We start from the raw sequence: 288358 nt of genomic DNA on the forward strand, positions 1-288358 counted from the left end.
CGACAAGACGAAAGTCCTCATCTTCGGCTCCACCCCCCACATGGGATGACTCCTGGTGGCCTGCCACTCTCGGATCCGCTCTGACTCCCACTGACCACGCACGCAACCTAGGATTCATCTTGCCATGACCCAGCAAGTCAACATCATCTCCTCCTCCTGTCCGCATGCTCCGAAAGATCTACAAATGGATCCCCAGCGAAATCAGAAGAACAGTCACCCAAGCCCTTGTAAGCAGCACACTGGACTACGGCAATGCCTTCCATGCAGGAACCATGGCCAAACTCCAGAAGAAGCTGCAATGCATCCAGAACACCTCTGCACACCTCATCCTGGACATCCCCTGCCACTGCCACATCACAGGCCATCTGAAATACCTGCACTGGCTCCTCATCAACAAAAGAATCATCTTCGAACTCCTCACCCATGCTCAGAAAGCACTGTACAACACCGGACCAGAATACCTCAACAGACGGCTCTCCTTCGAAAGCCCGACCCAGCAACTCTGCTCCCATGACCTTGCCCTCGTAACAGTCCTATGCATCCACAGAACTACAACCTGCGGCAGATAATTCTTGCACCTCGCCGCCAAGACGTGCAACCCACCCACCTATGCTAGACCAAAGACCTTCAGGAGACATCTCTAGACCCGGCTGTTTGAGCAGTAGCAGCATCTCCCCCCCACCTCAGCGCCTTGAAACCCTCATGGGTGAGTAGTGCACTTTACAAATTCCTTGATTGATTGATTGATTTAACCTAATTACATGTGTGGCTTACTGTCAGACACAAAGCCACACTCTAGGACTGTAGCATGAAAAAGGTGACTGATGGTGTTGTCGGCTACAACCAACTTACAGAGCCTTAAAACATGTATTGAACAGATATTCATGCAAGTTGACATAAGGCAAGTATGGGTCAGAACCAAGTGTCTGGAATTTTTCCATACGAGTCCACCAGTACAACTATTATATGTGAAAGAGAAGAGATACATTTCATCAGTGACAGGCAGCTGTCAGTGTGCCAGGATACATACCCTAACTTAGTTGATAACATATGTGCCATTCTATCCAACATTACTTCTGGCAGACCTAAGCAATGACAGTTGAAGTTCCATACTTACCTGTCAAAGATTCCGTATACATGCACAATGTGAATGTTTGGAACTGAGGATGACAAATATTTTGAGTAGCTGATGTCATATTGCAGCCAATCTGACAGCTCCTTTGTCATAGGGGATACACATTGTCATACATGTAAATCAATATAGAAAGCATACTCTTAGGCATTCCTCTAACTTGGCCAGTGGACATATGAGAGCACCCAGACACTCAATCAACATGGAGACATAATTGTCTAAAACTAACTGGATTTATTGAAACATTTGAAGAACACCTTATTAAAACCTAACCTAGACTCTGCCCTGCAATAAACTAACCTATATTAACTTATCTTAACATACTTCTAGAGCTATCTGTTCTAATATTAAGTTATCTTTAATATTTAGTGCCACACACTAAACATTGTCCCACCACCCCCCTTAAGAAACAAGACAATATAAACTAAGGCTACACATATTCAACATAATTTCAATACAGTGCACCATGGCTCAGGGTAGGGGGCAATAGTGTCAATCATTTTTTACGCTATTGGTGTACTCTGCAGGAGTAGCACCATAAAAGTGGTCCTACTCCAACAGAATAAATAGGGGCCCATTATACATAACGGTATGTCCCCTTTTAACACCTGCTCAGAGTAGTTAAAAGTGCTGAAAAAATCTCTTAGATTTCCTTGCGCCATCTTTTTGGCCCCCCTAACAGGGGAACACCCCTCTTGCATACATGAAGGCTTGCACAGGCATGATGTGGTGCAAATATTTACAAAGTGGGTCAATGCATGCATTGCCCCACTTTGTAAATATTAGGCGGGGAAAATGCCACCTTAGTGTAAAAAATAATGATGCTATGGCAGCGCTAAGATGGTGCTAGGGTTCTTAAATCTGCCCCAAAACTACCTGTCCTGATCATTGACAAAACATGCTGCAGGCAAACTCATGTCCCCCTCTCATGTAAATGCAAATGAGGATGTTGCAATGCAAATGGGGTACTTACCAACTGGTCCACCAATTTGAATCCCCAGATGATCCAGTAGATCTTGCACTCGTACAATCAGGTCTGCCCAATGGTGTTTGGTCTGATGGTCGGTGCACACTACTCCAAATATCCGTCGTAGGTGGTGGAGCACCTTGCCCCACCACAGCTTCTGTGCCTCTGTTGCGTAGCCCTGTATGACCCAGCCACCCAAAGTCAACATCATGAGAAGGTAATGTTTCACCAGCCAGATTAACCCACCAAGTTCATCAACACTCCTATGTGCTCTCCCTTTCCCAGATGTTTTGCAGTTTTCCCTCACTGCAAATCAAATAGCCCCCAAATTAAAAAAGAAACTATCCCATCTAACCCCAAATACCCCCAACAGACTACGCTACCCTAAGACAAACACCCCACAATACAATAACAATAACAGGAGAAAAACACTACACAAGACTCAGTAAAATGACAAAATGCACAGGCTAGCAACAGGACACAGCACAAAACTCTCAATAACTACCATTCCTCGCTCAGCACCAGCTCCACACACGCCCTCCCAATCACAGACAAAAAGACTGTACAGTAAAAGTGAAATCACTGTACCATGTATGCAGCAAGGAAGTCCTGTTTCATCACTTCCTGGGCATGTTCATAGCGTTTTCTGATATGCGTTGTTTTTTTTTTACGCATGATGGTCATGCATGTTTTCCCCATTAAGGCTGACAAGGCCTGTTGACTTGCAATTGACGCACAGGGGCCTGGAGTCATTTTTTGAAATAGCATAGTATGGAGTATTGCTGTTTGCATCCAAAATTTTGATGCCTAATAGGAATGCATGGATTTTGATGGAAAGGCTGACAGTGCACCCAGATTCACATACCATTTCACAGGGGCTATGTATGCATGTAGTCAGAATGGTTTGGCTACATGTGTGTGCATATGCATTCATACTGTAACGGTAACATCAGAGTATGTTATCAGATGTTTCTATGTGCCAGATGTAGCAAACGTTTGCGAGTCGCAAATGGCCCGAATCGCTATTTGCGACTCAGCAAAATCGGAAATGGGATGCAAAAATCCCATTACCGACTCGCAAAAATCGATGCGAGCCGTTACCGACTCGCAAAATGTGCGACCCTATTTTGCGACCCGCAAATAGGAAGTCGCAATTTGCGAGTCGCAAACCATATGCAATTGCAACTCGCAAATTGCGACTAGTCGCAAAAAGCCCAGTTTGCATGTCCCATTTACCACTAACTCAGAGCAGGTGGTAATCATTACCAAAGTATAAAAGGAGACCCAGAAGGCATCTGGGTTACTCAAGATGGCAGAGATATACCTGATAGCAGTGAGGAGGAGAGTCCACGCAGCCCAGCAGAGGAGGAGGAGGAGCCAGAGACAGGAGAAGATTTACAGAACAAGGCAGACTCTTTTTCAGCAAACTGAGGAAGAAATCTATGACAAATACAGACTTAGCAGCACAGCTATACTAGAATTAATTGAATTACTCAAACCACAGCTAGAATGCCAGATGCTGTGCGGCTGCGCCATCCCTACGCATGTGCAAGTGCTATGCTCACTGCACCGCTTGGCCTCGGGGAGCTATCAGGGGGTCAGTGCTGTGGCAGGTGGGGTATCCCAAAGTGCACTATCAAGGTTCCTCAGGGCATTCCTAGATGCCATACTCACACACATGTCTCACTACATATACCTACCCAGGAATGAGGCAGAAATTAACAGTACCAAGTTGGACTTTTACCGTATTGCCAACTTTCCCCATGTCATAGGGTGTGTAGATGGGACACATATTCAAATATGCCCTCCTGCAAACCTGGAATATCTGTTCCGCAACAGAAAGTGTACCCACTCACTCAATATTCAGGTTGTTTGTGATGCCCATTATGTCATCACTGACATTGTAGCGAAATTTCCAGGCAGTAGTCATGACTCCTACATTTTTAGGCACAGTGGGATACACCAACGCCTGGAACGTGGGGAGTTTGGAGACGGATACCTCCTGATAGAGCTGCATACACCTTGTAGACATACACACAGATCAATGTGCACACCAACCAGGACTTTCTAACAGTGTACTGTTTGTGCCCAACAGGTGACAGTGCATATGCACTACGGCCATGGATAATGACTCCGTACTTAACACCCAGCAATGAATGTGAGAGACGATACAACAGTGCACATAAGAGGACCAGGAACCTGATTGAACGCACCTTTGGATTGCTGAGAGCACGGTTCAGATGCCTCCACCGAAGTGGAGGTGCCATCCAGTATACCCCCATAACGGCATTCAAAATTGTTGTCGCATGCGCTATCCTGCACAACATTGCCACCCGACGTGGGCTACCTCTCACCCCTGCAGACCCAGATTCTGAGGATGAAGAGCAAGAGCAACCACATCGCCATCATGGGGATCGGAGCATTGCAAATCAAGGCAGACTGAGACGGCAACACATCGCAACCCAATACTTTGGAAGGTACGTGTCAACTTCAACCATACTCACCTATTGACCAAACACTCCATTTGTTAAGTGGAACAATAAAATTAGCCTGGCGGGTCCCAGGTTGTTCAGCAGTGCTCTGCCTCGTACTCCCACTCCGGAGCACCCTGGTGTCACCAGCAGAGACAATGCTCACAGTGGAGCCCTCTTCGCTTTCCTGTGGGGTGTCCCCTGTACCCCTGGACACATGCCGTGCCTCCATGAGGTCGATCACATGGGTGATCCGGCCCAGGCCTCTTGCCACATCACCTGCAAAGTGGCCCATTTCCACCTGGAGACCGACTGTTCTTCTTGACAGCCCAGTGATGTTGACTGCCAGTCTGCACATTGAGGAGGCCAACCTGTCCAGCCTCTGGAGCAGCTGGCGGTCCCTGCGCCGCCCACCCTCACTCTGTGACAGCAGACCAGCCACCAGTTCACGCATGGACAGGGCTAGGTCCCCAGTGTTGTTGCCTATTACGTCCAGTTGTGCATGGAGCTGCTGCATGCTGTTCTCATTGCTCCTTACAAAGCGGTGCAGAACCCCACTAATCCTCCATAACATTTGGTTCTGCAGGCGCTGACCACGTAGCAGTTGTGCCTCTGTCATGCTGGTGGATGGACGCCAAGACTCGGCCTGCAGCCCTGCTCTCCTCAACCTGCGTCGCCTGCGCAGTGGTGGATGCCCTGTGAGATGTGCCGTGGCACTCCTGGCTGTTGCTGGTGCAGCCTCCGGAACCACTGTTGCAGCAGGTGTTGTCATCAAGGGTGTTGGTGGTGCAGGTGGGAGTGGTGGCTGCTCCTGTGCTTTCCTCATGGGGCTGGCTGACTGTTGGCACCTGGCTGCTGTGGCTGGTGGTGGGATCTTGTGGGAGACCTGTGGGACATGGGGAACAGACTATCAGTGTCTACTATGTGTTGCACACTTCCTAATAAACTTTTGCCTATTGACTGCCTACTTGACTAAATTGCCCATAATGCATCATGCTGGTATATGCTACCCTGAAATGGAGCTATCTTGGTTTTGCATGCCCCTGTGTACATGGTGGGTGGGGGTATGGCATTGATGGGGGTACAGGCATATCACATGGTACTCACCGGTTGATGTCCTGGGCTCAGAGGTGTCCAGATCTCCGAATCCTGTTACAGCCTCCTGCTCCAGGGTCTCCTCCACCCTTTCCTCCAGGGGTGTGGGTGGTGGTATGGATGATGGTCCCCCTCCTGTGCCTCTCAACTCCCGGAGCCTTTCTGCCACCCTCTCCTTGGTCCGGGAGCAGAGGTCATACCACCTCTTCTTTATCTCATCGACACTCCTGTGGCTGACCCCCAGGGAGTTCACCTTTTCCTGAATATCCTGCCAAATTCTTTTTTTTGTAGAGTCTGGCACATTGAGGGCTGCCTCCCCAAATAGCTCATCATGGTGCTGACAGCATTCCTCTGTCAGCACCTCCAGCTCCTTCTCAGCAAATTTCAATTTCCTCTTTCTGGGAGTGTCAGCCATGGTTGCTGTTGCTCTGTTTGCAGTTCTGCTGTTAAAAAGGGTGTGGTCCTCCCTCCTCCCAGGTGTATTTGTAAACTTCCTGGCTGTGATGTCATCATCATGTGCCAGGAAGTGTTTCCAGAGTGTTCTGGAGTGGTTTCTGGAGTGTTCTGCAGCACCTGCAATCAATTTTCATGATAATCGCAATTTGCGACACCCACTCGCAAATTGCGTGTCCGTTTTTAGCGCGGTCGCAAAAAGCGACCTCGCAGACAGCGGACTCGCTCTCTGCGTCGCGACTCCGGGTGCGAGTCACAATTTGTCCCCGAAAGTTGTACCTGCATTCCTATTAGCGACACGCAAATTGCGAGTCGCACATTCTCGCAAATTGCGAGTCGCTAATTTTTTGGTACCTACATTTGGCCCTATGTGTGTGCGATGCATGCAATGACTGATAGCGTTTGCATATGTGCATGTGTTGGTAGACTTTTTTCACATATGTTACCACATGTATATTTGAGTGTACATATGTGATGTAATGGATATTTGTGGATCTACCACATTGTAATGTCTGATTTCCAGATGTACTTTTCAAAACAACACATTAGATATGATGGGCTATGTCAATGCATGTTCACGCATGTGAAACCCTTGGCAATTTGGACTCAGAGGATGCAGTGGACTATGGCTGGGTCAACTTCATGTAACCCACGGCTATGTGAGTGTATGTGTGTACACACTGTGGTATGGTGTATGGTTCAGGGTTCATGATGCTATGCTACACATGTAATATATGGTTATCCATGCATCTAGATGCAGAAGATGGTATACTCACATGTGTAAATGTAGGTTGGTGAAATATGTTTTGAAAGACATGTGTAGTGTAAAATGCGTAAAGAATGCCAAAGCGATGTGTTAATGGGATATGAAACCTCACAAATCTATCTTTCTGCATGGACATTGTTAGAAATGGGGTTTTTGGTTGGCAGTCAGGTTACCCTCTGTCCAAGCAAGAACCCTCACTCTAGTCAGGTTAAGTCACACACAATCCAAAATTATCCTGTGCCCACCCTCTGGTAGCTTGGCACGAGCAGTCAGGCTTCACTTAGAAGGCAATGTGTAAAGTATTTGTGCAATAAATCATACAATAACACAATATAGCACCACATAAATACACCACACAGTGTTTAGAAAAATATATAGGTGGTCATTCCAACCTCGGCGGTAAAAGGCGCTTACCGCCGTTCAGAAGACCGCCATAACACCGCCGCGGTAAACCGCCACGGTCATTCTGACCCACAACAGGCAAACCGCCAAAATACAGACATCCACAAAAGTCCACCACACCAAAGGGCAGCGAGAAACTGGCGATGACCAAACCTCCACCGTCACACCAACAGAAATACGCCCACACTATCACGACACACGAATCCACGCGGCGGTCTTTCAACCGCGGTATTCCATTGGCGGTACACACCGCTGCGCTCAAAATACACACACTTGTACAAAACACTACCACATTGGACAATTCAAAATACACACACCTGATACACATACACACACCACTCCCACACACCCATTACAATATAAAATACACACCCACATCACCCACAAACCTCCACTCCTAGAGATTCGTGAACACGCACCGAGAAAAGACATCCGAGCACCCAGACGGCCAATTCACTGTCACCCAGCAATATTTGCACGCACTTCACACAACACAACAATACACATCACCACACTTAGCACCACACAATCCACCCTACACATCACCCACACCACCCCATGGCACCGCAAAGACACCCCAGGTTCTCTGATGATGAACTCAGGGTCATGGTGGAGGAAATTGTACGAGTAGAGCCACAGCTGTTCGGGGCACAGGGGCAGCACACCACCATTGCCAGGAAGATGGAGCTATGGAGCAGAATAGTGGACAGGGTCAACGCTGTGGGACAGCACCCAAGAAATCGGGACGACATCAGGAAGAGGTGGAACGACCTACGGGGGAAGGTGCATTCCATGGTATCCAGGCACAACATCGCGGTGCAGCGGACTGGCGGAGGACCCCCACCTCCTCCCCCAGAATTTACAACATGGGAGGAGCAGGTCTTGAACATCCTGCATCCTGATGGCCTCGCAGGAGTAGGCGGAGGAATGGACTCTGGTAAGTCTCATCTTCACTACTTCATCCTCCCACCCCACCTGCATGCCGACCCCTGCAGGACCCGAACGCCAGGTCACCGCGCAGGAGGGTCCACAATGTCCACTCCACCCCCAGAAGAGGCCCACAGTGAGGACAGCAGCTCTGTCTCCCTGGATCTAGATGACCAGCCCGGTCCATCGGGGACCTCGGGACAGTCGGTTCTCCTCACACAGCCACAGGCCACAGCAGACCTTCCCCCCTCTGGAAACACCAGCACAGCACCCACCCAGCGGGCCCATACCTCTGTCCCCAGGACACGTCAATCAGCGGTGTGTCCACCACTACAGGGAACCCAGGCTAACCCAACACCCCAACAACAACAGGGACCTGGGGGCAGTGGAAGTGGGCACACGGTCCAGGGGACAGAGGCCCATGGAAACAGGGGAACTGGGAGGGCTGCTGTGCGACGGGGGGGCAGGCCCAGGGAACCCACTCTCCACGAGGCCCTCTCCTCCATCATGGGAGCATACCACCACTCCCAGGAGACGATGGCGACGGTCCTGGCCAGGTTTCAGGAGATCCAGCTTCTGCAGGAGCAACAGTATATGGGGTTCAGGGAGGAACTAAGAAACATCAGTTCCGCCATGGGTACCATCGTAGTGTCCCTGAATCAGGTAGTCACCACATTGCGGGACACTGTGGCACCTCACAGGGCCCCTGACACTAGCATGGACCAAGAACTGCCTACCACCTCCGCCGGCGCTAGTGGACAGGAGGCCCCGACACAAGACCAACAGGCCACCAGAACCCCACCCCCTGCAGAAGGAGAACCACCCCGCAAGCGGGCCCTGAGATCCAGGAAGAAGACAGAGTAAGATGTCAAGACCCCCGCCAGCAAAGGATACCGCCCTGATTGTCATCCCACTGTCCCACATTGTCACCCTGTACAACCTTAAACTGCCCCTGCTCCACTTTCCACAGGCATTTGTACAATGCACCTGTGATACTGATAGTCTGGACTCTGCCATGGACAATCCTCCACCATCACCCCTCACCGATTTGCAACCACCCATCCAATTTAGAGCACTTGAATAAACACACTTATTGCACAAAACAATCTGGAGTCTGGCTGTGATTTTGAACAAATGTATTAGACATGACCGTGCCAAAATGTTCATTCACATTGTGATGCCAACAAACCGCTGTCACACAGCTGTAGTCAATAGGGAAACAAAGCAAATGTCACGCAGTGGGGCCCACATCTCTGAAAACGGAAGGGAAAGTCACAACACAGTTACCATACACTGGGGGAAAAAGTCAAACAGTAGAGAGGTAGGAGTCTAAGTAAATGTAATATGCCGGTGTGTACTCTTACCTGTGTGTCATTGAAAATACTGCTGTATTACTGTGTTCCTGTTCTCTATGTCGTCCTCTTCGCCTTCCTCCTCTTCACTCTCCACAGGCTCCAGAGCTGCTACAACACCACCATCTGGACCATCCTCCTGCAGAAAAGGCACCTGGCATCGCAAAGCCAGGTTGTGAAGCATACAGCAGGCCACGATGATCTGGCACACCTTCTTTGGTGAGTACATTAGGGATCCACCAGTCATATGGAGGCACCTGAACCTGGCCTTCAGGAGGCCGAAGGTTCGCTCGATCACCCTCCTAGTCCGCCCATGGGCCTCATTGTACCGTTCCTCTGCCCTTGTCCTGGGATTCCTCACTGGGGTCAATAGCCATGACAGGTTGGGGTAACCAGAGTCCCCTAATAGCCACACCCGGTGCCTCTGGAGTTGACCTATCACATACGGGATGCTGCTATTCCGCATGATGTAGGCGTCATGCACAGAGCCAAGGAACTTGGCATTAACATGGGAGATGTACTGGTCAGCCAAACACACCATCTGTACATTCATGGAATGATAACTCTTCTGGTTCCTGTACACCTGTTCACTCCTGCTGGGGGGGACCAAAGCAACATGGGTCCCATCAATGGCACCAATGATGTTGGGAATATGTCCAAGGGCATAGAAGTCTCCTTTCACTGTACCCAAATCCCCCACCTCAGGGAAAATGATGTAGCTCCTCATGTGTTTGAGCAGGGCAGACAACACTCTGGACAACACCTTGGAAAACATGGGCTGGGACATCCCTGATGATATGGCCACTGTTGTTTGAAAAGACCCACTTGCTAAGAAATGGAGTACTGACAGCACCTGCACTAGAGGGGGGATCCCTGTGGGTTTTTCGGATGGGTGACATCAGGTCTGGCTCCAGCTGGGCACACAGTTCCTGTATAGTGGCTCGGTCAAGCCTGTATGTCAGTATGACATGTCGTTCCTCCATTGTCGACAGGTCCACCAGCGGTCTGTACACGGGAAGATTCCTCCATCTCCTCGCATGTCCCAGCGGACGGTGCCTATGAAAGACAACAGCGAGCACAGAGTCAATCAACCCACAGGTACGTAACCACAGCTTGCACATAACACGATTCCCAATGCATTGAAAGGTTTGTATGAGTGTTGATGCAAGGCCTAGGTATGTGTGACGCAGTAGAAAATAAGCCATGTGGGCCCTTGAAATGGCGGCTGCCTGACCTGTGAAGTGCGACAGTGGGATGTGAGGTCAATGCGCTGGCGTGGCACACCGTGGCGGTAGGCGGTCGAAGACCGCGGCGCAAAGCCGCATTGGTTAACATTGAACCCTATGGGTTTCAGGAGACAATGACGATGTGCGCTGGCGGTCGCGGAACGCACCGCCGCGGTACGCACCGCCGCGGGCGTGACCGCCATTTTCTATCTGCTTAATCACTCGATACCTGATCTTCCACAGGAGAGGACCTACACTGCAAGTGCTGCTGTGACCTCGGTCTGGAAGAGACAATGGCTCATGCGACTGGGGAAAGGGCCCCTGCCTTCACTGCGGAGGAGTTGGAGAAACTTGTGGATGGGGTCCTCCCCCAGTATGCGCTACTCTACGGTCCTCCAGACCAACAGGTAAGTACACAGGGACCATGCTTAGTGGGCAATGCCTGGGTTGAGTGGGGTGGATGAACGATGGTGGGGAGGGGAGCGATTGAGGCATGCATCAAATGACAGATGAGAGCATGTGCCACATGGCAAGGGGGGGATGGGGGGCCACTCACATCGAGCATGCAGAAGGTGATGACAATTTTTCTCTCCCTGTACATGTCACATAGGTCAGCGCCCACCAGAAAATCGACATTTGGCGTGCCATCGCCAAGGACGTCCGGACCCTGGGGGTCCACAACAGACGGGGCACCCACTGCCGGAAGAGGTGGGAGGACATCCGACACTGCAGCAGGAAGACGGCGGAGGCTCAGCTGGGGATGGCCTCCCAACGAAGGAGGGGTACCAGTCGTACTTTGACCCCCCTGATGTCCCGGATCCTGGCGGTGGCCTACCCCGATTTGGATGGGCGCGTGAGGACATCACAGCAGACACAAGGGGGTGAGTACAAATACATTCTGCTGACTTTGGGCGCAGTGGAGGTGTCTTCTGTGGGTATCCCTAGGCCAGGGCGATTTCTGTAGGCTAGGCCCCTCTGTAAGGCATGGCCCTGTGCCCCCGCCCCCCACCTCTGTAAGATGGCAAGTACAGGTATCCATGGCCCTGTGTCATCTATGTGTGCAGTTGTCGTCCATAAACTTGTAGGCCATGTCCCACGGATTGCGTAGTGGACCCCAAGTGCGCGGCGTAGTGCAGGGGGCTTCTGTGTCTGTCCTCTCCGCCAACGGTGTCGCCAATGCATGCACTCAACATGTCTTTATTTCTCCCCCCCTTTTTTGTGGTCTCCCTGTTCATGTGTGCATTAGCATCATCAGGTGGAGGAGAAGTGGCATCGGAGCACGAGGGAGCTGCATCCCACATGGCCTGGAGGGCCATGCAACGGAGTCCGAATACACCAGTGGGACGGAGGGCGAGGGGAGCTCCACAGCGGGGACTCGTGCTGATGTCAGTGACAGCGACTCGTCCTCTGAAGGGAGCTCCCTTGTGGTGGCGGCAACATCCGTGCCCCCTGCAACAACAGGTACAGCCGCCACCCAGCGCACCAGCACCGCCCTCCCACCAGCCCCTCAGCGTTTGCCCTGTGCCCGCTCAACCAGAAAGGTGGGCATCTCCTTCGCCCCAGGCACCTCAGGCCCTGCCCCTGTCACCCCTGCTGCCCTCAGTGAGGAGGTCATTGACCTCCTGAGGACCATCATTGTTGGGCAGTCTACCCTTTTGAATGCCATCCAGGGTGTAGAAAGGGAGGTGCACCAGAGTAATGCATACCTGGAGGGCATTCATTCGGGTCAGGCTGCCCATCAGCGATCGTTCAACGCTCTGGCCTCAGCACTGACGGCAGCCATTGTCCCTGTCTCTAGCCTCCCCCCTCCAACTTCCTCCACCCAGACCCAATCCCCTGTACATGTCAAATAAAGAGGAGGGATTGGAGGATTATCTGGTCCAGTGTATGACCTCCAGTCAACCTGATAATGAAATATAATACACTGTTCCAAAGCTGATACAAGGAAAAAGAAAAGGAGTCCTGATAATCAGGAGCAAAAGTCCTCACACACCACATATGGTGTCATGCTTCATCATCGGACGGCTCCTCGTCAGGCCGGCGCTGCAATGCCTGACGGGCACCCTCCCTCAATCAAGATCTAGTGGTGAATCTGTCCTCAAGGCCTCTTTCCCGTGATGAGACCAGGGCACTGAACAAAGGATTGGGATATGTCCCTACTCCTAAGACTGATCCTTTCCGTTTACAATGTGAACTTTCTCGGTTCTTCAGAAAAATTCGTCTTCAATTCTTTTTCAAAGACAGATCCATTGATGACTCTCCTCAGGACTCCGGTCTCAGACGACCATCCAAGTTCATGCCTCCCACTTCCTCTATGCCCTGTGAGGTTCTGGCTTTCGAAAAAGCGGTTACCTCTGACGTTATGCAAATACGACCAGAGCACAGATTTATCAATATGCCTAAAGCTGAGAATGAGGCACTCCAAGATTTATCCGCTGATACTAATATCACCATCAAACCAGCGGATAAGGGAGGTGCGATCGTGGTGATGAATACAGCGGATTATAGACTGGAATGTCTTCGCCTTTTAGGTGATTCCACTTACTACGCTCAGATTGATCAGGATCCTACAGCTAGTCTTCAAACAGAGATCCGTGGTATGATAGAAGAGGCCTACAGCAATACTTGGATATCTCAGAAAGAAGCAGAATTCCTGGATACTGAGGATCCCCGTATCCCGTACTTTTATTGCCTCCCTAAGATCCACAAGGGCAGATCTCCTCCACCTGGACGCCCGATAGTTTCAGGGATCGGATCCGTCCTTGAACCACTATCCATATTTTGTGATTACTTCTTACGACCGCTTGTACAACAATCTACTACTTACCTTAGGGACACCAAAGATGTCCTCAATCTGATTGAGTCCATCAATTCAACAGTCCATGTCAATGCCCTCATCACTCTTGATGTCGAAGCCTTATACACTAATATTCCACAGGCAGCTACGCTAAAGGTAGTTGAGACATCTCTTCTGACTGCCAGTCTAGATTCTATGACTCCAGTTCACTTCATCATGCATTGCGCTAGCTTAGCCATGACTAAGAATTTTTTTCAGTATGAGGACAAACTCTTCCATCAGATACGTGGTACTTCGATGGGAAGCACCTTTGCCCCTAGTCTGGCTTGCATGTATATGTATGATTTTGAAAAACGTTTTATCCTGCCTGAGTCCAACCCCTTTTTTGACAACATAAAACTATGGCGTCGTTACATAGACGACATTCTTGTCATATGGCACGGCTCCATATCTGAGGTAGACTCGTTTACCACATGGATAAATGATCTGGACCCCTTTTTGAACTTTACATCCTCTATCTCGACTACAGAAATCTCTTTTCTAGACCTACTGATCAGTATTGAGGAAGGCCAACTGAAAACTCGTACCTTCCACAAAATGACGGACCGGAACAGTTTGTTATTATATGACAGCTACCACCCCAAGGCACTAAGAAACAATTTACCATATGGGCAATTCCTACGTCTACGACGGAACTGCAGTAATCTACAGCTATTTAACACTCAAGCTACCGATTTACAGACCAGACTACGAGACCGTAATTACCCAAACAAGGTCATCAATACAGCCTACAAGCGAGCTAAATATAGTGACCGAGAATCCCTATTACAGCTGACTCCTAAATCCACGGAAACGAAACTAACTTGTGTATCTACGTTTACACCTCTTTCCAATGCAGTCAAAAAAATAATTAACAAAAGATGGTCGGTCCTGTGTAGTGGAGGTGAGAATATTCCCAAGCCTGTCTTTGCTTTTAAGAGAACTTCCAACATAAAGGACATGCTGGTACATACTCGACCAAGACGCACTATGACCCCTGTCAGTCAAAGATCACTTTGGGATCTCCCCCCAGTCAAGGGTCATTTCCCCTACGGAAATTGTAACGTCTGTTCACTTACCAAACGGGTAGAAACCCTTGAACTGGAACCCTCACTAACATGGCAATTGATGAGACATACTAATTGCAATACCCGCAATTGTGTCTACCTGATCACGTGCCCATGTAATTTGCGATACGTAGGGATGACTACACGACCTGTGAAAGTAAGGATAAACGAACACCGCAGCAACATCCGCTGCGGACGCGCCACGACGAAACTTAGTATTCACTTTATTGAATCCAATCATACACCAGATGACATGTGGTGGGTAGTACTCCAGATCTGTACCCTGACAGGCACCCGCCCTCTTTTTGAGCTTGAACAACGGTGGGTATATAGACTTAATACCCACCGTCGAGGATTGAATGATGATATACCTTGGTTCAATCTCTCGTTGTAGATGGTGCCATACTTTGAGATTACTCACCCCTAGGCTGAAGCCCTCCCCTGCCTAGACTGCATCATTTTGACTACTGACTGAGTTGCTGATCATAGCCCACATTTTTGACTCATATTTTATCACGCTCTTTATGACACGTTTCCTTTGCTCATGCAAATATTTGATGACCAATTTCTTAACAGGCGAAAATGGGTGGAGAGCCATCATTTTATTCTTATCTCTCTAACTACTACCTATGTATCTATTTACTCTTCTGGTGATTATTCACCGGTCTAAGATGGCCGCCGCGGTAGCTCAAACTACAACAAACTGATGGATGTAGTCCTTCCTCTCTTTTAAGTCACTTCTACCTAATTTGACGACGTCGCTTGGCAACAGATTACTCAATTGCCTCTTGCGCGCTCGGAACGTGGGCTACTTATACTTTGGATTCCCCGACTCATGCCACATTCGGGAACGCAGCCGCGGGGGTAGGTGCACCACTGAGCTCCGGCAACACTGCAAGTAAGTGCCTCCCGTCTGGATATTATATTTAAAACTTCCGGACTCGCACGTCTCTGCAGAAGACCTGGGCGCGATCAGCCGCCCTTTAAATAATTTGAAGGAGGAATCGGCTTGTGATTGATTTATTAATTATTTATAATAGAACATATATCCCCTTACTACTCGGGCTTTCTGTTATTGACACTTATAGGTAATACTCTTGATATGACCATAAGCTATGTGGGTACTTGCTTACTTTCCTGTAGGTCTCTCCCCACAAAGATCTTCTCTCTACCAAGATCATGTACATTTACCTAATACGAGGGTGATCATTATCATCACCTTGTAAAATCCATTATGTTATATCTGTAACTACACGAGTGTATATTTGGCTGTATTGCATGCCTATGGACGCAGATTATACCTTATCTGTATCCGTTTTTTTACTTCCTACTGCAGAGAATTTTTGCTTATTTTCAGTGACCTTGTTGTATGTCTGTCTGATGATTTAGATACAGAGACATCCTGCTCTTTTGTTATTTATTTTCTATGTTCATCTCACAACTAGATTCACTGTGAACCGGGCAACAGGCCTGCGTGATCCCATGATACCCTTTCTCAGAATGGAGTTGGTAAGCCCCCCTATACATCACAAGCATGGGTTGCTACCACTCACTTCGTCACTATGAGTTGCACAGTTTGTCACAGAAATTTCTATTTGAGCCTTCACATGTGTATACTACTCTCAGAATTTAGATGAAGTAGTTATGCAATTTAACAACTTTAACTTCTTTCCCTTTTATCTAGGGTGACTGATAGGAAAGAAAAGCCAGTCCGGTTTATCTCTAGTAAGTGACTGATGACGTCTTGACTGTGAGCGTTAGATTGCAGGAGCTGAGAAAAGGGATAATAATATTTGTTTCCTTTATTTTCAATTGGAATTATCCAATGATTTAGTAGGTCCTGAAGAAGCGTCAGGGGATCCTTTTGGACCATAAGAGACGCGAAACATGTCGACCGCATATTGACCATATACTGAGGGATTTCGGATAATTACCGTCTTCCTTTGCCCTGATTTTTTGTACGAGTGCCTGAGCATTATCTCTTGTTTCACTCCCTTGTAACTTCTTTTAATCTTGACCAATTCCCAACAGCAAATAATAAACCATTTAGTGAGGGTTTTGAGCCAATTTTACTTTGTCCTTTCCTTTTTTCCTCCTCTTTTTCGGACCCACATTTGGTTCCGCGGCTTCATCATTAATAAAAAGATCTCCGGCAAAGAGCCCCCCTTCGGGGGGTGCCCGTCAGGCATTGCAGCGCCGGCCTGACGAGGAGCCGTCCGATGATGAAGCATGACACCATATGTGGTGTGTGAGGACTTTTGCTCCTGATTATCAGGACTCCTTTTCTTTTTCCTTGTATCAGCTTTGGAACAGTGTATTATATTTCATTACCAATCCCCTGTACCTCTGCCTATCCCAGACACACCATCAGACCAGCCTGGACACACCTCAACACCCAAGGGAAGCTCATCCAGACATAAGCACCACACATCACACAAGCATTCACACAAGCAACATCCACATGCAGACATACCAACACCCACTGCCTCCACTGTGTCCCCCTCCTCCTCGTCTCCCTCCTCCCTCCCTGTGACGTCTCCACTCACACTTGCATGCACAACATCTTCAGCCACTACGTCCATCACCAGCACACCGACCAGAACACTCCGCACAAGTGAAGTCACCACCCCCACTACCATTTACACATCCCCTGTGTCCTCTCCCAGTGTGTCTGTCACCCCCTCTTCCAAACTACACAAACGCAGGCAGCCACCCACCCAACAGCCATCCACCTCACGACAGCCTCCAGCCCAAGCACCTGCACTCAAAGACACCAGACTTCACACTCCTACAACCACATCCTCTTCCTCCACTCCCATACCCACTACACCTACGCGTCCCTCTCTTGCCAAATTGCTCTTCTTTTCCAAACTTGACCTCTTTCCAACAACTCCCCCACCCCGTCCATCTCATAAGACTCCAATCAGCACCTCAGCCACCACAAAACCGGGACCTGTCAAGACTGTTTGCCATGGACTGTGGAGTCCCCCACCCTCAAGGGCAGCCAGTTCAGCTAGGAGCCAAGGCACGGCCAGCCCACCCCCGGAAAAGCATCCGAAGATTGCCAGTGCCCGGCGCGAAAGACCAAAGACACCAGGGACAAAAATCCCTACATTGGCTCCAGCAGGAAGTCGGGTGCCACCTGGCACACCGCCAAAGGTGGGAAAGGGCCACAGGCGAACAGGGAAGGGTGGGAAGGGCAGCATGCCCGACAAGTCCGGCAGTAGGCCAGCTGGCCAGGAGGGCCCCACCAGCCCCATCCCAGGTGTGCAGGAGGACACCCACAGGCCCGGTACTGCAGGCCAGGAGGGCCCCAACAGCCCCATCCCAGGTGTGTAGGAGGACACCCACAGGCCCGGTACTGCAGCCCAGGAGGGCCCCGCAAGCCACGTCCCAGGTGTGCAGGAGAACACCCACAGGCCCGGTACTGCAGCCCAGGAGGGCCCCGCAAACAACCAGACAGATGGGCAGGAATGCCCCGCCAGCCACATGTCAGGTGGCGAATGACATCCATGCCATGGCTGGATCCGCTGACCTGGACACTCATCTCAAGCACCGCTGAACTGGGCCCTTCATCTCAAGAACCGCTGAACTGGGCCCTTCATCTCAAGCACCGCTCCGCTGGGCACCGGCGTCTCAAGAACCGCTGAACAGGGCCCTTCATCTCAAGCACCGCTGAACTGGGCCCTTCATCTCAAGCACCGCTCCGCTGGGCACCGCCGTCTCAAGAACCGCTGAACAGGGCCCTTCATCTCAAGCACCGCTGAACTGGGCCCTTCATCTCAAGCACTGCTGAACAGGGCACCGCCGTCTCAAGAACCGCTGAACTGGGCCCTTCATCTCAAGCACCGCTCCGCTGGGCACCGCCGTCTCAAGAACCGCTGAACAGGGCCCTTCATCTCAAGCACCGCTGAACTGGGCCCTTCTTCTCAAGAACCGCTGAACTGGGCCCTTCATCTCAAGCACCGCTCCGCTGGGCACCGCCGTCTCAAGAACCGCTGAACAGGGCCCTTCATCTCAAGCACCCCTCAACTGGGCCCTTCTTCTCAAGAACCGCTGAACTGGGCCCTTCATCTCAAGCACCGCTCCGCTGGGCACCGCCGTCTCAAGAACCGCTGCGCTGGGCCCTTCATCTCCAGCACCGCTCCGCTGGGCACCGCCGTCTCAAGAACCGCTGAACTGGGCCCTTCATCTCAAGCACCGCTCCGCTGGGCACCGCCGTCTCAAGAACCGCTGAACAGGGCCCTTCATCTCAAGCACCGCTGAACTGGGCCCTTCTTCTCAAGAATCGCTGAACTGGGCCCTTCATCTCAAGTACCGCTCCGCTGGGCACCGCCGTCTCAAGAACCGCTGAACAGGGCCCTTCATCTCAAGCACCGCTGAACAGGGCCCTTCATCTCAAGCACCGCTGAACTGGGCCCTTCATCTCAAGCACCGCTGGCCCATTGGCGGAAGGGGCAGGCCCGCATCTGTGTCGGGCAGGGCTGCACGAAGCACTCTGGGCACTAGTCCCCCTCCAGTACCAGTGGAGACTGTCATCCACTTCAGAGACTATGGCTTTGCACTCCCCAGGATGGCACAGTGGGCAACCCACCCACTGTAGAGACTTGAGAGACTGTGGCTTTGCACTCCCCAGGATGGCACAGTGGCCATGGAGGCCCCTCGTGGATCTGGCGTCGTGGACTCATCTGGCTGAGGTGTCCCCCTTCCCTTCCCCCTGAGGTGCCTGTAGTTTTCCTATCTGATGCCCCTGCAGTGTTCTCTCCGTTGGAGGCAGGTATCCTGTGTGGGCTTTGCCCATGTGTTTTGGCCCAGTGGCCCACGAACAATGGCTGATACACATATCGGACTGGACAATTTATGTATATAAAGTTATAGATGTGTGATATATTTCATACTCAGTTTTACAATATAATTCTAATTTTATATTCATTTCCTTTTGTCTTTGCATTATTCTGGGGGATTTGGGGGGGTAACTGTGATGTGTTGCTATGCATTGATGTGTGTGTTGTAGTGGGTGAGGGTGAGGGTGGGTGTGTCGCATATGTGTGTCCCCGTAATTTTTTGCCTCCCCCCTCCCCTCTGTCGTAGGTGCAGTACTCACCGTTGTCTTCTGCACAGGCGTTCGTGCTGCTGGTAGAGGAGCAGGAAGACAATGGCTGGGAGGATGTGGAGTTCGGGTTCCATGCTGTCCAGATTCCTCGTGGGGTGTATGGAGGTGAGCGTTTTCCGTTTGAAATGGCTGTTTCCGGCGTGTTTTTATCGGCGGGGCTACCGCACCGGAAAAGGTGGCGGATTGGTGGGTTGTGATAGGGTGGGCGGGACATTGTCTCCCGCCTGTCTGTTGGCGGTAACCGCCGCACTGTTTGTTTGTCCCGCCGTGGCGGGCGGTGTGTTAAAGTGGCGGTCTCTGTTGGCGGTTTCCGCCAGGGTCGGAATAGCATTTTTTTTAACGCCAGCCTGTTGGCGGTTTTGCCGCCGCTTTAACACCGACCGCCAGGGTTGGAATGACCCCCATAATATTTATCAGGATAATTGTAGGTCAAAACGAATAAAGATGCAATGTGAAATGGTAGAGATAACACTGAAAAGTGATATAAAGGCGGTCATTCTGACCTTGGCGGGCGGCTACCGCCGCCCCCCAGGCGGGAACCGCCATGCGGCCACAATAACGCGGGCCACATTCCAACATTCCCGCTGGGCCGGCGGGCGCTTACCATGTTAGGTGCGAGTTGCACCTGTCGCGCTTTTCACTGTCTGCCATGCAGACAGTGAATAGCAGGCCGGGGCCCTGTTAGGGGGCCCCTGCACTGTCCATGCCAGTGGCATGGGCATTGCAGGGGCCCCCAGGGGCCCCAGGACACCCCTTACCGCCAGCCTCTTCCTGGCGGTGTAAACTGCCAGAAACAGGCTGGGGGAAAGGGGGTCATAATCCCCAGGGCAGCGCTGCTTGCAGTGCTGCCCTGGCAGATTAACACTGCCGGGGGAAAATCGGCGGGACACCGCCGGCCCCGGCGGTGCGACCCCGGCTTTACTGCCGCAGTCAGAATGGGAGATGAAGCACCGCCAGCCTGTTGGCGGTACTTCCGTCATTCTTGCCCTGGCTGTCCAAGACCGCCAGGGTCAGAATGACACACCCAAAGTGTCTTAAGGCTTAAAAAAAGCAAACAAAGGGCCTGATTACAACTTTGGAGGAGGTGTTAATCCGTCCCAAATGTGACGGATATACCACCAGCCGTATTACGAGTTCCATAGGATACAATGGACTCGTAATACTGCTGGTGGTACATCCGTCACTTTACCGTCACTTTTGGGACGGATTAACACCTCCTCCAAAGTTGTAATCAGGCCCAAAGTCTCTTTCAAACACAAAGTACCTGGTTTAAAGTGGAAAATCTCCGCAAAGGGCCGCAGAAGAAGAGATACGTGGAAAAATGGTGTGTGCGTTGGTTTCTCCCCTGCACACACGGACTTGCATCGTTATTTTTCACGCGGGGAAGTCGTGCGTCGTTTTCCGGCACGCGGACAGTCTCTTTCTGTGGGTCACGGGATTACCAGATGTCCCGGGGTCTGTGCGTGGATTCTTCCGCTTGTTTTCCGGCTGCGCGTCGTTCCAGGAGGCTGTGCGTGGAATTCTCGTTCTCACGGCAGGCGTCGCGTCGATTTCCCCTCTGGAAGTCGGGCGGCGTTGTCCTTGCGAGGCCGTGCGTCGAAGTTCCGGTCGCCCGAAGGTGTCGCGTCGATCAGCGTCGGTGTGCGGTCCCCTTTCAGTTCAATCCTGTCTGCCAGGGTCCCAGTAGGGGGTGTGGCAGTCCTTTGTGTGAGAGCAGGCCTTCCATCTTCCCAGCCCAGGAAGACCCATTCAAAATGCAGATGTATGCAAGTGAGGCTAAGTACCCTGTGTTTGGGGTGTGTCTGAGTGAATGCAGAAGGAGCTGTCAACTAAGCCCAGCCAGACGTGGATTGTAAGGCACAGAAAGATTTAAGTGCAAAGAAATGCTCACTTTCTAAAAGTGGCATTTCTAGAATAGTAATATTAAATCCAACTTCACCAGTCAGCAGGATTTGGTATTACCATTCTGGCCATACTAAATATGACCTTCCTACTCCTTTCATATCAGCAGCTACCACTTCAATACTGTATGAGGGCAGCCCCAATGTTAGCCTATGAAGGGAGCAGGCCTCACAGTAGTGCAAAAACGAATTTAGGAGTTTTACACTACCAGGACATGTAAACTACACAGGTACATGTCCTGCCTTTAACCCACACAGCACCCTGCTCTAGGGGTTACCTAGGTCACACATTAGAGGTGACTTATATGTGGAGAAAGGGGAGGTTTAGGCTTGGCAACTACTTTTAAATGCCAAGTCGAGGTCACAATGAAACTGCACACACAGGCCTTGTAATGGCAGGCCTGAGACAAGGAAAAGGGGCTACTTAAGTGGGTGGCACAACCATTGCTGCAGGCCCACTAGTAGCATTTAATCTACAGGCCCTACGCACATATAGTGCACATTACTAGGGACTTATAAGTAAATTAAATAGTCCAATCAGGTATGATCCAAGGTTACCATGTTTAAAGGGAGAGAGCATTTGCACTTTAGCACTGGTTAGCAGTGATAACGTGTGCAGAGTCTAAAAGCCAGCAAAAACAGTGTCCAAAAAGTGGAGAGAGGCAGGCAAAAAGTTGGGGGTGACCACCCTAAGGCTGTCAGGTCTAACAGACATATGTTGAACATTGTATAATAGCTGTGTAGTCATATCAGTTCCACCTATATTTCCGTATGTGGGAACACATCTGAAGGTCATTTAAGTCTATGTATGATCATGTGATACAAATACATTTTCATGATTGGAAAATTGACTTTTATACATACTGCAATACACAATACCAGGCCTGTACCATTGAAGTGGCACATGTGTGCAGAAAAATCAGACATATGTGTGCAAGGCACAAAGTAGGTACATGCAATCAACCACAACATGTATAATATGACTATTACATACAATGGCATACTACTGTCTAGCCGGATTGCAGTCAGGTAATGATGGCACTCTAGTCATCATTTCTCCTGTGGGACTTTGTGTACCCACACAGAACCGTAGTTGCATGTTTTGATGCAGGTTGACTGTGCTCCACTCAGCTCAGTCCACTGTGCACATGCATCAGATTCCTGACTGCGTCTAGAGTCAATGTAGCCTCAGCAAAGGAGTTAGAGGGTGTTGTGCCGGGATGTACCCTCCTCATGATAGCTCTTCAGCAAGGCAATGTACAGTCTCCTGCATACAAACACCTGTACAAATGTGATCCCATGGCCTGGGATTTTCAATTTCCTTTGGGGTACTTGATGTCTGTCTTGCCCTATCATGTACAAGGGACTGGCTGCTTGTACGTGTAGGACATGTCTCATCATTTGGCATCGTCTGACACATGGTTATACATTGTTAGTATTTTCCATATGCAGCTTGGTTAGGGCATGTACTTGTCGTGTAACTTGTTTATGTTTTCCGACCCAGCCGACAGTTGATGTCATCTGTCACTGCCTTCTGTCAGAATAGCATGCAATGGGAAACTACATTGTTGTTGTTGTTGTTGCAAACATGAATGGGTTATATACTGACCTATACATCCTCTGTGAACATATGTTGGGTGCTCACATCTGACATTGTTGTGTTGCACAGCCAGTATTGGTCTATGTGAGTACCTTCTCCTACATTAATGCATATCTTGTCTGGAATTGATTTGGTCCTACATTGTTGGCATTCTTTAGGCTGCTTACACTTTGTACACATCTTCTACTGCAACATTGTTTGGTAATACATGGTTAGGATGATATGTGAGACTTGTGTAATTTGAAGACGTACACATCTTCTACTACTGGCTACATGATAGTTTCCCTCCCATTTCCAGGCTTTGCGAGATTACATGACTTCCACAGACAAATTACAGTATGCCAGCCACAGCACTTGTGTAGTGTCCAAATGACCTCCCTATGTTACATCTCCATGTGTCTGAGGAAGTCTCTCAACTGTCCTTCTGAGGGAGTCTCACAGCTGTCCTTCCACATCCTTTGGTGTACATGAGCATGCACTCACATCTGCATTTCACAACCTATGTCTCTGTCACCATGAGTGTATCTTGTTAGTGTGTGAAATCATCTCAGCTATGAAATTTTGATTTGCACATTCAACATATCTTCACCCATACAATTTAGGGTGGGTCTGTGACATGTTTGGACATTGCTAGACTTACATGTATATCCCACACCGGATTGGCATGTGGGGGACCTAGACATTTTAGGGTATTGGTACCAGTAGGTCACTTTCTCTTGGTCAGGCATGTGAGTGTCAATGAGAGGTTTGTTTAAATATGTGGTGTGTGATGGTATCATACAGGCTACACTTGGTTAACTTGCTGATACATATCAACCTTTGTAGGTATTGCAAATCCTTTCCTGCCTAGGCCATAAACCAGTACATGAGTCTTCACATGTATTTCCGGATTAGCTGCAGGCATTTGTCAAGACAGCACTATTGTGTAACATGTGTGTTAGAATGTACATAGAAAGTGCTATAGACTGCCTACACTCTACCCACACACTTATGTGGTGGTGCATTCTCCCATTTTATTGATCAGTCCTGGCTATGGGGCATATGTGTGGAGAGTGGATCAACACCCATTGCTGCTTCACTTGTCTTGCGATCCTTAGCGCACTCCACAGCCAACATGTGTGTGCTATGTTCGAGGTAAAGCCCATCATGTGGCATGGTTGGGGCCAGTAGCGTTCTTGGTATCTAACACCATTGATATATGGTGCAGGAGTGGGCTCAAACCTTTGTCCCTAACCCTGAAAAGTCTATGAAGGTCCATTGATACCAATAGTGTTCCCCCTTGTCACACATGCTCAGTGCTGGCATAACAGCTACCTGCCTGAGATGTGACACTGTTTATTTCCTTATTTTCAAATGCACCATTTGGAAACAGCCTCTACCATATGTATGCCCCCCCTTGCATATATCTGGCCTGGAGTAGCCATGATGTGGTAAAAAGGGTAGAACTTTGCACCACGCCTCCTTAATGCCACTTAGTTTTTCTGGTGCCTGGCTCTAGGCCTTCGAGAGCCAAATGAGAGTGAATTATGTGACACTGATGTGTGGCATGGAGGCTCTGGACCCTCTTACATCACAACCTATGTTCCATTAATCTTTGTAACTGTTTTCCTGCTTGTTGAGGTATGAGCAACTCTCAATGGTATATGTAGTAGTGAATGAGCACACCATGGACAATCTGGTGCAAAGAGATTTAATGGTGATATGTACAAGGTAATATTAGTTGTACAGTGTCTAGGTGTAGAAGTCCTGTACAATTTGTTGTCACCTGCGTACTCCAGCAGCAGTGTTTTGTTGTTCCCCCTCCATCTGTGCTGCACCATTTTTATCCTCCTCCTCATTGGGGGCATCTAACAGTTCATTCCAGGGGGCATTAGTCTGAATACATATGTTATGCAAGATTGCACATACAAGGATATTCTTCCTTACCAGGGGTGGTGCATTATAACAGGCTTCCTCCTGTCAGGGCCAGGCCCCTAAACCTTGACTTCAGGAATCCAAATGTCCTCTCCACAACATTTTGGCCCTCATTATGTACTTAGCGGTCGAGACTGCCATGCTGGCGGTGGAGGAAATTTCCACCACCTGCATGGCGGTCTCCACTGCCACATAATGATCACAGTGGGGACTGCCACAGGCGGCCTTCCACTACCGCCAGGCCTGATTATGGTGAAATTCTTCATCTGACAAGGCAGTGCTGCAAACAGCGCTGCCCTCCGGATAAAGAACCCTTGTTCCGCCAGCCATTCCTGGTGGTTTCACCCGCCAGGGAAAGGCTGGCGTAATGGGTGCTCCGGGGCTCCCCTGGGGGCCCCCGCACTGCCCATGCACTTGGCATGGGCAGTGCAGGGGCCACGTGCAGGCCCCGTCGCGCAGGTCACTGCCCGATTTACGGGTAGTGATCTTTGCAAAGGGTGCTGCTGCACCCGCTGCACTGCGTCATTGACGACGGCTCCATGTGGAGCTGTTGGCAATGTCCCAGCACAGCATTCCGCTGGGCTGGCTGGCGGAAACACTGTTTCCACCCACCAGCCCAGCAGAATGTTAATTATTCAGCCGGCGGGGTATCAAGGGGGCTGGCGGTCTGTGATAAGACTGCCAGCATGAACACGGCGGGGATTCCGGCCGTGTTCATAATGACCCTCTTTATGTCCTTCTGTGCCCTTCATTGTATGCCCGCTCTTCCACTGTTGTCGGGTTGCCAAACAGAGTCATCACCCATGGCTGGATGCCGTAACCTTGGTTGACTGCAAAGGAATGAGAGAACGTTTGTCAGTCATGCATATTAGTGGTTTCGTATGTGCCATGGCAGATGTTGTTTTTAGGTGGAGTGGTGACTCAGATTTACTCCTGATATTGTGTGTGTTCCCGTTTTGTTGATTGGTTGCATTGGTGTGTGGTGGTGGACAATACTATAATGGGTTGTTTGGTCAGGGACCTGGTGATTGTCAAATTAAATGTGGACTGACAGTTCAAACATGAAAAATATGTGTTGTGTTGTCCTATTGTTAGTAGAACCTAACACCTCCTTGCACCACAATAGTGTCATTTGTATTGACACTTTGGTGGCCCTGCAAGGCCAAACTCAGGCCTCCATGTTACCATGTGGCACTACACATGCAGTGCAACACTTAGTGACCCTTTGTGGCAGATTATGCCTGTGCCAGCTATCATGTGGACAAGGGTGAGATTCACACAATAGGAGGAGTAGCAAAATTGGTGCAGAGGAACCTTCAGGGCATGATTTATCACAGACACTTTCAACACATGCACAGAGTTAGGAGGGGGCACACCATAGTTGTATATGGGTCTCTCTGTACTGTGAATGAAATGGTCATGTATGTCCTCAATACTCCTGCGGCATCCATTATCTTGACACTATTGCACCTACTCTGTACCATGGTGTGCTGTTTAATGTATACAGCACACACATGGTGGTGTTAGGGGTGCTAAGAGACTCAAGGAAAGTGGCGCTGGACAGGTGTAGCACCACTTTTCATAGATCAACCCCATGGTCTTTCATGGCTGATGAAGTTGTATTCCTATGTGTGTGGCACAATGCACCAGACAGGTGAAGGTCAACACAATTGGTGCGTCTAGTATGGTTATGTGATAAGTAGTTGGTGATGGCAACACTTGGATGGCATTTGATATTGGTGCCACCGGAGGCTTCGACACCATGACAAATGTGGTGCTGTGCCTATATGTGATTTTCTTTATATTGACATGGCCAAAGCCATTCACATAGCTGAGCTATTCATTGTTAGGTGTTATGTGTATGGGATCTGTATTTTGTTGTCAACCAGTGGTTTGGGCCCAGCTTCTCTATGCAAAGAGGACATAGCTCCACCTGTCCTTCACCTGGTGTGCCCGTCATGTTGTGGCAGTATTCTGTACATATTGGTGTATGTTTGTGTGATGCGCAGTGAATGCGGTGTAGTGTGGCATATGTGTTGTTGTCTGTACATCTGTGTTCCATTGTCTACGTGTGTTTAGTGTGGTGTATACACTGTTTGTCCTACAAGGTTGGTGTGTTTTCTGATTGGCCTGGTGGTTTACTTATGAGTAGCCCAATGCCATTTTTCTCATCCTGGCACCGCTCGTTTGATGGTGGAGTGCCGGAATATGTAGGCATCATGGACGCTGCCGGGATATTTGGCTAGGATGTTTGCGATGAGCCCACTGTGGTCCACAATGGCCTGCACATTTATAGAATGGGTGAGTCTGCGGTTCCTGGAGAGGTGTTCTTTTACACCATGTGGCACAAGTTGGACATGGATGCAGTCCAGTGCACCCAGCGCATGCGGGAACCCAGCAATTTGGTAGAAAGCTTGCTTGGTCTCCTGCTGCAGTTGCTGGGTGCTGGGGAAGCAGGTGTGGTGGGGTGTGAAATGGATGATTGTGTCCAGAGCCTTTGGTAGGCAGGCAGAGAAGGATGGCTGGGAGATGCCAGCCAATTGTGCAACTGTTGTCTGAAATGATCCTGACACCAGCATATGATGGACAGCCAGGAGTTTGGTCATAGGTGAAATAGGTGTAGGAGTTTCCCCCCTTGCTGTGGTGTCTGGGGCAATGTGTTGCAGCAGGCATAAAATGGACTCCCTCTTCAGACTGTAGATTCTGATGACGTCTTGTTCCCTAAGTGCAAGGATGGTTGTGCGCTGTCAACATTTCCTCCCCACCTTCTGCGCTGCATTTGTGACTGCTGTGGTGGTGTTTGAGGTTGCTGCAGTGGTGCTGGTGGTATCTGTTGTCATCGTTGTCGCCTGCAGTGTGTGCCATGCTTGAGCATTAGCAGTTCCATGTTGTCCAGGGGGTTGTCAATGCTCCTTCTGTGTGTTTTCTTTAAGTAGTAGTGTGTGGGCCTCATTTTAATGCTGGTCTGAGCATGCATTAAAATTTGGTGCTAATCGGACTTTGTGCCATTTTTTGGGACCGGTTCATTAATGTGCGTCATTTTTGTGTCGGGCAGTAAATATGGCGCTGGACGGCTAGCGTCATTTTTTGGGACCGAACACCTACCTTGCATATAATTGTCGCTAAACGACGGAAGGTGGGGTAGCGCTCCCAAAACATGACGTTAACTCAGAAATGTCGCCAGACGGGTCTAGCGACAATATATATATATATAGAGCTAGGTTAACTCTGCTATTACGTAAAAAAAATGGCACAAAGGTAGCACTAACTTTTCTTAAATATAGGCCTAAATGTTTTAAGTTTTACCAGGTTGATTAAATGAAGATGGCTTCAGGTGTGCCACACTTTTGTCATAAGTAAGAGTGTTACTGCTCTAGTTATTCTTTAGAACACTCTGGGAGGCTGCAGTAGAATATAGGGGAATCAATTGACAAGCTGCTTCTGTTTGAAGTACATGTTTTACTGAGAATGTCAGCCATCATTGTCATATGGCTGAGAAAGATAGTGTGAATTCACATACAAAATGATCTAATTTTAGCTTCTGAAGCACTTTCCATAACCACTATGGGAAAATCATTAGAAAACAATTTTCTCTCAATCGGGATTCATTACATCCCAGCAGGGTAAGATCACCTTAGAATCCTAAAATTGGTATGGTACTATCAACAAATGATTAATATTGTAAATAAAATGTGTTATCACCCTTTATGTTCTCCTTTTTGTGACCCTCATAACCTGCCATTCAGTACAATGCATTTCAATAGGGTGCTATCATGTCTATTGGACCCAAGATGGCTGCCATCACTTTCTGGTTGAAGTGCTGACAGCCAATCAGATCTCACCATGAGATCTCTGCTTCACCTCTGCTCACAAATACACATTTCTTTTTCCATTAATTTCTTGAAAACTACTGAATGGATTTACACCAAATAACAAAAATCACTCTTTCTGGACTAAGAGCTACATTCCTGCCAAATTTGATGCAATTCCATCTAGCAGGTCAAGCTGTAGTCATCTCTAAAATATCTATGGGAATTAAAATGGGAAACACACTTTTTTGACTCCCCTTTTTTCTCTGCCCTTGCTTAATGGATCACCCTGAAGCTTTCCATACACAACAAGATTCTTGGGTACACTTTTTTTGGAAAATTTTGTGAAGATTCGTCAAACAGCGCCAAAGGCATAGCCTCGTCATTAAACATTTTTTTCTATAGAAACTAGCTCATAACGATAACTATCTACTGACGACCACCAGTAGGTAGTCATAGTTAGGACAAAGTTTTCCATAGACAGAGGTTTTTTTAACAGAATTACACCAAATTCAGCAGAAAGCTAGCTCTTGATACAGAATGTCTGCTTTTTGTGATTTGGTGTAGATCCCTTCCATAATTTTGGAGAGACTTGAGTTAAAAAAATATAGATATATAGGGAAGTGGATCCTCTGCGTATTCAACTGTCCCCGTGCTGGTATCTTATTGGCTGCCAACAATTCAACAAGGAAGTGTTAGCAGCCATCATCCCAGAAATAAAGTAAAAAGAAGAAAAGGGGCCAGGTTAGGGAAACCCTGACCCTTTAGCTCTGGTGCTGGAGTCCCAGAGGGACAGGTCCTGTAGGTATGCCAAAAGTAGGGAGGGGGGTACATGGGGCTTGCTGAAGCCCCATGGACTGCCATCACCCTAGGGTGATTATTAGATTGCATGCAGCAGAGCATGCGGCCTCTGCGCCCAAGGGACCACCACCTCCCTGAAGCAAAATGCTTTTGCTAATGTAGTGGGTGCCCTATGTACCCCTGTACCCCGAGGATCGCCACCTCGTTGGGCCAACTTTCAGTAATATGTGGGGGCAGTGCACCCCCCTGCAGGCCTGGGGTCCACTACCTCCCTGGGACAATACATTTTGGAGGGGGGCCATGCTTCTCCCCTCAAAGAGCCAATGATGGCCCTCCGGACTGCCACCACTCAGGATCAACTCCTGCTATGTCCTGGGATTCCCACCCTGTTTGCTTTCGACTTGGTGGGAGCTAGCAGAACCCACCAAGCAAAAGCCCACACCTGGCAGAAAGCAGAGCTTTGATCTGTTTCCCTGCACGCAAATATGTGTGCCAGGAAATAGATGAAAACATTGCTCCTGCAAGCAAGGAGCTACTATTTCAAGCAGCTTCCTGCATCTGGGAGCCATACAGACTGCCGCAGGATGTGGGGAGCCGGCTAGGACCAAAGGGCCTTGAGGCCTGCAAACATGGCTCAGAAGTGCCACTGACGTGTCTGTGTCTGCAGTTTTAACCTGTCAATTCGACCTGGCAATTGCACCCACTTGCCAGTCCCAAACCTTCCCTTTTTATACATGTAAGGTACCCCTAAGGTAGGCCCTAGGTAGCCCCATGGTCAAGGTGCAGTGTATGTTAAAGGTGGGACATGTACTGATGTGTTTTACATGCCCGTGAAATCCTGCCAAATGTGGTTTTACCTGTTGCAAGACCTGTCTCTCTCGTAGGTTAAAATTGGGGCTGCCTTTAAATATCTTTTAAGTGCAGTTTCCCTTTCAGAGCAGATAAAAATATGGAGTTTGTGGTCCATGTCTCATAATTAAAAAATACACTCTTTTGTAAAGTTGTTTTTTAAATTGTCTGTTTGAAAATGGCACTTTTAGAAAGTGGGCATTTTCTTGCTTAAACCATTCTGGGACTCTGTCTGCGTGTGTATTCCCTCTTGTGTATTCCCTGTTTGGGTCAGACTGACAGTTGGGCTGTTTGTGAATCTCCACTAGAGAGTGAAGCAAAGGGAGCTGGGGTGTAGCCTGCATATTCTCATGGGCCATCTGGGCTACAGTGCTTGAAGGAGTGGTCACTTACACCCGAATGGGCTATGCCTGCCCTTACAAAATGCCGTCTGCAACCCCCTGGTGTGTGTCTGGGGCTAGGCCTTGGCAAGGCAGGATCCTGTGAACAACAGAGTTTGCCTACTTCAAAGGCAGAAAGGAGTATAAGTAGGGGACCCAAAGCCCAGAGTTTTAGATTTGCTTCTGGAATCAAGAGGAACCTCTGCCAAGGAGAAGACCTGGAGAGCTGAGGACAGGTGCTGCCCCTGCCTGTGACTGTGCTTTGTTGGGCTATGCTGCAGTTGTTGCTTCTGCCTGTGAAAGGGGACAAAGACTGGACTTTGTTGTACATTCCTGCTTGAGAAGAATCTCCAAGGGCTTCAACTGAGCTTGCCTCCTGTTGTTGAAGTCTCGGGGTCATCAATGACTTCCTTTGCCAGTACCTGGGCTCTTTGCTGAGCCTCCTGCCCTGCCAAGTGGTACCCTATCCAATCCCTGGGCCCTTGAGAGGTGAAGCTGTCAGCTTAGAACTGAAAATCCATGCAGAGACCGCTGTGCGGGGACATTTTTGACGCACCTTCCATGACGTGGCTGATAAACAACACGCTGCTGGCTTTGCGGCTGAAAGCAATGCTCCATCTGCATTGCAGCTTGCAGATCGACGCAACACGGCTGGAGAAGCGATGTACAACACCAGCTAATGAAGGCTGATAATAACGCAAACCCCACGCAGCAAGGTTTTCTGATATCATGCCACCTGATTGTCCACGCATCGTCCCTGAATGGCAAAGTCAATCCGCTTTGCTCAGATCTGAGGTGCCCTGTCTGGAAATCGACATATCACTCTCTTGCCAGGGAGAAAAATGACGCATCACCAACCTGACTGGAGAAGTAAATGACGCACGGCCTCACTTGCGAGTAAGGAATCGTTGCATCACTGACTTTTTGGATGCACACTCGCCCGTGCGGCTTTATTTTTTACGCTAACTTGTGTAACAACACCCTTCTCACTGTTTTTTAAGGATTAAGGCCCATATTTATATTCAGTTTGCGCTGAATTAGAGTCTTTTTTTTAACGCTAATCCAACGCAAACCTAACTCCATATTTATACTTTGGCGCTACCTACATATAGCACCAAGGTTATGGAGTTTGCTTCGTGTTTTGCTTGCGGAAAACTACCTTGCGTCAATGAGATACAAGGTAGGCATTTCCAGGCAAAAACCCACGCTATGGCCCTAGTGCCATATTTATCCTTCTGCACTAATATCAGGCACAGGAGGAAGAGGGCCTTAAATAATGGCTCTAAGCTTGCTTAGCACTATTATTTAATGCCTGGTTATGGACATGCATTAGGGGACCTGTGGGCCTTTTTCCTTGGTCAGAGACCATGGAAATAGCCAACAGGTGCCTTTCCCTGCCCCCAGGGACACCCCACCCACCCGCACCCACACCTGGAGGACACCTAAGGTTTGGGGACCCATCCCAGGGAAGTCCAGGTAAGTATTTTTATTTTTTTTTCAAAGTGCCATAGGGGGGCCCCCTACATGCCACCGTGCCCACTTGCCTTGGCCATTGGGCTTGGGGGCATGACTCCCATCTTTTCTAAGACAGGAGTCATGTCTATGGAGGTCGTGTGTAGGTAAAATGGCACTTATCAGGTTACCATCAGTTTTCTGAGTCTAACCTGATAAGCGCCATTTTGCACACAAAATCTCCATTTTCCCCCATGACTCCCCCACCAGGTTAGCGTATGGAATTTTGGCACTAACCGGGCCTTAGCGCTGGCTAGCAACAATGCATAATGACGGCAGGCCTCTAGGATTGGGGGGCTATACCAGTATAAATATGGGTCTAAGACTCTTGTTCTTTTAAAAATTAATATCTTGACTTGTGTATGTTGGAGTTTTGTTGTTTTGGTCTTGTTTTGTTTAGATACATATTACTGATTGTTCTAAATCTGTATTGTGTCATTTGGCAGTGTTTTCATTGTATTACTGTGTCTTTGGGTCAAATACCTTACACTTTGCTTCTGAAGTTAGGCCTACCTGTTCGTGCCAAGCTACCAATGGAGTGAGCGGGGGTTAACTGAGTGTGATTTTCCTTTACCCAGACTAGAGTGTGGGTCCTAAACTGTAAAATGCACTGCCTGACTTGATGTGAAGTGTTTTTCAAAAATTTTGAAATTTTACTCCTGTAATTCATTATCTGGTTCATTATCTGGTTCACAGGTCACTTTGCAGCTAGCACTGGGAAACCCTTTAGGGTAGCTATGCACTCCATAAAATCATAGTAATAATTATACATTCTGCAAAATGACTCAGTTCCAATCAGGCAATCTACTGCAGAAAACCAAGATAGAAGAACCTAAGGGGCATATTTATACTCCGTCTGCGCCGATTGTGCGTCAAAAATTTTGACGCACAATCAGCGCAAACGTTGCCCCGTATTTAAACTTTGACGCCCGAGCCCGCGCATGACAAAATTCCACTGTGTGCGTCATTTTTTGGATGCGGCAACCCGCCTTGCGTTAATTATATGCAAGGTAGGCGTTCCCGTCCAAAAAATGGCTTAAAGGGCCGTGTGTCGTATTTATGCTTTCGGGCAAAAATGACGCACGGCCGGGAGGCGGAGCCAGAAAATGACGCACAGCCCGATTTGCGTAAAAAATTAACGCCTGGGTCAGGCCAGGCGTTAAAATGGGGCAAACACACCTGTATTCAATCAGAACACACAGAACAAACAGCAGAGCAGCAGAGCAGCAACAGGGAGCCATGGAGGTGATACTAATCCAGCGTGCACTCCGACGCAGAGCCCAGCAGCAACAACAGCAGCTACAACAACACCAGCAGGGACCCAAAAAGGCAGCGCGGATGGCAGAAGAGGATATTCCGCCCAAGAACCACCCTTAAGGGCCTCAGGGAACACAACATCATACCGGTTGAACTGGCAGGCCATTCAGCAGCTGCTGCGCAACATTGAACAGCAGTTGGCCCCCACTTTGGTGACACCCCGCACCATCCCAACAGAAACAAAGCTGCTTGGCGTACTTCATATGCTGGCAAGTAGCTCTTTCCAAACAACTGGTGCCCTGGTTGGCGGAACTTCACAACCATTATTCTCCGCCTTTTTGCCCAAAGTACTGGATGCCATCATTTGACTGACACCCGCCACATCTGCTTCCCTAACACACTGCAGAAGCAGCAGGAAACAAAACAGGGGTTCTACCTCATCAGTGGCTTCCCACACGTCCATGGTGCAATCGACTGCACACATGTATGCCTTGTGCCACCTGCTGTAACTGAACACCTCTACCGCAACAGGAAGCACACACATTCCAGCAACGTGCAGGCCATAGTCGATCACCAGGGATTGATCACCAACATCATGGCTAAATATCCTGGGAGTGTCCATGAATCATACATCTTCCGTCACTGCACCATCAATGAACACTTCCAGGATGGACTGTATGGCAATGGACTACTTGTTGGTAAGTACAAAAACCTACTTATATGCACACTGCATAGCAACCCTCTAGGACACACAACACATACACCACAACAGCAACATGTGAACAGGAACACACTAAGGTCGTGACATCGCTAGCCATGTTTCTTAAGTCACCATTGAACCTGTCACACATTGGAAATTACTGTACAGCCTAATGTTAAGACGTCAATGAGTGTGGTTGCCTAAATGTCACCTTGCAAATTGTAAGTGTCCCAATGACCTTTACATTAATCCATTGCATAAGTTTCAAGGTATGGGATGTCCAGGGTACTTTGATATGAACGTGTTAACAACACTTTCAATTTTAACTGTGCATGGAACTATCATCTCACCCCCAGTGAAGACACACGGACACCTGTATCACAAGTCACAATGCTAGGGAGGGCACACTGTACTGCAAATCCCAAAACATACTGCTGACAAATGGTTAGCAGACAAACACTCGTTCAGCCAAGGAAACAACACAATGCAGATGGTACAGCCTACAAGCATAGGATGCACATTAGTACACAAAAGAGTCACAGACAACACACGACAACCACTGCCATGAAAGGTCTTTTAAATAGTGCCACCTACATCAACATGATCCCATTCATTTTCTCTTGCAGCTGATCAGGGGTATGGCATCCAGCCATGGATTATGACACCATTTGGCAACCCAAGTACTGCTGCAGAGCGTGCATACAACGACGCCCATAGGAGGACACGCAGCATTGTCGAGCGGACCTTCGGCATCCTCAAGTCAAGGTTCCGCTGCCTCAACATCACTGGTGGTAGCCTCCTATATTCCCCCGAGATGGTCTGTAGGATCATCCTCACATGTGCAATATTGCACAACATTTGTATCAAAAGAAACATTCCCCTCCTGGAACCAGAGCCACACATGCCTGAAGAGGAGGAAGAGGAGGATGCTGGCCTGCAACAGGAGGGGGAACTACAGAACACAGCCGCTGGTATACGCAGGCGGCAACAGATTGTAAATAATTTCTTTTGAATATGATCACCTTCACCACTTTAGTTAACAAATTGAAATAAACACCTATTCTAATCACCATATCATGGTCTGGCTATTCCTTTTTGCACACCTTCATCTCTACTTATCAGAATAAGAGTGTTGCCTCATGGATCATTGCTGAGATACTGAGTAGGACACGGAACATCCCAGAGCTAATGTGATGCCTAACATACAATGGTCACATACACACACACTCTTAATGACATACATCATGTACATATCTCCTTTGAAGGCCAATAGCAGAGGACCACAACTATTTCACACATACATGTTGAAAGCAAGGTCCAACGCAGCATATGGCACACAACTAAGACACCCTCACTCAATAAGGGGAAAACAAGCCTCATACATGAGGCAGTCAATGTGCTTTGGCATCAGTAACAGGAATGCCTGACAAGACCCTTGACAGCAGTAAGTCCAACTGCATCCAATATTTGCAAGGACTATCTGTGACTAGAGTTCCCGAGAAGCAGAACATAGACAGCACAAGTGCCACACATATGACATGCATTGCGTACATGAAATTCCATGTACATGTCAGCCCATTTCCTAACTCATGACACACCCATGCACCTGGTCACAACCCACTTGTCGGAAGAGGTCCCTGGAATACTAAGATGTGTACCCTGATATTACCTCCTCTACATACGCAGACCAACATTAGCAAACCAGTGTGCTACACCCTTTCCTATGGTATGCCATTGCCATAGAACATCTGACAGCAAGGACGTCAGGTTAATTTATACACTGTCTTCTAGTTTCCAAGTCCTGTTAGCACATGTAGATTGCTTCCCCTTGTGAAAATGTCTGTTGGCCCTTAGAATGCAAGTCTCACCTACAGGACTGGTGAGAAACAGATGCAGCCCACACCTGTGATCACATCCATGCACACCACCCATTTCAAAAAGCACTGCCCCTGATGATGCCTGGAACAGCATAAGAGTTGCCATTATGTCAAATACACCGTCAAGCATTGATACTAATTAAGACGTGTAACACAGCCCTTGGGTTCATTTGTCACCTTCAAAAATACAGGACGTACACAGTTTGACATGTCAACTGTCTAGTTTGTCCTCAAAACAGTCTCAGTCAGACCACTGATTACGTAACTTGTCAAGTAACTGGATCCTGAATCACCTTGCATTCTGTCAGCCTGACTGGCAACTGTCTGTGCGTCACACTAAAGTATCCCTGTGTCTACATATGTACCACACTTGCGTTAGCAAACCTCTCATTCATCAGGGGGCATTGGGCATGGGCTTCTTCCATGCATACCCAAATACACTGTATAGCATCATCTGCCTTTTAACTGTACCATTTGAGTGACATCCTCTTGGAAAAGCAAAATTCATGGCCATTCCCTTGTCTGGGTTGCATTTATGCATGAATGACAAAGTGTGACAGTGTCCCAGGGCCGTAGGCAGGGATTGGGTACGGGGCTTTCAGCACAACCAGCAACCTCTGATAATGCCCATGAATAATATACAAATGTCAGGACCCTGACAGTTCACACACAGCATCACAGTGTGCACAACATAGTGATGGGCCGTGTGTGGTGAATAGCTGTGAGAATAATCAGCACAGAGGCTATGATGTTCCCAGATGCAGTGGGAAGTGCAGAGGCCAACCTGTGTACAAATGTTGTAATGACACCTGCCGGAACATGACACCTGAGACATATCTCACTCAGCACACCAAGGTTTCCCTGTTGACTGTCTCATTACACGTCTTTAGTGACAGGGTGGGACCATCCACATGTTGGTTTACATGTCCACATCTACTTTACTCACATTGATCAACCAAGGATACTCAGTAGTTACAGGAATAGCTGCCACTGACTCACGATGAGTCCTGGACCGAACTGTGACAAATTACACCCCTAACAATCTACAGGATCATCATTGGACCACACACATGAACAAGACACCTATGTGCAATAGTCACTGGAAATAAGTGGACACATGCTGTCTTGTATGCTGGTCCACCACAGCCACTTGATAGTTGGGGCTCACTTCTATGGCCTCAACTGTGGTGTCATCATACATATGAGATTCACCCTTGTCTGTCTATGCAAACAACATGGTACCCACTTCCTCAATGCATGTGTATGACTCACTGTGGGATTCTCCAAGTAGTGCCTAGGAAGCTCTTACCAATACTCTAGTACATAGGATGTAGAAAATGTGGACCATTGACATGAACAAGCGTCTGCCATCCATCTGGTGCATGCTATGTCACGTGGTGTCTACGTGACCCTAAAACTTGGAAGTACACTTTACGGGTCTTGTTACATGTATGACTAGCACATGCCCTCGCTCATTTTCAATTTCACTTGCATCTAAGGATTGGACACATGGACGTCACATTCATACAACTATAAGTACAATTATGCTACACACACACTTGGTCAACCAACACATTAGTTGGCAAAGCACACACTTTGAGCCAAAGGCATTTAGGTATTGTACATATGTGCGTCACATTGCTATCCTCTCCTTATGCCAAACATGCACAATTTGTGCAACACATATATGTAGGCCACACTTATGACCATCTATTGCGTCAGCCAACTGTAAAAATACTGTGAAGGGTGTAGTGGATCATGTTCCGCTGCAGTATGATGTCACACATGTGAACATACACCATCAACACCATACTGTCTTCAATTAGCCAATCTCTGATGTGTTCCAAATGTAAAATAACAAAAAAACAAGTAAAAATGCCCCAAACCAGTTAATGCACTGTAATTTTGACGTCCCTAGCGTAGTGCGTAATTTTTTGACAAACAAAACTGTATTTGCGTTATTTTTTGGACGCACAGGAGTGAAATTTAGCACGCATCCATATATTTGTACAGTCCATGTATCATTATGTGGATGCGGGTTAATATTCACGTCTGTGCGTAAAAAAAAATGACGCAAATACAGTTTTGGTAAACAAAAAATGACGCATAACGCGAAAAAGGCGGGACTTCTCATACAGGAAGTGATGTAATAGGATATCCTGTTTACAGATCATGTACAGTGGGTGTACTTTCACTTTGCAGTCTATGATCCTTCTAGACTGTGTGGCTGTGTAGAGAGTGTTGTCCTGAGATTTTGTGCTGTCTTTGTCCTGTGTGCTATCTGTAAAGTCCATTTGTGAAATAAATATTGTTTGTGTATACTGTAGTACTGTGTTTTGTCCACATTTGTCCATTTATCTTGTGTTTTTCTTGTTTGTGGGAGTCTGTTGTGGGTAGTGTTAGTTTGGGGATAGTTGGGCTCTTTTAGTGTTTAGGTTTACTTTTTTCTGTCTTTGTACCCCTACTTTCCCCCTTTTCCCCTTTTTATTTCTTTTACCCCTATTCCATATCATCACTTATAAGTATGTCTGGTAGGCCACGTCTTGGCAGGATGGGGGAAGAGGAGTTGGGGGGGTTCATCTGGCTGGTGACGCATTTCTTGCCGCTCATGATCCAGGCAGGGTGATACAGGGGTATCTGACAGAGGCGCGCAGAATCCGGTGGGGAAAGGTGCTGCATCACCTGCAGCGTGTGTATGCCAGCCAGAGGAGTGACCACCAGCTGAAGCACCGGTCGGCTGACCTCATCACCAGGGAGCAGGATCTCTTGGACCACCTGGGAATCATGATTGGTGGCACTGTTGGTGAGTACGAATTATGTTAATGTGCATGATTAAATGCTCTGTTGTGACATCAGGGGATTAGTGCAATATCTGCCAGCTAACTTGCTGACTGTGTGTAATGCTGGGGTAATATAAGGGGATCATTGATGCACTATGGCAAGGATCACAATTGCTAGCTGTCAGGTAGCACGTGCTCAGCAAACTTACAGGTTACTTTTCCATGAAGGAAATTGGTGCAGCCTTTTTGTCAGAACAGCTAACAAAATATGAGCCAATCATGTCTATATAGGGTACTATTGACAGAGAAGTACAGATGTACCAACATTTAGGCCAACTAAGTTGACACAATTGCTAGACTGACTTTAGAATATCTACATGATGCTGAAAATGAGTTGCTGCCTTCACGTAAATTGATAATAGCAAAGTGCCTCAGACATATGTCTCATGTGAGTCTGGTGAGTGTGGAAGGAAAGCGTTCACAGAAGTACTATGAATGTGTGGGATTATTGTGTTCCTTGATCTTTTTGGATACATGTCAGTTCTTGATTTGAAATCATTGTGAAAAGGTGTAAGGTGCCCTCAGCTAACATCTTAAGATGTTTGTTGGAATTAGTTGAGCCACAATCCAAATATGGATGGCAGTCCAAGTGTATGCACATGGCCTCACATCTCCATGGTTGGTGCAAATCACCATAGCTGGGCCACATCAATTGACTATACTGTAACAACAGGATGGCTTACAAAAGTCCCTGCCCCTCCCTCTATACATTGGGCTTATGTGCAATAAATGTGCCATGGCCACAAGGCATGTTTGACTGGTAATGCAGTCCTCAAGTAACCAGGCTTTGGATGTCTCTCTTGGATGCACATGATGAGATGATTACACTACAGATTTTTTAGTGCTCACCAATTATGGGGCTTGTTTGCAACCACATGATAGTTAGGGCCAATGTATGTGTGCAGATATGTGTGTAACTGTCACAGGAGACCCATGCTATGTACAAGTTGGCCGTGATATATCAGATCCAGTACCATCATGTCTGAATGGCTACCATTTCATTATTAAGCCTACAGATTGTAAATGTTTATGAAATTGTTGCACTGTGCACAGATTTTGAGCACATTTCTTCCTTCCATACCTTACAGGTGGACCGGCACCCTACACTGTGGGAGAGGTGGCGACATTTGAGGACCCTGACCACTCCAGTAAGTGTTGATATGTCTGTTATGTGTTATGTTTGCTGTTTATGGACTCGTGTGAGTTGGACGCATAGCAAGGTGTGATGCGTTGGGCAAGCTTTTCTCTTGTTCCATGAGTGGGAATGCAGTTCTCACATGTTTTGAGTTTGCCAATGCGTATCCAATGGTATCATGTAGGGATTGTAGGACATCCCTGTAGGCCCCACTGTGAGTACAGGGGATAGTCATGTGTAAGACACTTGTATCACCAAGAGTTGCAATGGAAGTCAGCCCCAATTTAGTCAGCCTGTCAGACCCACATTCTCTAAGATTGGTAGAGCTAATAGCTTTCCAATAGACATCTGCTTCCCTATTTACCTACGTTATTTTGAAACAGTAGGTAGAACCTCCTAGCAGCATGTACTTCCACATGTAGTGCAACAAGTTTGTGGAACCTGAGTGCAATGGCCTAGGTGTGCATGCAATTCATGATCATGGGTGTTCTAGCAACTCTGTGTCTGATGTAAGTCAGGCCTCACTGGAAGTATATGTTGTGTACTAAGTTCTGCATTTCCTGACATGTCTGACCCTATGAGTGCTCTAGGGTTTGCTGACTCCTAATTGTAGATAGACCTTACCTGTGGTGTGTCTGTAGAGACAAACATGTGTGGAGTTTCCTATACACTCCTCAGTGTACATGTTGTTGGCAAATTATAGTTGTGTATCCACCGCCCCCCCTCAAACACGGCCATGGGTTTGTGAATGGGGTACCTAGTACTGATGCTACGAGTATGTTACACATACAGTCACGGTTTGGTTGCATACTAGTATACACACTCAGGTTTGGCACTTGGTACTATACTGGCAAGTCCAGTTACAACTTGCAGACCATGTGGCTTTAGTTTTGCTTTCCGTACACTGACATTTGTAGCCCAGCTCTTGGCGGAGGATATGCAGCATGATTCTTAGATGATAACTGTCAGAACTCAGATTGCAAGTCAAAGCCAGTTATTACCCATCTTGTAGGTTATGGATGTGCTTTGTGTGATGTGACCTTTGTAGTCTGGCCTGCCATACACTTCCTCAGGGACATTCAATGCTCTGTATTGTGATATGAGCTGTTACAAGTACAGTAGATGTAATGTCTGATTAACTTGCTGTGCCATTTCACACAATGCAGTTACTAATGTAGAATATCTGCATTTGTCTTCACAGCTGCTAACATGACTCCAGACCAGGTCCGTGAATTTCAGCGCCGGGCCATGCGGTATCAGCACATCCTGCTGGTGGAGTCGGGGTTCCTGAGGATGGCCCGGCGATATCACCATGAACGGGCCTCCGGGGCATGGCGAGCCTTCCCACAGGGTGGGCCTACTTTGCCCACCACAGCCACCACCAGCTCAACCACCAATCAGAGCCAGGTGGCCACACCCACAGCTGCCACTGTTGGTCCAACATCTGCTGGACTTCCTGGCCCCAGCATTGCCACCGGTGCAGGACAGCCCCCTAGGCTTGGCACCACACCCACACAGACCTCCTCCACCAGTACCCAGACTGCCACTGCTCCATCTGTTGACCCTGCAGCCTTCAACAGAATGGAACATAAGATGGACAAAGTGCTGCGCAAGTTTAGCCACCTGAGCCGGGACGTGCGGCACATTAACCGGCGGGTCAAGGACTTAAAAGGACCCTCCCGAGAGCCAACCTCTAGACACTTTTTTTGATGGACATGATTCCCTCCCCTTCCTCCTCTTTCCTTGTTCTTATAGTTAGTGGACTTAGGGGGCTTAGTGATAGGTTAGTATAGGCTGTTAGTTTAGTTAGTGTTGGTGTGTGGGGGGTGGGGGGGTCTTCATTCTTTATATTTTTACTTATTAAGTGTGTGGGTGGGTGGGTGGGGTGCTATGTTGGGGTTCTTGTGTGTTAAAAAAAAAAAAAATAATTGAAAAAGAAAAATACAAAATAAATATATATTTGTTTAGGATAGTATAGTATGTGTTTAGGTTAGTATGTGTTGTCCTCCATGTGTCCCGTCTCATAAGGGGGGCGGGGAGTAGATGTTTAGAACATTTCGTTACATGTGATAAGTAAGTGTAGCGTAGGTTAGTTAGGGACAGTTGTGGGTAATGAGTAGTCAGGGTAGATTAGGGTAGGTAAGATTTTTCCCTCAGTTTCCTCATCTGTGGTTAGCATTTAATAAATATTTGGTTACCCCTTAATAGTATGTGTTGAATGGTACTTGATCGTGGGTTTGGATTCAGTGTACATCAATTTGGTACTATCACATCTGTGTCCTATGCTACAAACAAACCCCAACTGAGCTGTACGATTGGCAGCTAGCCCAGAGCTACCTTGCAAAGTGTCGACCCTTTGTTGCAACCACCAATCACAGTTAATATGGATCCCAATGTGTTTCTGTTGATAAGTGTGTTTTCAAAGTCACTAACAGTGCTTCCAGACTTGATATTGGGGAAACAGTTTTAGGTCTGACTGCAGTGTGATGATCATGCACACCCTTATAAGATGAGTTCTCATTGGCAATCTTGTATTCTTGTCTTCATGACCCTCATACATCATTTGTGACACAGTTCGGCATGATTACCTATTTGTATGTAAACTCATTCATGCAGTTTTTGTAGTGTTAGCTTAGATTTGTGTGCACTGTTATATGTGTTAGTATTGCATGGTGACAACATTTTGCTGCCACTATTTGATGACTTAGATATCCCTTGAGGAAGCATTATTCTGTCCAACACAGCATGATGGTGTATGGTCTCTCACTTCATCAGATATGTCCCTCAGGATGGGTAGAGTATGATGCAATCATGGGCACTGTGCAGATTTATCTGACTACATAATTTCAGGACAGTTGTATTGACAAGCTATGTAATTTGACAGTAGGCACATTTCAGTTATCTACTTCACAGTTGATATGTCACATTACCCAGAGACAGATTTGTTGTGTAATTGCTATTTATTGAAAAGTGCTGTAGTGCTATTTGTACATTGTCCATGATTGTGAGTCCATTATAGTGACATTTTAAATTGGGATCCAACACAAGGGGTTACGGAAATGCTTTTGACATGCTGGGGTTGATGTTTCAGACAGTGCAGAGGGACAGGATTTGGCAATGAGTAGGAGAGAGACAATCACTGGGCTGGGTGACAAGATATACAGTGGTTTGCAGAACAGTGCTCGAGTAAAGTTGTTGCAAGACTGGCAAGTTACAATGCGCAGGACCTTGGTAAATGTGGGCCATGTGGCAGGGACTAGTGCTTCCGGGTCATTTTCCTTGTGAATGTGATCTGTTCCATGTCTTCTTCTTCTGATGTGTGTGTTGCCTCCTCTGCTCTTGGTGGTGGTGGTTGTGAAGGGGCAACTCACACCTCAGTGTTAGAAGACGTGGAGTCAGACATCCCGGTCGCTGCTCCCTGTGAAGGTCTTAAGGGCAGTACTGCAGCAAGGAGGGTCTGCTGGTTCTTGAGAATAGCAGCCATATCACGATGGTAGGCAGCCAGGTCGGCCCTGAGGGAGTCACAATTGCATTCGTGCATGCAGTGGAAGGTTTGGGGTGCGAGGTGTTGTGGCAACTCCCTTACTGCAGTGGTGAATTCCTTGACAGTTTCTTGTAGTCCTTGCAGTATGGATGTTAGGGCTTGCATAGCTGCTGCCTGATCTGCAGATGACATCATGCACAAACGCACCCCCTCAAGGCTGGCTGCCATAGTTTGCATCCCCACCCGCACCAACTGGGCCAGCTCCCGCTGTACTCCAACTACAGTTCTCTCAAAGCTGGTGCCAGTGTCCTCTGAGTCCTCAGCTGTATTGGAGCTGGCAGGTCTTACAATTGGGGTGGTGGGTGGATACTCTGCGATGGCTGCTTGTTCTGTGCTCCTCCTTGTGACTGAAGTTGGGGTCTGGAGGGTTTCAAGGACCTTTTGGATAGTCTCCTGGGGAATGTTTATCGGCTCGTCATCCATGTCATCAGGGAAATCTGGGACAGGCATATCGGCAAGAGATCCATCTTCCTCTGCAATGAAACAGGGTATAATTAGTGTGTCTGTGTTGTGGCAATTTTGATGTGATGTGCCTGCCTTTTGATGAATTCACTTTGTGATCTTGTTTTGTGTTGATTTCTCCAGTCCCTCAGATGGGCATTCTTCCAGGCCTATGGCCCACCTGTGTGTCACATGTATGTTATTGAGTTATCAGACTTGTCAGCCTCATCGCCTCTAGGTGTTGATTTATGCCAAATAGAGAATTGCCACCTTCTTTTCCTACTTTTCCTACTCGACCCTCCGTGTACATCCATTCTCATGGTGAGACCTTTCACTGGCTGTGAGTGTACTGATGGCCCTGGCAGCACACTTAACAATCTGGACCTGCCCCAATCTCTGATCGTTCACGTCCACTTAAATGTCATTGACATGTGGCATATCCTATGCATGGCAATGTTATGATCCGATATGGATGTTGACATTGTTAATGTGTCCTGCTGATGTTGGGGAATGTGTGTTACAATGGATTGCCCTGATAGTCGTATCAGTGTCCTATTTCATCCTCTGACTGTGCAGGTGTATTTCAGTGACCAGTTACATGTGTCCCCTCCTCAATGCTGTTGTCTGAGCAGTATGACATTTGGGATGTTGCCTTGTTACCCAGGCACAGGATGGACCCTGACATATGCAGCATGGGTGTGTCCTTAGTGCTGTGTAGCTCATATTGTTGTTTACATTGGCTGATGTTTGCGACAACTATGGGCATTGACATTTGAGAGTACTGGGGTCTTTGTCTTGTTTCTGGGGATTGTTGCAGTTGTCATCCTCACCCCCTAATTTAGGTGTGTATGATCCATGGGGAGGTTACTGCCATTGAGCTGCACACAGAACAGAGGTGGTAGTGGCAACTGTTGTTGCAGTTACATTCCTGTTGTCGGTATGGCTAGAGGATTGCTAATAGGGCCCTAGTTAATGTAGGGGGTATGTTGGCTGACGTGTGCCAGGATGTCAGTTTGACGTAGTGGCCTTCCCTCCTTGCGTGGCTTTCCCTTTGCTCCATCGTTGGCATGACAGCATGCCCCCATGGGACTGTTGTTGGTGTTGTGTAATGGTGTGCCCCAGGTCTTCTCAGAACGGGCCATGCCCCCCTGCCGTGCCCCTTTACCCATGCCACTCCATGTATTAGATGACTTCCATGCATTTAGTGGTCGGTATCCCCCCCGGTTGTAGATGACATTATTGCATTTTAATTCCCCATGCGACTTACCCTACATGTGCGTTGACTCCTGGTAGTCTGCGCTGTCCTGTCCTTAAATCCCTGTGACGATCTCCTCAGGGATGACGGCTGCGACCATCTCCTCCATGTGGTCCAGGGCCTCCTGGTGTGCTGGACTCCCACCTCCAGTCTACAGTGCTGCCTTCCTGTTCCTGCCCATCTTTTCCTTGGTCCTGCGCTTGCAGTCATGCCAGCGTTTCTTGCACTCGATGACTGTTCTGCGTACTTCTGCTACACTGTTAATCTTGTCGACAATTTGTTGCCATATGGCCTCTCTCCTACTGATTGGCAACTTTGATGTGGCAAACAGTTGGTGCTGGTGTTCCGTCACCTCTTTAACCAGAATTTCCTGCTCCTCTGCACTAAAGCAGCACTTTCTTTTCTTCTTAAAAGTGTCCTAGTTCTTGTGTGGGTCCTCCTGGCTGGATCCTGGTCTGCTGTCATCTTCCTGGGGTCTGTAGTGGCATCTGGGATCCATTTTGGCTCTCCTCTGGTGAAATGGCTGTGTTCGCTGTTTTTTTTAACGCTATTGCGTCAAAAAAAACGGCGCATATCCGGTTTGCGGTGTCGTAAATCGACCCACAGTCATTTCCGCCGCGTTAACGTAGTTTTCCTTTATGACTTGACGCCGCGGTGTGCGTCAAAAATAATGACTCCCACTTGTTGTTTGCGCCGACGTGCGTCAAAGTATAAATATGACGCCCGCACGGTGCACCAAAATGGCGTTAGCCGGCGGTAATATTTTTTACGCAAAACTGTGCCAGCGCAGTTTTGTGTCAAAAAGTATAAATATGGGCGTAAATCTTTTTCATCTTTTCCTTCTCTCTCAAAATCTGTTTGAAGTCAAGCCCAGGTCCTTTTCCCAAAGACCAAAACAATTTCCACCACACCAAATTAACAGCTAATTCCCATTCATGCCTTGAGTGGCTCTGCTTGTCTACTAATATCACTTTTTCACTATGATACATAAGCTGAAATGTGGAGAGCACGTTGTACTCCTTCCCTATGGACTATTGTTCCAGCAAGCTTGTATGGCACAATATAGAGAACAACAATATTGTCATTCAATTACAGAATGTTCATGCATATACTAATTAGGACAACAACAACAAAAACTACACTTTAAATAACAAAAAATGAACAGCTATAAATTGCACAAAACCTTAAAAGTAACACCATAGATGTCACATGTTATAAAAAAAATAAAAAAATACCATGAAACTAATATTTATACTGAAATTTAATAATCAGAAAACAACAATTAAAAATTTAAATCACCCTCCCCAATACAAAGTAAACATTTTGAATGATTTAACTCTGATTTTGAGATATTACAACTTGGGCACTAGTTTCTGTAGGGCCATTAGACATATATATCATGTTCCATCAGCTAGAATTCTGATAAACGGAAAACCAACAAAGTTCTTTAGGATATCTTGGGGCACCAGGCAGGGTTGCCCCTTATCTCCATTGCTGTTTGATCTGTACATTGAACCTTTTGCCAGGAAAATAAGGCAGGGTCCTGAATTAGTTCCTTTTAAGTGGGAGCATTGGGAGAGGAAAGTAGCACTCTATGTGGCCGATGTAATGGTGTGTACCACAAGTCTGTCAATCGCACTTCCAGCATTGTTGAGGTTAGCTGAGGATTTTGGTACTTTCTCTGGGTATCAGGTAATTCAGATAAGATGGAAATAATGGGGGTGATTCTAACCCTGGCGGGCGGCGGAGGCCCCCCGCCAGAGTTCTCCCCTCCAAAATACCGCTCCGCGGTCGCAAGACCGCTGAGGGTATTTTGGGATTTGCCCTGGGCTGGCGTGCGACCGCCAAAAGGCCGCCCGCCAGCCCAGGGCAAATCACCCTTCCCACGACGACGCCGGCTCAGAATTGAGCCGGCGGAGTGGGAAGGTGCGACGGGTGCAGTGGCACCCGTCGCGTATTTCAGTGTCTGCATAGCAGACACTGAAATACTTTGTGGGGCCCTCTTACGGGGGCCCCTGCAGTGCCCATGCCATTGGCATGGGCACTGCAGGGGCCCCCAGGGGCCCCGTGACACCCCCTACCGCCATCCTGTTCCTGGCGGGAGACCCGTGGCGGTAGGCGGTTTATACTGCTAATGTCATAATGTGAGCCATAGTCCAGAAAACAATAATCAATAATTTTGAGTTACTTAGACATTACAAGACAACCCCACCAGCAAAAACACCCTTAATGCAAGACAATTAAAGCAATAGAAAGTTTCAATGTAAAATTAGAAAACTAATAGCATCTGCACCTGTCCCACCAGAAGAAACAACACACTACTATGACTGACTAACTGAATCAAATATTTGCAAAACTAATAATGGAAAATGACCGCTTTTTTACACTACTTTGGAGTTGTCTGGAGAGGTCGTATGCACTGCTCAAGCCACAGGCGAATAGCCAGCTTCTAAATAAAATGGCAAAAGTGCTACCAAAGCACAATAAATTATGAAATATAAGACTGCCAATTCTGTGAAAGGCCTGCACAATTCATTCCAAGGAAAAGAAGGAAAACATCACTCTACTGTAAATCAATTTTTTAAAACCATCAGAGAGAACAAAGCTTCAACAATTATGGCAAAGCAATCACTTTTTAAAAGTATCCCCCAAATGTCGATCCAAATAGACAAATTAAAGCCATGTTTTTAGAAAACATACACAGGTATGAAAAAACCACATCAAAAGAATAAATAAATAAATATTGTAAGATTACAATTGTAGATGAATCCAGCATATAATCTGAAAATATGTGCATGATATCCATTCCATATCCATTTGAACATTAAAATTTCACAAAACATAGAAAAATATGCAAATTTATAACACAAAGTAAAGCCCTTCAATATCTTTAAAAGGATTTTTTTTTAATAACACAAAACCTAAAAGTAGAGGAAAATTAAGAAAATGCAGTGGAAATTCCTTAAGCAACATTCTTTTAATAAAATTTGTAAAAAATGTAAGTTTCATGCAAGTTCAAAAGAGCTACCCTAGAAAAGCATATGAAAAACATAGGGCCTGAGTTTGGCTGTTGGAAAATCTGACTGCCAGAGCCGTGGTGAGGAGACCACCATGGAGCTGGCATTCTCCCCCCGTCCCCATTATGAGTTTTCCACTGGGTTGATTGCGGAAACCAAGGTTTCTGCTGGTCAGCTCACGTGCAGAAGACCGCCAGTGGTGGCAGTTTGCCGCTCTGCCTATTATGACCGTTGGCAGCTCTCCGTCCTTTTACGGACGGAGAGCCGCCAACAGCCATACTGGCGGGAGGCGGGGAAGTGGAGGTTGCTCCACCTCCACCGCCACGCCAACAGAACACCGCCCAGCGAATCACGTCCTGTGATTCACCGTGGTGGTGTTCTGTTGGCGGTGTGGTGTCGGCGGAGCTGCCCCCATGGCTCCCGTCCCCTCCCGGAGGATCGTCGGACCAGGTAAGTCGATCGTCCGTGAGGGGAGGGAGTGGGGGGGGTGTTGTGTGGGTGCATGGGGGTGTGCGTGTGTGTATGTAGAGGCAGTGTGTGAGTGCGTGTATGCCTGCAGGGGTGTTGTGTGTATGGGAATGAGTGCGTGTATGTCTGTGGGTATGTCTGTATGGATGTGTGCGTGCATGTTTGAATGTGGGTGTGCGTGTATGACTGTGTGTGTGGATGTAGGCATGTATGCGGCGTGTGTGCGTGTAAGTATGTAGGTGGTGCCTGCGTGCGTGTCGTGTGGGTATGGGTGAAGTGATGTTCGGGGTCGGGGTGGGGAGGGGGGCCCTGCCACCCTTGGGGGGTGGCAGGGGTGGTGGGGGGGTAGGGGAGGGAGTCAGGCTGGGGGTGGGGGAGACCTCTATCAGTGCCAGGGAAGGAATTCCCTGGCACTGATATTCCTTACCGCCATGGATTTCATGGCGGTTCAAACCGCTGGAAATCCACGGCTGTAAGCCGGGTCCAAATACCGCCGGCAGTATAGTGACGGCCGCTGGGCTGGAGACCCAGGTCTCCAGCCCGGCGGGCGGAACGGAGAACCGGCGGATGACTATGGTGGTAACCGCCATGGTCATAATTCCACAAAGTAAGACCGCCAGCCTGTTGGCGGTCTTACCGCCGGTTCTCCGCCTTCCGCCAGGGTCATAATGACCCCCAGAGTGTTGTTGTTGATCCCTACTCACGCATTTCCCGATAGAAGTCCCTCTGCAGCTACCTTATTTTCCAGAGTTCAGTAAGTACCTGGTCCATCACGACTTGGTACTCCTGATAAACCCCCAAGATGTGGCTGATGGTGTCCTGGCCACGATCAGCCCCAGTTGCCTCACCCATGCCCACAGCATCCCTCCCAAGTACCCTACACCCACACACCTGTCTCCTTACCACAGGGTGACCTCTCCCACTGGTCCCTGGACCATAATTGTCAGAGGTGTTTTGTTGAGAGTGAGGATCCTGTACTGGGGGCACAAGATGTTGAGAGTATAGTACGGACACAGTTTGGGGGATGCATGGTTGCCCGTGATGTAGAGGCAAACAGACTAAAAATGTGCTAATATGGCCACAGTGAGGCTCACTGCTATTGTCTGACCAGGTTGCCCAGATGGGCCAGAAACATCTTCCACATCCAGATGTCCAGGAGTGTCTTCATCACTGACGGCTTCATCCACAGGGATAGTGGCAGTCTCTTCAGTGTCCTCTCTGTGGCCAGTGGCAGCTCGATCTGTTGATGTGAAAGATACAAATTTACTGCTTGTACTGTGACATTATTGTGACATCTACCTCCAAAACCTGTCATGCGGCAGCCCGCCGGGGCGTGAGCTGAGCGTTCGACACAGGGCGCGGCCGCAGTTCATGCTTTTGGTTGCCGGGCGTGCCGCACCCCTTCTGTTTTGTATTTCCTTGCACAAGGCCCCAAAGTGGGCATGGGGCCTCTCCGAGTTCTGGCCATGGTGCACCCTCGACATTAGGAGTGGGCACCCCCTCCCCCTGACTCCTCACTTACCTGGTGCAGTCTGTTCCTTTCTTCTTTTCTTCTTTTTCTCTTCTCTTCTTTCTCCTTTTCTTCTTTCCTTGTTTTTACACTTAGCAGCCATGTTGTACTTTATCCCAGCATGCCTTTCTTTTCCCTGCATGCTTAAGGACCCTTTTCCAAAATGGCCCCTTCCTCTATATTCTCCTATGGTTCTTTCCCAATCCAATATGGTATCCTTTTTCTTCCTGTTGGTCATTTCCTGTTTATGGGTATATAAGGACTGTGATTCTTGTTCTCCTTGTGCTGCAACACTTCCTTTGGTGGTGATCTTCGCTCCGGTTGTTTTTCTCCAGCTTTTTCCCTCGCTTGCTCCAGTTTCTTCCAGTATTGTTTTCTTGTTGGAAGTCTTACATTTTTGCTTACTTTTGTTCAAGGGAGTTCCTGCTATAGAGGTTTTTCCCTCTGGGGTTTTTTCCTCTGGGACTCCTTCTGGAGGGCACGGACTGCCTTTGGTGTTCCATCGCCAGCAGCACCGTGGCTACTGGAAAGGACCACCCTTACCTTGGTCAAAGCAGAACCTACAAGGATCAAGACCACACTGCAGTTCCAGTTGGCCAGAATCATAAACGACCAGTAGCCTGTGACAAAATCTTTCAGTGACTTTTCTCAAAGACTTTTACATATTTGATTTGTGGGCAACCATATTGTGACAGGTACTCATGGTATTGACTGTACTGACATGAGATCTATGGAGCATGCCAGATCTCCTTGACTGAAACATCTGCTGAGATGTACAAAACATTGTTCCTTGGGGGTATGGCCTGAGAAAGTCTTCTTGCCACCAGTCCTGGCTAAACAGTGGCTATGCAAGCTAGGTTTTTGGCCCATTTTGAGGCCTAGTCAAATGCGATGCAGATAGACCCAGACTTTTGAAGTGTAGGTGACAGGAGTCATCATGTGGTTACCGCAGTGCTAATGTGTCTACTGCCAATACCATTCTAGTTATGCATCGTGAGGCCTTTGAGATAATTGTTTTGAACACTGGATAAGGTGTCCATCCAGGTCAAAATGGAGCATGGTAGCCAGAGATATCTTAGAGTTGGGTATGTGATAAAGTGACCACTGGTGTGGTGTTTTAAGTTTGGAAAACACTGCTTCCTGGGAGTTGCAATCATGTCACTGTCTCTACTGCACACACTGGACAATTTTCCTCCCCCCATGTGTGTGGAGTTCATTTGGGAGTTCTCTATCAGAAGGATTTGGGCAATTGAAACAGGTTTTATTGTTGGAGTTAGGTAAACAGGGCCCATTGGGATTTGCATTCTGCTCACTCCATCTACTTCCCACCATTTTTCATATGGTATCCTTCCAGGGCAGTGAACTTTAATTGAGATTTCACAGACATGGCTATTTGGGCATAGGAGTGAGGGATATCTGGAGTGAAGGATACAGAGCCTCCTGGCCTCAGCAGTCGGGTCACTCCCTCCACTAAACACACTTTACAAATTTGATTAATCTTATGTTGTGTTTTGCCAAACTGGGGTCTTTGTTCAAATGTACACTGTTCTGGAGTTAGGGATATCCACCAAAACCTGTAACTCCCTCCCCACCAACCTAGGTAAGACCCAGGACCTCCTAACCTTCAGAAAACACCACAAAACGTGGCTTTTCGAGCAGTAACCCCTCCCCCCACCCCTACCAGTGCCTTGAGACCCTACAGGGTGAGTAGTGTGCTTAGGAAATTAATTTGATTGATTGATCTGGAGTGAAGGATACAGAGCCTCCTGGCCTTAGCAGTCGGGTCACTCCCTCCACTAAACACACTTTACAAATTTGATTAATCTTATGTTGTGTTTTGCCAAACTGGGGTCTTTGATCAAATGTTCACTGTTCTGGTGTTTGGAGCCTGTGAGATGTAGTCAGGTTATTCTATCTACTTCACACACTCCCCCCATGTGATTAAGCTTCATTTGTGAGTTGGGAAAGAGGGGTATTGGGACAAGGGAACACAATACTGGTGTTTAGGGCTATGGAAACAATGCCTCCTTGGATTTAAGGTCATGTCGCTCCCTCTACTACACACATTATACATATGCCATCCCCCCAGGTGAGCAAACCTCATTTATGAGTTGAGAAACAGGGGTATTTGGACAAGGGAAAAGTATGCTGGTGTTTAGGGTTATGGAAACAGTGCCTTCTGGGATTTGAAATCATGTCAGTCCCTGTACTACACAAACTATACATATGTCATGCACCCAGGTGAGTAAACTGCATTTTGGAGTTGACAAATAAAGGTATTTGGACAAGGGAACACTATGGTGCTAGTTGGGATTGGGCAAATCCTGCTTATTGGGCATTGCAGTCATGTCATAGTCTCTACTACACACACTTGACAAATGTTATCCTCCCAGGTGAGCAACCTTCATTTGAGAGTTCACTAAGAGGTGTATTTGGACAAGTGGACACTAGGCTGGTGTTTTGTTTTGGGGAAGCAAAGGTCATTGGGCTTTGCAGTCATGTCACTCCCTCTACTACCCAACAGTTAGCCCATGACATCCCCCAATTTGAGTAAATTTCAATTGGGAGTTCACAAACAGAAGTATTTAGTGAAGAGCACGCGGTGCTGGAGTCATTATAACAGTGTTTCCTGGGACTTGTAGTCATGTCAGTCCCTCTACTATACACACGTGACAAATGCTATCCTCCCAGGTGAGTATACTTCAATTGAGAGTTAACAAACAAGGGTATTTGGTGAAGGTAACACTGGGCTGGTGGTTTTGGGTAACAGTGACAGTGCCTGCCGGGAGTTGTAGTCATGTCAGTCCCTGTACTACACACACTATACAAATGTAATCGCACTGATGAGTACACTTCAATTGTGAGTTGCGAAACAGTGGTCTTTGGACAGTTAGACAATGAGATGGTGAGTGGAGTAACAGTAAATGATACAAAAGGGGAGCTATGGGCATGCATGACATAGTATTTTGGTGACATTTTTGGTGCTGTGCCTTTCCAAACTCTACTCCCCCAGGTATTCCTGCCAAGCCCTCGGGATGCAGGATGGCTAAGACCTTCTCCTCCCACGGAAAGAGATGTAATGGGGCACTGGGAGGGCCATCACCAGTCTTCCTGGCCTGCACTTGGGACCTGGAGACCAGGGAAAGTACCTTGCCACTGAGGTAATTTTACCTCTTCCTAATGTCCTTCCTTGTTCTCAGGGTCATGCCAATAGCATTGACTCTATTGACTATTATGTCCCACATTTCAATGTTCTTGCTGAGAGGAGTGTGCTGGACTTGTGCTTCAAACAATTGTGGCTCTCTTTTAGGATTTCATCCACCGTCACTCTTAACTGATCTTCTGAAAAACATGGATTTTTAGAACGTGACATGGTGGAAAAGAAAAAAAAAGTGTGATAGTGACTTACTAAAAATGGGAGGTGCAAAAGGGTGTGACTGCAAAAAAGTGTGAGATCGGTATGAAAAAAGATGGTGATAAACAAATGGTGCCTAGTAACTGTGCTGTGTGGTAAACAATTAGCTCTGGCTTCAGTGTTTTCTGACACACAAGATTGTGGTCAGTGAAGGAGTGTTTTTTATAGTGTCCTTTGCAGGTGTGTCCAACGCGGCTGTGTGTGACAGCTGTGTTGTTTCCAAACCCATCCAATGTGTGGTTGTGTATTACTTTGGTGACCACGCACCACCATGATTCGGATTGCCATTGGCTGACTGCCATGGGTGTCCTCCACTGTGACTTTGGACTTTTAATACGTCATTGCTTGGTTGCGGTGCTGTCAGCGCTGAAAGTCGGACTGCCTATTTCCGAGCCTCTGTGCCACTGCCAGTCTGCCTTGTTTGCTTAGGGGTTGGTGATCCAGCCTGTGTGACTCATAATATGGCAATCTGGAAGACAGCCAATATGGCAGTCTTTTTGGGACCACCAACATGGCTGTCTGGTGGTCTAACTGCCAAGCTCATAATGAGGCCTTAATATTCTATTCTAACACCAATTTTATAAACACTGGGAAAAATGCAGTACCCAAAAGGGATAATTTATTATTCTAATCCAAGAAGCATTGAGGAAAGGGGAACAATATGTAAAGCTACATTACTGTTTCAACTTCAATCTGAGAACCATTGGGTCAAAGCAGCACTCCAAGGGCTGAATTACTACTCTAACTCTTAGAAATGCTGGAGAAAGAGAAGCACTGCAGGATTACAATTGACTCTTTCATCTCCAAACACTGGAGAAAGGGCGATATTTTGGGTGAATCATTTACTATGCTGATTATAATCCTAGGCATATTAGAAAAAAGGTCAATGAGTCAGTAGCAAATTTTACTCTTCAACTAAAATCCTAAAAAAAAATTCAAAGGTATAATACTATAGAGGGACACACACACGCAACACGCAACACCCCCACCCACAACACCATACACACAAACACATGCTGCAACATTACACATACGTCCCCCCACCCCCCTTGAATAATGCAAGGACAAAAGGAAATGATTGTAATAAAAAAAAAATCCATCAGTCAAAACTCAAAATCCAGTATATACAATTATGTACACCAACTACACAAGTCCGAATAGTGCACCAATCATTGTCCTTGGACCACTGGGCCCAAAATACATGGGCGAGGCCCACACTAGATACCTGACTGGAAACGGAGAGAACACTGCTGGGGCATCAGATCAAAAATAAACAGGCACCTCAGGGGGAGGGGGGCACCTCAGTCAGATGAACGCACAACGCCACTGCTCCACAAGGGGCCTCCATGCCCATTGATGTATCCTGGGGAGTGCAAAGCCACAGTTTCTCAAGTCTCTCCAGTGGGAGGTTTGCCCACTGCTTTATCCTGGGGAGTGCAAAGCCACAGTCTCTCAAGTCTCTCCAGTGGGTGGTTTGCCCACTGCTTTATCCTGGGGAGTGCAAAGCCACAGTCTCTCAAGTCTATCCAGTGGGTGGTTTTCCCACTGCTGCATCCTGGGGAGTGCAAAGCCACCGTCTCTCAAGTCTCCCAAGTCTCCCAAGTCTCCCAAGTGGGTGGTTTGCCCACTGCTGCATCCTGGGGAGTGCAAAGCCACAGTCTCCCAAGTCTCTCCAGTGGGTGGTTTGCCCACTGCTCTATCCTGGGGAGTGCAAAGCCACAGTCTCTCAAGTCTCTCCAGTGGGTGGTTTGCCCACTGCGGCATCCTGGGGAGTGCAAAGCCGCAGTCTCTCAAGTCTCTCCAGTGGGTGGTTTTCCCACCGCTGCATCCTGGGGAGTGCAAAGCCACAGTCTCTCAAGTCTCCCAAGTGGGTGGTTTGCCCACTGCTGCATCCTGGGGAGTGCGAAGCCACAGTCTCCCAAGTCTCTCCAGTGGGTGGTTTGCCCACTGCTTTATCCTGGGGAGTGCAAAGCCACAGTCTCTCAAGTCTCTCCAGTGGGTGGTTTGCCCACTGCTGCATCCTGGGGAGTGCAAAGCCGCAGTCTCTCAAGTCTCTCCAGTGGGTGGTTTGCCCACTGCTGCATCCTGGGGAGTGCAAAGCCACATTCTCTCAAGTGGATAACAGTCTCCACTGGTTCTGGAGGGGGCTTTGTGCCCAGAGTGCTTCATCCTGCCAAGGACTGAGGTAGTGGATGTGACACTCCACTGGTGCTGGAGGGGGCTTTGTGCCCAGAGTGCTTCATCCTGCCAAGGACTGAGGTAGTGGATGCCTTTCTCCACTGGTTCTGGAGGGGGCTTTGTGCCCAGAGTGCTTCATCCTGCCAAGGACTGAGGTAGTGGATGCCTTTCTCCACTGGTTCTTGAGGGAGCTTTGTGCCCACAGTGCTCCATGTGCATTGTGGCCGCAACAATACACTCGCCTGGGTGTGTGTGACACAAGATTGCTGAGGTACAGGTAGGTTGATACGCCATGGAGGCAGAGACATACCCCACACTGCTGCGGCTTCGCATTCCATATGCAGGTGACAACTGTGATGACAGTGATGCTTCATGGAAGCTGCCCAGGGTCCTGGAACTCACCACCAGCCTCGGACAACTGACCACTGGGGATGGCCGCCATGTCTGCAGTAGTGCCATTGGCTCAGGATGTCGCGGGGCCGCTGGCGGTGCTTGCGGCGGTGTCAGTCGCGGCGGTGCTTGTGGCGGGCTCTGTGGCAGTGGTGCTTGCAGCGGTGTCAGTCGTGGCGGTGCTGGCTGCGGGCTCTGTGCCAGTGGTTCTGGCTGCGGGCTCTGTGGCAGTGGTTCTGGTGGCGGGCTCAGTGGCGGCGGTGCTGGCTGCGGGGTCTGTGGCAGCGGTGCTGGCTGCGGGGTCAGTGGCAGCGGTGCTGGGGGCGGGCTCAGTGGCAGCGGAGCTGGCTGCAGTGGTTTGTGGCAGCGGTGCTGGCGGCGGGCTCTGTGGCAGCGGTGCTGGCAGCGGTGCTGGCAGCGGGCTCTGTGGCGGTGCAGGTGGCGGTGTAGGTGGCGTTGCAGGTGGCGGTCTTCTCTGCCGTACAGGTTGGTGTCGACATGGACAGAAGGTGTGACACTGGTCCCTCAGTCGGTGCCACCATGCCCTCTCCTGACCTGCCCTTTAGTTTCTGGCCCTTCCCCACCTTTGATTGTGGCACAGCTGTCTTGCCACTATCCCCATTCGTTTTCCCTGACCCCTTGGTGGCAGGTGTTTTCGGCTTCTTCCTCCGGGATGTGGGCACCTTTTTAACCTTGGCAGGAGGCTGAATGTCCTTGCCCTCGCTCCGTGGCACACTGGCAGCCCTGATGGTTGGCGCACTCCATGACCCCGCAGTTGCTGGCACCACTGTGCCTGGGGATGTGGTGACTGAGGTGCTGGGCTGGGACCTGGAAAGCCTGGCCCTAGGGGAAGGACGGGGGGGAGGTGTAGGGAAGAGGTCAATATTAGCCAGGAAAATTTTATTAGACACACTGGGACGGGTAGATGGAGAGAGTTTGGGAGTGCAGGTAGAGGTAGTGGTTGTGGGAGGTGTACTTCTGCTGAATTTGGGTGAAGGTGCATGGGCTGGAGGCCTTTGTGAGGTGGATGGCTGTTGGGTGGGTGTGTGCCTGCGTTTGTGTACTTTGGGAGGAGGGCTCACTGACACACTGGGAGAGGACAATGGGGATGTGTGAATGGTAGTGGGGGTGGTGAGTGCACGTGAGTGCTGTGTGGTGATGGGCGTGCTGGTGATGGAGGTAGTGGCTGAGGATGTAGTGCATGCAGGTGTGAGTGGAGATGAGACAGGGAGGGAGGAGGGAGACGTGGAGGAAGGGGACACAGTGGAGGTAGTGGATGTTGGTATGGGTGCATGGGTATGATGCTTGTGTGAGTGCCTGTGGGATGTGTGGTGCTTATGTTTGCCTGAGCCACCCTTGTGTGTTAAGGTGTGTGCATGCTGGTCTGATGGTGTGCTTGGGATAGGCTGAGGTACAGGGGATTGGGTATGGGTGGAGGAAATTGGAGGGAGGAGGCTCGACACAGGGACAATGGCTGCCATCAGTGCTGAGGCCAGAGCCTGAAATGCTCTCTGTTGGGCTGCCTGGCCAGAATGAATGCCCTCCAGATATGCATGTGTTTGTTGCAAATGCCTCTCAACACCCTGGATGGCATTCAGAATGGTAGACTGCCCAACAGTGAGGGATCTTAGAAGGTCAATAGCCTCCTCACTCAGGGCAGCAGGGCTGACTGGGGCAGGGCCTGAGGTGCCTGGGGCGAAGGGGATGCCCACCCTCCTGGGTGAGCGTGCACGGGACACACGCTGAGGGGCTGCTGGGAGGGCGGTGCTGGTAGGGGGGTGGCGGCTGTACCTGTTGATGTGGGGGGCACAGAGGAGCCCACCACCGCAAGGGAGCTCCCATCAGAGGAGAAGCCGCTGTCACTGCTGTCTGCTCCTGTCCCCACTGTGGAGCTCCCCTCGCCCTCCATCCCACTAGTGGCTTCAGACTCCGTTGTTTCGCCCTCCAGGGCCAAGTGGGATGCAGCTCCCTCCTGCTCGGTGCCACTGCTCCTCCGCCTGATGAAGCTATTGCACACAAGAACAGGAAGACCACAAAAAGGGGGGGGAAGACAGAAGAAAGACATGTTCAGTGCATGCAACACCACTACAGTTGGCGGACACATCAGACACAGCAGCCCTCTGCACTATGCCATGCATTTTTAGTTCCTAGATTTATCACATGCCCATGGGGTACAAGGCCTAAGCCTGATTGCTGCACACCTGGAAGTCACAGGAGCCTGACTATGTGTAGATGGCACTAACCACTAGTGGGGTTGGGGTGCCACAGAGCCTGCCTCACAAGCAACCTTGCCTACAAAGCTCGCCCTGGCCTAGGGGAACCCACTGCCCACCTCCCCCGCCCAGACACCTTGTAATGCGCGCAAAGTCAGCAGAATGATAGTGTACTCACCCCCTTGTGGCTGCTGTTATGCCCTCAAGCGCCCCTCCAACTCCAGATACGCCACCGCCAGGATCTGGAACATCAGGGGGGTCATGGTGCGACGGGCACCCCTCCCATGTTGGGAGGCCATCCCCAGCTGGGCCTCCGCCGTCTTCTTGCTCCAGCGGCGAAGGTCCTCCCATCTTTTCCGGCAGTGGGTGCTCCATCTGTGTTGGACCCCCAGGGTCTGGACGTCTTTGGCGATGGCACCCCAAATATCCTTCTTCTGGTGGGCACTGACCTAGAGGAATAGTACAGGGGAAAAGGAAAATCTTTACCCGTCCGGACCGTCATCCTCTTTGGCCCACGTTCCCACCCTTGCCCTGACGCACATACACTCACCGCCCGCACATGCAGGCCTCAGTCCCCCTCCCTTTTTCTTCCATCCACAGCACTCCAAACAGGCATTGCCCATGCAGCATTCTCACAGTGTTCCCACCTGTTTGTCTGGAGGGCCGTACAGTTGTGTGTACTGGGGGAGGACCCCATCCACTAGTTTCTCCAACTCCTCCGAAGTGAAGGCAGGGGCCCTTTTCCCAGACACATGAGCCATCGTCGCTTCCAGACTGAGGTCACAGAAGCACTTGCAATGTGAGTCCTCTCCTGTTGAAGGTCAGGTATCAAGTGAGTGAACAGACAGAAAATGGCGGTCACGTCCGCGGCGGTGTGTACCGTCACCGACGGCGTACATCGTCATTGGCTCCTGTGACCCATAGAGTCCAATGTTAACCAATGCAGGATTGCGCTGCGGTCTTCGACCGCCTACCGCGACGGTGTACAACGCCAGCACAGTTACCTCATATCCCCTTGTCCCACCTTACAGGTCAGGCAGCCACCATTTCAGGGGGCCACATGGCAATAATCTTAACTGCGTCACACCAATGTAGGCCTTGCATACATACAGTAACAGGCACATTGCGGATTAATAAATGTGTGCAAATGACATTTTGTGATACCTCAGTGTTGGCTGACTCTCTGCTCGCTGTTCTCGTCCATAGGGCATGTCCGCTGGGGCAGGTGATGAGATGGCGGCATCCTCCGGTGTACAGACCGCTGGTGGACCTGTCAACAATGGAAGAGAGACACGTAATAGTCACCTACAGACTTGATCGTGCAACAATCCATGAACTGTGTGCACAGTTGGAGCCAGACCATATGTCAGCTATCCGCCATCCCGCAGGGATACCCCCTCTGGTGCAGGTCCTGTCAGTACTCCATTTCCTGGCATGTGGTTCCTTTCAAACAACAGTGGCCATTGCATCAGGGATGTCCCAGCCTATGTTCTCTAACGTGTTGTCCAGAGTGTTGCCTGCCCTGCTGAAACACATGCGGAGCTACATTGTGTTCCCTCAGATGGAGGATTTGCCCACAGTGAAAGGTGACTTCCATGCCCTGGGACATATCCCCAACATCATAGGTGCCATTGATGGGACACATGTGGCCTTGGTACCTCCCTGCAAGAGTGAACAGGTGTACAGAAACCGGAAGAGCTACCATTCGATGAATGTGCAGATGTCAGTACATCTCCCATGTGAATGCCAAATTTCCTGGCTCAGTGCATGACGCTATTCTGAGGAATAGCAGCATCTCTTATGTGATGGGGCAACTCCAGAGGCACCGTGTGTGGCTAATAGGTGAGGACAAGGACCATATACAGTGTGAATAGTTGTCTGGGTCTGGGGTTGTCCCTACGGGTTAGTGTGTGTCTAACAGTTGTCCCTTGACATTTGCAAGTGACTCTGGTTACCCCAACCTGTCATGGCTACTGACCCCAGTGAGAAATCCCAGGACAAGGGCAGAGGAACGCTACAATGAGGCACCTGGGTGAACTAGGAGGGTGATTGAACGGACCTTCGGCCTCCTGAAGGCCACGTTCTGGTGCCTCCATATGACAGGTGGTTCTCTCTACTACTCACAAAAGAAGGTGTGCCAGATCACCGTGGCCTGCTGTCTGCTGCACAACCTGGCTTTGCGACGGCAGGTGCCTTTTCTGCAGGAGGGTGGTCCAGCTGGTGGTCTTGTGGAGCCTGTGGACAGTGAAGAAGAGGAGACAGAAGAAGAGGATATCGACAACAGAAACAACATTATCCAGCAAAACTTCCAGTGAGACACAGGTAAGAAGATGTCACTGTCTCACACATCTCATACTATTGTTGGAACTAGCATATGTCTGTCATTTTCACTCAATGTATGGACCCTGACTTGTAACTTTGCCTTTCCATTTAACAGATGTGGTTCCCACTTTGTGCGCTCTGCTATATTTCCTCCAGCCCTACAGCTGGGTTTCATTGGTATGTGAACAATTAAATTGACATTGGTATATTCCATAGGTATTGCAATTACACATTTGTGAAAGCACAGACTGACTCCAGACTGTTTTGTGATTGAAGTGTGTTTATTTCTGTGCAAATAAGTGGAGGGGGTTGTAAAATGGGCAGGGGTGATGATGGAGGAATGTCCATGGCAGAGTCCAGTCTATTTGTTTCACAGGTGCATTGTCCAAAGGGGCATAGGAAGTGGAGCAAGGGCAGTTGATGGATGGACAGGGTGACAAAGTGGGACAGAAGGGTGACATTCAGGGGGGTCTCATTTCCTAGCGGGGATCCTGGCAATGTTCTCTGTCTTGTTCCTGGATCTCAGGGACCGTTTGCGGGATGGCTCCCCATCTGCAGGGGGTGGGGTGCTGGTGTCCTGTTCCTGTGGCAGTGCCTCCTGTCCACTAGCACCAGCGGAGGTGGAGGGCTGTTCATCATCCAGGCTAGTGTCAGGGGCCTCTTGCTGTGCCACAGTGTCCCTCCTGGTGTTGACAAGGTCTTGTAGCATCCCTGCAATGGTGACCAGGGTGGTGTTAATGGACTTCAGTTCCTCCCTGATCCCCATATAGTGTTCCTCCTGCAGCCGCTGGGTCTCCTGAAACTTGGCCAGTACCGTTACCATCGTCTCCTGGGAATGATGGTACGCTCCCATGATGTTTGGAGAGGGCCTCGTGGAGAGTGGGTTCCCTGGGCCTCTCCTCTCCCTGTCGCACAGCAGTCCTCCCAGTTCCCCTATTATCCTGTGCATCTGTCCCCTGAACCGTGTGCCTACTGTCACTGCCCCCAGGTCCCTGATTGTCTTGGGTTGATGGGTTTGCCTGGGTTCCCTATAGTGGTGGACGCACTGCTGATTGACGTGTCCTGGGGACAGAGGGATGGGCCCACTGGGTGGGTGCTGTGCTGGTGTTTCCTGAGGGTGGAGGCTCTGTGCTGGCTTGTGCCAGTGTCAGGGGAACCGACTGTCCCAAGGTCCCTGATGGGCCGGGCTGGTCATCTTGATCCAGTTGTGCAGAGCTGCTGTCATCGCTGTGGGTCTCTTCTGTGGGGCGACTGGATATGTCTGGTACCTCCTGTCCGGTGACATTGGGTAGGGGTCCTGCAGGGGTGTAAAGGCATGATTATTGCATCTGTGTGTGCCATTGTGTGCAATGGGTGAGTGACCCTGTACTCCAGTGCTTGACTTCTTGACTAGGTCCTTGTGTGATAATAGGTTTGGGGTCTGTGTGGGTATCTGTAGTGAACATGCTTGGGTGATGGGTGTCCATGCATTGGTGTTAGATGCAGGGCTTGGTTTTGGGATGTGTGGGTTGTGTTGATGGGGTATCTGTGGGTTGTTGGGGTGATGGGTGTGAGGGTAAGGGTGGGAGAATGTGATGGCATGCAGGTGGGGTGGGAGGATAAGGTAGTAAAGCTTTGACTTACCAGAGTCCCGTCCTCCTCCTACTCCTGCGAGGCCCTCAGGATGCAGTATTGCCAAGACTTGCTCCTCCCATGTTGTTAGGTGGGGGTCCACCGCCAGTCCTCTGTACAGCAATCTGGTGTCTGGAGACCACGGAACGCACCTTCCCCCGTAGGTCGTTCCACCTCTTCCGGATGTCATCCCTAGATCTTGGATGCTGTCCCACTGCGTTGACCCTGTCGACGATTCTGTACCATAGCTCCATCTTCCTAGCAATGGAGGTGTGCTGCACCTGTGATCCGAATAGCTGTGGCTCTACCCGGACGATTTCCTCCACCATGACCCTGAGCTCCTCCTCAGAGAACCTGGGGTGTTGTTGAGGTGCAATGATGTGGTGTGGGTGATGTGTGAGGTGGTGTGTGTTGTGATGTGTGAGGGGATGTGTTGTTGTGTGTTGTTTGAGGTGCGTGGAGGTTGTGTAAGTGATGGTGTTGTGTGTCTGTGGATGCTGCTGTTGTTTTAGGTAGTGTCTCTCTCTGGTCTGCTTTCAATTTCTGGGAGTAAGGGTTTGTGGGTGATGTGGGTGTGTGCTTTATATTGGATTGGGTGTGGTGTGTGTATGTGTATCAGGTGTGTGTATTTCGAATTGTCCAATGTGGTTGTGTTTTGTAAATGTGTGTGTATTTTGAGCACGGCAGTGTGTACCGCCAATGGAATACCGTGGTTGAAAGACCGCTGGGTGGATTCGTGGGTCGTGATAGTGTGGGCGTATTTCTGTTGGTGTGACGGTGTCGGTTTTGATATCGCCAGTTTATCACTGATCTTTGGTGTGGCGGACTTGTGAGGTGTCTGGATTATGGCGGATTCCGAGCTGTGGGTCGTAATAGCTGTAGCGGAATTCCGCCGCTGCATCGGTGTGTTGGCGGTCTTCAGCACGGCGGTAAGCGGGATTTACCGCCATGGTTGTAATGAGGGCCTTAGATACATAGAAAATGTCCAATACTGCATGGGGATGACTTTATATTCTAACTCCAGTCAGAAAAACTGGATATTACAGGATTATGATTATTATTGTAACACCCATTTTATGAAGTCTGAGGAAAAGGATATACTGCAGGAAACTAACAAAATATTTGGACTCCAAACATGGAAACATTGGATAAAGGGCAATAGTCCAATATGATAATTTAATATTCTATATTAAGTCCTACTAAAATATGGAATACATAATATTTTGGAGGCTAAATTTGTGTCTATCTCTAGTTTTTTCAATTCTAGAAACATTGGGCTGAGTGCAATGCCTCTGGAGCTGATTTACTATTCCAACTCAAGTCCCAGGAACACTGTGAAAAGGACAAACCCTTGATGGCTGGTCTCTAACTCCACACAGAGGAATTCCAGAATTACGATGAATCCCAAAGTTATATATGAAATAACTGTCAAAACCCACCTGAGTCCTAATAGAATCCACACCGTAAAAAAATGCCTGAACCCCAAAAATATACCTAAAATTCCCCCCCCCAAAAAAATATACTACCCCTTGAAATCTCTAGCAAAACATAACCACCTAGAAATGACTCAAACCACAAATGTGTAATGGAACCTGAACTCTGTATGTACATGAGAACAGCAAACATATACTGGAAGCAAATATACATTTGAAACCCCCCAAACAACCCAAAAGAATACTGCTGTCTGTGTGAAAAATCCCTGTTTTTGCATAATCACCCCATTTATTGCTGACTGCTGTTGTTGTTTTTGGAACTGTACACACTTGGATACTGCTGACCAGTCCCAGTATATATGTGTGACCCCTAAAACATGGTAAAAGTGGAGAATCCCCAACTGGCACATTTAACTTTTCAGTAAGGTGATAGTATGGGGTGTAGGGATGTACACAAAGAGAATGGAAAGTTAAATGTCACCTGTAGATTCCAACACATGTTGTGCCATCCACTAAGTTGACAGAGAAAACATGAACATACCTCCTTTTAAATATTAAAGAGTAAGGAGGCCTTTTAGTCCACTAGGTAGGGTTCTCATTACATCCCTGGCGGCCGGTGTTAAAGCGGCGGTAATAACACCAACAGGCCGGCGGTGAAAAAAAAAGGGATCACAACCATGGCGGAAACCGCCAACACAGACAGCCACTTTAACACTCCGACAGCCACAGCGGTAGCAACAAACACTGTGGTGGTCACCGCCAACAGCCAGGCGGAAGACAGTGTACTGCCCACCCAATCACAACCCGCCAATCCGCTAGCTTTTCCGGGGCGGTACCAAAGCCATCAAAAGCATGATGGAAACAGTGTTTGGAAGGGAAACCACTCACCTCTCAACACTCAAAGAAGAACCAGGACGCCATGGAGCCCGAGTTATAGGTCCTGCCCATGCTGGTCTACCTCCTCATCTACCAGGAATACCAAAGGCAGCGGCGAAGACCACAGTGAGTACTGCACCTAGTACACAGGGGGGGAGGAAAAAGAGAGTGACACACACATGCAACACACAACACCCCCACCCTCAGCCCCACCTCCAACACCACACACACAAACACATGCAGCAACATTACATTTACACCCTGTACACCCCGGAAGAACTCAAGGACAAAAGGAATAGAGTTAAATCATTGATATTTTAGAAATAGTCAGATATATGTAACGGTTATAAAAACAGTATTTACAAAAATATACAATATGTATATAAGGCCGTACATTGTCCTTTCCAAATGTCCGTGGGTCACTGGGCCAAAAATCATGGGCCAAGCCCACACTTGACTTCTGCCTCAATACGGAGAGAACACTACAGGGGCATCAGGTCGAAAACACACAGGCACCTCAGGGGGATGAGGAAGTGGGGGCACCTCAGCCGGAAGATGGAATAACGCCACTGCTCCTCGAGGGGGCTCCATGCCCACAGCGATGTCCTGGGGAGTGCAAGGCCAGAGTCTCTCAAGTGGGTGGTTTGCCCACTGCTTGGTCCTGGGGAGTGCAAAGCCAGAGTCTCTCAAGTGGGTGGTCTGCCCACTGCTTGGTCCTGGGGAGTGCAAAGCCACAGTCTCTCAAGTGGGTGGTTTGCCCACTGCCTGGTCCTGGGGAGTGCAAGGCCACAGTCTCTCAAGTGGGTGGTTTGCCACTGCTTGGTCCTGGGGAGTGCAATGCCACAGTTTCTCAAGTGGATGGCTACTTCCGCTGGTTCTGGAGGGGGCTTGGTGCCAAGTGTGCTTCATCCTGCCAAGGATAGGGTGAGTGGATGCCTTTCTTCACTGGTTCTGGAGGGGGCTTGGTGCCCAGTGTGCTTCATCCTGCCAAGGATAGGGTGAGTGGATGCCTTTCTCCACTGGTTCTGGAGGGGGCTTGGTGCCAAATGTGCTTCATCCTGCCAAAGATAGGGTGAGTGGATGCCTTTCTTCACTGGTTCTGGAGGGGGCTTGGTGCCTAGTGTGTTTTATCCTGCCAAGGATAGGGTGAGTGGATGCCTTTCTCCACTCGTTCTGGAGGGGGCCTTTGTGCTGATGATGCAGCACTTGGGGTGTGGCACTTCACATTCCCTCACCTGGGTGTCTGAGGAACGAGATTTGCAGAGACCAGGTTGCATGCTAGTCCATGGAGGCAGGGCTAGACTCTATCCTGCGGCGCCTAAGGCTGCAAACTGGTGGTAGTGCTGGTGCTGGTGGAGGTGCTGCCAGTGGTGGTGGGAGGCTCCAGCACATCTCCTGCAGCCTCGGACAGCCGCCCACTGGGGCTGCTGTTGCTGGTAGTGGTCCTACTGTCAGCAATGCAGGTGGCAGTGCTTGTGGCAGTGCTTGCGGCGGGGCTGCTGGCGGTGCTGGCCATGGTGCAGGTGCCGGTGCTGCCAGTGGTGGAGGTAGGCCCCAGCCCTTCTTCTACAGCCTTGGACGGCTGCCCACTGGGGATGCTGCTGCTGACAGTAGTGGTGGCAGCAGCAGTGCAGGTGGCGGTGCAGGTGGCTGTGCTTGCGGCGGTGCCTGCGGTGGGGTTGCTGGCGGTGCTGCCCGCGGTGCAGGTGGCAGGTCTGGCGGTTCCTGCTGGTGGGCACCAGGCCTTCACCTGCAGCATCTGAAGGCTGAAGTGCCTTGCCTTGGGTTTTCTGCCCCTTCCTCACCTTGGCAGATGCTGTTGTGACCTTGGCTCTGGCAGCTGGAGTTTTGGAGGAGGCCTTGCTGGGTGGGTCGTGGTGCTTGCCCTTGCTGCATGTTGTCCCCTTCTTCACCTTGGCAGGTGGCGGAATGGTTTGGTACTTTGCAGGTGTTGGTGGCACACTGGCTGGCCTGACGGGTGCCCCCTTTGAGCCTCTGGGAGTTGCAGGTACCACAGCGGACGCTGACTTCGTGGCTGAGGTGCTGGCCTGGGTTCTGGACACTCTGGCCCGAGGGGAAGGATGGGGGGAGGGTAGGAAACAGGTCAATGTTTGCCAGGAAAAGCTTTTTAGACACACTGGGGCGAGAAGAGGGATAGGGTTTGGGAGTGGAGGAAGACGGAGTGGTGGTAGGAGGCGTCTGCTGAGTTTGGGTGAAGGTGCATGTGCTGGATCCTGTTGTGAGGTGGATGGCTGTTGGGTGGGTGCTTTCTTTTGTGTACTTTGAGAGGAGAGGTCACAGACATACTGGGAGAGGACACAGGGGACGTGTGCATGGATGTAGGGGTGGTGACTGCCAGTGAGGGGTAAGTAGTGATGGGCGTGACGGTGATGGAGGTAGTGGATGAGAATGTAGTGCATGCAGGTGTCAGTGGAGACGATACTGGGAGGAAGGTGGACAATGAGGAGGAGGGGGACACAGTGAAGGCAGTGGATGTTGGTGTGTCTGCATGGGGATAGTGCTTATGTGGGTGCCTCTGGGATGATGTGTGGTGCTTTTTTTGCCTGAACCACTTCTGTGTGTTGATTTGGGTGAATGCTGGTCTGAAGGTGTGCTTATGATAGGCTGGGGTTGAGGGAATTGGGACTGGGTAGAGGAAGTTGGAGGGGGAGGCTAGACACAGGGACAAGGGCTGCCATCAAGGAGTTGGCCAGAGCCTGAAATGCTCTCTGTTGGGCTGCCACGCCAGAGTGAATGCCCTCCAGGTATGCATTTGTTTGTTGCAAATGCCTCTTGACACCCTGGATGGCATTCAGAATGGTTCACTACCCAAAAGTGAGGGATCTCAGGAGGTCAATAGCCTCCTCACTGACGGTAGCAGGGCTGACTGGGGCAGGGCCTGAGGTGCCTGGGACGAAGGAGATGCCCACCCTCCTGGGTGAGTGGGCACGGGAAACATGCTGAGGGGCTGCTGGGAGGGCGTTGCTGGTAGGGGGGGTGGCAGCTGTACCTGTTGTTGGGGTGGGCACAGAGGTGTCTGCCACTGCCAGGGAGCTTCCATCAGAGGAGGAGTCGCTGTAAGTGGTCTCCACTCCTATCCCCATCATGGTGCTCCCCTCGCCCTCCGTTCCACTGGTGCCCTCACCGTTGGTGGATTCGGCCTCCAGGCCCATGTGGGATGCAGCTCCCTCCGGTGCCTCTGCTCCTCTGCCAGATGATGCTAATGCACATAAGGACCGGTGACAAAACAAAAAGGGGGGGAAGAGACAGAGGATACACTTGGTCAAAGCCAGCATCACCACTACCGTTGGTGTACACAACACACAGGGAGCAGCCCTATGCACTAGGCCATGCCCAACCAGTTACTAAGATAGTCACCAGCCCATGGGGTACAATGACTAACGTCATCAGCTGCACACCAGAAACCCACAGGACCCTGTCCAGTGGTAGATGCCCACTAACACTATTGGGGTAGGAGTGCTTCAGAGCCTGCCCAACAAGGGACCTACCCTGCCATCTTCGCCCTGGCCTAAGGGCACCCATAGCCACATCCCCCAACCAGGTACCTCTTAACGAGCGCAAAGTCAGGAGTCAGATTCTGTACTTACCCCCTTGTGGCTGCTGTGATGCCTTCAAGAGCCCATCCAACTCCAGATAGGCCACCGCCAGGATGAGGAACAACAGGGGGGTCATGGTGTGATAGGCACCCCTTCCTCATTGGGAGGCCAGCCCCAGCTGGGCCTCCGCTGTCTTTTTTGCCCAGCGGTGCAGATCCTCCCACCTCTTGAGGCAGTGGGTGCTCTGCCTGTCAAAGACCACCAGTATCCACACCTCCTTGGCGATGGCACACCAAATACCCTTTTTCTGGTGGGCGCTGACCTGCAGGGAAAAGACAGCAGAAAGGGGAATTAGTCAACCATCCGGACCGTCAGACTCATTGCCCACCAGATCCCTCCCATTCCCTAACGCACATACATTGTCCACCTTACATGCTGCACTTTGGCCAGGACGCCTCTGCCCCCCCTACATGTGGCTTACATACACAGCACTCCATACATTCATGGCCCACGCATCATGCTCACAGTGTGCTCACCTGTTTGTCTGGAGGACCATAGAGTAACGTGTACTGGGGTAGAACCCCATCCACCAGTTTATCCAACTCCTCCGCAGTGAAGGCAGGGGCCTTTTCCCCACACACATGAGCCATGGTCGGTTCCAGACACAGGTCACAGCAGCACTTGCAGTGTAGGTCCTCTCCTGTGGAAGGTCAGGTAGCAAGTGAGTGGATAGATAGAAAATGGTGGTGACGTCCATGGCGGTGCGTACCGTCACCGCTGGTGTACCTCGCCATTGGCTCTTTGAACCCATGGGGCCCAATGATAACCAATGCGAAGTTGTGCGATCGTCATCGACCGCCTACGGCGACGGCGCACAACTCCAGCGCAATTACCTCATTTTAACTTGTCCCTCCTCACAGGTCAGGCATCCTCCATTTCAAGGGGGCACAGGGCATGGCACCTAACTGCATCACAGCGCTGGAGACACAGAGTGGAGGGTTTCTCCCTTTGTGGAGCACCTGTGGGCTCCGCCCGCTGGGCCACGCCCCGTCCACCCTCGAGGTAGGTGGGGGAGTTCCCGCCTTTTTACCAGGATGATGGATGGACGACTAAGTATTTTTTACCCATGTTTCTAATTATGTATTGTATGTGCAGATGTGTGTGTATAGTCATGTGTGTGTGTGTGTATAAATATATATATATATATGTGTATATGTTGTTTCTGTGCCTGGCATGTTTCTATGAATTTCTGCTCTCTTTTTATCACACTTATCTACTCATCGCTCTTATGTCATGTCTCTATCAAACTATCCTCCATTCTCACTCGGACTCATCCCAAATCCCTTCGACCACTTCCATCTCCTAAATATCTCTGCCTAAGCTCATCCCTCCACCCCCACATCTAACTCACCAAACCTCACTCTATCTCTGTGACCTCCCACACAACCCTACTAAATTCTCCTGCATTCATCTCACCCTGCTACTATGCTCTCCCTAACCCTTCCACATCCTCTTTCCCCTCCGCCCCCCTTTTATTCATCTCAAGCCTTTGGATTGAGCAAATGAAGGATAAACTCCCAATTAACACTTCTGGATTTCTTTCCTCCTCCACCCCTCCATTACTCCAGTCAATCTAACTAACAAACTCTCATATCCGCAACTCAAATTAACTCATAATAATACTAAAACTGTACTCCTTATTAAATTATACTAATCCATCACTAATTCTTGTTGGGTACCGGAGTAGCGTGCTACTCATCGAAAAGCGCTTCGACGCCTCGTCAGGGGTAGTAAGCGCTATATAAATACGATTACAATTACAATTACAATTACAGCAGACATTGGCACGTCAAATGATTGTCGGTTCACATTTTGTTTCTGTAAAGTAAACAAATCATCATTAGTGCAATAGATGTGAGAATATGACCCTCTGCTCACCGTTCTCTTCCATAGGCTTCAACCGCTGAGGCTGAATATGAGATGGCGGCATCCTCCGGTGTACAGACCTCTGGTGGACCATGCGACAATGGAGGACAGACACATTATCACTACATACAGACTTGATCGGGCCACAATCCAAGAACTGTGTGCCCAATTGGAGCCAGACCTTATGTCAGCTATCCGCCAGCCCACAGGTATCCCCCCCTCTAGTGCAGGTCCTGTCAGTGCTCCATTTCCTGGCAAGTGGTTCCTTCCAAACAGCAGTGTCCATGGCATCAGGGATGTCTTAGCCAACGTTCTCCAACGTGTTGACCAGAGTGTTGTCTGCCCTTCTGAAACACATGTGCAGCTATATCGTGTTCTCCCAGGTTGAGGATTTGGCCACAGTGAAAGCTGACTTTTATGCCCTGGGTCATATCCCCAACATCATTGGTGCCATTGATGGTACACATGTGGCATTTGTCCCCCCCCCCCCGGAGAAATGAACAAGTTTTCAGGAATAGAAAAAGCTATCACTCCATGAATGTGCAGATGGTGTGTTTGGCGGACCAGGACATCTCCCATGTGAATGATAAGGATCTTTATCTTGAGGAATAGCAGCATCCCATATGTGATGGCCAACTTTAGAGGCATAGGTGTGGCTAATAGGTGAGCCCAAGGTCCCCACACACTATGAGTAGGTGTCTGGGTATGGGGTTGTCTTTAAGAGTTAGTGTGTGTCTAACAGTTGTCCCTCGATATTTGCAGGTGACTCGGGTTACCCCAACCTCTCAAGGCTACTGACCCCTGTGGGAAATGCCAGGACAAGGGTAGAGGAACGTTACAGGGAGGCACATGGGCGTACAAGGAGGATTATTGAAAGGACCTTCAGCCTCCTGAAGGCCAGGTTCCGGTGCCTCCATCTGACAGGTGGATCCCTGTACTACTCACCCAAGAAGGTGTGCCAGATCATCGTTGCATGTTGCATGTTGCACAACCTGGCCTTGAGACACCAGGTGCCTTTTCTGCAGGAGGTTGTGCCTAGAGATGGCCTTTTGGCAGTGGTGGAGCCTGTGGACAGTGAGGAAGAGGAGGCAGAGGTAGAAGATGTTGACAACAGACTCAATATAATTCAGCAGTACTTCCAGTGACACACAGGTAAGACACTGTAAATTCACTTTACATTTCAGTTATCTGTTGGACATTGTACAAGGCAGCCTCCTACCCTATGTCTATGGCCACTGACTGTACCCCTTGGCATCTCTATTTTCAGATCTCTGTGCCCCACTCTGGCTCCTGCTATGTGTACTGCTGCCCACCAAAGGTCATTCCAAAGTATATTTCACTGTACATTTGAGTTGCACTGCTTTGATAATGTTGTACTAATACATTTGTAAATAATTTGACAGACTCTGGATTAATATTTGTTCCAAGGGTGTTTATGTAGGTGCTCATAAGTAGAGGGGGTAGTGCAATGGGCTGGGCTGATGGTGGAGGAAAGTCCAGGGTAGAGTCCAGTCTCTTGGTATCACAGGTACCACAATGGGGCATAGGAAGGGGAGTAATGGTAGTTCAAGGTGGACAGTGTGACAGAGTGGGACAGAAGGGTGACAATCAGGAGAGTCTTATTTCCTGGCGGGGGTCTTGGCAATGTTCTCTGGCTTCTGCCTGGATCACAGGGACTATTTGCAGGGTGGTTCTCCTTCTGAAGGGGGTGGGGTGCCAGTGGCCTGTTGGTACTGTGGCGGGGCCTCCTATCCACTAGAGCCGGTGGTGGTGGCAGGCTGTTCATCGGTTTGGCTAGTGTCAGGTGCCCGTTGTTGTGCCACTGCCTCCCTCATGGTCTTGGCTATGTCAGCCAGCATCCCTACAATGGTGACCAGGATGGTGTAGATGTTTGTTAGGTCATCCCTGATCCCCAGGTACTGTCCCTCCTGCAGCCGCTGGGTCTCCTGCAACTCAGCCAGTATCTGGCCCATCGTCTCCTGGGAATGGTGGTATGCTCCCAGGATGTTGGAGAAGGCCTCGTGGAGAGTGGGTTCCCTGGGCCTGCCCTCCCCTGTCACAGAGCAGTCCTCCCAGATTCCGTGTTGTCCTGTGCCTCTGTCCCCTGAACCGTGTGCCCACAGCCACTGACCTCAGGTCCCTGATCATCCTTTGTTTGTGGGGTTGCCTGGGGTCCCTGTAGTGGTGGACACACTGCTGATTGACGTGTCCTAGGGACAGTGGCATTGGCCCGCTGGGTGGGTGCTGTGCTGGTGTTTCCTGAGGGGGGAGGCTCTGTGGTGGGTTGGGACTGTGGCAGGGTACCCGACTGTCCAGAGGTCCCTGATGGGCCAGGTTGGTCATCCTGATCCAGGCATGCAGAACTGCTGTCATCACTGTGGGCCTCTTCGGGGGGGGGCTGGATGTAGCTGGCACCTCCTCTCCGGTGACGTTGAGTATGGGTCCTGTGGGGATGCAAATGCAGTGTTAATGTATCTGCGTGTGCCATCTTGTGCATGGGTGTGTTTCCCTGTATGGTTGTGATTTCCCTGTCAGCTTGGCCTTGTGTGAGTGGTGATTTTGTGGGCTGGGTAAGTCTCTCTACTGAGCATGCTGTGGTGATGGGTGTCCATGCAGGTCTGTGTTCGGGGTCCATGCTTTGGTGTTGCATGCAGGGCTTGGTATTGGGATGGGTGGGTTGTGATAGTGGGGTATATCTGAGGTGTTGGAGTGATGGGTGTGAGGGTAGGGGTAGGAGTTTTTGATGGCATTCAGGTAGGGTGGGGGTTAAAGTAGTTAAGATTTGACTTACCAGAGTCCAGTCCTCCTGCTACTCCTGTGAGGCCCTCAGGATGCATAATTGCCAAGACTTGCACCTCCCATGTTGTTAGTTGTGGGGGAGGAGGTGGGGGTCCACCACCAGTCCTCTGTACTGCTACCTGGTGTCTTTCACCCACGGAACGCACCTTCCTACGTAGGTCGTTCCACCTCTTCCTGATGTCATTCCTGGTTCTTGGGTGCTGTCCCACGATTTTGACCCTGTCCACGATTCTCCGCCATAGCTCCATCTTCCTTGCAATGGACGTCTGCGGCACCTGTGACCCGAATAGCTGTGGCTCTACCCAGGTGATTTCCTCCACCATGACCCTTAGCTCCTCCTCAGAAAACCTCAGATGTCTTTGGGGTGCCATGGATGTGGTGTGTGTGATATGTGTGAGGATGTGTGGGGTGATGTGTGGGGTGATGTGTTGGGGTGTATGCTGTGATGTGCGTGGATGGTGTATGGGTGATGGTGTTCTGTGGCTCTGATTGAGTGGGTGCTCCTGGCTTGTGTCTCTCTGTGTTTTTTTTTTCATTGAAAGGGTTGTGGGTAATGTGCGTGTGTGTTTTATAGTGGTGTGAGTGTGTGGTGTGTGTATGTGTGTCAGTTGTGTGTAGTTTGAATTGTCCAATGTGGTGGTGTTTTGTAAATGTGTGTGTATTTTGAGTGCGGGGGTATGTACCGCCAATGGTTTACCATGATTGAAAGACCGCCGCAGTGATTCGTGGGTCATGATACTGTGGGCATATTCCTGTTGGCGTAACGGTGTGGGTTTGGCTATCGCCAGTTTATCACTGACCTTTGGGCTGGCGGACTTGTGTGGGTGTCTGTATTGTGTCGGAATTCTCAGTGTCGGTCATAATACCCGTAGCGGAATACGGCTGCAGGCACGGTATGTTGGTGGCCTTCAGCACGGTGGTAGGTGGCATTTACCGCCATGGTTGTAATGAGGGCCTTAGTATCTAAAAGTGGTACGTATAAGATTTTAGTCTAGCATTTACCTGCAGTGACCAGCCCTCGAAAACAAATCTCACTGTAAAATGCTCTAGCTGTCCTTATGAGAAAAAATAAAGTTCAGAATAAAACATTATTTGTGATACATCAGTTTTAGATTCAACTGAAGGAATGATTCAATCACAATTTTTAATATATCCCAAAAATCCAGTTCACTGTTGGACTTGGATTTTTGATAAGTATTAAGGGAATGTAACATTTAAAAAGACTATGGGCCTGATTACAACTTTGGAGGAGGTGTTAATCCGTCCCAAAAGTGGCGGTAAAGTGACAGATTTAATTACGAGTCCATTATATCCTATGGAACTCGTAATACGGCTGGTGGTATAGCCGTCACATTCGGGACGGATTAACACCTCCTCCAAAGTTGTAATCAGGCCCTATGTCTACCTGAACCTCTAGCTTGCTAATTAGCATTATTCTGCTAGCAGCTAGCCCCTGTCACTGCTCCTTCCTAATGAGTTGTGAGAACTGCTCCCAGAACATAACCAATGACTTAAGCCTTTTACCAAGAAGACCTGTCTGTGAGGTATGTGACTTGTCTCACCTCAGGAAGGGAGGCAGGGGAGAGTTGGAGATTTCATTAATTTGAAGGAGACCAGGGTGAGTCCTGGTCATTCATAGTTAAGTTTAAACAGAGACCTGGAAAAGAGATGCCTTTGTTCCTTGGGCCAAATGTAGCCAGCTTTGTTCTAACCCAGAGACAGTGGGAGTGGGAGGTAATCCAGGAAGGTTTGAAAAGGACAGTTCTGTCAAATTCTAAAAACAAAACAGTGGCTGTGACATCAAAAACCTCAAAGGCAGAAGGGTGCTGCCATAATGGATTTCACGTGGAATAGTACATTGTGAGTTTGAAGTAAGACAGGACATGCTGCAAAAGTGGAAGGGTTGTCCCTGGGAATCTTTACCTCCTAGGTTAGAGAGTGTCCAGTAGTTACCCCAACCCACTGGCCAGTGAGTCCTACAAAAGTGAAAACTCACCGACAAGATTATCAGAACACATCTGAACCTGTGGAGGACAGAAGATGACTTGACCCGCTGTCTGTGACCTGTGTCAAGACCTGAAGAGCTCAGCCAGTTACCACTTGTACCCAAGACTTAGAATTAGATTCAAAGGGTCAGTTGGATGTCCTTATGTGTAGTTACAGGGATGCATGAAGCTGTAAGAAACCTTTTTCTGCTGCAAAATGTACACAACCAGCAGTTCCATGGCATCTGATTGAATTTCAGATTCCCCGCAATGAAAGGCTTCAGCATCTCTGAAAAACTACAAAGTTCCTTTCTGTTTTTGATTTTTCAAACAAAACCTTCAAAAGTTCCAGGTTCTTGGTATAACCAACCTGTGGCAGGGATCCTACCAGCAATTCCATAGTCCTGACCGCAATTTCAGATCTGTCCCACGGGGGAGAACATTTTCTTCTAAAAAATGGAAAAGTCCCTTTTTGGGTTAGTACTTTTTTCAACTTTTTGTCTTCTAGACTTTCATCGAGAGCAATCCACTCAGCGTAGCCAACTAGGGATCCATTCCCAATTGCACCTAGGTACTGGTCTACTGCAACCATTGTCTGCCATTGGCACTTTGAATTTTTGACACTCTTTCCAGTTAAATCCTTCAAACATCATACCTCTGCTTCCCCTTACTGGATGTTTGTTATTTCGATGTAATTTTATTCAGTAAAACCTCTTTTTTCTAATTTTATTTTGGGTTTTTATTGTTTTGTGTTTCAACATTATTTCTGTTTTGGGACTGCATAGATATTCTACACATGACCCTTAGGTAATCTGTCTAGTCTGTGCCATAGCTGCCAGTGCAGGGGGTTGAGAGTAGCTTAATTTAGTGACTATAAAGGATCACCCTGACAAGAGTTGTGCTGATTTTTTGAGGCGGGAGTGGACCACCTCAATAATAAATAATACACATTTTTTGCAACCATAACATTGACAGAATGTGAAATATACTGCAGAAGCACCTATAGTATTTAACAATACACTACACACTCAAAGTTCTAATGTAAGCCACAACACCCAACATTTACCTGAACCCCAAATACATATCTGACCTGAATCCCAAATATATAATCCCCTAATTTGCCTGGACCCCAAACATACACTTGAATTGTCCTTAGGAAAAAAAAAAAACATAATACCTATCTAAAGTGTTATATAATAGAAAGTATTCAAGAAATGGATTTATCTGCAAAAATACACCAGAGCCACCCACAATGGCTAGAACAACAAACACAACCAAACCACCAAAATTCATATTAATAGAGCATAAAACATTAGCCAAACTCTAAAGATTTGTGTGGACTCCCCAAAAACATGGCCTCAGCTAAATATGCACTTGAACCATAAAAACAAATCTACAAGACACACTCCCCAACCTAGCCCTAATATATCCTACAACCTTCTAAAAAATATCCAAACTCCAGAAATAAACTTGAAACCCTAAACAGTGTTTAAGATATTCATTCTGCACCCAACACCTAAGGCATAATCCGCAATATAACCTACCAAAGTAAAGAAATAATTTATCTACCAAAGAAATTTTAACTCACAATTTTTGTGTTAAAACGATATTCCGGCACATTTTACAATTTACACTTAATCAGTAAATGTGCATAACTATTGTGCACAGCAGCACAGCTCAATTGTGGAATACACAATTCAGGTGGGTATTGTTACCAATTTCAAATTTGCAGAGGGTAGGTAAATAAGTATGAAAAGATGAAGAGAAATTTGAAATGCTGATTTTGGCTCCTGCTTCTTTATGTTTTATACATTGTCATATTGCCTGCCTTAAATTTGCAACAGTGTTATAAAGAGCTATTCTCATTTTATTTTATTGATGTTAGATTTTTTAGTTTTTATCCATTTACATGTTTAATACATCTTTAAATTGTTTATTATTTTTAATTTTGGGTTGTGGTGTTTATTGTGGATTTGGAAGTTAAGCATTTTATAATTGTTTTAATCAGGTATTGTATTATTTAATGCATTTTAATTTAAAATTGGGGGTTTATTGGTGAATTAAATGGGTAATTATTATATCTATGATAGATAGCTAGATAGATAGATAGATAGATAGACAGATAGATGCACAGTTAATTATTGCCCATCCATTTCTCCAATAACCCTGCAAACTGAATGTAAAATGTATTAAGTACTATAATTCTATATCAATTACATATTTATGTATGTCAACAAAGTATTTAAATTTTTGTTTCAATGAGCAGCTACTGGTGCAGGTGCCATGCGTCTTAGAATGACTACTCCCATTTTGTACATCCGGAACACAGAAAATGCCACTCCAAGATATCAAAATGTTCCAAAATTGACTTTATTTCAGCAAGAACAAATCATGACGCATTTCAACCACAGTACATCACGGTTCAAATAAGGTAGCAGCACTTCTCTGCCTTGTAAACACCAAATTATTGTGTGGACATAACACACACATTTCAGCTTTACAAAAGAACATTGTTTAGAGAAAAGAAGTCCCATCCACCCATAAAAACAAATAACATATCCCTCCCAGACGTGGAAAACAGACTTGTGCGCATCATCATTCAAGAACGTATACTCTCAAAATGAATTATTCCCAGATGATATGCAAACAATCATCACTATGTTTTAGGGGTCTTGTGTATGGTTACTGGATGAGATTCTGGACTAACGTATTGTGCACATTGGTGATTCAAGGTTGAATCAGTACCTGATTTGTGTATCTTCAGCATAAAATCTCACCATCTCACCAGGGTATATATTAGCAAACTCTCAATTCTCTGCTGAATACAGCATAATACCCAACAAAGTAGCTGAGGAAAATGAAACCAGACTACACCACAGCACCACAAACGTGACTCATGGTTGAGCCAATGCAAGCACTGTATGTATATATAATCCGATCACCTCATCAGGCTCCTTTGTTAAAAATCTCTCCCGGAGTCTGCTGAAGTGTAGCTTCTATATATAAACAAGAAAATACCTTTGAAAGAGCTGGAGCTGGGTAACTGTAATATTTACAAAATAGGGCCTCATTTGTCTAAATTCCATTGGAAATAATCTTTGGCAATGAACTTAATCAACGTAACATTCCATCATGTATACGGAAACCATTCGTTTTGAATGAACAAAACAGTTATACAGGTCTCTGTTTTTCTCCTTCACAGAAATGTATGTGTATCATTAAATACAGAGGTGCTATATACAAAATATTATTAAAGTGAAGACAGCACAGTGCTCCAAAACCTGTTCTCCTGATTACAACAATCAAGTAAAACACAATTTGGACCCGCATTTGTTGTGATATTTCTGAACAGCAAGTTATACATATTGTGGCAGTATAGCACCATGCCAAATGGGCATCAAAGTACATAATTAGACATTTGAGCTAGGACACATTATTTCCCCATCCCCAGTGAACATTGTGGGCATGAGAGGACATAGTTTTCTCGAACACATCATCCCAACAATGAAAATAACGAATACATAGATTGTGACATGGAAACAAAAAATGCTAGCAGGCAAACAGTTTCCCCTGAGTACTTTATTCCCACATACAAAATAAAACTCCCCATAGTGCAATATCTTGTCAAATGATAAGTATGCAGTAACATAAATTAAAGATCAATACTAAAGTATATATAAGTAACACACAAAGTAGGAACCAGCAGGACCAAACAGTACTGTAAATGTGGTGTTTAGCCAAAATGGGTAGCCAGTTCTTCATCCTTATTCAATCCATTTGGATGTTTGGTATCCAAGTCCAAAATAAGACAAGATTACAAGGTTCAAAAGCCAAAAATTAAATCAGGTTTACTGTTGTGCTTTTTTGCAAAGTGTCTGGGATCTGAATAATTGGCATTGCAGTTTTTTATTGCCCAGAGGTGCTCCAAGACCCATTTCCGGACCTGAAATATGGTGCTACCCACATGCTGGAGTTTACATGGACATTCTAAGATATACACAGAAAAATTGTTAGAAATTGGGATTCTGGTTGGCAGAGGTGTGAACCCTGTCCCCGCAGGAACCACAATCCCAGTCAGGGTAAGTCAGATACATACCATAAATTAAACAGTGCTCACCCTCTGGTATCTTGGCACAGAGCAGTCGTCTTAACTTAAAAGGCAATGTTTAAAGTATTTGTGCAACACTTCGATCAATAATACAGTGATAACACCACAAAAAGACTTCACACCAGGTGAGAAAAATAGAATATGATTTCATATCAAAATCAAGACCAAAACAACAAAAGTCGAGATAAGAAGACTAGAAATGTTTGTAGTGCTTAGAAGCAATGAGGGCCAAAGGGAGTTAACTTTTTGCCCTGGACTAAGGCAAAGTCAAGAGATCAGGCCATCCCTGATGGCATGCGGGCCCGGTGCAGGAGCCATGCAGGCCTGCTGAACACAATACCATGATCCTGTTAGCAACAGTGTGATGCATGATGCAGCTGAGCAATGTGATGGTGTAGGTCCCACAGTCAAGGTGATGAATAGATTTTCTTCAAACAATGGGAATGATGCATAGGTTATGAATACGATGAGCAGAGCCCAGAAGCATTGGTTACTTAGACAATGTGCCTGGTTTCTCCACACAGTCCAGTAGATGCATTGATCTGCCTAAACTGCTGACGTGATGATGCAGCAGTTCCAAATCATCAGTTCTCAAGGCAAAGTGCTGGTTCACAGTGTGAAGCAACAAATCTGCTCCTGGAATAGCAACTGTGCATCTGTTAGGCTTGAAGCAGACAGGAAATGCACTGGGTAGACTGGGCCCACTTCCAATGGACCAGGCACAGGAGCAGGTAATGAGACTTTGATATCCCTGAGTCTCAAGCAACAGGATGCAAGACCACAAGCCCTTGGAGAGCCCTCTGTGTTCCTAGCAGAGTACAGCTCTCACTAAGCAAGGTCCGAGAGCAGCAGGCAGCAGGGCATCACAGTAGAAAAACAGTTTGTCCAGAGCACCAGTCCAGCATCACGACAGTCCTTGTAGAAATACAGCAGTCCTTTTGACAGAGGTTTTTTACAGGTCCAGAAGTGCCTGGATTGGTGGGGTCTAAGGCCCACTACTCATACCCAGTTGAGATTTTGGGTGATTTCAAAGAAGGGTCTTTGAAGTGCACAGAGGTCATTTCGTTCCTGGTGCTGGATCACTACAGGGGATAATTAGCTCTTTGTGTGGGGACAGGACACTGCCCATTCAGGTGTAACTGTCAGCTTCTCCCTTCTATCCTGCCCTGGATGAGCCATCAAGATGCAAATGGGCACTCAGACACAACTAACTTTCCTTTTTGTGCGGTTGTCAAGAGGGAATGCACAGTCAAGCTGTCACCTACAATAGATGTGCATTGGAGACAGACTGCTGGTACAAGGAGATTTAAGAACAGAGAAATGCCAGCTTTTTAAAAGTGGTATTTCTAAAATAGTGATATTAAATCCAACTATTGCAGCAAAGAGGATTTATCATTTCCATTCCACTGATATAAACATGACAGAGCTACTCTTTCTCGATCAGGAATTACAATAAAAAGTATAATAAGGAATTCCTAATGTTAACCTACAGGGGGAGTAGGCCTTGCAGTAGTGCAAAAACCAGGACATGCAACAGTTATAAGTACATGTCCCACCTTTTACTTACGCAGCACTCTGCCCCACAGGCTACCTAGAGCATACCTTAGGGCTGGCATATATGTAATGAAAGGGGAGTTTTAAGGCTTGGCAAGGGTTTCAACTGCCAAGCTGATAGGCCAAAAAAACTGGACATACAGGCCCTGCAGTGACGGGCCTCAGACATGTTTAAAGGGCTACTTGTGTGTGTGGCAAAATCAGTACTGCAGGCACATTACCAGCATTACATTTACAGACTCAGGGTATGTGTAGTGGTCTATACTAGGGACTTACACATACATAAAATACCCCAATTTTCCATAAACCAAGGTTACCTTGTTTTAGGGGAGAAGATCATACATGTTAGCACTGGTCAACAGTGGTAAAGTGTTCAAAGTCCAAAGGCCAACAAAAAGAATCAGCACAAAAAAGAGTTAAACAGGCAAAAGCTTTGGGGGAAGACTACCCTGTGGCTGACAGGTCTTACGCTACTCATATGAATATGTGATCCATTTTGAGATGAATCTTATTTTTCCTGTGATTAATGTATATTTAGTTTGATTCACAATATTGTTTCGGGCTTTACATGAACCACACTTGAAAAGGACCCTAGATGCTCCTATCCAGGAGCTTTCCTTAAGGGGGTCAAAAGATGACTGTGTACCAATATGTCTTTTAAGGTGCAAGAATTTGAAGGAGACTGCTTAATGAGCTTATTGTGCCCTATGATGGGATCAGATTTGGGAGAAACCAAGGCCCTCATTATGACATTGGCGGTAAATCCCACTTACCGCCATGCTGACGGCCGCCAACTTACCACCACGGCAGCGGATATATGTTCCCCATTCTATGACACACACACACCAATCCATCAGTATTCAGCCACACACACAAATCTGCCAGACCAAAGGTCAGTGATAAACTGGTGGTCCTAAAACCCACACCGTTATGTCAACAGAACTACGCACACCACATTATGACCCACAAATCACCACGGCGGGCAATCAACCATTAGCGGTACATCCCGCCATGCTCACAATGGACAGCCACAGACAAAACAACACCACATTGGTCAATTCAAACAACACACACCTGACAGCCATACACACACCACACCCACACCACTATAAAACACCCACCCACATTACCATCAACTCTTTACGATTACAAACCATTGCCTGTAGAGAGACACCAAGACCACTGATACAACTAGAGCCACACACTACTCACATCGGTACACCACTCAGGCACTCCACATCACATACGCCAACACATTACCCAACACACCCTCACCAACACACATCACTCAACATCCATGGCACCACAAAGACACCCCCGTTTCACAGAGGAGTAGCTAAGGGTCATGGTGGAGGAAATTGTCAGGGTAGAGCCACAGCTATTTGGAGCAAGGGGCAGCAGATATCTATTGCTAGGAAGATGGCACTATGGCGGAGAATCGTGGACAGGGTCAACGCATGGGACAGCACCCAAGAACTAGGAATGACATCAGGAAGAGGTGGAAAGACCTACAGGGCAAGGTATGTTCCATTGCTGCAAGACACCAGCTCGCAATCCAGAGGACTGGCAGTGGACCCCACCTCCTCCCCCACAACTCACAGCATTGGAGGAGCAAGTCTTGGCAATACTGCATCCTGAGGGCTTGGCCGGAGTCAGAGGAGGACTGTACTCTGGAAAGTCAACTCTCTACTACTATAACTCCCCTACCTGCATGCCATCACATACCCTCACCCTCATCCTCACCCTCACTCCCATCACTCCACTACTTCCCACATACCACACATCACATCTCACGCATCCCAATGCCAAAGCCTGCATGCTGTTCCAATGCATGGACACCACTCACAGCCCTGCATGGGCACTCATCACTAAAGCATGCCCACTATAGAGAATTAACTATCCCACCACACACTAACATACACAAGTGAAAGCTGGCAGGACAAATCCAACCAAGGAGGGGAAGCCACGGATGCACAATATGTCAGACACAGAAACCATAACACATTATTTACATCTCCACAGGTACCCCAGCCAATGTCAGCAGAGAGGAGGTGCCAGCATTATCCAGTCCCCCATTGAAGAGGGCCACAGTGATGACAGCAACTCTGGTCTTCAGGATCTAGATGACCTACCTGGCCCATCAGGGACCACTGGACAGCCGGTTACCCAGGCCCAGTCACACACCACCACAGAGCCTCCCCCATCAGGAAACACCACCACAGCACGCACCCAGCATACTCATACCTCTGTCCCCAGGACACGTCAATCAGCAGTGTGTCCACCTCTACAGGGACCCCAGAACACACCTCACCCCCAAGACAATCAGGGACCTGGGGTCAGTGCCAGTGGGCACACGGTTCAAGGGACAGAGGCACAGGCCAACAGGGACACTGGGAGGACTGCTGTGCACCAGGGGGAGGACAGGCGCAGGGAACCGACTCTCCAGGAGGCACTTGGAGAGATCCTGAGAGCCTATCAACATTCCCAGGACTTGATGGGCCAGATCCTGGACAGTGTGCAGGAGAACAGGCGACTGCAGGAGTGACAGTACCAAGGGATCAGGGAGGACTTGCAGGCCATCAACAACACCCTGATCTCCATAGCAGGGGTGCTGGCAGACATGTCCACATTATCAGGGAGGCAGTTTCACACCAGCAGGGGCCCCTGCCACTAGCCAGATATCTGAAGAGCCTTCCACCTCCACTGCCACTAGTGGCTAGGAGGCCCCACCACAGGATTCACAGGCCTATTGCCTCCTGAACTTCCTTCAAGTGGACCAAAATGTGAGAAAAACAGAGGGAATTTGATACTAAATATATTAATGCACCATCTTTCACCACATCAGGCATCTTGCACCAATAACATTAGTGATAATTAATAATGTCCCAAGTATCTTTGTGCTTAAGCTCTTTACATATTTAATGTTGTATAAATCTTGAGACCAAAAAGGTTTTGATTTTTTTTATAATGGTGACATAACTTCCCCTTTAGTGCCTTCTGTTAAACCAAAGGTTAGTAGGTCTATTTCTGTTTCCATGATCCTCCTTCTGCTTTTAAGGACAGCAATATCAGATTCTAGTTTAGTGATAAATCATATTTAATAAAACTTGAATATCACTGATATGCAGTTCATTTTAAAAAAAAGACACATTTAATATTGCTACACACCTGCTGTCAATTTGATGAACTTTTAGTTAGTTTTATCCATGACTGTTTTGCTTGTTTTCATTTGAAGATTCTTTTGAAACTAAGATGTGTAGAAGATTCTGTGAGAAGAGAAGTATTGTAAAGAAGTCTTTTGGTTTAGCAACAGTAGAAGTGTTTTTGTTAGTGGCAGATTTATCAGTAGGAACATTCATATTTCTCACGCTTATTCTTTGTAGATTTGAAAATTCTAAATTTGATTAACAAAAGAGGGATGAGATAGAACTAAAACTATAGATGTTAGTACCTAAATGGTAGCCTTATAGTTGGAATATCTACTGATAGTGTAACAATGCCACCTCAGTTACAGAAAGACATATAAAAGGAAGAATTCAGAAAAAGGCATAGTTGGTAAAACAGGAACAAAATTTGTTCATCACAATTCATCTTTAGGTTTTGCTTGACCATGCGGTTATATTAAAGACCTATGCTACCAATTAATTATCATGTCCTTAGAGTAGGCGTTGCCTCCACTACAGATAAGTACTTCTTTTCCATCACACTATGGGCCTCATTTATTAAAAAGTGGTGCCGCGTGGCGCAGCACAAAAACTGACAGTGCCACGCCATGTCACTTCGGAAACGCAGGGATGCACCATATTTAAAACAGTATGCCACACCCTTGTGTTTTCCCTAGCACTGACGCTAAAATTATCTGCCTAGCGCCAACTCAGGGACCCTTGCACCACAGTGCAAGGGTGCCTGCATTGCAGGGAATGATTGTTTATGTGCAGGAAGGTGTCCCTTCCTGCAATCAATAATGGCAATTTGCTAGTCCTATGCGTGCTGCAGAATGCAGCACACATAGGGAAAGCAAAAACGAGGAGAAATAAAAGTATTTCTCCTCATAGCTCCATGCTAACACCCCACCCTTGGGGTGGTGTTAGTTTTTGGTGCTGTCTCAGGTATACGAATTCTTATAAATCTGGGTCTGTGTCAAATTGTAATGGGTGTTGCAGTGGAATGCCCAAAGCACACCCCATTTTGCAGAAAACTGTCTATCTGGGGGCCCATATTTACAAGGCGGTGTAAACTACGCAAAGTGGCTTAACGCCACCTTGTAACTATGGAAAATGGCACAGCACCACCGGAGCATCGATAAAAGTGATGCTTCGGTGACACTAGGGGCTTGTAACTAAGCCCCTATGATGCTAATTGGTTTATTACTCTACATCCTGTGGAGTGCTCCCAATGTAATGCATGAGAGACTAATTTACATACCAATGGTACCGTAAATCATCCCACATTAAAATTTTTTTTTGCCATAATTGCTTGGCATCCTTTTTATTTTTTTCACTGAATCAACCTTATTTTAATGTTGTTTTCAGCTGCTAGTATGTTTAAACATGTTGGTGTCTCTGTGTTTGCAATGCAAGGGTATGGTTAGATATTTGTTAATTTAACACTGGGATATTGTCAACTATCTCAATGGTTAGGCCCTCTTCATCTGACTTAACAGATCAAGGTTTAAAGTCCTTATAGGAAGTGGTGATTTGAAATTTTTGCTGAAAATTCGTCTTTAATTTTAAAAAACAGGCACAAGGTTAATGATGCTCAACTCTCAATATTCAGACCCTTATTACGACTTTGGCAGCCTTTTTACAAGATTGCCAAAGCCGCGGGTGCCAAAAGACCACCAGTGCTGGCAGTCTTAAGAGCACCGCCTTATGAATGCTGTCAGATTTCTGCCCGAAATCAGGTGGAAATCCGATAGGAGTCATGATGGCGGTCAGCTGGGAAGAGGTGGTTCCATCACTGGCAGCACCACGCCAAAAGGATGCAGCATGCTGTATTATGACCTGTAATATGGCGTGCAGGTGTCCTGATGGCAGGGCACTCCTGGCGGTGGAAGCGCCGAGACCCGTCCCCTCCCGGACGACCTCCTCAACGGACAAGCTAAGTGATCATCCGACAGGGGAAGTGGAGGGTGGGGGTGTGTGCGTGTGTGAGTGTTGTGAATACAGGGGGAGATGGGTGCGTGTATGTTGGTGAATGCGGATGGATGGGGTGAGTGCATGTGTGCAGTGCAGAAGGAGCAGAGTGAATGGGTCTATGCGGTTCGGAGGGTGCAGGGTTCGTGAATGGATGCATGCAGGGGAGCTGGAGGGGGCATGAATGTGGGTATACACAGGAGGGGGAGTGGTAGGGGGAGTGAATGCGTGCTTCTCAGCGGTGTTTATGTATGTATGTCAGTGTGAATGGGTGTGCATGTGGTGTGAGTTGGGAAGTGTTTGTGTGTAGAAGTGTGTGAGTGCAAGCGGTCTCCCGCATCGTAATACCTCCAGCCAATCAGACCACGGAAAAGCGGCGGGACATACGGCGTACCGGCAGTTTGGCTTTGGCCAAACTGACAGATTCATGATTTTCAGGTCTCCACCGCCGGCCTATCAGCGGTAGGACAGCCAATGTGGCCCTGGTGGTCTTCAGACCACCAGGGTCGTAATGAGGGCCTGAGTGTCTGCTAGCAGCACTCCATTTAATGTATTGTAGCCATCTCCTAATTTAAGAACTGAAGACAAGGACTATATTTCCCAGCAGCAGTCTGAATGTCTCATCTAGCAGTATGTACCGATTGCAAGGAACAGCTCGATGAAGAAACACCTCTTTTCTTTTTAGGCAAACAGCATGTGATTATTGCAAATCTCGTTAGTCTTGTTGCTTCTCACAGGCCTGACTGAGCATTTTGTTTGAAGTCAATATTTTCCATACGCCAGTAGAAACAGTTGTCCCAGTTGATTGCAGTGAAAAGAGTCATCCCATTTTGTTTTTAGTGACAACAGGCATTTTTAAAGCAAACAGAAAAGCTATTATTTCTTCTATTTGCATATAAAGAGTTATATATTTTCTTCACTCAATCTGATGCCATATGATTCTGATAACGTTTGAATGCATAGGCACAAAACATTTATAAATTCAAAATGTATGACTTAGTCGAGCTAACAAATACAATAAGCATTTGGTCATGCCTTCATTTGACTATGTTACCTCAATTAAGCCAAACACATTTGCTTTACCAATGCTTGGTATTCTTCAGCGATGATAGTGCTTAAGAGCATTGAAGGAGTAAATAGAGAGGTAATGAATGGGTCGGCAACTACAGTGAGTGCTACGTAATAAATGAAGGTATACAAGACCACTGGGATGAGATGTTGAAGAAAGAGGGCTGACCAGGTGATCCAGCAGAAATTAAATATAAACAGAGAGAACTCAAGGTTTATGCATTGTTAAAAGCGACCAAAACATACACAAAAAGTGACTAATCAATATGAGCATGAAATGAGGGAATTTGAGTGCCACAAATGAAGTATTATAATAATGAATTAAAATACAAGTTTATTGGTGACTAGTGCTAAACTTGGTCACAAATTTAAATTTAAAAAAAACTGTGCTTCCAAAAGTTGAATTATAGTGTCGGCATAAATGGATATGAGCCTGCTATCAGTAGTTATAATTTTCTATTAACAAGGATCGAGTAATTTGTTTTCAAACAAGACCAGCTTAACCTCTTCGCTGCTAGGCCTTTCCCTCCCCTCCATGCTAAACCTTTTTTTGGCTATTTGGGGTAGTTTGCGCTGAGGGCCCCATGACCTTTTGTCCACACAAGCTAACCATGCCAAATGTGGATCCTTTTTTCATCATCCTGGGGATTCGAAAGGTACCTAGGGTTTGTGGATTCCCCTAGAGGGAACTGAGAAATTAGGCAAAATAAAGCTAGATTGTGGGGTTTCTGGGAAAATGGAGAAAACTGCTGCAGAAGAAAGCGTCTGTTTTTTTTTGCTATGAATGGCATTAACGAAGGGTGTGCAGTGCTAAAATCACCACCTTCCCTGCTTTCAGGAACAGGCAGACTTGAATAAGAAAACCAAGGGGCTTATTTACAAGCTCCAGTGCACCACCAGAATATCACCTTTAGTGATGGTACAGCAGCGCACACTGCAGGGCCATATCTACAAGGTCAAGTAAAGCCACATTGCATGGCTTTTCATGGCCTTCTACATATGGAGTGAGGCAAAGCAGCGCAAGTCACTGCGTTGCCTCATACTGTGATAGGGAGGTGAGCCATCGGCGTTAGAGTGGGTGTTCCCATGTAACACCAATAGCATTTGACACAATCTGAGATTACGGAGTAGACCTGGAAATGCGTCAAAAGCCTATGCCTCCTTAGGGGAGGTGTAAGGGAGGTAAAACAAGAAGAAATAACATTATTTCTCCTTGTTTCCTTCTCCTTTTGATGTATGCTGCATTCTGCCTCCATTGATGTGCAGGAAAGTGTCCCTTCCTACTTTCAGTCCTACTTCAGACACCCTTTCAGCATACTGCAAGGGTGTCTGTGTTGGTGCATGGCAGCCAATTGTGCGCCAGTACAGGCGGAATGGACAGTAATGCACTGTATCTCATAGATAAGGTGCATTCTTGCCCTTCTCTTTTGATGCAGGGCAGCACAGCAGGAATACTTGTAGTGTTGCCCTGTGCCAAAACCTTGTAAATGAGGCCCTTCATTTTTCAACACAGTTTTTGCATTTCAGTGGGATATAATACTTTTTACCTATTTTTTGCGCTTTCAACCTCCTTCCAGTTAGTGGTGGAAATGGGTATGCATGCTATGATGGATCCCAGAGAGCGTTACGTAGACAAAATTCTGAATTCAGCAAGGTGTCATTTATGTAGATGCTTCAAGATTTTCCTATAGAAAGTAACAGTTGAAATAAACAATATTGAAATTGAATTGGAAAACAACAGCCTTTTGTGTCTTGTGTTTTCATCTCTAACTTTTTATAACTATGGCAGATTTTCGATATAATGTTATGTGCACTGGACCCTCCTTATTACACAGATTTGCAGGGCTTGTGGGTTCACCAAAAATCCAAGGTACCCAGAGTCAATAACTGAGCTGCACATTGCAAGGGTTTTTCATTGTGTACTGGGTATACAGCAATTAATTTGGTAAAATACAAAGAGTTAAAAATAGGTATCAAGGAAACCTATGTATTTCTGAAATGGGCACAAGGTATGGAGTTTAGAAGGAGTGTTTATTTGCACATCCCTGAAAGTACAGGCACTCATATTAGCATGTGAATTAGAGGGCATTTGTAAATGACTTCTTACTTTCACACTGTCTTACATTTGGAAGGTCTAAATGCAGAGAAAGACAATTTGTATTCTTCTATTCTGTGCTCTCCCAAGTCTCCCAATAAAACTGGAAGCTCATTTGTGTGGGTAGGCCTGGTGCCCGTCACAGGAAATGGCCCAAATTGCAACACTGACACATCACATTTTTCCACTGAAATCTGACCCTTTTTATACAATGTGCCTAGCTGTGGATTTTGGGCTCTAGCTGAGCCAGCACCTAGGGAACCCTAGTGAGCCTGTACATTTGTGAAAACTAGACACTGTGGAAAATTCAGGCTGGGGTGGCTTGTATGGCTCTCATCACATTTTCCTACCCAGAATCCCTTGCAAACCTCAAAATTTGTCTGAAAAAAACATATTTTCCTCACATTTCTGGGATGGAAAGTTCTGGAATCTGAGGGGAGCCACAATCTTCCTTCCAATCGTCACTCACCCAAGTCGCCCGATACATACATTGTATCACTTTTTTGGGTAGGCCTAGTGCCCGCAGCAGGAAATGTCCCAAAACGCAGCATGAACACATCACATTTTTCCACTGAAAACTGACTAATTTTTTGCAATGTTCCTAGCTGTGGAATTTAGGCCCTAACTCACCTCGCCAGCACCTAGGAAAAACTATCAAACCTGTACATTTTTTTAAACTAGACATCTAGGGGAATCTAGGATGGATTGACTTTTTGTAGCTTTCACCAGGTTCTATAACCCAGAATCCCTTGCAAAACGCAAACATTGTCTAAAACACCCCAATTTCCTCACATTTCAGATATAGAAAGTTGTGGAATCTGAGGGAAGCCACAAATTGTCTACCACTCAGCATTCCCCTCAGTCTCCTGATAAAAATTATACCTCGCTTGTGTGGGTGGGCGAAGTGCCTGCCACAGGGAAGGGCCAAAAACATGAATAGTTTGTGGAGAAACCAAAGCGGGTCCCAAGGGGCAGTTTTGTTTTTAAAATTGTTTCTAGACTGACTCTGCAAGTGAGGTATCACTTTTATTGGGAGACTGAGGGGAATGCTGGGTAGTAGGACATCTGTGGTTTATTTCTGTTTCTGGAAGAATATGGCACAGAAATGCAAGGAAATGTGTGACTTTAGTTACAACTTGAGGTTTGTAGGGCATTGTGGGTAAGAAAACCTGTTGGTATCCACAAGAGGCACACCACACTGTACTCCTCTGATTGTCTAGTTTTCGAACATATCTAGAGTTGGATTGTCCCTAGACAGGAAGCGAGCACGTTACCAAGTCTCTTACTTCTGTGATGTCCCAAACACTCAAATTGTGAAAAAACACACCCTTCATTTCTGTTAAAAAGACAACTCACCCACCAATCTAGTTAGTGGCATGCTTCATCATTGGGGTTCCACCTGAGACAGCCAGTATATCAGGGGTGTGCTTTGATACCTGATTACAGTGGAACAGCATGGGTTGAATTCCCAACTGAGAGAAGTAGAATAAAATTGTCTTGTGGTTACTCACCAATATAACCTTGGACAAATAGATTTCCATAACTTGAGTGTTTGAGACATCACAGAAGTAAGAGACTAAGGGGCATATTTATACTTGTTTTGTGCCACATTTGGGTCATTTTTTACACAAATTCAGTGCGAAGCTAACTCCATATAGAGTTAAAGTAATTTTTAGGACGTGGAAACCTACTTTGCATCAATGAGATGCAAAATAGGCCTTCCCCTGCAAAAAATGACTCTATGGCCTTAGCGTCATATTTATCCCCGTGCTAAAATCATGCACGGGGAGGAGGGGTCAAATAATGGTGAAAACCTTGCACCATTATTTATCGCCTGGGTCAGGGCAGGTGTCAGGGGACCAGTGGGCATATTTCCATGGTGGAACACCATGGAATAAGCCCACAGGTGCCCTCCCCAGGCTCCAGGGACACCCCCACCCACACCAGCGGGACTGCAGAAGATGGGGGACCCCATCCCAGGTAAGTATAGGTAAATACAGATAAGTGTTTTTTTTTAAAGTGCCATTTTGGGCCCTGAAGTGGGCCCCCCTACATGGCAGTGGGTGCATTGGCCATGCCCAGGGGAACCTGGTCCCCTGTGCTGGCGATTGGGGTGGTGGGCATGACTCCTGTCTTTTCTTAGACAGGAGTCATGTGGTATGGATGGTTTTGTATCAGAAAATGACGTTAGGCTGGTTAGAGTCTTTTTCTTTTACTCTAACCAGCCGAACGTCATTTTTTGGTGCAAAACCTCCTTCTTCCATGCCTCCAGCCCCACCTGGCTAACATTATTTATTTTTACGCTAGCCTATCCTTTGCAAAGGCTTGCACCATTCCATAAATATGGTGCCCGGCTGGTGCGCAGAAATGGTGCAAGCTGGTGCTAACCTTTTTGGTGCAAAACTGTGTTGGTGCAGTTTTGCACCAAAAAGTATAAATCAGGGACTTAGACCCTTATTACGAGTTTGGCATCACCGTATCGCCACACTGGCAGTGGAGGTTGCACTGCATCCGGCCGGCGGTGCAGACCGCCATATTATGACCACAGCGGTGATCCAAAAGCAATACAGCCAAGACACCGCCAGTCCCACCAGTGCGGTTGTACCGTCGGTGGCGGCAGTAGCCATGTCCTGGCCGTCGGGGACCAATTCACCGCCCACTATATTACAAGTCAGCAGACAGCCAGGATTTCCGGGGTGGTGCTCCCTCTGTGAAAAGCCTGGCGGAAACTGGCAGTATGAAAGGAGACACTCACCTCCAGTTACACAGAAGCATCCACGGCCGCCATGGCAAACAAACTGCAAGGCTTCCCAGGATTGTTTCTCACCATACACCTTCAGGGCCAGTGACAAAGACAAAGACAACAACCGTAAGTACCCCTGCCTAGCATACACTGGAGGGAAAGGGAGCATTACACACCCACACGCTACACACTTACCCAGCATGGACAGCGAAGGGCACACACACATGCAAACAAACGTACCGTAACAGCAAACACATCTACACAAAATACACAAACACAAACACATAATACACACACCACGCCAAACAGACACCTGCAATACACACAGCACAATGCACATGCACACCACTAAAACAGTCATGCACATCCATACACAAGACCCCGCAATCACACAACGACAACAAAATCACAAACACACAAACGCAGGTATAGACTGGCACATCAAGAAACACCACACTACCACACAAACAAAAACCTGTACACAGCAAGAACACACAATCAATATCACCGAACAGACATCCATACAAATGACACAGGTGAGACACCACGTAAAACCAACATACAAAGGAATTCACAGATGCAGCACCATACACACAGACACACACCACTACCATGCAATGCCGCAAGCATTCAAACACATCACACCATGCACATGGCACAAGTCATCTACCCAGCGTATGCAACAACACAGACACAACTCTTACACAAACACACACCCTAGCACACAGATATCACTCCACCATGTAGAAGGAAATCAGGACAAGTACTTCACCTTGACATCCACAATTATGTGGGCAGAAATATTCAACTATTCAACTTTAACAAAAATAAATAACTATTGACAAAATGGGCCTACTGGCCAGTCCACTGTCCAAATGTGCCCTAGGCAGATAGGGCATATTCCATAGGCCCAACTTGACTCCTGACTGCAAATAGGCCTCCATATGAAAGGAGCATCCATGGGCCAGGCATTGGGGGGGCTTGGGTTTGGAAAGGGGGTCATTAGGTTTGGGTTTGAGAGGGGTGGGGCTTTAACCTTCAGTCTGGATGGTGGGGGAGGGTGTTTGGACTGTGAGGTAGGAGTAGGATTCTGAGATTTGTGTTGGGACGGGTGTTTTGTAGGGGAAGGGGCATGGGCAGACTGGGGGTGGAAGGACTGGGTAGGGGCAGGGGGACATGGTGTTTAGGGGCAACATGGGGTGGGACAGGAGTAGGGATCAGGTCAAGGGAGGCAAGGAAGTCTTTCTTAGGGACACAGGGTGGTCATATGAAAAAGGTTTAGGAATGGAGGTGGAGGGAGTGGTGGTATGACGTGTTGGTGTGTGCAATGTGTGCTTGTGTGTGGTGGGTGTATGTTAGGTGGGTAAGTAAGGGAGTTTGTGATTCTTGGGAGGAGGGGAAGGAGATGCAGGGAGGGGGAATGGAAGATGTGTGAGTGCCTGTTGGGGTGGTGGATGCAAGTGAGGTCGATGTGCTGCATGTGGCAGTGGTCATGGTGAGTGCAGATGTGGTGTGTGGGGTGGGTGTCTGGGTGTCTGCTCTTGTGGTATCTGAGGGTATGACAGGACTGGTGGCAGGATCAGGGTGTGATGATGCAGTGACAGCAGGTGTGAGTGGTGATGTGACTTCAAAGGAGGAGGAGGTGGGGAGACAGTATAGGAAGTGTCTGTTGTGTTTGCTGATGTATGTTTTGTGTGTGCTTGTGGTGTCGCTTATGGTGCCTGTGTCTGTGTTTGAGCACCTTGTCTGCTGTAGTGGGTGAATGCTGGTCTGTAGGTGGGGTCTGGATGGGTGAAGGGAGAGGCGTTTTGGACTGGGAACAGGTAGCTGGAGGGTAGACGGAAGATGAAGGAACACTGGCTGCCCTCACAGAGGAGGCCAGAGCCTGAAACGATCTCTGTAGGCCAGTGAAGGCACTGTGAATGCCTTCCTGGTATGCACTGCTCTGCTGCATCTGGGATGCCAGTCCCTGGATGGCATTCATGATGGTTGACTGCCCCACAGAGCTGGACCTCAGGAGGTCAATAGCCTCCTCACTGAGGGCAGCAGGGCTGACTGGGGCAGGGGCAGAGGTGACTGCGTGGAAGGAGACGCCCACCCTCTTGGGTAAGGGGGCATGGGCAACTGGGTAGGGAGCTACAGGGAGGGAGGTGCTGGAAAGGGGGTGACAGACAAGGATGATGCTGGGCTGCTCCAAGATGGGTCCGCCACCGCAAGGGAGCTGCCATAGGAGAAGGAATCCGAAGATGATGTAGCTGTTCCAGTCAACCTTATGGTTCTCCCCTCACTCTCCATCCCACTGGTCACTTCGACATCTGTGGACTCTGCCTCCTGGGTCCTGTGGGATGCAGTTTCCCCACTCACCAGTGCCCCTTCTCCTTTGCCAAATGATGCTAATGCACACATAGACAGAGGTGGAGAGAGAAGGAATTTGGGAGAGAAAGAAAGGGAGGAAAGGGTCAATACCTACCCATCTTGTGCACATACTGACAAGATATCTACTTTTCCCGGCTGTGACAAATAGTGACTAGAATAGAATTACTATATGCATAATTCAGATAGCCATGGTCATGACCAACTATATAACCTATTACCTCACCTCTTCTCCCAAGAGACAATATTGAACATCCTACATGCCTGTCATCTCTCGTACATGTGAATCACAACACAATTAAACAAAAAAAAACTTCAGAGGTACTGTATACACAGACGATATGACAGGTATGTGTGGAATACATTTTGTACAGATGTCCTTTTATATTGCAATGAATCCTCTTTCAATTTACACTACACACACTTGTCACAACCCAAATACAGAGCTTACAAGATAACTTTAGCTGAGTAAAGTAGAATCAGGGATAGAAAATGAAGGATGTAGAATGCCTCAACAATGAAGTTTGTCTTAATTACAGTTGACAATGTGGTACTGCACCACCACATCAATACTTGCATGGCTTTACAAAGCTAACGCACATCACTGCAACACAATTGGAGTGACAACCATGACGGTATACTCCTCTAATTCCATTAGAAATTGTCAATACCTAAGTCCAGTAAGGGACACAGTAGAAAACCATGCAAATGTCACCTAACAGTCTGCACGTACCCCTTGTGGTTGCTGTGTTGTCCTCAAGTGCTCATCCAACTTGGGGTAGGCCACTGCCAATATGCAGGCCATTAAGGGGTTCAGGGTCCGATGGGCACCCCTTCCTCATTGGGAGGCCATCCCCAACTGGGCCTCTGCGGTCTTCTGGGCCCAGCATCTCAGGTCCTCCCACTGCTTCCTGCAGTGGGTGCTATGCCAGCTATGGACCCCCAAGGTCACCACTTGTTTGGTGATGACTCTCCCAAAACACTTTCTTCTGATGGATGCTGACCTGCATGGCAGACACAGAAAAAAGGAGAACATTGTGGAGATGATACAAACCATCATCAGCATTTACCAACATACAGCATACACAGCACATGCACATACCCAGTACACAGTACACTACATACATTATTAGCATACTATTCCACCTTTCAGGCATCCCATTTCAATGTGCACACACTTTCGCAGTCAAATACCACCCGAGATGTCAGTAATCAAACGTTGTACTGACCTGTGTATCTGGAGCCCCATACAACTGTCCATACAGAGGTAGGACCACTTCCACCAGTTTTGTAAGGTCATCTGGAGTGAAGACTGGGGCCCTATCCCCTGCAGTATGTATCATTGTGGCTCCCAAATACAGAACAAAGCAGCTCACTCAGTGGAGGTCTTACTTGCTCGAGTGTCAGGAGTCAGATGAGCTGTGCTATGCAAAAGGAATGTCACGGCTGCCACAGTCTTGACCGTCAGCGCCAAGGGTGATCATCATTGGCCCCAGTTCCCCATAGACATCAATGTTAACCAATGAGGAGTTGCACTGCGGTTTCAACCCCCTTCCGCCATGACGACTCCCGCAAGCGGAATGAGGTCACTTCCATCTGTCCTCTGCATGCAGGACAGGCGGCTGCCGTTTTTCAATTTCAGTGAATTATATGGGATCACACTGTGTCATTACTCGAATATTTGCACAATTTGCTTAATGTAAGGTGTCAACACAATGACACAATGACACGCACATATGAAGTGGGTGTCAGCTGGCACATATCCATGTAAGAACATTCCGTACTGTGTAACATATGGGAAGCTTTTGTTTGTTCATGACTTCATTTCCTGTACACGTCCCTCTGTCACAATTATGGCAATATGAGGTACTGCCATAATGCCTGGGTAGGAATGGTGTGTGGATAAATGTTTCCATCTGAAACGTGCCTGACAACTTACAGGACCAATCCTTTCTGATTGTCCTTTGATATTTATTGGTCACACCACTGTAAGAAATGCACTGAGTACTGTTTGTCCCCCCTGCCTAGATACCACCAAATCGGAGTGATGAGGAATGCACCAGTTTACCAGCCCCAGTAGACCTGGATACCATGGAAGAGAGTCACATTATGATGACCTATCGACCAAACCGTTTGACCATCAGGGAACCGGTTGTCCAGTTGCAGTCAGACCTCCTGCCAGCCTTAAGGAATTCCCATGCCATCCCTTCAATAGTACAGGTGTTTGTCTGTCCTGCTTTGTTTGGCTAGTGGCTCATTTCAGGTGATTGTGGTACTGGCTACAGGGATGTCACAGCCTTTTACAACATTGCTCATGTGCCTTATGTAATAGGGGCCTTTGATGATAGTCACATCGCCTTGCTACCTTCGCAGGCCAATGAACAGATCTACATTCATCGAAAGAGTACATATTCGATTAATGTTCAGATGGTGTGTCTTGCAGACCAGTATATGTCACATGTGACTGCGAAATTCCCTGGTTCAGTACATGATTCCTATGCCCTGAGGAACAGCAGTGTCCCTTCAATGATGCTACATCTGCAGCGAGAAAGGGCCTGTCTCATTGGTAAGTGTATTGCTGTCCATGTCAGCCGTCAGAACAACCTTTCTACACAGTCAGTTCTATGCCTATCACAGTTCCCTAATGTACTGTTCCTATGTCTACACAGGTAACTCCAGATACCCCAACCTGTCCTGGCTCCTGACTCTAGTTAGATATCCAACTATAGATGGAGAAGACAGGTACAATGAGGCACACGGCCGGACGGGGCGTGTGATAAAGAGGACTTTTGGCTTATTGAAAGCAAGATATTGTTGCCTACATGTGTCCGGTGGTGCCCTACAATATCGACCAGGGAAAGTCTACAAGATCATTGTTGTATGCTACATGATATCTAATCTGGCCCTCATAAGGCACATCCCTGTTGGAGGGGGAGGACATTGCTGCAGGAGCTATGGCTGAGGCTGGTGACCCTGATACTGATGAGGAGGCAGACCAGGAGGACCCAGCTGACAACATGACTGACCTAATTCTCCAATATTTTCAATGATTCTCAGGTATGTGTGGTGTAAAGTGTAATGTACAGTTGTCCCATCTCTGTATGCGAGATGTGATTTTGTCCTTCAATGTTGCATGCATCAAGGTGTATGGGGAGTCTACTGCCTTCCATCTTTGTTTTCACACCTGAAGGGATGCTAATTTAGCAAGACATGAAGTGTAAATGCAATGCTGCCATTTACATGTGATAAATGCTGGTGCCATTACATCTCATTCTTATAGATTTAATCAAGTTGGATGTGGTGTCCTACCCATTGCAGCACGTATCCTGTGTATGTGGAATACTGCGGTATGTCTATTATAATGGCCTAACTGGGTTACTTCATTTAACATTTTTCCGTATTTTGCTTTCCACTCAGGTCACATCTGTGTTTAAAATCTGGTTCCTGACAAGACTATTGGCACCCTTGCCATTGGCTATTGCTACCCTATAGATGTACTGACACACCTGCTGAAAATTCCTGCAACATCTGTCACTCTGACAAACTTGTTGTACAGATATGTGTATTTGATTACTGTTTGTTACCATATATGTCACTCTAAACAATGAAGACACATACATCTTTACTTGTGCTCATTAGTGTTTATTATGTGTTTCACATCACAGTTCTGAGGAGCGGGGTCATGGTTTCAGAAATCATCAGAGTGGGTGGTCCTGCTGTTGATTCCACAAGTCCTGTATCCATGAGCCTGGGGATAATGGGGTTTGGCATTGGACAGTCAACAGGGTGTATCAGTGGCAAACAAGGGAGAACGTTCAGGATAGGGATCACTTCCAGGGGATGTCTTTGGTCTTGGCCTCAGGTCCTGCAGAATGCCTGCATGGATGACCTTTTTTGTAGAGAGGTTCCTGAGCTGCAGGGGGCAGGGGTGCCTGTGGCCTGTAGGTCCTGTTGCTGGGCCTCCATTCCAATAACTGGGGCAGATGTTGAGGGCACAGGTGCTGTTAGACTACTGGACGGGGCCTGCTGTTGGGTGGAGGATGCACGCTGGATTCGTGCGAGTTTAGTGAGCACTCCTACAATGGAGACCATATTGGCATTGTGTGCCTGCCACTGCTGCATGGCTTCCTGATGGTATTCCCTCTGCAGCCTCTGGTTCTCCTTAAAGGTGGTGAGTATCTGGCCCATCGTGTCCTGGGATTGCTGGTAGGCTCCCAGGAATCTGGAGATGGCCTCCTGGCCAGTCGTGTCATGTTGCTGTCTCATCCCTTGGCCCACAGTTGCCTTCCCACTGGCCCTTTCCCCCTGTTCCTTAGCCCCTGGCTCAGTGTGGCCCTCCGACTGAGGGCAGGACCTTCATTGTCTTAGGTTTGGGGTGTTGACTCCAGTCCCGGTGCTGTCAGACACACTGATGATTGATCTTTCCTTTTGAGACAGGTTTGGAAAGGTGGACTCAGTTGTGCTGTAGGTGCCACAAGGGAGGGAGATTCAGTTGTGGGCAGGTTGAGGCTGGTGGTGGTGGACTGACCAGTCATGCCTGATGCTCCAGGTGAGTCATCCCTTTCCAGACATCCAGGGTATTATTCCTCTATTGCACCTACTTACAGGGGCTGGCTTTCAGTCTCTGGCATCCTCTGCTGTGTGGCAGTACTAGGGATGCCTGTGGAGTAAGAGGAAGTGTGTTACATGATGGTATAGCAGTAGTGGTACACATGGTTGTTTGCTATCATTGCCTGCAATTGCTGACCAGTAATGACATTGACAGTTTCTTGAAAACTGCTAGTTTTTGGGTCGGTTGGAAGTTGCTCTTGTATTTTTTGCTATATAGTTGATGTTGGTCTTGACTGCTGTCATTGTCATGTACTGATGTGCATTGAGAATTTCTTGATGGTGAAGGGGTTGATTTGGTTACACGTTCAGGTGTCCAAATGTGGAATGGAATTATCAGTTGTACAATGGTTGGGAATGTTGCATTGGGGTAGTTATAGTACTTGATGCAGTGTGAGAAATCCATGCACTAGGTAGGCCTGTGTGGGAATGGTGTTAGTGTGGAGGTATGTCATGCAAGGGACGATAATGGGTTAAGGGTATATTTGTGCACATAAGGGTGGTGTAAGGGGGTGACAGGGTGGTGAGGGGTACATTCTGTGCAGGAGTATATAGTGACTGAGGAGTGTTGTTGACTTACCAGAGTCCAGTCCTCCTGGTATTCCCGTCAGTCCCTCTGGGTATAGGATGGCCAGGACCTTCTCCTCCCACGATGTGAACTCAAGGAGATCCACTCTGATGATTTTGTCAACCATGACCCTTAACTCCTCGTCTATGAATCGTGGGTGTTTTTGTAGTGCCATGGTGGTTGTGTGGTGGGTGGTGGTGTGTGTGCTGTGCAGGGATGCTTGGTGTGCTGCTTGTTGGGGTGAAGTTGAGTGCAAGGGTGTGTGTGTGGTTTGTGGGGTTTGTATGCACTGATGATGTGTGTGTTGTGTTGCTGATGCTGTTGTGTGTTGTGTGATGTTTGTTCAGTGAGATGGTGCCTATGATATCCAGGTGCAGTGTCTTCTGTTAGTGTGGTCTTCCCTCTCGCTGTCAAAATTTCTGGATGCAAAGGATTGTGGGGTGTGTAGGAGTGTGTTATATAGTGCTGTGATCAGGTGTGTGTGGTGTGTGTATGTGTATCAGGTGTGCGGTATTCGTATTGTCCAATGTGGTGGTGTGTTCTGGTAGAAGTGCATTTTTTGACAACGCCGGTTTGGACCACCAATTGATTACCACCATGCAAGGACCGCGGTGCTGATCTGTGAGTCATAATTTGGAGGGTGGGATGATGTCGGTGTGGCGGTGCTGGCATGGAATGGCCTCTCTCCCGCCGTCGGTCAGGCGGATGATTTCGGATATTTGGCTGTTTTCTGTTGGTGACTCATAATATGGCAGTCTTTCGGCGCCTGCTTAGATGGCGGTCTTCGGGAACAACTGCCTAAGTCGTAATGACCACCTTAGTAGCGTGCTTGCTTTTTGTGGTTGTTGATACTAATTTGAGAATATAAGCGAGCACTCTCATCTCACTCTCATTATTGGTACACATACATACTGATTGGATTTGGCACGAGGGTGACTGATAGTTCAATACATAAAATTGTATTAACAAGAGATGTCACAAAAATGAAATGCACTTTTAATATTGATAGGTCAAAAAAAATAACCAATGACTCACAGTTCATGAGAATGCACCAACTGCTTTATAGTCCCTTCACACTCCTTTTATACGTGACACACATAAGACCATTTCACACCATCAGCCGCAGACCCAGCTCATTATAGCGTTCACAACAAGAGACAACGTAGAGACAATGTACAGCCTGGCAGATAAAGACAGAAAAGACAATTATTACTGCACAACCATCTACACATACTGGTTGGATTTGGCACGATGTTCAGAAAATAACATTTTATTAACAATAAATTTCACACTGACCACTTTACAATCCATTCACATACCTTTCATATGTGACATTCACAAGACCATTCACGCTGCGAGCCATTGGCACAACACATTACAACTGTCACAACAACAGGAAGAGCCATCACTTTCATACGCACACATTCCTAGCACAGCAGTCACTCTGGCTGATGGAGTGTGTGGACTGGTGTTTGGCTAGCAGTGTGTGTAGTGACCAACAGCACCTACTCACACACCACGAGCCAAGTGCCAGCACACATACACACACCGCCATCCAAGCACCAGCTCACACACACCAGCAGCCGAGTGACAGTCCATGCACACCACCGGCAAAGTGCCAGTCCATGCACACCCCCAGGAAAGAGTCAGTCCATGAACATCACCAGCCAAGTGCCAGTCCATGCACATCACCAGCCAAGCACCAGTCTAAACACACCACCAGCCAAGTGCCAGCCCACGCACACTGCCAGCTAAGTGGCAGTCCATGAACACTGCCAGCCAAGCACCAATCCATGCACATCGCCAAACAAGCGCACATAACCATCGTATTTTTGTAACAAAAAGAAAGCATAAACCAATTGTAAGTAAATACAAAACTACAAACACAACAGCTCTAACTAAAAACATCATACTACTGCCAACCAGGAAACTGAAGAAAAAATACAAAACAATACAGACTAGGCTGTCTATCATAGACTCCTCAAACTGAACAAACATCTTTGACACTGGAAAACAATTCTAGAACAGAACAAAAGGACTAAAGGTTGCGGAATGAAACAAATGGATAGCCAAATTCTTATACAAAATGCAAGCCATACAAACAGCACTGTAAGGCTCCAACCTCTGATCTACACTATGTACACCGCCCACATGCATTTTGTAGTCTAAAATGCACACAACTTTGCGCACTTCAGTAACCTGACCCCAAACATTCACCAGTGAAGTACTTTCATCATAGATGGTAGTCAGCATGTAAACATCCATCCTATCCGCAAATTTCACAGCTAGCAGTTCGTCACTATGCAAGGCACTGTACTATCCCCCCTCATGTTTTTACAAACAATCTTCTTTGGATACCTTTTACAGTTAGAGCGGACTGTGCTACAAGCAAGAGTCCATTTTGAAAAATTCCCTGAACAATTGCACAACAGTTATCTACCTATAAATGGTGATCTTTGATAAAACGTCTTCTACCTAGTTCCCAAACAATTTTCTCACTTACTCCAAAAGTGGATAGACAACTGGGGGGTCAACAGTGGAATCCCTACCAGTCTACACCCAGAAATTATAGACGTATCCCGTACTACTCTCAGATAGCATATACATCTTAATTTCATAACATGTCCCATTGCTAGGAATGTACTGCCTAAAAACCAAATGGCCCTTGCACAGGACCAAAGACTTATCCACAGCTATTTATGTCCCTGGAACAAAAATCTCTGAAAATCGATCTACAAAGTTATCAAGGACAGGCCAAATCTTAAAAAGACCGTCACAATCAGGATGACCTCGAGCATTATTGAAGCATTTTCAACAAAATGCAGCACGCATGAAAGAAATATACAGGCAAAATGTTTTCAGCATTCACTCTACACCCTGCAATACCAGTAAAGGCTGGCAATGCCGTCTGCGCCATTTTTGGGGCAACCTAGAGTTCAGCTTTCCCAATGGGAAGCCTTTCAGCCCTGGGCTGCAATCCAGATGCCTCTTGCCGCACTATTGGCACATAAGTGTCCACTTCTAACACAGGCACCTCCTCCTCATTGATGGTGGCCTCATCATCAGATGATTCCTCTCAGACAGGAAATTCACTGCCAGAATCTTGTACTTCCTCCTCTGCCTCAGATGCAAGGTCAGTCTGAAAATCATGGTCAGAGGATAATTCAAAAAGCATATTAACAACCTGCTGAGCGGTAATCCTGTGGCTAGCCATAATCTTTACTAATAAAAGTAACTTGACAATTAAGTCAACTACAGCCAACAGTGTGTAAAATAAGTAACAAACAAAGTATGGTTTTGTCACAAAGAACTATACACTCAAAAATGATATCACTCACTTGACAGAGACAGCTAGACTCCCCAGCAGCTACCCTGCACAGACGAAGTAAGCACCAACAATATCCCACTAAAAAAATAAAACAAAAGTAAAATTACACATAAGACCACACAATACACATCTTGCACAAATCCAAGGAGAATTCCACACACAATAATTCAAAAGCTATATATGCAGGTATTCTTACACCATTTCCCAAAAAATAATTAATTCATGGCCATGATACTCATTTGGAGTAAGCAGTACAAAAACGTTTTTTTTTTTTGTTTTTTTGTTTTTACAAAACACACAACTACTACAAACTGCAGATCTACCACTGCTGGAACTGCAAGTAGGAGTCACAGCAAAGGAATCAAAAGCTTAGGCTTATCTGACCCCAAGGGGGACAGAAATGTCCAAAATAATTGCTCTCTAATGGGGAGCAACCCCTGCCCAAGGGGCCTCTCCCCAAAATGGCCAAAATTAAAACCCCATGTGGCCTAGTGGCTTTCTGCTCTCCAGGCGCAGATGGGCCTTAAAAAATGGATCATCTTCCCCCAAGTGGTGCAACAGCCAAAATAATTGCCTCTTAAAGGGAAAGCTAAACGCTTGCCCAATAGGGCTGCTCTACAAAATGGCCAAAATGAAAATCCCTGGTGGCCTAGTGGTTTTCTGCCCCCCAGGGGCATATGGGCCTAAAGAAATGGCTGACCTGCCCCCAAGAGAGGGAGAAAAGGCCAAAATAATTACCCCTTAAATGGGAGCAACCCTTGCCCAAGGGGGAGCTCCACAACATGGCCAAACTTAAAATCCTTGATGACCTCATGGTTTTCTGCCCCTTGTGGGGGCAGATCAGCATAAAAAAAAAAATTGGCCCTAAAGGGGAGCGACTCTTGCCCTAGGGGCCACTCCCCAAAAGGCCCAAAATTAAAATCCATGGTGTCTAATGGTTTCTGCCCCCACTTGGTTGACCTAAAAAAATAGCTGGTCTACTTCGGGGCAGAAAAGTCCAAAATATGTGCCTCTAAAGGGAGGGCCACTCCCCAAATCTGCAAAAGTCAACAAAAGCACACACGCACAAAATGCCTGGTAGCGTAGTGGGTATTCCTGCTGCACAATCTTGACCCAATGCACGATCATGCAGCAGGAATACATTTCAAAGAGAGACCGGGGGAAAGAAAACATTTTTTTTTCATGCTGCTGCCTCTTTGAAATTCCCAACCCCTCCCATGAGAATTACTCACCTCCACCAGCGCCTCCGGCCTGCTCTGATGACACCAGGGTGCAGCATGCATGCTGATGTCATCAGATCACTGGGGAGGTCAGTGGGTGGCAGCAGAAGAGCTTCCACTGCCATCCCTGGTGAGGGAGTGTACAGTGGTGGCCCACAGGGGTAGCACCAGCACTTCCTCTATGGGTGGATGCTAGGATGGTCAGGAGCTATCTGACGCACATGCTCATTGTGGTATTGGACAGCTCCTCGACGTCCGGCACATGCAAGTGGTTACAGCAATCTAAAGTAGATCGGGCACAAAATGCAGGCACAGCTACACATGAAATGTTTCATGCTGCAGCTTTGTAGTTCATTTATTCTGGATGACAAAATTCATTCCTCTCAATCATGAGCAGTTACTACATCGAAATACATGTCATTCTGCTGTTCTGGATCACATTCTTGGTGCTGAATCTTCTGTACATTTCAATTCTATGAAATGGACTCAGGGTCAGATACACTAAGCTTTTTGTGTCTGCAAACGGGTCGACTCGAAGAATTTAACTGTTTGCAATCTCAAAAAAAAAACATTTTGGTATGTATCCGAAACAAAGTTTGGGTTTAGGACATCCCTTCCAAATTCCGAATCGGAATGGCATATATTACTGTATTGCAACTGAATTCCATTTGCAAAACATTCATATTTTCTGAGCTACAAACATGTAGTGGTAACCCATTCACAAATGGGAAAAGCACCTTTGGAGACCCTTCTCCTTTGTGAATAGAAAAAAAAGTTTGTTTAGGAGGTGGTCTGCGGGGCCACTGTGTCTTCTTAAACAAATATAAAAAAAGAATGTTTTCTTTTTAAACCTAGTCCCATTTTCCATGTTTCCTTTAAGGGAACTTGGATGCATAAAACAAATATACATATATATATAAATATATATATATATATATATATATACATATATATATATATATATATATATATATATATATATATATATATATATATATGTACTGTTTTATTAAAAAGCAGTGACAAAGATGGTGGTCGGCTGGCCCAAGCAGGCCACCATTCCTGCGATAGTGCAAATTCCTAGTAGGTTCGTAAATTGTGACCTACCGCACACATATTCATGAGTTTGGTCTTGCGACCCACTAGGAATTGGTAATATAAGAATCAAACTTTCCTGCATTAGGCTTTGAGATTTCCAAATTGAAATAAGGTAAAAATCTTAACTTGGAGCTCACAAATACTAATCCTGATACATCTGGATCTCAGTTCTGGATAGCCATCTTATTTGACGGAAAGCTAATCCCCACGTTTAAGCCTGTATGTTTCGGCAACATCACGAAGCATGATGAGCCATTTCGGTCTATTGTTATCATGACAAATGCTAAATAAAAAACCCTGAATGCTCAGTGTAAATACGCACTCATCACAATGGGTCAGTTCACATCTTTATTTGTTGCTATGCTGCAATCTAGTCCTAAAGCACACATAAACCGCAAAATCAGTTCTCTTTGATTTTTTTCTTTATTTAAAAATGTGTAATAAAAAAAATTGCAGACCAGTGCCATTAGAGTATTTTGGGGTGCTACTAATGTTTGTCTTAGTTACAAAAAAAAAACTTAAAATGCATAGCACAATATTGATCAGCATTTTCCATCGTTCTATGTAGTATTTACTTTAAATTTAAAAAAAATCAAAACTCCCTTCTATTTTAAATTGAGACATATTGGGTGTCACCTACAGCAAGCACAACACACTTCTTTCACGATTAACAAGATGGCAATTGTGCACATCTTGTTCATTATTGGGACCCTGAGTGACAGCGACTGGCTTATTAGGGTTTTAACAGCGCTGCTATTATGCTGAACAGCCACACAAAATCACAAACCTCTCCTTCATGTAGTGTTGACCTCATCAGTTTAATAGCTTTAACAAAGCCGGCGGTCTCTTTCTGGCAAAAAAATGAGAGACGAACTCTCTATGCAGGTACTCGTATGCCACTTACAACAGTTAGTTTCACAGTTCCAAGAACAAGCTAGTCTCGAAAAATTAGGAAACGTACTTCACTTTAACCAATTTAATTTGTTTACAATTGTAGTGCACGTAGCACATTGAATCCAGTCATTTGAATAAAGGGCTGTTAGAAAATAAATGTACATGAATGCGCCGGCGTTTCCACCTCCTGCACTTTGCAATGCAGTTTGGCAAACATGACAGTAATTATCAGTCTTGCAATTAACTGTCTAAATAGAGCAGTTGCTATTCAGCGTTCAGCTAAATGATAACATATCGCATGTGGAAAACAACAGCAAGGGACCATTTGGTTTGGTTAATTATTTAATCAGGTTCAGTCTGTTTTGACACGTTATCCATTAGCGACAAGCGATTTTATGTTTGTTTTCTGGGGAAAAAATAACATTGAACCAGCATACCATACAATGCCATAGAAGCGCAGAGCTAATTGAGAACGACGCTTGGGTTACTAAAGGAGATGTTTGCAAGACGAACTTGATCAAACTGAATTCATCTGGCAAAAAACACAAGGTGCAATAAGATCGCGCAGAAACACATGCTATGAAAAAAGCACAATCTATGAGCGATCCAGCTTTCCTTTCACAGATATCGAGGAAGGACCACTGATACAAATCGTGCTGTCATTAAAATACAAAGGGCCTGAAGCCTGTGGTAGACCCTTCCAAGCGGATGCCCTGACTGACGTATTACAAGTGTCAAAGGATAGAATCAACTTGTAACCAGTCATGTTGGTAAAGAGTTCCTGTTCTCCAAATTCCAAATCAGAGCCTTATATTTATATGCTGCTTAGAACCATGATCTGCAGTTTTGCAGAAAAACGTTATAGTACATATTGGCTTTCAGGGACTGTCGGCCTAACCTCTTCCTATTTTACTCCTGCTCTCTTGTTACTCGCCCTGCAATGTGTCCGGACTATCTCTTGTTTAGCAGGTATTGAAGCCTATTGTTTGCCTCGTAAATCGTTATTTAAATTAATTTCCGGAATTCCAAGCATACATTCCATTTAGGAGGTCAAAACATTCATTAACTTTCTTTAACAGTGTTTAAATAGTATTGACATTCACAAAATGAAACTTCTGATACACAGGAACAGGACTTGTAGGAATTTACAAACATATACCCATTCTTTTCTTGTCTAATTTTAAACGGCAGTAGAATTGACTCACGTCCAGGGGGACATGAGTCAATTCTACTGGTGGGTGAAAGGTCACATGCAAACTCTTGGCAAAGTGGGAACTTCAATGGCATCACAAAATATTTGTTTACATTTTTCATTTTTTATTGCAGATGCACATCTAGGAGATCTGACTGCTAGAATATGAGAAAGAAATTACACAGCCTGGATATGGGATGTCATGAGCTCACGCACTGCCTACAAAGTCCCACAGAACCATACTGACTGTTCTTCCGGGTAACCCAGTTCTCAACATGATTCAGATAGGTGGCCCTAGAGGAGCAATGGTTAGCCGACAAACACCAAGTTGATCTTTAGTCAAGAGCATTTTGCAGCAGGTATAAAAAGAGAGATAGTGGGACAGGTATGTCCAGGCACGTGTCCCTGCAAACTCCACTGCATATTTACATCTCTGCATGCCTGGCTGACCGGTCCACCAGTTCTGTTGGCTCTCGTTGCCACAGCCAGGATTCAATTAGAGAGACGACAAATAAGTGCAAAAAAAACCTACAAAGAAACACTGAAAACCTTGGAAAACCAAACACTAAATCATATTTTCAATTACTCTCAATTCTATATTAACTGATATGACATTTGGCAAGTGTGTAGCATGATTCAGAATCTGACGATCGGTGGCAAACACCGAACATTTTCAGTAAAGATATGATAGGAATGTTTTTCAAGGATGACACTTCTCACAGCAGGAGCTAGGCATCTGGAAATGAGGGTGGTATACCCTGAGGAATAGTTGTCCAATTCAACTTCAGTTGAGAGTGAAAACCCACCATAAAGGCTTTGAAAATAAACTAAGTTGTGGAAGGATAGGAAATATATTTTTGGAAGGAGAAGAATTAATGTTGAAAAAAACTGGTGGTGGCTCTCGGTCACTCAGTAGATATAAATGCAGGAATAATCTTTCTATTGAGGTTTCAGAGCTAAACCTGCAGAGATTATTCCTAAATCTATCAAATTAGATGCTATGTTTCCTCTTGATGTACTATAAACACAAACAAGCTATTAGAAGCATTCTTCGCTTCCTTGGGTTTGACCTCTGCGAGACACAGAAGAAACCCTATTTTACTTGTGAAAATGTAGGCAATGTTTTACTGGTTGTTGTGCCGGTTGACACTGCGGTTTCACATCTGAATTTATTGGGCTGCGCAATAATTACATGTGGGTCATCTAACTGTTTCAAAATGAAGTTTTGCAGTGGTCACTTCAAGCAAATGCCGTTTTTGTACTCGTCATTTACTGCAAAGGACAGTGCAAAATTGTGTGAACCTAAAACAAAATTGCCATGGCTGTAGTGTCACATATATGATCTGCCATTTATTTTAGGAATACCGCAAAGCACAGTGGAGGTACAGGACCATAGAGAGGAACAAAAGGAATAATAATGATGAAGATGAGGATGATCATCATCATCACCATCATCATCACCATACTAATGTAATACTAACCTAATATATTTTCTCTCTTTGCATGTTAATGTTTTAACGTTTTAAACTACCTATACCTTAACCATTAAAGCACTTTGCTACCAATATTGAAAAACCACTCCTGAAACCTAAACACTTCATGCTACTAGCATACACTACCCACTCCTTAGCTCTAAAACTCTTAGTATTCCCTAGCACTACCCATTCCTGAGCCTTAAAAACTCATTGCTACCCCAATACACGTCCCATCCATTAACACTAAAGATTCCTTACTAATCCACACACTCCCCATTCTTCATCCCTAGAACTCCTTACTACTCCTGTTCACCAGAAATATCAGAGTCCTACAACCCCCTTACTACTCCTTTACACTACACAGCCATGAGCCCTAAAACATCCTTAATACCCTATTCACTACCCATTCCTGAGCCCTAAAATGTGTTACTAACGCTATGCACAACCCTTCTGTGATCAATACAAACGTCTTACTACATCAATGTCCTACTCTTTACTACTCTTCCACTATCCATCCCTGAGTCCTAAACCCTCCTTAATACACCTATGCACTCATCATCCCTGAACCCTAAATGTCCTTGTTATCCCTCTACACTACCTATCCCTGAGCACTAAAGACTCTTTGCTATTATTTTGAACTCCTCATCTGTGAGCCCTAAAAACACCTTACTACCCCAATATAAACATAAACAATTCAAAACCGTATACCCATATTTTGAATTATATATCTTTAATTAATTACTTATTGATTGTTTTAAATGTAATTATTTAAAATTCAATATAGTGGACACACACGCACACATATATGTATATTTGTAAACAATTAAAACCAAACATACCTGCGAAGTAAAATGCTGACAGTCTACTCTCAATGTAGACTCCAAATATATTTACCTGCAATACAATGACTAACAATGTAAAAACCGTAAACTAATGTTAACATACTGTCACGCATGCTACAAATCCTTGCAATAGAATTTAAGCTTGTTGTGCATTGGAACAGTACTATATTTTCACTGAAAACATGTTACAATTTGAATGTGTGTCTGCTAGTAATTTCTAGGGTGGGCATCGGCAAATTGTAGCATCATTATTGTCAAAACTAAAAGTAGCTGGAAACAGATATAGAAATTGAATAAGGGTGATAATTTGACAATGTTACATGCCAATCAAAGAGAGGTTAAATGTATCTCACACACGTTTACTGTTATTTTTGCACTTATTGTGAAACATACACAGTACCTTTACCCCTAAACATTGTGCCTATAATTTACAATATTTCAAATCAAATCCGATTTAACAATAGCTGCCTTAGCAATATTCAGTGTGCATCCAATGAAGAGACCCAGCTTCTTTATCTTTTGTTCTACATATTCCAAACCGAGAGAAGGAAGAATAGTGTACGGTTTATAAAACATATGAGTCTCATGCTTTGGCTCTTTGCCAGGGTAGATCATTCAATGTCTTAACCTCAACTCAAAGAAGTAAAGTTTCTATAGAAATCATTTAGATTAGTGTAGGGGGAAGCCCTGTTGTAGTCACACTCTATTTCTAACTTCCCCCATTCACATAGACCCATCATGAGAATATTGGATATGATTTTAAATTATTTTAAATATCTGAGAACTTGCCACTTCTCAATAAAAAACATCTAAAGAAATCCATAACAGACTGATTAATGCTTTACCTGTATTCTGTGGATTGAATTCAAGCTTGGCTATTGGTTGCTCATATTATCTAATAATATTTTAAATTCATTTGAGTGTGATACTGTAGTGTTTCCTGGGGTAAACCATGTTCTTGTGAAATTATAGTCTGCAAAATAGCATTGGACAGTCATTAAGCTAACATTACATCTAAGATCAACAGTGAAGTAGAGCAATGCAATGGTAATTACATTTCAGGTATATCTGTTGTTTTAAAACAATCCAAATATTAATAATCTTCCAGCAATGTGGGTTAACATCACATCATTTATTCAGTGATGTGGCACTGGGTATCTAGCTCGAACAAATGGCATATAGCTTTCTATTTTGTATCTTCCTGATAAATATCTTCTGTATTTTACAGTTGCTTTGCAATTATAAAAAAATCTCTATATTTGAAATGTTCTCACATGTGTCATTCGTATGCACAATCTCGTTTTATAAAAAAAAATAATAATTAGGTCTCAGTTACAACGATTACATTCACAAAAAGTGGTCACAAATTGCTCTTTTTGTGGAGGCATTTCTTATTTGACAAATGGACCTATGTACAGATAGATTTGTTCCAAAAATACAGAGTTGCAGGGGGTTGCAGAATGTTCTGTGAATTAACGTAAATTAAGCAGTGTTAGACTTGTTATCCTATGGGGGGTCTTCCCCCAAATGTTTTGCTTCCTTGCCTCCATTTTGTCTGGATGTTTGCACTGTTGGCCTTAGGACTATGTGCACTTTACCACTGCTGACCAGTGCTAAAGTGCATGTGCTAACTCCCCTCAACATGTTCTGATTGGCATACACCTGATTGGCATATTTAATTTACATATCAGTCCCTTGTAGAGTGGTATAGTACCCAGGGCCTGTAAATTAAATACTACTACTGGGTCTAAAGCACGTATTGTGCCACCCACTTAAGTAGCCCCATAAAACTTGTCCTAGGCCTGCCATTTCATCCTGAAGGCAGTGTCCCACTGCCATGTTGACTTGGCATTTAAAAACCCTTGCTAAGCCCTAAACTCCCCTTTATTACATATATGTCATTCCTAAGGAAGGCCCTAGGTAGCCCATAGGGCAGTGTGCTCCGTAATTAAAATGTGGGACATGCATATTTTATTTTCTCATGACCTAGTAGTGACAAAACTCTAAAACGTGTTTTCTCACTGCTGATAGGCCCACCCCGCCCATAGGGTAACATTGGGGATTCCCTATTAAAATAAATACACTGTTATTTTCTAAACCAGAGACGTTAGATGTGTCATGTTTCATACCTATGAACTTCTAATAATAAACCCTCCTTAATGGTAAAGTTGGATTTATCATTACAAGTTTGAGAATAGCACTTAAAAAAAGTTCGTATTTTCCTCCCCTTAGTCCTCTGTGCCTGTAACCTGCCTTAGGTCACATGACTTGGTGTAACTGACAGTTGGGACTTTGTGAATTAATCCCAGACAGTCACACATTAGGGGGATTAGCAGAGGCTGAATGGGCCATTAACTGACTTGATGGGGGGGCAGAGCTAAGCACAGCCCCACTAGAAACTGAATAGGCTAGGCTCTGCCACCACACAATAGGCATAACTACCCTGCCAGGGCAGGTGAGGCAGGAAATTCCTGGAACTTAGAGGACTGTTATGGAAACTTCTCCCAGCTTCTAGGGGCAGGGGCACCAGGGTATGAAATAAGGACTATAGGCCTGCTCCTATATGTACACTACTGGACATGTGGAAGAACTCTCACAGGACTGCCTGGTGTTGTGACCTGCTCTGCACTCTGCCAGACCACTGCTGTACCTGGAAGGACTGCTTCTGCTGTCTGGAGCCTGCTTGGGACCTTCAGAGACCAGCCCTGCTGCAGAGCCATATGTCACCACCCACACCCAGGACTCCAAAAATGACTCTAAGGGCTAGTTCAGCTGGTCTCCTCTTTTGAGCCACAGGGGCATAATAGGCTCCCAACATCTTAACCCTGCACCTGGTCCCAGCCTGTGTAAGTCTTGCACCACCAAGAGATCTCCACCCACTCCTGGATCCTTGATTGCGGTGTCATTTCCTAAAACTGAGGACTTGCTATTTTGAACCTTAAACTTTAAAAATTCATACCTCCGTCTTTGCTAATTAGAATCTGGTGGTGTTTGGGTCAATAATTTATTAAAATGTACTCTTTTTTTCTAAATTTGTTTGGGATTTTTAATGTCTTGTGGTTTCACTGTGTTCTTGTTTGTGTACTACATAAATACTTAACACATTGCTCCTAAATTTAGCCTGACTGCTTTTTTATGCATATCTACCTAGGGTTAAGCACAGGTTAATATAGTGACTTTATGTGTTCACCCTGTAAGGGATTGTGGCTGTTGCTTGACCAGGGCTCACTCCCAGTCATCCAACAACCTAATTTCTCACACACAGATGGCAATCTGCAACTACCTTGTGATTGGCTGAAATTACAGGGATCGTGGCTTGCAAGGGAAATCAGACCAACATCATTTTGATTGCTTTTCAAAGCAAAACACCTTTTAGCTTTTTAATGATTTAAGGACAATTTGGAAAGCTTCAATAGAACAGGCAGTAGTTCCTTGGACTACAGCCTATTCCTCTTGCAGCAGATCCATTATTTTCCAAAGGGGAAGGGTTCCAAAGTGGACCCCCTGCTGTTTGCGAATTGGTTATCAACCCAACTTGTCAAGAAATTTTCTTAAAAGCCACTTCCAAATTGAGGTTTGGTATGGGTTTCTAAACCCTTTTTTTGATTTGGAAAACATTTTCCAAATCAAATAATGGGTTAGTACATCAGAAAAAGTGATTTAACAGTCATTAGCCCTTCAATTAATGCTTTGTGAATGGTAAATCACTTTGTAAGTCAGGCTTCTAGTCACCAGAAAATACCAAAGCAAGTTATGCCTATCATTTGCTACTTCTGGTAGGTCATGCTGATTCTCCTCCCTTCACTGACTTAGGGGGTTATTCTAACTTTGGAGGAGGTGTTAATCCGTCCCAAAAGTGACAGAAAAGTGACGGATTTAGCACCAGCCGTATTACGAGTCCATTATATCCTATGGAACTCGTAATACTGCTGGTGGTATATCCGTCACTTTACCGTCACTTTTGGGATGGATTAACACTCCTCCAAAGTTAGAATAACCCCCTTAGTCTCCATTTGCTATTTCTCATATTAAAAGAATTACCAAATACTGAAAAGGGTTAGTCTTTCTTTTTTAGCTTTAGCAATTGTAGAGCTTGCTAGCCATCCTTTAAAGTCGACTTTTATAGTAAACATGCCAAAGAATCAATCTTAATTTAAAATAAAGAAAACTCAGAAATTTTATTATCAATTTCTACAAAAAGAGTACATTACGGAAAAGACTTATCACATGAATATTCTTGCTTCTGTATAACATGTCTAGGCAAAACATTTATATTAATAGAAGCATGGTCATACCAGGTTAAATGTAATATGCCTACTTGAGAGTGGTTATCTGTATGGCACGAGTCTAGCATTAAATCTGTCAAGAAATACTGTAATTGAAGTGGTGAATAAGAAGTGTATTTCATTTTCCCTCATCGTTTTGTAGGCATACATCTACTTTGGAAATTAAGTTGTATAGTGGCTTCTTGCCTCCAAACAATACTATATGCAGTCATTTTAAATATAGTGTCTAATGCTGGTAATGTTACAACACTGATGATGTGGAAGAGAAATTAAGGGAATTGCATTCCAAAAGTTCTAACATTGAATTGAAAACTATCAGTGGGTGATCTATATTTGATCCATCTACTGTGGCCAGTTTAATCATTCAATCTTTTACTTTAATAGTGGTTTGCTTCACCTACCAGTTATGTGTTATGTAATCAAGTTGATGATACTGCGCTGAACACAAAGGTTGTGGTGCTTTAACCTATGGTGGTTTGGCCATCAGGTTTCCCTTAATTGTTTTTAGATACTAAGAAGCTTCTAAACTTTTCTACAGAAAATATGAAAGCATAATAAAGGCAAAGAGGAGGATAGTATATTCAGAACTGTTTACTATTTCTGCCAATTACTAATAATATCTCATGGCCAGGTCAAAGTGATCACAACCTAGAACAAAAGCCATGTGACATGCTTCCAGTCTGCTAGTTTCCCAAAGTGAAGGAGGTGAAACCAAAAGAATGATGAAGAAGACGGATTTACAAGAAGGGTCATGGCAGAAGAATGACATCAGGTTCAGGAGCTCTTAACCATCTTGTAAGCTGGGGATAGAAGGGAGAGAGGCCATACACATTAAAAGGTGGAACTAACCTAAACATAGTGAAACAGTGGTTAGCAAACTGGGTTTAAATGGCATTTAATAGCCTGTGAACTAGCAATTCAGCAACCCTTGAGGAATAGGAATATAATGTGTGCCCCCTGCCTGGGAAATATCCCAGCATTTCTATTCACAATTTATGGAAGGGAAGGAAGCAGAAGTGAAATTCAGGTCCCCAGAAGCATCTGGGCTGGCAGGCAACAGGTGTGACTTCAAATACTATACAAGGAAGAAACTTAGGGCCTAATTACGAGTCTGGCTACCTGAGGACCGCCAGTCTCATGGTCAGAGCACCGCACTCCAGGCTGTCCGACTGTCACATTACAATCTTGGTGGGTGGACCCGACATGAAACCGCCATCATCGCCACAAATGTGGTTCCCGGCGGTAAGAGGGCGGTCTGAGTTGTACTTAGCCATGGAGGGGCTGAACTCAGCACTGCTGTGCTGATTACAACTCAGCTTTCTGCCAACCTTTCCATGGCAGTCACCCTGCCATGGAAAGGCTGGTGGAAGCCCATCACCTTCCAAGGGTGCTTATATGCTATGGTATTGGCCTCAGCTTTCTTAAGGGAGCCAAGACCAATACTGTAGCACTGTTCCCACCAGGCTTACTGGTTGGAATGTTGTAATAAGTGGCGTCCTCCCCGCGGCATTGATGGTCCTGTGGTGGGACCGCCAATGTCATAATGAGCATCATACAGTCACTCAGCCACTAGGAAAATGTCCTTAAATCTGATACTCGGAAAGAAGTACTGGTCATCACGGTATCATCATCCAAATGGGAGTCAAAGGCTACATATTTTTGAACCAATTGTATCTCACACCCACCAGCATAGTAGGTATGAACAACTTCTTGAAATGATTAAGAAGATAGTCAACCGAGGCAGGTCTCAGATAGCCCAATTTGAAGATCCACTTTGGTTTCTATTGACATTCAGTAGAGCTCTCTGAATAATTAAAAAGGGGGTTAAGCAAACAAATTGAGTACAGAGAGTCAGGAATACATTTATTGCCCAAGCTATGAAGTTGGGTAACCAAATGTTGCTCTGGGTTTTGCCTCTGCAGTATGCCTAGTGTTTCTGTTTTTTTGATCACCTGGTTTTTGGATTTTTTTTTTACTGTGGGTGAGTCTCACTACCTGTGTCTTACCTATTATAATCACATGGCAAACACACTATACATGTTTACCACCACTGTTGGCCTTTTACGATAAGGCCACTGCAGTGCAGCAAGGGTAAGGGGCACTTGGCTGATTACACATGAACTCGTGCACATGCATGTGCAGAAGTGTGGGCTGCATGTGAGAGACTACTGTCATGCAAAGTCGGGTAACAGCGCACAGGTAGCCAGAGGACTCTTCAGGATTAGGTATTCACCTGGGATAGGCCTCATGAGGGTACTGTATACTATTAGGAAAAGACAGTGTTCTTTACTGTTTTAATTATAGGGACATTCCATATACTCATAAGGAGAGAACTGCTTTAGAATATAGTTCCACTTCCTCTTAGCCTACAGAGACCATTGATGTCTTGAATTAAGGTGTAACCTGCATGACAAAACCACATTTTTAACTTCCAAAATAACAGTACATCTTATGAGTCATTCTGAGATTCCATATTTTCCTGGCTCAGCTCAGAATCAGAGGTCAGGCCTTGTGCAAATACATTTTCTCCAGCAGCAGAAACAAAACCTACCCCACACAAAAGAAGGAATTAACTCTACTGCCAGCTCCTGAGAAGGAAAGGGGTGGGGGAGAATGATCTGTACAAATCACCCAGCTGTCACACTGTACCAGGGATGGCCCTGCCCAAGCCCACTGAATAAAGGAGAGTGCCCAGACAATTGGGGCCAACCCAATGGGGGGCAGCCTTTGAAATTCAAGTGGACAAGTCCATGGGAGTGAACCGATGTGACCAGTGGCTCCTGGATGAGGCTATTTTGGATTGTCTCAACTTGCTGTGCAGGAGGGTTGGGACAGGGGTTGGGAGTGATGTGGCACCCCAGGATTAGCCAGTGGTGCCTGTCTTCTAGAACCCTAGATAAGGGGAAGCCTTTGTCTTGTCTGCGGATTTTCTATCTACTTTGTTGCTGGATCTGAGGACTGCCACAGAGAACTGGAAGGAGGATGCCCCTGACCCCCTACTCAGGACCCTGGACTCTGTCCGTTTGACCCCAGGACTAATGGGTCTACTCAAAGGCCAGTGAAGCTGGCCCCTTGTATCCTGGAGGACCAGTTCGGGGAAAGCCATTGACTTTTCTACACCCACCAACAAAGCCACAAAGAAGAACTGGTGTAGGGAGCCAGGAGGACCAGCTTTTTGAGGACTACACTGCTTTGGCAGTAAGGAGGGGTGTTGCAACTGTCCTGCAGGATAAAGCTCACCACCGGGAGGAAAATGAGCCCAGGATCATCCAAATCGGCTGAATAAGACCCAAGGTATGGTATTATAAAGTTTGGCAACTTCTGACCCATTTTTCCACCCTCAGAGCATGTGGGGACCCCCTGCCATTTCATTCAATTTCATCCGGGGTGGACCAGCGCCCAGGGGAAGGTGCAAGGAAGCTTTTTCATGAGATATGGGAAGAGAGGGTGTGCCGGCGGACCCCTCCCCATTGTTACACCTCACCTGGGGACCACATCCCTCAGGTGGATTCATGGTTAAGGGGGCTGGGTCCCCACCACCTAATCCCGTGTGCTCCCTGATGCCGTTGCACTCCTCCCGCACGAGGCAGAAGGGGCCATCCCTGGTCACCAACTCACTTCAGAGGATAGGGGAGTACCACAGCACCCACCTCACGTGGTCCCTTCTCCACTCTCGGTGTGGCCATGTCTGTGGGAGCGAGAGGCGGCCACACAAGTGCACAGCTGGAGCAGGCTGACACATAGAACGCTGCCGGCACCCACTGCAGTACGGGATCATGCTGCCAGCATGGGGAGTCAGACAGGGCAGCCAGGTGTGGTCTCCCCGAGCTGCACTCCAATGGAGGAAATCCCTGGGGTGCCCAAATGGTACTGGGCACCACAACAAAAAAATGAAAATGCAGCGCAAGATCATTAGGAAAGTAAAAAAAAAATCGAGGATATGTCACCAGGGTTCTCCCTGGCTCAGCAGGAGAGCTTCTACCATAAACTTCACTGCTTTCTGCAAACTTGCCCCATAATGCTTTGATGGACCTCTCATTTAACATGCCTTTTTGGCCATATCTCAGTCTGTGGGGGAGTAAACTATCACCTCCCCTGGATTTCCATGTTACTGCAAGCTCTCGAATACCTGGAGTTTTTGTACTACAGCCAGGAGTGGTTTGTTCTCCAGGATCCTTATGTATCATTACACCTCAGAAGGCCTACAAATGTATAATGCACTGTTCAAGAAGTTATGCTCTCTAGGGGCTGATTATATAGTTGCAATCCAAACCTTTTTTACAATGTTGCCTCCAGGCGTTTTTATGACAATTACAGTTTAATTCCAAAGACATGAAAGAATGCACAAATACAAAGTTTATTTCTGATAAATGTTTTACTGGGATTACATAATTATTGCACATGTTGTATTGGTTCAGCATTATGCAATAATGACAATGATTCATGCCAATGTAATGTGAGTACTACAAAATGACAATTTAAACTCACTTGAAACATTTGGGTGACCCCTCTAGGGGGTCCAAGTGATTACACAATGTCATCTATGGTATGTTCCATCTGCAAATTATATTTATAAATTACTACATAGTATTTAGCAGTGTGTGTGAAATAAACATACTTCTCCCTTTTATAAAGAAAAAGTACTGACTGGACAATCATTAATTGAGTGTCATTACTGCATGCCAGTTATTGGTGATTACTAACCCACACGACCTCTGTTGAGTATGCCTTAGACTGCTGTGCCTCACTACCCTGTGAGGATTAAGCACTACACTGAGGTGTTTGATTCCCTCAGGAGGACAATTGAGGAACTATTACTTGGGATGGCTATACAACTATTAGCCCAATTTCCAACATGAACTTGATGTTTTAACCGAGATAGAAAGAGGTCTTTTTCAAGGAACCCCACTGCAAGTTAACGGCCTGAATGATTTGATAACAGCATCCAGTTGCTGGGGCCTTCAGGAGATTAGAGGACTAGTTTCTGGTTAAGTTGGAGAAGCTGGAAAGGTACATAGTGAGTAATGGCAAGTTATTTCTCAGCAATCAATGAAACCCCTTGAGCTCACCCTCTGAACCACTGACTACACACTGATGCTGCTTTATGCTTGCCACCTTGCTGATCCTGAGATGCATGGAGTTGAGAGACCTCCTTCTGGCTAGAATCCCAGTGGTGAATGTGCTAGCTCAAATACAGAACCTGTTAATGTGGAGGCAGCATTCCTACAAGAATTACCTTCAACTGGTAGCAAACCTCCGTATTTGCACCTCCAGGTATTTGATCTCATTTGACTCAATGGTGTTGTCTGGAGTATACATCAAAAAGATATACACAGTTCCATCGTAACAGATATGTGCCTATAGATCACAGATCCCTGGAAAACAAATTTGTTTGGAGTGAAAGCCCTCACTCACCGTTCAGTGACATGCTTCATCACAGGGCTGTGCTCCTCGTCAGGCCGGCACTGCAATGCCTGGTGGGCCCCACTGGGGAGCTCTTTGCTGGAGAGCTTTAGTAAATGATAGTAAGCCGTCAAAACGAGTGCTGATCAAGGATTGGTGTGAAAAAAACTGTTAAAAAGGCCTAGAGGTGCAACATATTTTAATAAGGTATCTGTCCTCTGGCATGGTTAAAAACAGAAGTCGGGGAGGAAATAGGACAATGTCTACACACCCCATAAAAAACAGAAATGACGCTAGTCATCACTAGAACTTTCTATTTAGAGCGTTGTGAGAATAGATACAGGATCCCCTGTACTACATATACATCTGGGTCAACATGTCTCTTGCTAAATAATCAAAAAATGATCTGTTGCGATTCTTCAGGACCGTTAACACCTATCTAATCCTAAAATATTTAGTAGCCCATAATAGGGAATATATAGTTCACAAGAACCCTCCGTATATTAGTGGAAGGGCCCCATCGGGGAAAGCAGCAGGTCTGCGTGGTCCAAGAAGTTTTGTGGAGATGCCACGGATAACGATACCACCTACACGTCCTTAATGCTCCCGGTATAATGTCTCAAAAATCGCTTCCATATTGAATATGCAACATCATAACTCATTCCTACAATGCTGATTGAGGCAACCATGATTGAAATGAAAGAGCTGGCCTATCTAACAAATGTAGCAACACCATTACCAAGTAGACCAAGAAAGATGAGCTGAACTATTGTATCTATTCCCAAATTACTCAATCTTCTTGAGTGGTAGTTTGAGTGTGCCTGAGATGGCATCTTTATTCAAACACAAGAAAGTCATCTCTTGTTAAGGCACTGAATAAGTTACAGGTGGTCCCATGCACACTGTATCACTGAAACCAAGCTATACCCGACTAATGAGCCCATAACAAGCTCAAAATTGATCCTAAGTTGCTTGTGGTTTGGTTCATTGAGGACCTGGCTTGGCAGTTCACACTGGAATGTTTCTATTGGAGCAGGGTCAAGACTGATTTACATTTAACTGGGTCCAAACTAAGGTTACATGGTGTGCAAAAGAACAATAGATTGTGATGTGGCTCCAGTGGCTGAGATTAATTCAAGCATTCCAACCATCCTTTTTGTATACTTTAATATATCATCCTTAGTGGGACTGATATGCCAAGACATGTGTTCCATGCACACTGTGTCACTGGAACCAAGCTATATCTGGATGATGAGCCAAAATCAAGGGAAAAACTGGCCGTGTTTTGTTTGTGTTTCTTTCAGGGAGGAGCTGACTTAGCAGTTCAGACTGGACAGTTCCCATTGGAACAGGGTCAAGACTGCTTTGCATATATCTGGGTCCGAACTGAGGTGACATGGTGTGCAAAAGAACAATGGATTGGGATGCAGCTGGAATAATTTCCAGTGACTGAGTTTAATTCAAGCATTCCATCCATCACTTTTTTTATACTTAATATGTGGCCCTTAGTTGGATTGGTAAGCCCTGATGTGGGTCCTGTGTAGACTGTGCAACTGAAACCAAATTATACCCGGCTTATCCATCACTTTTTGGATACTTTAACAAGTTAAAGAGGGCACTAGTTCATTCGAAAAATAGCTCCTGGGAAATACCAAGACACCTACTTATTGCATCAATACAGGCGACCAATTCTTATAGTGCCAATGTGGTATGTGGAAGGGCCACATCCTGTCTCATTGAAGGCAGTCAATCTACCATATACTGTTGGTACTTGTAGATTTCCAATGTAACTGTTTTTAATTATAGATCCCCTTGATGACTTCAATGTCTACCTGTAATTCTATGGTTTGCTATAGTGACTAGCCAAAAGTCAGTGCAGTGATGTATAGGGTTAAAGACAAATAGAAAGTCAGCAAATGATAGTAAAAGTAGCTGGGTTTTTGGATAGTTTGTGCATTTTGAAGCCATTTCTTTGAAGAAGTGAGTCTTCAACTCTTTTGTAATTTGGAGCAAACAATGTTGTAATAGGGACAGGGGGTCCTGATGGTTGGGGGTATGTTATTCCTGATGCTGGGTGCATGGATGGAAAGAGTCTGCTGTCATTTGCATTTTTTTACACTTTTTAATCTGCAGTCTGATGGTGTCTTGGCTGTAGGTGTGAAGAGAACTGCCAGAGATGGTTGACTGGTCCACAAGATAAGCAGAGTTGCTGGTCGTGATGGATTTTTTAAAATGATGCTGCTGTTTTACAAAATGATGCAGCTGGCACACAGACCCAGTGGAGTTCCATCAAGATGAGGGTGAAGTGATAATATTTCTTCAGTTGAGGCTTTTAGGATGCCCTTAATGGATGCCAATGTGTGGAGTATGGGAGGTATCAAGCAAAGAGTTACCACCATCTGAATGTGAAAGTACAAGGTCTTAAACTGTTATTTTGAATTCACCTTCTGAAAAAGTTTCACTTTCTGTAGAAAAGAATGTTTCACAATACATGAACTAGACTGTCTTTTTGTTTTTTTTATGGGCAATTTATTCCTTGAGGGCACGGTTGGCATCTAGGGCAAATCAAAGTAACGTTATACCACTGAGCCGGGTTTGCACTGTTTCTTGTTAACAGGAATTCATCTGCGGTTGGGTTAAGTTTGAGGTAGGCAGGGGACATCCAGGTCTGGATGATCTGTAGTCATTGTTTGAAGCAGTGGGTGTCTAAAGTGGAGTAGACTTTCAAGTAGAGGTGTGTATCATTGGAATTTTGGTAAATCTGAATGCTCTTCACTTTGAGTAGGGGGCTCCATGTAGAGGCTAAAGATGACAGGAGACTGTATGGAACCACAGGGGACTCCACAGGTGATAGGGATCTGTCAGGACCTAAGGGTTCCTGATGTTGGTTTGAATGGTAGGAGGAAAACCAGAGAAATTATTTATGGTGAATCCCATTTGAGACATCAAAGTGCTGATGAGAGTCAAAAGGTCGATCGTGTCGAAGGTAGCAGAGATAGTCAGCAATATCAGTAAACAAGGGTCATCTTCATCTGTAGTCAAGAGGGCATTACCTACAATGTGTGATTTTGAGGTCACTGTTTGTGCTTCAATGGTATTTGAAGCCAGATTAGTATTTGTACAGGAGATGGTTAGCACTGATGTGATCTTGTAGTTGGACACAGACTGTTTTAAAAAAAATGATATTGCACATCAATGTTAGAAGAGTGATGGATCCATGGTTGACAAAGTCATTGGGGTCTAGTGTACGTTTCTTAAGGAATGGAAAGATCAGACCTGTCCTGAAAGCTTCTGGAAGGATGCATTGAGTGAAAGAGGCACTGACAATAGTGATTAAAGATGAGAAAGCACTCCCCAAAAAGAACAAGAGTAAGATATCTTCATAGGAAGTACATTTAAGGGAGTTAGGTATGTCAGTGAGACATGTGAGAAATAGGGTTTTGAAGGCAGCCGATTGCAGGTTTCTTCAGGAAGCAGTCAGTGTCATAGATGAAGCAGGCTTAGAAATGTCAATGTGTTGGTGGATCGTCCATATTTTTTCCTGAGAAAGAGGTTGATGGTACTGCAATTTTCTATAGAGTGCAGAACCGGTGGGTCTGGCAGGGCACAGATGCTGCATTTGTTAGTGGCTTCATTGATAGTACTGGAATAGTGTTTTGCTTTGACTGATGTAATGAGCTGTCTTCATATTGCACATAAGGCCATCTGGAGTTCAAGTGTTCTTTCATTGTCTTTCCTGTCTGAGGATTATCATTTATTGTTAACAATAACTTTAGAGTACAAGGGTCCTGAAGGTTTTGGCTTCACCCATGTGTTTTAATCGGGGTATACATTTTCATACATTTTTCCAAATTTAAAGTTTTACATTTGCTTCAAAGGGCATTGGTGCCATGTAGAGTTGCTAGGATGAGAGACAGTTCAAGCATTAGGTTTCCAATGGAGAACTCTTTTAAAGTTCAAAAGGCTTAGTCTCCTTTTGTGGTGGCCTTAGCTTGTTGGTAGGACATTGGGAACAGAGTTAGGGATGGCAAGATGGTCTGTCTAGTAAGAATAACATAATAGAATCAAGAGTCAAGGCCCACAGCAATAAAGTAACACAGTACCAATTGGGATGACATTTTGACAGTGGCTCATGCCTTCAAAAATCTATGGTGAACCAAGGAAAAATGAGGGTCCATCTTAAAGATCATGTAAGCCTCTACTTTAAATATGGATTGGTTTATGCACAGATTTCTTGATGGTGTAATATGAAATCACCTGGTGAATTTTGCAACATGGATTACCATTGGCCATTCCCATGAATTAGCAGATATCAATTCAGATTTGTTGGACCTTGGTTCACCATGCAGATATTAAATATGAGAGGCCCTTCTGCTGGGGCTATACTGACCCAAAGCACTGACCAAGATGAAGGGTAAAGCCAGGGGATATTAGAAACTGTCAGGGCTTGAGAAGATTTTCAATGCTACTTGTGAATGGGGTAGTTAGTTGCCCTCATTGTTAGACCTGACTGCCTAGTGTGTTCTTCCCCCAACTTTTTGCCTGACTCCCTCAATTTTTCTGACCTAATTTTTGCTTGTTTTAGGACTCCGCACACTTTACCACTGCTAACCAGTGCTAAAGTGCATATGCTCTCTCCTCTAAACAGGGTAAAATTTTTTCCTACCCAATTTACATATTTAATTTACCTATGAGTCCCTAGTAAAGTACAACATATGTGCCTAGGGCCTGTAAATTAAATACTACTAGTGGGCCTGTAGCAATGATTGGGCCACCCACATAAGTAGCCCCTTAAAAATGTTTTAGGCCTGCCATTGCAAGGCCTGTGTAGGCAGTTTTCCTGCCACATCAACTTGGCATTTAAAAACCCTTTGCCAACCTTTATAATCCCCTTTTATTGCATATAAATCAGCCTGACGGCAGGTCCTATGTGACCCACAGGACAGGGTGCAGTACATTTAAAAGGCAGGACTTGTACTTTGAAGTTTTATATGTTCTATTACTGAAAAACTCCCAAAGTCGTTTTTCACTATTGGGAAGTCTGGTTCTCTCATAGGCCGGCATTGGGAATTCCTTAATATGCATTTGAGCTGCAATTCCTGATCAGAAAGGAGTAGATACCTAATTGCTCTTATCTTTGGAATTATAAATATAAATCCTTTTAACTGACAAAGTTGGATTTAACATTAATATTTTAGAAATGCCACTTTTAGAAAGTAGGCATTTCTCTGCTCCTATTGTTCTATGTGCCTTACAGCTTGTCTCTAATCCATGTCTGGTCTGTACTGGGTGATAGCTCCCCTCCATCCACACAGCCATAAACACAGTATGCAGTATGCTTCTGCATACTGATGCGTCTTCCTGGCACGAAGGCTGAAGGGGCTGTTGGTTACACTACAAAGGGTAATGGCCTGACCCTTCAAAAGAACTGATAACTCCCATCAGATCTCCTGGCAGACAGGACTGGCTGAAAGGAGAACTTGGGCACTTCAAAACCACTCTTTGAAGACTCCCCCACTTCAAAGGCACATTTAGGCATAAGTACTGGGTCTCTAGCCCCATTTAATCAGACACTTCTGGACCTGGAACTTAACTTCTATCAGAAGAACTGCAGTGCTGCACAAAGACTCAACTGGACTTCTTTTCTGCAAGGACTGATTTTCTGCTTGTTAACCTGCTGTCTCTGACCCTGCTCGAAGGACTCTGCCTTTGCACCAGAGTGATCCACAAGGGTTTGCTGACTTGCCCCCAGATCTGTTGCAGTTGCAGGGACATCAAAGGCTGCCCACAACTTTCCTGGTGCTGCTGGACTCTGCTCTCTGTGAGTCCCACCCTTGCCTGAGGTGCCCTCTCCAAGCTCTGGGCCTCAGAAGTGGGTTCTGCAGCTGAATTATGCCAAAGCTGATGCATCGCCAGAGTATTGCAGCAAATCGATGCTTCACCCCGAGTGTGGAAGAAAAATCAACATGTCACCCCCTTGCAAGGCAGGAAATTGGAGTATCGCATCTCTGATGATGACGCTGCCATTGACTATGCATAACATTTGCCTCAACGGAGTCCACCGATGACACAGTGACCTGACTATATGAGAAACATTCACGCTTCGTGCTCTCAGATGCACCACATCGCTCCTTCAAAGGTAATGTTTCAGCAGGCCCTGCATAGGTTTTGCAGCCTTCCTTCCCTCTATCATGGTCGGCCTCGATTTTGGTTTTGACCGGCCCCTCGCAACCTCAAGTAACCTTTTAACAGCTAGTGACTTCTAAGCACTGTTTTCATATTTAGTCTTTTTGAATTAATAACTTCACTTCCACTAAATGGATTTTTGTGATTTTGGTCTTGTTTTACTCAGATAAATAATGTCTATTTTCCTAACCTGATGAGGAGTCTTTTTGTGATGTTTTCACTGTGTTACTATATGAGTTATTGCAGAAATCCTTTACACATTGCCTTCTAATTTAAGCCTGCCAGCTCTGTGACAAATTACGAGAAGGTGAGCACAGGAAAATTTACGTTGTGCATTTGACTTACCCTGACTAGGATTGTGGTCCCTACTTGGACAGGGTGCACACCTTTGCCATCTAAAGACCCAATTTCTAATAAGCATCAACTAATCCCTCAGGAAAAAAGGCTAACGGTAGGGTACAGGACATTTGCACATATATCATATGATATCTTTCTTAAAAAAAGATACCCAATAGCCTTTTTAAAAGAATGTTGCAGATACCTAGGTTTGTGTGGTACTTAAAATGGCCTCCAGAGTGTATGTTACCCTTTTCAACATGGGTGTTAGAAAATATTTGCTGCCAGGCTTACCTTGGCAGCATAAAATTAGTCAAACAGAGTTTACAGACAGGCTATTGTATCAGAGCTGCCCTGACAACCTGAAAGTTGGAATGGAGGTAGAAACTCCATAACATTATTATTTTTGTCATATTGTCCTCATGCAGAGTAGTGGAGGGCTGCCTGTTAAGAAACAACACATTCTTAAAGACCAGTATGAGTAGGAAAAACGTAAAGGGGTAAAATGAAAAGGAAGGTAACAACAACTTCTATACTAAGGCTTAAATAGCCCCATAGAAAATTCCAATTATAGAAATGAGAAAGGAGAGAAACAACCCAACAATTGATAAAAGAGCACACTTCAGTACCAAGCGTGTACAAAGAAACAAAGGATGAAATAGACACCGCAAGTGCAAGAAAAGAAGGATATTTTTATTTATCAACAAAAGAAAAGCAACATAGAAGACTAAGAGAATATACAAATTACATTTATTATTGGTTGACATTACTTGGATTTCATAACAAATCTTTGTTGCTGCCGAAAGTCATAATTGTGAATCAGTGAACCTGATTCACAAAGGTAAATATATATATGTGTATACGTACTCATGTTTATATTTACTGCTATACTTTGTGGTAACCCTCCACTTTTTTTTGTTATTCACCATAGTCTTTACTTCATTGTTATTCACTGTTACTGTGTGGCGTTTAATACCTAACCGCAGGCTTACATCTTGCTACACTCTCAAATCAGGGGATGGAGCCTTGTATGGGAGAATTTATGAGCAGCAGAGTAAAGTAACTGTTAGTACATTTTCCCTGCTGGTGAAGGACTGAACGACCCAAAGGAGATTCCCCATATGGGAAAGTATTGGGAAATTTACTACAGTTTATTATTATTGAAAACAAAAATATAAAAAATATTTTGATATAACCAATACATGTAAACTAATTTAAATATTTAATATAAACCTTAAACAGTAAATTAAAATGTTACAACAATTTAAATCAAATCAAATGTGTATTTGAATTTAAAAATATCACTTGATTTTATAAGTAATATTCATAGACAATATTGCTAAAAGTTATTTTAAAAACGACCCATCCTCAAAAACGTTTTTATTTTTCTTTACTGATTAATAAACTTTGTGAAAAAATGTGTCTAGTAAAAGTTTAATTTATGTCTCTTAAATTAAGTTTCTTTAATTTATAACTAATTAAATAATTTTACAATAATTGTAGATCACTTTATCACTATATATTATTTATATAAAAATGTGAAACACATTTTCAAACATTATTATTTACTTGAATTCATGGCTAGTGCAAGGTACTGACAGGCTATCCCTTATTTATTAATTGAAATGCATAATTTATTTTCTCGATCACATAGATAGATAGATAGATAGATAGATAGATAGATAGATAGATAGATAGATAGATAGATAGATAGATAGATATAGAGAGAGATAGATAGATAATTGGCTGGAAAGGTATGATCTAGAAAATAAATTATGCATGACCATGCGCTAGGCATGAACTTAAATTTATATCATATTATCTGTATAGAATATATCTATAACTATCTCTCTCTATGTGTGTATGTATGTGTGTATATATATCTATCTATCCCTGAAAGGGTTTTGGTTTGACTTATACTGGGTGCTCCCTTGTGCCTGGACAAAGCTATACCCCTCTGAAGAGCTCTAATGAGAGCGAAACACGTGTCAGGGGTTGCTTTACTCATTCCAGGTTGGCTTGGACGGTATTTGACCAGTCCAAAGCTGTAATACAGTGCCTGGAGTGGTAAATGGCTTTTGTCATTTTACAGCTCGGCAAGGATGACACTATGTCAATCCTATGCTTAAAGATTTTGCTGTACAAATGGCAAAAGACTTTGGCGGTCATTCCAAAACCCTGGCGGTCGGTGATAAAGCGGCGGCCAACCCGCCAACAGGCTGGCGGTTAAAAAAATGGAATTCTGACCCTGGCGGGAACCGCCAACACAGCCCGCCACTTTAACACTCCGACCGCCACGGCGGGACAGACAAACAGCGCGGCGGTCACCGCCAACAGGCAGGCGGCAGACAATGTACCGCCCACAGAATCACAACTCACCAATCCGCCACCTTTTCCGGGGCGGGAGCCCCGCCGATAAAAACACGGCGGAAACAGACTACGAACGGGAAAACGCTCACCTCTATACACTCCACGAGAACGGAGGAGAGCATGGAACCCGAATTAAACATCCTACCAGCTCTTGTCTACCTGCTCATCTAACACGAGTACGAACTCCGGCGCAGAAGACAACGGTGAGTACTGCACCTACGACACAGGGGAGGGGGGAGGACGAAAGGTTATGGGCACACACATACGCCCCCCCCCCCAACTATCAACATACCAATGCAGAGCAACAACTGAGTGACTCCCCCCAAACCCCCCTGAAAAATGCAAAGACATAATAAAATTTTAAAATTAAATTTATGTAAAATTAGGTTCATTGAAGTCATGGAAAATTATTGTTATGAAATATCAAAGCAAAAATCACGAACAGTGCGAAAGCTATGTACAAAGCCAATAAGTCCTGCTCAGTGTGTCAAATATCCACAGTCCGTGGGCCAATGTGTACCAAACACATGGGCAAAGCCCACACAGGAGACCTGAGTCCGTTGGAGAGAACACTGCTGGGGCATCAGATGACAAAACTACAGGCACCTCAGGGGGAAGGGAAAAGGGGGTACCTCAGCCACAGGGGTCCACGACTCCAGAACCACGAAGGGGCCACCATGCCCACTGTGCCATCCTGGGGAGTGCAAAGCCACAGTCCATCAGGTGGATTACAGACTCCACTGGTCATGGAGGAGGCAGGGTGCCCCGAGTGCAGCGTGAACACTAGCTCGACACAGAACCGGCACTGTCAATGGGCCAGCGGTGCTTGACAGGAAGGGCCCAGCGGAGCGGTGCTTGAGACGGCGGGGCACAGCGGAGCGGTGCTTGAGACGGCGGGGCCCAGCGGAGTGGTGCTTGACGGGAAGGGCCCAGCGGAGCGGTGCTTGAGACGGCGGGACCCAGCGGAGCGGTGCTTGACAGGAAGGGCCCAGCGGAGCGGTGCTTGAGACGGCGGGGCCCAGCGGAGCGGTGCTTGACAGGAAGGGCCCAGCGGAGCGGTGCTTGACAGGAAGGGCCCAGCGGAGTGGTGCTTGAGACGGCGGGGCCCTCTTCAGCAGTGCCATTCTTCACGGCGGGGCCCTCTCCAGCAGTGCCTTTCTTCACGGCGGGGCCCTCTTCAGCGGTGCCTTTCTTCACGGCGGGGCCCTATTCAGCGGTGCCTTTCTTCACGGCGGGGCCCTCTTCAGCGGTGCCTTTCTTCACGGCGGGGCCCTCTTCAGCGGTGCCTTTCTTCACAGCGGGGTCCTCTTCAGCGGTGCCTTTCTTCACGGCGGGGCCCTCTTCAGCGGTGCCTTTCTTCACGGCGGGGCCCTCTTCAGCGGTGCCTTTCTTCACGGCGGGGCCCTCTTCAGCGGTGCCTTTCTTCACGGCGGGGCCCTCTTCAGCGGTGCCTTTCTTCGCGGCGGGGCCCTATTCAGCGGTGCCTTTCTTCACGGCGGGCCCTCTTCAGCGGTGCCTTTCTTCACGGCGGGGCCCTCTTCAGCGGTGCCTTTCTTCACGGCGGGGCCCTATTCAGCGGTGCCTTTCTTCACGGCGGGGCCCTCTTCAGCGGTGCCTTTCTTTACGGCGGGGCCCTCTTCAGCGGTGCCTTTCTTCATGGCGGGGCCCTATTCAGCGGTGCCTTTCTTCACGGCGGGGCCCTCTTCAGCGGTGCCTTTCTTCACGCGGGGCCCTCTTCAGCAGTGCTTCTCCAGTCATTCAAGGGAGCCAGACCTGGCCAGGACTCCCTGCTTAGTCGCCCTCCGACCGTGCAGTTGCTGGACCCTTCTGTGACGGAGTCCTGGGCCCGTGGGTGTCCTCCCTCACACCCGGGATGGGGCTTGTGGGGCCCTCCTGGTCCGCGCCCCTGCTGGCTGACTTCTCCGCCCTGCTGCCCTTGCCCTCCTTCGATGAGGCTCTCTGGCCCTTGCCTCCCCTGGATGTTGTGGCAGGTGACTGCCCAGGACTTTGCTCCTTGGGGGCAGCCGTGTCAGTCTTCTCGCGGCGGCCCTTGATTTTACGGGTCCTCTTTCCAGGGGGGGGGCTGGCTGTCCCCTTGCTGCTGGCCGATGTATCAGTGCTGGGAAAGGGTGGACTCCAAAACCCGTGCAGAATGGTGACACTTGAAGCAGGGCTGCTGGTGGCTGAGGTGCTCTTGGGACTCTTAGCAGATGGAGGGGGTGGGTCAGGTGGGGCAAAGAGGTTAAGTTTGGAGAGGTAAAGTTTTTTAGGACCAATGTAAAGGGTAGGTGTAGTGGGTATGGGAGTGGAGGAAGAGGATGTGGTTGTAGGAGAGTCAGGTGTGCTGTCTTTGGGTGCAGGTGCTTGTGACGTAGGCTGTCGTGAGGTGGTTGGCTGTTGGGTGGGTGGCTGCCTGCGTTTGTGTGTCTTGGAAGAGGGGGTGACAGACACATTGGGAGAGGACACAGGGGACGTGTAAATGGCAGTGGGGGTGGTGACTGCACGTTTGCGGACTGTACTGGAGGGTGTGCTGGTGATGGAAGTACTGGCTGATGGTGGTGTGCATGCAGGTGTGAGTGGAGACGTCACAGGGAGGGAGGAGGGAGACGAGGAGGAGGGGGACACAGAGGTGGTAGTAACTGTTGGCATGTCTGCATCTGGTGTTGCTTGGGTGAATGCTTGTGTGATCTGTGGTGCTTATGTCTGGATGAGCTGCCCTTGGGTGTTGAGGTGTGTGCAGGCTGGTCTGATGGTGTGGATGGGATAGGCTGAGGAACAGGAGACAGAGACAGGGTGGAGGCAGTTAGAAGAGGGAGGCTGGAAACAGGAACAATGGCTGCCGTCAGTGCTGAGGCCAGAGCATTGAACGATCGTTGATGGGCAGCCTGACCCGAATGAATGCCCTCCAGGTATGCATTGCTCCGATGCACCTCCCTCTCTACCCCCTGGATGGCATTCAAAAGGGTAGACTGCCCAACAATGATGGTCTGTAGGAGGTCAATGACCTCCTCACTGAGGGCAGCAGGGGTAACAGGGGCAGGGCCTGAGGTGCCTGGGGCGAAGGAGATGCCCGCCTTCTTGGGCGAGCGGGCACGGAGCGAAGGCTGAGGGGCTGCTGGGAGGGCGGAGCTGGTGCGCTGGGTGGCGGCTGTACCTGTAGAGGCGGGGGGCCCGGATGTTGCCGCCACCGCTAGGGAGCTCCCTTCCGAGGACGTGTCGGTGTCGCTGGTGTCACCACGGGTCCCCGTTGTGGTGCTCCCCTCGCCCTCCGTATCACTGGTGACCTCGGTGTCTGTACCATGGCCCATCGGGGCCTTGTGAGTTGCAGCTCCCTCGTGCTCCGATGCCAATTCTCCTCCGCCTGATGATGCTAATGCACACATGCACTAGAAGATAAAGAAAAAGGGTGGGGGGAGAAATAAAAACAGGTTGAGTGCATGCATTGTCAACACCGTTGGCGGAGAGGACAGACACAGGAGCCTCATGCACTATGCCGCGCAATCGGGGTACACTACTCAGTACTTGTGACTAGGCCAACAGGTCTATGGACAACAAATGCGCACATGGGTGATGCTGGACCATGGATTGCTGTACTTGGCACCCTACAGAGGTGGGGGGCGGGGGCACAGGGCCATGCCTAGAGGAGGGGACTACACTACAGAAAGCACCCTGGCCTAATGTCACCCACAGCCCTCCTCCCCCACCCAGACGCCTCCACTGCGTGTAAAGATAGCAGAATGTGCTGGTACTCACCCCCTTGTGTCTGCTGTGATGTCCTCACGCGCCCATCCAAATCGGGGTAGGCCACCGCCAGGATCCGGGACATCAGGGGGTCAAGGTACGACTGGCACCCCTCCTACGTTGGGAGGCCATCCCCAGCAGTGACTTGGCGGTCTTCCTGGTCCCGCGGCGGATGTCCTCCCACCTCTTTCGGCAGTGGGTGCCCCGTCTGTTGTGAACCCCCAGGGCCCGGACTTCCTTGGTGATGGCACGCCAAATGTCGACTTTCTGATGGGTGCTGACCTATTTGACATGTACAGGGTGGGAAAGGAATTTTCATCATTTTTCTGCATGTTAGATGTGATTGCCCCCCCCTCCCCAACCCTGCCATGTGGCACATGCTCTCATCTGTCGTGCCTTGCACTCCTCGTTCGCTCCCCACCCCACCATCTTACATCCACCATACACAACCCAGGCATAGCCCATTCAACGTGCACCCAGTGTACTTACCTGTTGGTCTGGAGGACCGTAGAGTAGCGCATACTGGGGCAGGACCCCATCCACAAGTTTCTCCAACTCTTCTGAAGTGAAGGCAGGGGCCCTTTCCCCAGTCGCAGCAGCCATTGTCTCTTCCAGACCGAGGTCACAGCAGCACTTGCAGTATAGGTCCTCTCCTGTGGATGGTCAGGTCTCGAGTGGTTAAGCAGATAGAAAATGGCGGTCACGCCCGCGGCGGTGCGTACCGCCGCGTGCGTACCGCGACCGCCGGCGCACATCGTCATTGGCTCCTGAGACCCATAGGGTTCAATGTTAACCAATGCGCCTTCGCACTGCGGTCTTCGACCGCCTACTGCCACGGTGTGCCACGCCAGCGCGTTGACCTCATATCCCACTGTCACACTTCTCAGGTCAGGCAGCCGCCATTACAAGGGCCCACATGGCTTAATTGCTACTGCGTCACACAGGCCTAGGCCTTGCATTGCCACTCATACAAGCCTTTCAATGCATAGCGATTCGTGTACTGTGCAAGCTGGTTGAACGTACCTGTGGGTTGCTTGACTCTGTGCTCCATGTTGTCCTTCCTAGGCACCGTCCGCTGGGACTTGCGAGAAGGATGAATCCTCCCGTGTACCGACCGCTGGTGGACCTGTCGACAATGGAAGAACGACATATTATACTTCGATACCGACTTGACCGAGCCACTATACATGAACTGTGTGCCCAGCTCGAGCCTGACCTGATGTCCCCCATCCGCCAACCCACAGGGATTCCCCCTCTGGTGCAGGTTCTGTCAGTACTCCATTTTTTGGCAAGTGGGTCTTTTCAGACAACAGTGGCCATGTCATCAGGGATGTCTCAGCCTATGTTTTCTAAGGTTTTGTCCAGAGTGTTGTCTGCCCTGATGAAATACATGCGGAGATACATTGTTTTCCCTGAGGAGGGTGATTTGGCCACTGTGAAGGGTGATTTCTATGCCCTTGGACATATCCCCAACATCATTGGTGCCATTGATGGGACCCATGTGGCTTTAGTCCCCCCAAAAGACGATGAGCAGGTGTACAGAAATCGAAAAAATTACCATTCGATGAATGTCCAGGTGGTCTGTTTGGCTGACCAGTACATCTCCCATCTAAATGCCAAGTTCCCTGGATCAGTGCATGACGCGTATGTCATGCGAAATAGCAGCATCCCTTATGTGATGGAACAGCTACAGAGACACCGTGTGTGGCTAATAGGTGACTCTGGTTACCCCAACCTGCCTTGGCTATTGACCCCAGTGAGGAATCCCAGGACCAGGGCAGAGGAACGCTACAATGAGGCACATGGGCGAACTAGGAGGATTATAGAACGGACCTTTGGGGTCCTGAAGGCCAGGTTTAGGTGCCTGCATATGACAGGTGGATCCCTAATGTAGTCACCAAAGAAGGTGTGTCATATCATCGTGGCCTGCTGTATGCTTCACAATCTTGCATTGCGACGCCAGGTGCCTTTCCTGCAGGAGGATGGTCCAGATGGTGGTGTTGTAGCAGCTGCAGAGCCTGTGAAGAGTGAAGAGGAGGAAGACGACGGGGACGATACGGACAACAGGGACATAGTTATACAACAGTATTTTCAGTAGCACACAGGTAAGAATCACCCACGCCTTTTTACATTAACTTCTGCCCTCCTGCATCTCTACTTTCTGTGTTTCCCCCCAGTTCCTTTTAACTGATTTTTGACTTTCCCTTCCCTTTTCAGAGCTGTATGACCCACAGCGTGACTGCTGCTTTGTTTGCCCATGGACTAATGCTTATAGACATTGGTATGTTGTCATCACAATGTGACTGAACATTATTGCACCGTTATGTGTAATACATTTCTAAAGAATACAAGCAGACTCCTGATTTTTGAAGTGCAATTGGTGATTTATTTTAAGTGCTGCATATGGGTCCATGATAGTAAAACGGTGATGGGTGGTGGTGGAGTAATGTCCATGGCAGAGTCCAGTTCTCAGTCGCACAGGTGCATTGTCCATATGCCTGTGGAAGGATGGAGCAGGGGCAGTTCAAGGTTGGACAGGGTGACAATGTGGGACAGTGGGATGACATCAGGGGGTATCTTTTGCTGGCGGGGTCTTGGCATCCTACTCTGTCTTCTTGTGTGATCTCAGGTTCCGCTTGCGGGGTGGTTGATCTTCAGCAGGAGGTGGGGTTCTGGTGGCCTGTCGTTGTGTGGGGGCCTCCTGTCCACTAGCGCCGGCGGAGGTGGTAGGCTGTTCGTGGTCCGGGCTAGTGACAGGGGCCCTTTGGGGTGCCACATGGTCCTGCAATGTTGTGACTATCTGGTTGAGGGCCAGGACGATGGTCCCCATTGCGGAACCGATGTTCCTGAGTTCGTCTCTGAACCCCATGTTCCGTTCCTCCTGCTGTGCCTGGATCTCCTGGAACCTGGCCAGTACCGTCGCCATCGTCTCCTGGGAGTGGTGGTATGCTCCCATGATGGTGGTGAGGGCCTCTTGGAGAGTGGGTTCCCTGGTCCGGTCCACCCCCTCTCGCACAGCAGCCCTCCCAGTTCCCCTGTTTCCCCGGGCCTCTGTCCCCTGGACGGTGTGCCCACTACCACTGCCCCCAGGTCCCTGTTGTTGTTGGGGTGGTGGGTCAGCCTGGGTGCCCTGTAGTGGCGGACACATCGCTGATTGACTCGTCCTGGAGACAGAGGCATGGGCACGCTGGGTGGGAGCTGTGCTGGTATTCCCAGAGGGGGTTGGGTCTGCTGTGGCCTGTGTCTGTGTGTGGGGAACCGATTGTCCAGAGGTCCCCGATGGTCCGGGCTGGTCATCAGGTTCTAGGTCGACAGAGCTGCTGTCATCACTGGGGGCCTGTTCTGGGGGCGGGATGGACAAATCTGGACCCTCCTGGCCGGTGTATTGGCGTTCGGGCCCTGCAGGGGTAAAAAAGTATGGTTATTGCTTCTGTGTGTGCCATGGCGTGCAATTTGTGGGTGCCCTTGTCCCCCAGTGCTGGCATTCCCTTGTGGGAGGAGTTGTGAGGGTGGTTTGTGGGGGGGGATGGGTATGTGCAGTGGTCATGCTTAGGTGATGGGTGTCCATGGTTTGTGTTGGCATTCAGGGATTGGTGTTGTGTTGGGTGGGTTGTGCTGGTGAGACATTGGCAGGGAGGATGTGTGCTGGGGGGTTGGGGTTGAGGGTGGGGGTGTGGGTTGGCATGCTGGTGGTTGGGGGGGGTAAGGTAGTTGAGATTAGACTTACCAGAGTCCATTCCTCCGCCTACTCCAGCGAGGCCCTCGGGATGCAGGATGTTCAAGACCTCTTGCTCCCATGCTGTGAATTCGGGTGGAGTGGGTGGGGGTCCGCCGCCAGTCTTCTGCACAGCGATGTTGTGTCTTGACACCATCGACCGCACCTTCCCCCGTAGGTCGTTCCAGCGCTTTTGGATGTCTTCCCGGTTTCTGGGATGGTGTCCCACAGCGTTGACCCTGTTGACGATCCTTTGCCATAGCTCCGCCTTCCTGGCTATTGTGGTGTGCTGCACCTGTGTGCCGAATAGCTGGGGCTCTACCCTAATTATTTCCTCCTCCATGACCCTGAGTTCTTGGTCCGAGAACCTGGGGTGTCTTTGGGGTGCCATGGGGTGGTGTGGGGTGGTGTTTGTGGTGATGAGTGTGGTGTGTGTGGTCGTGTGTGGTGTTTTGTGCGTGGATGTAGTGTGGGTGATGATGTTGTGTTCCTGTGTGTGTTGGGCTTTTCGATAGCTGTGCTCTCTCTCTCTCTCTCTCTCGCCTTCTCTCCGAATTTCTAGTAGTGGGGGTTTGTGGGTGATGTGGGTGTGTGTTTTATAGTTGATTGGATGTGTGGGAGTGGTGTTTGTATGTGTATCAGGTGTGTGTATTTCAAATTGTCCAATGTGGCTGTGTTTTGGAGCTGGGTGTGTATTTTGAGCGCGGCGGTGTGTACCGCCAATGGAATACCGCGGTTGAAAGACCGCCGCGTGGATTCGTGGGTCGTAATGGCATGGGCATGTTTGTGTTGGCGTGACGGTGGAGGTTTGGTCATCTCCAGTTTATCGCTGACCGCTGATGAGGCGGCCTTCCGTGGATGTCGGGTTTTTGGCGGCTTGGCAGTTGTGGGTCAGAATGACCGTGGTGGTTTACCGCGGCGGTAGAATGGCGGTCTTCTGACCGGTGGTAAGAGCCTTTTACCGCCGAGGTCAGAATGACCCCCTTTGTCACTATCTAGCTCGACGAGGATAGCACTGTGCTAATCCTATGCTTAAAGACTTTGCTAGATAAGCAGACATTTGAGGTGAGCAAATCTAGAGTGTCGCTGGTGTTGCAGGGTGCTCCTTACTAGAGCAGCTCTCCACCTAAAATTGGGAGCTTCCCAGATTTCTCCCTTGTTTTTTGCATATATATATATTTTATATATGCTTAGAAAAAATAGAAAGAGAAAGTTATAGATATATTCTATACTGACAATATGATATAAACTTAAGTTTATGGCTAGCGCATGGTATATATTTATATATATATATATAATTATTCAGGTTTTGATATATATATCTGAATACCTGAACCAAAAACTCAGGAAAAATGTTCCAACACCAAGTGGCTCCAGTCTCAGACAATCTTTATTCCATAGGCCAAAACAGTGCAATGCTTTTTGGCCACAAACACGGCCTTCCCGAACCAAAAAGGTACCATTTTCAACTTTCTATTTAAAAACAAATGTGAACACCACCTGAGTGTGTGATTTACCAAACACAGAAGAGTTACTGAGAATTCATTGTTTAAAATGGGCTCACACTGATATTTTCAATCATCCCTATATTTCGGCATGATCATGAGTGCGAAGCTCTGTGTGATCCCTAAAATTATCCTGTCTCAACTTGCAACCTCCATCCCCTCTGGCTATCAGAGGAGGGGACCTCCCTCTACTGCATCCCCAGAGAGCTTTGGGTGGCTGCTCCACTTCTGGGGAGACACCCAGTGACTAACCGTACATAAACAGGCTGCTGAGGGAGCGGGCCTTGTCAGGTGAACGTGCAGCCTATTCCGCCTGGGGGGCGAGTGCCAGCTACGCAAGACCATAGGAGGAGGGAGCCACACTGCTTGGGACCCCTGCGGTGGACGCTGATGATACCCCTGAAGCCAGGGGTCAAACTTACCTGCTGCGGACAGACATGCCCAAGTGGACGCCCACAGTTGCACTGTGAAGTGGCAGCGAATCTCAGAGGCACTGAAGCTGAATTTCTACGCTGAAGGGAGGAGAAACATGGAGGAAACCATGATGGCCACTCCAAAAGGGCACCAGCAGACCTCTCCCTGCGTGGGAAGTGACTGCAGACGCCTGCATGGGGCAATCCCATTGATGTACCCAGATGACCAAGGCCCCACTCAGTGAGACAATAGACTGCAGTCCAGACTTGAATGGGAGCTGGGGAGGTACTGTGTATGGGGGATTTCTGACTGGCTGGGTATAGAAACACGTATTTGTTACCTATCACTGCTATTTACAGTGTGCTTACATGGAATGATAGGGGCATAGCTACATACCCCTAAAGGCATAAGATCTGCGCATACCTCAGGCGGCGGTGAATACATTTTGCATGCTTAAGGAAACTCACATCATTAAGATTTAACTGGATAAAGGGAACAGACGATCAGGAGGACAGGTATATGGCACAGGTTATTCTGCTTATGGTCAGGGGACCATTATTTGGGTTGCTCCTGAGGTCCCATTTGTGAGGGGAAGGGTACTGCCCAATGCTGAAGGTCACTATGTAGTGGTGGAGGGTACCCTCTCTATACTCTGAACACTGCAAAAGCTGCTTTCCTTGGCTCTCTGACACTTTCATACTATTAACACCACAAGGCCTGGGGGTGTGGGGAGGGGACTTTAACTGTATACAGGATACAGACTGGGTTTGGACTGGGATCAGTCGCTGCCCCTCATGCTGGGAACAGTGTATATGCAGCCACAAAACACTTCACGAAATTGATCCAGGGCCATGGACCTTTATTGTAGTATGGTCGGGTATATGTATCCTTTGCGCGTTTGCTTCAGGCGTTAGGCCTTTGTGTACTTTGCCCTAGGTGTTTTTTATTCCTTTGCTTGCAGCATTGAGCCCTTGTGCAATTTGCTCTAAATGCATTTTATTCAGCTTCGTACTGTTATTTTTTACATAGCCAGTTCTACGGTCTTGTTTTATTTTTGATATCACACTGTTTAGCCTACTTCAGCGCTGGAGTTCTCAATAACACATTCTTGCTCACTCTGGGCTCCAGTCAAGGATACAGTCTGGTACATTGCCGATAGACGTGGTAGGAGTTTAGTCTCTGCATACATTCTTGCGTAGGGACATTTTGTGATCACACTGACATGTTAGTTATAAAAACACATCCTTGTCCTAAAACACGCAAGAGGGAGATTCCGACCAGGGACCCACAACTAGACGCTGACTGCCCTGTTGCAGATGCTGAACCAGATCACAGGCCTTTGCTCAGGTATGAGGGTTGATGTCTTCCCAGGGAATCTGAAAGGCAAGTTAATAGCTTAACATGCTGTGCTCGAAATAGAACATCCTGAGAGAGAATAGAATCTATTATCACCATGATAGTGTTGTTTTAATGTTTCACTCTCATCGTGACTATTTCAATCTTACTGTGTTGTATGGTTCTGGTTATTGTGGCTCACGCCTTAGCATCTAAAATGCAGTCGTTTTATTAAAAACAATCTATAAAACTTAAACTACCTTTGTCATTTGTATATGAGATCATACTGTAAATGAGAGAGCTGGTTGGGACCTGAGTGACCACAACTTCCCTGAGAAGTTCGAAAAATATCATGTGCTCGGCTGCCCAATCATCCCTTCCCCTTGGGAGAGATGAGGCACTGCTAGTTAGCCGGAGCAAAACCGGATTGAAGGTGACAGAGGTCCTTCTAAGTGGGTCAGACTCAGTCCCCCACACCAGGAAGGACCCTGCTACCTAGAAATCCAGTAGTCTCATTTAGGATAATGAGAGCCCAAGCGACATGGCGCCGCCAACGTTTGGTCTGGCTCTAATTTTCGGGTCTGACTGACTCTCTCGGTCTCATATATATATATTGACTCCTCGGTTCCATTAACAGAAACGTCCGTGGCACCGAGGATTTCCGCCACCGCAATATAGGTAGATCCTAGTTATAGCGGTTGGTTGTTCAAGCTTGAACTCTGAAGGAAAAACCCTGATATTGGTGTGCCTTCTCTGAACTTACGCTGTTTTCATAATGGCGAATCCCCAGGTAATGAACATAGCAGTTAATATTCGACAACTGCTCACGGGTCATTTGCTAGCACATGGTCTAACAAACCAGGGGGGTCCAGTCACGTTTGTGGTGGACGCCCATGCAGCCTATAGAACAGAACTTTTTTATTCCTCGGTCATATTTCCAGCAGTTGATGGGAATACATACACGTTTCACGATTACACTCTGGCTAATGTCCCTGGACAATACAGGGCATATGCATACTTAGAAATACCTTTATCTTATCAGGAACATAATAATTGGCTTGATGGCGCCCTAACCCACACTATAGCATCAGTTAGGTTAGGTCCTCTAAGTAACAATGTTCCTACCTGGCCTTTATTGGCTACATATACACCACATCCTGCGGTTGCTCAATTGGCAGTTCGTCGATTATATACGGAATTAACGGCTACATATAGACGTTTAGTTCAATTTGTGATTCAGACGCTAAACACAAACCCAGCGCGTGCTGCTCCGGCGCAACAACATGCAGTGGTTCCGGGTATCAATCCGGCCACTGTGCACTCAGTGATGGGTAAGGTACCGGCTAAACGTGAGGAGACTCCATTTTGGCTGGCACAGAAAATTAATACGCTGGAAGCAGTGTTTCCCCATACGAGACCTCAGGATAAACATAGAATATTGACGATGTGTTTGCCGTATGGTATGGTTCCTACTGTGGACCATTATAACGCATGGGGTACGGTGTTTGCCACGCTCTACACTACAGCACACGGTACTCCGACATTGGCTAATTTGCCAAAGGTGCTCAAACAAATTCAAGATGAATATGGGGTGGCCCCAGCCTTAGATTTAGGAATGCAACTGATGGGCAATTTTGCCACGGTTTCTTTTATTATATTGAGTAATCTAAAAGGGGAGGCAGTGGCACTAGCGGTGCGTATGCGTCTTCCAGACATCCCGCAACTAAATCAGGAGCGGGAACTGCAGAGAATAATAGCGGAAACATATTTAAGTATCGGTCGTGATAGCCAAGGGCTAGACCACAAAAACCACATTTTCAAACAAACACCTAAAAAAGAAAGGGGGGAATCTCCTCGACCGGAGACCCCGCAGGATAGGTACAATCTTAGAAATAGGGATAACTTGAAGACGCCTGATAGATATCAATATACTGATACACGCCAATCTCATTCCTTTCAGGACTCATCGGAAAAGAGAAATGAGAGAGGTGGGCGGTCAGAGCGGAGGACAGAGTACGTGAAACCGAGACAGGAATCACAATGCTCATCTGAGGTTTCTGTCAAGAAGGAAGAGAAACCGGTCCAGCAAAAACAACAGTTTTAAAAGAAAAAAGTGGTGGCGGTCTCAGTTAGACATGCCACACAAGACGAGAGTTCTCTTGAAGAACAAGACGTGGGCACTCTTAGACAGCGAGGCAGAGGTCACAATAGTTCGCCGGAATCTTCTAGAGCATCTGGAGGTGAAAGCAACTGATGACTTCATACAAGTCGAAACAGCAGATATGCGTGTCTCTGATCCCGATAGAGTTTATACAGTAACTTTACAATTAGAAGGGGACATTGAGCGCACTATAAACGTCATCTTTTGGTATTGTGTAGTCAAACTGTATGACATTCTGCTGGCTGAACAGGATTGGCCCCCAGACTTTGTTCGTGACTGTCCAGTTGGGGAGGAGGTTATTACACCTTCGTTCTCACCACTTGTTCCGAGAGAACTCGCAGAGTCCTATAGTATTGCATGGGCTCTGGCACAAGCACCGCCTTATATAGAAATCATGTGGGGTGGGATGGGGATTCACCTTATCATGTAATTCCAGTTAAAGGCGAGCCTCAGCCACAATATCCTATAAAATTTGAAGCAAGGGCATCGGTTAGGAACATACTTACACAGTTGGAGTACCAGGGGGTAATTGAGCCCTGTGTCTCGCCAATGAATAATCTCTTATTCCCTGTAGCTAAACCGGATCATTCTTATAGGATAGTGGATTACAGACATTTAAATGGACATACACGCACATATGCCATACAAAATTCACACAGCGCTGCGCTTATGAATAATATAGTGCGTGAAAAATACAAAACCACATTGGATATCTCAAATGGTTTCTTCTGCCAAAATATAGCGCCCGAAAGTAGGGATTTTACTAGCTTTAGCGCATTTGGCTCTCAGAAAATTTTTTGTCGTTTGCCTCAGGGGTATAAGAATAGCCCGGGACTGTTTTCAGCTCGTTTCACTGAAATATTGCACGAATTGGACCCTGAGGCTTTGATATCTATCTGACAGATGACGAGTTGTTAAAACATTTGAGGCGGGTAGCCCGCATTGTTGTAGGGTTCGCCAAAATTGGCTACAAATTTAACTTTAAAAGTCGAAAATTGCCTTCCTCAGCATCATTTTCCTGGGATATGAGCTGTTGAATGAGGGCAAGAGCCTAGCGCCACACTTTTTGGAAAAATGTGCATGTTTGCAACCTCCTAATACGATTAAGAAACTCCAGTCATTGTTGAGATTTCTAAATTTTGGCAGAATTTACATTCCTGATTATGCTACACATATGAAGCCTTTATACGAGTTGATTCGCCCAAATTTTTCAAGTCGATTTTGGACGATTGAGCATACACACATACTTCGAGACTTGCAGACAGATCTCTTAGCAGTAAAACATTTACATACACGGGACAATAAGACACATCTGGTCATCAGGGTAATAGCTGGGGCCGTTGGGTTTACGTATGTCACCTTTAATGAGGGTGAGATGGTCCCGATAGGATACAAGTCACACTTGTATTCTGCTGCAGAGCAACGTTTTGCGCAAACTGAGAAAATTCTCACTGCAGTGCAGATGGCTGTTATTAAGGAAAGACCTCTTGCCCAGGGCCAGCGCATTATTGTCGTTTCCCTGATTCCAGCCTTAGAAGCTGTTACAAAAGCGAGTGTTCCTAATGCGAAAGCACTTCACCCGCAATGGATACAATGGGCTACGTCTTTGACATCCACTGATGTAGAGTACATTTTTGACCCAAAACTGCAGACTCAGGAATTTCTACAATATGAAATGGAGTACCCAGTTCCCGCTGGGACGTTGCCTATTGATCAATATCAGGTGGTCATGTACACCAATGGCTCTGCGCAACAAGGGGTGGAACTAAAGAACAGTATTCTGCTGCATGTGCGGTGGTGAGCGGCTATATGGAGGGGGAGAAGTTCTGCCCCCAACATACTTATACGCAAACCTTGGGAGACTGTACGGCACAGTTGGCTGAGCTGAAGGCTCTGTTATTAGCATTGGAACATGCGGATCCGGCACAGTTTACGCTGCTTGTTTGTGATTCCTATTACTGTGTTCAGTCTTTCAATGAATATTTGCATTACTGGAGGTTGAATGGGTTCAGAGATTTCAAGGGCAACACAATCAAACACAGGTTACTGTGGGGGAAGGTTGCGAATCTGAAGGAAACTCTTCCTAAAGTCCATGTTGTGCATACACTTGGACACCAGCGCGTTGGGATACACGTTGCTGGAAATACTTTGGCTGATGAAGCTGCGAAATCGGCAGTGGCAGTTGCCACTGTAGGCGCAGTAACTCGTTCGAGTTCCAAACCAGACACAGAGATTTTGGCTGCCATAAAGGCTACGGCTGATGGCATGCCATATCCTAAAGGATTCCCTTCTAAATATCATTATTCCATGGGTGGTATGCTGAACGCTGAAGTTAAAATCCCAGGCGTTGGTATACGCGATATGCCCAATAAAATTGCGCGACCTCAAGTGATAACTGCAGCTCATGAGGGGGTGGCATCTGCACATGCTGGCATGGCTGCCACAATTTCGCTCTTGCAGGCCCGTTACTGGTGGCCTGGTCTCTATAAGGAGACAAAGCAGTATGTCCTTTGTTGTGACATTTGTCAACAAATTAAAGTTTCCACGGCTAGACGCCCGCAGCAGACGCCCCTTCTATTATCAAATAAGCCTTTACAGTGTGTGTACTTGAATCATTGTGGTCCGTTGACCCCAGACAGTGCATACAAATATATATTAGTAGCTGTAGATTCGTGTCCAGATTTGTGTGGGTCTGGCCACAGCGCTCGGCTGATGCTCGGACTGTTATTAAAGATTTGCGCATCTTTGTCGATATATATGCAGTTGCGGCTTTTCATTCGGACCAGGGCCCTGCTTTTGCCTCTAAGGCATTCAGGGAAACCATGGCTTCGTTAGGGGTCCAACTCCAGTTCTGGTCTCCATTTCATCCCGAGGGAAATTCTGTCGTGGAGAGTTTAAATTGCAATTTAAAGCAATCCTTAACTGCCAGAGTTATAGGTACGGGTCATAGCTGGCTAGCCCACCTGTATGGAGTACAGAGAGCACTGAATAACCTGCCCAGAAGGTCCCTGGGGGGTCGTACTTCTTATGAGTGCCTATTTGGAACACAAATGTTTGTTCCAGATCTAGATGGTCCTGGTGTGGAGGCGGCAGATACGCCCTTTGACATAAATGATCGTGTCACTGTTTTGCAGGATTTACAACAATTCCGTGAAGATAACTCTTCTGCCAGTGCTGCCTCCACAGGAATTAAGGATGAACCAGTAACGTCTACTGGTTGGATTCCCAGAGTTGGGGATCTTGTGTGTGAAAAGGTCACAGTGAAAAAAGAATTTGGCCCTTCGTATCGAGCACCAGTCCCTGTACTGGGAATCCACAGCACGAGAACTGTAATTTTACCGCCGTTGCAGGGGGCCAAAGGAAGTCGCTTTGTCTCAACATGTTACAACATGTGGCCGATCCTGCACAGCAGACCAAGAGGAACGCCCAGTAGTTCCCGAATCCCTCTCACTACTGGGGAAGATGTTCCGCTGCAGGTGATTTGCACCAACACTGTTTCCTCTCCGGGCTTGGGGAGGGTGGAAGTTGATCTTGCGATTGTTCCACTAACGGCGAATAATTTTCAATCTTTTGATCAAGTTGCTGTGACTACAGATGTTACTGAAGGTCTTAGCTACAGTGTACCACGGCGTATATGTTCAAGTGACTCATTTCCGATGGAACATGCATATAAATGTGCATCAAACTACTGCTATATGAACCTGCACATGTAACTATATTTACCTGTTATCCCTGCATTATTATGTGTGCATAAGGAGGTTTTCAACTACGCCTCAAATTGTATTTTGTGAAATGTTATCACGTATGTTCTGCACACTTGTCTGCACTTGAGTTGTTAACCTTTATTCCAGTGTCCCTCTTGCTGCACCATTTGAATTAGGATACTTAAGTGGACATAGACTGATATTCCACAACTCACTCACAAATAGCATGTTAGGCGTTTTTCACTTTCCCTGTCTTCTCTAATCACACAGGGCAATTGGGTCTATTTCCAGCACTCCTGCTACTCGGCTTATTTCCTGCCCTGCTATGGCTGATTCGATTTCACCATTACAAAATGGCCGCCTCTTTCTTCCACATTATCGGTGTCTACTTGGGACGTTAAGTCAGCATAGTCCACCCTTCTTTTCGCTGACACGTTTTTCACATCCAATACGTGCGGGGCGCTTAGACCCCAGACGCGTTCTTTTCGAACAACAGACGAACCGAGCACTGCCAATAAGGTATATCGCTTTTCGACTAGCGTTTCAGACTCTAAGTTTGGTTTACTTTCACCATTACAAAATGGCCGCTTCTATCTTCCACAATATCGGCGTCTACTTGGGACGGTATAGTCAACATAGTCCTCCCTCTATTTCGCTGACACGAATTTCACATCAAATACGTACGGGGCGCTTAGACCCCAGACGCGTTCTTTTCGAACAATAGACGAACCGAGCACTGCCAACAAGGTAAATCGCTTTTCTACTAGCGTTTTAGATTCTTAGGTTGGTTTACTTGCCCCCTCTTGGTTCGCGCTCACCACTTCTGCGCTTTACGAACCTTGTGATATAATTAGAGCCCGTTTGGTGGCACCTGTTTTTTCTCTCCTTTACGGACCTCAGGCATTTTCATCACCCCCTTTTTCTTAAACCGCTACCCGGCAACTCACACCCGACTGTGTGCAGCTCCGTGTAGTCACTTCTAGGACGTTGTATGTTTATGCCATCTTAAATGGACACTAACTATGGGACCCAAGCTGTTTAACCTTTATGGCAGATTTTACTAAAGTCTGTACAACTGGATCTCCGGTAGCTCTGTCCAATTAGCTCCGGACACCCTGGGTCAACAATAAACGCACGCCATTGTTCCCCGCCCTTTTTTCCTTAATTACACATCCTAGTTCCATGGCGAACCTTTACCGCTTATATACTTACCCTTTTTTATTGGCTATGTCCAACTGTGCATTTCTTTAGATAACTAGCACTACCTCTGACTCAGTTATCAGCGCTTAGTACTCGCAACAACCTTCTACCAGGCCCCTGTTTCCCCTCCCTTTTTTTGGTGCCTTTGGAGTTATCCTGCCATGGAGTTTCTCTGCATGAAGTATACGTGTATACCTTCTCTGTATACTCCACCTTAGACTGCTTCATTTTTTAGGTACTCGTTTGGAGGCTTATCAGGGCTTCCTTGCCTTCTTCTTCGACTACTGGATGAACATATACTCTACTTGCCTGATCCAGTACACTCTTTCAACCTACCTACATACCAACTACAGTCGTACTTTCCTTGGCCGGACTGGCCCAGGTATGATTTTAAGAGCAGTGACTCATACCGTGTTTCACTACACACCGCGCTACACGGCACTTTCTTCTCTCATCAGTATTAGAAACCTAGGTGGAACCCTTCCTTCCTTCTTAGCATCCACGGTTTTAAGTCCACTATATAGCACCCGGGCTTTTTTGGTCTACATTTTCAATACCTATCCTTTGGAACTTCCTATGCTTCTTAACTTTCACTGGATGATTTTGGATGTCCAATTCACTTTCTTCTCTTTCCTCTCTCACCTCGTAACCGATAGTAGACACATATGAGCACATAGTCTGCCATGCCAATCACTTTCTTTTCACTAACGTGTGCATGTTCACACATTTTAAGATAAGCGGATCACGGGCATAATCCATTTCTTTCATTTGCATATACGTAAAGTACTATACGACACTTAGTATTGATTATTGTTTTGCAGCCTTGATAAAGTCACTGTTGTGACGAAACACGTGTTGGCTGTTCTTCTGCAAAAATGAAAACTCACCTATGACAAACGCTGTCTTAAGGATTAAAGACTTTGATCAACACCAACTTGGAATCAGTGCTTTCTTCTCCGCTTCTGGATCTACGTTACCAGGGACACATTCTCCCATTGATCTTACTGGACTGTACTCCTCTGAGTGCCTGGTCAATCTGTAGCATGTTACAACATGTGGCCGATCCTGCACAGCAGACCAAGAGGAACGCCCAGTAGTTCCCGAATCCCTCTCACTACTGGGGAAGATGTTCTGCTGCAGGTGATTTGCACCAACACTGTTTCCTCTCCGGGCTTGGGGAGGGTGGAAGATGATCTTGCGATTGTTCCACTAACGGCGAATAATTTGGAATCTTTTGATCAAGTTGCTGTGACTACAGATGTTACTGAAGGTCTTAGCTACAGTGTACCACGGCGTGAGCCACTATCTGCTCCTTTGTTTACGGTTGCACCTTTTGCGAGAACTGCCTCTGGCTGCTTTAATAACAATGATGATACCGTGTCGGACTCTTCGTCCTCTTCAACACCAGCCCTGGGCGCACGTAAGCTGCTGTATTGGCTCAAACATACGTATTTTGTTTTTCCTTGGAACTATCTGTGGCTTTTTATGACTGTGATGGCTTTTTTCCTATGGCTGGGGTTTGTTGTCACCTTTTTTCTGGATATACATGGTCATTTTCTTCCTGAGCGGTCTGAGATTGAGCAGGTGGAGAGAGTGTTGAAACCGCATTTTTCATCACATATGGTTCGAAGAGACTTGTCCTTTGTGAACATTTCTGCAGTACCTATTCCAGATGGGATTGTGTGGGATAGAGTAATGTTTGATATATATATGGTCCCACTGAAATAATACAAATACCGTATGTTCTCAAATTATCCCTAAATGATATCGTTATACCAGGCATTGTATCTGATGATTGGGATGTGAAGACTGTTGATTCTATGTTGACAGAATTGCAATATTAGACTGTCTATGAAAATGAAGATGCTTACCAGTTTAGAGATAATTATGGTGACATGTTTTGTTACAATTATTATGGACAACATTTTATTCATAAAGCCAGTAGCCCTAAATCGATATTTGAGTATATGCAATGGGAACATTGCCCGATTCCTCAACAAGGGAGTTCTAAAATTTATTCTCACAAATGTGCATATTTTTATGGGCATCATCAACAAAATGCAAAGTCGTATTATTTTAAAGTTACTCCGCATGTTAATAAGCAGATGTTGTTGACTGATACTAAATTACTGTATTCAAATTTGTTTGTATCCAAGCTATCAGTTGAGGGGTATGAATATTGGTCCAAAAAAAATTATTTGAAAAGTGTTTGGGGATCAAAAAATTGGCAAATGCGGGGTAGAGACACATTGTTTAGGGCATGTATTATTCCTGTCGAGATGATTTTCTTGAATGACACTGCACAGCAGACTAGCTGTTTAGGTTTAGCAACAATTAAGGAGTTAAATATGCCTGGCATACCTGTCCCTTCCAAATTGAGAGATTGGCAACATTATATAAATGCCACATTTAGTGAGCTTACAGACTGGGTCCAGAATGGTACACTTAACACTTCATTGAAACGTCCGGGGGGGTGGTTATTGTGGCCCATAGACACTAATGGGTGTCATCAACGATTTGTTACCTCTTCGGGAGGTTTCAGGACTAGTAGGGCGGACCCTTGCTACATATCACCAGAGTATGCTGATATCATTACTACATATAGCGTGGGGAAACTTTGTCAACAATGGATAAAAACATCCATGCTAGATGCAGTTAAGACACATCTCACTTTACTGTCTAATTATACTGACTTGCAAGACTTTTTGTCAGGTCCAAGAGTGCCCTGGAAGAAACGTTTTTTGTATGAAGTGTAAAATGAGATATGGAAACTTTCACAACAGGAGGCAGCGGCCCGGTTGAGGCAGATAGATCAGGAAACTTTGAAACAAGCATTGTCTATTGTGGATAATGGAATGCATACCCTATCCGACCGTGTATATACGATTGACAATATTGTTTCCTCTGCTATAGACATTATTAGATCAGATATGTCTTCTTTATATCATGGGCAGAGTCAAACACGGTCCATTATGCAGTTGGGTTGGACTCTACAGACATTGAAGGCGGGTCGCGATCCGTGGCAGCACATCAGAGCCAGGGAGATATTTTATTCCTTTAATTTGACACGTCAGCAGCAGCTGATGGCTAAAAAGGAGGCGACATATGTCATGTTGAATATTGAAAAATTGGAGAAGTTGCCTTTTACTGTGGCTGTGATTTCGTCGGCTGAATGGTTAATACAAGGGGTTATAAATTTACCTATTTCTACTCTGCAATTCACTTCTTGTTTGAAGCATATTCCGGTGGGCAGATATGAGAAATTGGGAGACAGTTACATACATGAGGTGTGGGAGCTTCCCTTTTTATACAGATGTCTTAATGGTATGAGGGAGGTTTTTCTTAGCGGTAGCGAATGTGAAACTTCTGTCAGCTATTCGATGGTTTGTAAGCAGCTGTCCTTGCATGGGGCGTGTAATGCCTCAGTTGCGAATTTAGCTTGCTATCTAAAGGGAGTTCCAGTCCCCGTGATTAAAAACACATTCCAGGTGCTTTCAAATGGCAGCTACGTCCTTCTTAACAGTGAAGCCTGTTGTGGCATGCGTGCCAGAATAGTTTACGTGGTCGTTGTCACCAAGGCCGTTACGAGCGGCGGAAATGTGTTGTTTCCCCCCACTCAATTTAGGGAGGTAGCAGACATCTGGCCTCACATTGCTACTTCCAAGGTGAATTTCGATAAGTTGAGTCGACAAAAGGCTCTTTTGTTTCAAAAGCATGTGGCCCTTACGTCTGCACGCGAGACCTACACGCTTCAGGTGGCGAGGTCATCGGCAGAAATACAGTCCCTTTTAAATACTAACTTTCCGAGCCACTGTGGTGAACTCATGGGACGTATATTTAATGCGTCCAGCACTGCTGGAATTGCACATTTTTTCAAAGCCGTTGGTGTTGGGTTTGCTCATGCCTTCTCTTCCATATTCGGTTTGATACCTTCGGCTATACATTCTATTTTCGGAAGCATCTTTGGGGGATTTCCGATCACTTTGGCTTTATTGGTTGGTGTTTTGCTGTTGCTCTTGTTCTTCCGCAATGGCTGTCCCGCCGCGACAAGATCCAATATGGGCGCTCCCATCAGCGCAGCTGTGTCGTGAGCGCATGATGCAGCATTGTGGAGCAACACTACTGGGACATTTGGAGTGTGACTGGTCTCTGTCATTCCGACCAGTTTTGGATTGTGTGCAACCCGTGTTTCGGTGCCTCTGGTGCTCGTTTGAACATGCGATGGCTCTCTGTCTCTCACTGCAGTGCCCCCCAGTGGTTGATGATAATCTGGTGATGTTCCCGGTTAGGGCTCATTCCCAGACATGTGCACTGTGGTTGCGTTTGCTTCGTGAGGCAGTTTACGAGATTCCCTTCCTGGAGGAAGATGGTATTGTCTCGTTCATAGGCCCTACACGGGATGCCGCCTTGGATGGTTCTGGGGCTTCGCAACACACCTGCTCCATGATAGTATTTGGCATGGATTTTCCGATGTTGACATCTGCCGAAGTGGAGGATATCCTGCTTTCCGTGGCTTCCTTTTGAAATTGTGTTTCCTTCTAAAATGACATCATATTGATTTGGCTTTACCGTCACATGCTTCAAAAATTACAATATGCATCTGTGCTTTATTGTCCTCTGGACTTGTCGAATATTATATCTATTGTGTGTATTTTTATCTGGGGCATATTATTAGTGTTTAATTAGAACCACTTACTACCGACAAGGGGAGGGTGTAGTATGGTCGGGTATGATAACCTTTGCACGTTTGCTTCAGGCGTTAGGCCTTTGTGCACTTTGCCCTACGTGTATTTTATTCCTTTGCTTGGAGCATTGAGCCCTTGTGCACTTTGCTCTAAATGCATTTTATTCAGCTTCGTACTGTTATTTTTTACATAGCCAGTTCTACGGTCTTGTTTTATTTTTGATATCACACTGTTTAGCCTACTTCAGCGCTGGAGTTCTCAATAACACATTCTTGCTCACTCTGGGCTCCAGTCAAGGATACAGTCTGGTACATTGCCGATAGACATGGTAGGAGTTTAGTCTCTGCATACATTATTGCGTAGGGACATTTTGTGATCACACTGACATGTTAGTTATAAAAACACATCCTTGTCTTAAAACACGCAAGAGGGAGATTTCGACCAGGGACCCACAACTAGACGCTGACTGCCCTGTTGCAGATGCTGAACCAGATCACAGGCCTTTGCTCAGGTATGAGGGTTGATGTCTTCCCAGGGAATCTGAAAGGCAAGTTAATAGCTTAACATGCTGTGCTCGAAATATAACATCCTGAGAGAGAATAGAATCTATTATCACCATGATAGCGTTGTTTTTATGTTTCACTCTCATCGTGACTATTTTAATCTTACTGTGTTGTATGGTTCTGGTTATTGCGGCTCACACCTTAATATCTAAAATGCAGTAGTTTTATTAAAAACAATCTATAAAACTTAAACTGCCTTTGTCATTTGTATATGAGATCATACTGTAAATGAGAGAGCTGGTTGGGACCTGAGTGACCACGACTTCCCTGAGAAGTTCGAAAGATGTCATGTGCTCAGCTGCCCAATCATCCCTTCCCCTTGGGAGAGATGAGGCACTGCTAGTTAGCCGGAGCAAAACCGGATTGAAGGTGACAGAGGTCCTTCTAAGTGGGTCAGACTTAGTTCCCCACACCAGGAAGGACCCTGCTACCTAGAAATCCAGTGGTCTCATTTAGGATAATGAGAGCCAACGCGACATTATGATGTTTGGTGGATAGGCCATCCGGGGGAGCACGAATACTCATATTATGCACCAGGACACTGGGTCCACATGCGCCTAGATTACCTTTTTTGCAATTCTGAGTGCTGGCCACTGATATGCTCCTCCGAATACCTATACATAACTCTCTCGGATCATAAACTGGATACCTATTAATGGGGGGGTGCGACCAGTTATCCCTTCCTGGTGCCTGCGCACTGAAGCCTTGCAAGATACAGTGTTTCATTCCATGTTAGCCACACAGATATCTACTTATTTTGCTCACAGTATGAGAACTGGAACTACTATAAGGGTGGAATGGGTAGCTATGAAAGTTGTTATGCGAGGATTGTGTAGCTCGACATTGTGGGGCACCTGCAGCACCTTAACCCATAGCGTGTTGGAGCTAGAGATTCTTCTTCGCTCTGAGGAGTTGAAGGCGATTAAGTCTCCGCCGGCTCGACCGAGATTGGTGGTAATGCCTCGTAGATCTGAAATGAACTTCAGCGGTTAGGTGATCTGGACTACAAAACCTTGATGGCCCGCCAACATGCTGAGGGCGACAACGCTAGCTGAATATTGGTGTGGTTATTCCATACAGAGATTCCCAAAACATTGATAGGGCCATCCGAGGCCGCAATGGGGATGTCAGAAACACTCAGACAGACATTAATGACGTATTTACCAGTTACTATAAATAGCCTTACTCATCTCCCGGGGACGCACCGTTGCAGCTCATATGGGACTACCTGCGAGAGGGATAGCTTCCCACTTTAAATTAGCTACAGTGACAGGAACTGGAGCAACTCCTTCAGTTAGATGACATTATATTAGCTATCCAACAGATGGCATGGGGTAAGACACCGGGTACTATTGGGCTCCTGGTCGAATTACATGCAACTTTTGGTGATGCCCTTGCCCCTCACCTTCTTGAGGATTATAGAGAAACACATGAGCATTGCATTCTTCCTGCCTCACTTAGAGAAGTCCTAATTATTGTATTACCAAAGCCAGGTAGAGACCCCATGGAGGTTAGCTTTTATAGGCCACTCTCCATGCTTAATATAAAATATAAGATATTAAGCAAGGTCCTTGCCAATAGATTACTTGCACTGCTGAGAGCCAAATACCCTCTGATCAGAAAAACCTTGTGCCAGGTAGACCACACATTTCAATATCAGGCGCCTTTGTCATGTCATGGACGCCTCAGTGGAGGGGCTGGACCTCCCAATGGTGGTCTCCTTAGATGAAAAGGCAATCAACACGCTTAGTTGGAATTACCTACTTCAGGTTTACAAGTTTTATCCATCGGTCCCAATTTCCTGAGATGGATTAAGCTATTCTATACTACCCCGGAGACCTGGGTCTGAGCAGGCCAAATGTATCTCTTGCTCCTTCTACATAGTACAGGGCACTCATCAGGGCTGCTCTCTGTCACCAGTGTTGTTTGCCTTGACCATGGAGCCTCCGGCCGCCATATTAGATAAGAGGGGACCAGACTGTGGAGTTCAGAAGGGATCTGTCTGACATATTGTCTCTTTAAATGCTGACTATGTCCCTATTTACAAACAGAACCATGTTTTGACTTTAACACACTTATATGGTCTACTTGCAAGGTTAAGAGATTTAACAGGCCTGAAGTTTAATTGGGACAAGTCCTGCATTTTTCCACTGCAGAGAGTTGAGCAAGCCCAACGCCACCTGCTGGCCATCAGCTATCTAACCTGAGCATTCTGGTACCTAGGGGTGAATGTGTATCATGCAAAAAGAACAGATGATGGACGGAATGCACAGCAAATCAAACATTAACCCCCAGTCACAAAGATATGGGTTTAATCCATCGCTTTTTTGCTTACCACGCCACCACAGTTTGGACCCAGCCATATGCAAATCAGTCTTGACCCTGTTCCTCATGGGAACAGTCCAGCCCGAACTGCCAAGCCAGGTCCTCCCTGGGCCGGAAACAAGCATCCTAGGACCGGTTTCAGGGTATTACCCTTCATCAGCTAGGCTAGCTTGAATCCAGTGGTGCAGTGAGCACGGGGCCCACGTCTGGGCATACCCTTCCCACATGGAGCGACAAATGCAAAAAGAACAGACAGAATGCAGAGCAATTCAAACATTCACCCCAGTCACAAAGATCTGGGCTTAATCCATTGTTTTTTTGCGCATCCCGACACCCCAGTTTGGACCCAGCCATATGCAAATCAGTCTTGACCCTGTTCCTCATGGGAACAGTCCAGCCCGAACTGCCAATGCAGGTCCTCCCTGGACCGGAAACAAGCATCCTAGGACTGGTTTCAGGGTATCACCCTTCATCAGCTAGGCTAGCTTGAATCCAGTGGCGCAGTGAGCACAGGACCCATGTCTGGGCATACCCTTCCCACTTGGCGTGACAAATGCAAAAAGAACAGATGATGGACGGAATGCAGAGCAAATCAAACATTCACCCCAGTCACAAAGATCTGGGTTTAATCCATCATGTATTTGCTCACCACCCCACCCCACCCCACCCCAGTTGTGACCCAGCCATATGCAAATCAGTCTTGACCCTGTTCCTCATGGGAACGGTCCAGCCCGAACTGCCAAGCCAGGTCCTCCCTGGACCGGAAACAAGCATCCTAGGACCGGTTTCAGGGTATCACCCTTCATCAGCTAGGCTAGTTTGAATCCACTGGCGCAGCAAGCACAGGACCCACGTCTGGGCATACCCTTCCCACTTGGGGTGACAAATGCAAAAAGAACAGATGTTGGACGGAATGCAGAGCAAATCAAACAGTCACCCCCAGTCACAAAGATCTGGGTTTAATCCATCATGTATTTGCTCACCACCCCACCCCACCCCAGCTGTGACCCAGCCATATGCAAATCAGTCTTGACCCTGTTCCTCATGGGAACGGTCCAGCCCGAACTGCCAAGCCAGGTCCTCCCTGGACCGGAAACAAGCATCCTAGGACCGGTTTCAGGGTATCACCCTTCATCAGCTAGGCTAGTTTGAATCCAGTGGCGCAGTAAGCACAGGACCCACGTCTGGGCATACCCTTCCCACTTGGGGCGACAAATGCAAAAAGAACAGATGATGGATGGAATGCAGAGCAAATCAAACATTCACCCCCAGTCACAAAGATCTGGGTTTAATCCATGGTTATTTTGCTCACCACGCCACCCCAGTTTGGACCCAGCCATAGGCAAATCAGTCTTGACGCTGTTCCTCATGGGAACATGAGTCCCAAGGACCTTCTAGATGGCAATCGCGGGAAAGTATTGACATCAATACGCCAATCCATGCAGTTTTGGATGTGTCTACCGCTGTCACCTATGGGAAGGGCAAGGATTGCTAAATTGTTGCTTCTCCCAAGGTTATTATATTTTTTCCCAGCCCTGTCAGAACTTCCACCTACATCCTTCTTTGTCGCCCTATGTGGTCTAATGTCAACCCTGATAGGGAGGTCAGGCACGAAAAGGGTGTCTCTATCAATTCTACAGTTCCCTAGCTTAGAAGGGGGATTGGGGGTTCTTGACTTTTCTTTCCAGACAAACCAAGTGGCATTGTGAGTATGCTCTTGTGTAGCCAAACAAACATGGAATTAGTACATACACGTCAAGCATGCCCCACACCCTTATGCACCTCAGATACCCTTATTGAGCCCAACAGCCTTACATAAGCTCATAGACATGTATGATCTGACACTGTGGTGAGACGCAGAACTGTACCAACTGGGAGTACTGTATCAGGAGGGCGGCCTGCTCTCTTTTCCCGACAAACATACTCAATATGGTATAGTGGCTAGCCTTTTTTCTGTTATTCGGTGCTAAGGGCAGAGATCACAAGTATTTGGCCCCAGGGACTGACGGACCCCCCAGTACTCCTGGAACTTCAATGTATACTGACACATGGAATGGGCACGCTGGGAGGACTCCCTGTCCATGATATTCACTCCCAAGCAATGGTCTATGGCCCTTGAGCAAGTCCAATGAATCTGCTGTAATGCACGTCTGAAATACACACAATTTAATTATCAGCACCAGACCTATCTCACACCATATGACGTCAGCAAGAAGTTTCCCAAGACACAACCTAAATGCCCGAGAGGCAGATTGAACTGCACACCCTTTAGTCACATGTTTTTTGTTTTTTTTGTTTTTAACTGTCCTCATTCACTTTAACAACCGGACTCTGTGGAGTCGCCTGAAGAGGTCGTTCAGAATTAAGGAAAAGAAAAGGAAAGGGGGGGACCCTTTTACTCGTTACCAGTCTCCCTAAAGAGGCTCCTGTCTGGGTGAGTCGTAATTTCTGGTATGTATAACCTTTACAGCCCATTCACAGAGTATGTCTCGAGACCAACGACTAGTGTAATCATAGCACAATGCCGAATTACTAATTATCTTTATTATCTTCATCTTTCTAGCCATTTTTTTAATAGACTCCAAAACTTATGTTTCCTATTCTCCTTCATATCTAGTTTTAAATTATGGACAAGAGAGTCTTTCCACTCCAAGGAAGACAGAGGAAAGGTACTGATCAATTTTTTACAAATCACTATCCTAGCTAATAATATCATATAAAAAAGTAAGTTAGCACCACTCTATTATCCAACGGTGAGTTCTGCAGACATCCAAAAATAAAAAATGGGAGCTTACCTGACAGTTTATGGAAATAATTTTACCTCTCACTTCCCAGACATCTTTCCAGAGCCAGATAAGTTGAGGGCACTTCAAAAACAAATGTGGATTGTCAGCAGAGACCAGACTGCATTTCTTAGAACGCACCTCCTCTTTCACACCCTTCATCCACCTGATTATTTGGAAATACTTAAATTTAGAGAGCTTACCCCCATCTCTATATTAATGTCCTCATATGATATCATGACCCAATTGGTGCAGAGGTGCCCCCATTCCAGAATCCCTACCTCTTTCAAGGGTATAGCCAGAGCATCTCTGGTCCATTCCGGCAAACCTGTAACTGTAATATGATAATTTGGTGACTCTCCTTACAGCACACCAAAGTATTGCTGAATCTTGCATTACCGTAAATCTCCTCTCTTAAAGAATTTAGGGTCTCCAAATTTATATAAGAAACTCTTCTGTGCCCACTCACCATTTTCCATCATCATTTTGAATATCTGTCCCATCTCTGAACTCCCTGGTTCATTCAGTAGCTCTCTTTCATTTTTTTAAAAAAAGGCCCACACATAATATTGCAAATCTAGCAGAGCCAGTCCCCCTTTCTCCTTCTTCCTTCTCAGCTTCTTCCAGGCGATACACACTCCCTTCGAGGCCCATATGAAACTGCTAATTTTGCCCTGAAACTTACTCATCCATTACTTATCATTCATCAGAGGCACCAGATTAAGAATAAATGAAAATTTGGGTAGGTTTGTCATCTTAATTAGGTTAACTCTCTCTAAGATAATCAAGGGAAGATTAACCTAGCTCTTCATTAACCGACGGGAGTCCCTCATAACCTTCATAAAATTAGTTTTGGCTACTTTTCTTATATCGTGAGTAATAGTGATCCCCAGATATATTTCCCCTCTTTTTTGATTGTAACTCCGTCTGTATGCATATTCGAGGACATAACTACGTTTTTTCATTATTGATGGATTATCCAGTCATTTTCCCAAACCCCACCATCCATTCTTCCAGAGTATAGTTTGCCCTAAATTAGCCATAAATACTATCAGATCGCCTGCATATAGGGAGACCTTCCTACACCAGTTCCCACACCTAAACGGGGCTATCCTCTGTTCTCCTCTAATGTGAGAGGCCAGGGGCTCTATGTACAAGTCAAACAATAATAGGGATAATGGGCACCTCTGCCTTCTTCCTCTTTCAATTTTGAAGGGGTGAGTTAGGGAACCATTGACCAGAACTCTTGCATCAGGATTCTGATATATCTTTTGCAATGCTCTAACAAAGTTCTCACCCAGATTAACAACCTCGCAGAGAGTACTTAAGAAACTCCGTTTGACCCATCAAACGCTTTTGTAGCATCTACCATTATGACCTCCAAAGATTCTTGGCATATGTTGGCTAGGTCTTTTGAGCCGATCAACCCGTGTGTCAACCTATGCATATTTCTACCTTTTAAAAATCCTTTTTGATCTTCATGTATGAGCTTTCCTAGGATCTCACTTAATCTATCTGCCAAGATTTTTGCAAAGATTTCAAAGTAGCAATTTAGCAGGTATATCGGCCTATTTGATTTGCAGGACTTAAGGTCCTACACCGGTTTTGATACTAATTTAATGATGGCTTCCTTTCAGGATGGAGATATTATGCCTCCGCCTTCCAAGATATTGTTAAACAAATTCGCCAAGAATTTCGTTATACTTTTTCCCAGGGCACTATAAATTTAATTTGGAAGGCCTTCATCGCCTGGCGCTTTTCCTAGTTTACTGGACTTCATACCCAGCTCCACTTCATCCAGCCCTATCTGTACATTCAAAACTCTATTATCCTCCTCATCTGGAGTTCTTATCCCATATTTCTGCCACCCAATTTCTAGCTATATACAATTTTATTTTCCAAGCCAGCAGTTTGCTGCAGTTTTCTCTGTATTCAAAATGTGCCAGCCTGTTTGCCTCAAAAACTCTTTGTAATCCTTCTCTCAATCACAGCTGCCAACTAAAATCATAATTCCTGATCTAGATTGCGCAGTTAATTAATTTCCCCATCAAGGTCCAGATGTGTCACCTTTTGCTCTATTTGCTGTACGTGCTCTTCTAACCTACTAATCTCTTCCTTATATGCCTTCCTCTTGAATTAGGTCACCCTTATCAGTTTCCCTCTCAAAAAAGCCTTAAAGGCATCCCACACAAGGCTAGCTAACTTGACCAGGCATTGATATTAAAAAAATCCTTTGCATCTGCTCACAACTCTGCTACCACATCCTCATACAGTAGTATAGTTCTGTCTAGGGTCCATCTGGCCTGGCCTACATTCCCTGTTAGTCGAATCTTCAAACTGATTGCCGAATGGTCTGATAAGTGAGCTCCAACATGTACTATTTCCTCCACACTCTCCCTCAAGCTCCCATCTATTAAGACATAATCGAGCCTAGACTGATGTCTATATTTCATGTTGTAATACGTGTATTCCCTCTTAGGCCCCATCTTTTCTCTCCATAAATCATGCAACCCCAACTGGGACTTCATAGATAGTACATGGAAATTTATTTTTTCTTTAATTCTAGATCTACTACCTGAGGACCTATCTAGCTCTTAGTTTTATACAACATTAAAATCCACCATCCATATTATAGGGTCTGAGAATTCTTGCAGATGTTGGAATAGATGAATTAAAGGTGCAGTGTCATCCTTGTTAGGACCCTAATATCCCATCAAAGTAAATGCGGAGCCATAGGCCACCAGTTTCCCAATTAACCACCTCCCCGCCTTATCTAATGGCCCCTCCTGGAAGGAGATATTAGGATGGTTTTTAATTAAAATAGCTACCCCTTTACTACGCCCACCCTGGCAAGAGTTTACTATCTGTTGCAGCCATCTACATAGTTTGAACACCTCAATACATTCTTGCTTAGACAGGTGTGTTTCTTGCAGCACCAGTACATTCACTTGTCCCTTGACCCAAGGGTAGGTCGCTCCCCCTGCCACTGCAGCTCCTCCAGCTCCTCCAGGTTCCTGAGACCCACCTCACAGTAAGTACCCCCACCTCCCAGCCCCTCGCTCTGCCCCACGCTACTCACCCTCTCTCCTGCTCCTGCTTCTTTTCTTCTTTTCTTCTTCTCTGTTCTTCGTCCTCGCTCCTCGTCTGTAATCTTCTTCTGTACTCTTCTTTTCCCCGTCTTCTCTCTTCTTCTCTTCTTCCTCATCTTCTTCTGTGGTCTTCTGCCCTCTGTTCTTCGTTTTCTGTATCTTCTTCTGTGTTCTTCTGTGTTCCTCTGTGTTCCTCTGTGTTCTTCTGTTCTTCCGGTCTTCCTTTCTTCTGTTCTTCCGGTCTTCTATTCTTCTGTTCTTCTGTTCTTCCGGTCTTCTGGTCTTCTGTCTTCTATCTTCTGCCTTCGGCTCTTCTGCCTCCTCCGTCTTCTTCTCCCTGCGCCTGCCCTCCTGCTCCTGCCTCATCCCCCTCCCTCACTCGCATCCCCCTCTCTACCTCCCCTATCTAACCCGTTCACTATCTACCTCCCTCACTCCTCCTATCTACCTATCTCTCTATCTCTCTATCCCACTATCTAACTCCCTCACTCTCCACCTCCTCCTATCTTCCTATCTCTCTATCTATTTCTCTATCTATCGATTTCTCTATCTATCTATTTTCTCTATCTATTTCTCTATCTCTCCCCCCCTCCCGCCACCCCCTCTATTACCTATCTTCCTATCCTCTCACTCTACCTCTCACCCTCACCCACCTCTACAACCCCCCCTCCCCTATCTTCACAACCCTACTCCTATCTTTCTCCCTAATCTCCTAAACCTCCTAACACTCACCCCCTCCACCCTTAAACCCCCCCTCCCCCAGCTCTTCCCACTCTACCTGCCCCCCCCCTCACGCTTTCCCGCCGCGACCTCCTGCACGCCCCCGCCCCCCAGCTCCCATTCGCCCCCAGCTGACCCATCCCCCCCTCCTACCTCATATGGCGGCCGCTGCGCGACAGTGGTAGCGACCCTTGACCCAAGGGTAGGTCGCTCCCCCTGCCACTGCAGCTCCTCCAGCTCCTCCAGGTTCCTGAGACCCACCTCACAGTAAGTACCCCCCACCTCCCAGCCCCTCGCTCTGCCCCGCGCTACTCACCCTCTCTCCTGCTTCTTTTCTTCTTTTCTTCTTCTCTGTTCTTCCTCCTCGCTCCTCGTCTGTAATCTTCTTCTGTACTCTTCTTTTCCCCGTCTTCTCTCTTCTTCTCTTCTTCCTCATCTTCTTCTGTGGTCTTCTGCCCTCTGTTCTTCGTTTTCTGTATCTTCTTCTGTGTTCTTCTGTGTTCCTCTGTGTTCCTCTGTGTTCCTCTGTGTTCTTCTGTTCTTCCGGTCTTCCTTTCTTCTGTTCTTCCGGTCTTCTGTTCTTCCGGTCTTCTGTTCTTCTGTTCTTCTGTTCTTCTGTTCTTCCGGTCTTCTGGTCTTCTGGCTTCTATCTTCTGCCTTCGGCTCTTCTGCCTCCTCCGTCTTCTTCTCCCCGCGCCTGCCCTCCTGCTCCTGCCTCATCCCCCTCCCTCACTCGCATCCCCCTCTCTATCTCCCCTATCTAACCCGTTCACTATCTACCTCCCTCACTCCTCCTATCTACCTATATCTATATCTCTCTATCCCACTATCTAACTCCCTCACTCTCCACCTCCTCCTATCTTCCTATCTCTCTATCTATTTCTCTATCTATCAATTTCTCTATCTATCTATTTTCTCTATCTATTTCTCTATCTCTCCCCCCCTCCCGCCACCCCCTCTATTACCTATCTTCCTATCCTCTCACTCTACCTCTCACCCACCTCTACAACCCCCTCCCCTATCTTCACAACCCTACTCCTATCTTTCTCCCTAATCTCCTAAACCTCCTAACACTCACCCCCCTCCACCCTTAAATCCCCCTCCCCCAGCTCTTCTCACTCTACCTGTCCCCCCCTCCCTCGCGCTTTCCCGCCGCGACCTCCTGCACGCCCCCGCCCCCCAGCTCCCATTCGCCCCCAGCTGACCCCTCCCCCCCTCCTGCCTCATATGGCGGCTGCTGCGCGACAGTGGTAGCGACCCTTGACCCAAGGGTAGGTCGCTCCCCCTTCCGCTGCAGCTCCTCCAGCTCCTCCAGGTTCCTGAGACCCACCTCACAGTAAGTACCCCCCACCTCCCAGCCCCTCGCTCTGCCCCGCGCTACTCAACCTCTCTCCTGCTTCTTTTCTTCTTTTCTTCTTCTCTGTTCTTCCTCCTCGCTCCTCGTCTGTAATCTTCTTCTGTACTCTTCTTTTCCCCGTCTTCTCTCTTCTTCTCTTCTTCCTCATCTTCTTCTGTGGTCTTCTGCCCTCTGTTCTTCGTTTTCTGTATCTTCTTCTGTGTTCTTCTGTGTTCCTCTGTGTTCTTCTGTTCTTCTGTTCTTCCTTTCTTCTGTTCTTCCGGTCTTCTGTTCTTCAGTTCTTCTGTTCTTCCGGTCTTCTGGTCTTCTGTCTTCTATCTTCTGCCTTCGGCTCTTCTGCCTCCTCCGTCTTCTTCTCCCTGCGCCTGCCCTCCTGCTCCTGCCTCATCCCCCTCCCTCACTCGCATCCCCCTCTCTACCTCCCCTATCTAACCCGTTCACTATCTACCTCCCTCACTCCTCCTATCTACCTATCTCTCTATCTCTCTATCCCACTATCTAACTCCCTCACTCTCCACCTCCTCCTATCTTCCTATCTCTCTATCTATTTCTCTATCTATTGATTTCTCTATCTATCTATTTTCTCTATCTATTTCTCTATCTCTCCCCCCCTCCCGCCACCCCCTCTATTACCTATCTTCCTATCCTCTCACTCTACCTCTCACCCTCACCCACCTCTACAACCCCCCCTCCCCTATCTTCACAACCCTACTCCTATCTTTCTCCCTAATCTCCTAAACCTCCTAACACTCACCCCCCTCCACCCTTAAACCACCCTTCCCCAGCTCTTCTCACTCTACCTGTCCCCCCTCCCTCGCGCTTTCCCCACGACCTCCTGCACGCCCCCGCCCCCCAGCTCCCATTCGCCCCCAGCTGACCCCTCCCCCCCTCGTACCTCATATGGCGGCCGCTGCGCGATTGCGCAGCGGGCGCGCCGCTGGCGCACCGGAGGCGTGCCAGAGGCAAGCCCGTCTGCGCCTGTCCACGCCTGGCCCGCGCCCAGCACCACGACCCCTGGTCTCCAGCTCTCCCAAGTCCCGCTGATCCGCTACGACCCCACCACCCTCCACGCCCTCATCCCAGGACGCTCCAACACCTGCTTCCAAGCTCACCCCAAACGCACCCATGGACCCTTCGCCTGCAACTCCTGCAAACGCATCTTCCACCACGCAACTACCACGACCACAAGCCCACGCGCCATCAACCACCTCAAGTGCATCCTAGTCAACGCTCGCTCCGTCCACAAACACGCCGTTGAACTCTGGGACCTCCTGGACTCCACAGTACCGGACGTCGCCTTCATCACGGAGACCTGGATGAACGCCTCCTCTGCTCCAGACATCGCCACCGCCATCCCCGAAGGCTACAAGATCTCCAGGAAAGACCACACCAACCAAGCAGGAGGAGGTATCGCCATCGTCTTCAAAGACTCCATCAGCGTCATCACCTCCACCGAAGACACCCCTCTCGCCGCTGAACACCTGCATTTTCAGATTCGCACCGACCCGAGGACCACCCTCAGAGGATCCCTCTTCTACCGTCCTCCCGGACCACGCACCCCTTTCAGCGACGCCATCGCTGACTTCATCTCCCCGCACGCCCTCGCCTCACCGGACTACATCCTCCTAGACGACCTCAACTTCCATCTGGAACAAAACAACGACCCCAACACCACCACCCTGCTCGACAACTTCGACAACTTCGGCCTCAAACAACTGGTGAACACCGCCACCCACATCGCCGGACACACGCTCGACCCTATCTTCTCCACCAGCAAACACGTCTTCTTCAGCCACGCCTCCGCCCTACACTGGACCGACCACAGCTGCATCCACTTCACATTCCGACACGAGACCCGCCACCTCCGCACTCAACCCATCCCTCGTCGACAGTGGAACAAGATCCCTGAAGAGCAACTCTTCTCCGCACTCGCCGCCAACCAACCCACCCTCACCACCGACCCCAACGACGCAGCCCTCAACCTCACAAACTGGATCTCCAACTGCGCAGACAACCTTGCTCCCCTCAAACGCACGCATCAACAGACCAACACCAAAAAACCTCTCTGGTTCTCTGACACCCTCAAAGAATCAAAGAAAACTTGTCGCGCCCTTGAGAAAGCCTGGCGCAAGGACCACACCGCTGAGAACATGACCGCCCTCAAGAACGCTACCCGCGAACACCACCACCTGATCCGCGCTGCCAAAAGGAACTTTTTTACCGACAGACTGGACAAAAACAGCCACAACAGCAGAGAACTCTTCAGCATCGTCAAGGAGTTCTCCAACCCCAGCTCCAACGCCGTCACAGGATTTGTGCGAATCCCTCGCCACTTTCTTCCATCGCAAGATCAGCGACCTCCACGACAGCTTCGGACACCAGACCCAACCAAACACCACCGAACCCGCATCCCCGGCCATCACCCTCAACAACTGGACCCACATCAACACGGAAGAAACCAAATCCATCATGAACTCTATCCACTCCGGCGCCCCTTCGGACCCCTGCCCGCACTTCATCTTTAACAAAGCCGACGACATCATTGCCCCGCACCTCCAGACCGTCATCAACTCTTCTTTTTCTTCTGCTACCTTCCCCGAATGCTGGAAACACGCCGAAGTCAACGCCCTACTAAAGAAACCTACGGCTGACCCGAGCGACCTGAAAAACTTCCGCCCCATCTCTCTTCTGCCTTTCCCAGCCAAGGTAATAGAGAAGACCGTCAACAAACAGCTGACCACCTTCCTGGAAGACAACAACCTGCTCGACCCCTCACAAACCGGATTCCGAACCAACCACAGCACTGAAACCGCCCTCATCTCAGTCACAGACGACATCAGAACCCTGATGGACAACGGTGAAACAGTCGCCCTCATTCTTCTCGACCTCTCGGCTGCCTTTGACACCGTCTGTCACCGCACCCTAATCACCCACCTCCGCTCCACCGGGATCCAAGGCCAGGCCCTGGACTGGATCGCCTCCTTCCTCGCAAACCTCTCCCAAAGAGTTTACCTCCCTCCGTTTCGCTCAGAACCCACCGAGATCATCTGCGGCGTACCTCAAGGCTCATCACTCAGCCTGACACTCTTCAATGTCTACATGAGCCCCCTCGCCAACATCGTACGCAAGCACGACATCATCATCACCTCCTACGCTGACGACACCCAACTTATACTCTCCCTCACCAAGGACCCCGCCAGCGCCAAGACCAACCTACAAGAGGGTATGAAGGACGTCGCAGATTGGATGAGGCTCAGCCGCCTAAAGCTGAACTCTGAAAAAACGGAAGTCCTCATCCTCGGCAACACCCCGTCCGCCTGGGACGACTCCTGGTTGCCCATGGCCCTCGGCACCGCACCGACCCCCACAGACCACGCCCGCAACCTTGGCTTCATCTTGGACCCTCTTCTCACCATGACCAAGCAAGTCAATGCCGTGTCCTCCGCCTGCTTCCTCACCCTCCGCATGCTCTGCAAGATCTTTCGCTGGATCCCCGCCGACACCAGAAAAACCGTGACCCACGCCCTCGTCACGAGCCGCCTGGACTACGGCAACACCCTCTACGCCGGGACCACAGCCAAACTCCAAAATCGCCTGCAACGCATTCAAAACGCCTCGGCCCGCCTCATCCTCGACGTACCCCGCAGCAGCCACATCTCCGCACACCTGAGACACCTGCATTGGCTCCCAGTCAGCAAAAGGATCACCTTCCGACTTCTCACCCACGCACACAAAGCCCTCCACGACAAGGGACCGGAATACCTCAACAGACGCCTCAGCTTCTACGTCCCCACCTGCCTCCTCCGCTCCTCTGGCCTCTCACTCGCTGCTGTTCCTCGCATCCGCCGCTCCACGGCGGGTGGGAGATCTTTCTCCTTCCTGGCGGCCAAGACCTGGAACTCCCTCCACACCAGCCTCAGGACCACCCAGGACCACTCCGCTTTTCAGAGACTCCTAAAGACCTGGCTGTTCGAGCAGCGATAACCCCCCCTTTTTCCCCTAGCGCCTTGAGACCCGCACGGGTGAGTAGCGCGCTTTATAAATGTTAATGATTTGATTTGATTTGATACATCTTTTAGGTATTGAAGCAACCTCCTTTGCCTGTTCCTCACCGTAAACTATCAATATTCCAAGACTGAAAACTCAAATCCTTTGCCCTCATCATCTATGTACTGTCACTATTTCTACATTTTGATACCCCCTGAAACCTCCCCTTTTTCCACCACTCTGAGGATCCCCCCTTTTTTTTTTTTTACCCTTTCCGACTCCCCATCTCACCCCCTCCCATGTTGCCCTGGGAGAACCCACCCTGCCTCCTTTCTCTTTTTCAAGTTATAGTTGCTTGAAAGAACTATAACTGCTAAATTTCCATGTTTTTTTCGTCCCCGGGATGCAGTCTAATTATTTATTTTCTTTGGTGGGGGAGGGGGCCATGTGCACCCAGTCACAATGTTGGGGACCGTGGGGAGAGCCTGAAGGCCCCTACATTGCCAGTTGGTTCCACACCTACTGTGGTAGCCAGCATTACTGTCACACAGAGACAGCTGCTACAGAAGCTCCCTCTCTGTGAAAGCAATTGTTTCCTCTGTCTCCTTGTCTGCCTCCTTGCAGGCAGGGAGACAGAGGAAACCATTGTTCTGATGAAGGGAGAGGTGTTTGACAGCTCTCCCTTCATCAGTGCAGACGTTTTGCTGTGGCTTGGCGGCAGCTGTTAAAGCTGCCACCAAGCCACAGCAAACAGCTTTGTTCCCAGTGGTGGGCACCCTGGGACATAGCAGGAGCCGGCATGGGGGGAGGCATTCCCTAGGACGATCAGTGGCTCCTGGAGGGTGGCCACATGCTCCACCCCCCCCCAACGTGCATAGCCTCGGGCAGGTGGTGGTCCCTTGGGCTGTAGTGGGTTTGAAACAGACCCCCTTACTATTTTTTAAACTGTGCCCTGGGGAGGTGGTGGTCCCTGGGGCTGCAGGGGAGACACGCAGACCCCACATAGTATTTATGTGTGATCAAGGAGGATCCAGGGAGGTTCACGGGGCCGCCATGGGGCCATTTGGCCCCCACATAGTTTTAAATGATAACCAAGGGGAGGTGGTGGTCCCCAGGGCTGTGGGAGTCCTGCGCCCCCCCACAGATTCAACAATAGCCCTGGAAGGTGGTGGTCCCTGGGGCTTGGAGGAGGCCATGAGCCCCACTCATAAAAAAACTTGGCCCACTTGGGGGCTCATTAAAACACAAGTGCAGGAGCCCGTGCTTGTTTTTTTTTTTTTTTTTTAATGTCCTGCAAATTTGCCACAATGTCTCAATTTTGTGGGAAACTTAAAAAAAATGCTTTTTTTGCTCTGGTGGGGTTTCTCTGAGACCCCACCACCACAGCTAAGAGGGGGGGAGGAGTCAGGGCGACTCTACCCTGGCCCCCTCTCTATTGTTTTACACTTTATTAGTGGGACTCGGCATGAGCCAAGTCGCAAGATGGCTGCCAATACTTCCTGGTTTGAAATGTTGGCAACCATTCAGAGCTGTCCATTTGCCACGCACGAGCTCTTAATCTTCATGAAGTCATTGCGACCTCAGACATACAAATATGTTTTCATTTTAATATCTCAAAAATTACTGATCGAATTTACACCAAATATGCAAAATCACAATCTGAGTAAAAAAAGCTAGCTTTCTGCTCAATTTGGTGTAATTCTGTCCAGTGGTTGGGGCTGTAGCCTTGCTCAGGGGTCCTTTGGTAATTAACATGGGAATCTGGGAGATATAGGCAAATAGAAAAATGCTTTTTCTATGAAACATGGCCCTAACATGGTCCTAACTATAACTACCTAGTGGCGACTGCCATATATATATTGTTACCACTAGGTAGTAATAGTTATGACCATGTTTCCATTGAAAACTCATTTTTCAAAGCCTTTATCTTTGGCAAAGTTTGACAAATCTTCAAGCAATTTTTCAAAAAAGTGCCCTGGTGATTCTTGTTGCACACAGAAAGTTTCAGCGGCCAAGAAAAAGGGGGGGGGGCAGAAAAAAAAGTTGCATTTCCCATGTTAATTCAAATAGAACATTTCCACACGTCTACAAACCGAACCGCTGGACAGAATTACACCAAATGTGTCAGAAAGCTAGCTTTCAGTACACAGACTATGCTTTTACTTATTTGGTGTAAATCCGATCAGTAGTTTTTGAGATATTAAAAGGAAAACATATGTGTATGTCTGTTTAGTAGTTTTTGAGATATTAAAGGGAAAACAAATGTGTATATCTGTGATCATGAAGCCTTCGCGAACAATGACGAGCTTATGCAGGTACACGCACAGCTCTTATTGGCTGCCAACAGTTCAAACCAGTAAGTGTTGGCAGCCATATTGGGACTCAGCTTGAGCAGAGTTCCACAAACAAAGTGTCAGAAAACAACAAGGGACCAGGGTAGAGTCACCCTGAACTCTTAGCTCTGGTACTGGGGGGCCCCTCCAGAGCAGAAAAGTATACTTAAAAAACAATCAGTGGGAATTTTTTTATTTTAAAACAAGGGTGGACTCCAATTTTTGTTTTTTAATGAGCCCCTGGGTAGGCCAGGTCTCAAGGACATCGTTTTTTTTTTATTTATTTTTTTTTAAATAGATTGGCCTCCTGGCCAAACCACAGCCATGGGGGACCCCACCTTCCTGGGGCACATTTAATTTTTTTTAATCAAATAGGGGGTCAGTTTTGAACCCTCCAGAGCCCCAGAGGCCACCACCTCCCTGTGGAATTGATTACATTGTGTGCAGGGGGTGTTGCAGCCTCTGCACCCCAGGGACTGTAACCTCCCTGGGGCATTAATCAAAATTCATGTGGGGGGGGGGTCGCCCGGCCTCTCCATAGCCCCAGGTACCACCACCTTCCAGGGCTTTGATTACATTTTATGTGGGGTGGCCTTGTGGTGGCCCGGGGACCACCACCTCCCTGGGGCTTTTATCCAATTTTGTGCTGTGTGGCACCCCACAGCCCAAAGGACCACCACCTCCCTAGGGCATTAATTAAAATTAATGCGGGGGCCTGCCCAGCCCCCCACATCCCTGGGGACCACTACCTTCCTGGGGCACTTCTGTAATTGTTTACGAGGGCACGGAGCTCCCCCACAGCCCCAGGGACCACCACCTCCCTGGGGCAAATGTTAAAGAAAGTGATGGGGGGGTCCGTTTTGGACCCCCTCAGCCCTCGGGACCACCACCTCCCCAGGGCTATGTATGTTGGAGGGGGGCCGCTGATGGCCCTGGGGTCTGCCCTGGGGGCTGCCACCCTTCGGACTTACCAGTTTGCTGTGGCTTGGTGGCAGCTCTGAACCTGTCACTAAGCCAACAGCAAACACTCTGGTCCATTTGAAGGGAGAGCTGTCAAACAGGCCATATTGTATAGTCAGCAGGTGTGCTTTTGCCATGAGCCTGCATGTTTTCTCTCTTGTACATGCCTTCTTGCTTGTTGTTGTATGGCTATATGGCTGATGGCCATTTTGTATAGGTAGTCAGTATGCTTTTGCCATAGGCCTGCATGTGTTCTTTGTTGCCAAGTCCCCCTTGCTTGTTGTTTGACCATGTGGTTGGTGGCCATTTTGTGTAGCCTAGCCAGCCAGTGTGGTTTTCCCATAGGACTGCATGCATTTTTCTTTGTTATCCATGTCTTCTTGCTTGTTGTTTGACCAAGTGGCAGGTAGCCATTTTATGTAGCCAGCCAGTGTGTGAATCCTTTGTTTTAGTTTTCGAAGCCATTTTGTAAGGAGATTAATAGATTTTTGTTTTTAATATATCTTTTACCTTTCTCTGATATCAGTTTACTATGCTTTAGGATTATTGTAGTACATGTATGAACACTGCCCCCTGCTAGACCTCACAGACTTAGGGTGGTCTTCCCCCCAACTTTTTGCATGCCTTCCTCCATATTTCTGACCTTGTTTTTACTGGTTTTAGGGCGTTATGCACTTTACCACTGCTTAACAGTGCTAAAATGTTTGTGCTCTCTCCCATAAACATGGTAATATTGGTTCATACCCAACTGGCATATTTAGCTTACTTATAAGTTCTTAGTAAAGTGCAGTAGATGTGCCCAGGGCTTGTAGTTTAAATGTTACCAGTGAACCTGTAGAACTAGTTATGCCCCTTAACCATGTCTCAGGCTTGCTATTGCAGAGCCTGTGAGTGCAGTTGCACTGCTACTTTGACTTGGCATTTAAAACCCTTTGCCTAGCTTTAAACTCCCCTTTTATTATATCCAAGTCACCCCTAGGTAGGCCTGGGTGGAAAACTCAACTCCGCTCGTGCTTTGCAGAGTGGAACCAAGTTCCCAAATTCGGCCATCCAGCATGGAGCGTAGGTTTTCTTTTACCATCCGTACGTGCAATGTTTGTTTTGCTTATGAGTGGCCCGATATTCTCATGCTACTAGCTACTCAAAAATAGGTTTTCAAGTGGATTTTCTTCTATAACGGACCGGTCAATTTGTTTTTTAGTGTGAGAAACTTTTCTTTTACTTTTTTTCCCAACAGTAAGGAAGTGTCCCAGAATCTCCAACTTCCTGTTCAGAAGGCTTCTCCAAGTGCTTTGTCCATCTCCTCATCACTTTTCAATTGGATTACAAGGTGGAGGGATCACTCTTTTTGTTTCCTGAATATATACCTTTGGATTTAAGGACTTTCTTTTTGTGATATCACACAAGATAAAAGGAGGTTATGTGTTTGATAGGGCATGCACCGGTATTTCTTTGTACTTTTATTTGATTTTTAAATTTCATTGTGGTCGGTGGCCTGGTATATATTTTTTTTATTTAATTAATTTTTCATTTTTGTAAAGAAAAATAGTTACACAGGTCAGTACCTCTTCTCCTTGTTTGTTACATTCACAATGTTAATTTATTTTACTATGTTGCCTAGAACAGCATCCCCAGGGTTTAGGGTTACATCCTATCTCTGTTCTTGGTTGAACCTTCATGTTTCTAACTAAACATACTGTGCTGTGTTACACAATTGGTTTGATCATTGCTTGTTTTATCAATGCTTGTTTGCTAATGTGAGTAGGTGTAGACATGTGCTTCTAATTGGGTGTGTTGTAGACATGTGCTTCTAATTGGGTTTGGTGACTCATCCACATGTGGAAACTCAACTGCTTTCCTGATTGGCTATAAATAGCAGAGTGAAGCATGCCTCCCTGCTTGGCTTTGTTTTGCTTCCTGATCTCAGCATCTGATTTGGCAGTCTAGCCCCTGCTGTCATCCTCGTATTGAGGACTTTTGAGGCAATTCTTTTCTTCGTTCCTGTACCAGCTGACACCAGGCATTCCTCCAGCACTCCGGAAAAGACTGCAGCTAAGTGACTAGTATTCTCCAGGTAGTTTGTTCCTTGTGCGCAACGCTTTCCTAGAATAGCTGGTGTATTTCAGACCTCGTATTTTGGCAGAGTGCTTATCTTGAAGAGACAAATGCATTTCTGAACATTCTACATTATTATTGTAGTTACTTGTCTAAATGTGCTTCAGGAAATCTGCTTGAGCTCAAGTACTACAAAAAGTGACAGTGCAATATTAAAAGAGCATTTACGTGACTTTTCTTTCTCTAATAGCATAACTCTTGGATTTAAATTGTGTCATTCACGTCTGTGTTTCAGGTTTAAGGAATTTGCTTTTGAAGGGTTTTTCACACACATAGTAAAACCAAACCAAACTGTGCCACCCTAACTGTTTAAACCCAGAGTGGACATTTGTATTTCTTGGATTGTTTTTGTTCCTTTTAGTTTAACTCTATGCATGCAGGAAAGTTACATGTGATATAATTAATGCCCTTGTTTGTCTTCCTTGTGCATGATAAGTGTAACGGCAGTTCTAACTGTAGTGTGGAACAGTGAATCTCTATGAAGCAAGCCCTAGTGTCGCAGTACTTATTGTTATGGTGCTCAGTTTGGGGTTTTGGTAATGCAGTGTTAGTATTTGTGCCAACAGTTATTATTACCCAAGAAAAGTGCTGGAGCATCCCTTGTTCTTCTACAGCTCCCATACCCATATCAGAAAGAGAGATTCAGTTTCAAAGAAGTTGAGTGCACTAACTCTACTACCACTCTGTCAACAACGACCTGCCCCCCTGATAATACAGGGTGGCTGGCTGGATCGGCAAGACATGGCAGTGTTTTGTCTCCTTATCTTCCACTCCCCCTTTGCTTGTGGGACACCTGCTGGGGTTTCTGTGTCCACCAGGAATTGCTGAGAGGTGTTCCAGGAGGACGGGGACATACCATCGCCCCTGCAAACATCCTGCTTTTCAGGTGAGTGGCCCGTCTCGACACCATCTAGCCAGTATCCTCAGTACTGGTCATCAGTGCATGAAATACATTTTTTCTGTGGTATATGGTTTTAAATCTATATTTAGGGCAGGGATGGCATTAGACTAAATTGAAAATGTTGGCCCTTGTTTGATTATATATGTGGGGTAAACATTTATGGCATAGAACGATGTGTGTTATTGCAAAACCTTTATATCTCAGTTATGTTTTGTGTTTTGGATCGCTAAATTAATGTTAGTGCTTTCTTCAGTGTTACCACCATGCCTCCTTTTTCTGGCCAGTGTGTGTGTGCTTGTGTGTGTGTGTGTTTGTCATCGGCCACCATTTGTCTTTGTTCTTCATGCCATTTGGCCAGGGGCCAATTTGTGTAGCGTATGTCCACAGGCCTGAATGTGTTCTTTGTTCCCATTGCCTTCTTACTCACTGTAATTGTTTGACCATGTGGCTTGCAGCCATTTTGTGCATCCATCCAGTGTCTTTTTTCCATAGGCTTGCATGTGTTCTTTGTTCGCCATGTCCTTATGGTTGCAGTTGTTGTTTGATCATGTGGCTGATGGCCATTTTGTGCATTTAGCCAGTGTGTTTTTGGCATTGGCTTGCATGTGCTTTGTTTCCCATACCTCCTTGCTAGCTGCTGTTGTTTGACCATATGCCTACCGTCCATTTTGCACATCCATCAAGTGTGCTGTTGCCATAGGCTTCCACAGGTTCCCTCCCACAACTCCTTCCCCCACTAGCTTGTGCCCTTAAAGCACAGTGCCCCATCCCACTGGGTTCTGGTATACCTGGGGACAGTGGTGTTGTCTCAACCGCAGCCAGGAATTGGGGGCACAGTATTGGTGTGGATCTCCTTGGTGCACATGGAGTGGAGGGGCCTTCATGCTGAGATGTTGTTACAGCTGGGGTGGAAGGTGATGGGTTTTGGCCGAGTACAACTCACCGGAGTTGTCAGGCCAGACAGCCAAATGGACCTGCTGGCTCGTGGTCATCCTGAATTGCAGCATTGGAGTACTCACTGAAGGCTTGCTCCAGGCCTGGAGTAGAGGTGTCTTGGATGCCAAATGGTGGTCCACTTGTCCAGGTGTTTGGGCTTGTAAAGGTTGCAGAGAATATGTAATTAATATATAGTTTGTGCATTTTATGTGTCTTTGAATAAAAAAGGGCCACTATAAAAACTAAAAAGAGAGTGATAGACTGATTAGGCCTCTTCGTGACTTGCATTTTTCACAAATCAGTCTGATTTACACAGATGACAACTTCAGTGCTGACCTTGTAGAAATATCCTGAAGTGCAAAAGTGTTATCTCAGATTTGTAGGTTAAATGTGACAGCCATTAAACCTAACATAGTGTTGAGTAGATTGGAGGACTGGACCATTCCAAGGCCTAGCAAACTGCAGTACATTGGACTCAAAGTGGTTCATATTACACATGAAGATGTAATTGGTCATCATATGGACAGTGCAAATTAACTTGTGTGTGGTTATTGCTTCTATTCAGCATGCCACAATATATTTTTAGAAATCTTGGATTCAAAGGACAATGAATTATGTAAGCATTTTCATCAATTCATTGTAGCTATGAGCAGGAGTCAACATGGTTGAGATACACAAGAAGTGCTATTTTAATCCATAGCATGATATGGTGACTGTCAAATGCACATTTTTTTAATGTGTGTACATATGGAAGTAAAGGATGGTGGAACAATTTTACAGTGCACTATTATTTCTCAGATCCAAAAACAGAGTTCCATGATACTTGCAGTCATTGGTTGACACCATAGACAATGCTTGTTTGAAAAGTAAGTTCCACATATCACTTTCAAAGACTAAGGGGGTCATATTACGTCCTTGGCGGGCGGCTGCCGCCGCCCGCCAAGCGGTAACAGCCGTGCGGCCGCCAACACAGCCGCACTCCCGTGGCCCCCATTACGACATCCCCGCTGGGCCGGCAGGCGCAAACCTAGTTTGCGCCCGCTAGCCCAGCGGGGATGAGGCCGCAACATAGGAGCCGGCTCCTAATGGAGCCGGCGGTGTTGCGGCCGTGCGACGGGTGCAGTAGCACCCGTCGCGCTTTTCACTGTCTGCTATGCAGACAGTGAAAAGCTGGCCGGGCCCTGTTAGGGGGCCCCTGCACTGCCCATGCCAGCGGCATGGGCAGTGCAGGGGCCCCCAGGGGCCCCAGGACACCCCTAACCGCCAGCCTCTTCCTGGCGGTGCAAACTGCCAGAAACAGGCTGGCGGTAGGGGTGTCATAATCCCCAGGGCAGCGCTGCTTGCAGCGCTGCCCTGGCGGATTATCACCGCCGGGGCTAAAACTGCGGGAAACCGCCGGCCCCGGCGGTGCGACCGCGGCGCTACCGCCGCGGTCGTAATGAGGGCCTCCGTACCGCCAGCCTGTTGGCGGTACGGACACTACATTACCCCTGGCGGTCGTAATGACCACCTATATTGGGGATGAACACACCATTGCAACATGTAAACACATATGGGTATGATGTGACTAGGAGAAAATACCACTCAGAAACACTATACTTTCCTGTTCTTGGATAGATAAAAAGCAAGGGGCAGAGCAAATGCAAGGGATGATTCACGGGGAACTACACACAATCTGACTACACGTGTTGCATATTGTTAAAAGCAGAGCTACATCCATGCTGTTAGTATTTGATAGGACACAATGGGCCGAATGTAAGAAAAGTGGGGCTGCATCCAATGCAGCTCCACTTTTCTTGTGGCCCCCGGACCTCTCTAACGCCACCATGTGTGCACTGTATTTAAGATACCACACACCATGCTGGTGTAGTGTAGCCATATTTTAATGTAGCCTTTGGGCGTTTGCTTAAAGTATTAGGCCTCTGTGCACTTTGCCCTGGATGCATTTTATTTAGCCTCGCACTGTTATTTTACAATAACCAGTTTCACGGTCTTGTTTTATTTTCTTCTATCACACTGTTTAGCTTACTTCAGCACTGAAGTTCTCAAACAATACATTCCTGCTCGTTCTGTGCTTCAGTCAAGGATACAGTCTGGTACATTGCCGATAGATGTGGTAGAAGTTTAGTCTCTAGGGTTCGTAGAAAGTATACATTCTTACGTAGGGACGTTTCTTAGAGCATTGGTGTGTTAGTTATAAAAACACTTCCTAGTCCTGATACACGTAAGAGGGAGATTCGGACCAGGAACCCACAACTAGACGCTGACTGCCCTGTTGCAGATGCTGATCCAGATCGCAGGCCTTTGCTCAGGTATGAGGGTTGATGTTCTCACGGGGGAACCTGAAAGGCAGGCTTAGAGCTTAACATGCAGTGCTCAAAATAGAACTTAGGAGAGAGAACGTAATCTAGTTGCATTATGATAGCGTTATTCTTATGTTTCACTCTCCTCGTTACTATTTCAATCCTACTGTGTTGTATGGTTCTAGTTATTGCGGCTCACGCCTTGTTATCTAAAATGCAGTCATTTTATTAAACCAATCTTTAAAACTCAAACTGCCTTTGTCATTTATATATGAGACCACACTGTGTATGAGAGAACTGGTTGGGATCTGAGTGACCACAACTTCCCTGGGAAGCACTACGATGTCATGAGCTTGGCTGCCCAATTGTCTCTTCCCTTTGGGAGAGATAAGGCACTGCTAGTTAGCCGGTGCTCAACCCGGATTTGGGGTGACAAGGGTCCTCCACCGTGGGTTAGACTTAGGGGGTCATTCTGACCCCGGCGGGCGGCGGGAGCCGCCCACCTGGAGGGAACCGCCGAATGACCGCACCGCGATCATAAGACCGCGGCGACCATTCTGGCTTTCCCGCTGGGCCGGCGGGCGACCGCCAGAAGGCCACCCGCCGACCCAGCGGGAAACCCCCCTCAACAATGAAGCCGGCTCCGAATGGAGCCGGCGGAGTTGTAGGGGTGCGACGGGTGCAGTGGCACCTGTCGCGATTTTCAGTGTCTGCAAAGCAGACACTGAAAATCTTTATGGGGCCCTGTTAGGGGGCCCCTGCACTGCCCATGCCAGTGGCATGGGCAGTGCAGGGGCCCCCAGGGGCCCCATGACACCCGTTCCCGCCATCCTGTTCCTGGCGGTAAAAAACGCCAGGAACAGGATGGCGGGAAGGGGGTCGGAATCCCCATGGCGGCGCTGCAAGCAGCGCCGCCATGGAGGATTCCCTGGGCCAGGGATAAACCTGACCGCGGATTTACCGCCGCGGTCAGAATGGCCAAGGAAGCACCGCCAGCCTGTTGGCGATGCTTCCGCGGTCCCCAGCCCTGGCGGTCATGGACCGCCAGGGTCGGAATGACCCCCTTAGTCCCCCACACTGCGAACAATCTTGTTGCCCAAAAATCCAGTAGTCTTATTAGGATAATGAGAGCCTACGCGACATGGCGCCGCCAACGTTTGGTCTGGCTCTGATTTTCGGGTCCTCCAGTCTCTCTCGGTCTCATATATGATAATGATCCCTCAGTTTCTTTAACGGAGACGTCAGTGGCACTGAGGACTTCCACCACTGCGATATAGGTAACCCTAAATATAGCGGATGGTTGTTCAAGCTTGAACCTTATAAAGAAAGACCCCGTTTTGGTGTACCCTCTCTGAACCAGTGCTTTTTCTTTTTTTAATGGTGAATCCCCAGGTAATACAAATAGCTCCTAATATGAGACAGCCACTCACAGCACATTTGCTTGCACATGGTCTTACGATCCAGGGTGGTCCAGTCACGTTTGTCGTGGCCGCTCATGTAGCCTATAGAACAGAACTTTTCTACTCCTGGATCACATTTCCAGCAGTTGATGGGAATACAAATGCATTTCACACATATACGGTTGCGAACGCGCCTGGCCAGTACAGGGTGTAGGCATACCTAAAGATACCTCTATCTTATCAAGAACATAATAATTGGCTTGATGGCGCCCTACCCCATACTATATTGCCAGTAAGGTCCACTGAGTAATGATGGTCCGACCTGGCCTTTATTGGCCACATATACACCACATCCTGCGGTTGCAAATATGCCATTGGCTGAAGTTCGTCGTTTATATACAGACATAACTGCTACATATAGACGCTTAGTACAATTTGTGATGCAGACACTAAATACAAACCCAGCGCGTGCTGCTCCAGCATAACAACATGCAGTAGCTCCAGGGATAAACCCGGCGACTGTAAACTCTATCATGGGTTAAGTTGCAGAGACTTCATTTTGGCTGGCACAGAAAATTAATACGCTGGAGGCGGTATTTCCTCATACGGGACCTTAGGACAAACATAGAATATTAACTATGTGTTTACCATTTGGCATGGTTCCCACAGTGGAACATTGTAATACATGGGGCACGGTGTTTGCCGCGCTCTACACAACGGCACACGGAACACTGACATTAGCGAACCTACCGGAAGTGCTTAAACAGATTAAGGATGAATACGGGGCTGCCCCAGCCTTAGATTTAGGAATGCAACTGACGGGCAACTTTGCCACGGTTTCTTCAATAATACTAAGTAATCTTAAAGGGGAGGCAGTTGCACTTGCGGTGCGTATGCGTCTTTGTGACGTCCCACAACTAGATCAGGAGCGGGAACTGCCTAAAATAATAGCGGAAACATACTCCAGTATTGGTCAAGATAGCCTAGGGGCTAGACCGCAAAAACCACAGTTTCAGGGAAAAGTTAGTAAAGACAATGCTAAACAACAACCTGAGGGTAATAAGAAGCGCTGGGAGAAAAAAACAACAGACACCTAAAAAAGAAAGGGGAGAATCTCCGCGTACGGAGACCCCACAGACTAGGTAAAATCTCAGAACTAGGGATAATTTGAAAACGCCTGATAGATATCAATACACTGATACACGCCAATTTCGTTCCTTTCAGGACTCATCGGAAAAGAGAAATGAGAGAGGTGCGTGGTCAGAGCGGAGAACAGAGTACGTGAAACCAAGACAGGAATCACAACGCTCTTCGGAGGTTTCTGTCAAGAAGGAAGAGAAACCGATACAACAGAAACATCAGTTTAAAAAGAAAAAGGTGGCAGCAGTCTCAGTTAGACATGCCACGCAGGAAGAGAGTTCTCTTGAAAGACAAGACTTGGGCACTAGCACTGCTAGACAGCGCGGCAGAGGTCACAATAGTTCGCCGGAATCTTCTAGAGCATCTGGAGGTGAAAGCAACTGATGACTTCATACAAGTTGAAACAGCAGATATGCGTGTCTCTGAACCCGATAGGGTGTATTCAGTGATTTTACAATTGGAAGGAGACATTGAACCCACTATAAACGTGATCTTTTGGGATCGTGTAGTCAAGGTATATGACATTTTGCTGGCTGAGCAGGATTGGCCGCCTGACTTTGTTCGCACTTGCCCAGTTGGGGAGGAGGTTATTAAACCTTCATTCTCACCACTTGTTCCAGGGTAACTCGCTGAGTCCTATTGCATCAAATGGGCTGTAGCACAAGCACCTGCCTTATATCGAAATCACGTAGGGTGGGATAGGGATTCTCTGTATCATGTAATTCCGATTAAAGGTGAACCTCAGCCACAACCGCAGTATCCCATAAAACATGAAGCAAGGGTACAGGTGAGGGAAATACTTACACAACTGGAATACCAGGGAGCAATTGAACCCTGTGTCTCACCGATGAATAATCCCTTATTTCCTGTAGCTAAACCGGACCATTCATATAGAATAGTCTTAGACTACAGACATTTGAACGGACATACATGTACATATGCTATACAAAATTCACATAGCGCCGCACTGATGAATAACATTGTGCAGAAAAAATACAACACAACTTTAGACATCTCGAATGGTTTCTTCTGCCAGAATATAGCACCCGAAAGCAGGGATTTGACAAGCTTTAGCGCGTTAGGCTTTCAGAAATATTTCTGTCGTTTACCTCAGGGGTATAAGAATAGCCTGGGACTGTTTGCGGCTCGTGTCACTGCTATTTTACACGAGTTGGACCCTGAAGCATTGTCATATGTAGATGATATATATCTCATGGATGATGAGTTACTACAACATTTAAGACGGGTAGCCCACATTGTTCTAGCGTTTTCCAAAATTGGCTACAAATTTAACTTTAAAAAATCTAAAATTGCCTTCCTCAGCGTCAGATTCCTGGGATATGAGCTGTTGAATGAAGGTAAGAGCCTAGCGCCACAATATTTTGAAAAAGTTGCACAATTGCAACCACCTAATACGATTAAGAAACTCCAATCATTATTGGGCTTTCTAAATTTTGGCAGAACATACATTCCTGAGAATGCTACACGCATAACACCTCTATACGAATTAATACGTCCTGTTTTTTCAAGCAAATTTTGGACGATTGAACATACATACACTCTTCGGGAGTTACAGACAGATCTCCTTGCTGCAAAACATTTACATACACAGACAATAAGACGCATTTGGTCATCAGGGTGATAGCTGGGGCCATTGGGTTTACGTATGTCACATTTAATGAAGGTGAGACAGTCCTGATTGGATACAAGTCCCACTTGTATTCGGCTGCTGAACAACGATTCGCACCAACAGAGAAAATTCTCACTGCAGTACAGATGGCTGTTATTAAGGAACGACCTCTTGCCCAGGGTAAACGCATTATACTCGTTTCCCCTATTCCAGCCCTGGAGACCGTTACAAAAGCGAGTGTTCCTAACGCAAAAGCACTACACCCGCGATGGATACAATGGGCTACATCTGTAACAGCCACTGATGTAGATTACATTTTTGATCCAAAATTACAAACTCAGGAATTTCTGCAATATAAAGTAGAATATCCAGTTGCTGCTGACACGTTGCCTATTGATCAATATCAAGTAGTCATGTACACCGATGGCTCTGCGCAACCAGCGGTGGGGACAAAACACCAATATTCTGCTGCATGTGCTGTAGTGAGTGGCCATATGGAGGGGGAAGAATTTAGCCCCCAACATACTTATACACAAACATTAGGGGATTGTACAGCACAATTGGCTGAGCTGAAAGCTCTACTTATGGCATTAGAACATAAGAATCCGACACAGTTCACACTGATTGTTTGTGATTCGTATTATTGTCTCCAGTCTTTTAAAGAATACCTACATTACTGGCGCTTGAATGGGTTCAGAGATTAAAAGGGTAACACCATAAAACACAGACTGCTGTGGGGGAAGGTAGCGGACCTGAAGGAGACGCTACCCAAAGTTCCTGTTGTACATACTCTTGGACACCAGCGCGTTGGAATACACGTTGCTGGGAATACTTTGGCTGATGAAGCCGCCAAGTCGGCAGTGGCAGTTACCACTGTGGACGCAGTGACTCGTTCGAGTTCCAAACCAGACACAGAGATTCTGGCTGCCATAAAAGCTACGGTTGATGGCATGCCTTTTCCTAAAGGATTTCCTAATAAATATCAATACTTCATGGAAGTATGCTCAACGCTGAGGTTAAAATACCTAGTGTAGGCATAGGCGAGATCCCCAATAAAGTTGTAGGACCAGAAATGATTAATGCAGCACATGAGGGAGTGGCATCTGCACATGCTGGCGTGGCCGCCACAATTTCGCTATTACAGGCCTGTTACTGGTGGCCTGGTCTTTATAAAGAGACTAAGCAGTATGTCCTTTGTTGTGACATCTGTCAATAAATTAAAGTTTCAACAGCTAAGCGCCCGCCGCAGACACCCCTCTTAATATCTAACAGACCATTACAATGTGTCTATTTGGATCATTGCGGTCCACTCACACCGGATAGTGCATACAAATATATACTAGTCGCTGTTGATTCTTGCTCCAGATTTGTGTGGGTGTTGCCACAGCGCTCGGCTGACGCTCAAACTGTTATTAAAGATTTGAGTATCTTTGTCGGTACATATGCAGTTGCGGCATTCCATTCGGACCGGGGCCCTGCTTTTGCCTCAAGGGCATTCAGGGACACCATGGCTTCATTGGGGGTCCAGCTCCAGTTCTCGTCTCCATTTCATCCAGAGGGAAATTCTGTTGTGGAGCGATTAAATTGCAATTTAAAACAATCCTTAACAGCCAGAGTATTAGGTACGGGTCGTAGTTGGCTAACCCACCTGTATGGAGTTCAGAGAACACTGAATAACCTGTCTAGAAGGTCCCTGGGGGGTCGTACTTCATATGAGTGCCTGTTGGAAGACAAATGTTTGTTCCGGATCTTGATGGTCCTGGTATGGAGGCGGCGGAAATGCCCTTTGACATAAATGATCGTGTCACTGTTTTGCAGGAACTACAACAGTTCCATGAAGATAACTCTTCTAAAGGTGCTGCCTCCACAGGAATTAAGGATGTGCCAGTAACACCTACTGGTTGGATTCCCAGAGTCAGGGATCTTGTGCGTGAAAAGGTCACAGTGAAAAAATAATTTGGCCCTTCTTATCGAGCACCTGTCCCTGTGTTGGGAATATACGGAAAGAGAACTGTTGTTTTACCACCGTTGCCGGGCGCCAAAGAAAATAGCTTTGTTTCTATGGATAATGTCAAGTTACAACATGTGGCCGATTCTGCACAGCATACCAAGAGGAAAGTCCAGTAGTTCCTGAATCCCTCTCATTACTGGGGAAGATGTTCCGCTTCAAGTTATGTATATCAACACTGTTGCCTCTCCGAGCTTGGGGAGGGTGGAGGATGATCTCGCTTTAGTTCCACTGACAACAAATAACTTAGAAACATTTGATCGAGTCAACATGACTACTGATGTGGCGAGTGGTGCTATCTACAGTGTGCCACCGCGAGAAACACCAACTCCTCCATTGAATATGATGACACCTTTTGCACAAACTGCCTCTGGGTACTTTGCCAACAACAACGATGGTCTATCGGACTCATTTGCCTCTTCTACTACTGACCCAGGTCCACGTAAGCTGATGTCTTGGCTTAAAGATACATATTTTGTTTTCCCTTGGAACTATCTGTGGCTCTTATTGACTATGTCAGCATTCTTTCTTTGGATAGGGTTTGTTATTATCTTTTTTCTGTTGATACATGGTCATTTTCTTCCTGAGAGATCAGCGGTTGAACAGGTGGAGGAGGTGTTGAAGCCACATTTTTCATCACATAAGGTTCGAAGGGACTTGTCCTTTGTGAACATTTCTGCGGTGCCAATTCCTGATGGGATTGTGTGGGATAACGTAATGTTTGATATATTTGGTCTCACTGAGATAATTCAAATGCCGTATGTCCTAAAGTTATCTATGAATGATATTGTCATAACAGGCATTGTATCTGATGATTGGGATGTGAAGACAGTTGATTCTATGATTACAATACTATACTGTCTATGAAAATGAAGATGTTTACCAGTTATAGAGAATTATGGTGAAATGTTTTGTTATAATTATTATGGGCACCATTTTATACATAGAGCAAGTAGTCCAAAAACAATATTTGACTATACGCAATGGGAGCATTGCCCAACTCCCCCGCAAGGGAGTTCCAAAACTTATTATGACAAATTTCCATATTTTTCTGGGCATAATCAAATGAATGCTAAGTCATATTATTTTAAGTTAACTCCGTCTAAAGATAAGCAAATGTTGTTGACAAATACGAAATTCATATATTCAGATTCTTTTGTTTCCCGACTGTCGATTGAAGGTTATGAATATTGGTCAAATAATGTTGATTTGAAAAATGTTTGGGGAACAAAACATTGGCAGACAAAGTGTAGAGAAACATTGTTTAGAGCATGTCTCATCCCCGTCCAAATGATTTTCTTAAATGAAACAGTACAACAGACTAGCTGTTTGGGCTTAGCAACGGTTAGAGAATTGAACGTGCCTAGTATACCAGTCCCGGCAAAAATTAATAACTGGCAGAAATACATAAATGCCACTTTTGGTGAACTTACAGACTGGGTCCAGAATGGTACATTTAACACTTTATTGACACGTCCGGGCGGGTGGTTATTGTGGCCTATATACACCAATGGATGTCATCAATGTTTTGTCACCTCCTCTGGGGGTTTCAGGGCGAATCGGGCAGACCCTCGCTATATATCACCAGAACATGCTAAAATTATTACTACATATTGTGTGGGAAAATTGTGCCAACAGTGGTTAACATCATCCTCACTAGATGCAGTTAAGACACATCTCACACTCCTGTCTAATAACACTGACTTGCAAGACTTTTTGTCAGGCCCGAAGACACCAAGTAGGAAGTGTTTCTTGTACGAAGTGTACGATGAAATATGGAAACTTTCCCAGGAGGAGGCTGCAGCCCGGTTGAGGGAGATAGATCAGGAACATTTGAAAAAGGCATTAGCTGTTGTGGATAATGGAATTCACACCTTGTCCGACCGAATATATACGATTAACAACATTGTTTCTTCTGCTATAGACATTATACGATCTGATATGTCTTCTTTATATCAAGGACAAAGTCAGACCAGGTCCATTATGCAGTTGGGTTGGATGCTTCAGACATTGAAGGCGGGTCGCGTTCTGTGGCAGCACATCAGTGCCAGGGAGATATTTTTTTCCTTTAATTTAACGCAACAACAACAACTAATGGCTAAGAAGGAGGCGACTTATGTCATGCTCAACATTGAAAAATTAGAAAGATTGCCTTTTACCGTGGCCGAAATACCGTCTGCAGAGTGGTTGATACACGGGGTTATTAATCTGCCTATTTCTACGTTACAATTCACATCTTGTTTGAAACATGTTCCGGTAGGCAGATATAAAAAGCTAGGAGATAGTTACATCCATGAGGTGTGGGAGCTTCCCATCTTGTACAAATGCCTAAATGGCATGAAAGAAGTCTTTCTTAGCGGTAGTGAATGTGAGACTTCAGTCAGCCATTCGATGATTTGTAAGCAGCTGTCCTTGCATGGGGCATGTAATGCCTCGGTTGCGAATTTGGCTTGCTATCTAAAGGGAGTTCCAGTCCTCATGATTAAACACACGTTCCAGGTGCTTTCAAACGGCAGCTATGTCCTCCTCAATAGTGAAGACTGTTGTGGTATGCGGGCCGGAATAGTCTGCGTTGTTTCGGTCACTAAGGTCGTTACTTGCTGCGGGAATGTGTTGTTTCCCCCCACTAAATTAAGGGAGGTAGTGGATATTTGGCCTCATATTGCTACTTCCAAGGTGAATTTCAACAAGTTAAGTAGACTAAAGGCTTTATTGTTTTAGAAGCATGTGGCCCTTACATCTGCACGCAAGACCTATGCACTTCAGGTAGCAAGGTCGTCAGCAGAAATACAGTCCCTGTAAAATACCAACTTTCCGAGCCACTTTGGTGAACTCATGGGATGTATATTTAATGCGTCCAGCACAGCTGGATTAGAACATTTTTTCAAAGCCGTTGGTGTTGGTTTCATTCATACCTTCTCTTCCATATTTGGTTTGATACCTTCGGCTATTCATTCGATTTTCGGACGCATTTTTAGGGGGATTTCCGATAACTTTGGCTTTATTAGCTGGCATTTTGCTGTTGCTTTTCCGCAATGGCTGTCCCGCCGCAACAAGGACGAATGTCGGCGCTCCCATCAGCACAGCTGTGTCGTGAACACATGATGCAGCACTTTGGAGCAACACTCCTGGAACATTTGGGGTGTGACTGGTCTCTGTCATTCCAACCGGTATTGGATTGTGTGCAGCCCGTGTTTCGGTGCCGTTGGTGCTCTGTTGAACATGCACTAGTTGTCTGTCTCTCACAGCAACGCCCCCAGTGGTTGATGCTGCTCTGTTGATGTTCCCCATGAGGGCTCATTCCCAGACATGTGCTCTGTGGCTGAGTTTGCTTCGTGAGGCTGATTACGAGTTACCCTTCCTTGAGGAAGTTGATATTAACTCGTTCACGGACTGTGTCCGGGATGCCGCCTTGGTTGATTCTGGGGCTGTGGAACACACCTGCTCCTTGATAGTCTTTGGCATGGATTTTGCGGTTTTGTCATCTGCCGAAGTGGAGAACCTCCTGCTTTCCATTACCACTAATTGACTTGGATCATCTAAATGGACACTCTTACATGAATTTGGCTCTTGCTGCATGCGTATTTTTAAATTGAGGACTGATGTTCCTTGGTGTCCTCATAACTTGTTGAAATTCTATAGAGTTTTAATTATTTTTTAGCATCGACTTAAACCACTTTCTACCGACAAGGAGAAGGTGTAGTGTAGCCATATTTTAATGTAGCCTTTGCACGTTTGCTTAAAGTATTAGGGGCCGTATTTATACTCCGTTTGCGCCGAATTTGCGTCGTTTTTTTCGACGCAAATTCGACGCTAAACTAACGCCAACTAACGCCATATTTATACTATGGCGTTAGAGGCGTCTAGCGCCAAAGTTCCCGGAATGTGCGTCATTTTTTAGCGTGAACCCCTTCCTTGCGTTAATGATATGCAAGGGAGGCGTTCCCGTCTAAAAAATGACTCCCAGGCCTTTACGTGGTATTTATACTCCTGGGCAAAAGAGACGCCCTGGAGTGGGCGTGGCTAAAAACGGCGCATTTGCGCCGCTTTTTAACGCCTGGGTCAGGCATGGCGTTAAGGGACAAGTGGGCTCAAAATGAGCCCAGAGTACCCTCCCCTGCCCCCAGGGACCCCCCCTGCCACCCTTGCCCACCCCAGGAGGACACCCAAGGACGGAGGGACCCATCCCATGGACATTAAGGTAAGTTCAGGTAAGTATTTTTTTTTTTATTTTTTGTGGCATAGGGGGGCCTGATTTGTGCCCCCCTACATGCCACTATGCCCAATGACCATGCCCAGGGGACAGAAGTCCCCTGGGCATGGCCATTGGGCAAGGGGGCATGACTCCTATCTTTACAATGATAGGAGTCATGTTGATGGGGGATGGGCGTCGAAAATAAATGGCGCAAGTCGGGTTACGACGATTTTTTCGACGTAACCTGACTTGCCCCATTTTAAGACGCCCATGCGCCATTTTCCCCCTACGCCGGCGCTGCCTGGTGTACGTGGTTTTTCTCGCGCACACCAGGCAGCGCCGGTCTGCTTGCGCCGGCTAACGCCATTCAATAAATACGGCGCCCGCATGGCGCTTCAGAATGGCGTTAGACGGCGCAAAACTTTTTGACGATAAACTGCGTTAGCGCAGTTTAGCGTCAAAAAGTATAAATATGGGCCTAGGCCTCTGTGCACTTTGTCCTAGATGCATTTTATTCAGCCTCGCACTGTTATTTTACAATAACCAGTTTCACGGTCTTGTTTTATTTTCTTCTATCACACTGTTTAGCTTACTTCAGCACTGAAGTTCTCAAACAATACATTCCTGCTCGCTCTGTGCTTCAGTCAAGGATACAGTCTGGTACATTGCCGATAGACGTGGTAGAAGTTTAGTCTCTAGGGTTCATAGAAAGTATACATTCTTACGTAGGGACGTTTCTTAGAACATTGGTGTGTTAGTTATAAAAACACTTCCTAGTCCTGATAAACGTAAGAGGGAGATTCCGACCAGGAACCCACAACTAGACGCTGACTGCCCTGTTGCAGATGCTGATCCAGATCGCAGGCCTTTGCTCAGGTATGAGGGTCGATGTCCTCCCAGGGGAACCTGAAAGGCAGGCTTAGAGCTTAACATGCTGTGCTCAAAATAGAACTTAGGAGAGACAAAGTAATGTAGTTGCATTATGATAGCGTTATTTTTATGTTTCACTCTCCTCGTTACTATTTCAATCCTACTGTGTTGTATGGTTCTGGTTATTGCGACTCACGCCTTGTTATCTAAAATGCAGTTGTTTTATTAAACCAATCTTTAAAACTCAAACTGCCTTTGTCATTTGTAGATGAGACCACACTGTGTATGAGAGAACTGGTTGGGATCTGAGTGACCACGACTCCCCGGGGAAGCACTAAGATGTCATGCGCTCTCTGCCCAATTGTCTCTTCCCTTTGGGAGAGATGAGGCACTGCTAGTTAGCCGGAGCTCAACCCGGATTTGGGGTGACAAGGGTCCTCCGCCGTGGGTTAGACTTAGAGGGTCATTCTGACCCTGGCGGGCGGCGGGAGCCGCCCGCCTGGCGGGAACCGCCAAATGGCCGCTCTGCGGTCAGAAGACCACGGATGCCATTCTGGCTTTCCCGCTGGGCCGGCGGGCGACCGCCAAAAGAGCGCCCGCCGGCCCAGCGGGAAAGGCCCTGCAACAAGGAAGCCGGCTCCGAATGGAGCCGGCGGAGTTGCAGGGGTGCGACGGGTGCAGTTGCACCCGTCACGATTTTCACTGTCTGCTAAGCAGACAGTGAAAATCTTTATGGGGCCCTGTTAGGGGGCCCCTGCACTGCCCATGCGAGTGGCATGGGCAGTGCAGGGGCCCCCAGGGGCCCCACGACACCCGTTTCCGCCATCCTGTTCTTGGCGGCAAAAACCGCCAGAAACAGGATGGCGGGAAGGGGGTCGGAATCTCTAAGCAGGCATCAAAAATCTTTTAAATTTCACTGTGCCATTTTTTCAGGCCTTCTTACACGGGAACACCTCCCTTGCCTACATTATGCCTGGCGTAAGCATAATGTGGCACCAGGGGTTACAAAGTGGTGCAATGCATGCAGTGCACCACTTCGTAAATATGGTGTGGGGAAAAGGCTACCTTAACCTAAAGAAACTGATGCTAAGGTGGTGCTAAAGTTGGGCAAGGGGCTCTTAAATCTTCCCTAATATATTTTGTGGAGTCAAATTTTGTTTTATCTGTTTTGCTAAGGTTGTTGCAGCATTCTAAACCTAAGGTCAGGACTCCATTTGTGATTGTTGATACATTGCAAACTGTAACTTACCAAACTCCACTCCACCAGGGACTTCTGTCATGTCTTCAGGAAGTAGGACCTGAAGGACCTTCTCCTTCCAGTAAAAAAGTTGTAATAGGGGGCTGTGAAAACCACATCAAGTCCACAGGGCTTCCATGTGATGCTTGGAGGCCATGGGACCAACATTCCACAGCTTTCTAATCTCCTCCTTTTTCTATAAATTGTTAGCTGCAGCATTCAGTCTGTCAACTATTCTGGACCCCATTTGCCTCTTCTGCGATATGGTAGTATTTTGGACGTGCACTCCAAACTATTGTGGCTCTACTCTTATGATTTCATCCACCATGATGGACAACTCTCCCTAAAACATGGATTTTTCCTCCCTGCCATAGTGAATAATTGAGAAAAACTAAACTAGTGCCCAAAAAGATGAGGGAGAATCAACTAAAAATTATTTTAACAAAAAATACAGAGGGAGAGTAACACAGAAAAAAACTGTGTCCTGTGTGGAATTCATGAATCCAAATGGTCTGCTGCAGTGTGAAGGCAAAGGATCATGGTCTGAAATGGAGTGTGTTCTGTAGTGTGTTTTTCAGGTGGTCACAATTGTCCAGTTTACAAAAGGTGTGGGTTGCTAGCATCCACTCAATGGCTACAGCCATAGCACTATACTGAATGGGTTCCGTGATGGATGTCTGTCGTCATGGGCCTGCTGCTGACACACCACCAGCACAACCTCCTCTGGGGGTTTCAGGGCGAATCGGGCAGACCCTCGCTATATATCACCAGAACATGCTAAAATTATTACTACATATTGTGTGGGAAAATTGTGCCAACAGTGGTTAACATCATCCTCACTAGATGCAGTTAAGACACATCTCACACTCCTGTCTAATAACACTGACTTGCAAGACTTTTTGTCAGGCCCGAAGACACCAAGTAGATGGCAACTGAGGACCTATTCATCAATTTTGGAGTCTGCTGTGTCAGCTGGGGAATGCAGCTGGTGCAACAGAGTACACTCCATCATGGCGGTGTTTGGCTTAGTTGCAATACATCTAAAAACGGCAGGCAGAAGACTGTCAACTTGATGGACTTTTGAGACCCACCACTGACACGCCTTGCTGGAGAAACCATCAACATCTAAACGTGCCTTAAGTCTGGAGTCCAAGAAAAGTCCAAATAAAATGTCCAAAAAGAAAAAAAGCTCAGTCCCAAATCCCTTTTCCATCCTCTCCACCCACAACAAGTGTCCCTCCCACTAATACAAAAAAATTAAAACATGTTTAAAAGAGGATGTCCTCCATGCAGGTCAGGAGATCATTGAAAGTTTCCTCTAGTTTGTGCCACCCGTTAGTCCAGGCATTCAAGGTGTTGTAGGACGCTGCATTGGAATAGCATGAGGATGGAAGCAGTGGTAGGATATAGTCGGGCTGCTGCCAGGTGGTGGTGTTGGTGGCGCTGATGGTGTTGTGGCCGCTAGTAGGCTGGAGACACTGTAGGCTGGTTGAAGGAGCTCGGCCCCTCAGGCATGTTGGCAGCTGCCTGAGCCTCCTTCTCCTCTTCTTGATGAGCCACCACCTGCTGGTATTCTGTGTGAATGGCCTCCAACCTCTGCTGCTAACTCCTGGCAAGTAGATGTATGTTCACCTGGAGTAACTATAGCAAGAAAGAAAAAGGAAAATGACCAATTGCAAACAGTGCTCTATGCAAACAATTGTTTAAAAAGTAGAGTGGCACAGTAGGAGTACATTGCTGGACCCCTAGGGTCATTGGCATTTGATGTGGCTAACTACAAGTCACAGGACCATTTTTTTTATCCACACATGCCTCATTATAGTAGACAAATGTCAAAAGGGTAAAATTTGAATTGGCATGAAGCCATGAGATATAAATCACTTGTCCATGAATGTGTCACAGCCCAAAAAGGGATTTTCAAATGTTTTGGGGGGGGTGCTGTGCCAGAATGTAGGAAAGAATAAAGGACTGAGGTACTAGGAGTTAACAGAGTGGGCACATAAACTTGTTTTAAGTTTGCCATACATTGGCAATTTTGTAAAAGCTGCATTAACTGAAGCAGATGCACATTGCACCAACAACACTATTGTACTGCCAAATTGAACTACGCTTTGGTTACATCATAGTAGAATGGGTGGCTAAATGACATGGGCAAGGAGGTAATGAATGATGATGGGTGGGAGGATACATATCTGCCTTGCTCAACATCTGCAGTGAGTTAAGGGAGTAGACAGAAAATTAAAATACTCCCCACTTTGAACCGAAGCTTTGATAACCAAACAAACCAAGCAAAGTCGGTGAACAGACATCCCTCTACATAAGAGCTACCTTATTTCTTGATCCAAACATTTATCCTTTCATTTTTTCAATGTTCTATTCACCCTTTGATACCCACCTTTTAAGCTTCATATTTTCTCATCCAGTCCTTCACCATTGCAATACATCCACCTCTCCATCCAAATACCCACCTATCCACTATCTACCCTTTTAACCATCTACCCATCATTTAACCCACCCAAGCATTCTTTTCCCAATCCACACTTCACCCACAGAGACATCCTTCTACCCATATGCCGTTTGATCCATCCTTTCACCCACCCATGCATCTTCTTTCACCAACCTATGTATCCTTTCTCCCACCTACACATCCTTTCACTCATATACAATTTCACCTACCCTATTTTTAACCCTCCATCCTTCATTCCCATTTCTATCAACCCATCATTTGTAGCGTTGGTTCATTATGAGCTTTTGTTTGCTGAATTGCAGATTGAAGAGGCCATTAAGAACTCAGCAGGGGGTTCACAAGCAACACCCTTGCAGTGAGTATTCTAATAATTGTCAATAAGCAAGCAATATGACTTACCAATGCCTGTTCCTGCTGCTGCCGGTTCTCCCCATTCAAACACTGCTGCATCCAGCACACTGGTTCTGCCTCTGACTCCTGCACTGGTGGTTGGTGCAGTTGGAAGAAATGTTTCATTTCCCAGAAATGCCTCCCTTGTTATTTTTTTAAAACTAATTCAACAAATCCAACTGCAATAGATCACTACAGTTCTATCTTCTTATGTCATTTACTTTAGGAATTTTGTTGGGTAACTATGTTAGAAAAGCCAGGTATTCAAGTAAACCACAAACATTGTGCAATGGAGGGTCAGAGCTAAGGCACTGAACTGCAATGAAGGGGTGGAATATGTGATCAATCTAGGAAGACCTATGGTGATTTTGTGAGTTCTTGGTTTGCAAAGGCAATGGGACCATCCTCATACTACTTTCCAGCCATGTTGCACTGTCATCAAAACTGCTGGTATGGTATGCTACTGTATAAATGAATAATACATAAACATACCATGGGGGAGCACCATGACCATAGCCACTCACTCATTGTACTGTTTGAGCATGAGCAAGGAAAAGAAAACCTTCACAAACATATGTAGAAAAGCTGAATTGGGCATGCAATCTTCTCGGTAGAGTACCTGTCCTAAAAATCTGTCCTCTTAGTCTTACAGTACCAACCCATAAGATACTTAAGGAGAGAAGGGAAAGCTAAGCTTAGTAACAAAGATGAAGAAAACTACATATTATTACAGACAGGAGGAAGTCAGGTACAGGAAATAGAAAAATAGAAAAATGCAGGGATGACAAGAATTTACCAAACCTTAGATAGAACAAAAACAAGTAAAAAAAAGATTGAGAGGCACAGCAAAAAAGGAAAATTATTCTAAATGAGGAGAGGTGAAACTAAGGGAAATAATATTATAACAGGAAGACTTATTGGGGCCAGCGGACTCGCCAGCTGCCACACTGGAGGTGTCACTGGCGTTTGCCTGAGTTTTTGCCCTCTTCTTCCTCTTGGGTACTGAGGTAATAATTAAAAAAGATAATAAAATAAACTAGTGGTATACTCTCAAAAAACATTTTGACAGGCTAAGGCAAACACAGTAACATTGCACTCTTCTAAATCAGACCACGTACAATACTAGTATCGACTCAAGTTGACCTATTAATTTCCTGTACCTAAGCCCTAATCCAAATTTCCTAAACCTAATCCACTTTTGCAACTATGTATCACTACTAATGCATTTATATTGCAACAAATAATCTTTGCTTCTCAACCACGTTTGATGGGCCAACTCAGTCTCTCTTTTTTTCAGTTCATAGATGCATACTACACATCACTGGGAGATTGTGATTGGGATTGCATAAACTACATAAAGAAAGTCACAGAGAAGAGAATGATAACCCACTGATATTACTTACTACTATTATCACTCTCTTATTCTTGGTGACAGGAGAAAACTCAGTCTGCATGGCTTCTTAAATAAACAGCCCAAACATAAGACTACGATTACAATTAGGTGGCGCTGATCGAGCACCTGGCTAGCTGAAACTAGATCACATAATATTCATTGTATCGTAAACTTAAGTCATCTCTGAGAGTCAGCACTGCTATTGGAAAAAATAGTATTGTGGAATACACACAACAAATAAATAACTATTCACCAAGCCCCAACACCTCAACACCCCGCAAGTCCTGCTTTCGCTCCAGTATGTCCGCCTAACAGTGTGTCAACTGCTGTTGGGTGTGCTGGACCCCAGTTTGTCAACGCATACACTGGCACACCCTCCCCAACAACAGGCAACACTCCAGAAGGGTATAACCGCTCCAAGGCATGTCACCTGCTGCCAGAATGCAGGGGAGGTGGCGCTGCACAAAGAACACAATCACTGCCACCTCCGTCTCAGTAAAAATGGGTCGGGCTGCAAACTTTTGTGGCACTGACATTCCCAAGATGTGTGGCTAGCAGCCGCACCAACGCCACCACTGCCTCTGCACCCTTGCTCTGCATGGCGCTGGGTGGGAGAAAAGGGGAAGAAATAGAAGGAAGGAAGGAAGGAAGGAAGAAAAAAAGAAGTGAATGGAAAAACAAAAAAACAGAGTATTCAAAAAGTCACGAAAAACACAAAAAATAACAATAGTGTAAAATACACAAAGATACACACTGATGAAATAAGGGAAAATAAGGGGTGGATAATTGAGAAAACAGTGGGATTGAAAAGATTAAGAGCCATATTTATACTTTTTGATGCAAAACTGCGCTAACGCAGTTTTGCGTCAAAAAATTTAACGCGGGCTAACCCCATTCCAACTCGCCAGCCGGGCATCATATTTATGGAATGACGCTAGCCAGCGCTGCTGCCTGGTGAGCGTAAAAAAAAATGAAGCGAACTGGGCAGCGCTGCCGTAGGGAATAATTGGGGTTGTGCGTCAAAAAATGGTGCAAGTCAGGTTAGAGTCAAAAATGTTGACGCTAACCTGACTCGCGTCATTTTATGGCGCACAACCACCATGGAAATGACTCCTGTCTTAGCAAAGACAGGAGTCATGCCCCACTGCCCAATGGCCATGCCCAGGGGACTTCTGTCCCCTGGGCATGGCCATTGGGCACAGTGGCATGTAGGGGTGGCCCAAGTTATGCCCCCCTATGCCACTTAAAAAATATTTAAAAAATACTTACCTCTACTTACCTGTACTTACCTGGGATGGGTCCCCACATCCATGGGTGTCCTCCAGGGGTGGGCGAGGGTGGCAGGGGGTTTCCCTGGGGGCATGGTAAGGCCCCTCTAGGCTCCTGCCGAGCCCACAGATCCCTTAACGCCTGCCCTGACCAGGCGTTAAAAAATGACACAAATGCGGCTGCACGTCATTTTTTAAGGCCAGCCCCCTCCCGTGCGTCATTTTTGCACGGGAGTTTAAATAAGGCGCAAATGCCTTAGAGTCATTTTTAGCGTGGAAACGCCTACCCTGCATCTCATTAACGCAAGGTAGGTGTCCACGCTAAAAAATTACACAAACTCCAAGAATTTTGACTCTAGACGGGTCTAGCGTCAAAGTATAAACATGGAGTTAGCTTTGCGTCGGATTTGCGTTAAAAAAAATGACGCAAATCCGGCGCAAACAGAGTATAAATATGCCCCTAAGGGTGGATTAAAGTTAGACCCAGTACCATGCACAGAGAAAAACTGAAAAAACAAAATGGCCACGTCGTGCCATTTGTGCGATGTTTTCAGTGCGAGAACGCCCATTGTGCTCTAATGTGAAATACATAGCGTGAACAGGTGCGTCAAGCAAGTCCATCCGCTGGCTAAATTTCACGGAGCTCATGCCATTTTTTTACCTCTTTGTGGAATTCTACATAGCAGAACTGTGCAAGCTCTGCCATCAGGTAGGCCCTGGGAAGCCCATAGGGCAGGGTGGTGCAAAGTCAAAGGAAGGACATACATTTTTAAGTGTTACATGCTGTGGTAGTGAAAAACTCCCAAATTCCTGTTTCACCACTGTGACTGCTGTGAGACTTAGGGCCATATGTGCGAACACTTTTTCCCATTGACACTGAATGGGTAAAAACCTCTGCTACATCTGACCCTTACTCCTCTCATATGCTAAAATTAGGAATTTCTTAAATACCTTTAATCTGTAATTCCTGAATAGAAAGGAGCATCTGCATCATATTCAATATCTTTGCAATGGTAATGATAAATCCTCTTTACTAGTAATGTCAGATTTAACCTTTTCTAATTTAGAAATGGCACTTTTTGAAAGTAAGCATTTCTCTTCTCTTACTGCTCTGTGTGCCTTACAGCCTCTCTGCAATGCACGTCTGGTCCCTTGCAATGCCTGTTTGACATCTTCACACTGCCACACTCACACCAGCATTCATTTTTAAGGATTATTCAACTTTCCCTGGACCCCACAGGTGTCTCCCCTTAAATGCACCTAAAGTAAACAGTTACATCTGTATGTTGTCATTCTTATTGAAAATGAAACATTATGTTACAGTGGTTTGGTTTGACTTTGGAATGGATACACTAACTACACTAATTTATATTGTCTGTACTATGAAGAATTGAAACTGCAAAAATGCCACGTTTCACTAAACATTTTTCTTGCTCATTTGCTTTTGGGGGCCCAAGATACATCACCCACAAAGCATAGCCAGATAGAAGGCCGGCACAAAGTTATGTGTACCATAACATGTGAATCCTTCAGTCTTTTCTGCTTGTTTAGCTAAGTACTACTGTTATCTGGCACAGCTTGAAGATTGTCCCAAATAAAGGTGCTGGCAAAGAAGTGAGGAGGAGACGAAGAGGGATATTGCCACCACTGGTGTGGTGGCCCAAACATTTTTCAGGAAACATGTCCCTTCTGCACTATCCTCTGGCCAGCAAACTGGGAGCAGCACTCCCACATCAATAGCACCACCCCAACCTAAGCCCAAAGTCATTACTCTTAGTTAGGTAGTCACTGCAATCATGACAATGAGCAGTGAGTCTTAATTGGAGTTGTCTCAGCTGCAAACTAGTACCCAATTGTCACAGGAAACTGAAAAAGTTGATAACAAGAGCTGCAGCCTCCAATAGAAGATCTTCCTGAAGTAGGAGCAGAACAGGAGTCTGAGATTCCTACTGAGCAAGATGTATCTCTTCTTGAACCATTGGCTTCCCGATCTCCAGCAAGAAAAAGGAAGGGTACTTCACCATCATCTCTAAGTCCCCTTCTGATGATCTGGACATGGATTGTACCCCAACTGAGTTGAAGACTCACCACAAAATACAAGGGAAAAGGACAGTTTCTGAAAGCCTTACAATTATGGAAAGGGGTGAGGAGGATGAGCCAGTCAGTATCATGGACGATAACTCAGAGGACACCATTAGCTCTCCTATTCAACCTCCTCCAAGGGATATGGCACTGGCACCACCACTTGCAGGTTCCATATTTGTAATGCCTCTGCTAGGACCTGCATCTACCACTACCTCAGTCAAAGTATTCACAGTAGACAGGCAATTGTCGACACACTCACCTACCTCCAGTTCTTTGGGCATTGGCAGTGGCACCAGTGGCCTATTTAAAAAGTTTTCCTCCCCAGTTTGGGATGTCTTTATGATTAGTAAGCAGATGGATAACATTGCAATATGCTCTATTTACCACAAAAGTATTTGTCGAGGTAAGCCTGCTTCATACTATGGTTCTGGAGGACAAATGAGTCATATAAAAAAGCATCATGCAATCTGGTTGGGGTAGCACCCTTAAAGAAATTGCTGCAGGTGGTGGTGGTGATGAGAGAGGGAAACAGCTCCAATCATGGTAGGGCTGCGAGGTGAAAATGATGAGGAAGAAGAGGGTGACATTGTTATGCAAAGCAGCCCTGTCCCTAGCAGTGCACTCGTTTTACCCACCTCAGAAACCTCAATAATAGCAAAAAAGACAGATGGAGACACCACAGCATGCAAAATGTACATTGAGTATACCACCTTCTAATTCTCTCCAGAAATGGCCTGCATCAGTGGCACCACAAATTAATAAAGTGCAGACTTCTATTACAGGCAAGTACAGGCAGTAGGAGCCCTAAGAATTCAACCACCCAATGGCACGTTTGTACAACATGAAGCTGATTAAAATGTTAGCCCAGGACCTCCTCCTTCTTTCCTTTGTGGAAGAAGTGGTATTTTTGTTTTGGTATTTGCAGCGGACATCTGCCCTAAATGGAAGTTTCCAAGCCAGACCTATTTTGCCAAAGTTGCTCTTCCAGTGCTCCATCAAGATGTGCTGCAATTGATTGGACAATCTACGCAACAGAGTGCTGTTGACACTATCCACCTGATGGCAGACATGTGGGCCATTTGTCAAGTAACTGATTACATGTGCATCACTGCACGCTGGATCTTTTTGTCGAGGTTAGGCTCTGGCTATCTGCAGTTCTCAGCACTGAAGAAACCTTGAAGGGCATTCGCCCGCAAGCACAGTAGCCATGTTCGCCATGGAGAAATCCGATATAGCTGCAAGCATCTTGGAAATACTTTAATAGCAAGGTGATTAAATGGCTGCGACCCAGAGGTCTCAGAATTGGATTTGTTGCCATGGATAGTGGCAGTAATATAGGGAAGGCCATGACAGATGGAGGCTATTTCAGGGTTCTATGTTTGGTGCATTGCGTCAACCTGATTGTGCAGGACTTTCTCAAAACAAAAGGCGTATTCAGAATCAAACAGATTACCTATAGAAGAATCTGCACTCACTTCAGCCATTCTTTCAAAGACCTGAAGCAGTTGAGGATCATTCAGCATGCTAATAGAGTAACAGTTAAAACCCTCATACATGCTGGAACTTAACCTATTACATGTTGCAACATCTACTTGAACAGTACAAACCAATCAATGATGACATCATTTAAGGAGTAGAGAATACAATTGGGAAAAGCATGACCATGTAGGTGGACTAATGAGGCCTAGTCACATGCCTGATACAAACGGTACTTCCTTTTGAGGTTTTCATACAGGAAGTCAGCAAGGAGGACAGTACAATGAGCCAAGGTATCCTGTTGTTCCATCTGCTACAGGACCAGTTAAGAAAAGTGTTGCAAAAGTTCACCCGTTTGAATGGAAAAGGGTATGAGTTGGTTGACAGCTTAATACTTTGATTGGCTATGAATCCAAGGCTGCAAAGAGACATTGTGTCATCCAAAGAGGATCAAGCAAGGGAAGGACGGGAAGAGAACAGTTGGAAGGGAGACCTACAAAAGATGAAACAATGTTTCATACCTTCCCTACAGTTCCTTCTCAACTTCCTCTCTCAATGTACATATTAATATACCTGAAAAGAAATCGAGTTGACTTCCTAAACTGTAGGTTGGTATGCTTCTAGAACTGTGCACTTTTTCGGAAACATTGTGCATAAGATCACTTTATATTTCATATTTCAACACATATGTCACCTACCATGTGTAAAAGGCACTTATACTATAGAGGGATAATCATCTGTTTATCATCTGTACCCATGTTAAGTGATATAAACATGGCCTTATTAATAGAACTGTTTTATTGTAATTATTAATCAAGAGTCATGCACAATCTTGACCTTCAGTTTTTATCTCAATGCAAAATTTAAAATCAGTACTAACAGAAATACAAAGATTTTGTGCTAACAGTTATTTATCCTTCACAAAAGTGGTACATTTGCCACTGAGCTTAGTTCCCAATTTATTGGTAATGTTCACCATAATTGTCCAAATGACTTGGTTCATATTGTAACATTCTTACAAGCAGAGGCTAGCCGTAAGCACTACTAAACAAAGTACCTCAGTTTAAAAAAAAAAATGTTTTCACAAACGGAGCCTTTGTCAACGCTGATCAGTAATTGTAGTCACTGGCGGAGCCCACGCTCTGTGACTGGAATGCAAATTTGGCAAAAGAGACTATGAACTTGCACACATGACACACTGGTTAACAGAACTAATTTTGGCTTCTTTTAACATTAGACAGGTGCTGCAAAATGAGATTAGTGGTGCAAGTGCACCCTTTATTTTCTCAGCAAGCCAGCTCGTCCTTTGTGATCCTGTATCTCCGCTGATAGACAATAACAAATGGGAAGCAGCTGGGTGGGGCCGCCTTTATACTCAGCACCTCCCAATATGGCTGGCAAACTGATGTGACTGACGTGTCTTCCTGATCAAAAACAAGCCATCATGGGAAATAAAGTCCTCAACAACTTCAGTGCAGTTTTTAATGCCCTTTAAAGCAATCACACACAACAACATTATGCATACTGGATCTGTGGCCTAAGGAATATCTCCCAGACCACAGGAATGTGGCCATGCACACAGCCAGACCCCAGATCAATAACCTGCACCAACCTCATTTACCCACCCCCACAAAAAAGGAATTCATAATTTAGATGTATAACATTCTTTGCCAACATCAGCATTCAGGCCTTGTGTTGCATAAACACTTAACCTTGTCAACACCTGAGTCCACTTCTTCTGACTCCTGAGTTTTGAATACTAGCGCTATTTTTCCCAAAAGAAGTTACTATTGCCAGTTTCTGCTATGATATCAGGTCTTTGAGTCAAGGATGTAGTCTGGTCTCAGTCTTTGTAAAGTTGTGATATAAATAAATAACCCACTAGCTCTGTGTTTTTTTTCAATCTTTTTGCCTGTGATGGATAATCTTTCTGGTGAATCCTACAGTTGGCGTTCACCTAGGTGGTAGTGGGACCTTCCTTGTTATGTATTACCTGCTAGCATGTTCGCCTGCTACTACTACCACCACCAAGCACCTTGGGAAACCTTGCAGTAAAGTTTTGAAAGATTAAGAGAGTAGCCAGCGTAAGCCTAATCAATTTAAGTAATAGAACTATGGAGTGAAGTGAACTTGTTTAGTTAGTAACTAATGTCTACTGAAGATTAAGATTTTGTTTATCTAGGTAGTTGTAAGCAATGTAGGCATAGGCAATGGCATACTCCTGCAATGATCAATACAGTAACAGAGGGTAGCAGTAAAAGGGTATAAATAACTGGTATACACTTTAAAAAGCAGATTAAAAAACAGGCTGAGCTAAATGGCATCAGTGCAAAGTAAACAATTTCAGCCATAAAGTAAAACAAATATTTCCCTTTCATTTTTCATAATGATATAAAGCTCACCCTCTCCACCCTCAACAAAAGACCTAGTACCAAAACAAAAAAATGAAAGAGAACATCAGTGGACATCACCTATATAGGTCAGCTGGCTTCCCAACTCCTGGTGAGGACTTGCCACCTCCTGGCGAAGCAGTGTTAGCTCTCGAAGCATGCAATATTAGAGGCGGACTGGGTAAAAGGGAGCAGTAGTGTAAGATCAGGAGAATTCCAGCTGCCTGCGACGCTGGTGATGTAGTGGCCAGGATCGAGGCGTTGGCTGGAAGAACTGGAACATGGGGTAGTGGCAAATGCCTGCACCTCCTCTACCTCCCGAGCCACCAATTGAAGATATTCAGTCTGGATTGTCACCAAAGCCAGGCTTCTATCTCCTGTTGAGATAGTGGACCAGCAGGAGTTGCTATATCAAGAAAGAAAAAAAGAAAAATGACAAATTGTAAACAATACTCTGTGCAAACACTTGTTTATATAGTGGTGCAGTAGCAGTACATTGCAGGACCATAAGGGACATTGGAATTCTTGATGTGATTAGCCACCGGACCAAATTTTCCCCAAACATGCTTCACATAAAAGCACTGACTGGCTGCAAGGAATTAAGCCAGAATACATCAGATTAAAACTAAGCAATTGTTTTCTTTTAAAGAATTTCCTGGCAAAAATGACTAAACAGCCACTTTGTGTATAAAAAGAAAAATAAATAACCTCTCATTATTGAGTAAGGCACTATGCACTGTGCAGAACATGCATTATTGCTGTGCTAAATTAATGGAGGCATGCTAGCACATCAGGTACTTTGCTACTCTCTACAGTCTGAAGCTGAGGCAGCTGTAATGGACTTTTTAATATCTTTCTTTAATTTCAAGGTCCCTGTTCTTCTCTGACTGCCTATCAATTCAAACTCACTCAATAGAGGCAGATGAATAGTAATAATAATACTGTCCCCCATATGTCATGTATAAAATGCAGATATCCTGTCTGCCCTAAGTAGACAGTGGGAAAACATTATGCACTGTAGTACAGGGAAAGGAATAGGATATAGATTTTGCTTGGCATGTTCGTCAAAGAGTATCCCGTCTGCCAAACTCTAAATCAGGCACTTCATCTTACTTTACTCCCTGGCCTCGCCTACACCACAAGTAATTTTTGATAAATACTTTTGCCTGGCAATAAGGAAACTTACTTTACCTCAGGTAAGTTAGAGGCATTAGGGCAGGTAGAGGTTTCACTATAGAATAGTGGGATGTCACTTATCATCATTTGCTATGCATTCTTGCTGTGCTAAATTAATGGAGGCATGCTAGCACATCAGGTACTTTGCTACTCTCTACAGTCTGCAGCTGAGGAAGCTGTAATGGACATTTTAATATCTTTCTTTAATTTCAATGTCCCTGTTCTTCTCTGACTGCCTTTCAATTCAAACTCACTCAATAGAGGCAGATGAATAGTAATAATAATAATACTGTCCCTCATATGTCATGTATAAAATGCAGATATCCTGTCTACCCTAAGTAGATAGTGGGAAAACATTATGCACTGTAGTACAGGGAAAGGAATAGGATATAGATTTTGCTTGGCATGTTCGTCAAAGAGTATCCCGTCTGGCAAACTCTAAATCAGGCACTTCATCTTACTTTACTCCCTGGCCTTGCCTACACCACAAGTAATTTTTGATAAATACTTTTGCCTGGCAATAACGAAACTTACTCTACCTCAGGGTAAGTTAGAGGCATTAGGGCAGGTAGAGTTTTCACTATAGAATAGTGGGATGTCACTTATCTTCATTTGCTAAGCTTAGGATAGTCAGTCACTGCAGTTGACGAATGACGAAAGGGAAACATTTGAAAAGACATAAATGTGTTATGAAAGCCATGAAATATATATACATAAATAACTTCATCAGAAAAATGTGGTGCATGCCAAGAATGGGTCTCTTTGTGGAAGGCTGGTACAGAACATAGGAAAGAATAAAGGAGTGAAGTACAAGGAGGTGACTGAGTGGGCACTGCGAAACACACCTTCTTTTCGGTTAGTAATGTATTGAAAATGTCATGAATGTGGCATTAACTGATGCAGAAACACATTGCACAGCAAACACTGCAGTGCTGACTTGAGCATGCTACAGTTAGGGCATGGGTGGCAAAATGCCTTTGGCAGTGATGTTATGGATGATGATGGGCGGGATACCTGCCTTTCTTAACAAATAGAGTGAGTATAATTAATTTGTCAATAAGCAAGCAATGTGACTTATCGCTAGTCACTAGTAATGCTGGGACTTCCCCTCCAACCACCTCTTCTGCTACATTTGGCACACTGCCACTGCAGTTGGCCCCGGCACTGGTGGTCTGTGTGGCTAGAAAAAACATTTAGATGTTGGATATAGCTCCCCATATTGTTTTTTTTTTTTTTTTTACATACTACAACCGTAATACCTCACTACAGTTCGGTTAGCAGTATTGTCTATTAAAACTATCACTTTGGACAGTTTATTAGCTGACAATGTTAGAAAAGCCAGGTAGTCAAGCCAATCAGAAACCTTTCATAATGAGGAGGCAGAGCTATGATGACTCTGAGGCATTGAAGTACAATGAAGGGGTGGAATAATAGTCAGTTAAGGACATATGGTTTTGGTTGGCAAATGCAATATGACCCCATACTTTCCAGCCATGGTGCACTGTCATGGAAACTTCTGATATACTGTATAAATGAATCAGAACACAATATTGGGGGCACCATAACCAATGCCACTCTCTCATTTTAACTATTTGAGCATGAGCAAGAAAAAGAAAGCCTTCTCAATAAACATGTGTGGAGAATAGTAGCTTACTTGGGCCTTCAATCTTCACAATAGAGTACCAGAAAGTTAATCTCTTAGTCTTACAGTACCACAAGATATAGAAGGTGTGAGGGAAAGCTTACTTACAAAGCAGAAGACAGCTACAGTCTAGTGCAGACAGGAGGAATTCAGCTACAAACACATGAAATAAAGCAAACAAGGATAATGCAGGAATAGCAAACATTTAAAAAACATTGGATAAAGCAGCTGAAAAAGGGGACAGTATAAAAAATGAACAAGGCACATTTATTCTAATAGAGGTAATATTTAGGGAAAAATTATTAATAACAGGACTTTCTGGTCCTGCAGAACCACTGACCACAGCTGTGGTGTTGGTGATCATGATGGTGCTGGTGGTGGTTCCACCCACCACAGCACTGTTGGGGGCAGCCCCTTCACCCACCTTGGGAGCCCTCTTGCCATTGGGTGCTAATGTAAGAAAATAAAGAAGATAAAAAATGTATTAGGGGCACAGTTTATCTTCCAAAAACATTTTGACAGGAAAATGCAGTAGCATTGTGCTTTACTAAATCTGATCACCTATAGTACTAGTATTGAATTCACTTATTTCTAATTTCCTAAAACTAAACCCATTCCTAACTTCCTAATCTAAACTACATTTTGGAGCTACAAATGCAGTGCGAATGATGTTTGCTTTTCAACCCCCTTTGATGGGCCAACTCAGTTTCCCTTTTGGATAAATAGATGCATGCTACACATCACTGCAAGATTGGGGCTGTATGAGCTACATAAAGAAAACCACAAAGAATGATAACTCACTTGTGTTACTACTACCACTATCTTAGTGACAAGACAAAGGAGTCTGCCTGACTTCTTAAATAATTAGCCCAAGCAAGTGCAACGAGTACGAATAGGGAGCTCTGAGCAACTGGCTAGCTCAAGCTGGATCACATAATACAAGTAGCATAAACTTAACTTACCTCTGAGTGTGAGCAGCATGCTATTTAATTTTTTTTTAGCATTATAGAACACAAAAAATAAAAAATTACTCACTGAGCCTCGCAACCTCCAGACCCAGCAGGTCGAGAAGGTCATGTTCTCCATCCTGCAGGTTGACCCAGCTGTGCGTCAGCTGCTGCATGGTGCGCTGAACTCTAGTGCCCTGGAGCAGGCACCGGCACACTCTTCCCACAGCTGATGTTCCCCATGCCATATCCCCTCCCAGGCCTGCTGTCTTCAGCCAGCATGGATCAAAGGTGACTCTGCACATAAAAGACAAGCACAGTCACTTCCACCTCAGAAAAAATTGGGCAGGGTTGCACCTCCTGTTGGTGAAGACGACTGCAAGGTTGTGGCATGAAGCTGCTGCACTGGTACTGCTGCTTGCTGCCCGCTGCTTAGTGATGGGGTGCAAAAAAAGTAGAAATAAGAAAAAGAAGCAGAACATAAGAACTAAGGAAACAGAAAAGGAACATTAAAAGAACAAACATGAAATGCATAGACTCATAGATGCACACTGTTAAAAAAAACAGTAAATGAGGGATGGATGATTGAGATGGGGGAGGAATGGAATGCCTACAAAAATGAGACCCAGCACCATGCAAGGAACAGAAAGCAGGTAAAACAAAAAGCCTGTTCTCATGCAGACCACGTGGTGCCTTTTTCATTGATTTTTCATCACGGAATGCACTACTGGCATGAAAAAGCAGCACAAATGGGCAGGCAAGCATTCTCACACCCATTTGCGGAGTTTTGCGGAATTTCACAGTGTTTTTTGTAACTCCGCAGAATTCTATGGAGCAAAACTCTGCAAATTCTTTGACTTGACAAACTTCCTTAGTACCTAAAGATATATTTATATGGAATCGTTCTGACTCAGCACAACATGTGAAGGGTATTTGGTCACTATTAGTTTATCAAAAGTCTTGAACAGGCACAAGACCTATGCGCCATTACAGAATGAAGCATGTGTTGGCTGTTGCGTCTGTTGTTGAATCAAGAAGACTACAGTATAAATACTTATCACACTTCTTACTGGATTTCTGTTACTTCTTCTTCTCTGTGAACTAAGTGGAATGTTATAATATGTATAAAACAACAAAAGCTGTGGTTTTACATTTCCCTATATGTTTATTGGTTATATAGGACATTTAGTAATTGCATGATATATAATATGTGTGCAAACAGATCTCCAAATTCTAAGCAAGTTTCTGTTATATGGTGAGGTGTTGGGGTTCTGTATAACAAGGAGATCTGCACACATCCTAATATTGAATATTATAATATGACATTATTTGAGTACTAGAATCTGAAGGCCCTTGCTATACTTCAAAGCTCATGTCAGATCAGCCGCTTCAGTAATTGGTTGTTTGAGTCATTCACTGTCAATAATTTCTTCTTTGAAGTCTTTTGTACTAGCCCAGTGCATTGTGTGCATGTAGATTTTGAAGCGTTGATTGGTGAAGAAGGCCATCTTTGATAGCACAGATAATAAGGCACTGATGGTACACTGCTGGTAAGCGGACTGTGGACTTAGTACTTAACATAAGTCCCACATTCTGCCACTGGGGTGCTGCAGTAGAGCAAGATCCAATTGGTAGCAGTAAAGCACTACAGACAGACACAAAAAGAAATCAAGAGTTCTGATCATTAGGAGGAGAATCCCTTCATGTAAGGTGGGTGCCACTTGATTGCATTGACTTAGCCATGTGTTTAGATGCAAACATTGTGCATGCAATTCAATCACTGGAAACCCACACTGCTTCACTGCTCATGTGATAGAATAATGAACTCAAGCACTCCAATCCTATAACAGAAGTTGAGGAGCTAACTAAGGGGTAGCTGCACCCGTACTCACCCAGCTTAACCTCATGGTGTCTTGGAGTCTGTGACTTACTGTTAAAGGCATTATCTTGACAGTGTATTGGGCTATTTTTTTCTTCTTTTAGAACACAGCTGGAGTCTGTTGGCTGCAGCATTTAAGCTCAACAAGTGTTGCCTGCTCTATCTCAGGAGTTATTCCCACAAAATTTTTATATTATCACTCCTTTATCAAGTGCAAAGACTTGAGTTTCTGCTAAATAATTTAGCCTCTCTCTGTGGAAGTGCTTGGTAAAACAGGTGTGTAAGATAAGGGCCTGGGACGTGCACCTTCTCTAGTTGATTTCTCTATACTCAGTGTTTCTTGTTCTTGTGGTCTGTTGCAACTGTCTGTCACACTTGTGGGTTCATGGCATGCTCTTGCATGTTCTCTCTTCTGCTTTTTGGGAACTGTTTGCAGTAATTGTATCAATGTGGGGCTTTTGCATTTCTGTGGAGTAAGTGATGGGACCACAGTGCTGGCAGCTTCAAAATGGAGTCATATTCCAAGGTGGTAGAGGATGGTGAGCATAAATCTACACAGTGCTTCATCAAGTATTTGGTTTGTTACTTGGATCTTCAAATCTTTGCAGTGATGTATAGGTTCTTGTGTGGACCTGTTTTACTGGTCAAGAAATGAGTCTCCACTTAATTTAAGAGCAGAGATGTGTGTGTATTTGAAACTCCCAGGGGCTGGAATATGCCAAAGTTGGTATATTTGGACTAAGACACATACCCATACAGACAGGGCCGATGCATGTTACACATGGTACACACATTATAAACACACACTGTCAACATGTCAACAAATTCATGTTCAGTGTTCAAATCAATCAATCAATCAATCAATATTTGTGGAGTGCTACTTATCACCCTCGAGTGTATCCATGTGCTGTGCTGCAGAGTCCATTGAAGAGCCAGGTCTTGAGTCCCTTCCAGAAGTGGGTCAGCGTGGGTGAGATGCAGAGGTGGAGGGTAGGGTTTTCCATTCCTTGGCAGCAAGGAGGGCAAAGGGACGTTCTTCAGTGCAGCAGATACAGATGCATGGTATCTGTGGTAGGGAGAGGTTATCAGAGCAGAAGTTCCTGGGAGGTAAGTGGAAGCAAAACTGGAAGCAAATGATCACCAGCATCTGATAGCTGTGATATCCCAACATGAATTAATCACCCAATATCACCCATTTCTCTTTCAGAACCTCTGCATCCTAATGCTATAGCACAGACACAATAATCCAGGGTACTATCAGTGTTAAAAGTGTTGCTACAGTAGAATTGACCTGGGACAATATCCACAGAGGGCCATTTTATTCTAGGACATTTTTTGTCAGTGAACTTATACATTAAAGGACTTCTGCCTTCCCCATTTGTGGTCATGTAAAGATGTCCTGACCTACATTTTACTCTCTGTCATTTACTTTGTTTACCAGCAAATCAAAGTTTAGACATAGCTGCTCAATTAGGTTTCTAAACCTCAATCTCTTGGTGTAGTCATCAAACCATAACCCCCCTGGTTGCATGCACCATTGATAGTCGACCTGAAGCATTGAGGTAGATCTATCATTCAGAGACCATTTGTATTTCAATGAAACCAATACAATTTTAAAATAATGACAGAGAACGTGGTATGCAAACTTAAAGGTTTTTTTTCAGATTATTAGCTCATTGCAATCATTAAACAAACTTATTATAGATTAACCAAAGATCTCATTACAGACAAGAATCTAAGGTGCTCACCCACTCCAAATCTAGATATTATAAAATACAGAATGTGAATGATCAGCATTTAAGGAATTATCCAGATTGAGTGTTCCATAAAGAAATACATTTTAGCTAAACTAAGAAATGAAAGTGCAAGGGGGATTTATAAAAGGGAAAAGAAGAAGTTGTCACATCATGTGAACCTCAGGAGATGTTCTGAGGATGGAAGGAGTGTTTAGCGTAAAGCCTCACACTTAGGTAAATAAAAAAGGTAGAGAGATATGCACTCTTTGAAGTCAGTAAAGGGCTCTCCCACTTGTATAACTGCTATGGAACACTAATTGAAACACAGTTCAGAACCAATTCCATGGTGACTTTCCCGTCCCAATACAGTTAGGTACACATCTGTCCGTCTTTCAATGTTGCATCCTCCTGGTTCTTGGGGTGCAGCGGACTCCTCTTATCATAATTTCTCCTTCTTTGCTGTCAACTTACTAGTACTGAATGATAATCCTTCTTCCAGCTAATGAGCGACTCATAACATACCTGCAAAGAAAAGAACAAGCAGTATATTGACAGTCCAAATTGCCCAACATTCAGCTAAGGCCTAACGTTAAGTTTAGTTCGCTTGAGAATGAACAAGGAAGCATATAACCACATTATTAACCATAAGAAAGCAAGCTGTCATTAATATAACATGAATATTCTATAACTATAAATAAGAGTTATTTATCCACTCCACTACATTACATTGTATGTTATGTGATAATGCATAAATGCGAACCGCAAAAGTTAATGAGTTAAGGCACTTGCCTATAGGCACATGCCTTATAATAATAAGAATGTATGGATTAGATACCAAACCATACAAACAGAATGTAAGCAGAGGGTGGAGTATAAATTGTGGTGCCCCACCACCTAGCCACAAAAAGACAGTTTTGTGTACCAATACGGCTCTGCACATACCGTGGGACGTGTTTCCCACTAACGTAATTCAAACACAGGCTACTTTTGACATTTTCAGGAGATAGTCAAGTATCCATTGTTATAGTATCATACACAATTGTTTTATAAAATGATGTAAGATGTCAGTTTAGTGACATAACAGTTATCTGCAAAATTAACCAAAATTATTTGTTAGCGTACCTGGTCACCCACACCATTTCAAAGTCTGCAAAGTTCAAAGTTTTTGTTTTACATTTTTTCTTAGCTATGATCTAAAAAAAAACAGTAAACAGTATGCCACATGGATGAAGAGGTACATTTGCGATGACAAGCAGGAAAACAACACAACCATACACATGCATGATGCAAAGCATACAAAAGATGACATTCGATATCTTGTGTGATAAGGAGGTAGGAACCCTGCCCTGGAAATTGAGCCAGATGTTATAGTACCAGGAAGGTGGGAGCCAGTTTGGTGGGGCGCTGGTGGTCCTGGGCCAGACATGTGGTGCAATCAGATGATAAGGGTCATGTCCTGGTGATGTATGGTGGCTAATGAGCGATAAAGGGCGAAAGACACTGGACCGCACAGAAAGTCCAATCATGTCATCACAAATGTTACAGATGAGGTGTGGCATGGGAGGAAAGAAAGAGTGTTGGGGTAGGGAGGGAGTTCCGTTGCTGAGTATCACTAGAATAGGATAATCATGGCAGTGTCAGAAGGAGGACGAGATGATGGGGCCCAAGGTCTGCAATATAAAGCAGTAGTGTGAGTGCATAGTAAGAAGAGCAGCATGTAAGTATACAAGCCACAGTGTAACATAATATGAGATGTGCCCCTGCTGCAGCAGATGGAGGACCCTTCAATGGTGGGGACGGACTGAATGCTACAGTGGAGGCAGAATGGAGCCCACAATAGGAGACACAAGATAGAAAAGAGGGTATAGGGGGGAAAGGATCGGGAGCTGGGGTTTAGCAGGTGTGGTGGGTTTGGAGTGGGAGATATGGGCTATTGGGTGGAGGGTGTGATGCTCATGGAGGATAGGGAAAGAGTCTGTTATGGAAGGGGTAACTGCGGGTGTGCTTCTGACTGATGGGGGGAACAAGGGGATAGGTGGGGTTAGGGGCAGGTAGTGGCACAGAGGCTGGAGTATCATGGATGACCTACTCTGTCTTGGAGAAAAGTTGCCCATGTTTGGACAAATATGTCGGCCTTGTTCTTCAGGTTGTAAATGATGTGTTCATATGACGCTATTTGATACATGGCCGAGAGCCATCCTTTATGTGAGGAAGGAGTGGGGGAGTGCCAGTGTCCATGTACGCAGAATTTGGCTGTGGCAAGTGCTGTGTGCAGGAGATGGGACTGGGGGCATGTTAGGACTGGGGAGCCATCTGAGTCATGGAGGAAGATGAGCGGATGGGAAAATGAAGCTGGCAGGGGCAGAATCTCCCATAGTGTTCGCCACACTGCTTCCCAGTAGGATGCGATTGAGGGACAATCCCATAATATATGCAAGAGGTCACAGTGGGAATGGGGACAGCAGCAACAGTGTGTAAGGGTCAAGGAGTAGAGTTGGTGGATCAAGAGAGCATGTAGGCCAGATATTACACCACAATAGTGGCCCCAGGTCTGATTATAGGAGCAATTAGCGAGGACTGTAGGGAACAAGGGTGTTGCCCCAAGCTTCGGGCGATGCCGTGTTGTAGTTGAGTGTACCTCCAGGCTTGCTGTGCCGGGAGATTAAACTCATTGCAGATTCTGGAAAAGGATTTCAGATTTTCGTTGACTATTATCTGGCCTAGGTGAGTGATGCTCACCACGCTTTATGCTCTCCAGTTGAGAATCGCCCTTCCTATCAATAGTTTGGAAATGCCCCATTGTGATAATCGCTGTTTACTTCAAGCAGAGTGTGGGCACGTCTCCAGGTTTTAACCATAGCTTGCACCATGGGGATAGTGGATTGTGCCCCAGTGTTTCTGTCTCCATATTTTGGGTTCAATCCCTGAGGGCAGTATAGTAAGGTTTGTTCCGTTTGGACCTCTTACAGGTACACAAGCTGTGAGAAGAGCAGTGACAGCGTGTACATCTGTACCGAATGTAAGCCTAGGCCACTACAAGAACCATGAGCCAGAAGCTTGGATTTCGTAAGGCGAGGTCATGAGGACTCCTAGATGAAGAAACCAATATTCCTGTCAATGGAGCAAAGGATGGGGATGGGAGTCAGCAGGGGCAGCATTCCCAGAACATATGTGAAGCGTGGCAATGTCACAATGCTTACCACTTAAACTCTCCCCTAGAGGGAGAGGCCTAACTGAGACCATTTAGCAAAATCCAATTGTGTGCATACTAGTAATGGGTCAAGGTTGTCCATAATTATGTGATCTAGACCTCTGTTGATGTAAATCCCCAGATATTTAAGGCAGGAGTCCATCAGACTGATAATTCTGCTATGGACATTTTTGTGGTGACGCAGGAGATGGGTAATGCCTCACTCTTGTCGTAGTTTACTTTGTATCCTGATAAGGTTGCAAAGGTGTTGAGGATGGAGTGTGGGAGATACATGAGTATAAGCAGGATGTTGTCTACATATTGGTAAATGGCAGAAGTTCCTCCTGGGATTGAGACTCCCGGTATACTCAGGGTATGCCGAATGGTTGCAGCTAGCAGTTCCATGGCCAGGAGGAACAGCAAACTTGACAAGCCCCGCGTTTTATGGGAAACAGGTCCGAAAGAAAGCCTACGCAGTTTACCTGTGCCATGATGGAGTTGTAAAGCCAGCAGGCCTTGGTTATGAAATCATGGCCCAGACCGAATTGTCCCAGGACTTCGAAAAGGTACCACAACTCAATCCTGTCAAAGTTTTTTCAGCATCCAGGGATAGAGCCAGGGCCTCGTCCTTCAGGTCCCTCACTGAGCAGAGGGTATGTGCCTCGCACAAATCCCACCTGTGTGGGGTGCACAAGGTATGGGATGACTTTACGTAGTTGGGCCGCCAGCACCCAAGCCAGGATTTTAATATACCCGTTCAAGAGAAGGATGGGCCGGTAACTGCTACAGAGCAGTGGATCTTTCCCCTGTTTGGGGTGGACAGTTATGGTTGCCTTGCTAGAGATAGGGCCCAAGGTGCCAGTATATGTTGCATCCAGGAAAGCCTCGTACAGATAATTTACAACATCCTCTCTCATCCATTTGTAAAATTCCACAGGAAAGCCATCTTCCTCTGTGCTTTATGGTAGGAAAGTTTAGAGCTGGCTTGGGCGATCTCGTCCTTACTGATTTCACCCTCCAAGAAACCACTGCTATCATCATTGTCTGGGTAGAGGTATGTTTGCTAGAAAAGCAGACAGACGTGCAGGATGTTCCCTGTTTCGGGGATATAGAGAGACCGATTGAAGGCTGTAAATTCATTGACGATGTCCTGGGGGTGTGTTAGGATGTCCCAGTCGAGAAGTGAATGGCCAGTATAGCTAGTGTTACTTCTTGCTGGCGCAGTTGAGCTGTCAGAAGGTGGCCCGCCTTTTCCCTGTGTTCATAGTGGCGTCCCCTCATTCTTTGGAGAGTATACTCCGCCTTGGATGTGAAGAGGGTGTTGAGGTCTATCTTAGCCCTCTCAAGGCAGCAGCATAGGGTGGGGATGGGATTTGTGAGATATTGGCATGTGAGGGTCGCAATCTCACCCTCTAGTTCTATCTGTTGGGTGCATTTTTGGGCATTAGCAACAGCTTCATCTCTCATCAATTGGCCCCGAATTGTCACTGTTAGAAATTAGGTCTTTGGTTGGCAGTCAGGTTACCCCCTGTCTAAGCAAGGACCCTCACTCTAGTCAGGGTAAGTCACACACAATCCAAATTATCCTGTGCCCAACCTCTGGTAGCTTGGCACTGAGCAGTCAGACTTAACTTAGAAGGCAATTTGTAAAGTATTTGTGCAATAAATCATACAAAAACTCAATATAGCACCACAAAAATACACCACACAGTGTTCAGAAAAATATAAAATATTTATCTGGATATTTGCAGGTCAAAATGATCAAAGATGCAATAAGTAAATGTAGAGATATCACTGAAAAGTGATATAAAGGCCCTCATTCTGACCCTGGCGGATTGAATCCGCCAGGGCCGAGGGCAGCGATTGCACCGCCAACAGGCTGGCGGTGCATTCATGGGCATTCTGACCGCGGCGGTAACGCCGCGGTCAGAAACGGGAAACCAGCGGTCTCCCGCCGGTTTCCCGCTGCCCATGGGAATCCTCCATGGCGGCGCAGCAAGCTGCGCCGCCATGGGGATTCCGACCCCCTTCCCGCCAGCCTGGTTCTGGCGGTTTACACCGCCAGAACCTGGCTGGCGGGAACGGGTGTCGTGGGGCCCCTGGGGGCCCCTGCAGTGCCCATGCCAATGGCATGGGCACTGCAGGGGCCCCCTAACAGGGCCCCACATTGCTTTTCAGTGTCTGCTTAGCAGACACTGAAAAGCGCGACGGGTGCCACAGCACCCGTCGCACACCTTCCACTCCGCCGGCTCCATTCGGAGCCGGCATCCTCGTGGAAGGCGCTTTCCCGCTGGGCCGGCGGGCGATCTTTTACAGATCGCCCGCCGGCCCAGCGGGAAAGTTGAAATGCCCCCCGCGGTCTTCTGACCGCGGGGCGGTGTTTGGGCGGTTTCCGCCCGGCGGGCGGCGTCCGCCGCCCGTCCGGGTCGGAATGAGGCCCAAAGTGTCTTAAGTCTTTTAATAGCAAACAAAGTCTCTTTCAAGCCCAAAGTACCTGGTTTGTGTATACAATCTCCGCAATGTGCCGCAGAGGAGGAGAAGCGGGGAAACAATTTCTCTGGCAGCACATAGCGATGCGTCATTTAGTTTCCATGCAAGAACTGCTGTGCAGTGATTTCCGGCGCTCGGTCGTTGATCCTCTTTGGGTTGCAGGGTTTTCATATGCCCTGGGGTCTCTGCGTGGAATCCTGGGCTTGTGGAGCGAAGTCACAAGCGCTGCATCTTTCCGATTGACGGTGCGTGGAAGTTTCTTCCGCATGGCAAGCGCTGCCTCGATTTCCCCTCTGGAAGTCGGGCTGCGTCGTCCCAGGTCAGCTGTGCGTCGATTCGGTGGGCCATGCGTCGAAGTTCCGGTCACAACGAAAGCGCTGTGTTGATTTTCTCCTTGCGAAGTCGCGCTGCGTCGTTCCGGTTCAGCATGCAGTGAATTTTTCACTGCGGGGCAGGCTGTGCGTCGGTTTTAGCGAGCTGCACTTGGAATTTATGCCACACAAGGAGTCCAGTTGCAAGAGAGAAGTCTTTTTGGTCCTGAGACTTCAGGAAACAGGAGGCAAGCTGTATCCAAGCCCTTGCAGAGCACTTCTTCACCACAGCCAGAGAGTAGCAAGGCAGCAGGGCAACAGCAAGGCAGCAGTCCTTCACAGAAAGCAGTCAGGTGAGTCCTTTGTGCAGCCAGGCAGCTCTTCATGTTAGGATGCAGGTTCTGGTTCCAATTATCTTCTCCAGGAAGTGTCTGTCTTGGAAGGGGTAACGGCCCTGTTTCTATACCCAAATGTGCCTCTGAAGTGGGGGAGACTTCACAGAGTGGCTTAGAAGTTCACCAGGTCCCCTTTCAGTTCAATCCTGTCTGACAGGGTCCCAGTAGGGGGTGAGGCAGTCCCTTGTGTGAGAGCAGGACCTCCACCCTCCCAATCCAGGAAGACCCATTAAAAATGCACATGTATGCAAGTGAGGCTGAGTATCCTGTGTGTGGGGTGTGTCTGAGTGAATGCACAAGGAGCTGTCACCTAAACACAGCTAGACGTGGATTGTAAGGCACAGAAAGATTTAAGTGCAGAGAAATGCTCACTTTCTAAAAGTGGCATTTCTAAAATAGTCATATTAAATCCAACTTCACCAGTCAGCAGGATTTTATATCACCATTCCTGCTATACTAAATATGACCTTCCTACTGCTTTCAGATCAGCAGCTACCACTCAAATAATGTATGAGGGCATCCCTAATGTTAGCATATGACGGAAGCAGGCCTCACAGCAGTGTAAAAACGCATTTCGAAGTTTTACACTACCAGGACATGTAAACTATATAGGTACATGTCCTGCCTTTTGCCTACTCAGCACCCTGCCCTATGGTTTACCTAGGGCATACTTTAGGGTGTCTTATATGTAGAAAAAGGGGAGTTTTAGGCTTGGCAAGTACTTTTAAATGCGAAGTCGAATTGGCAGTGAAACTGCACACACAGGACTTGCAATGGCAGGCCTGAGACAAGGTTAAGGGGCTACTGAAGTGGGTGGCACAATCAGTGCTGCAGGCCCACTAGTAGCATTTAATCCACAGGCCCTGGGCACATATAGTGCACTCTACTAGGGACTTATAAGTAAATTAAACAGTCCAATTGTGTATGGTCCAGCTTTACCATGTTTAAAGGGAGAGAGCATGTGCACTTTAGCACTGGTTGGCAGTGGTAAAGTGTGCAGAGTCTAAAAACCAGCAAAAATAGTGTCCAAAAAGTGGAGAGAGGCAGGCAAAAAGTTAGTGGTGACCACCCTAAGGTTGTCAGTTCTAACAGTCACCTTGGCTGAGGCCCATAAGACTATGCCGGAAGAGATTGAACCACTATTATTTTCTAAATAGGTATCAATGTGGGATCGCAATTGGGCTTTGCTTTGTGGTGTGCAGTAATGTAAAACATTCACTCGCCATGGTGTGCGCCCTGGGTTTGCAAGGCCTGAGTTTAGGGTGAGGAGGTTGGGGACAGTGGTCTGAGAGTGCAACCACTAGGATTCAGTAGTCCTTGACATGGATTACCGTCCTTTGGGATACCAGAAAATAGTCTAGTCAGGAGTGGGTGTCATGAACCTGTGACATGAAGGTGTATTCCCGATCCGATGGATGGGTGAGGTACCAGTGATCTATCAGGCTGTAGTCCAAAATTATGTCATCCATAAGGGCCTTATCGACACATTGCAGTGATCCAGGAGACCAGTGCAATCGAGAATAGGGTCACGTGCCAGGCTCCAATCACCCCCAGAAAAAAATGGGTGGCCCTGAATTCTGTGAGAAGACGACTGGACAGGAGGAAGAAGGAGCACCTACTCCCTACAGGGGCATAGATGGAGCCAATACAGAGAACATGGTCACCGATCTTGACCTTAGCTAGGACAAAGCGTCCGTTTGGGTCTTTCCACGTTTTAAGGATGGCAAAGGGCAGTGACCTTAGTATGAGGTTGGTAACGCCACATTTCCTGTACAAGCCAGGTTCTGGAGTCTGAGTTGTCGGGCAGCTACTGTTTATCACCCATCCCACCCAATCACAGTGCAATTTCTCAGATTCAGTTTGGGAGAGGTGAATTTACTGTGATAGAGCAATGTCTACTCTCTGGGATTGAAGGTAAGCTAAAATATTTTTTTGTTTAATGTAGTGTGTGAGCCTGTTAATATTCCAGGAAATCACAGACAGACTGAACATGGTGGGGATCCCATGGGGAAGAGGCCCCTCAGTCACAGGAGTGTTTTATTGGCTACTGTTGTGGGGTTATAGGTAAGTGCAGAAGTAAGAGAGGAGGAGTCGGAAGGGTAAGAGAGAGAAATATAAACAGACAGAGAACGGGAAGATGGCTTCCAAGCAAGCGGAATAGATTGGTATGAGCCAAGAAACTGTAAACTGCTAGTCTAAGCTTGTTCAGCTTGTGCCACAGAGACCCCCCTCGGGGGGAGTGGAGAGAATGGTCAGCAGAGGGAAAGTGTTACGATAATACCATGTCAGTGATGGAGAAGGCGGTTGGTGCAGGAAGGGGGTGATGCAGGTCCTGGAAAGCAGGGAGCTCCTTCTGGTGCAGACACTGGATGCATATTCTGGCCTATTGGCACGTTGGTGACAGCCCTTCCATGGCCCAAGGATGAGGTAGAGGGCAAGGCATAAGGATAAAGGTGGAAGTGCGAGGCGCCATTGGTGGGCATCATGAGGCCAAGGATTGGCGTGGCGGAAGTTTGGCGCTCCTTGTGTTGGGGAGGAGGGGGAAGAAGAGGGTAAGATAGGGAAGTGACGGGACTGAGTAGTGGCTCATTCTGACTCATACGGACCATGCCATGTGGGTATGATGGTGAAAGACGTAACATGGTATAATGGCATAATGGCTCAGTGTGAAATCCTGTCACCTTCCTCACCGTACGCGTGCTGGGAATCGGCACATCCACACAGCTGTGAGGAACCAGAAATCATGCTAGGGGGTCCCACGGAAATTCGGGGTTCCCAGGGCCTTACAATGAGATCATAGAGGGGTGCCCATCATGCTGGGGCTGGGCAAGTTGAGAGTCAGGGATGGGGCGGCATGTGGCATAGGTGGGTCAGGGAGTTGTCACAGTGCAGGCAGGTGAGGGGATCCGCAACACAGAGTCTACAAAACCCTGTCTTGGAGTGAATTGGTAATAGGATGCCCGGTCCTCCAGGATAATAGCCCTCGTGGCTCACTCCATGCACTGTAATGCAGATGGTGGCATAGCTGTAGCATGGTAATTTATAGGAACAGGGGGTCGACGGATGGCGGAAGCCTCAGGGTCCGAGCCAGTCAGTCATCTGTACAAACCATCATGTGGCATAACAGCGCCTAGACTTGGGGTGGGCTGGGAGGGGTGGCGTCTGCCCCTGGGTAGGGAGCTGAGAAGTGTACCATAGATAGAGCAGTGGACAGGGAAGCTAGGAGCATGAGAGGACAACATGGTCAGGGGATATCAGGGAGTGCTGGCCCCTGCAGGTACAGACAAGGACTGGGATAATGCTATGGGAGGTGATCAGCTGTACAAGGGGAAGAGGAGCTGTGGCATGTCCTGGGGGCAAGATAAAGAGGTTAGACCAGAGTGGGCAGCGGAAACGTGGATCAATAGGTACAGGTGCATGGATACCTGTTGATTCCACACTTGATATACAATGGTCATACAGAGGTTCTATAGTCATACAGACCCCTCAGTGAGTGTGGGAGCAGTATTGTTGATCTGCATATCTTAGTATTCTGTAGATTTATACTTTAATGTGAGAACATAAGCAAGCAAGCATAAAGGACTAACAGTCTGGACAATCAAGTGCACAGAAGGTGACACAAGCCACAGGCTGCAGTGTGGTAAGGCCATGTAGATGATCAGAGGGTGGGAGGAGGGCCCAAATCACATTCATTGCTGCTGGGTTGGGGTTTAGGCCCCATGGTGCATGCTAGGAGACCTTATGCTTGAGCTACACTGCATCCCTTAAAGGGGGGCACCTGGGAGGGTCCATTCAGTGTGAGCGGACATACATTAATGCAGTACGTGCAATTGTAGTATAAACAGCCTACGCACAAGATTGCCGCTAGGATGACCCTTCAGCAGTAGGCCCAACGGGGCAGTCTTGGTCCAGCTGTGAAGAGGCAAAGTTCAGTTCTCTGTAGGGGAGGATTTCAGTGGAGATCTAGACTTGTCCCTGTTCTGGTCCTGTGTGAGAGTTGTTACCACCTGGAGAGCCCTTTCCCTGCCCTTCTGCGATCCATGGATTCTTTTCACGAGTCTGCCCTGCTTCTGATACCCATCAGAGGTCCATCAGCCTTTGGGGGCACGGTTAGCAGAGGATGCTGCTGCAACTGTGGATCAGCCTGTGTATCGGTGAAGAATGGTCCATCGGTTGGGTGAGGAGGTCATTTAGAAAATGGCATCGCTCCGATGGATTAAAGAAATCTCTGGCGTGACCGTCCTTGGTGATCCACATCTGGATAGGCTCAAAGAGACTGAATTTTATGTCCAGTTGTCTGAGTTGTGGGCGCAGGGACAGAAAGGCTTTCCACTTCTCATTCATGTCTTGAGAAAAATCAGGAGCTATCTGTAGCTCATGGCCCTTATAGTTGTATGGTTCATGGGAGCAGGTGGCCGTCAGGAGTTGGCACACCTGTTTATGTCTAAGGAAATAGGCTATTATTGGACATGGTCTTCCGAGAGGATCTTTATGGGGGGGGTCCCATCCTGTGGGCCTGTTGCTGCTGCAGCGCAGGGGAGAACATGAGGCCAGTAAGGAGCAGGGATGGCATCCTTGAGAAAGGCTCTTACATCTGTGCCTTCAGCCCGTTCAAGAAACCTGAGGAGACGCACATTATCCCTGTGACTCCTATCTTCAAGGTTCATTAGCTTATCTCTGAGATATTGCAGTTCTTGGTCGTTGTCGGATGGCTTGTTGAGTTTGTTCTCAAATAGGGAGAGATGGTGGTCCAGTCTCGTTACCCTATCTTGGAATCCAGGAATATTTGCATGAATGAAACAGGATTCCACTGCCATCTCTAAGATCTTAGTGTTCATGCCTTCCAAGCCTTTGTCTACTACTGTGATTTCCTCCAGGAGGCGTTCCATCGTGGTATCTGGCTGGGTTGCAGTACTATCCTCTGGCATGTCAGAGACAAGAGGAGGCTGCTGTGAAGGTCCAGACCTTTGGTGGGCAAGGACTTTGGAGAATAGTAACTGGTGAGGACCTCTGGGTGAAGTAGAGAATCAGGAGGTCCGTGGCCTTTCTGCCTCTGACAAGCAGTAGATGTGGGGTGAAGGACTATAACTGGTGCTGAAGGTGTGAGTCCTAGTAGTCCAAATGGATGTTGACAGGTCCTGAGGGATTAAATGGACCGTCGGTGGGCAGCAGGCTGGGTTACCCTGTTCCTTTTGCAGCACTGAGAAGTGTCAGAGGGTCGGTTCAGCAGCAGCGGAGGCCCAATCAGCTGGGTGACCGGGTCCTGTGCTTGGAAACAGCCAATTAAGTAGGTGGGTAACAGTCCTTAGGAGCCTTCAATGCAGCCGGCTGCATGTCTCGTGGTGAGGTGGACAGTGCCCTCCAGTGAACGTTTAATTCTGTCTTATGGTTGACAACCCCCGATACAGTAGCACAGGGCTGCTCCCTTAGGCATGTGCATTTGGGATTACTTGGGGTTACTTGCAGGTACTTGAGGTTACAGCAATAAGGGCTGGGACAGAGGAGTATGCTGCCAGGAGTGTCCACCCTCATCCAGTTGTCCAATGACCCTCGGAGCTCCACTGAGACCAGTGTCGGAGGAAGATCTACGGTGAGTCCATGACGAAGTCCAGGAGTGCGTGGAGCCTCGTCCCACCAGTACTGGACCCAGACGCAGCAAGGTGCTCTTTGGCAGGCCAATCCCCTGTGTCTCACTGTAGACCCATCACCATGCACCAGCTGGACCCCCTCCATGTGTGGAAGGCATATGGTACTTCCCCCCAGGCCGGGGGATGGGACGTCATCATTGCAGGGTGGTTCTCTGCGTACCCTCAAATGCCTGCTGTCAACAAAGGTCGCACAGGGGACCTTGCACACCCCACGCTTCAGCTGGGCCGTGCATGTCTGCAGTTCACAGAGTATGGAAGCCAATCAGGGCAACCACGTCTCTGTTCGCGGTCTATGGGCCAGGTGGCGAGTGATGGCCGTCGGTGTCCCAGCCGGTGTAGCGAAGTCGCTGGATGCATGTTCTGTGTCGTGGGTTCGGTGTGCTGTGGCAGCGGGTGCAGAGAGATTTGCAGAGGGGAAGCAAGGCCCGCTGTGGTGTCGGGAGGGAGTGCCGATGCTTGGTGGCTCCTTGGGCAAGTATGTCCTCCGTCATTGACCTACGTGGGCGGCTCCTAAATCGAGCACTGGGCTCCACAGGGCTCCGAGGGCAAAGGTCGAAGGAGGCAGGTGCCTGGGCCACAGGGTTCCTCTGGTCTGGATCAGCGGCCGGAACACGGCCACTGATTTGAGGATGCAGTGGGGGAAGAATTGGGTGCCTTCCTGCTTCTTTAGCTCCACCGCCGTCCCTCTTTTACCATCCAGCGCACAAAGGGCCATATTTATACTCCGTTTACGCCGGATTTGCGTCGGTTTTTTTTACGCAAATTCGACGCAAAACTAACTCCATATTTATACTCTGGCATTAGACGCATCTAGCGCCAAAGTCCATGGAGTTTGCGTCACTTTTTAGCGTGGACACCTACTTTGCGTTAATGATATGCAAGGTAGGCGTTCCCGTCTAAAAAATTGACTCTGAGGCATGTGCGCCGTATTTACACTCCCGGGCAAAAATCACGACCGGGAGTGGGCGGGTCAAAAAAAATGACGTCCAGCCGCTTTAGCATCGTTTTTTAGCGCCTGGTCAGGGCAGGCGTTAAGGGACCTGTGGGCTCGGAAGGAGCCCAGAGGTGCCCTCCCATGCCCCCAGGGACCCCCCCTGTCACCCTTGCCCACCCCAGGAGGACGCCTAAGGATGGAGGGACCCATCCCAGGGAACATAAGGTAAGTTCAGGTAAGTATTATTATTATTTTTTTGTGGCATAGGGGGGCCTGATTTGTGCCCCCCTACATGCCACTATGCCCAATGACCATGCCCAGGGGACATAAGTCCCCTGGGCATGGCCATTGGGCAAGAGGCCATGACTCCTGTCTTTGCTAAGACAGGAGTCATTTCAATGGGGGTTGGGAGTCGAAAAAAATGGCGCAAATCGGGTTGAGGCGATAATTTTGCCTCAGCCTGACTTGCCCCATTTTTTGGCGCCCAAGCTCCATATTCCCCTACGCCGGCGCTGCCTGGTGTACGTAATTTTTTTTTACGCACACCAGGCAGCGCCGCCGGCTAACGCCGGCTAACGTCATTGAATAAATACGGCGCCCACATGGCGCTTCAGAATGGCGTTAGCCGGCGTTAGATTTTTTGACGCACAACTGCGTTGGCGCAGTTGTGCGTCGAAAAGTATAAATATGGCCCAAAGCTCTTCTAGCAAGCGTCTATCACGCTCGTGGCCAGACCACGTCCCCAGAGTCTGCACATTACATTTTAACAGTTAAAATCTGAAGACTGAGGATTGCTTCAAGATACCTAGAAAACCACACTACATGTTCTTACAAATGTAAGGGGCTTTGAAATAAAAATTTGTGCAAGGGTAAATTCTGTATAAGCGATGCTTCTGCACTGACTTTGCTTCAGTTTGATGCAGTCACGTTAGAACGATGGTGCATCCTTGCACTGGCCCATTCACATATGCACATATTCGACTGTACTTTTCATTTATCTATCCATGTATCCCATCACGCACCTGTTAATCCATTCATGCGCCATACATTGATCTGTTCATCTACCATTCAATTCCACAATCCACAGAAGCACAACTACAAATTTGCAATGTTCCTGATTTTTGTTAAAAGAAAAAGCATTCCTACTTGAGTTACGAATGCTAATTTATTTTCCAATTAGGTTTAGGCAGTTCATAGTTTTCACAGGACATTTTCAAATAACCTCTGTCGTTATGACAACCTCATATGTGTCAGTAGTTTTCACGATCCTGCCATTACCATCCACCCCGAAAATCCACCCCCCTCTCCTCCACTCCTGTTTGATTGAACTGTGTCCCCTTTTTAATAGAAATCTACATATTTGATGATTTATGGAAAACATAGCTCTAGATGAAGGGATCAAAAGTCATGACTTTAAGATTATAATTTGTTTTAAACTGGTGTGTTTTTGTGGTGTGAACATAATTAGTCTTTGTTCATATTGTAAATGTATTCAAACAATCCTGGCTAGGAATCCTTGAAAATACTGAACAAGGCCAGTTTGTTTTCTGCATTAAGGCTTTCTCAATCCTTTGTACATGTAGGAGGGCGTCTTTTTCATGTTAACGTGCAAGTAATTTAACAACTCGGTAAGTGGCGAAAGGCACATGTAGATTATATTCTATTGTGCACGTCTTTTATATAAATTAGCATAAACACGTATTTTAAAAAAACAAAATCTATGGAACATAAAAAGGAGAAGAATCGACATCTATGTGAAAATAGTTTTTCAAAATACAGTACTCACTAGAAAATGTGACTATGGCATTATTTGTTCTTTCTGTCTAGAAGAGGCATACTACTTTTGAAGGTTGCTTTAAGATAAATAATATAATGGCAATAGTTATCTTACAATTTATTGAATTAAAAGCTGGCAAAGCCAGCAGGTCTCTCTGTCTGAAAATCTTCTCAATCCCGTCTTCAGTAAATAGTATACGTTGTATTTGGTAACGGTTATACCTGTCGCGTAGAACTCTTGTAGACGGCATTGGCAAAGCCAGTAGATCCGGCATATTTTGGTTGTTTGTGTTCATTGACGTAAAGGAGCAGGTAGTGTGCTCTGTTTGCATAAAGAAAGGGGTAACATACAGTCAGAAACCCACATACATACAACACCAAGTGACACATGCAGGGAACATGAAACTACAGGTGAATGCTCTATCAAATAATGAATAGCTGGTGTCTGCTTGGGTGAACCTGGATGAATAGATGGTTTGGTGACTGTAAGCGCTTCCAGCAGTGGATTGAAGAAAAGAGAGATGCATAAGTGTTGGCAGACTGTCAAAGTCAATAGGCATTTTTTTTTGTAGTCAATGTACACGTAGACACACAATTGATCTGGCACACATAATGTACATGAAATCAGGCTCGGAGTCACCAGGGCACTAAATGAAAGAAAGTTCAGGGGCATAGACACTTTATGGTTTACCTCTGTTTATCGGTTGAATTGAACTTAAAGGCACTACAACAACACTCACCTACATTCACCGGCCAGTTAAGCGATAACAAAACATAGAGAGCCAGGGAGGGAGGGAGGAAGGTGTCTATTGCTCTTGCCCAAAGTAGTTAGTAGTGTAACCCATCACTTTAACCCATGTGTCCCCAGTGAGGGTGTAAATAGTTGAGTACATAAATTAGTGTAGATGTACATTGTCCTTCAGCTATTTCTGGTGCCCTGTTGCACCACCATGGTGAGGTTCAAAAACATGTAAATAAGGGGGGCAGGTACATTTCAAAAGTTCTTGGGATGATGCAAGGATGTCTGCATTGGTGCTAGGCAGCACACAGCGCGCCAGTGCGAGGAGGGAACAGATGTGTGCTATATCACAGTATATATGGAGCATTTCAACCTTTCCTTCCTTCTTTTTCAGGCAACACAGCACAGGAAGTCCCCTTGCTGTACCGTGTTGAATGAAACTTTAATGAATCTAGGCCTAAATATTCCCTACGGCACGTATGACACCCTTACTCCTCTGGGAACAGCAAGCAGCATGATTTTGAATGCTGGAATTTGTAAACCTATGATTATAGTGGTAAAAGGATTACGGATGGGGGACTTGCAGAATTTCACTCAGCGCGATTCCGCAGATTTACAAAAATTTCCGCCAACAGGCAGAAAATATGCTGCTCTCTTTGCTTCCACTGCAATTTAAGGCTGGTAGCATGAGCAGCACAGAAAAATCATCTTGAATGGCACCATGTGTTGTGCAGCAGCACACAGCAATTTAGCTGATTTTGCTGCCGCTGAAGTAGAAAATCTATCCGAACTGCAGCAAATCTACAGAGCAGCAGACCATGGACTATGAAAGCTTGTGACAGCCCGCATTAGAAAATCACATTAGGGGACACCAAAACTTGCTCGCCAGTTTGCATTTTCTGGAACTTTGTGGGAGAAAAATTCCTCCACGCAACGATTGGCAGAATTTTGCTGTAACTCCACATTACCGAAAAATGCAGAATGGCTGAAATTCCTCCAACTCTATGGGTGGAATGAAACATTCTATCCACCCCTAAAAAGTTTACCACAAGTCACAAAATCTAAAGTTTGGATAAAGATAAATAATTTACTCAAGACATAACCAAGAGCACGTTCCCAGTGAAAAATGCATGTTCTGTTTATAAGGTAAACAGACTCTTTTTTTGCTGGTAAAAGTATTTTCTCTTTCTTTTTTTCAGCATCATTCATTGTGAACAAAAATGTGTAGCTAGGTGGCAATAAAATAGGCAAATAAGTACCTTGATATCCTAAAGTAATTAAATATCATAAATAACTTCCACAATAACTGCAAACATTTAGTTTCGGATGTTAAGTTTATTAGTGCATTCTACAAATGCTTTTATTTACTCTTCCTAACAAAACAATGACTCTCAAAGAAACAAATGATCATTTTATGAAATAAATGCAAAATACAAAAAACTAACAATGAACATAGGGCCACATGTAGCAACAATCAGAATTGCGACCCGCAAATTGCGAGTCAGAGATTATCAATGATGTTATCAAAGATGTCATGAGTGCTGTAATTTGTGGGGCCATTAGCAGTGCATGGCGGGGGCACAAGTTATAGTTACTTTAGGGCATGAGTTATAGTTACTTCAGGTAACACTCTATAACTGGTGAATTTCTATGGTTTCATATGTTTAAAATGTGAGCCTAACTATAACGCCCCTTTAACATTTAGTTCTTTAAGTTAATTTCTATGGCTTATTAAAATTCTATTTTCTAACTATAACATCCATGTAACCTTTGTCTTTTTCAGTGAATTTCTATGTTTTTTTAACCTATAGTAACTTTCATTATTATATGTTAATCCAACCACAGTTGCGCATGTCGCCTGACCTGTGGCCAGGCCCTGAGGCCAACCCGCTATAAGCACCCAACCGTGCACCATGCATGGCCTTTGCCAGTATGCAGCGAAGGTTGCCTGCAAGACCTGGCCTGCAGCCAGACACATCGGCCAATCCTCCTAACCACCCTACCCCATGCTGTGTACAGCCCTATGGCCATGCACAGCTGAAGTTGGCCACGACCTCTCTGGGTGTCAGAATAGCTGTGAGCGGGTGCATCTGGCAGTGAAAGGCTGTGAGAGTGACTGGGAGTGAGGGTGCATTCATCAGTGTTTTAGTGGGTATGTCAGTGTGTGCACGGGTTTGTGACTGGGTGCATGAGGCTCTCAGTGGATCTATGAGTGGGTGTGTGAGAGTTTGAGTGGGTCTGTGAGTGGGTGTATGAGGGCCTGAGTGGGACTGTGAGTGGGTGCACTAAGGTCTGCATCAATCTGTGAGTGAGCCCTTAAGGGTCTGAGTGGGTGTGTGAGTGGAAGAAAGAGATTGAAAAAGAGAAATTGAGAGAGAGAGAAAGAGAGTGAGTGGGAGAGCGATAAAGAGTTGTTTATACTTTGTTGAATGATAATCTTAGAATGAGATATTTCAGGATAAATTGAAAAGAAAAATGTTTTTGTCAGTTAAAAAAAGTGAGAGCACCTTCATTATGAATCTTAAACTTTTAAAGTAGGGAAATAACCACAGACACATGTGGACTAGAACCCTCAACTCTCTGTGTGAGAGTTTGAGGCAGACCCCACCACCAGAGCTAAGGGGTCAGAGAGTCCATACCCTGGCCCCTTTTTTTTTTTTTACTTTTTTTGACTGGGACTCGGGTCAAGCCAACTTGCAACATGGCTGCCAACACTTCCTTGTAGAAGTGTTGACAGACAATCATATCTCAGCCCAAGATCGGGAGTGGTTGTGAATCCTCTGCGTCCCTATATACACAAATATGGATTTTCTTTAATTTTTAAAAAACTACTGAACAGATTTAAACAATATCACAAAAAGGGCTCTTTCTGTACCAAGAGCTACCTTTCTGCCAAATTTGGTGTTTTTCCGTCCAGTAGTTTTGGTGCTATTGCTGTTCAAAATGCCTTTTGAAAAATTAATGGGATAAACTTGTTTAGGGATCCCCCCTTTTTCTCTGCCCCCACTTGACAGATCACCCCAAAACTTTCCAGACAGCTGAAATGAATGTCATATTTTCTCGGAATATTTCATGAAGATTCATCAAACAGCGACAAATTTATTAGCAATGCAAAAGCACTCTTTCTATAGAAACTAGGTCTTAACTATAACTACCTAGTGCATTATGCATTAATAATTATTAAATGTGATGTATGGAATGTATTAAAAGTGATTTAATTATATTTAATAACAATTAATTTTATAATTTTTATCAATTCAAAAAAGGTTGTTAAAATAATGTACATTTAAATATGTTTTACTATTTATACTTATTAATATTAAAATATATTTATTTATATCTGAAACTATTTTAAATTATTGAATTTAGAAGGCTTTCACAAGGGGTTTTATTTTAAGTCCCATTTTCCTTTATGAGAGGGTGTTGCAGTATCAGTGGTTGGCCATGTGGGGTGCTGGTGTTAGTACTGTTTCCTTTTGGCAGTAGTAATATGCACTCATAAATTTGGCTCCACCTCCTTTTTCAGGGGGTGGAGACATGTAAGTCTACACTTTTGAGTATCTTTAAACTCACATCTTGGGAATAGTCAAAAGTAGTAAAGTTACTCAAAACTGTAAGAGTAAATTATGAGCAAAAAAGACTCACATGTGTAAGTTACATTTGTGATTAGCTCTATATGTTTACAGTTCCAAACACAAGTGATGTCAAAGAAAAACACAGCATAACCTATTTAGGAACAAATGAATAGCATATTTCATGTTATTCATGCTAGTTGATACAGATAAAAACTTCGACACAATCAATAATAAATTTCATTTGAGATGTGTTATTAGAAAACATTCACTTGCAAAGAAGCATGGCAAAATTATAATTTTCTAAACATTCAAGGTACTGGCATAAATAAGAAAAGTATCAACACAGGAAAATAACACGTTCAAATAATTCAGACAGTTGACCCTCTCCATCTCAAGCAACATTACTTCATGTTCCAGAGTATATTGATAGTTTTATGTAACCAGAATATATGTGCATCAGTACTGGCTCATCAACACTTCAGTTTTACTGTAGCCTTGTTTTACCATTCAAATTTCAAAATAGGTCACCTAATTGGGCTAGGCAGCAATGAATACTCCTAATTTGACTTTTTAGTGTACTGCAGTCTTGTCTGAACTTTTAAAGGCATGACATCACTAAGAGACCATAAGGTTGTGTTTAGGTTCTGAACAAGGCCGGAAACCATGCACAAATTAACATGAGGGGTCATTTAAATTCTGGTGGGTGCTGCACTAGCCTGCAGGCTACACCTTCCCAGTGGACAACTTTTCATTTGTAGACATACCTATAGTGTTGGTGGTGATCATTATATCATAAATGTTTCTATCAGTGTTGCAAAATGCTATCTGCATGACTGAAATGCCGAATGGCCACCATGTTGGCATTTTTATTCTCAAGGAGGAGTCAGCTGAGGTATCACTATGGGAAAGACAGTCTTTCTAAATGAGGTGGTTGTACCTCAAGTTTGATAGTAGTGAGAATTGCTGGATCACAGCTGTACACAAATTAACAGATCACCTCTGTAGTAGAAGGGGGACATTTCATTACCGCTCAATGTAGGAGGAACAAACTGAATGTGCGTATGGCAAAGGTCAAGATAACACATATACAAACTGATAAGCAGCATTTGTGAATGTCAATTTTGGCACCAATGAGTGCTCTCCCTGGAGGGACATATATACATTTGATAACTTGGGCCAAATGTCTCCATTGAGCTCTGCTGACGCACACGAGTGCTTGTGAAAATCCAAGTGTATTTAATTTGCTCCATAATGGATTCAGCTCATATGATCAAAAGCTTTCACTTTCCTAGCTGGAAGAACAAGCAGCATTGTATAGGTAGGGTATGGTGTACTTTCCCTGTCTGAAGCCATTCAGCATAAGGGAAAGGAATTTTTCACAATCATTTTGTTCATTTCTTCTGGTAACATTTTTGAGAAGGTTCTCGCCTCACAAACCAACATTGTCAGAAATATTTGGAGCTATACAGACTCTATTATACAATTTAGATCAGCTAACCAGCCTTCAAGGGCTAACTGGTTTGTGGCCAGCATAATTAAATATATGAGACAAGCAAGTGGCCCATCACAATAGGTTTATTTTCAGTAGGTTGCAGGTCACACCATCTTGACCAATGGCAATTGATGATTTGGGCTAAAGTAATAAGACCAGCCACTTTATTGGCTGGTTCACTATTTAGAAAACTTTTTGAGAACCTTGTTTTTTGACATTTCAAAGGATGATTCATGTGCGTCATATTGCTCAAAGTTATACAAAGCGCATTCCTCTAGAGGAAGAATGTTGGCAGACAATCCCACAAGGTTAGCTTGAAGGCCCTTTTTGGGATCTTTATCAGTCACAGTATCTGATAAAGAGAACACTTTTAATTCAATAAGGTTTTTAAGGATTTTCTTTTCACATTTTAATTTGGAAAAAATTGCTCAGTGTGGGAAAGAAAATGACCAATTAAATTGGTGAAATGTAACATGTAAGCTTTGCTTGCCAACCTTGCACAGGTTACTGGGGATATTTATTGCACCCACTATATTCTGACTCTGCAATGATCCGAGTTTAGTGGATGTTATCCATACCACCGAATTACCATTTTGGTCCAGAAAATTGGTGTATCATTTTCCAAAATCCAGGTTTCAATATTTTCTGGACATATTTCCTCCAATAAATGTTGGCAGATTTCATCTCCAGAATTTTTACCAGTTGAAAATGTGGGGATTGAATTACAGTGTTTATCGCACAAATAGTAATTTCAGTATGCATAGAAACAGCAGTTACCACACATATTGCAATTAATCATCCCAACTGCAATCACGCTGTAAGTGTTTTTTGTGCTCGGCGATAAGCTCCTTATCCACAGCCACAACATGAAAGAAAAGCCTCACAGCAAGCTCAAGCTATGGGTGAAGGTGAATTTAACAAAGCTTCCCTAGACAAAAATTGGGCAATTTGTACAAAACAATAAGGGGCATATTTATACTATGTTTGCACCGAATTTGTGTCATTTTTTATGCAAACATGGCGCAAACCTAACTCCTTATTTGTATTTTGATGCTAGAAACATGTAGAGTCAAAAAGAATTTGAATGTGTGCACCTACCTTGCATCAGTATGATGCAAGGTAGGCGTTCCCATCTAAAAAATGGTGCTATCCCCATAGCCCCATATTTATCCTCCCATGCTAAAATGATGCAATGGTGGGAAGAGGGGCTAAATAATGGTTAGACTTGGGGACCTGTGGATCAGTTTTCATGGTTATACACCATGGAATGTGTCCACAGGTGCCCTCCGCAAGCCCCAGGAACACCCCCACCCTCACCAGAGGGACACCGGAGGATGGGGGACCCCATCCCAGGTAAGTATTGGTAAGTATTTTTGTCTTTTTTTTAAGTGCCATTGGGAGCCCTGATATAGGCCTCCCCTTCATGGCACTGGGTGCAATGGCCAAGCCCAGGGGACACTGGTCCCCTGTGCTGGCCATTGGGGAAGTGGGCATGACTCCTGTCTTTTATAAGACAGGAGTCCTGTGGTATGGATGGTTTTGCATCAGGAAATGACGCTAGGCTGGTTAATGGTATTTTGTTTGCCTCTAGCCGGCCTAGAGTCTTTTTTTTTTAGACAAACCACCCCTTGCCCCGTACCGCCACCCCCACTTTTCCTGACGCTAGCCCACCTTGAGTGCCGGCTTACAGGATTCCATTAATTTGCCTCCGGGCTGGCGCTCTGGAATGATGCAAGCCGGCGCTATACTTTTTGCCACAAAACTGCGTTTGAACAGTTTTGTGGCAAAAAAGTATAAATATGGGACAGATTCAGGGGGTCATTCTGACCCCGGCGGTCTAAGACCGCCGGGGCCAGGGTCGGCGGGAGCACCGCCGACAGGCCGGCGGTGCCCCGCAGGGCATTCTGACCGCGGCGGTTCGGCCGTGGTCAGAAGAGGCAAACCGGCGGTCTCCCGCCGGTTTACCCCTGCCCTTAGAATCCCCCATGGCGGCGCAGCTTGCTGCGCCGCCATGGGGGATTCTGACACCCCCTACCGCCATCCTGTTCCTGGCGGTTCGCCCGCCAGGAACAGGATGGCGGTAGGGGGTGCCGCGGGGCCCCTGGGGGCCCCTGCCGTGCCCATGCCAATGGCATGGGCACGGCAGGGGCCCCCGTAAGAGGGCCCTGAAAAGTATTTCAGTGTCTGCTAAGCAGACACTGAAATACGCGACGGGTGCAACTGCACCCGTCGCACCCCTGCAACTACGCCGGCTCAATTCTGAGCCGTCGTCCTCGTTGCAGGGGCATTTCCTCTGGGCCGGCGGGCGCTCTTTTGGAGAGCGCCCGCCGGCCCAGAGGAAATGTCTGAATGGCCGCCGCGGTCTTTTGACCGCGGTGCGGTCATTCAGCGGCGGTACCCTGGCGGACGGCCTCCGCCGTCCGCCAGGGTCAGAATGAGGCCCTCAGTGTTTACTACTGAAAAAAAATATTTTCAATGTAGGAAAACCATTTTAGCATTTTTTACACTTGCATTTCCTTATGATTCTGGGTCACAGTTCGGATGGGCATGGTTGCAGACATCCCTTCAAAATTCTGATTTGGTAACATGTCAATAGGTAATGACCAGAATTTCAGTTGCAAACCATAACAAAGTTACCAGCACACAAGTTGGGGTAGCACCCCATTCACAAAATGGAAAGGACCCTCTTTGCATACCTTCCCCATTGTAAATGGTTTAAAACTTTGAGGGGGAGTAGTAAGTGGTGGGCGGGACCACTGTCAACTATCTCCGAAACAACAACCTCTTATAAAAAGGTAAAAAACATCTGGCCCATAATGCAAAAAAAAACAGCCAGATAAATTTCCCAATGGTGGGCAACAAAATGTCTTCAGGCAAAAATCGTTGCTCTCACCATAACTTTAAGGATGATTTTTGAGTAGTGATTGCTTTTTTTTACCTCATTTTTTTTTTTTTTAACTTTGTGCGCTTACATAAAGAAGCAACATTTGAAAGTATACTCAGTAATTGATTTAAGACAGCCAGCAGTCCATGTAAAGAAGACAGGGTCATTGCTCACTCAGATGTTCAGAAATCTGAGATTATGGGCTTCGTCGAATCGATCAGCAAGTTGCCCCAGTTGTCATACAAAAGTACAGGATACTGCGACGCTAAAATGGTCCAGTCAATAGTTTTAATAATTATGGAGCTTTTTATGCCTCCAATAGTCAGCTTATTGTTAAGGTCATATTGCATGAATATTAATTCCCATAATAAACAACAAAATCTCTTGACTAACTTATTCAAGCATTCCTTTATTTATCAAGCACAAATTTCGAATATAATTATTTCTAAGCGTTCAGGATTGAAAATTGTAGCTCACTTACCAATACTTTTCTTATAAGCCACGCAATCATTGGGAAAAGAGGTGTGTTTTTAAAAACATTCCAAACCCCAGTAAAGCGAGTAGTTTGACAATGGAACTTACAAGCCCCTTGCACCACCGGTGTGTCACTTTTTCCCACTTAAAAAAGTGATGTACCAGAGGCAAAAGGGGCTTGTAAATAAGCCCCTTAGGCCCATATTTATTCTTTTTTTATAGTCACATTTGCGCCATTTTTGGACACAAAAGCAGTGCAAACAAAAAATACAATTGAATTTTTTAAGTTTGCCCCGCTTTTGTGTCAAAAAGCGACTCAAATGCGGCTCTAAAAAAGTGTAAATAAGGGCCTTAGTTTGTAGGACATTCAAATGCAGACACGCACAAGACAGGGAGATATGTTATCTCTCAGGTATGACCGTATGCTGCCAATTAGGCTTCTAAGCACAAAGCAGGCTTTAGTGTTTTGAATGATTTAGAATTGAGCTCTTCTGACTCCCAGCAGACACCCTATCAGTGCGATGTAAACACTAGAATGAAATGTAAAGAAAGCTTGGTTTAGAATGTTGGGGTTCACATATACATGTAGAGAAATTAAGATGTGCGATTTATGGCACAGTGTGTGGCCTAGTCATTGGCTAATACCTAGGCTTGGGAAGATGCTACACAAGCTACAATCAAAGTGATGTATTTTGCTATGGACAGACAATGAATGGTAGCAAGTCTTTCTCTGATTCTCAGGGCCTGCTTTTCCTCAGACCGCACCCCAGACAAAACTAAGTTTGGCATGCCTTTAGAATTGGAGCTGAGATTCCTTGGGAAGGGGTGAGGGAAAGGGAAGGCGGAGCAGGAGAAAGATAATCGGAGGGAGGAAAACAAAAGTACATAACCTACTTTCCGGAGGTAATGAACTGAAGACAGCCTAGAATGAAAGCATTATTTGAGGTAGCTTGGGTGGTGAACTACCTGGGCACCCCTCTAACTGTAGGTGCTCTGGGTTGGAAAGATCTGGAACAACACGTCGGAAACCACGCCTGTGTTGTTCACGCAAGTGGTACAAAGCTTGCCTGAACAATGTAGGCCTTTTTCTCTGCCTTAACCACGCATGTGCTGAACAATGCATATAAGTGGTTAAGGCAGAGTAAAAGGAAGATCCATTGGGAGAGGATGCAGTCAGATAAGTGGGGCTGGGGTAGTTTTTAGGGGTGGGGCAGGGGGTGAAGGGATTGGGGTGGTTAAGTTATTTTATATTTTTTAAGGGGCGGGTGGGTGGGTCGATACTATGGTTTTTTGGTGTGGTGGGTGATTGGGGTTATTTTGTTTTTAGGGTGGCGGGTGGTCGGGCTTTTGGGGGGTAATTTTGTGTTTAGGGCAGGTGGGGGGTCGTGTTTTTGGGGGCAGGGTGGGGGTCAGTGTAATTTTGTATTGGGGTTGGGGTAATTATGTTTTTAGGGTGGGTGGGGGGTCGCGTTTTTAGGAGTTGGGGTCAGGGTAATTTTGTATTTAGGGCGTGTGGGGGGCCGGTTATTAGGGTTGGGGTCGGGGTACTGTTGTGTTCAGAGCAGGTGGGGGTTGCGTGTTTAGGGGTGGGATGTCAGGGTAATTTTGTATTCAGGGCAATTGCGGGGTCGGGTTTTTAGGGGAGGGGTGTGGGTTGGGATAATTTTATATTTAGGGCAGGTGGGGGCAGGTTATTAGGGGTGGAGGCGTGGTGTTGGTGTAATTTTGTATTTACGGTGAGGGGGTTGGGTTTTTAGGAGCAGGGGTGGGGGGTTGGGGTAATTTTGTTTTTAGGGGGTGGGTAGCTTTATTTTTGGTGGTGGCGCTCGGTTTTAGGGCTCAGGGTGGGTGGGGGTATCGGGTAGTTTTTAAAGGTGGGGGGTTGGAGTACTTCTGTTTTAGAGGCAGGGGTGGGGGGTCAGGTAATTTTGTTTTGAGGGGTTGGGTTGTTTTATTTTTGGGTGTGGGGTCGGTTTTAGGGCTGAGGGTGGGTGGGGGATATAGGAGTAGTTTTTAAGGGTGGAAGGATCTGGGTACTTCTGTTTTTAGGGTAGGAAGGTGGTATGCGACAGCCATGCGTACCATTTCCACACATGCCTGTACTAGGCATGCCTTTACAATGAAAAATCGTTGTAAAGGCATGCGTGTAAAGGCATGCGTGTAAACAATGCAGTCATTGTTCTGACTGCATTGTTCAAGCATGCACGGTTGCCGCATGAGACGTTCCATCATACAACCGCTCTGGGCCTGTGCCTAGTTTGCCCATGCCAAAAACTGGCCCTGCTGATGTGGTATCACATGAGTGTCTTGTTTACCAACAAAGCTGCCTCATTCTGGGCACGTTGAAGTTGTCTAAACTGGTCAATGGGTCACCCTTCCAGCATTGGATGGTTCCAGTTCAGCATCTATAACACAACTTACAGCTGCTTTGTGATGAGGCTGCTCTGTGGGCGGCATTGTCTAATTTAACTTCCGGATACAAAAATTGACTACTGGCCCTTCACAGCTGAGGCAGGAATCTTAAACCAGCCCCAAGTTTCTCACTGTTCAGGAAGTGAAATATCATAATTAATGCCTGAAGTTAGTGGTCTGAGCCCTATAGAAGAACCTCTGTTTTGGTACCTTTCATTTTAGCCTGCTGAGATCCCTCAAATGTACTATATCATCTAAACATCTTTTTAGATTAGCCAACTCTGTGTGTCAGCTCCATAAAAGTCATATCACAAATCACCATGGGAGGTAAAATAAGAATAATACCATGTGAATGAGTAAGGTTATTGTTGGTTCAAGGCCAGATAAGCCTGATTGCTCTCATAACAGCAGACATATATGTAACATGGACACTCAGTTTAATTGGGAGCATGACCTCCAAACATCCTCACTGGCTGTGTGCTGGTGAACTTGCAAAAGTTACAAAATGGAAATGAGGGCTGTCTGTTTTCTATGTTTCCAGCAGCAATAAGATTGTAATAAAAGGTACCAAGTTAACTATGGGAGTAATTTAAAGATTTTGGAAAACTAGCAATGGTCCATGCAAGGAGTGATCCTATTCTGATTTTTAAGGTGATGTACCACAAGGTTGTCATCCTCTCAGCAGTGTCCTCTCACAGCTATTACTGTCAGGGTCCTTGTCCTCCAAATGATCCTTAGGGATGAGAGGTAGGGGATCTTTTTCAATAGTTTGTACATTGCACGGAAGACACAGAAACTACAGTTTAACATATTGACAGGGTTGCATCCTTACCAGCCTGGGTACCTGCCAATGAATATGACACAGATGGAGCTATGTATTACACGTTGTTATTCGCTGGGTGTAACAGCAAACTCAACATTTTGAACCTGCATTCACTTCACCACGTTTCAACACTTGCATCATCACTCTACGGACTCTTTCAGGAGCCAAAAGGCTTCTGCCGTGCACACACACACAAAACACTACATCTCCTCATCTGTTAAATTAAAAAATGACAATTTCTTTACAACACATTCACAATTATAACACTTCAGTAAGCTTTCTTGGTATTTTTGATGATCCGTCCTGATAGTGTCTTGGGAAACGGGAATCAGCAATAGGAGTGTGCCTGATTTGCTTTGGCTGTGCAGGAGCAGCAGCAGCCTGGGGTTTTCCAATTGTCTTCTCTGAGCCAGTCTTGATGTTGACATCAGTATCTAATGAGTGTTGAACTACATGTCTGCAATGCAAGGAATTTTGTGTAATGGATTTCCCAGAATGTTGGGTAGTCACCATGTGCCCTTTGCTGGTTACAACATGGAATGGCTTAGCCTCAAATGGAGCTTTAGATTTATGTCTTCTTGGCTGATATACGAGTGTTCGATCTCCTCTTTTAAAGACAATGTCCTATCCATATGATCTCCAGCCTGCATAGGCCTTCATTTTCTCTTTACGATCCAAGTCTTTTGTAAGAGTCTTTTTATCAGTTCTTCATCTTGTGCTGGTTCACTGAGGTACCTTGGTTGTCATTGCTCTCGAACATCAATGTTGCAGGGCTTTGACTTGTGGTTGAGTGAGGGGTTGAACGGTAAGCTCATAGGGTAGAATTCTAGACAGTCTTGAGGTCAAGCTTTTCTAATACAGCACCCTGAACAGCTTTCCTTAACCTACTCATGAAACGTTCAACAAGGACATTAGCCTGTGGCAAAAGAGGTGTGCTCTTCTGATGCTTCACATTAAGCATATTGAGAAAGTCTCTGAATTCTCAACCATTGAAAGGTGGGCCATTGTCAGATTTTAAAATTGTAGCAATGCCCCATGTCACAAAGATGTCATCTATTCTCTCAATGCCTCTTTCCTGAGTGATAGACACAAGATCTTCAATTAATAGAAAGCAAGAGTATTCATCCACAATCACCATCAGGTGATGTCCCTTGTCAAGTGGACCAAAAAAGTCAACAGCAACTCTTATCCATGCATGCTTTGGCAACTGTGATATATTTAACTGGTGTCAAGTGTTTTTTGATGACAGGCAGTTGCATAGATGACAGGCCTTCAATTTGCTTTCAACTCATTCATTGAGATGAACAAACCAGACTTGATATCAGTGAGCTTGTTTAGTGGCAACGATTCCACAATGCCCTTCATGGGCCACTTCAATTATCTGTTGTCGCAGACTTTCTGGAATGACAGTTCTTGAACCCCTCAGGATAATTCCTATTTGTTCCAAGGACAGTTCATCTTTGACATTTTTGTACTTCCGGTATTTACTGTCACTGGTAAGAGGCTGAGTATGTTGGTTCAATGACTGATGTGTAATAATAACTTTCAGTTTTACCATGTGAGTATGTTGACTCATGGCAGTGACAATCTATTCTAATGAAATAGCATCTGGTGTGTTTGATTTCACAATGAACCTTGCCACTGTATAGGCACTCTGGAGAAGTAGTTAACAGCGTTTTGATCTTTCCCTGGATGATGTACAGTTGTGTTTTTGTATTCTTGTAATCACAGACCCTAATGTTCAATGCGCAGGGGCATCTTGGCCTTTGAATTGCCAAAGATGGTCAGCAATGCTTGATGATCTATCACAATCATAAAAGGTTTTTCCAACAGGAACTCGGGAAAAAGCTCACATGCCCACACCACTTCTGAACTTCATTTTTCAGGTTGTGCATAAGCATGTCCTATCTGGGACAAACTCTTATTTGCGTAAGCCAAAATATGTCTTCGAGCATTTGGGTGTTTGATGTGCTATACAAGGATGGCACCTAACACAACTAGGCTAGCGTCAACTACAACTCTCATAAGTAGCTTTAAATCAAAATATACAATTTCAGTAGCGTTCCCATAGCTTGTTTGATTTTCTTAAACTTTGCTCACATTCATGTGATCAGTGAAATGAAACATTATTTTTCCTCAACTTTCTCAAGGGAGCTCTCACAGTTAAAAGGTATTGTGTATATCTGGGACAGTAACTGACCATACCAAGGAATTAACATAATATAGAAACCTCTTGTGGGGGACTGGCAGTTCAAAATGTTTGTACTTGGGCTGGATCTGGTGCCATGCCCCCATCAGAAAAGATAAGACCAAATAACTTTAGCTTTGTCTTCTTGAATTCACATTTCACAGCATTTAGTGATAAGGCAGGCAGCTTATAGTTAATGACACACTTGCCTGAGAGCTTTGCCGTGTTCCTTCTGTGTAGCTCTGAAAATTAATATGTTATTGCTATAGTTGAATGCATTCACAACAGGCTGTGTGACAAGTCTAATGACCAGTGCTTAATTTGTAAATTAAAATGTGCCGGTGCTCACAGACCTCCTCTGAAACACGCGGCTGCTGCATTTCAATGTGTGAACACGTAATACTGAGGCGGCGCAATCCTGAAGCCATCTCGGGCCTCTTCAATCTATATAAAGCCACTCCCTACCCCTTCAGCTCACTCTTGCAGCTTTCTGCTTTCTCCCTTTGTGACGCTTTTTCATTTTTCTCTTCCTTTGCTCGCAGCAAATGGTTGAGGCAGAAGAATAAGCCCCGGCCCTCAAAAATAAGTTCCGGTTCTCAGCACCAGAAACTACAAGCACAAATTAAGCACTGCTAATGGCATCTTGAAAAATGTCTGCAGCTGAAGGCACACTGAAACCTACTCTTTTGTATTGAAACAGACCAATATGTGCAGAAAAGATTTTAATGTACCTGCAATTCTCTTTAAGTTCCAACTGCTGATATCATTTACTTAAATCAAGGTGAGGGAAAACCTTTGCATGATTCAATTGTATTATCATGTCAGCAATGTGCTAACCTGGGTGTTGTTCTCTTTCATTTGTCTTGTTCGCTTGACGCATATCCAGACAGATGCATACAGCTCCTTCTTGCGTCAATGAGATGCAAGGTAGGCGTTCCTGGGCACAAAATGACTCTCAGCGCCTTATTTATTCTCCCATGCAAAAATCATGCACAGAAGGAGAAGGGTCTTAGATAATGGCGCTAAGCTTGCTAAGCGCCATTATTTAACACCTGGGTATGGCCAGGCGTTAGGGGACCTGTGGGCCTTTTTCCATGGTCAGAGACCATGGGAACAGCCAACAGGTGCCCTTCCCTGCCCCCAGGGACACCCCACCCACCCACAACCACACCTGGAAGACACCTAAGGATGGGAGGACCCAACCCAGGTCAGTCCAGGAAAGTATTTTTTATTTTTTTTCAAAGTGCCAGGGGGGACTAACTGAGGCCCCCCTACAATCACATTGTGCCCAATGGCCATGCCCAGAGGACATAAGTCCCCTGGCAATGGCCATTGGGCTGGGGGGCATGTCTCCTGTCCTAACTGAGAAAGGAGTCATGTCCATGGGGTTTTAACGTAAAAAAATTATGCTAGTCTGGGCAGAGGCATTTTTTTTTTTTGCCTTTGTCCGTACTAGCGTCATCCTCTGACGCTAAACCCCCTGTCCTGCCTACGCCTCACGCACCTGGCTAGCGTTCTTTTCTATGACGCTAGCCGGACCTTACCGCAGGCTAGCGTCATACCATAAATATGACGCCCTGCCAGCGTCTTGGTATGGCGGTAGCCGGCAGTAAACTTTTGAACGCTGATCTGCAACAAAAAGCATATATACGGGCCTAAGAGTTTCTCTCAACGTTTGTAATTTCAATGAATCTAACAGGTATCCATCAATAACCCTGAGAGGCATTGCTTTTTTGTTATTAAATTCATTGAATCTGCAGTATTTTAGGAGCATATACAGGTTCTCAAAAAATTCATTTAGGGTTTTACCAGGAAAGATCACTTACAACAACAAGATGCATTTACCATGATGCCTGCACAACGCATATGCATTTACCACGCATGGCTTTACCACACATGCCTTCACCATGAATATACCTTCACCATGCATGCCTTTACAATAAATTTTGTTTTAAGGGCATGAATGGTAAAGGTGTATGCGCCGTAAAGGTTTTAAAGGTAAGTACAGGTAAGTATTCAGTGGGTTGAGTATCTATCTATCTATATATTTATATATATATATATATATATATATATATATATATATACTGTTTAGGGTGGGTAACAGTTATTGGTGGTAAATGCATTTTTAAATTTTAGGGTGGGTATGGGATTTGGGGTGGTATGGGCATTTTTAGGTTTTAGTGTGGGTATGTGTTTTGTGGTGGTAAGGACATGTTTAGGTTTTAGGGTGGGTATGGATTTTGGGGTGATAAGGGCATTTTTAGGTTTTTGGGGTGGGTATGGATTTTGGGGTGGTAAGGGCATTTTTTGGATTTAAGGTGGGTATTGGCTTTGGGGCGGTAAGGGCATTTTTAGGTTTTAGGGTGGGTATGGGTTTTAGGGTGGTAAGAGCAATTTTAGGTTTTAGGGTGGGCATGGGTTTTGGGGTGGTAAGGGTCTTTTTAGGATAAGGGGTATGGGTTTTGGGGTGGAAAGGGCATTTTGTAGGTTTTAGGATGGGTATGGGTTTTGGGGTGATAAGGGCATTTTTAGGGTGGGTATGGGTTTTTGGTTGATAAGGACATTTTTAGGTTTTAGGGTGGGTATGGGATTTGGGGTGGTAAGGGCATTTTTAGGCTTTAGGGTGGGTATGGTGTAGGAGGCTGGCCTGGTTTGTAGTGAGTACCAAGGGGTACTTACACTCTGCACCAGGTATCCCTTATTAGTGTAGAAGAGGTGTCTAGCAGCTTTGGCTGATAGAAAAGGGTAGCTTAGCAGAGCAGCTTAGGCTGAACTAGGAGACATGCAAAGCTCCCACTATACCACTAGTGTCATATGCACAATATCATAAGATAACACAATACACAGATATACTAAAAATAAAGGTACTTTATTTTTATGACAATATGCCAAAAGTATCTCAGTGAGTACCCTCAGTATGAGGATAGCAAATATACACAAGATATATGTACACAATACCAAAATTATGCAGTAATAGCAATAGAAAGCAATGCAAGCAATGTACAGTCACAATAGATTGCAATGAGAGCACATAGGTATAGGGGCAACAAAAACCATATACTCTAGAAGTGGAATGCGAACCACAAATGGACCCCAAACCTATGTGAGCTTGTAGAGGGTCGCTGGGACTGTAAGAAAACAGTGAGGGTTAGAAAAATAGCCCACCCCAAGACCCTGAAAAGTGGGTGCAAAGTGCACCTAAGTTCCCCAGAGAGTACAGAAGTCGTGATAGGGGAATTCTGCAAGGAAGACCAACACCAGCAATGCAACAACAATGGATTTCCAGATGAGAGTACCTGTGGAACAAGGGGACCAAGTCCAAGAGTCACACTCAAGTCGGGAGTGGGCAGATGCCCAGGAAATGCCAGCTGAGGGTGCAAAGAAGCTGCCACTGGATGGTAGAAGCTGTGGATTCTGCAAGAACGAAGAGGACTAGGAACTTCCCCTTTGGAGGGTGGATGTCCCACGTTGTGAAGAAGCTTGCAGAGGTGTTCCCAAGCAGAAAGACTGCAAAAAAGCCTTGCTAGCTGCAAGGGTCACGGTTAGGGTTTTTGGATGCTGCTGTGGCCCAGGAGGGACCAGGATGTCGCCAATTGCGTGAGGAGACGGGGGGGCGCCCAGAAAGACAAGGAGCCCACTCAGAAGCAAGCAGCTCCCGCAGAAGTGCCAGAACAAACACTACAAAGAAGAGTGAACCGGAGCTCACCCGAAGTTACAAAGGAAGGTCCCACGATGCCGGAGGACAACTCAGGAGGTCGTGCACTGCAGGTTGGAGTGTCGGGGACCCAGGCTTGGCTGTACACAAAGGAAATCCTGGAAGAGTGCACAGGAGCTGGAGCAGCTGCAAATCCTGCGGTACCCAACAATGCAGTCTAGCGTGGTGAGGCAAGGACTTACCTCCACCAAACTTCGACTGAAGAGTCACTGGACTGTGGGAGTCACTTGGACAGAGTTGCTGAGTTCCAGTGACCACGCTCGTCGTGCTGAGAGGGGACTCAGAGGACCGGTGATGCAGTCTTTTGGTGCCTGCGGTTGCGGGGGAAGATTCCTTCTACCCACAGGAGATTTCTACGGAGATTCTAGTGCAGAGAGGAGGCAGACTACCCCCACAGCATGCACCACCAGGAAAGAAGTCGAGAAGGCGGCTGGATCAGCGATACAAGGTTGCAGTAGTCGTCTTTGCTACTTTGTTGCGGTTTTGCAGGCGTCCAGAGCAGTCAGCGGGCGAATCCTTGGCAGAAGGTGAAGAGAGAGATGCAGAGGAACTCTGATGAGCTCTTGCATTCGTTATCTAAAGAATTCCCCAAAGCAGAGACCCTAAATAGCCAGAAAAGGAGGTTTGGCTACCTAGGAAGGAGGATAGGCTAGCAACACAGGTAAGAGCCTATCAGAAGGAGTCTCTGACGTCACCTGCTGGCACTGGCCACTCAGAGCAGTCCAGTGTGCCAGCAGCACCTCTGTTTCCAAGATGGCAGAGGTCTGGAGCACACTGGAGGAGCTCTGGGCACCTCCCCTGGGAGGTGCAGGTCAGGGGAGTGGTCACTCCCCTTTCCTTTGTCCAGTTTCACGTCAGAGCAGGGCTTGGGGATCCCTGAACCAGTGTAGACTGGCTTATGCAGAGATGGGCACCATCTGTGCCCATCAAAGCATTTCCAGAGGCTGGGGGAGGCTACTCCTCCCCAGCCCTGACACCTTTTTCCAAAGGGAGAGGGTGTAACACCCTCTCTCTGAGGAAGTCCTTTGTTCTGCCTTCCTGGGCCAAGCCTGGCTAGACCCCAGGAGGGCAGAAACCTGTCTGAGGGGTTGGCAGCAGCAGCAGCTGCAGTGAAACCCCGGGAAAGGTAGTTTGGCAGTACCCGGGTCTGTGCTAGAGATTCGGGGGATCATGGAATTGTCTCCCCAATGCCAGAATGGCATTGGGGTGACAATTCCATGATCTTAGACATGTTACATGGCCATGTTCGGAGTTACCATTCTGACGCTAGGTATGTATAGTGCACACGTGTAATGGTGTTCCCGCACTCACAAAGTCCGGGGAATTTGCCCTGAACAATGTGGGGGCACCTTGGCTAGTGCCAGGGTGCCCACACACTAAGTAACTTAGCACCCAACCTTTACCAGGTAAAGGTTAGACATATAGGTGACTTATAAGTTACTTAAGTGCAGTGGTAAATGGCTGTGAAATAACGTGGACGTTATTTCACTCAGGCTGCAGTGGCAGGCCTGTGGAAGAATTGTCAGAGTTCCCTATGGGTGGCAAAAGAAATGCTGCAGCCCATAGGGATCTCCTGGAACCCCAAGACCCTGGATACCTCAGTACCATATTCTAGGGAATTATAAGGGTGTTCCAGTATGCCAATGTGAATTGGTGAAATTGGTCACTAGCCTGTTAGTGACAATTTGGAAAGCAAAGAGAGAGCATAACCACTGAGGTTCTGGTTAGCAGAGCCTCAGTGAGACAGTTAGTCATCACACAGGGAACACATACAGGGCACACTTATGAGCACTGGGGCCCTGGCTGGCAGGGTCCCAGTGACAAATACAACTAAAACAACATATATACAGTGAAATATGGGGGTAACATGCCAGGCAAGATGGTACTTTCCTACACAACCCCCCCCCAAACGAAGGACAATAAGACTAGCCATGACTTGATGAGTCTTCATTGTCTAAGTGGAAATATCTGGAGAGTCCATCTGCATTGGAGTGGGTACTCCCAGGTCTATGTTCCACTGTATATTTCATTCCCTGTAGAGATATGGACCACCTCAACAATTTAGGGTTTTCACCTTTCATTTGTTTTAGCCAAAGTAGAGGTTTGTGGTCTCTCTGAACAATGAAGTGAGTGCCAAACAAGTATGGCCTCAACTTCTTCAGTGCCCAGACCACAGCAAAGGCCTCCCTCTCTATGGCAGACCAACGCTTTTCTCTAGGGGTCAACCTCCTGCTGATAAAAGCAACAGGTTGATCCTGGCCCTCAGAATTGAGTTGTGATAAGACTGCCCTTACCCCTAATTCAAATGCATGAGTTTGGACAATGAATTTTTTTGAGTAACATGGCCTTTTTAGGACAGGTGCAGAGCACATGTCCTGTTTCAGCTCCTCAAAAGCTTTTTGACAGCTAGCTGTCCACAATACCTTTTTAGGCATTTTCTTAGATGTGAGGTCATTTAGAGGGGCTGCTATGGAGCCGTAGTTCTTTATGAACCTCCTGTCAATCAATCAATCAATCAAGAAATGTGTATAGCGCGCTACTCACCCGGAGGGTCTCAAGGCGCTGGGGGAGGGGGGACCGCTACTGCTCGAACAGCCAGGTCTTGAGTTGCTTCCTGAAGGAGAGGTGGTCTTGGGTCAGATGGAGGTGGATGGGGAGGGAGATCCAAGTCTTGGCTGCCAGGTAGGAGAAGGATCTTTCTCCCATGGTGGCTTTTCTAATGCGTGGCACAGCGGCGAGGGCGTGGCTGGTCGATCGTAGCTGGCGGGTGGGAGTGTAGAAGGTCAGGCGGTTGTTGAGGTACCTGGAGCCCAGGTCGTGGAGGGCCTTGTGTGCGTGGGTGAGGAGGCGGAACGTGATTCTCTTGCTGACGGGTGTCCGGAGATGTGGCTGTGTCGGGGGATGTCAAGGATGAGGCGTGCGGAGGCGTTCTGGATGCGTTGGAGTCTTTTCTGTAGTTCGGCCGTGGTTCCGGTGTAGAGGGTGTTACCGTAGTCCAGTCGGCTGGTGACGAGTGCCTGGGTGACCGTCTTCCTGGTTTCGGTGGGGATCCATCGGAAGATCTTTCGGAGCATGCGTAGGATGTTGAAGCATGATGATGAGACGGCGTTGACTTGTCTGGTCATCGAGAGGGAGGAGTCCAGGATGAAGCCCAGGTTGCGTGCATGGTCCGTTGGTTTGGGTGCGCTGCCCAGGGCAGGGGGCCACCAGGAGTCATCCCAGGCAGAGGGTGATGATCCAAGGATGAGGACTTCCGTCTTGTCTGAGTTCAGTTTCAGGCGGCTGTTCATCATCCACTCGGCTACGTCTTTCATCCCTTCGTGCAGGTTGGTTCTGGCGTTGGCTGGGTCGTTGGTGAGGGAGAGGATCAGCTGGGTGTCGTCGGCGTAGGCTATGATGTTGAGGTTGTGATGGCGTGCGATGGCTGCGAGGGGGCTCATGTAGACGTTGAAGAGGGTGGGGCTGAGTGATGATCCTTGTGGTACGCCGCAGATGACTTCGGTGGCCTCGGATCTGAACGGGGGGAGGCGGACTCTCTGGGTTCTTCCGGCGAGGAACGAGATGATCCACTCTAGTGCCTTCTCTTGAATTCCGATGTTGCTGAGGCGCTGCACTAGGGTGCCGAACGCTGCGGAGAGGTCCAGGAGGATGAGGGCCGCTGTTTCCCCGTTGTCGAGCAGGGCTCGGATGTAATACGCAGTGAGGCCTAAGAAGGTTCTCACCTGGGTCTGAGTTGTAGGGGGAACCCAATCTATAATAGTTTGGATTTTCCCCTGAAGTGGTGCAATCTGTTCTCCACCTACAAGGTGTCCCAGATAAACCACTTTCCCCGGCACTATCTGGCACTTTGAAGCCTTGATAGTGAGGCCTGCCTTTTGCAGGGCCTCTAAAACTTTCCACAGGTGGACCAGGTGATCATCCCAGGTGGAGCTAAAGACCGCTATATCATCTAGATATGCTGCACTAAAAGCCTCCAACCCTTGCAGGACTGAATTCACCAACCTCCGAAAAGTGGCAGGTGCATTTTTCAAACAAAGGGTATTACTGTGAATTGGTAGTGCCCTCCAATAGTCGAAAATGCAGTTTTTGCTTTTGCATCCTCTGATAACTTGATCTGCCAATACCCTGCAGTCAAATCAAAGGTGCTTAGATACTTGGCAGATGCCAGTGTATCTATTAGCTCATCTGCCCTGGGTATAGGGTGAGCATCAGTTTTGATTACCTGGTTGAGACCTCTGTAATCTACACAAAATCTAATTTCCCTTTTCCCATCTTTGGAATTAGGTTTTTGTACAAGTACCACAGGAGAGGCCCATGGACTTTCAGAGTGCTCAACCACTCCCAGTTCAAGCATTTTCTGAACTTTTTGTTTTATGCAGTCCCTGACATGGTCAGGCTGCCTATAGATCTTACTTTTGACAGGCAAGCTGTCTCCGGTATCTATAGTGTGCTCACACCAAGAAGTGGTGCCTGGCACAGTAGAAAAGAATTCAGAAAACTGACCCAGGAGATTTATGCAGTGGTCTTTCTGCTCAGCAGTAAGACAATCTGCCAAAACTACACCTTCCACTAGAGCATCTTGTTCTGTGGAAGAGAAGAGATCAGGGAGAGGGTCACTCTCTTCTTCCTGTCCTTCATCTGTTGCCATGAGCAGGGTGAGATCAGCCCTGCCATAGTAGGGTTTCAGGCGATTGACATGGAGCACCCTAAGGGGACTCCTGGCAGTGCCTAAGTCAACTAAGTAGGTGACTTCTCCCTTCTTTTCAACAATAAGGTGGGGTCCACTCCATTTGTCTTGGAGTGCTCTTGGGGCCACAGGCTCCAAGACCCACACTTTCTGCCCTGATTGGTACTGAATCAGAACAGCCTTCTGGTCATGCCATTGCTTTTAGAGCTCTTGGCTGGCCTGAAGGTTTTTGCTGGCCTTTTTCATATACTCAGCCATTCTGGATCTTAGGCCAGGTACAAAGTCCACTATGTCTTGCTTAGGAGCTTTTAAAGGTTGTTCCCAACCCTCCTTCACAAGTGTTAGAGGACCTCTTACAGGGTGTCCAAATAGGAGTTCAAAGGGGCTGAAGCCCACTCCTTTTTGGGGTACCTCCCTGTAAGCAAAAAGGAGGCAAGGTAACAGGACATCCCATCTCCTCCGAAGTTTTTCAGGGAGTCCCATTATCATTCCTTTGAGAGTTTTGTTAAACCTCTCAACCAATCCATTTGTTTGTGGATGATAGGGTGTGGTGAATGTGTATGTTACACCACATTCCTTCCACATGGCCTTTAAGTAAGCAGACATAAAGTTGCTACCTCTGTTTGATACCACCTCTTTTGGGAAGCCCACCCTGGAAAAGATTCCCAGGAGGGCCTTTGCCACTGCAGGAGCTGTAGTGGTCCTTAGAGGAATTGCTTCAGGATATCTGGTGGCATGGTCCAATACCACCAAGATAAACCTATTGCCTGAAGCAGTAGGAGGGTCAAGGGGGCCAACTATGTCAACCCCTACCCTTTCAAAGGGAACCCCAACCACAGGTACTGGAATAAGGGGAGCCATTGGGGTGCCACCTGTTTTGCCACTGGCTTGACAGGTGACACAGGACTTACAAAATTCCTTTGTGTCCTCTGACATTCTAGGCCAATGAAACAAGGGAACAAGCCTGTCCCTGTCCCATGTTTTCATCTGCCCTAAATGTCCAGCCAACGGAATGTCGTGGGCTAGAGTTAGGAGGAACTCTCTGTATTGCAGGGGAATCACCAATCTCCTAGTTGCTCCAGGTTTTGGATCCCTTGCTTCAGTATACAAGAGGTTGTCCTCCCAGTAAACTCTGTGAGAGTCACTGACATCCCCATTTTGCTGTTTGACAGCTTGCTGTCTTAGACTCTCTAGTGTGGGACAGGTCTGCTGTGCCACACTCAGCTCCTCCCTGGCAGGCCCCCCTCCACCTAAAAGCTCAGTGGTGAAGGTTCTGCACAGGGTGGAAATTCTTCTTCCTCAGAAGTTGAATCCACTGTAGAGGGAGAGATAGGTAGGGATTTACCTTTACTAACCCTAGCTTTAGGGATTACTTGGTCCATTGTTCCAGGATCCAAGTCACCCTGTCCTTTTTGCTTTTTGGCCTGAGCCCTGGTCAAAGCAAAAATATGCCCAGGAATGCCCAGCATTGCTGCATGAGCCTCCAACTCCACTTCTGCCCAAGCTGATGTCTCTAAATCGTTCCCTTGTAGACAGTCTACAGGTAAATCTGAGGCAACCACAACTTTCTTTGGACCAGTAACCCCCCCCCCAGTTGAGATTCACAACAGCCATGGGGTGGCTAAGAGTGTTGTTATGAGCATCAGTCACTTGGTACTGGTGACCAAGTAGGTGTTGTTCAGGGTGGACCAGTTTCTCTATTACCATGGTAACACTGGCACCTGTGTCCCTGTAGGCCTGAACCTCAACACCATTTATTAGGGGAAGTTGCTTGTACTTATCCATATTAAGGGGACAAGCAACCAAGGTAGCCAAATCAATGGCACCTTCAGAGACTAACACAGCCTCTGTGGTCTCCTTAACAAGACCAACCCCAACTAAATTACCAAAAGTGAGCCCAGCTACACCCTTGGATTGGCTATTAGTAGGTTTGTTCCCACCACCACTGCTATTACTACGGGCACTAGGTGTAGCAGCAGGGGTTGTAGTGGTGGGAGGCTTGGTGCTTTTCTTTGGACAACTGGCATCAGTTGTCCAATGGCCTTTTACTTTACATAAATAGCACCACGGTTTCTTTACCTGATTAGAAGAGGATTTGGACCCACCACCCCCACCAGAGTGTTTTTGTGGGCCTGATGAAGACTCATTTTTAGATTTGTCCCCACCCTTGTCTGAAGACTTACCATCCTTCTTTTTGCCATACTTGTCACCCCCTGTATGAACTTTTCTGGCCCATTTGTTCTGACCCATTTGTCTGCCTTCTTTCCCAATTCTTGGGGAGAGGTCAGATCTGAGTCTACTAGATATTGGTGCAACAAATCAGACACACAGTTATTAAGAATATGCTCTCTCAGGATTAAGTTATACAGGCTTTCGTAGTCAGAAACTTTACTGCCATGTAACCACCCCTCCAAGGCCTTCACTGAATGGTCAACAAAGTCTACCCAGTCTTGTGAAGACTCCTTTTTGGTTTCTCTGAACTTCATCCTGCACTGTTCAGTGGTTAAGCCATAACCATCTAGGAGTGCATTCTTTAAAACTGTAAAATAATTGGCATCACTTTCCTTCACAGTAAGGAGCCTATCCCTACCCTTTCCACTGAAAGATAGCCATAGGATAGCAGCCCACTTCCTTTGAGGGACCCCCTGTACAACACAGGCCCTCTCAAGTGCAGCAAACTACTTGTTATTGTCATCCCCCTCCTTATAAGGGGGAACTATCTTGTGTAGATTTCTAGAATCGTGCTCTTTTACAGGATTACTATCTGTAATACTGCTGCTGCCACCATGGGGTCCAAACCCCAACCTCTGTCTTTCTTTTTCTAAGTCAAATGCTTCCCTGTCTAGATCCATCTGTTGCTTTTTAAGCTTCAGTCTGGACTCTTCCACTCTCAATCTATTGAGTTCCCTTTCTAACACTCTGTCATCAGGGTGGGTGGGTTGGGCATGCCTAGACACAGAAGAATGGTGTGAATGAACAGAGGGAGGCCTGTCCCTAACAGATGGCACTCTAACAACCTGGCCTAGAGGATTGACATCCCTACTGTGATGAGAGCTCACATTAGTACCAGCCATGCTAGGTGGCCTGCTAAGGGGCAGGTTGGGAAGATTCTCATCTAACACTTTTGCAGGGGCTACCCCAGAATCAGAGTGTGAACCATCAGCTAATCTGTCACCTGATGTGCCACCTAAGGCCTTATCATTTTCAATGAGCATATTAACCAACAATTCTCTTGAGGGATTCTTCCCTACCCCTAAACCTCTATCAATGCAGAGACTCCTTGCACCTTTCCAGCTAAGGTGGTCATAAGCAGTGCTGGCCAGATAAAGAGTTTGGCCTGTACCAGACATGATAGAAAAAGGTTTAAGGGACAGAAAAAGAAAGAAAAAGTTTCAGAACTTTTTAAGGAACAGAAAAAAAAAAACTTTTTCAACTTTTAAGAAACTTTTTGAAAGTTTTAGAGGTACTTTTCAGCACTTAGCAATAGAGTAAGAGGAGAAAAGCAAAACTTTTTGGTTAGGTGTACATACACTGAACTTGTTTTGTATATTTTTCTCTTATGAAAAGTACAAAATGACAAAGTGGTAAGTAGTTGCAAGTACTTATCCCACCACTGCACAACCAATGTAGGAGGCTGGCCTGGTTTGTAGTGAGTACCAAGGGGTACTTCCACTCTGCACCAGGTCCAGGAATCCCTTATTAGTGTAGAAGAGGTGTCTAGCAGCTTTGGCTGATAGAAAAGGGTAGCTTAGCAGAGCAGCTTAGGCTGAACTAGGAGACATGCAAAGCTCCCACTATACCACTAGTGTCATATGCACAATATCATGAGAAAACACAATACACAGATATACTAAAAATAAAGGTACTTTATTTTTATGACAATATGCCAAAAGTATCTCAGTGAGTACCCTCAGTATGAGGATAGTAAATATACACAAGATATATGTACACAATACCAAAATTATGCAGTAATAGCAATAGAAAGCAATGCAAGCAATGTACAGTCACAATAGATTGCAATGAGAGCACATAGGTATAGGGGCAACACAAACCATATACTCTAGAAGTGGAATGCGAACCACGAATGGACCCCAAACCTATGTGAGCTTGTAGAGGGTCGCTGGGACTGTAAGAAAACAGTGAGGGTTAGAAAAATAGCCCACCCCAAGACCCTGAAAAGTGGGTGCAAAGTGCACCTAAATTCCCCAGAGAGTACAGAAGTCGTGATAGGGGAATTCTGCAAGGAAGACCAACACCAGCAATGCAACAACGATGGATTTACAGACAAGAGTACCTGTGGAACAAGGGGACCAAGTCCAAGAGTCACACTCAAGTCGGGAGTGGGCAGATGCCCAGGAAATGCCAGCTGAGGGTGCAAAGAATCTGCCACCGGATGGTAGAAGCTATAGATTCTGTAAGAACGAAGAGGACTAGGAACTTCCCCTTTGGAGGATGGATGTCCCACGTCGTGAAGAAGCTTGCCGAGGTGTTACCAAGCAGAAAGACTGCAAACAAACCTTGCTAGCTGCAAGGGTTGCGGTTAGGGTTTTTGGATGCTGCTGTGGCCCAGGAGGGACCAGGATGTCGCCAATTGCATGAGGAGACAGAGGGGGCGCCCAGCAAGACAAGGAGCCCACTCAAAAGCAAGCAGTACCCAAAGAAGTGCCGGAACAGGCACTACAAAGAAGAGTGAACCGGAGCTCACCCGAAGTCACAAAGGAAGGTCCCACGACGCCGGAGGACAACTCAGGAGGTCGTGCACTGCAGGTTGGAGTGTCGGGGACCCAGGCTTGGCTGTGCACAAAGGAAATCCTGGAAGAGTGTACAGGAGCCGGAGCAGATGCAAATCCCGCGGTACCCAGCAATGCAGTCTAGCGTGGTGAGGCAAGGACTTATCTCCACCAAACTTGGACTGAAGAGTCACTGGACTGTGGGAGTCACTTGGACAGAGTTGCTGAGTTACAGGGACCACGCTCGTCATGCTGAGAGGGGACCCAGAGGACCGGTGATGCAGTCTTTTGGTGCCTGCGGTTGCAGGGGGAAGATTCCGTCGACCCACGGGAGATTTCTTCGGAGCTTCTAGTGCAGAGAGGAGGCAGACTACCCCCACAGCATGCACCACCAGGAAAGCAGTCGAGAAGGCGGCTGGATCAAGACCGTAGAACTGGTTATTTGAAAAATAACAGTACGAAGCGAATAAAAAGCATTTAGAGCAAAGTGCACAGAGGCTCTAAGCTGGGAGCAAAGGAATAAAATACATCCAGGGCAAAGTGCACAAAGACCTAAAGCCTGAAGCTAATGTGCAAAGGATACATAAAACTGACCACACTACACCCTCCCCTTGTCGTTAGCAAGTGGTTCTAAAAATATAAAAATATGCCCCAGATACAGAAAATACATCAAATATATTTCGACAAGGTCAGAGGACAGCAAAGCAGAAAAAATTATAAATTGGGAAGCATGTGTCGGTAAAGCCAAATTCGATATAATGTCAATTAAAAAAAATAAATAAAAAATTCTTAGACAGAAGCCATGGAAAGCAGGAGATCCTCCACTTCGACAGATGTCAACATCGGAAAATCCACACCAAAAATGATCATGGAGCAGGTGTGTTCCAAATCCCCAGAACCATCCAGGGCGGCACCCCGTGCAGGGCCTATGAATGAGACAATACCATCTTTCTCCAGGAAGGGAATCTCATAAACTGCCTCACGAAGCAAACGCAACCGCAGTGCACAAGTCTGGGAATGAGCCCTAATCAGGAACATCTACAGATCAATATCGACCACTGGGGGGCGCTGCAGTGAGAGACAGAGAGCCAGTGCATGTTCAAACGAGCACCAAAGGCACCGAAACATGGGCTGCACACAATCCAAAACCGGTCAGAATGATAGAGACCAGTCACACTCCAAATGTCCCAGGAGTGTAGCTCCAAAATGCTGCATCTTGCGTTCACGACACAGCTGCGGTGACGGGAGCGCCAATATTGGATCTCGTCGCAGTGGGACAGCCATTGCGGGTGAACAGCAGCAACAGCAAAACCCCAGCCAACAAAGCCAAAGTAATCGGTAATCCCCCAAAAATGCCTCCGAAAATAGAGTGTATAGCCGAAGGTACTAAACCGAAAATGGAAGAGAAGGTATGAGAAAATACAACATCAACGGCTTTGAAAAAATGCGCAATTCCAGCAGTGCTGGATGCATTAAATATACGTCCCACGAGCTCACCAAAGTGACTCGGAAAATTAGTATTCAAAAGGGACTGTATTTCTGCTGATGACCTTGCCACCTGAAGTGCGTAGGTCTCGCTAGCAGATGTAAGGGCCACATGCTTTTGAAACAATAGAGCTTTTAGTGGACTCAACTTGTCGAAATTCACCTTGGAAGTAGCAATATGAGGCCAGATGTCCGCTACCTCCCTAATTTGAGTGGAAGGAAACAACACATTCCTGCAGCACGTAACGGCCTTGGTGACAACGACTGCGTAAACTATTCCAGCACGCATGCCACAACAGGCTTCACTGTTAAGAAGGACGTAACTGCCGTTTGAAAGCACTTGGAAAGTGTTTTTAATTACCGTGACTGGAACTCCCTTTAGATAACAAGCCAAGTTAGCAACCGAGGCATTACACGCCCGTGCAAAGACAGCTGTTTACAAACCATCCAATGGCTGACAGAAGTTTCGCATTCGCTACCGCTAAGAAAAACCTCCCTCAAACCATTAAAACATCTGTATAGAAAGGGAAGCTCCCACACCTCGTGTATGTAACTGTCTCCCAAGCGTTCATATCTACCCACCGGAAGTGCTTTAAACAAGAAGTAAACTGCAGAGTGGAGATAGGTAAATTAATAACCACTCAGCAGATGGAATCTCAGCCACAGTAAAAGGCAATTTCTCCAACTTTTCAATATTTAACATAACATAAGTCGCTTCCTTCTTAGCCATCAGCAGTTGTTGACGAGTCAAATTAAAGGAAATAAATATCTCCCTGGCACGAATGTGCTGCCACGGAACGCGACCTGCCTTCAAGGTCTGTAGGGTCCAACCCAACTGCATGACTGACCGCGTTTGACTCTGCCCATGATATAAAGAAGACATGTCAGATTTAATAATGTCTATAGCAGAGGAAACAATGTTTTCAATTGTATATACACGGTCTGAAAGGGTATGCATCCCATTATCCACAACAGACAAAGCCTGTATCAAATTTTCCTGATCAATTTGCCTCAACCGGGCCGCTGCCTCTTGTTGTGAAAGCTTCCAAATCTCATTATATACTTCATACAAAAAACGTTTCTTCCGCGGCATTCTTGGTCCTGACAAAAAATCTTGCAAGTCAGTATCATTGGACAGTAACGTGAGATGTGTTTTAACTGCATCCAGCGTGGATGACTTCAACCATTGTTGACAAAGTTTCCCCACGCTGTATGTAGTAATGATATCAGCATGTTCTGGTGATATGTAGCGAGGGTCTGCCCTACTAGTGAGGAAATTCGATTTTTAATACGATCGTATCGACCCGCCATTTTGTGGCCCGCCGCCATTTTATGTTGCCTTCACTCAGGCAGCACAGCGAACGAAGTCCATTCTGCCTTTTCTGCTTATTCTGCAACATGGTGTTCAAAACAGCCTTCTGCCTCTATCTTTACAAGGCTGGTATTAAGGTCTGACCGAGTACACTAATCCCTGTCTGGTTTTCTAATCCTTGTTTCAACTATCTGTAGGCTCACACTATTCTCCGCCGATCTTATCTTATCGTCTGGCCTTCGCTGTCCTTTGCTAGTATTCTCTCATTTCACAACTGTCCTCCAAACGCACACAAACTTATCGCACCACATGCAACTTCGTTGTGGATCGGTTAATGAATTAGTTCAAGGGAGGGGTGACAAACACAGCTGGAGGGGAGGCAACCTTAAGTCACTTGATACTTTGTTTTCCAATTCCTTCTATTGGTGCTGTCTTGTTTTCCGACATTTCTATTGGCTCTGTTCTATCTTTACATTATTCTTACTGGCTCCTTTCTATGTGTTCTGGGAGTGTATGTAGTTAATAAATGGTTTTTATACGGTATATAAGATTGTGCGCCACAAAGTAAAGTGGCAGTCTCCTGAGAACATACCTTGTGTACTTCTTGGACAACTGTACTAGCTGCAGCTAATAAAATCTGATCTTTTACGCCTGACAGAGTGTCCCGTGTCTCTGTTAGTTGAGGCAGGTGAATCCAAGGAGATTTCAGGCGTACCCTGCGCCGCCAGGCCCATAAGGTTCAGGTTCTTCAACTGGCGCCCAACGTGGGGCGGCTTCAGCGGTACCGGTTCTGCCTGAAGGTCGTGAGGAACCCCGCAAGAAAATTCTGGAGGAATCGCGAGCCACGTCAAGCGACCCCTGTATGTCGAAGTGGTCCGAAGGTCTTTTTCAGCGCGGTTACTCCTTCCTGACGGCTACTGACGACTGCTGCCCTGACTGCCGCCCTGCCTTGGCCCTTTCTTTGATGATGTATGGTAAAGCGAGACGATAGACGGGCCTCTGTTGGTGTAAGAAGACATCCTTAGTTAAGTATTTGGTGGGTCGCGCCCACAAATTTTGGTCTTTGTTTTGTCCTTAGGTCCTTAGATTTGGCCATTGCAGTGGCCAAAGCCGAGGGGTAAGTGCATTTGTGCTGTGTAAACTGAAAGTTTTACCCCCTTGATGTTTGTGAACAGCCAGTAAAAATCGTGAGATGTCTGGTCTGACTAAGTTTGGAAAACTTTGTTGCTTTGGTTGTAATAGGGACTCCCAGCTTGAGGACTCCTGTCCGATTCCTTCGGTTGGAACTCCCACATATGAGCTCTATTCTAAACATGGTGTTGGTCCTATTGCCTTTAATAAGACATGGACCCGATATACAAAGAAAGATGGTGTTTTAAAATGGCCAGAAAATGGTAGTTTCGAAACTGATGTGCTAGATAATTTAGAAGCAACGTTATTTAAAAGAAAAGCCCGGCCGGCAATGTTTGACTCTTTTCGCCTTTGGCGTAAGGAAGCCAAACAGAGAGAAATTAAACAAGCGAAACAAGATAGGAAAACACAGGGAATGACGATTATACAGGCTGCTCAGCAATTCAAAGATGATGAAATAGATAATGCAATGAAAATTTCAGACAGACAGCATCGAATGGCAATAGATAAATGCTATCCGACGTTGCCTATCTCTTCCCTTGATAAGAGAAAAGATTTTGAGGAAGATCCCTTAATGTCCCACTTATTGAAATTGCCTCCGCCCTATGTACAAGGTGCTAATGCACCCCCGATGTTACAGCCTGTTCAGCCGCCAGTTGTGCTTCCGCCTGCTCCAGCTTTTCCACATTTGCCTCCTCAAGTATTGCCTATGCCAGCTTTGCCTTTAACTCCTTTGCCTTCTGCTCCTTTGGCAATTCCTAATGCTCCTTTAGTTAATTCACCTAATACCTTGTCCCCTATCCTTATGTCAAATTCTCCATCTATGCGTAAGCGATTTGCAGATACTGTCTCTGGTCTCTTATCACCTTTCTTTGAAGCTTTAAATGTGTCTCCAGCTTTTTCTCGAAGACAGTCTCGTAGTCAATTCCCAGACTCCGAAGAGCGAGAAAAATTGGACTCACTTGCTTGTAGATGGATCAAGAAGGGTCCCCAATATAGTACGTCTGATATTATGTCCACCTTTCTGCAATGGAATGCACCTACGCAGAGATATGTTTTTAAAGTTATGTGCGATACTCTCGCTAAAGAATGGGAGGATATGAATTTGGGTTCGGTCCCACAAGATCTGTTAGATGTTCAGGCTGACTTTGACAAAGGACTTATTGTGGGTCCTAAGGTTGAAAACGCTGTCAGAACACTTATTTCTTTCAGATCCCTATTGTTCTCACAGATTTTTCCTGATTCTGATCCTTCAGTTAGGACAGCACTGAAAAACTATCCCATGAGAGAGGTTTCTCCAATATGGAAGGAAGAAGTTGCAGCAGCAGGTGCTAATCCAGCTATTCCTGCGCATTTTCAGCGCATATGGATACATGTCCCCTGGAAAAGGTCTGAAGTTTTAGCACTTAAACAGTCACTACCAGATCCACGCAAAAATCCTGCTGGTTACTATAAAGAGTTGTCGCAAACAGTTGATGCATGTACTATGAATCTAGCAGATATTGACATGTTGATGGGAAATGTAGTTCCACAGACAATATGGGCTAAAATTCGTAGAGAGGATCACGCTCAAGAATTAGGCGGCGATTGGAACGCTATTATTGCCGCAGATAGAGGTCAAGTAGGTGGTACAAAGCCCGACGCTTTGATCTCAGAACTCCCTGGTAGGATTATTACATTAATGAAAACAATGATGCCTGCTTTGAGAGTTAATTGGGATAAGCTAGCAGCATGTAAACAAAAGAAAGATGAAAGTGTTTCCGATTTCTTTACCCGATTCGAGGAGACATTCATTGATCACAGTGGTCAAGATATGGCTACAGAAGGGGGACAGCGATTATTTGTGGATAAGTTCGTATATAACTTGCTTCCTGAACTATCACACAAGCTAAAAGACTCCGAGAGTTCATGGGCAGTTTCTTCTTCCGCCCAGATATTGGCTACTGCACAATATTATGAAAATAGAGACAAAGAAGAAAGGGAAAAACAAGAGAAAAAGACGAAAGAATTAAAAACTAAAGTTCTCTTGCAACAGGCTTATCCTCCTCGTTATGTTCAGCCTCAGTTTCAACAGCCTCCGCAGTTTCAGAGGTTGTATCAAAAGCCTGAACCATTCATTCCAAGGCCTTTGCTAGGTCCCAATCAATGTGCTTATTGTAGGGAGGAAGGTCATTTTAAGAACAGTTGTCCGGCATTGTTGCAGCGTAATGGAGCAACATCTGCTTCACGAGGTCGTGGTGGTCCTCAGTCAGCAAATAGAGGTAGAGGTCGAGGTGTGTTAACCCAAGAGCAGCGTTCTTTTGTTCCTCCAAATTCCGGAAATTACTTTGACCAGCAAAATGTTAGGTCTACACAGTATTACAGTGAGGATCAGTATATTGAAGGAGGGAATGAAAGTCTTCATTTTGAATAGGACAGCCATGGACAAAGTAAGGGGGTTACGTCAATTCCAGTGGATCAGAATGGACCTTATGTTAATGTCACTACAATGGGTGTTTCAGAGCCATTTCTTTTAGATACTGGTGCCATGAGAAGCTCTATCATTCATTCTAAACTCCCTGGCGCACCTTTGTCTGGCTTAACGAATGTATCTGTAGGATTTTCTGGCGCCCCTGTTCGCAATCCAGTTTCTTGCCCTTTGCCTGTTTCAATAGGCCCTTATGATTTAGAAGCTCCGCTTCTTCTGACGAATGGTTGTGGTGAAAATCTGTTGGGTTTAGATCTATTAAAAAGAATGCATGCTACGATATATTGTTCACCTTCTGGTGTATACCTCACTCTAGGACAGAAAATGACTAGTCCAATGTACTTATCAAAAGATCAATTCCCACCTGAATTGCTTTCTCTTCCCGAAACGCTTTGGGCTACGGGTCCGAATGACGTTGGTTGTCTTGAGATCCCACCTTATGTTGTTACTCTTAAGCCCAATGCTGAAATGCCACGTATTCCGCAATACAGAATCTCTACTGAAGGTTCAGAGTGCTCTACCAGAGGCTTCCACAGACCCAGGTCATTCCATCCGACCAGGTGACTGGGTCTGCACGAAAAATTTCCAACGACAGAGAAATTTGGAGCCCAGATGGAGAGAGCCACGCCTGGTTCTTTTGACCACAAGAACAGCAGTTAAAGTCGAAGGAAAGAAAAACTGGGTGCATGCCGTGCACTGCAAGAAAGTGCCTTTGCCCTTGCCTTTCGATCAGTGGGTCCGTAGAGGCATCAGTGACTCTGAAAGTGAGAAAGTTCCGCAATTTGTACCATTCAGTGATGCGCGTCTAATTGGAACACTTTCTGAGAAAAAGGACGACGACATCCTTCAAGAAGCAATACCATCGCATCGTCGCTTGAACACGACAAATCCAGGAACATTGTTTCAAAACCAGACTGCCTCTGGACAGGAACGCTATAATTTGAGACCAAGACCAAAGAACTTGTAAATTTCTCTCCTATGTAGTACTCTATCCCGGTTGCAGGGTCACGATAGGAGTCTTAGTTACGACCTGAGTAAGTGGCAATAGGCCTGCAGGACCTCACAGTGTCATAGGACGGTAGATAATCGTGACTACAGTGATTGAGGAAGATTGCCGTGAGCATCCACTTAGAAAGATGGAGGCTACATTAGATAAAAGAGAAAGTAAAAATGTAAAGAATAATTGTAAAGAAATATATAGTCGTTGTAGTATTGCTCTATGCGTCATTATATTGTCGTGTATTCTTTTGGCATCTGTAAACTGGATCATTATTACTCTGCAGCAAAAAGTTGTCTCTTCTCCTACCTCTACATCTTCTTCTACTATCTCTCCGCACCTATTTCACACTCTTCCCCAGCATGAACTCATCAGAAGAACTGAATACTTTAACAATTCCTTCGTCCAGTTGTTACATCAACATCAGTTAGTGATCAATACAACTGACTGTTGGGTGTGTGGACTCATACCACATACGGTAGAAAAAGGAATGCCATATTTAGTTCTTCCATTCTCCTATGAAGGTTCCGCTTGGCCTTATTTTGTCATTTTCAATAATGCATATCAAAGTAAAATTAAACAACCTGTCAGTTCACATAGTGTTGGTTCAGATTTCAGTCATAGTTTATTGATAAAGGGAATGGTAGCTATGGCTAAAATCATGGAAAAAAGTGAAGCTTCCATAGATGAAAGAAAAGCATATACCAATTGGAACATAACTAATTACATTTCCAGCCTCAATGATAAGGTTAAGCAAGGAAAATCTCCTCCGATACGGGTCATACCCCAACAAGGAAATTTCTGTCTGCAAATAAATGGTAGAACTCCAAACACCGGACAAAGAGAAAGTTTATGTTCCCATACATATGTTTATTCAGCCCTGAATTCACTGCCGTTAGTACCATCTCAAGGTACATACTTCGTTTGCCACGATAGGGCTTATACATGGTTGCCAGCTGATTTCTCTGGTACTTGTTATATAGCCTTTCTTCTTCCCCCTACATACACCGCTCCTGCGAACCATCATAAAAATAGATATGGCAGAGGGATTGTGGATTCGAAAGACACAGCAGGACAAGAGGGAGGAGATTTCCTCAAAGGATTTCTTCCCTTCTGGGGTCCAATGGCCAACAGCAGAAATATAAGGCAATTGGTTCGTGTCGTAGAAACCACCATAGACATCACTGTAGGAGCTTTAAGTAACATTACAGCTGAACTACAGGCTGATCGTCTTATGACCTTGCAGAACCGTGTTGCCTTAGACTTTGTTCTTGCGGACCGTGGTGGAGTATGCAAATTGATCGGATCAAGTTGCTGTATTTTCATACCTAATGACGCTCCGACAGTATACCAAGCTATTTCTAAGTTACACATAATCTCCGAGTCGATTCATCAGGACGAAGGAGATTGGTCCTTTTCAGAGTGGTTTTGGGGATTACTGTCCAAATGGGGTTGGAAGGTATTGACATTCTTTGGAGTAATTTTAGCTTTTATATTCTCTTGTTGTCTTTGTATGCACTGCGGTCCTGCCATCTGCAACCTATGTGCTACTGCATGTATTCCCAAACCCAAGTCACAAAGAGCAGAGAATATCAAAATGATGGTACAGCAACAGCTTGATGACCTCATGGCCATAGACATCGACTCAGATTAACATGAGTTTGTGTATCTTGCCTGAGTTCTGGCAAAAGGAGGGTCTGAGGAAATTCGATTTTTAATACGATCGTATCGACCCGCCATTTTGTGGCCCGCCGCCATTTTATGTTGCCTTCACTCAGGCAGCACAGCGAACGAAGTCCATTCTGCCTTTTCTGCTTATTCTGCAACATGGTGTTCAAAACAGCCTTCTGCCTCTATCTTTACAAGGCTGGTATTAAGGTCTGACCGAGTACACTAATCCCTGTCTGGTTTTCTAATCCTTGTTTCAACTATCTGTAGGCTCACACTATTCTCCGCCGATCTTATCTTATCGTCTGGCCTTCGCTGTCCTTTGCTAGTATTCTCTCATTTCACAACTGTCCTCCAAACGCACACAAACTTATCGCACCACATGCAACTTCGTTGTGGATCGGTTAATGAATTAGTTCAAGGGAGGGGTGACAAACACAGCTGGAGGGGAGGCAACCTTAAGTCACTTGATACTTTGTTTTCCAATTCCTTCTATTGGTGCTGTCTTGTTTTCCGACATTTCTATTGGCTCTGTTCTATCTTTACATTATTCTTACTGGCTCCTTTCTATGTGTTCTGGGAGTGTATGTAGTTAATAAATGGTTTTTATACGGTATATAAGATTGTGCGCCACAAAGTAAAGTGGCAGTCTCCTGAGAACATACCTTGTGTACTTCTTGGACAACTGTACTAGCTGCAGCTAATAAAATCTGATCTTTTACGCCTGACAGAGTGTCCCGTGTCTCTGTTAGTTGAGGCAGGTGAATCCAAGGAGATTTCAGGCGTACCCTGCGCCGCCAGGCCCATAAGGTTCTGGTTCTTCACTAGTCCTGAACCCCCCTGAAGAGGTGACAAAACGTTGATGACACCCATTAGTGTTTATGGGCCACAATAACCACCCGCCCGGACGTATCAATGAAGAGTTAAGCGTACCATTCTGGACCCAATCTGTAAGCTCACTAAACGTGGCATTAATATATTGCTGCCAATTGTTCAATTTGGAAGGGACAGGTATGCTATGCAAATTCAAATCTCTAATCGTTGCTAAGCCCAAGCAACTAGTCTGTTGTACAGTGTCATTTAGGAAAATCATTTGGACAGGAATAATACACGCCCTAAACAATGTGTCCCTGCCCTGCATTTGCCAATTTTTCGTTCCCCAGACACTTTTCAAATCAACAGTTTTGGACCAGTATTCATACCCCTCAACCGAAAGTTTGGATACAAACAAATTTGAATACAGTAATTTAGTATCAGTCAATAACATTTGCTTATCAGCATATGGAGTAACTTTAAAATAGTAAGACTTAGCATTCTGTTGAATAGGCCCAGAAAAATATGCAAATTTGTCATAATACGTTTTAGAGCTCCCCTGTGGAGGAGTCGGGCAATGTTCCCATTGCATATATTCAAATATCGATTTAGGGCTACTAGCTTTATGAATAAAGTGGTGTCCATAATAATTGTAGCAAAACATGTCACCATAATTATCTCTAAATTGGTAAGCATCTTCATTTTCATAGACAGGATAGTATTGCAATTCCGTCAACATAGAATCCACTATCTTTACATCCCAATCATCAGAAACAATGCCTGGTATAACGATATCATTCATTGATAATTTGAGAACATACGGTATTTGAATTATTTCAGTGGATCCATATACATCAAACATTACTCTATCCCACACAATCCCATCCGGAATCGGTACTGCAGAAATGTTCACAAAGGACAAGTCTCTTCGAACCATATGAGACGAAAAATGTGGCTTCAACACCGTCTCCACGTGCTCAATGTCAGATCGTTCAGGAAGAAAATGACCATGTATTACCAGAAAAAAGGTAACCACAAACCCCAGCCACAATAAAACTGTCATTACAGTCATAAAAAGCCACAGATAGATCCAAGGAACAACAAAATATGTGTGTTTAAGCCAACACAGCAGCTTACGCGGACCCAGAGCTGAGGTTGAAGAGGACGAGGAGTCCGACACGGTATCATCAGTGGTGTTGAAGCAGCCGGAGGCAGTTCTCGCAAAAGGTGCAACCGTAAACATAGAAGCAGATGGTGGCTCTCACCTTTGCACGCTATAAACTACATGTTCAGCAACATCAGTAGAACGTACTGCAACTTGATTAAAAGATTCCAAATTATCCGCCGTCTGTGGAACAATCGCAAGATCAGCTTCCACCCTCCCCAAGCCCGGAGAGGAAATATCGTCGGTGCAAATCCCCTGCAGCGGGACTTCTTCCCCAGTAGTGAGAGGGATTCCGGAACTACTGGGTGTCCCTCTTGGTCTGCTGTGCAGAATCGGCCACATGTTGTAACTTGACATTATCAATGGAAACAAAGCGATTTCCTTTGGCACCTTGCAACGGCGGTAAAATTACAGTTCTTGTGCCGCTGATACCTATCACAGGGACAGGCACTCGATAAGAAGGACCAAATTCTTTTTTCACTGCGACCTTTTCACGCACAAGATCCCCAATCCTGGGAATCCAACCAGTAGGCGTAACTGGTTCATCCTTAATTCCTGTGGAGGCAACACTTGCAGAAGAGTTATCTTCACGGAATTGTTGTAAATCCTGCAAAACAGTGACACGATCATTTATGTCAAAGGGCGTATCTGCAGTCTCCACACCAGGATCATCTAGATCAGGAACATACATTTGTGTTCCAAACAGGCACTCATATGAAGTACGACCCCCCAGGGACCTTCAAGGCAAGTTATTAAGTGCTCTCTGTACTTCATACAGGTGGGTTAGCCAACTACGACCCGTACCTATAACTTTGGCCGTTAAGGATTGCTTTAAATCGCGATTTAAACGCTCCACAACAGAATTTCCCTCAGGATGAAATGGAGACGAGAACTGGAGCTGGACCCCCAACGAAGCCATGGTGTCCCTGAACGCCTTAGAGGCAAAAGCAGGGCCCTGGTCCGAATGAAAAGCCGTAACTGCAAATGTATCGACAAAGATGAGCATATCTTTAATAACAGTTCGAGCGTCAGCCGAGTGCTGTGGCCAGACCCACACAAATCTGGAGCACGAGTCTACAGCAACCAATATATATTTGTATGCACTATCTGGCGTCAGCGGACCACAATGATCCAAGTACACACACTGTAAAGGTTTATTTGATATGAGGAGGGGCGTCTGCCGAGGGCATACTGCTTTGTCTCCTTATAGAGACCGGGCCACCAGTAACGGGCCTGTAAGAGTGAAATTGTGACAGCCACGCCTGCATGGGCAGAAGCTGTCCCCTCATGTGCTGCAGTAATTAATCGAGGTCGCTCAATTTTATTGGGCATTTCACGCACACCAACGCCAGGGATTTTAACTACAGCGTTTAGCACACCACCCAGAGAATAACTATATTTAGAAGGGAATCCTTTAGGAAAGGGCGTGCCATCAGCCGTAGCTTTTATGGCAGCCAAAATCTCTGTGTCTGGTTTGGAACTCAAACGAGTTACTGCGGCCACAGTGGCAACTGCCACCGCCGATTTTGCGGCTTCATCAGCCAAAGTATTCCCAGCAACGTGTATTCCAACGCGCTGGTGTCCAAGTGTATGTACAACATGGACTTTAGGAAGCGTTTCTTTTAGATCCGCAACCTTCCCCCACAGCAATTTGTGTTTAATGGTGTTACCTTTGGAATCTCTGAACCCGTTCAACCTCCACTAGTGTAAATATTCATTGAAAGACTGAACACAGTAGTAGAAGTCACAGACCAGAAATGTAAATATCGGATCCGGATCCGCGTGTTCCAAGGCTAACAACAGAGCTTTCCGCTCAGCCAACTGTGCCGTACAATCTCCCAAGGTTTGTGTATAAGTATGTCGGGGGCAGAACACGTCCCCCTCCATATAGCCGCTCACCACCGCACATGCAGCAGAATACTGTTGTTTAGTCCCAACCGCTAGCTGCGCAGAGCCATCGGTGTACATGACCACTTCATATTGGTCAATAGGCAATGTGCCAGCGGGAACTGGGTACTCCATTTCATATTGAAGGAATTCTTGAGTCTGCAGTTTAGGGTCAAATACGTAATCTACATCAGTGGCTGTCAAAGACGTAGCCCATTGAATCCATCGCAGGTGTAAAGCTTTCGAATTAGGAACACTCGCTTTTGTAACAGCCTCTAAGGCTGGAATTGGGGAAACGACAACGATGCGTTGGCCCTGGGCAAGAGGTCGTTCTTTAATCACAGCCATCTGTACTGCAGTGAGAATTTTCTCAGTTTGTGCAAAACGGTGTTCTGCAGCAGAATACAAGTGCGATTTGTATGCTATTGGGACTGTGTCACCCTCATTAAAGGTGACATAGGTAAATCCAACGGTACGAGGTATAACCCTGATCACCAGATGCGTTTTATTGTCCCGTGTGTTTAAATGCTTTACCGCTAAGAGATCATTTTGCAAATCTCAAAGAATATGTGTATGTTCAATCGTCCAAAATCTACTCGAAAAATTCAGGCGAATCAACTCGTATAAGGGTTTGATACGGGAAGCATAATCAGGAATGTAAGTTCTGCCAAAATTCAGAAACCCCAACAATGACTGGAGCTTCCGAACCGTATTAGGAGGTTGCAACCGAGCACATTTCTCCAAAAAGTGTGGTGCTAGGCTCTTGCCCTCATTCGACAACTCATATCCCAGGAAAATGACGCTGAGGAAGGCAATCTTCAATTTTTTTAAATTAAACTTGTAGCCAATTTCAGCAAATCCCACAACAATGTGTGCTACTCATCTTAGATGTTGCAGTAATTCATCATCCGTCAGATATATATCATCAACATATGATAAAGCTTCAGGGTCCAACTCGTGCAAAATTTAAGTCACACGAGCCGAAAAGCTCGTATAGTCCCTACTTTCGGGCGGTATATTTTGGCAGAAGAATCCATTCAAGATATCTAATGTTGATTTGTATTTCTTACGCACTATATTATTCATGAGTGCTGCTCTGTGTGAATTTTGCATTGCATATGTGCGTGTGTGTCCATTTAAATGTCTGTAATCCACCACTATCCTATAAGAATGGTCCGGTTTTGCTACCGTAAATAAGGGATTATTCATCGGCGAGACACAGGGTTCAAGTACTCCCTGGTACTCCAATTGTGTAAGAATTTTCCGGACCGATGCCCTTGCTTAAAATTTTATAGGATGCTGAGGTTGCAGCTGAGGTTCACCTCTTATCGGAATAACATGATAAGGCGAATGCCTATCCCACCCCACATTATTTCTATATAGGGCGGGGGCCTGCGCTAGAGCCCATGATTTACTATAGGACTCTACTAGTTCTCCCGGGGCAAGTGGTGAGAATAAAGGTGTAATAACCTCCTCCCCAACTGGACAGTCGCGAACAAAGTCAGGTGGCCAATCCTGTTCGGCCAGCAGAACGTCATACAATTTGACCACATGGTCCCAAAAGATGGCGTTTACAGTGCGTTCAATGTCCCCTTCTAATTGCAAAGTTACTGTATATACTCTATCGGGATCAGAGACACGCATATCTGCTGTTTCGACTTGTATGAAGTCATCAGTTGCTTTCACCTCCAGATGCTCTAGAAGACTCTGGCGAACTATTGTGACCTCTGCCGCGCTGTCTAACAGTGCTAACGCCCATGTCTTGTTCTTCAAGAGAACTCTCTTCTTGAGTGGCATGTCTAATTGAGACCGCCGCCACTTTCTTCTTTTTAAATTGCTGCTTTTGTTGGATCGGTTTCTCTTCTTGCTTGACAGAAACCTCAGTTGAGCGTTGTGATTCCTGTAGTGGTTTCACGTACTCTGTTCTCTGCTCTGATCGCCCACCTCTCTCACTTCTCTTCCGAGGAGTCCTGAAAGGAATGAGATTGGCGTGTATCATTATATTGATATCTATCAAGCGTCTTCAAACTATCCCTATTCCTGAGATTATACCTATTCTGCGGGGTCTCCGGTTGCGGAGATTGTCCCCTATCCTTCTTAGGTGTCTGTTGTTTTTTCTCCCAGCGCTTTTTAGTACCCTCAGGTTGCTGTTGTTTAGTTTTATCTTTACTAACCTTACCCTGTAATTGGGGTTTTTGCGGTCTAGTCCCTAGGCTATCTCGACCGATACTCGAATACGTTTCTGCTATTATTCTCGGCAGTTCCCGCTCCTGATTAAGTTGCGGGACGTCTCGAAGACGCATACGCACTGCTAGCGCTACTGCCTCTCCCTTGAGATTACTCAAAATAATAGAAGAAACTGCGGCAAAATTGCCCATCAGCTGCATCCCAAAATCTAAGGCTGGGGCAGCCCCATATTCATCTTGAATTTGTTTTAGCACTTCCGGCAGATTAGCCAATGTGGGTGTACCGTGTGCTGTAGTGTAGAGCGCGGCAAACACCGTGCCCCAGGTATTACAATGGTCCACAGTAGGAGCCATTCCATACGGCAAACACATTGTCAATATTCTATGTTTATCCTGAGGTCCCGTATGGGGAAATACTGCTTCCAGCGTATTAATTTTTTGCGCCAGCCAAAATGGAGTTTCCTCACGTTTAGCCGGTACTTTACCCATAACTGAGTGTACAGTGGCCGGATTAAAACCCGGAACCACTGCATGTGGTTGTGCCGGAGCAGCACGCGCTGGGTTTGTGTTAAGTGTCTGCATCACAAATTGAACTAAACGTCTATATTTAGCTGTTAATTCCGTATATAAGCGACGAACTTCAGCCACTGCCAATTGAGCAACCGCAGGATGTGGTGTATATGTAGCCAATAAAGGCCAGGTAGGACCATCATTACTTAGTGGACCTAACCTAACAGGTGCTATGGTGTGGGGTAGGGCGCCATTAAGACAATTATTATGTTCTTGATAAGATAGAGGTATCTCTAAATATGCATATGCCCTGTACTGTCCAGGGACATTCGCAATAGTGTATTCATGAAAAGTGTTTGTACCCCCATCAACTGCCGGAAATACGACCCAAGAATAAAAAAGCTCTGTTCTATAAGCTGCATGGGCGTCCACCACAAACGTGACCGGACCCCCCTGGTTCGTAATACCATGTGCTATCAGATGTCCCGTGAGCGGTTGGCGCATATTAAGTGCTATGTTCACTACTTGAGGATTCGCCATGATAAGAATAGCACTAGGGCAGAGAAGGCACACCAAAATCGGGGTTTTCCTTTCAAAGTTCAAGCTTGAACAACCGACCACTAAGTAATAGGATGCACCTATCCCGTCGTGGCGGAAATCCTCAGCCCCACGGACGTCTCCGTTAACGGAACCGAGGAGTCAATATATATATGAGACCGAGAGAGTCAGCCAGACCTGAAAATTAGAGGCAGACCAATCGTTGGCGGCGCCGGGTACTGCCAAACTACCTTTCCCGGGGTTTCACTGCAGCTGCTGCTGCTGTCAACCCCTCAGACAGGTTTCTGCCCTCCTGGGGTCCAGCCAGGCTTGGCCCAGGAAGGCAGAACAAAGGACTTCCTCACAGAGAGGGTGTTACACCCTCGCCCTTTGGAAAAAGGTGTCAGGGCTAGGGAGGAGTAGCCTCCCACAGCCTCTGGAAATGCTTTGATGGGCACAGATGGTGCCCATCTCTGCATAAGCCAGTCTACACCGATTCAGGGATCCCCCAGCCCTGCTCTGGCGCGAAACTGGACAAAGGAAAGGGGAGTGACCACTCCCCTGACCTGTACCTCCCAGGTGAGGTGCCCAGAGCTCCTCCAGTGTGCTCCAGACCTCTGCCATCTTGGAAACAGAGATGCTGCTGGCACACTGGACTGCTCTGAGTGGCCAGTGCCAGCAGGTGACGTCAGAGGCTCCTTCTGATAGGCTCTTACCTCTGTTGGTAGCCTATCCTCCTTCCTAGGTAGCCAAACCTCCTTTTCTGGCTATTTAGGGTCTCTGCTTTGGGGAATTCTTTAGATAACGAATGCAAGAGCTCATCAGAGTTCCTCTGCATCTCTCTCTTCACCTTCTGCCAAGGAATCGACCGCAGACTGCTCTGGACGCCTGCAAAACCGCAACAAAGTAGCAAAGAAAACTACTGCAACCTTGTATCGCTGTGATCTTAGACATGTTACATGGCCATGTTCGGAGTTACCATTGTAACGCTATACATAGGTAGTGACCTATGTATAGTGCACGCGTGTAATGGTGTTCCGGCACTCACAAAGTCCGGGGAATTTGCCCTGAACAATGTGGGGGCACCTTGGCTAGTACCAGGGTGCCCACACACTAAGTAACTTAGCACCCAACCTTTACCAGGTAAAGGTTAGACATATAGGTGACTTATAAGTTACTTAAGTGCAGTGGTAAATGGCTGTGAAATAACGTGGACGTTATTTCACTCAGGCTGCAGTGGCAGGCCTGTGGAAGAATTGTCAGAGTTCCCTATGGGTGGCAAAAGAAATGCTGCAGCCCATAGGGATCTCCTGGAACCCCAATACCCTGGGTACCTCAGTACCATATACTAGGGAATTATAAGGGTGTTCCAGTATGCCAATGTGAATTGGTGAAATTGGTCACTAGCCTGTTAGTGACAATTTGGAAAGCAAAGAGAGAGCATAACCACTGAGGTTCTGGTTAGCAGAGCCTCAGTGAGACAGTTAGTCATCACACAGGGAACACATACAGGGCACACTTATGAGCACTGGAGCCCCGGCTGGCAGGGTCCCAGTGACACATACAACTAAAACAACATATATACAGTGAAATATGGGGGTAACATGCCAGGCAAGATGGTACTTTCCTACATATGGATTTGGAGTGGTAAGGGCATTTTTAGGTTTTAGGGTGGGTATGTGTTTTGTGTGTAAAGGTGTGTTTGTGTACATATAGATACATATATATATATAAATATATATAAATGCATATATATATATACAGATATATATGAAGTGTATGTTATACTTACTTCTACTTTTTACCATGCCTTTACCAATTATGCCTTTACTACAAACTTTTCGTGATAAAAACATGCGTGATAAAAGCATATGCGTGGTAAAAACATTTTGTGGTGAGTGCATGCGTGGTAATGACCATGCATTGTATTTACCGCATTGTAAAGGCAGAAGTTGTAAGTGCATGTATTGTTCCATCATATAGCCATTTTACCAACACTTTGTTCTTGACTGGAAATGTATCTTTCGTAATCCACATTCGGCATTGGATAGATCTTGAGATTTAAGGCTTCTTTAATGTGACAGTATGTAACTTCACCAGTCTGCACCATTTTCTTTAACACTTCTTTTCCACCATCACCAGCAAAATTCTTGGGGTATTTGATAATCTTTTTGTTATCTGTCTCGTCTAGTGCTGCAATGAAATCATCCCATCTATTGCTAATATTTTGCTTTTTTAACAACATCGAAGGGTGGTGTTGGTTTCAGAAAGGCATTCACAGGATTGGCTGACACTGCGACTGGAGTTCTCACCAGATCCACATGGTGGTCTTGGTGAATTGGTTCATGCACACCATCTCTAAGGCCTTGTGACATGCTGGCCTCTGGATCATCTTGAATAGTCTGTGGAACTGCAATCTTTCTTAGTCTCCATTGAAGCCCTACCCTTTCTGGAAACTTCTGGAGTCCTACTGAGCCATTACCCAGCAGCTCTGTGGGTGTGCCCCTTCATTGGACAGCTCAGTAAGCACAACCCCTGTGCTTCTTCATGAGTCTCCTTGTCCGCCACATGAGTTCCTAGACCTCTTCCGCTCCAGGCTCTGGAAAATGTGACAACAGTTTACTTGGTTACCAATTGATCTGTCAGCTAGCGCTCTTTTCTGTATCTGTTTGTGGCCCCTTTATCATTATCACTTCATGCACTGTATAGCTTTATATTGCATAGTAGTGCAGTCCCTTTCTGCATGGCCTTCCTAGTAGTTTCTTGACCAATGATGTGTAGACTTCTCAGTGAAGCTTTCTTTGTCTTTAGGTTCACACCAGCTAAAGTTGTACTTTTACTCCACATACACCAAAAGTCGATATTCGGCCCTTCGACAAAGGCACAAGTGGCATTCATTAGCAGTTTGCAAACTCTCTGTGGGATCACTATCTTTCTTCTATCATCAGTTTACTTATCTCCTATCTCTTCACCAGTTGTAATGTCCTCCCCAGCCTGGGTACCTGCCAATGAATACGCGACACACAGAGCTTTTCATATTCCTCTTTATTTGTCTGCATGTTACCGCAAACTCAACATTCTAAACCTCCATTCACTTCACCACGTGCATCATAACTCTACTGAGTCTTTCAGGAGCCAAAAAGGTTCTGTCTATCACACTAACACAACACTACAGATAGTAAATCCTTGCAGACTAATGCCCAATGAATACTCAGGAGATAGTCACATTCCCCATACCTGCATATTCATTAGATGACCAGCCCAGTAAATGGACAGTCCTCTTTTAGTTAATTAGGGACCTTCTAATTTAAAGAGACTCACAGAATGTCCACTGTATATATTTACGCTGCACACCTTTCTTTGTTCAAACTGTAGCGAGTCGAGCCCAGAATCTCACGAAATCAACATATATATTTTATTAAGTTGTTTCTAGTGTGAAACTACCTAATGTATGTATAATGATCATTTTTTTAGTTAAAAAAAATCAATATATTTCGATCTCCCTCCGAACTAATAGAGAAAAGCTTTTTACATTTTAATTGCTATAATATTGTGACTTAACTGTACATTTATAAAGGACATGTGCATAAAAAAAAAAAAATCTCTGACCCATTTACTTAAGACAAAATGCACTGTTGAAAAATAATTCTGTAACATTTTTTTTTAAATATATACATTACGTCCGTCTACGTAATGTAAGATGAAATCGTTATTGAAGTGATTATGTATTGCTGCATTGTTACTATTAAACTGGACAGCCTGAGGTGGGTGGTTGTTTCATGTCCGAATGGGAAATATTTTTTCAAGGTAGTGTAACACAGCCCCCTACTGTTCGACAATGATATATTTGTGAACTCGTACTAAGTAAGGTATGAGGCTAGTAGTGGTTCTAGTAGGCATCCATTAACCGAATAGAATTCTTATCTAAAAAGAATTTGTTAAGATGAAAGGCACTCCATTTGAAACAATAAAACAGGCAAATCCAACAGGCTTGGCTTTAATTGGAGGAAATTCATGTGTGCGAAAGTGCGCTTTTGTGCACGTGTGTTTGCATGCAGCAGTAGTTTAAAACCAAAGCTACTGGCTTTGTCAGTTCTTATGTATATATGGTTGGTGCCGTCCAACAAAATATAGTTGTTCCATTGAAGAGGAAAAACAACTAAGAAGTGTTTAACTACGCATAATGGGTGTACACAAGGCATTAATTCACTTTCATCATGTCGGAAAACTGCCTTTTGTTCTCAGATGAGAGCCGCTGATGTGGGGTGGAGGGGTCTGGAGGGTTCACAATTTTAAAAGTTACTTACAATTTCCATTTTGTGTCAACATCTTACCATAGGCGACCAAAAATCTAAGTAATGTGTGTAGCGAACTTAAAATAGCATATTACAACGACATCAATGGCAAAATTCTGGTAAAGGTTTCACATTAGGTAAGAACGTCCTCCCGAAATTAGGACATTCAGAAGTCCTAAATTGACCCCATCGATACCCACACCCCAGCCAAAGACTCCTCTCCACGTTCCTCCAGAACTGAAGCAGTATAATTCGTTCACTGCTCCACCAAAGGAAATTAGGCCCGTATTTATACTTTTTTTAGCGCTCCATTTGCGCCGCTTTTTGACGCAAAACGGCGCAAACCTACAAAATACAGGCCCATATTGATACTTTTTGACGCAAAACTGCGCTAACGCAGTTTTGCGTCCAAAAAATTAGCGCCGGCTAACGCCATTCTGAAGCACCAAGCGGGCGCCGTATTTTTCAATGACGTTAGCTGGCGTTAGCCGCCGGCGCCGTCTGGTGTGCGTTAAAAAAAAACGACGTACACCAGACAGCGCCGGCGTCGGGGGATATGGGGCTTGGGCATCAAGAAATGGGGCAAGTCAGGTTGAGGCAATTTTTTCGCCTCAACCCGATTTGCGCCATTTTTTTTTCACTCCCAACCCCCATAGAAATGACTCCTGTCTTAGCAAAGACAGGAGTCATGCCCCCTTGCCCAATGGCCATGCCCAGGGGACTTCAGTCCCCTGGGCATGGTCATTGGGTATAGTGGCATGTAGGGGGGCACAAATCAGGCCCCCCTATGCCACAAATTAAAAAAAAAAAAAAACTTACCTGAACTTACCTTAATGTCCCTGGGATGGGTCCCTCCAGCCTTGGGTGTCCTCCTGGGGTGGGCAAGGGTGACAGGGGGGGTCCCTGGGGGCATGGGAGGGCACCTCTGGGCTCCTTCAGAGCCCACAGGTCCCTTAACGCCTGCCTTTTGCAGGCGCTAAAAAACGGCGCAAAAGCGGCCGTACGTCATTTTTTTTGACTCGCCCACTCCCGGGCGTGAATTTTGCCCGGGAGTATAAATCCGACGCACATGCCTCGGAGTCGATTTTTTAGACGGGAACGCCTACCTTGCATATAATTAACGCAAAGTAGGTGTCCACGCTAAAAAATGACGCAAACTCCATGGACTTTGGCGCTAGACGCGTCTAACGCCAAAGTATAAATATGGAGTTAGTTTTGCGTCAAAAAAAATGACGCAATTCCGGCGCAAACGGAGTATAAATATGCCCCACAATGGTATTTTGCAAGTTTGCGCCGTTTTTGCGTCAAAAAACGACGCAAATGCGGCGCAAAAAAAGTATAAATACGGGCCTTAGTGTTTGCTGGACATTGCAGATGAAACATGCAACTGACAATATGTTCAGTAGAGCGCCCAGCTGACAGGGGACCCCTGCTACCGTTTTCCTTATCTGCCTTCCGAAGCGAAGCCCTGTCAGTTTCTTTTTGAAACAGATACACAAGCAATAAAGAAAACATGTAATGTCAAAGTCAATAGGTCCGACTTGCATTTCCATTAATAAGGAGACATATGGGGTTTGTCAAAGCTGCATCAGTAGGACTGGGAGCACTGAATGTTAAAATCCAAAGCAGCAGGAAAGCCCCCAGGCACCCTATATGTTAATAGCCGCATAGAAACCTCCGAGCTTGCTGTATGTTAGAGGCCTGTTAGAAGCAGCATGTAAGAATGTCATATTGAGGAAGTGAGCGACACCAAAGGCCACCCCGCTGCATGGAAAGTCATTCCCAAAGAAAGAAAAACGGAGGTGCAAGAGATCTTTGGTGGAGGGGGAGGCTGCGGTAGCAAAGCAGAATCAGTGTGAGACGGCTAGATTCTTACGAGAACCCTTGCTGAATGAAATGTGGGAATAGAATGAGAATGTAGAACCTGGAAGGAGAAGGAGGCTTGTGGGGTTTAAACAAATAAGTCATTAGAAGGAACCATTTGGATCATGTACAAATAAAGGTCTCACTTATTCAGGAACTAGTTGGATGAGGTGAAAATAAAGGTCATAGGGCCGTATTTATACTTTTTGGCGCACAACTGCGCCAACGCAGTTGTGTGTCAAAAAATGCAACGCCGGCTAACGCCATTCCAAAGCACCATGCGGGCGCCTTATTTATGGAATGACGTTAGCCGGCGGAGCTGCCTGGTGTGCGTAAAAAAAAAATGACTTACACCAGGCAGCACCGGCGTAGGGGAAAATGGAGCTTGGGCGCCAAAAAATGGGGCAAGTCAGGCTGAGGCAAAATGTTCGCCTCAACCCGATTAGCGCCATTTTTTTTTACTCCCAACCCCCATTGAAATGACTCCTGTCTTAGCAAAGACAGGAGTCATGCCCCCTTGCCCAATGGCCATGCCCAGGGGACTTATGTCCCCTGGGCATGGTCATTGGGCATAGTGGCATGTAGGGGGGCACAAATCAGGCCCCCCTATGCCACAACAAAAAAAAATAATAATACTTACCTGAACTTACCTTAAGTTCCCTGGGATGGGTCCCTCCATCCTTGGGCGTCCTCCTGGGGTGGGCAAGGGTGGCAGGGGGTGTCCCTGGGGGCATGGGAGGGCACCTCTGGGCTCCTTCCGAGCCCACAGGTCCCTTAACGCCTGCCCTAACCAGGCGTTAAAAAATGACGCTAAAGCGGCTGGACGTCATTTTTTTTGACCCGCGTCATTTTTGCCCGGGAGTGTAAATACGGCGCACATGCCTCGGAGTCATTTTTTTGACGGGAACGCCTACCTTGCATATCATTAACGCGAGGAAGGTGTCCACGCAAAAAAATGACGCAAACTCCAAGATCTTTGGCGCTAGACCGGTCTAACGCCAAAGTATAAATATGGAGTTAGTTTTGCGTCGGATTTGCGTAAAAAAAAACGACGCAAATCCGGCGCAAACAGAGTATAAATATGCCCCTTACTTTCTTCCTTGAACCTGGCGTCTTGCGTGTTAGTTCACAACTTCACGACGAAGAGCAGGCTCATCACCTCAACAGTGGTTCGGAGCAGAGTGTCTAAATCTGCTGCGCCCAAGAATGTCTGCCTGCTGTACAGTGAGGCTGATTGTCTGTGGTTGGATCGGTGTTTATTGTGGGAGTAGATTATGGGGGTGATTCTGAGACTGGCGGGCGGCGGAGGCTGCCCGCCAGTCTTCCCCCGACAAAATACCGCTCCGCGGTCGCAAGACCGCTGAGGGTATTTTGAGATTTGCCCTGGGCTGGCGGGCGGCCGCCAAAAGGCCGCCCGCCAGCCCAGGGCAAATCTACCTTCCCACGAGGACGCCGGCTCCGAATGGAGCCGGCGTAGTGGGAAGGTGCGACGGGTGCAGTTGCACCCGTCACGTATTTCAGTGTCTGCTTCGCAGACACTGAAATACTTTGTGGGGCCCTCTTACGGGGGCCCCTGCAGTGCCCATGCCATTGGCATGGGCACTGCAGGGGCCCCCAGGGGCCCGCGGCACCCCCTACCGCCATCCTGTTCCTGGCGGGAGACCCGCCAGGAACAGGATGGCGGTAGGGGGTATCAGAATCCCCATGGCGGCGGAGCGCGCTCCGCCGCCATGGAGGATTCTCCCGAGCAGCGGAAAGTCGGCGGGAGACCGCCGACTTTCCGTTTCTGACCACGGCTGAACCGCCGCGGTCAGAATGCTCGACGGAGCACCGCCAGCCTGTTAGCGGTGCTCCGGTGGTCGGTGACCCTGGCGGTCACCGACCGCCAGGGTCAGAATGACCCCCTATGTGTTTACAAGTTAGCAATGATTTTTTTTTTTTTTGCTTTCCTGAAAATATTTTGGAAGTGTTACGAGAACCTGGTGTAGTACTAGAGCACAAGACTTCCTCTGACATCATCACTTGTCTGCGTCTTCGACAGCAACGTGGGCGTATCTGTTCACGCTGAGGCAACCTTTTTTAGTAGAGCATTCTTAAGTGTTTGTTACTGACACAAGTAAGGGATCTAGGACAAAGGACAATGTAAACTAAGGTTGGCGTTTCAGCATTCAAAAGTTTCACATGGACCGGCATTGATAAAGAGAATCGTCAGTTACCTGAGAAAAGTGAGTAAAACATTGGCTTACTTTCTGGCCAAATTACAGCATTTATCCATGGAACAAGCACATTTCTGTGACTGGCACACACATCATGCAGCTCCTGTCCCTATCAGACTGCTGCTTGTTTATTGAATGCTGACAAGCACACCTTCTCCAATGCTTGTCTATCAGGACGACAAACAGAAACAAGCACACCTATTTTAAATTTACAGATGAATATAGTAATTGTTTCACAAAACTTTATTTCATTAAGATTGTTTATTAGGACTGTTGTTTTCATTTTTTTTCAAAGGTGCAGTAAGAGTCAATAGACACATACATTAATAGGATTTCCATTGGTTATGTTCAGATTCTTGCATGAGAAAAAATTATAGAATTAGGTGTCGTGGAAAGTGTATGCTGGTTGCTATCGATAAGATATCATAAGTTGGGTGACTTAAAGGTCACACAGAAAAAGGATATGCAAAACGTTACCTCCCCCATTTTTTCTGGTAAGTCCAGGGGAGCCACCAATCAAATGGCAGAAGTGGAAGAAAAATGTTGTGAATTACGCAAGAATATGTGGGACGAACCTTAGTACTGAGTGTAAGAATGTACTTTTTCTTCATTGTTTAGTTGGTGAAGGACAAGAAGTCTTGGAGAGTTTGCCAGATTTAAGTAATGCAAAACAAAGGGACTTGAATGAATATGAAATCAGCATTACAAAGTTAGATTGTCACTATTTACCTAGAGTCAGGACAATAATGGAACACTACTATTTTAAGAACAGCGAAAAGATGAATCCCTAGAGAATTTTGTCACAAAACTAAGGAAATTGGCAGCTAGTTGTACATTTGGAGCTCTTACAAAAGAAGGGATTAGAGACCAATTTGTATTCAAATGTTTTAATAATAAGATAAGAGTTGTGGCTAACAGACAAACCACGACTAGAAAAGGTAATCACTATAGCCAAGCATGTTGAAAATTGATGAAGTGTGTGGGTGAATTGAGCAAGGAGATCAAGTAGAAAATTAACACAGATGATATTAATGAATGTGTGTCAGGTCAAGCACAAACCTAGAACTTCAGATAAGAAAAACAGTAGAGCTGAACCAAAAACAACTTCAGAATTTCGAGGCACATGTTTCAGATGCGGAAGGACTGGATATAAGGAAAATGCATGAACTGGTGTGGTAAAAAAGGTCACTTCTCAAGGTGTTGTGAAGGAAGGGGCAAAAAAGAACAGAATCATGAAATAAAAGAAATTGTGTTTCAAGTGAATGAATGTAAGAATGAACATCCTTCAGAATGGGTTAATTTTGAGAATCATAAAATTAAAATGAAGTTTGATTCCTGTTCACAATTAACACAAATTTTTTTGATTAGAATTTGACAACAATTTTGCAGGCAAAGTGAAATTGTATAAACTATATGTAAAATACACAAGGTATAGTGGATCTCCTATAAAGATGTTTGGTTATTTTCAAGGGTGTCTAGAACACAATGAAAGTTGCAGATGCAAATACATGTGTCAGACAAAGGTGACAACCTGCTGAGTTGGCCACATCAGGGCCGGTTGAGAGTTATTCTTAATCTCAATGCTAATCAACCATTTCTAGTACTAGAAGTAATGGAAGATGAGAACAAGTATATATCTATGATCAAAGAATTGTTCAGGGATGAACTAGGTTGTTTACGGGGTTACAAACACCACATTAAGTTGAGGGTGGGTACCAAACCTGTAGTTGCTAAAGTAAGGAGAATACCCATAACTGTGCAGGAAGGGGTTCAGAAAGAGATCATGAGACTTGTTAAAAAGGGGATTATTGAGCTTGTATAGGCCACTGAATGGTAAGCTCTTATTGTAATAGTGAAAAAGTCCAACAATGAGATTCGCTTGGGTGCTGCTTTGAGGGCACTCAATAGAGAAGTTATAGTCAATAGATTTCCACTTCCCAACATTGATGAGATGGTGTCGACCATGGCAGGAGCTAGATATTTCAGTACCTTAGAACTAGCTTCCGCTTATAATCAGGTTACCCTAGGCAAATCATCTCAAGAATTAATAGCTTTCATCATACTCGTGGGGGAATATACATTTTTATGTATGCCTTTTGGGTTGGAGTCAGTGGCCTCAGTGTTCCAAAGAGTAATGTTTAATATTTTGAATAGTATACATAGAGTTCATTGTTATCAGGATGATGTACTTATTTTTGCGAAAACAAAAGAAGAACATGATGTCAGGGTTGAAAGGGTGCTGGAGAATTACTAAAGGCAGGTTTGACACTATGGAATGATAAGTGTAGATTTTGTGTCACAGAAGTTAATTATTTAGGACATCACATCTCAGGATACGGCATTAAACCAAGGAAAGAACTTGTTGAGGCCATAATGATTATAAAGGACCCTGTCTCCAAGGAAGAATTAACATCTCTTCTTGGGATGGCTAAATGTTGTAACAAATTTGTGAAATCATTTGCAAGTAGGACCATTCATTTAAGGGAATTGTTGTGCAAGAAGGTAGAATTTGTGTGGAATGAAGAATTTAAACAAGTGAAAAAAGATCTTGCCAATGCATCCAAGTTAAAAGCACTAATTCCAGGAGAAGATTCCTCCATAATAACTGATGCTAGTAATAAGGGACTAAGGGCCAGATGTAGCAAAGGTTTTTCCCCATTCTGTGTCTATGGGAAAAAGTGTTCGTACATATGGCCCTAAGAGCAGTGCTTGTTCAGATGAAGGGTGGAATAACTTATTGCCGGTGCTCTGAGATGTTTAAAAGGAGCTGAGTTGAATTACTCAGTTATTGAGGAAGAAGCACTTGCCATATTTTGGGCCTTGAACAAATTTAGGAATTTGATCAGGGGAACTACTTTTAAAATAACGTTAGATCATAAACTTTTGAAGGAAATTTTGGAAAAAAAGGGTTAGAAGCCATATCCTCAAGAATTAGAAGATAGGTATTGGATCTGCAAGATTTTGATTTAACTGTGGAATATATTCCAGCAGTAAGGAATTTTACGGCAGACTGTTTATCATGGCTAGCAGAAGTAGTTGATACTCAAAATTTACAGGATGAATTGGATGACTTGAATGACCAAGAGATTAAGGTGTGTGAAGTAACCCTCAGTGCCATACACGAAGATGAATGGAAAAGTGCGCTTTCAAGAGATTCTAAATTACTTGACTTTATGAAGTTGATACTATCAGAGCAGACAGAAAAGTTAAGTAAACCATGGGAAATTCTTAAAGAGGGATTAGCTGTAAGTGATGGTGTTTTACTAAGAGGCACAAGATTAATTCCACCTGAAGTTTTGAGAAATAAGATATCTTGTTTGGCATATGCTGGTCATATGGCGATTACCAAAATAAAAGAGCACATAAGTCAAGACCTTTGGTGGCCTGGTTTAGATCGTATGGTGGGATGTGCAGTTAAAAATTACATTCAATGTAACATGAGGGATAAAGTGCATAAGACTAGAAATGTGCCTATGGTTTGCAGTGAACTACCAAAGTTCCCATGGGATGAGGTAGCGTTGACATAGTACTCTACATTGGGAACATCATACCCCTTATCTAACTGCGTTATTAGATCTATACTCACTGTGGGTAAAAATTAGTTGTGTGCAAAATAATTCTACTTCTGATGGAATAAACGTTCTAGCAGTAGTCTTCAAAAGAGAGAGTTATCCACGTTTCATACTTTCAGATAATTTTTCTCACAAGAGATGGAACAATATCTAAGTGAATGTGGTGTCACTCATAAAAAACCTCTTTATAGCACCCAGAAGCAAATGGAGCTGTTGAGAGAATCAACAAAAGTCTGAACGAGAGTATGCAGTTAGCTAGGGTGAACAACTTAGATTGGAAAAGAGAGTTGCTAAAAAGAATAACAGCGTACAGGTTATTGCCCCATACCACTACAGGCAAGACATCTTTTAAATTATTCAAAGGAAGAACAGCCAACATGAAACTCTGTTGAGGGTGGATGTTTTTTGACAAAGGTTTAAGGGATAACAGTATTGGAGAATGGAGAGAGAGAGAACTAAAACATCAACAGAACAAAGAAAAATATTATGATACTCATAAATGTCTAAAGAATGTTATGTTATTTTTCAAGTTGGAGATTGGATAAAGATCAGAGCACCGGTAGGGTGTCAACACTGGTCCGAATAAACAAGGGTGAGACAAACTGTGAAACTGCTCAAAAATGTTATAAACTCGGATGATGGCAGTATCTGGAACCTTAATCAAGTGGTAAGCTCTCAGCATGAAGGGCACATGAATATTCATGCTGGGCAAAAAACAGATGGAGGATCTAAGGATTTCATAGATGAGGAACGAGGACATCTAAGCAGGAAAAGTTTGAGAGTACACAAACGTCCTACTTATTTAAACGACTACATTAGAAGTTGATGATGTGAAATTACTCTGTGCAGTAATGTGCTCCTACCATTTACTGTGTAGTGTTTAACTGCAACAATGTAGAGTTTTGGACAATAAAAACAAAATAGTGTCCTCAATTTCTTTTCAGACAATACATGTATGAAAAGAGAATAGTTTTGTTATAGGAGGGAGAAGTGTGAGATGGCTAGGTTATTAAGAGAACCCTTGTTGAAAGGGATAATGGAATAGAATGAGAATGTAGAACCTGGAAGGAGAAAGAACTGTATGGGGTTTGAACAAATGAGTCATTAGAGGGATCCAGTTGGATGAGGTGAAAAAAAGGTCTTACTTTCTTCCTTGAACCTGGTGTCTCACATGTTAATTCCCAACTTTATAATCAGGTGATGTAGACGGGAATGTATTATCAAGTGTTGTAACAGTTGCAAGAACTTCTTCATAGAAACTCAGTGGGATGATGTAAACATCCAAAAATACTGCATACTCGATGGGCAGCCCATGCGAGCAATTGCAAAAGAGGAAAAGTCATGGAACTCAATAGCTGAAGAGGGCTGAGTTGAAATCCTCGCTCTCCGTGTACTTCTTACAGTTATTTTTTTAAAGAATTGATGACATCAGTTCTAGGAGCAGTCAGTGATGCCTGACTGTAGTCACATCTAAATAGAACAATGGGGATTTGGCAGTAATGGAAGATATGAGAACAAGTGATACCTGGGGTCTATTGTTATGGAATGTAGCAGATTTGCTATCCAAGTTAGATAATCCAGATTGGATAAAGTTGGTGGAGCAATTTCAAGTTATATGCTGTCAGGAGACATGGTCAAAAGAGCCCCTACAGCTACTCTGTATCCCTCAGAAAGGGCAAAAGGGTGTTTGACTACATTTATTTCTTTGGCTCTTTCAAGTGTGTCTGTGCAGACTGTGAGAAGTACTCCCTATTACAAAATTCTTCTCTTTAAATTGCAGTAATGTTTTGATCTTCTAGTAATTCATTTTCAATATATCATTTTTGACACATCATTGACTACTGTAGTAAAGGATTTACAGGATCAATTGTTTAAGTTGCAGGATAGGCACCATAGGGAGCTTTTTATTATTTGAGTGGGGGAATTTAATTCTGGTATCTGGGATCCCAAGCTTTTCATTACCTGTGGTGTTACGGATGAGTTTGATTGTCCCATTACACACTGTAGACATACTCCACATGGGGAGGCATTAAATAGAACCATGATAGCAAGAAACTTAATTTTTGGCCAAAAATTCAACAGCCAGTCTATGACCCAAATCCCAACATTTATGGGTTCTAACTCAAGTTCCAAGATTGATTTTATTTTAATTTCAAAGGAACTATTCCAGCTATTTGGCAAACATGACAAATGGGCAGGTTGTCAGAATGATCATAATCCCTCAACTCTAAAGTTAAAAGTTGATGATAGTGATTGCACTTCTTATACTGCCCCGTATGGGCTTCATTTTGAAAAAAATAAGGGCCTGACTATTAGATGGACAAAAAATTGAAAAAGACTCCTTTAAGAGCTTTTTAAGAGTTCTTCCTGTTAACAATCAGTCTGTTCTCTTACAAGAAGATGCAGGACCAGAGGAGGTGATTTAGGCCCATTTCAACCTGAATATGTGTGTGTGTGTATATATACATATATATATATATATATATGAGATAAATTAACTAAACGCAAATCTGCGTTTAGCCATAGCCCAAGATGGTTCAAACATGCCTGTTACCAAGCCAATAAAAAATTTAACCAGTTATAGTCTCAGCCAGATGCGCGGATAAGGATGTGATTGCTATCAAGAAAACTGAAATTAGAGAGAGAGACTGGGAAGAAAGCAGCAAGCATCCTGAAGGATTCATATGCGTTTTGAATGGTTGTTAACGCACCTTTCTTTTCTGCGGTTAACACCACTGGGGTCGATACTATGGTCCCAGCTGATGCTTGGGTTGATCATTTTACTACAACCTTTGGGCCTAGAGATCAAAGTTCTGTTAGAGCCCCAGTGGAATGTGCCCACTTTGATCTAGATGCAGCAAATTCATTATGTAAATCAATAAATGGTTCTGATATACTATTGGCCTTGGAAAATAACCCGGCTGATAAAGCTCCAGGCCCAGATAAGATCCCTTTAGACCTATACAAGTCCCTTCCCGATGTTTGGGCTCCACTGTTAACAAACATGATTAGAACTGTTATAGTAGGCCCATTGGTTCAGACCTGGCAAAAGGCTTAGTCACAATTTTTAAGAAGGGTGATAAAAGCCAACCCACTGTTATCAACTCATCTCATTGTTAGTTCAGTGAAAATATTGGGCAGGGTAATTCTTGTCAAATTAGAAGAATGGCCAGCAGAGCCCTGGGGTCTTTCGGAGGTCCCGTTTGTTTTCTGCCCGGGACTGAGAGCTATTGAACAGAATCTGAACTTGTATCTTATCACACAAACATTCATGAATGCCAGTAAAAGCTGTGTTCAGTTGGCATTCATGGATTTAACATGTGCATTTGATACCGTGGACCGCTCAAAATTATAGATGATCATAGACGACATGGGGCTCAACAAGGCAATAATAAACCTTTTGTTTAGGCTTCATGGACATACTACAGTTAAGATCAGATTAAATAGGGAAGGGGATCTTACGGATTCCATGCCCTCCTTAGCTGGGATAAGACAGGGCTATGTTTTGGCTCTATTTCTCTTCATACTTTATATTAATGGGCTCGAAGACTATTTGTGCTCTGAGGGGCAGGACATTCCAAGTATGGGCTTGTGTTTTATTGCCCATCATATTATACGCAGACCATGCGGTTTTAATATCAAGAACAGCAAATGGACTTCAATCTCTTTTTGACACCTTTAAGAGGTTTATGGTCAATCAGAGCCTGGAAATTGATTTTGCAAGTATTTTGTAATGAAATGTAGTAGTAAAACTGCCAAGACCTGAAAATCTGCACTAGGTGGCTCAGAAATTGTAAAGGTCCCCCATTTTACTTATTTGGGCATACCAATGGACATTGATTTCAATTGGAAACCATTGATGAGTGTAAGATGCCTACAACTTCAGAGATCTGTGGATGTATTTCTAAGATTTGCTAAGTCATTGGGATACAAACCCGTATGGGAATTAATTACCATTTTCAATAGCAAGTGTTGTTTGGCTCAGCAATGTTTGTGTATTTGGGGGTACACAAACATTGCTCTTTTGCAGAAAATTGAGGATAAATTCCTCTGAAGACTGTTGGCTGGTCCTCAGTCAACATCAACCACTTTTTGCCACACAGCAGTGGGTTTCGGGTTTCTTGCAGATTATATAAAAGTCCAACTACTTTTACTTTGGTTGAAGATTTGGTCAAATCCAGAGACCCATTTTTGTGGAGCAATTTTGAAAGACTGATCAGCCTTAAATAGTGCACTAGACATTCCTTGGTTATATTATATAAAAAGGAGCTTTAGTGAGCTAGGCCACCCGGGGATCTTCTCCAAATCTTCAGAAAATGTAAGTTGGTCCGGGAGGAAGATAAAAGAGCTTTTTTTGAATTATTTGCAAGCTGTCCGTAATGGTGACAAGGAAGGAGGAGCCGTTGAACAACTACAAGTAAATTTGACTATAAGCAATAAACCTATGCTCTTTCTTCAAGTTATTTCAAATGAGTACCTCAAGTTTTTCCATTGCGTTTGAGTTCTGTCTACTTTTTTTTGGCCTTTCCAGTACAGGGTGCATAGTTTTCCTCATTATTGCCCTGTCAGTGCGACTGCAGATTTGCACAAAGCACTGTTCACTTTATTCTCTTCTGCCCACTTTACTGCACATTGAGGAAATGATTCCTTTGCCCCGTGCTTAGACTGTCTGGAATTAGGTCACATAAGTTAGCTTTCCGATATCTTCGTAGACTGGGCGGTTTGCATATTAGGGGGCTGAGTTAGGAACCCCTAGCACCACCTTGCGCCACATTAGGTTCATTTTATATGCTAATTTGGCCCAACAAGGCCAAAGTTGCACACCAAATTCACAAAGTGGCACAATACATGTGTTGCTCCACTTTGTAACCCTTTGCACTACACTATTCCAGTGCCATGCATAATGTTTGCAAAGGGGGCATTCCCCCATCAGGGGGTCCGGACAAAATGGAGCAAAGCAATGTAAGAGCTTTCTTTGCGTAATTTTTTCTGACACTTTTTAATGCCTGCTCAGAGCATGCGATTAAAAGGAGGCACACCATTATTTATAATGTGCCTCAATGGGCTTTGCAGGATTAGCGTCAACATTTTTTACGCTAATCCTGCAATGCTTCAAACTTGTGTCAGCAACTTTGATGCTAGTTCCCCTAACTACCGCCATGATGTGCCAATACGGCTCACACATGTTGGCATTAGAGGGACGCTAAGGGGTGCAAGAAAATTGGAGCTGCATTGGGTGCAGCACCACTTTTTAAAAATCAGGCTGTATATATGCCTTGTTAAATTATATAGAATGTACTATGCAAATACATAGGAAGTATTGAGAATTGATTGTTAAATTGTTTTGAGTGCTCTTTTTGTAACTTGAAGTCTTTTTTGTCCTCTTTTTTAACTTTCTGCTTATGTATTTTAACTGAATTTCCTTGTAATGTTTTAATATTTAATACAGAAAATATATCTGATTATGTAATTTGAGATTTGTTGTTTTTATGGTTCATTGAACCGAAATAAAGTCATTTGATGATAAAGAAAGGAGAACGAGTAATGAGGGATAGGGAGAAAGGAAGTGACGGTAGCGAGGAACTCAAAAGCAGACAGAAACAGAGGGAGTAAGGTTTAGAGGGAGTCATACAAAAAGAGTGCACTGGAAAAGGAGAATGAAAGACTGCCAAAGTGAACCTGAGATATGAATAAAGGAAGTAGCATGATTTAAAATAAACAAAAGGAAGAAAGAGATAACCGTAACAATGTGATTGCACAGGAAGATAAATGAAGTAGGAAATGATGCAAAGAAAGAAGAAAGTAATTCTATAGGGATAACACATTGCATAGTGTATCATTTCTGAAACTGACTGATCTCTTTTCAGAATTTGAATACCGACCAGGAAATACAGTCACAGCACAAGTTTGTATCAGCTAAGTGTTACCAGTGTGGATGGGAGGTTAGTAGTACGATGTTTCATACAGCCCTCCTTTACCCACTTCCTGTTCATAAGATGGTGGAAACTGCATTGAACATTCCCTCCTGGTGATAGCTACTGCCCTCTGAAGTTTACCCCAATGGCTGGTCCATCTTACATTTAGTAAATTGCAGCTCAGAAGGGAGATATATTTCTCAATATAGAAATGACAGTGAAAAAAGCTGACGTACTGCTGGTGCTGCTTCCTATGGGCCCATAGGGTGCTTATTTGTCAATGGGCCTAAGATGCCCCCTCCTTCAGTATAGGGATTGCTCCAGTTTGAAATTTCAGTTTATAATTCAACATGCAGACTGTTGCTCACCATCTAGCAAATAAGTGCTGACTTCGTCTTATGTATTTCAAAGTGTAAAGTCTGAATTGCAATATTTTACCATCTTTATATTTGGGGGTATTCAGTATACATGTTTAGCACAATAATAACAAAATCCCCATACTTTTCTCAGCTAGAATCATGCAACAAGCCACAAGACGATCCTGAACCAATTTGAGATATAGTGACGATATTTATATTATTGTTGATTATTTGGAGAAGCATTGTTAGAAATGGGGTCTTTGGTTGTCAGCCAGGTTACCCCCTGTCCAAGCAAGGACCCTCACTCAGGTCATGGTAAAGGAGATAACCTTCGGTTAACCCCCGCTCATCCCTTTGGTAGCCTGGCACGAGCAGGCAGGCTTAACTTCAAAAGCAAGGTGTAAAGTCTTTGTACCAAGACACACAGTAACTCAGTGAAAACACTACAAAATGACACAACACGGTTTTAGAAAAATAGATAAGAGTTATCTAAACAAAACAAGACCAAAACGACAAAAATCCAACATACATAAGTCAAGTTATGAATTTAAAAAGCAAGAGAGTCTTAAATCCCTTGAGAAAACAGTGAGAACGTTGTTAGTGTACAAAAGTACCTGGAATGCATGAAAATAAAGCTGCTCATGTGAATGTGCATCGGAAATGGGCAGTGATGTGTCAATTTCTCACTTGCAAGCAAGAGCGTGCAGCGTTCCTCCTCCGGTTGGGTCGGCGTGTGTTGTTTCTTCTCTCCTGCAGGAGAGCAATGTGTCGATCCCGACGGGCACCTCGGGTCCAAGCAGGCTATGCATTGATTTTCCATGCCCAGCGATGTTGCGTCAAAATCCAGTCGCACAGTGTCAAGAAACAGCGCTGCATGGGGGCCTTCGTTGTTAACAGCAGCCGCTGCGGGTGTTATGCGTCGTTTCTCCAGCCATATTGCGTCGATCTACCAGCCATGATGCAGGTGGAGCGTCAATGTTAGCCGCGAAGCCAGCGACACGTCGTTTTTCTGCCGTGTAGCTGGTGGTGGGTCAAACGTTTCCCCACACAGCCATCTTTGCATGGATTACTGTCCTTTTCCACCAGCTGCACCTTTCAAGGGCCCAGAGACAGGTTAGGGCACCACTTGGCAGGCAAAACTCTCAGCAGAAAGCCCAAGTGCTGGCAGAAATACATTTTTGCTGTCCCTGAGACTTCAACAACAAAAGGCAAGCTCAGTTTCAAGCCCTTGGAGATTTTTCACCAGTGGGAGGTCACACAAAAATCAGTCTTTGTCCTCTCTCAGGTAGAGGCAGCTACTGCAGGCAAACCCAGCAAAGCACAGTCACAGGCAAAGGGGCAGTACTCCTCCTCCAGCTTCCAGCTCTTCTCCTTGGCAGAGATTCCTCTTGGTTCCAGAAGTAATTGGATTTTCAGGGGTTTTGGGTGGACTTCGTATACCCCTTTCTGCCTTTGAAGTAGGCCTACTTCAAAGAGAAGTCTCTGTTGTTTTCAAAATCCTGCCTTGCCCAAGCCAGGCCCCAGACACACACCAGGGGGTTGGAGACTGCACTGTGTGAGAGCAGGCACAGCCCTTTCAGGTGTCAGTGAAAACTCCTTCCCTTCCCTCAGCCTAGATGGCCCATCAGGATATGCAGGATACACCCCAGCTCTCTTTGTGTCACTGACTAGAGGAGAGGTGCAAACAACCCAACTATCAAACTGACCGAGACAGGGAATCCACAAACAAGCAGAGTCACAGAATGGTTTAAGCAAGAAAATGCCTACTTTCTAAAAGTGGCATTTTCCAACACGCAATCCAAAAACCAACTTCACTAAGAGATGTTTTTTTAAAATTGCGAGTTCAGAGATCCCCAACTCAACATGTCTATCTGCTCCCAAAGGGAATCTGCACTTTAACAATATTTAAAGGCAGCCCCCATGTTAACCTATTAGAGAGATAGGCCTTGCAAAAGTGAAAGCCGAATTTGGCAGTATTTCACTGTCAGGACATGTAAAACACACAAGTACATGTCCCACCTTTAACATAGACTGCACACTGCAGTGAGAGGTCTGAGCCATGTTACAGGACTACGAATGTGGGTGGCACACCAGTGCTACAGGCCCATTAGTATCATTTGATTAACAGGCCCTGTGCACTTCTAGTGCACTTTATTAGGGTCTTACTAGTAAATCAAATATGCCAATCCTGAATAAGCCAATGTACACATATAATTTATACAGGGAACCCTTAGGGCCATATTTCTACTTTTTGACGCACAACTGCGCCAACGCAGTTGTGCGTCAAAAAATTTAACGCCGGCTAACGCCATTCTGAAGCGCCATGCGGGTGCCGTATTTATTCAATGACGTTAGCCGGTGTTAGCCGGCGGAGCTGCCTGGTGTGAGTAAAAAAAAATGACGTACACCAGGCAGCACCGGCGTAGGGGAATATGGAGCTTGGGCGCCAAAAAATCGGGCAAGTCAGGCTGAGGCAAAACTTTCACCTCAACCCGATTTGCGCCATTTCTTTTGACTCCCAACCCCCATTGAAATGACTCCTGTCTTAGCAAAGACAGGAGTCATGCCCCCTTGCCCAATGGCCATGCCCAGGGGACTTATGTCCCCTGGGCATGGTCATTGGGCATAGTGGCATGTAGGGGGGCACAAATCAGGCCCCCCTATGCCACAAAAAAAGAAAAAAAAAAAATTACTTACCTGAACTTACCTTATGTTCCCTGGGATGGGTCCCTCCATCCTTAGGCGTCCTCCTGGGGTGGGCAAGGGTGACAGGGGGGGGTCCCTGGGGGCATGGGAGGGCACCTCTGGGCTCCTTCCGAGCCCACAGGTCCCTTAATGCCTGCCCTGACCAGGCGCCAAAAAACTACGCAAAAAGCGGCTGGACGTCATTTTTTTTGACCCGCCCACTCCCAGCCGTCATTTTTGCCCGGGAGTGTAAATACGGCGCACATGCCTCGGAGTAAATTTTTTAGACGGGAACGCCTACCTTGTATATCATTAACGCAAAGTAGGTGTCCATGCTAAAAAATTACGCAAACTCCATGGACTTTGGCGCTAGACGCGTCTAACGCCAGAGTATAAATATGGAGTTCGTTTTGCGTCGAATTTGCGTAAAAACAAATGATGCTAATCCGGCGGAGTATAAATAAGGCCCTTACAATTTAGCACTTGTCAGCAGTGGTATGGCGTCCAGAGCAAAGAAAACATCAAAAGCAGAGTTCAGCATACAGAAACAACCTGGGAAGTAGAGGCAAAAAGTTAGGGAAGACCATGCCAATGATGCCAAGTCTAACAACACCCATTTGAGTTCTTCAATATAAGACATTAACACTGCAATGTTGCCTCCACTTCCTGGAGCCAAGAGTAATCTGTAAGTATCAATTGATCATATCAAAAATCATCACGTGAATGACATTGTCCCACCAGATCCATTTACTGACTCTGGGGATATATAGCGGTGAAATTGTAGCACGTGTTATTTGAAAGTGACAATCTTTATCTGAATGCTGATAATAAAAAGTTCAATTCAGTGATCAACATAAACTTTTTATTTTCAGAGAATGGAAACATTGTTTTACACTGTCCACCAAATACCATCCCTATTTTGCGAGTCAGTACGAAGTTGCAGACTCCCAAAATACGGATTGCGACTCGTAATTAGAAAGGGGTGTCCCGAGGGCGTCCCTCACTAATTGCGAGTAGCAGTGGAATGTATGATTGTTTTGTGACTGGAAATGTGGTCGTAGAACAATTGCAGTTAACACCAATTTCAAATTCGGGTTAACCCATTCACAAAAGGAAAGAGGTCTCCATGGGACCCCTTTCCCTTTGTGAATGGAAGCAAAAATAGTTTTTCAGAGCAGACAGTTGTCCTGCGGGCCACTGCTTACTCTGAAAAACTGAAAAGAAAACTTTTTCTTTCTCTTTTTGATGTGCATCCCGTTTTCCTTTCAGCAGTCACAGGTATGTTGGCTTACTGAGCCCAGCAAGCCACCATCCCTGGAAGTGTGGCCATTCCCAATAGAGTCGCAAAGTGCAACCTACCTCATGAATATTAATGAGGTAGGTCATTTACAACCCCATTGGAAATTGCTAAATTTGTCTGAGACACATTTGTACATTTCATTTTGTGAGTCTCTAATTGTGATTCGCATTGATTCACACTTAGAGACTCACAAGATGAAATGGTTGTACATCTGGCCCATAGATGCTTATTTTTATTTGCAGGGTGAGGAGATGTCTCCAAGAATAGTGGCGATAGACCATAAAATGATTAACTTCAGCTTCTTGAATTATTTACAGAAAATGTATACAAGTACTTGGCTTGCTTTGTTTAATACAATACCAGTAAGGTCCTGCTGCCAGGAACTGCAATATCAGTAAGTACATTGGTACATTTGCTACGTGTTATCCCGTGATGGAATAACAAGGATTTTAGATTACTCTGCTTTGTTCATGTCAAGTAGGAATGTAAGGTATAGGGTATTATATTCGTTTCATGAATATATAAATTTCCAATGTATACAAGTAAAAATTATGAAGCATCTTCCACAGACTTTGCATAGTGAAGCTTGAACCAGTTATTCAAGAGATAATTGTCAGCAAAAAGACAGTTGAGGTACTCATTATTTGTGTGCTTAGTTTTGAGAAACTACAACATCCATATCAAAGAGATATTTCTATTGTTTTCCATTGACTAACCCTATAGTTAAGCAATTAACCTGTTATGACAAGTTACTTAAGATATTTAATTGCCTTGCAGGTATTCATCACATCCTACAGACACCCTTGATCAACAGGAGTGATAAGTAAGCATGGTGGAATCTCTTGTCTCTGTTTCTCTCTTACCGAATTTCCTTTCCCCCATTTATACCACTGAACCTCAAAGTCCTGTGTATGTGGTCACTTATAGAGGCAGTTAGAGACAGAAAAGTGCATTTCTCCCATTAGATTTAATGCACAAGGGTAATACATCCTAACATTCAGGCAGTATCTAACTCTAATAGTCCATGGGGGTATTAACCATGAATAGCCACAGGCAGCATTGACCATTGATTTCTTTTGCAAGTATCTTTTTGGATAGCATGATGATGGATAATATGATCACACCTTGGGCAAGAAGGGGCTGGTAGATGGGAAAGTCTGTTAG

This window comes from Pleurodeles waltl, chromosome 1_1 (assembly GCF_031143425.1).
Source record: "Pleurodeles waltl isolate 20211129_DDA chromosome 1_1, aPleWal1.hap1.20221129, whole genome shotgun sequence".
Classification (NCBI taxonomy): domain Eukaryota; kingdom Metazoa; phylum Chordata; class Amphibia; order Caudata; family Salamandridae; genus Pleurodeles; species Pleurodeles waltl.